Source organism: Sinohyriopsis cumingii, chromosome 4 (genome assembly GCF_028554795.1).
Source record: "Sinohyriopsis cumingii isolate HCF-2022 chromosome 4, ASM2855479v2, whole genome shotgun sequence".
Taxonomy (NCBI): domain Eukaryota; kingdom Metazoa; phylum Mollusca; class Bivalvia; order Unionida; family Unionidae; genus Sinohyriopsis; species Sinohyriopsis cumingii.
The window spans coordinates 124428757-124717114 of NC_142964.1; the positions used below are offsets into that span (position 1 = coordinate 124428757).

General features: G+C 35.4%; 1 protein-coding gene and 1 long non-coding RNA gene across 2 annotated transcripts; one reads left to right on the plus strand and one right to left on the minus strand.

Moving 5' to 3' along the window:
- Nucleotides 1-2462: 2462 nt before the first annotated feature.
- LOC149802038 (transient receptor potential cation channel subfamily M member 3-like) lies at nt 2463-230992 on the minus strand. Its single transcript, XM_089956442.1, has 20 exons — nt 230847-230992; nt 185758-185868; nt 102606-102685; nt 65137-65302; nt 59375-59591; nt 54671-54795; nt 46981-47152; nt 42566-42749; nt 40346-40469; nt 36238-36307; nt 31743-31843; nt 30337-30471; nt 23063-23113; nt 19899-20030; nt 18986-19162; nt 17202-17299; nt 12369-12597; nt 11758-11922; nt 6522-6719; nt 2463-2745 (listed from the first exon to the last, which is right to left on the minus strand). Exons 2-20 carry the CDS (start codon nt 185851-185853, stop codon nt 2521-2523), a joined length of 2745 nt encoding a protein of 914 aa, XP_089812568.1. The 5' UTR covers nt 185854-185868; nt 230847-230992; the 3' UTR covers nt 2463-2520.
- Nucleotides 208509-222548, plus strand: LOC149802039 (uncharacterized). The gene is made up of 2 exons (XR_016420497.1): nt 208509-208644; nt 221617-222548. It is a non-coding gene; the product is annotated as an uncharacterized LOC149802039 (long non-coding RNA).
- Nucleotides 230993-288358: the final 57366 nt, after the last annotated feature.

Consider the following 288358-nt stretch of genomic DNA (forward strand, 5'->3'; position numbering starts at 1 on the left):
ATAATCCATTTTCATCATGTGAAGCATTTGTTGCATTATTTTTCTTACAAAGGACGTATAGTACCTTAGCAAAACGAAAACCATTTCAGCAAGGAAGTCATTAAACCTGTTCCTCATATGAGGCAATCATTACTGACAGATGTCTCCCCACCACAATTCAGACTATAAACGAGAATAATCATGAGCAATTTGCTCATGCACATATGCTTCCATGTCTAAAACATCCCGGACCTCCCCCATGACGAAGTCAATTTTAAAAATGGTTGACAACTCTTATGAAAATAGTTTAAGTACAAGGACTGGTCAACATACATGTCTTCTAATGATGACCATAATACATTTTAAGTTTCACAGCAATCTGCTAAAAACTGCAAGATGAGCTGCATTCACTAAATTCTGTCATACGTTGCATCCTATTGAAAGCAAAAGTGAACAACTCTGAAAATTCATGGAAGCACAAAGATACGTCAATATGTGCATTTTAAGAAGAAACCCAAAGATTTCACAAGTTTCATAGCAATCCATAAAAAACTGCAAGTCAAACTCTGTTCACAAGATTCCATCTTTTGTTGCAATTGGGACATAAGGGTATAACCATAACAAAAACTGTGACAGCTAAGTGATCTGTCAATATGTGCAAATTGTGTTCAAAAGAAGGTTACTACATTAATCATGAAAATCACTGGGAAGGAATCATTTGGTGATGGTTGCCACAGTAGTCCTAAACAAAATTCATTCTAGTCATGTTTTTGTCGGAGTATAAATAAAATAAAATATCACATCTACCAAGTAAATCTGATTACTATGTCTCACAAATACTAATTATCCTCAATTTAAAATAGAATTTGTACAGCTGTGAGATGAAATCAACTGGTGTTAACTGAATAAGTGTGACAGAAATATATGCACCAGGAAATTAAATACTGCAACTGCATTGTCTCCTAAGTGGCCATTTGATATAAAACAAAGCCCTGCAAGTGTACACTTTCTACCATACATCAGCCAAACAAGGTTGGAATTATGCAGAACAGTATTTGGCTGTCAATAAGGGAGGCAAACTATTTGTAAAAGGAAAGTAAACTCAAACTGGAATACAATGAGTCATCTGATCCTGGTTATCTGTCAATATGAAGACTCCTGGTTATCTGTCTATATGAAGACTCCTGGTTATCTGTTTATATGAAGACTCCTGGTTATCTGAAGACTCCTGGTTATCTGAAGACTCCTGGTTATCTGTCTATATGAAGACTCCTGGTAATCTGTTTATATGAAGACTCCTGGTAATCTGTCTATATGAAGACTCCTGGTTATCTGTCTATATGAAGACTCCTGGTTATCTGTTTATATGAAGACTCCTGGTTATCTGTTTATATGAAGACTCCTGGTAATCTTTTTATATGAAGACTCCTGGTAATCTGTTTATATGAAGACTCCTGGTAATCTGTTAACATGAAGACTCCTGGTTATCTGTTTATATGAAGACTCCTGGTTATCTGTTTATATGAAGACTCCTGGTTATCTCTTTATATCAAGAATCCTGGTTATCTGTTTATATGAAGAATCTTTATACAAAACAAAAACCAGATCCAGTTAACTTATTTATAAAAATATATCTTTGTCTAGGGGGACTGTCTGCTGCTACTGATGAAATTTATTTCATTCTGTCAGTGAGTAATTCAGTGGGAAATGAATCGGTACGAAAGGATTGTATAAAGGTCACAAGAGGACTGTGAAACTCTCTGACATAATGTTATGGATAACCAGTGCGTACATTTTGTTCAGTGAAAACTGAAGGAGCCCAGTGATGACTGGGATGACCAACAAAATTTGGGAATGCCAATAGCAAACATGTGGATTCACTCCAAATGGTTACTTTGAATACTGCTGCCATTAGATTCCTGGATAAATATAACGAAATGGAATATGTGAATGCCCTTTCATTTGGGAATACATGATGCAGCAAAAATAATTCCAAGTCGATTGAACACTGTAGCCATTGTGGCGGGGATGGAGGATGTCAATGGAAATATAATGTGCAGTTACTATTGCCACTCCAACAAAGAACTGTGGAACAAAGATGTTCCATGAGACAGCTGTAAATGTTTTGACTGGTTGGCAAGTGATGTATTAATTTAAGCACAACCGTTTTCATGTGGACTATTTTGTATGTGGGAATGGCACTGAGTGAGTCACACTTATTGCTGTGTATATTATTATGTATATTGTAATAGGCAACATATGATGATGAAACTATTCTTAATCAATTGCATAAGCAACAATATATACACACTCCAAGTAAAATACTTTATGGTCCAGCACCATCAAATTTTATACTACCTATGCTAGTATTCTATGATCTATCACTGCCAGTTTTTTACATTACACTCTTTCCATGTTAACATAACAAATACAGACTGTGGAAAATCCCAAGTATCAAAATGCACCTCAAACAAAACCTGCCTGACATTAGAAATACTTACTCTGACTGGTTTGAAAGCTATACTTTTGAGAAATAAACGTCTATGTATAGATGGCCATAATGATAGCTATAATCCCACCTCCAGCCTGTTTTGGGAGGTTGGGTTGAATAAAGAAAAGTTTCACATGTTGACCTACCTGTCGGAACTTTTCACATGCCAGAGTGAAGATGTATGTCATCACATAGATCTCCTGCCAACAAATGTAATCCACAGCCTTTTCCAGTGCCAGCAATGTGAACATCAGCAAAAAAATGAGATAAGCCATCTGAAGAAAATCAGAACAAAAGTGTAAGAGGGACCCTAATTCTAAATAATTAATGATAAAAGGTGAGAGACATTGGCATCATTAATAAAATAAAATCCCTCTAAGTGTCCATATCCTCTCTTATTAACTGGGCATGAAATAAGCATTATGTTAATATGTTGTTTCCTTTTAGCACAATAAAAAGCAAAAGCAGCTGTATTTGAAACAAGAAGCCCAAGGGTGCCTAAGCTCAATCACCTGTTTGACATCTAACACAAATCAAAATATAAGGTCAGTTCTTTAGTTCTAGTTTAGTATGATGTTTCAAGACTATTTTTAGTAGTGGAAGACATATTAGATGGCAAATCAGCGTCATTCAGGCCATGATGCTTTCTGTAAAACTTTCAACTTCTGTTTACAGGTTTTTGAGAATTAGTTCAAACGTTTGGTTGCTTTTTTGTTCTCTCCTTTTCAGATATATAATATATACCAGTAAAATTTTGCATAGTTTTAACCAACTCTGCCTGTAAATACTTGTAAATAACAGTGCCCCAGAGATTAGTTAAGTTTATTATTATTATTTTAAAGGTTTTCTATTTTCAGTAACAATGACCATTGAATGATAACATCAGCATGAACTGCATATGTTTCAAAGGCCTTTATGTGATGATGATTTCTTGCAAATTTAGTTAAATTCTCTTCAGTGATTTTAGAGACAGTAATTTAAAAGTTTTAAAAATTGTTAGAAACTGTGACAGTGAAATATCATCATTTGTATGAAGCTGAAAGACTTGTATGCCTAGATGCTCACTGTCAACATTCTGTTATGCCACTTTGTTCTTTCAAGGTTTTTCTGTTTTAGTGGCCATATCTTAAGATAGACTGTCATCACTTTTGTACAAATGTTAAATGTTTTCATGCTAGAATGCTTCCTATTAAATTTGGTCAAATTCTGCTGAGCTGTTTTTAACAAGTCATTTAAAAGTTTTTCTACTTTTTTAATATGACTTGTACTGAATGAAGCAACATCATTAAAAGTACTAATATGGAAGACCTTCGTGCCAGGATGCGTTCTTTCAAATTGTGGTAGAATCCTATTCAGTGAGTCTGAGATAATGTTAATTTAGGGTATCAGGTTTTGCATACATTTAAAGTCCTTCATCCCAGCATACCTTCTGTAAAATTTGGTCAAATTCTGTCCATTATTTGTTGCCAAATCAATTAACGGATTTTCTATTCATAGTATAACAGAAATATTTGACAAAAGATCAATATGATTTGTAAACAATATAAAAAAGATTTCAAGTCAAGATGCTTTCTGTTAAACCTGTGGGAATAAACTGTTGAAAGGGCTGTTCTATTTTAAGTAATGGGGCTACATATGTACAAGCATTAAAGATCTTCATGCCAAAACTGCTTGTGTCACAGTGTTCTAGAGAATAAAATGTTACATATTTTTTAAATTTTTTTTAGCAATACTGGCCATATTTGATGATAGATCCAAATAATTTTGTACAAATCTGAAAAACTTTTGTCCCTAAATGTTTCCTGTCAAATTTAGTCAAATTCTGTTCAACAGTTTTATTCTAAGTTGTTGACATTTTTTTTGACTTTTAGTAAGTGCAACCACATTATACGACAGATTGGCATTATTTGTAGAAAGCTGAAAGACCTTCATGCCAAATTACTTCATTGGTTAATATCAGATCAGTGTGTGGGATTTTTGAAAGAAAAAGCTGAAAATGGCAAATATTGACTGAAGTCATGCAAAAATACTTCAAATGCATCTTGCCTTCCTGAAGATGAGTTAAAAAAATAAGTAAGACAAACTACCAGCTGAAATCCCTATCCCCTTTACCTATAACATTCCAGATATAATGCATACAAGTTAGGTTTGTGGTTCGTTTTTTTAATTTTTTTAAAAATTCAATCCAATTTATACACATTCTGTTATTAATATCAAACCCAAACCATTTCAAAAAAAGATTTAACTAAATATTTAATGTATAACTTACCTCACAAAAGACTACTTAATTCAAATTAACTTTGAATGCTATTTTTTGTAACCTAAATACAGACAGGATAAATAATACCAATATACATCCTTCCATTGTTTTACTGTTCATCCTCACCACGACAAAGTACAGACTCCAAATATATTTCCATACTCTCTGGTTCATTTAAAAGGAATGGTTCTTCTCTTCTATATATTACCTTTCCCTCGATAACTTGCGCACAATGGGGTCTACAAACATAGACTGCACTATAGGCAAGGCGCGAGTTACCGAGGGACCTACAAAATTGAAAAAATCGCTTTCACATAGAGAAAACCGGGGGGTGGGGAGAGAGAGAGAGAGAGAACAGTGTTAGAGAACTGGGCTGTTTATTGACTGAATCCTCATTTTACAATCATGTAGATAATAATTTTTAATAACATGCTTTTTTAAATTAAGTTGTTTGTCATTCTGTTTAAAGAACATTTATTTTCAAAATGTCCAACATATGAATGATCGTTTCAACTGGTTTAAACAACCATCACATGTACGCACAAAAATCTGTGTATTATGTCACTGCTTTTTGTTTTTTTGATCAATCTTGTTCCCGTAGTGGTGTTTAATATTATCCTGCCAAATCAGGAGTCCCCAGAGCAGAGAACTAGACTAATTGTTGATACACCACCAAACAAGATTCCTTTTTTCCAAAAACACGCAACATTTATTTAGTGAGACAATCGTCTAAGTCAAAACTCAATTTTGTATTGTTCAATTAGTACAATATTGATGTTGTGATTTCATTGGAAGTAATAATGAAATTTCTTATCATCCTTGAGGATATCTCTAAGTGCCAGTTCAAGAATTCTCTGAAACTCGCTTGACCACAATGGTCCATATAAGTGAAAACAAGCTCTTTTTTTTAAGAAGTATTCATTTCGCTTGGCTGCCTTGTTATCTTTGATCACAGTTATGAAAGAGTTGGTTAATTTTAGGCAGTTTATATTACATACACAATAACATTTATGTGTTCGATTGATCAAATGAAGTGAGTTCACCCGACATACGACCAGGGCCACTAGATTTTAAGTTGTAGGATTTTCGTGCCTTTTAACTTTCCTTTTATTCCACCTCCTTTATTTGATTCAAAAGACATAATTAACATGGTAATACAAAGGAAGCCAGCTTTTAATTCAGTGCAACAGTGCAACAAATACTTCCAGAAGTCAGTTATCAAAACATGGTTGGCACTTAATTAGGTTCTCAGAGCAACGCTTGCAGACATAGCTGTTACGGTACATTACGCATTTTACGTTTAATTACAAGAGGACACATTGCATTTATGATGATTACACTGAAAAGGAACTAAAAGAAAGAACTAGAACACAAATTTCAATTGATTAAAACAATTATTTAATTTGTATTTATTTATTAAAGTACTGCCTCCACTCAGCTTAAGTGACATTTTCATTGATAGAAATTTCCTTACATATCGTTAATTGCAGTGTACTAGGAATGTCGTTTGGAAAGAAAATGTAAAAAATTGTATGACCCATCTTTAAATCTGATATTTCAAAGTGTTGATTAAAACTTCAGGTCCTATTTAATGTTTTCAACAATAAAACAAGTGATACATCAAAGTTTCTGTTATCAATTTTGATCAGGATTTTCTTTAAGTTCAACAAATAGGGATCAATTTTTAGGGTATTTTCTAGTTTAAAAAATGGGAGCCAAGCCTGACCTCGCATTAAAAGTGGGTATTGAGTTATCAGGGCACAAGTTATCGAGGGAGTGGTGTATACTTACAGTATGTGCCCAGAACTTCGTAATTGGAGCATTGTAGAACTCGTAGATCTTCTTGCCAAGCCTAAGTGGGCTCTTTTTCTTCTTGAAGACATGATCAGAAGAGTGTAGGCCATTTTCAAGAGGCTTCACATTCCCGTTCTCCTTTACAGCCTGGGTTTGGGATACATTGCTGATCTCAACCTCCTCATGGAATTCATCCTATATTCAAATTTGAAAAACGCTTTGAAATTTAATGATTTATGAGATGTAACAATTTGGTATTGTGTCTGCATGAATATTATCAACCAACACACACCTGAATCAAGACGTTGTTGAAGACATGGACAAATATCAGTGCATGGCTGTCATTTTTGTAACTGGCAAAACACATTTAACCAATACACTGGCATCTGCTTACTTTTGCTTTTGTACTGCAATTTTTGCATTAAAATCTCAAAACAAAATGTGAATTCATCCTGTATCCTGTATTTAATTCCATATTCTTGAATTTTTTTCAAGCTATTTGCTATACTGATAAATAAAACAATTCTTTTAAAATTCAAATTCCAAAAAATAACTTAGAAATCAACATTGCTTCCATGGTACAATATTGATACACTTTGAAAGATTAGACAATTTCTTCCAGATTTAAATAAGAAACAAATTCAGTGAATTTCTGTCTTGTGCCTACCATGGTGTTCTGAATAATGAAATCTGATCACCATATTTACAATATATGTTGGGACACCATAAATTATTTTCTAAAGTAATTTTTTGTGCACTGTATATTCAAGGACATATCTCTATTTTTGAGTTTTAAGTTCTGGGACATCTTTTCAATCATTACACAGATTCTTATCTGGTAAAATGATTAATAAGGGTATTAACTGAAGGATTTAAAAAATGAAACATTCTCCAAAAATGCACTAATATGTAAATTTTATTAAAAAATAAAAAAATTTAAAAAAACTGTCAGCGTTTTTCACACCTTACTTCTAACTTGAAGAACAAAATTCAATAAACTCTAAGTGCATTGGTGGAAACTCAGGAAGTTTGAAGTGTGTAGAAACTACTTTAAACCTGATATTTTTACATTATCAATCCACAATTCTCATTAAGAAATGCATATAGACTATGCTATTGTTACAACTCTATGGTCTTAAACTAAGTATTAGAAAAGAGCAATACACAAAAAATACAAAATGATACAGCAAGAATGAATAATTTCTAGATAAACAAGATTAAGTAAAATATTTATAAACAAAAGAAGAATCAAGATGTATGACAAAAGTTCATTTTCTAGAACAATCTGTTACGAAAATCATAACACAGAATGTGGTAAACATCAGGTAGGCGAGGTATTTTATGGGGGAATTACAATAACCATGACCCAGACCGTAATAAATATGTTTGCATCTATTGACAACAATCGTAATATTTAACCCCAACTCCTATAAAAATATTAACTATGTATTATTTGTTTACCAAAATAAGAATATCTTCAATGTCTCTAGTCAGGAATACAGTGAATATGATTTTGGAAAGGGTCAAGTCCAAAATACATTTATATATAACATATAATGATGGAGAAAAAATAACAAACAATACAAATTAAATACACAAAACAGTATGCACTCTGTTGATCTGTTTTATTACAGTATTCATTACACGATACTAATATCTATGCTTATTTCCATTTTATTCGATCTGTTTTATTATAGTATTCATTACACGATAATGATATCTATGCTTATGTCGATTTTCGCGCAAGTCAGAACAACTTATCCGATGCAATAAAAATTTTGTTTTACAGTATGCTGTGTTTGATGCAGTAACAATTCTGATTCAGTTAAATCTTCCTTTTTCGTAAGCCAGGTCTAATTCCCAAGTAATATTTCCTAAGTTATTTTCGAAATTCTTGTGAATACTGGCTGGCAAAATAAAAAAAAGGTAGGTCAACTTTGTCAATAAAAAAAAAATCAGCATATTTAATAGAATCCAAAGTCAGGTTCCGGGGTTGAGTTGATTTGTAAATAAAATAACCTTTGTGTCTGATAGACCAACTTGAAACTGGGTTTATTTCTTTCTATTTGGCATATTTAGTCACTGTCCAAGCTTTTATTGTTTGCTACCTTGTTATCATAATCGACAAAGAAAGACACAAATTTTTTGCAGGGTACAATAGTATTGACAGCATTGTCTTTACAAACACTTTTGTAACCCATGCTAGCAATAACAAAATGTTGTCCTTTGCACACACAGTGAATGTATATTAATGAAACAAATTTTCTTCAAAATATTGTTACGTTGTTAACATGGATATAATACACTCATGCTTATTTTGTACTGTACACCATGTACTGCATAAACTGATCATGCCTCAAAGCAACTGTTTTTTCTCTCTCTCTCTCTCTCATTTGTTGGATCCAGTTTGTTAAGATGTTGAAACCCTTGAGGAGCACAGCTCATTTATACATCTTCATGCCAATGAAAAACATGTCAATGTTCTTAATGAATATAAGCAATATGCACTAAGGATGTGAATGCTACAAATAGTATATGATTCCGGATACTTAATAAGTTTCTTTTTTGCATAAACTGGTTATGAGGAACAAAAACTACAAATGGAAATATGGATAACAGACCATCTAGAAATGATGTATATGTAAACAACATATCATTCCTTATTTACAAATTACTTTGAAGTCACAGAACTGAAACAAAAGTGTGACAGATAGGCAGGAATGTGGATAATGTCTCCCAGTTCTCTATGTAAAGGTGGAGACAAAAATGAAAGTAAATTCGGAAGAGACTGTGTCCAAAATTATTACATTTGTTTTAAAATCTGAGGAGCCAAGATCTTCAATGTAACAAAGATCATTTCATCACAGCCATGTAATTTATTACTAGAAATAAAACATGAGTGGATTTGGCATTGTTCTTTTTAGTAGCCTCCTTGTTCAGCATTATAACTTGCCAGACTCATCTCCACTCTATCCTACACCTCCATTCTAACTTTAAAAGCCATGTTTTCCCTCCTTTAATACTTCAACAAATGTTTGTAAAATCTCCCAAAAAATGAATTTCATAAATTTTGTTGACACTTCCAGTAGCAAAAATGTAATACTCTTTTCTTACCTCAATAAATTTTAAAGGAAAATAAAAACATCACTGATATACAGACAGAAAGGCTGATGTGAAACTGGACAGATTGATAGATGCACAGAAGGATCTCCTTTAAATAAGTTTATTTTAAGCACAGGAGTAGTCAGTACAGCAAAACCTCTTATGAGTGACCTCTGCTTTGAGCATCCATCTGTCATTTACAACCACAATCATATTGCACAGATCAATTTTATTACATAAATGGTCTGTCATGAACGACCACCTGCTGAATGCAACCAGTGACGATTCCTTGGCAAAATATGCTTTTCAACACTGCTTTGAAGGACAGCATGGTGAAAACAGGGATAAATTCCACTGACCTTTACTTAATCCTTGTAACAATGACTGCTTATACCTATGGGTCACAGCTATGTAGGGGCTGGGAACCTGGCTAGCTTACACTGTTCTAAGAAACAGGCTGGCTACCAACATCTGAAATTATTTAGGTCATGCATGCATGTTCAGTATTTTAGATTGCAAACCAGACTATTAAGTACATGCAGACTGTTCCAGTGCTTAGCCTCATTCCTGGCCCTTATATAGCTACTGCTAATCTGTATATGTAGGACAGGGGCCAGTCTATCCAGCAGTATGAATGACCATATCACATATCACAGATGCCACTGACCTTTATGCAATCATTTTTAATATTAACAAAAATCTTGCTACTGGTTGTAGACTTGGCAAGTCAAACATACAGTAACATACATATAGTAACATATGTTACAGACCATAAACCAGGCTAATGTACATGTCAGGAATTGCCACTGTAGTGCCAACATTCAGCTGGTGGTCGGGTACATTGTTGTTTAATCCATTGTACCTGGGGGTGAATGAGGTCACTGTCTATGAAACCAGCAAGTGAGAACTGTTTCCGCGATTTGATTGATAGTGTTAAAGGCTTGTGATGTGTGTTGCTGTTTTTCACTGATGTTAGTGTTTACAGCCCACACACTAAGTCAATGTCTATTCAAGCTGGTGGAACCGGTTACAAACTTTGTTTAAGAGTTAATTACTTTATGTTTTCTGTGAATTAAGCAATTGCTTTTTTTCTATGTATAAATGATTCTGTTTCTGTATGAGATAGTTATTTCTTTTTATTTAATTCACTGTTAGATATACAACGAACATGGACAGAATTTTCAGATTTTCCAAAAGCCAGATCAAAACCATCGTCATTCAATATTACAGTTAGGCACTAATAATGTTAACACCTAGTAACTTAATTACAATGGAAGAACCTCCAACTAAAAAGAGACAAATTTAACACTGGAGAAAATAATTATTGTACTTGAAAGAAGTGAAAAGCAGACCACTCGCAAACAGCAATTTAAACTTCAGTAAAATAAATTGAGGGTGTTATAAATGAAAAGGAGTAAATCAGAAATGATATCATGTACATGTGATCTTCAAATGTAAATGTGATTTCATGTTTAATGATAGAAGTATATCTTCATTGCTATATAATTTTCTTTTCAGATGAATGCATACATTATTTTTGCAAGAACTGTTATTAAAGAACAGAATATATGTACAATGACTGTGGTTATTTTTTTAAAAATAGTTCCAAAATTCAACCTTGGAAAATGTTCTTTTTGTTCAAAACTATTATGAGAAACCACCTGTCTTGAGACCATTTTCGTTTGGCAGACAGGGTGGTCTCTCATAACAGGTTCAACTATTTTTTCTCTGTCACACAATCTCTTACAGTCAGGTACTGTGTTACCATACAAAAGCATCTAAATAGGATGTTAACCATGATACTAATAACGTTGAAATCTTTCATTCTTTATACATGCAAAAAGGAACTGCTGTTTTGATATCTCTGTAATCTAACAATGTATAAATTTACTTCCAATGATAGGTTAAGAATTCTTAAACCATATTCCTTTAAGCATGATAAAAAGCAAAAACATTAAGTGTATGATGATAAAGTTACAGATTGAGCAACATTAAATAAATATACACTTACATTTATTTATATCAGGAAACCAAAGTTTCAAATTGCATTCAAAATAAATTTACAGCTGTTTGTAAGCACTGATCCATATAGAGCTAAGCATGAGATAACTTCTGTTGGGATGCAACCCACCTGCTCATCTTCAAAAGAGCTGACTGAGACATCTTCTTTGTCACTCTGACTGTCCTCCAATTCGTCCAAATGTTCCTCCATTGTCTGTGGCATCAGCTGTAGCTCCTCCTTGCTCTTAAACTCCATAGCGAGTATGTATGGTGGAATTAATATCCCTACGATTACCTGAAAGTCAGAGGGAATAAACCAAGATGATGGCTCTAGAAATGATTTCAAATTTCATTTTAAAAGATTAGAATGAATATAACACACAAACAGAAGGATAAATAAATGAACAATAACAATGAAGATTACAAACAAGTGTACCAAGAAACCTGGTGTCTGTTTTTAATGTATCTTGTTAATGATGGTTTGCTGCCATTGTCACCTCAGGAAAAGTGATAACTATGTCTCACCATGCTTATGCTGATGAGAAAAGACTATTTCAAGTACCTTAGAGCAAAGTATCCATTCTCAACTCAGCTTGCTGGATCAGTTACTTGAGGAGAAAATAGCAGCTAACACATCATTATACTGGTTAAACAATGACATCCCACATTAAGAGCATATCACTATATTACATATATAAAAATGTTAAATGACTAGAGTTTATTAAGCTAGGTGATAAAAACCTTCAGACTTGTGCTCTTTCTCATGCGAAGACCTCCCATCCACATATCATTAAGTAGGATTTGACAACATGTGTGCGCAACAAACTCTCGATGACTGGCTGCCACTGCAAGACTCAGACATGTCTGATCACTGAAATTCTTCAACTCATAGGTGAGAAGTTGCTGAGTGTAATCATCATCAATCTTGTAGCAATGCTCAAGCAGATCCAGTGCCAGTTTCTGGAATTCCCTGAAAGAGCAGGAAAATATTAATACAAATCAGAACATTAAGTTTTACAATGTTTGAGAAGTTTCTATGTGTTGCTCTTTATGTTGTTGTTGTTGTTGTTGTGGGGTTTAACGCCATTTTTCAGCACGATAGGCTATACATGGTGGCCAGTATTAATGGTGGAGGAAGAACCCGGAAAACCCCGGAAAGAACCACCGACCCACGAGAAGCTACTGGCAAGCTTTCTCACATGCCCACATTGGCTGAATCTTAGACTCGAACCGCCGCAGACAGAGGTGAGATGGCAGTGATCCGTAACGAAGAGCGCTTTAGACAACTCGGCCACTCGGGGCCCCTTGCTCTTTATGAACAGTTTGTGAATATCTTAAAATCTGAAAACTCGTATATGACTGTCCTTCTGAACAAAAACAGACAAATGACGCACATTTTTCAGATAACAAAAACAAATATATGGATGCACTAAGACCTGGAAGATTATTATTTTAAGTTCTTCTGAGATACATACAGTTATGCCATTATAAAACGCTCTTAAGTACACAGGTACAAGCAGTGGCTGTGAATAGGTGAATGGTAATATCTAATGAACTGGCACTACATCCAGGCCAGTTAAGATAGTCCAAGTGATGTGAAGCCAATGTTCTGCAACAGTCTAAAGCCCTAAAAGTCATTAGCAGGCTCCCAAAGGTTTCACCTTTCCTTCTGCAAGAACTATACACGGCCACTATGGATAGTAGGAGTTTTAAATTAATGAATGTTACTGCTGGTCCGATTTACTGATCTGGCTGAGTATTGGTCAGTTTCAACAAAATGACAAATCAATTAACCGTGATAATTCTTATAATCAAGTTCTGTACCATTCCTTTTGGCAAGAGATAATGTGTACAAATTAATTGGTTAATATTTGGTCATCAATCAGCCTATAGAAAATGACAATCATGAAATCTTACCTTAATCTGAACAATCATGGATGTCAATATTCAGTTTATGTATAATTTGTCAGATGATCTACAATATTTTTTAATCACTGAACTTTTCAACCAGATCATGAACAAATGAAATTTTCAATAATATTTAAGTAAATTATCTTTCACCAAGAATACTTACCTTATCACATTAATGTTATGATAAGCCTATATCTCTCAAATCTAGCCCTACATAAAAGATGAAAATTGTCTTTTACCATCTATTTCATCCAGACAAAAGGAAATAACTCTTGCTCATTACCTCCCCTTGCCACTGCCAGGTGTTGCGTGCTTTAAAGCTAAGCAATATGTGAACATAGATACTGACATGGCAGGGTGATTGTGTTTTTTTTTGAGATCAGTAAGTAATATAATTTAAAAATTTGCTTTCTCCTTCGAATATGTTCCCTGATCACATTAACATTAGAAGAACAAGTAATAAGAGGAGGGAATGCTGAGCATCTGATCTCTACCTCGAGGGAAATATGGCTGTATTCCCCAAGTTAATGATAACCCATTCTCGTAACCAATAAGCAACACAGCCTAGGGTCACATCATTGTGACCTCTATCCAGTTAAGATGACGACGACTGAAATCTTCTTACCTACAAAATTTCACTGGCAAATCCAGCAAAGCTAATAAGTTGTGTTGAATGTTACGAGTCTATGCTCCTAATATAAGTAACAAAAAAAAGAGTGAAAGACAACAAACTTTGTAAAATTTAACAAATAATTTATTTTCCTTGAAAACAAAGTGAAAATGAGAAAAAAAGAACTTATGGTATTGCGAGTTAAATCCCAAGATGATCCAAGAATTACAGACACAAGTCCTAGTAATTTAAAGTCCTGAATAAAATTCAGTAGAAGTCTCAAAAAAATCCTAAAACTGAAGGCGATAATGTGTGTTATAGCTCCTAGTGTGTTGATGTGCCAAGTCTTTTCTTGAATCACATAAATATTCCACAACTGAATACACTATAAATTCCAGTGAATGTCTCTATCCAAGAATTTTATCAGAGCACTTTTGTATTTCCAGAGAAAATAATCATTTGAATTTAAATTTGAAGAAATAAAATTTACCGCCCAAATACTGGACACAACGTATAATGCAATTTCAAGGTGCTAGATCTTAAAGCAACTGAAAAAATCCTTTCAGTTACACTATATATAGTTCTCCACTTGACCTCAGGTCACAACTAACATTTTCTATTTTTTTAAAAACCATTACCTAATGGAAAATAACCTTCTAGAATGATCCTGATGTTACAAAACAATAAGCTGGATCATGTATAATTCACTTAGGAAATTCCAAAACCTAGACCTAAATAAACATTTATTTCTTCTATTAATAATAATAAAGATTTTAAAGCCATGCATATAGAGAATAATTTGGCTACGTATTAGTTGTTTACAATGAATAAAATTTTATAAAATAAATTTGGGTCAAGCAGAAATGAACTCAGTTTTGGACAAGGTCAAGTCCAACATACAATGTAACATTACAATAGCATGTAATGAAATAAAATAAAACTAACAAACAAAGCAAACTAAATATCCATAACATGAATCTTTACTGGTCTGGTGGTCATCTAGGCCGCCATCTCAGGGCAATCCAGATCCCAAGTCTGTCTCTGCAAAGCTAAAGATCTGAGATAAAAATTCAAGAAGACTGACTCTGCAAGCCAGCCAACCACTTCTACTATGACTCGGATCAATATGTTGCATTTGAGGAGATCGCTCTAATCTCATGAGCTGAGATCTTCATGAGGTGACTCTGATCTTGTGAGACTTCAGAGTAGGGCAAGCATATAACTCAACTCAGCCACTAGGATTGGGCTTAAGGAATGATATCCAGCTTTCCACCAGAAAAAAGCTGTATGCACATGCCATGCCTTGCCACTGAGTGTTTCAAGTAAGTGCTTGTGAGCTCCCAACTGGTCTATGGAGGAGAACAAACATATGACAACTCTTCCATTCCCAACTGATGGTAACCTATTTTTGGGTACAACACCTGCTTGCTTCAAGACAAAATTAAATGAAAGTAGGTTGGGTCAACTGAAAGGACATGCAATTCGCTCACCCTGTATGGTGAGGCTACATCTATCAAGAAACATGTTTTGTATGATAGTAGCTTCAGCGATGTACTGGCTTGCTATGATAGAACCCAGGGCAGATTCCATTTCGGAAACAATGTAATTTTGATCAAAGGAAATCAAAATTTAGCTGACAAATCCGATTGGTCTTTATCATGACCAATATCTTGTCTCTCATGATGCCTGAATGTGTCAGAGATCACTGAGTGGTAGCCTGTGATAGTAAATGGAGCTAACTTTTTCTCTACAAGAGCCTGAGAAAAAAAGATGGTCAGATGAGGAACTGAGGCACTCAAAAGGACGATGCTATTGATTTAGCATGATTCCCTGAACACGTCATTTTCCCCTCATAAGCCTTCTGAGTGTGTGTGTGTGTGTCTTCTTGTTCAGTAGATTCTCTCCACAACAGAAGGTTTAAACTGTTCATTCCACAAGGCTGTCCAGACAAAAACTATGCATGAAGAAGAAGAGGGTCCAGGTAGGGGTGGAAAACATGTGGCTGTGGCTGCCTGACAAGATTCAGCCATGCTGGAATCTTCCTGGGTAGATCTATCACTACACTGAGTAGACCTGTGACCCAGGACTTGTCTCGTCTGAAAGGGACCAACAGAATCATTTTGCAGTTCTGACCATGTAACTTCTAGATTAATTTTGCCACCAAGACCATGAGAAGACAGGCGAAGGCCGAGAACCCTTCCAAGCTAGTTGACAGTGCACCCATGGCCCAAGAATCTGAGTCTGGAACTAAGGAGGCAAAGGTGGGCAGCTCGTGATTCTACCTTGTCGCAAAATGGACTGTCATCTGTTGACTACTACTGAATTCTTCACAAAGTAGAACTGCCAAATCAAAACACAGAAGTCACACAGATTATTTTGGTGTTCCCATTTGAGGAGGTAGGTCACCACTACAGTGTTGTCAAACATACAGATGACCATTTTCCTTTCAAGACTAAGTTGTGAATGATATTAATACTTGTTCAATGATAGCATGGTCACCATTTTGGCATAGTGGGTCTTAAACCACCAAATTCATTCTTCAAAAATTCATCCAAAATTCTGGAGAAAATATAAAACTATTAAATACCACCTTTTGCAGTAATGAACAAACTACAAAATAACTCCAAATTTGGCAGCAGCTGCTAACAATTGCTTTAGAAAAGGCTTTGAAATTTTCGGAGGTGATTCCATACGATGGACAATACAACAGCAAAACTTAAAAACTATGACACTGGCGGTGGCAAGGGGGAGATACGGGGAAAAAGTTATTGTCCTTTATTTACATTAAATAGATGTTAAATGTAATCAGGGAACATATCTGAAGAGAAACAATGGAATGCTGAGGTACTGTATATAATCATTTATAAGCTAGTTACAATGGCAAACAATACAGAGCCACCTCAAGATCTCTGTTTTTTGTTCTACTGAGTACTCTTGACAAACTGCATAAACTACATCTTCCAGTGAATTATGTGATGTTAGAACTGGGTCTATGCATTTTACAAATGGATCCAACTTGTAAGAAAGTTGATATGGTATATGAAAATACATACTGGGCATATTTTCGTAGTTCATCTGGAATTTCCACTTCAAGGTCATCCTGGTCAGCTTCATGTGCCATTCCTTTGTATAACTTGCAAGCCATCAAGGCCTATAAAAGATATGGGTAGGAAAATAAATGTTTTTATTACATGTTCCCTCATTAGTACAGTACTCCTGCACCATAATGCTATTAAAGGGAGCCAAAAGTGGACCACCTTACAGGTCTAGTTGCCTTATATTGAGGTATTATATACATAAAATACTATTAAATAAAATGGGATCCATGAACTTGCCTGCCTTATAAAAGGAGCCATCTTTCCGCATCATATAGTGAAGGTATTACTATACATATCTGTTGTACAATGGAACTCGTCCCACTGATTCATTCTCCACTTATGCGTAATATGGACCACTTCAATTTACTGTTTCATAGCAATTTTCTAATAATAATGGTGAAAATGAGAACCAGATTAATAATGACCCTGATAATATCTGGCTGCAGACAAGTGTGATGGATGAATTCAAATGTTACTAATACTCAGTCTATGATTTTAAGTTTGCTGAACTTTTTATTTTCCTAATGTATAATGTTAGCAATTTTGTTGATGTATTTCGAGTGTTTGTTGAACAATCTTGTTAACATATGGACTGAGACAGAACCAAATCACAGATATAACAATTATTTTAACATCATCAGATGCCCTATTTTAGCTGCGTTCTCAAACATACTGGGAAGCAGCAGCAGGTCAGTTTGTGAAGCATTATACTCGCAAAGGGCCAACAGTTCCACATCTGCCCAGGCAAGCTCAAGTCAGCTGCCTCCATGGGTCCAGGGCAAAGGCACTTACCTCCAATTTCCTTTGCATGATATAGCCAATAATGTGTAAAAACAAACACTACAATATACTGAGCTGGAGATATTCTGATCTCAAGGTGAATGCAAACCTTTACTCTTTGATAATGTCTGGTGTACTTAACACTATTCTTTCAACAGGGTTCAGTAATGAATGTAGTTATTCTAGCGCTGGTTACTATCATGTAATCTTTTGTTTTGATGCATCCTTGTTTTGATAAACCATGATAAACCCCAAGTTCTAGAGAGAATGCACCTATAAGTAACATAACCACAACAATTGCTTACACCTGTCAACACAAAATCCACACCTCAACAAAATTTGTGGAAAATCCTATCATTAACAGTTGTAAATTGAAATAAAAAATACATGCTATGAAAATAAGTTTGCCAATTCTCTTTTGTGTAAACAGCACATCCTCAAATTTTTAAGAATATTCACAAATTTAAATGAGTGAAATTCCAGAGATAATAATAAAAATGAAAAACATTTTATTGTTTTATTTTAATTTAATTTTTTTTTGTACAAAAAAAGCATAATATATATACAGCATAGAGTAGGATGCAATTTGGTGAATAAAAAGAATGTAATGATTACGCCAAAAGGGTAATGGGTGGCATGTATGTAAATCTATAGCTCTTACACTATTCTTATGCTTCCCTTTAGAATGTTCTCACATTTTTACGATGCATAAATTAAAGAGATGATAAATAAATTACAAGCACAACCTTTTACAGTTTTACAAAATTTAATCCATATACATCATTTAGTGATGAAAGTGTAATAATTACACCAAAATCATCATGGTTGGCATGTACATATATCTCTTTCCAACTTGACAGGCAACGAGATAAATGAAATTCCTTTTACCACAGTGCTATTGGAAAAGGGATGCCTATGCTTTATACCTTACATTGAGATAGAATTTTTTTATATCTGACCTTAGCCATTGCCTCTTCCCCATGTTGCCACATGAAATGTGCCATCTTCTGACGTTTCATAAGGACTGCCCAGATCATGAGGTCATGGAAAGGGTATGGAAACAGTTCCTCTGCCTGTTTTGTGTCAATTAAATTCGGAAGTGTGGTCACAAGCTGCCCAATGTTTCCACTTGTGCCCTGTAAAATATCAAAAGTAGTTGCATTATTACTTTTGTAAAATAATTAGCATGATAATTTATATAAATGGATGTGTTGGATTCACTCTTAAACATTTTAAGATCACAATGAAATCAATTTAAAAGAAAAAAACTGAAACACAAATTTCACTTTACAAGGCTTATTTAATTTATATTTTTTTCTAAAAGTACTGCCACCAGCAGTCATTACTGACATTTTAATTGACTGATAATTTTGTCATATATTGTTATTTACAAAGTATTGAGAAAATATTTTTCCTAAGAAAATTTAATAAAGTGTGTGAGTTATTAAAAATTGCAAATTTTATGATGCTTATTCCAACTTTCTATGCACTCACCACCATTTTGATAATAAAAACAAGCAATATTTGATGATTTCATTCACCAATTTTGAGTGTGATTTTCTTGATGCAAAAAAAAGTAGGGACCAAGTCTCCTGGTATTTTACAGAAAACAAAATGGGATCCATGCTTGACCCAGTATTATAAATGGGTTAATGAGTAAACGGAGCACGTTATTGCAGGACAGAAATACCACATATATTCATGCATAATTCACACTCAAGTGCAAAAAAGCATCAACCCTGATCTGTCATCACATGTCCAATATGTAAAGAAAGAGTTGAGTCAACATTATCTGTACATAGGTGTGTTGTATTAGATACGACAGCAAATAAGGTATCATTCTCACTGCACACTTGCAAGTGATCTACTTACGCTTCTCTTTAAGGCATGATACTTTTGTCGAAATCGTTTCCTGCAGTAAGTGGCCCTGAAAGCCCCACCCATCAAGTGCTGAATCACAAGACCTATGTCAAGAAGTGTATATTTGTATCCTGATGAGACATGCTGAAATAGAGAATAGAATTTAAGAACACATTTCACTTGCCAAATGATAAATCAAAACAGTACTTTTATTTCAGTGCTAAGTGGTAAAATGGTCAAGGAAATCTGAGAACAGATTTCAATTTCTAATGTAAGATATACAAAGTATTTGTATCTCAAAGTCAAAAACTGAATCGCACATGAGAATCTAATACCAAATGCAATTTCACACACAAAACTGAATGATTTACACAACACTTTTATCTTATTGCCACATGCTGAAATAGACCATAGAATTGGAGAAAAATGTATTTCACTTGCCAAACTGAATGATCTACCCAGCCATTATATATCAATGGCATATGCTGAAAGAGACAAGAAAATCTGAAAACAAATTTCACTTGCCAAATTGTATGATTTACATAAAACTTGTGTTTCAATGTCATGGGATGTAAATGCGCAAAGAAATCTGAGAACAAATTTACTTTCCACTGTATTATCTACAGAGTACTTGTATCTCAATGTCATAGGCTGAACTGGACACCAGAATCTGAGAACACATTTCAAATGCCAAATTGCATGATCTACCCAATACAAGATGCTTGTATCTCAATGCCACATACTGAAATAAACAAGAAAATCTGAGAGCATTTCACTTGCAAAACAATAGTATGTGTACAGTGCTTGCAATGCCATAGGGTGAAATAAACAAATGGATCTGAGAATGCATTTTAGTTGTGAAACTATATTATGTACTTCAATACCACAGGCTAAAATGAATACACAAGTCTGAGAACACAATTTGCCTGTCAAACAGTTTTATCTACACAGTACTTGTTCTTCAATGACACAGGTTAAAATAGATATATGGTTCTGGGAACTCATTTTAGTTGTCAAATTATATTATCTACACAGTACTCGTAATGCTGTAGGCTGAAATAGACAAAGGAATCTGAGAACACAATTCACTTGTCAAACTGTTTGATATACACAGTATCTCAATGCCACAGGCTGAAATAGACAAAGGAATTGGAGAACATAATTCACTTGTCAAACTGATATACACAGTATCTCAAAGCCACAGGCTGAAAAAAGACAAGGGAATCTGAGAACACAATTCACTTGTCAAACTGTTTGAAATACACAGTATCTCAATGCCACGGTCTGAAAAAAAGACAAGGGAATCTGAGAACACAATTCATTTGTCAAACTGTTTGATATACACAGTATCTCAATGCCACAGGCTGAAAAAAGACAAGGGAATCTGAGAACACAATTCATTTGTCCAACTGTTTGATATACACAGTATCTCAATGCCACAGGCTGAGAAAAGACAAGGGAATCTGAGAACACAATTCACTTGTCAAACTGTTTGATATACACAGTATCTCAATGCCACAGGCTGAAATAGAAAAACTAATCTGACAACGCGTCACTTCTCAGAGTACATGTATATCAGTGCAACATACTGAAGTGCACAAAAGTATCAGAGAACAACACAATTCACTTCTCAGTGTACATGTATCTTAATATCACATGCTGAAATGGACAAGAGAATCAGAATGCAGAACAGGTTGCCTGGTCAAATTGCATAGTCAAAATTGCATCCTGATGCCACATGCTGCAACAGACACGAGAAGCAGAGAAAATGTCTTACTTGTCAAACTTTATAATCGGAAGAAAAAATATTAAGAACAGATTTGGGATAAATGAAAGAAAACAACTACACAAATTGATGGTCAAAATGGTCTCAAATAAATGTACTGATGACATAACGTGCAAAAAAAACACTGTGTCTGAAAAACTTTGTGACAGAGGCCTTTGCTTCCATAGCTTCTTAAAAACAACTTATATTCCATGTCATCTTTAGAATTTGAAGAAATTATCTGATAATAATATAGCCATAAAAACATGCATCCATTTTTACTGCTGAATGGACAGACCAAAGGTGGACAATATATGGATATTTGTATGAATAATGCAAGGGAATTTTCTGTTTGCAATTTGAGGATGATCAAGGCAAAGTTTAAAACATAATTTGCCTCATGTTTCTCTTGCATAATTTAATTACAGTAATGCAAATTAAATCCCAAAATAGTCCAAAAAATCCTACCACCAGTCCTAATGAATAAAGTTTTAATTAAATTTCATTAGTGTTTGAAATAAGATTCAATGCTAAGGTGTTCATGTGCCTGTAGTGGCCTGTTATGTGATGTCACAAATCTTTTGATGAATCATACTTAACACAAATACAAATGATTCTGCTTCAAGATCTTACTGTACAAACAAATAATTTTTTGATAAACAAGATTATAAAGCCCTCTACTTGACCCAGGTTACAATTAGCGTTTTTGGAAAATTACTATGTTACTAAAATTACAATAATAAATATGGTAAAGATATTGTCCTCGATTGACCAAGATAATGATCCTAATATTTAATCCACTCTTATAAAAACATTAGCTATGCCTTACTTGTTTACCAAAATAAAAATAACTTCAGTGACTTGAGTCAGGAACACAGTAAACTTGATTTTGGACAAGGTCAAGTCCAAAATACAACTTTAAAAAACTAACAATCAATACAAATTAAACATACATAATATATATCTGAAGATCTGGCAGTGACCACTTAAGAGGTCATGTTCTGATGGCCTACGTTATTACAGTAACTAATTTTTATCAGCCAATCAAATAAAGTCTTATATCTTTTTGTTTGGGATAAGGAGCAGAATGGCTAAAGTGCATCAATGTGTACCAAACGATCTGATTCACTCATATGTCCAGTACATCTGCAGCTGTCTTGGCAGATAGTAGTCTATGCCCTTTGTTCTACTGATTACTCCTTACAAACTGCACAGACCCAGATCTGCTGGCATATTATGTGATTCAAATATGTGTCTGTGCAATCTGCAGTTATAGTAAACTCATAAGTGAGTATATATATCATATAAAATTGACGTAAGATATAGGTTGGACTAAACTACTCATCACTAAATTTATATTAAAAATTAAAATGTGATGACGAGAAAAATTACAATAAAAAATAATAACTACCTTTCTAACATCTCTTATCAAGTAGCGTAGCGTGTTGGATGGCCCTTGTCGCTGTAAAAAGAAATCAATAATTACAAATAAATACACATAAATGTAGACAATTTTTAAATAATTCTGCTTTTCACAAAGATACATTAAACTTTGTTCACTAGATTAGTTTCTGTCTTTACTGAAATCAAATTGCTCATTTTCTGTAACTGAGCTATAAAACATTACACTATTATCACAAAAGCTAAATATCTAATAAACATAGAAATAATGAGAAAAAAAAACAATACACATGCAAACCCTGTATAATTTTCTGTATACACAAGCTTTTTGTGGTATAATTTTACTTGTATTTAATTAAATACATTTTGAAATTTTAATATCAAAATTTTAATAATTTAACACTTTATTACAGATATGAAAAGACATACATTTTTAAGAAAATAATTGATGTTTTTTATTTTATGCTAGTCCATTAATTAGTTGATTTTTCCTTAGAAATAATTTTAATAATCTGCTGGAGTGAAGTATGAATTTTTTTCACTTCTGTCAGTAGACATTGATAACATCATGACCAAGAAATTGTATTTGCCATTTTGTCACTTGCTTGGTGTTAAATATGGCCACCAATCATGTAAGAGTAACCTCCATCAAAATGCCACATGTTTTTTTTTTAACAGTATTTTGTTTTTGTGCTTTCTTGCCTTGAACTAGCAAACAGACTCATCTTACTACTGGTATTTTCCATGCAAATATACACAAACACAGCAGAAGCAACACAAATGGTACATATCTAACATTATCAGTGGGATACCATAGGATATCTGCTACTTCAGTATGTAATACAAATTGTCAACCAATACATTTGTAATATTGAAAATAAAAAGGAAACTTGCATGTTGCTAGTGACTAATGGACATAACAGGCAAAATGAACTTTACAACAATGAACTTGAGACAATTTGCAACTTTAAATAACCAACACTTATCTGTATGATGAGTTTTTTCTTTAAATAATGGTGATTGAAGTGTCCATGTTAATTCTCTCACAAAACAAATGCATACAGTAATTACAGTAATACAAAGATCTGATAACACATGGTTTAATAACACAGATCTGAAAACACATGGTTTAACACATTAACCCCTGGAGGTTTTTGTCATTTTTGCCTGAAAATCGAGTAGGAAACACATTGTGAAAGCTATTTCTGAATAGATCCAAAAACACCAAATCCCGTGATCTTTCAATAACATACTGCCTAGTTGTGTTAGAAACATCGTTTTTCATTGGCTATTTGACTCACGCATGAGCAGAAGGGTAAAAGATGGAGTTCTTTTTTTTTTTTTTTTGCTAAACGGAGCCATTATTTTTGTATGGAGACCACTCTTTATTCCAAATGCCCATCTTATCCTACTTTTTGCAAAGGCTCATCTGTCATTTTGCAGTTCATACCAGTTCGCCTTAGATCTGAGACCAAAAAGTCTAAAATCCGAACACAAAATCAGATTCCGACCACAGGCAAAATTTGGGTTAAAAAAAGTCGGGTCCAAAAAATGAGTTTTTTTAATCTGTATTTTGCAGTGCAACTAGATATTCCTGATTGTTTGGTATCATTGTAGAGCTACATCTGTCTACCTTTCTATAATACCACCCACTTTAGTGTATCATGCATGACTATAATGCTACAGAGCCTGGCAGAAGGCTATTACCTCCTGCCCCATTAAGTCGTTGCTAGGGGTTAATGTGTTAATAACACAGATCTGATAACACATGGTTTAATAACACTGATGAGTCTAAGCTGTTATCAACAGGATATTGAGGCTATAAACAAAATATACATAACAAATCTCAGTCACAAACATGGATGCACCAAGTTATTCATGCAGCCTAGTTGCATGGTCCAAGAATAGCATCTTAAGCTCACTGTTTTTGTTGTTGCTGTGGGGTCTAACGCCATTATTCAGCACAAGATAGGCTATACATGGCGGCCAGTATAAATGGTGGAGGAAGAACCCAGGAAAACCCTGGAAAGAACCACCAACCCACAAGAAGCTACTGGCAAGCTTTCTCACATTCCCACATTGGCTGAACCTGAGACTCAAACCCACGCAGACAGAGGTGAGATGGCAGTGATCCATAACAGTGATCAGTTTAGACCACTCAGTGGCCCCCTTAAGCTCATTACGTTTTGCATGGTCTGAGAACTGTCTACATGTACATCTTAAACTCACTGCATAGTGCTTGGACTGTGAATCGTATACATCTGCATCTTAAATTCACTGCATAGTGCTTGGACTAAGAATTGTATACATCTGCATCTTAAATTCACTGCATAGTGCTTGGACTGTGAATCGTATACATCTGCATCTTAAATTCACTGCATAGTGCTTGGACTAAGAATCGTATACATCTGCATCTTAAATTCACTGCATAGTACATGATCTGAGAACCATATGCATCTGCATTTTAAACTCAAAACATTGTGCATGATCTGGGAACCATATATATTTGCATCTTTTACTCACTTCTTTGTGCATGATCTGTGAACTGTATACATGTGCATCTTAAACTCACTGCATAGTGCATGGTCTGAATATATATCTGCTATCACCCTGTTTCAATGCCTTTCCATATTTTGCCAACATAAATATTTAGATTCATACAGAACCCATATGTGCAGACCTGCCAACCCTCCAGAGTCGCAATTATTGAAAAGCGGGATAAAAATTAGTGAATTTTGAACACAATTAGTGAAAAATTATGCCACGACACTTGCTCCATCCACTTTGATGGTCAGTACTGCATTATATGAAACTTCCAAAATAAAAAGAAAACATATTATTTACACTGATTACATGTACAAATTTATTTGCAGCCAAATTTACTGACATACACAAACTTCACACTATTTGTCATAGTATGATGCTGTGGCAGTCTTGAACTTCCTCAATCTGGCCATGGTAAATTTGTTTTCAACACAGTTCAGGCATCTTGCCTACTGGTTAACCTTGGTGATTAAATTGTTGCAAATTTTCAACACATAAGGAGGTACTAAAGTTTGTCTTATTTTTCCTCACAATAGGAAATACTCTTTCACTGTCACTGTTGCTCATCTCCAACTGAGAAAGGTGGGTTATATTCAACAAGAAAACTCACAAACAATGCTTTAGGACTTGAGTAGGTGGCATCAAGTACTTCAGAGCTGAAATCTGTTGTGGGTGCTCTTAATTTTCCCAATATCTATATGCTTTTTGCTAGCAGTGTGCTTTTTCACATCATTCTGCCACATGCCCACATATATATTATTATACAGTAAGTGTATGACAGGTAAATTGTAAACAACGTTACAAGCCCCTGTGTACATTCCAAATTCTAAAATTCGTGGCACACTATTGTGCTAAAAGCATATTGTCCATTGATGTTTCATGGCCGAATGCAAGGCCAATTTTTGGTGTACTCCAATCTATACTTCACTTTTTGTGGAATACATGTCTTTTCCCTTGAAGGTAAAAACATTTTAACTGTAGTGTAGCTTAATTACAAAAAGGTATTATTCCAGCAGATGAAAACTTGAACGATGAATGATTAATGACTAGTGGTGCTGGCGCATGCGCAGCAAATATGAACTCAAGCAAATTACGATATATGCTAATCTTTCAATATCTAAAAAATTCCCCCACTTTAAAAAGCTGTCTTCATTTAGTGTTTGTTTAAAAAAATTACAGTTGCTATTATATGTACATGCACCATTTTTTTTAAAAAAAATCAGTTGGGCTCTGGTTTTGTTCACAAGCATTTGTAAAACTTGTTCTAAATATAGATTATATACTTTACAATACTTGCTACCGGGTGAACTCTAACAACTGACATCTACTAACATCGCGACTAGCAAATACAGGACCGTTATTGGCATCAGTGACCACTGCTGCTATTTTGTGCCATCAGATCTGTGTATGAACTTGCTTTCAAGTTGGATCCAACTACAAACAACACGGACCCTAATCTACTGTCATATAATGCACCAGCAGATCAGGGTATTTGTTTTATGTTCTACTGATTATTCCAAACTGCACTGCACTGACCCAGGTCTGCTGGCACATTATGCAACAGCAAATCAGTGTCTATGTTGTTTGCAGTCCAATATGACTTTTACTTGAGTACATATTGTACCTGTAGTAACCTATTCTGATTAAGAATCATTATTTAACATATTTGGAAACAAAAATACTGAGGATGTAGTTTTCAAATGCCACTTCTTGAGGTGGCATATACTTACATAAGAAAATTTGAACCCTAGAGAATTTGTAGACATCCTATATAATGCAACATTTCAAATAGAATGAATAATATTAAAATGATACTTGTAAGAAGGGATGGGCAAAAGGGAAACTTTGCCGGGTACTCGGCTGGGTTTATTTCAATTGAGTCAGTTTTCTGAACTCCCATGTAGTCCGCTTTTCCCACCTTCCTCAACCCCATTTCTGTCAATCATAAATCTTTTTTGTTTTTACATTTTAATTTATATTTTATTGCTGTCCAGGAAAGGGGGACCAGACCCAGCAAGATCAAATTTTTATCTTCAAACATGACCAAGCATTATTTGGGGTATTGCAAAACCCAGCCCAGTTTGGGTGGATGGGCTGGGTATTGCAAAACCCAGCCTGGTGTTTGGGTGGACAGGCTGGGTATTGCAAAAGCTGGCCCTATTTGGGTGAACCAGCTGGGTACCCATCTGTCCTACTTTAAAGTGAATTAATATTTTTGAGAAAAGCTAAACTTATGTACAAACTTTTAAACAATATGAACCAATTATATCTCAAGGAACTATTACATGATAGAAAACAATAAAACACTCCCCAATTTTAAAAAAAAATATCAACAAACAGAAACAATTAAAGTGTTAAAATTTTGCAGGTTTACCATATCCATATTTATATCCTGCTGAAAACGATATACATCTAATGTAAAGATCAGCATCTAATGAGATTAAGAAAATAAAGTCATTATCATTAATCCAGTACTGATTTCTGTGTGTCTAAATGAATTAGTGAATTTTTCTTTAAATGTCATGAAAATTATCAAAATGTATATTAGCTGTTGTAGAACATTATGTGTAAATTAAAAAATTTTTTAGCGAACTTAATTAACACCGTATGAATTCCCAAAATTTAGTTAAAATTAATGAAGAGTTAGAGTCTTCAAAATTACCAAATACATTGCCACCATTGACTAGGCTTGATTAGCGGTTATACATGGCAGCATTTTATAACAGCCGACAATCACTAATGAATAACCACAAGTCATTTCAAGTAAAAAGAGACACATGTGAGCCTAAGATAAAACTAGCTGACTTCTGTCCAAAGGCGATTAACCAAAATCTGTTTCAGCAGTATGCTGTGGCTGTGACCTGGACATAGCTAATTTCATCAACAGAGAGCACATGTCAAAGTGGAGGTAATGTGATACATCAAAACAATTACTGACACGTGCTATATTCTTGATGAATCTTTCTCCAAGTTGCTATGACAGCGACAGGTTTCTGTTAAGAATTATGTATCTTACCATTATTTTACAAACAGTATGTGCTTTTCATTTTAATACTTTCAAATTCTTGTACAAAAACATTGGACAAGGGTTTTTTGTTGATATCATGTATCGGACCTCTGATGTCATGGACAAGTTGCAGGATTTGTGTAGTCATGTGACTAGCAATATAAAAAGCAACTACCAGGTCAAAAAATTTCATCAATGCTGTAGTTTTGTCTCGTCTGTCAGTGGACTAAAAATAGGACAATTATGATACTTACAATTTCTCAAAATATAAATCATCTTCCTATTGACTTCATGAAGGCATGACTTGATGTAACACTGTTTAAGTTTACTAGGCCCACTGGTAGGTGGCTACATGGCAGCAAATTCCAACTTTTCATTAGGCAATTGATTCTGACCCAACACTCCAACATAAATGTCAAAATATCAAAAATGGGATGAGAAGAGTCAGAGAATACTCAGTTTAACCATTTCCCAACAATACCAATGACTTGGCTATGATTGCTTTACGTTAACATGCAAGTGAAAACATGCTGATTGGAATACTTCTCATAAAAATAAAGTTTTTCAGCTGGTCAAGTATGTCATAGATTTTTTTACACATTTAGCAATGTTTGGTGGTAACGTTCATCCCAAAGGCAAGTTGTGGCCAAGGTTTCTATTTACTAATGTTTAAAACTATGTTTCCTTTATTGACTACAAATAAAAACCTTTATTACAAATAAAGATGTGAATGTGAAGAAATTTATTTCCAGATATGTGAAATAATGCGAAGCAATCAAATTGGACTATTCCTAGTTGGTTATTAATCCCAGATGACCGGGTCTCTTAGTAAGGCACATGTGATAACACTATTGTTTCACAAAAAATGGATGACAAGAACCCCATATCTTCAATGGAAATAAATGCAAGTGTAAAAAAGGTCAAATGCAAAAATGAACTGGATACAAATAAAGAAAATTATAAATCAGACACTTAAATCAAAGAAATATTTGACTGCCCAGAAGTGTTTTACTGCACAAGTCCTAGAAAACATGCACATAATATTCTGAATAACATAAGTAACAAAGGCATCCAATTAAGACTGTTAATTTTGTTCCAGACCTACAACTGCTAACTGATGGTGGGAATTCAGTGTTGACTGTGGATTAGCAGCAAGAAAGCAACATTATGGTAACAGGTAATTAATTACAGATATTAAAATGTACCCTTGTCTTTAAATAACAGGAAATTTTAAACCTTCTCCCTCTAGCATCACAATTTTTTAAAATTTTTCTATTTCTTTCTTTTTAAAATAATTACCCTCAGTCTTCTGAATCAGTTGAAAATTTCAATACAGACTATTATAATTCATGCAATTATCTCCTGGGTATTATAAATAGAGAATTTGATTTGATGACCATCTGATGACCAGAAATGCAAAATCCAAGGACATTGAGAAATTGGATATATTGCAATTGCATCATCTTTAATTTAATAAATGTTAACTAAATGCCTTTTCTGAGGAGACAGAGGCAACTGACCCAGGAAGGCCTGGATGAGTATCGAGCTGCTTTTGGATTATGGGTCTGATGCACTACCAACTGAACTCTGTGGTTCTCAAAGAGCATCACATAAATGGTTGGCTGAGGATGGACTTAACAATCAAATGTTAAAACTGAGAACTTCCAAGATCTTTTCCAACTTTCTGAAAGAACCATATCCATAACTAACACAATTCTAAAAATAAAACTTACAGTATTGTAGAGTTCTTCAAGCCTTGGAATGGTCAGAAATGTCTGCATGTGAACTCCATTCTCTAGCAGCAACTTCACAAAGTCCACACGATCATTTATCAGGGCATCCATCATTGCCTGTTCCAAAGAGCCTTCCTGAAATACAAGATATCTTCCACTGATTAATCCAATCAATTTAATTAAAACAAAAATGTTTTTAAAATATTCAACATCAGCTTTCTTTAAATTTAAAAATGAGCACACAGAATGACATCTGTCATACACTGGCTATTCCAAAACTTTATCAGATCTTAACAAACTCAACATTCCATGAAATTAAACAATTATAAAACCATTCTACACCAATACACTGTCTTTACAGATTACATTTTCTGGGACAAAAGAAGCTTATGATAGATTTCAATGTAATATCTCATCTGCTATACAAGTCAAATTTCATGTCCCAGTCCAGTGAATACTGATGATGACCTTGGTAACCTAATGTGCAAAGTTTATTATGAAACTGGAAAACTTATGGGGAAAATAAACACACTACAGTATACACTTAATTATAAGTCTAGTACAGCTGCAAATTGCACAGACTCAGACCCTCCAAAACATAATGTGCCTGCAGATCTGTAGCTATGCAGTTTGTTAGGAGTAATCAGTAAAACAAACAAAAAAACCTCCATAAAATCAGACTGCATGGGGCTGGTGTTAATGAATTCATTACAACAAATGACACTGGTTGTAACCAGACATAAAATGGTTAATGAATTCATTACAACAAATGACACTGGCTGTAACCAGACATAAAATGGTTAATGAATTCATTACAACAAATGACACTGGTTGTAACCAGACATAAAATGGTTAATGAATTCATTACAACAAATGACACTGGTTGTAACCAGACATAAAATGGTTAATGAATTCATTACAACAAATGACACTGGTTGTAACCAGACATAAAATGGTTAATGAATTCATTACAACAAATGACACTGGTTGTAACCAGACATAAAATGGTTAATGAATTCATTACAACAAATGACACTGGTTGTAACCAGACATAGAATGGTTAAGATGACTGTCTGAACTTACCCAACATAAAAATCAATTACAATGTTTTCAAAGAATAACCTAATACCAGTCATACCCACAAGGTCTAGCAGAAACAACCCTGACTGATGAGAAAAAAATGGTGCAGGTTTGTACAAGAATTCTGAATGCATTATTTTCTTTCACCTACACTGAAAATGTGAACTTCAATCAAAATCAGAATTAATTCACCTCACCAAAATAAGTAAACTTTCTTTTATCTTTGAGATCTGAATCATAATTTTTCATTTCACAAGTTATTGTCTCAGAAAATTGGAAAAAATCTTGCATGCCTGCCATTTTAAAAACAGATTTCAATTACTTACAGGCCACTCTTGGCCATAGACAAAGATATGGCTCCGAGCGATGTCCACTCTATCCCAGGTCAGTGCCAAGCTCAATTGGTCAGGGGCACTAGCATTTGTTCCTGTTGAGTAAAAGAAGAATATAATACAACAGGCTTAAAGAATCTGCAGTTATTCACAAAACATATTTCCTCCCTTTTTTATGATCTTCCATATTTTGGTAACAAAAAAATAATTTTTAAACATATAAGATAGGTGCAGCATGAAAATCTGTCATGGCCTTGACCTTGAACCTGATAAGTAACTATGGATAGAACATCATTTGTAAGAAACTGAAAGCTCTTAATGCCAAAATGCTCTTCGTCAAATTGGTCAAAAGTGGTTCAGAAGTATTTCAGAAGTTTATAATAGCAGCTATTGATGGACTCAGGGCCATACCAAAAGATCAGTTGGCCATACTGACAGCTATTGATGGACTCAGGGCCATACCAAAAGATCAGTTGGCCATACTGGCAGCTACTGATCGACTCAGGGCCAAAAGATAACCTAAGTTGGCCATACTGACAGCAATTGATCGACTTGGAGCCATACCATAAGCTCATCTTGCCATACTGACAGTAACGGATGGAATTGGGGCCATACCATAAGCTCATCTGGCCATACTGACAGTAACGGATGGAATTGGGGCCATACCATAAGCTCATCTGGCCATACTGACAGTAACGGATGGAATTGGGGCCATACCATAAGCTCATCTGGCCATACTGACAGTAACTGATGGACTTGGGGCCATACCATAAGCTCATCTGGCCATACTGACAGTAACGGATGGAATTGGGGCCATACCATAAGCTCATCTGGCCATACTGACAGTAACTGATGGACTTGGGGCCATACCATAAGCTCATCTGGCCATACTGACAGTAACGGATGGACTTGGGGCCATACCATAAGCTCATCTGGCCATACTGACAGTAACGGATGGAATTGGGGCCATACCATAAGCTCATCTGGCCATACTGACAGTAACTGATGGACTTGGGGCCATACCATAAGCTCATCTGGCCATACTGACAGTAACGGATGGACTTGGGGCCATACCATAAGCTCATCTGGCCATACTGACAGTAACGGATGGAATTGGGGCCATACCATAAGCTCATCTGGCCATACTGACAGTAACTGATGGACTTGGGACCATACCATAAGCTCATCTGGCCATACTGACAGTAACTGATGGACTTGGGGCCATACCATAAGCTCATCTTGCCATACTGACAGTAACTGATGGACTTGGGGCCATACCATAAGCTCATCTTGCCATACTGACAGTAACTGATGGACTTGGGGCCATACCATAAGCTCATCTGGCCATACTGACAGTAACGGATGGACTTGGGGCCATACCATAAGCTCATCTGGCCATACTGACAGCAATTGATCGACTTGGAGCCATACCATAAGCTCATCTTGCCATACTGACAGTAACGGATGGAATTGGGGCCATACCATAAGCTCATCTGGCCATACTGACAGTAACTGATGGACTTGGGGCCATACCATAAGCTCATCTGGCCATACTGACAGTAACGGATGGAATTGGGGCCATACCATAAGCTCATCTGGCCATACTGACAGTAACTGATGGACTTGGGGCCATACCATAAGCTCATCTGGCCATACTGACAGTAACTGATGGACTTGGGGCCATACCATAAGCTCATCTTGCCATACTGACAGTAACTGATGGACTTGGGGCCATACCATAAGCTCATCTGGCCATACTGACAGTAACTGATGGACTTGGGGCCATACCATAAGCTCATCTGGCCATACTGACAGTAACGGATGGACTTGGGGCCATACCATAAGCTCATCTGGCCATACTGACAGTAACTGATGGACTTGGGGCCATACCATAAGCTCATCTGGCCATACTGACAGTAACTGATGGACTTGGGGCCATACCATAAGCTCATCTTGCCATACTGACAGCAGCTGATGGACTCAGGGCCATACTAAGCTCAGTTTAGTAACCATAGAGCAACCTACTTTAAACTGTTAGTGGCCATTTCAAATTTCAGGCTGCTAAAGGCTAACAATTTTGTTGTCATAGACACTGAGAACAGAAATCAATTGACTGGGGAATTAATGGTTAAAGGAGAAAAAAATGTGTGGTTGTAGTGAAGACAAATTGTAAAGTAATTATAAGAAACCTAAGGTCATTTTTGCCTGACATAACTGTCATAGTCACTGTCTACTTCAAATTGTCTTTTTTTGAGTACTCTAAGCCATATTTCTACATACTGTTTGGCCTCAAGTTCACTTATAAAGGGAAATTACTTTTACTTTCTTTATAATAATAATAATAATAATAATAATAATAATAATAATAATAATAATAATAAAAGTCACATGATCAACATTAGTTGCTGATGAAAGCAGTGTGATAATGCTGAAAATTTGAACTCTTCAGATATCTATGCTCTGAGCACAGGAAATTATTCACGATCCTGAACTATCCAGGGCAAGGAAGCAACCTTTCAGTTGTATACTGACAAATTATTTTTATTCAGCAATCACTTTAACTAGTCTACATTGCTAACTTCCATTGAATGATCATTAATTCCACAAAATCTGCAGAGAGCCTGTTTAAGTGCTCAATCCAAGTGCTGTGTCACCCTTAATATATTTTTTTAAGATCAGATTTGTAAATATTCTTTTTTATCAGATTTATTGATTTGTCCATTTTCTGATCTAACATGTTTAGAAGTTTAAAAAAGCCCATGTGCTCTAACAATGTTCAGTCATATAAAGTCCACAGGTCACATGATAAAAGCCTGTTTCGCTGAACATCTGGCACCATTTTCTTTAAAAAGTACAGTCTGGTCCATTAACTACATTATCAATATAATGAATCTGTGAGGCTACATGTCATATTACAGAAATGTGTTATACTGTTGCTACAGATAGAAAATAAGGAAAGTACAAGTATATCTAAGATGGACAAAATTTACTCTTAAGCTATAATAGCAGTCTTCCATTTTAGAATATTTTGAAATTCATATGATGAGTGGGGATTAGAGAGATGATAATAAAAATGACATATTTTTTTAACTGCTTTATTATTTAATTGACCTGAAAAGCGTAATCCATATAAAGTCAAGTGTTAGACATAATTGGGAGGTAAAAAGCATAATGATTATGTCAAAAGAGTAATGGTCAGTATGTTGGGACTAAGTTTTCCACATCTGTTTGTATGTCTGTATTTTTTCTGGATATGTTCTATCAATCAAGTTTGAATGCATGGGTTGCATGTTAGAATGATGGCTGATCCAGTGTCTGAATACAACCAAGTGCTGCTTCCCCCCCACAATCATTTGTTTTCATTTTTATAATTTTGATTAACTTTGTATTATTCCCTAAACTGCTGTGGAACTATCATTATAAAGTCATAATAGTTCACAAACAATTACATAAATAACTATGTGACTGATTTCATTTCAGGATGTCATTCTAAAAATATTTCAATTTCCAAGATGTTGTGGCTGTATCACTGAGACACACTATTAAAATGAGATACACATCAATAAGCACTGAGTAACATGTTTCTTAACTCATTCGGCCCCAGAGGTTTTTGTCATTTTTGCCTGAAATGTGCGTAGGAACGAGATTTGGGGTGCTATTTCTGAACACATCGTAATACAGCGGTTTTCAACAGATTATCCATGAGAATAATGCCTAGTTGTATTAGAAACATCAATTTCCATTGGTTATTTTGCTTGCGCATGAGCAGAAGGGTAAAAGTTGTTCTTTTTTTTTTTTTTTTTGCTTAATAGCATCATTTTCGTATGGAGACCGCAATTTATTCCAAATGCCCACCTTATCCTAGTTTTTGCAAAGGTTCACCTGTCTGTGTTCAGTTAAGACCGGTATGCCTTAGATCTGAGGCCAAAAGGTCTAAAATCCTGACACAAAATCGCATTCCGATCTCGAGCGAATTTTGGGTGAAAAAAAACCGGGTCCAAAAAATGAGCTTTTTCTCTCTGTATTTTGTAGTGCAACTAGAACTTCCAGATTATTTGATACCATTTTAGAGCTATATCTGTCTGCTTTTTTTTAATACCACCCACGTTGGTCTATCTTAAATGGCCTCGATGCTGCAGGGCTTTGAAGTAGGGTACAGCCTCATCACGCCTACAGACGGGATCGGGGCTGAATCGGTTAAAGGACACTTCAGAAGTTTGACTTAGACTTCACAGAAAAATCTCATTTCATTTTTTAAGTCTGACCAGCAGGAAAACTATGATATTTTCAGATATCATAAAATCTAATTTCATTTGCTAAGTTTGACCTGAACGAAAAACTATTTTACAGTCATCAGAAAAATATAATTTCATTTGTTAAGGTGGACAGGAGATCAAAAATACCGTATATACAGTGACCCCATGGTATTTTTGCTGCATTTCATAACAGTAGTGTGTAGAACAAGCCAGATTAATGAGACTATACATACCTTTTAGAAGTGCAGTAAGTATAGCGAGGTCAATATCCTGAGCCCCTTCACCCATTCTGAACACTGTAATCTGAAAGGAAGAAACATAAGGATTCCACAAAATGCTTTTAACAACTCATTTCCTTCCTTCCAAACTTCAGTGAGACTGGAATTTTTTAAAAATTTATGAAAAACTGCAGCATTGGAGCTTTAAATTATTCACTGGAATTACAAAGAGCTTACTGGTCTAAATAACTATTTTGGAATTATTGTGAAATCATGCAGGTACATTCTGGATTATATCACACATCAGCATATTAAATATTGAAATTCATTTGGAATATTCTATACTTTTGGACCTCTGATAAAACTTTTAGAATCATGTGGGATTTAATTCACAATACTGCAAGTTCCTTTTAAATTTCACTTTGTTTTCTAGAGAAATAAATTATCTGTTGCATTTTTGTCAACTTATTGGTTTTGCTTTTTCTGTTACTTTGTTAAGACCATTGAGGCATTACCCAACAAATTCATGGGATTCACCACTTGAACCTCCTCTGCTATTTCTACAAGTCAAATATATGCTTTGGATGAATGTCATTAGAGTAATTTACAAAAAAATCATACATTCTGTTGGCCAGAAATTTCTGTTAAAAAGAAACTGCAACCTTTCTGGACCAACTTGGCTATTTCTTTGGGCTGATTGAGAAGCTGCAGACAAGAAAAGAATTGGAAACATTTGCAACTTCTCCATCAATCCTAGTTTTGTAAATAACCATGGTGGTCCTAATAGTAGCTAATGGTGGCTACCATCCATTCAAGGCATGACCTGTAGGAGTGACCTCAAATTTGTAAATGTGAATTGAAATGTAATGGTCTCACTCATAGTTATATAGATGCTTAAACTGAGTACAGTATAACATTCTCAAGTGCTTCAGTGACAGAGGTGAAAAGCCCAATAAATAATGAGGTGGAAGCATATATTCCAAGTTTGTCTAAAATTGGATCACAAGCGAGGCAACAAGCTAATCTGATGCAAGATTACATCATTATTATGCATTTATCTAAAAAGCAAAAGCATGCTGATATAGCCAGTATTTCAAATTAGATGAAAATTAGATCAGAAATGAGATTTCCAGAGTGGTGAAAAGTCTAGCCAATCAATCTGATGCAAAATCAACTCACTAATACGAGATAATCAGACTCATTATCAAACTTATACAAGATACTGACGATATATGCATCTATTTCAAATATGATACAGATCAGTTCAGAAATGTGGCTGCAAGAGTGCTAATAATGTCAATCGACCAGATGTAAATTAATCTCATTAACATACACGGAATTGCTCATTATTAATCCCATCCAAAACCTTGAGGATATAAGTTTACATTTCAAGTTTGATCAAATCAAAACTAGATCTAAAATATAGCTTCCAGTAGGGTAACCAGTTCAGCTAATTAGATCCAAGATGACCTCATTTATATCTATGAATCATTCTGACTTCAATCTCATCCAAAATCTTAATGATATAAGCATACTCAAGTTTTATCAAAATCAAATCAGAAATGACTTCAGGAGTGGTAACAAGATCAGTCAATCATACACAAGATAATTTCATTATTATGCATGGATCTTGTTCATCATCAAACCCATCCAAAAATCCTGCTGGTATAAACTTACATTTAAAGTTACATCAAAAAAAGATCAGAAATATGGTTTCTAGTAAGGTAACAATTTCAGCTAATCAATGCAAGATCATCTCATTAGTATCGTTGAATCTCACTCATTTCCGAAATCATCCAAAACCTATGACCCCCAGTGTGGTAATAAGCTCAGCCAATCAGATGCAACATTGCATCATTAGAATTGTGTGACATAATGACATTATTTCATATTGCAAGTTTATTAAAAATCGAAGCAAAATTTTAGCTTCCAGAAGGTAACGAGTTCAGCTCATATGATGCAAGATAACCTCATTAGTACATATGGATCTCACTTAACATCAAACTTGTAGAATTTACCGATACGTATAAGCATAAGTTACAAATCAGAGAAAACTGGAGCAGTAATACAGCCTCCAAAGCAGTAACAAATTCAGCAAATTATATTCCAAACCCTGCCCCCTCATTAGTATGCATGGATCTCACTTGCACATTATCAACCCAAAACAAGATCTTCATGATAATAAGCATATATTCCAAGTCAAAACTGGATTAGAAATATGACCTCTGGAGTAGAAAAAAGGTAGTCAATCAGATACAAGATCACCTCAGTATTGCACATGAATTTCACTCAATATCGATCTCATCTGAAATTTGATGACATAAACCCAAATTAATACAAAAATCGGATCAGAAACATAAACTTCAGAAAGAAGCCTGTTTGCTAGCTCGATCCATGATGGTCTTTGAACAATGAATAATGTATGATGGATGCAGTACCCTAGGGTGAACTTGCAAATGAAGGAAATTAAACAATGTGAATCAAAGAAAATTCCATGAGCACTAAATGAAATTTCCTGTTTTAAAGTGCATTTACTCATATTGGATCAAAACAAAAGCATAATCACCAGGAGTACCAGTAACGTCAACAGTACAAATTTACTGAGGCTATCTGCCTATGAGTACAAAATAGATTTGGTTGGCTAGTTGTAACTGGGCTGAAACCCAAGAAACTGCTGAAGGTTGAAACCATCAGATATTATTATGCAATAAGATTTTCGAATTATGCACTGTGGCAGCCATATTCAACAAAAGATCAGCACTATTTTCATTTCAAGTAAACTAGACACCTAAATCCCAAGCTAATATAACCATTTTAGAGAACTGCGGACAAAATGTTCAATATGTTCATTGTAGTAGCCATATTAGAGGTCATTCAGGACCAACCATATTAGAGGTCATTCAGGACCAGCCATATTAGAGGTCATTCAGGACCAACCAGATATCATAATTAGTGTTGTGGTGAAAGCCCCATGTTGATATGGTTTTCCATTTTGGAAGAGTAATATTTAAAAAGATTCAACTTAGCTGCCATTGTGGCCACAATGGATTCCAGATTGGCACCATTTTCATGAAGTACTAATTAGACATCAAAAGAAGTTTTCCAGTGAAAAAAGAATGTTAATACGACTTTCAAACTAAGAGAAGAAGTGATAAGATTTTCAATATGGCGCTGCAGTGACCATATTAGATATAAGACTGGCCCAAATATTTTTATTTTAATCAACTAAACATTATATTATTTCTTTTGGTGAAAGCCTCATGCTGATATGACTTTCCATCCAGAAGATTAGTGCCAAAGCAATTGAAGTCAAGTGCCTTGTCCAAGGACACACCATGGCAGCTGACCCAGGTTGATCCAATGGTAAGATTCGAGCCTGCACTCTTTCAGTAACAAGTCCAGCACATTAATCACTGAGTGACAGTGACTTCTCTCCATCCAGAAGTATAAGTGATGAAAAGATTTTCAATATGGTTGCTGTGGTAGCCATATTGGATATCTGAGCAGCACATTTTCAACAAGAACCAACAATGCCAAAGGGTGAATGTGTGAATAAAGTTTCATGGCAATTCTTTAAGTAGTTTAGGAGTAGTGATAACAAATTTGTACAAACAGGTAAAAAGAGTTTGAATGAAAAACAACGGGCCACCCCACAAAATCTTCTAGTCCACGATAAGCTAAAAGTTGGTATGGCATAGGTGATGGAAAAAACAGCTGCATGACAAACTGGATTATGTAATTTCCAAGTGATTATAAAATAGGTTAGCAAATTTCAGTTTCCAATAGTTTTCTTCACTGTCAATCACACTGAAATGATTTACAACAGAGTGATGAATGAATGGATGGATGGATAAAACCAAGATTTATGTTCCCGGAAGGTCTGATTCAGAATTGAGGGAAAGAGTCATGAAAGATGACATGTTATTATTAGCTTCAAAATATGCCTACGTATAAAAGCACAGAAATATATTTAAATATGCCCTTCCAATCAAAATGACTTGCCTCCCATTTTTTCCCACACTCTTTATAAATGGTAACTTTGATTAATCTTTCTAGAGACAGAAAAAAACCTAAACATCATTTGCAAGGTATATCAGCACAGTGAACTCAACAAAAAACATACCAATTCCTTTTTCTTCACGCAGAGCATCAGTTCAATAAAGAGTTTTTCTGCTTGTTCTAGAGTATACTGGAAAGTTTTCTGTATAGTCAGTAACAACTGATCATGTAGACTCTCTGGCATAGTCCTGGAACAAACAAAAAAAAACAATTACTTCTAATGGATATTGACATACAAAATGTAGACTCTCCGACATAGTTCTGGAACAAACAAAAACAACCAAGTACTTCTAATGGATATTGACATACAAAGTATAGACTTTCCGACATAGTTCTGGAACAAACAAAAAAACCAAGTACTTCTAATGGATATTAACATACAAAATGTAGACTCTCCGACATAGTCCTGGAACAAACAAAAAAAAATGCCTCAACCAAGTATTTTAATGGATATTGACAAAAAATGGAAATCTGTTCTGAAATAAAAAGGGATGAAAAAAGACCATTTTCAACTCAAAGGAAATGCAGGATGGGTCCAGTTCTTTTGCAGCTGTCTAGCAGTTGTTAATCTGAATCTCATTGTAAATTCTAATGTTCTTTTGACAACTGTGAAAATTAATTAAGAATAAGGGCCATGGGTGGCCAAGTGGTCTAAAGTGCTTACATTTACTGATCACTGCCATCTCATCTCCTGTTTGGGTTTAAGTCATGGACTCAGCCAGTGTGGGTATGTGAGAAAGCTGCCAGTACCTTCCATGGGTCGGTGGTCCTATTAGTTGAACAAATGAATCAACCAGATCAATTCCTTCTGATGAGTTACAATAGTAATGAAACTGGTCAGGCACCGGGGATGATTAGATTCCCCTAGGAATATGGGAGGGTACGTCTCCACATCCTTTCAATCATCAGTTACTAATGATATACAAATTGGATCTAAACTTCCAACATATGGATCACATTCCATAAATAATAGATCAATAATAGTGTTAAGGTGGCTGAAAGTGTGCATTTTGTAAATATTTTATCTCCATGTCTGAACCAAAAATTTAATTACAACAATAGACAGGTTCCATGTATAGATTTACTACCATGCCTGCACTTCTCTGCAGAAGAATTCGTTAAACAAAACTCATTACAAGAGATTCACTCACTTATATGATTTACAATTGCCTATATTATTATTTTACAATTGAAATATGTATTATTTATATAGACTTTAGTAAATGTGAATACACTTTCCAGGCACTTGATTTTTAAAAAAATTAATTTCTCCCATATGTCTTGCACCTGTCTCAGATGATTATGACAGTTCCTGTAACTTCTACCTGATTGTATTAAATGTATATTGTAAACTGCTGAGGAAGCAACTTAAAATCCTAAATCATCTAAAAGTAAAAGCAATCATTCGATGATGTAAGGAATGTGAGTAATTCATTTAGTTACAGTGCAACAGATCTGCATGGAATAAACCTTTCAGTAGCCATACGCTCCAAAACTTGTTTAATTGCTTAGCGAGTGAAAATACTTGAACTTTATATTATCATAAATTAGTACCATTTGCATCAAAACTTGTTTAATTGCTTAGCAAGTGAAAATACTTGTACTTTATATCATCATAAATTAGTCAGTAGCCATACGCTCCAAAACTTGTTTAATTGCTTAGCGAGTGAAAATACTTGAATTTTATATCATCATAAATTAGTACCATATGCATCAAAACTTGCTTAATTGCTTAGTGAGTGAAAATACTTGTACTTTATATCATCATAAATTAGTCAGTAGCCATACGCTCCAAAACTTGTTTAATTGCTTAGCAAGTGAAAATACTTGAATTTTATATTATCATAAATTAGTACCATATGCATCAAAACTTGTTTAATTGCTTAGTGAGTGAAAATACTTGTACTTTATATCATCATAAATTAGTCAGTAGCCATAACCTCTAAAAACTGTTTAACAGCTTAGCAACTCAAAATATTTGTAAAAATAGTTTTATGGTTTAGCAAATGAAAATACCTGTACATTATATCATCTGTCATAAAATGGCTTGATTGATTTAATACAATACAAATAAGCATGTTCTACTCGCAAATTAATGCTAACTAAGAAAAATAAGCTCTAAAGACTGACAGATCACCCATCTGGAAGATTTCAAATGAAACATTTGGCTGAACACTCTCATTCATCAATGGCTGCTACAGATCAAGGAACTTGAGCTATAGGAGTGAGTGGAGAATGGGAATGGGTTTGTTTGTGATCTTTTATATCAAAAGTTGATACTTACGCATCATCATTGCTGTACTTGTGTGTAAAAGCAAGTAAATCAGCTGCTCTGCCACTCCCATCACATACAACAACTGGTACAGGAGGTGTGTCAGTGATGTAGTCTAACACTGACCTGATGGTATTAGCACCACCCTCTAGCACCACACATATCACAGGTACACCACGTCCTTTTACACAGCTTGCTGCCAGGAAAAATAATTAAATCTAAGTTTCATATTTATATTTTAACACATCCAAATGTCTTTAAAAGAACCACCTCCTAAGAGTTAAGATCAACATTGATAAGGTCTGCCACCTATATAATCCAGGAAAAATGCTAAAATTCTTGTGGTACATACAAGAAGAGTATGAATCGCAAAAAGTTACTGTGAAAGGACTAATTTGATGAGATGTACAGATTTTAATATTAAAAAAAAATATTAAATTTCCTCAACAGCTGTAATTTTTGTCCATTTGCATGCTAAAAATGGGGTCAATGAAAATCAACCCTCTTCTGAGGTTAAAACTCCTGACCATATTTGGGAAATTTCCTTATCTGTCCTGATCGATCTTTTCTATGACATGTATGCCAATGGCTATTTCAAATGCCCACAAACACGCTGGTGAAAATTGGACTGGGGTTGGGTTTGCTTGCGGGACTGAAGATTTTTGTGTTCTGGCACATTTTTTATACAAATCTCAAACTCACTCTTTTTTTTGCAAAGGTTTATATCTCCATGTGAAGTTTGGAAAAGACTATTAGATGTAAGGGAAGGAAGTCTAAATTCTGGACACAAACTTGGGGGGTTCCTGAACTGGTATTTTTTATATATACAAAGTTCTTGTCTAAAAATTGTGGGGTTTTGTGCTGCATTTTTGAACATGTTTACTTAAGTCTGATTTAGTTTCCATCGATGTATAGCTACATATTTTGCCTTTCTGTGATTACAACCCACTTTGGTGTTTCATCAATTATGATCATGCCAGAGAGTTCAAGACAAGGGTACTACCTCATAATGCAAAAATCTGGCATGCAGGGATAATGAGTTCACGGATGTAAACTGTGTGTATGAATTCCTTTGTTTGCATGTGCTTATATTTATATGGGAGGGGGCATTCACATAGTAGAATATGATATGCACATTTCCTCTTTTTAACTGTTGAGGGTTGAAACCAATCTGGATATTCTTGAGCAGTAATATTTTCACATTACCCGTTTTGGTAGCCATATTGGACAAACTAGCAATCATTAGAAGCCGATGCTAATAGGGTAATTCATTCTAGATCAACTGACAAGACTTTCAATGCATAAATGTTCATTGTGGCAACCACAGTAGATGTCTGCAGGGCAACATTTTCATTTAGGACAAACTGGATATCATAAGAAGTTTTTTGGTGAAAACCCTAAGTCAATATGACCATCACTAGATAAGTAGCTATAACAAAATTTTCAAGACAATTGTTATTGTAGCCACATTAGATGTCAGAAGGCATAATTTTCATTCAATACCAACTAAACATCATAAGAAGTCTTCTTGTAAGACCCAATGTCAATATGACTTCCATCTAGCAGAAGTAGTGATAATATTTTTAAGATGGCCAGTGGTGGTCATATTGGACCTCAGATCCATATAATTTTCATTCAACCAGCAAGACATCATAAGAAGTCTTCTGGTGGAGACCCCATGTCAGTATGACTTTACATTCAGGAGAAGTTGTGATAACATTTTTAAGATAACTGCTGTGGTGGCTACATCGGACATCAGATTAGAACCAGTTTTATTTAGGATCAATTGGACATCACAATAAGTCTTTCAGCAAAATCCTTATGTTGCTATGACCATCCATTCTAGAGCAGTGGCAATAACATTTTCAAGAAGACTGATGTAGTGGCCATACTGGATGTTAGATTGGCACCATTTTCATCTATGATCACCAAACATCATAAGAAGTCTTTTAGTGAAATTCTCATGCTGATATGCCCATCCATTCAGTAGAAGTAGCATTAAGATTTTCAAGATGGCAGCTGTGTGGCAGCCATATTTATATAGATCGGCAGCATTTGCATTTAAGACCGACAACCCACCAATATCTATCTGCTTTTTGCAAGCTGTGTGCTTTTTCACATTGATCTGCCACATGTAGACATGGGCTCATATTGTTGCTTACAATTTATCTGTCATACATGTACTATATAATATTATACAGTACATGTATGACAGATAAATTATAAGCAACGATATGAGCCTCAATGCACATTCCCAATGATAAAATTCACAGCATACTACTGAACAAAAGCTTAATGTACATCAATGTTTGATGGCTGAATGCAAGGCCAATTTTTTATGTACTCCAATCTATATTTCACTTTTTGTGGAATATCTTTTTCCCTGGAGGTGAAAACATTTTAACTGCTGTGTAGCTTAATTACAAAATGGTATTAAGCCGTAAGACAAAACGTCGAACGATTAATAATTAGTGCTGTTGGTGCAAGTGCAGAAAAGTATGAACTCAAACAAATTACAATACATGCTAATCTTTCAATAGCTAAAAAATTCCTACACTTAAAAAAGCTGTCTTCATTTAGTGCATACATTTTTTTTTGTTGCTACCTCTATGTACATGTGCCACTTAAAAAAAAAAACCAACAGTTGGGCCCTGGTTTCCTTCACAAGTATTTGTACAACTTCTGTTTTAAATATAGATTATATACTTTACAATGCTTGCTACAGGGCAAACTGGAACAACTGAATCTAGTTTTACTAACATCGTGACTAGCAATACAGGACCGTTATGGGTAAGAGTGATCACTGCTGCTATTTTGACTTGCACTTAACATTATACAATTTATTTTATTCATGAATTAAGCTGATTGAGAATTCGGGACTTCATAATTTTATTACATGCAACATGATTCCATGAATCGCTATCTCGAGTTGTGAAATTCATGCCAAAATCATGAGGGTTGGCAGGCCTGCACCTGGACATAATCAATTCGAAATTATAAATCAATAAATGAACTACGTTCAGTGCATCTTTTACCTCATTTGTGCTTTTCATCTTTTAAATCTATATATGTGTGTGGTGGGGTTTACAAACAAAAGGGGAGGTATAATCAAACCACAACTCTTTCCTTTTCAAAATAATGTTACAATTGATAATATACCACAAGTGATCTGTGGTAAGAAAATGTCCCAATAAAGTGCTTTAATTCCACATCTTAGGTTTCATAAGTTATGTGGCAGATTGGCCTCCTTTTCAGAAATGTAAGAAAGGTCTTCATGCCTGCATTCTTTCTGTCAAGATTGACCTCTATTCAGAATATTTCTAAATAATCATTTTAATGTGTTTCTACTTTCATTACCAGTGGCCATAACTGATGTCATTTTGGTCAAAAATGAAAAGCCTTCATGCCAGCATGATTTCTGACAAACTGGATCAAATAATATTTAGCAGTTTTGCAAAAATGATATTATGTCAAGTTTTTTTCTGTTTTTTAGTAACAGTGGTCATATTTGATGGCAGACTAGAATCATTCATACAAATTTTAAAGGTCTCAATGTCAGTATCCTTCATGTCAAGTTTGGTTACATTCTAGTCAAAGGTTCAAGACGTCATTCAAAGTTTTTTTTTTTAGTTTTTAGTAACGGCAACCATATCTGATAGCATATTGGCTTTATTGTAAAAATGTTCAAATGTCTTCCTGCCAGGATGCTTCTGTCAAATCTGATCAAATTCTATCAAAAACTTTTTCAGAAGAGAAGTTGTTTAAAGGTTTTTCCATTTTAGTGATGGTAGCCGCACTGCATGGTTGATAAGCATCACTTGAACACAACTTGCAAGGCCTCTATTCCAGTGTGTTTATGGCAATAAAGGATGAAATTGGTCTTAGAGTTGAAAATACCAATTTTTGACAAATATTGGACAGGCTTTTTAATTTTTGATAAGGGTGACCATCTGTTCAAACTTTAAATGTCATAATGCATGGATGCTTTTTGTCAAATTTGACTAAATTTTGTTCAGCAATTTTGAAGTTGTTTGAATGGTTTTTCTATTTTTAGTAATAGTGGTCATATTTGAATGCAAATATGCTTCATTTGTATCAACTTGAAAGGCATTTTTGTTAGGACGACTTTAATGAGAAGTTGAAAACAGCAAATTTTGACAAATAATGGACAGTTTTTTTTTTTTATCTTTGGTAATAGTGACCATGTATTATGACAGATTGGCATCATTTGTATACACTTTTAATGTCATCATGCCAGGATTTTAATAGAAATAACAGATGACAGATGCTTTCTGCACCATAACGTCACATGGCATTACAATCAGGTAAGCTAAAAACATATGTTGAACAAATTACTGATATTCAAAATCCAAAAGTAAATGTGTGAGTACCAGAGAAATATAACACTGATCTTTAAGTTCACTTACTGATGCTTATTTTCTGGTGGGCAATGTACCGCTCAAACCTCTTTCTGAAGATGATTTCCCCTCCATATTTGCCAACTGTTCCATTATCAACCAGAAGGAAACAGGAGTGGTTACTGTTCAGAACTGAATAATTGGTCTTTGGACTAGCCACACAGTGATATGGAACAGTCACCTGACACATAAAGAAAAATGGAGATTGGAACAAGTCTGAACCCTTTTCAATGAGGTTGATATGTTTATTGTGTACTACAAGACTACCTTTTGTCAATCTGGTCCTTCATTAGCAACATATTAAAGAACCTTAACACTGAGCTTATTATAAAATAATAATTTAACATTGCACTTAATGTAAACATTTTAACACTGACCTTAAACTGGTTCAAGTATCTAAATAAATCTAATATAAATAAAGAGGAAATTTTAATATAAACAAAAGTAAAAATCTCCATCAAAATCGAGAACTTCTCAAAATATTTGAGTTTTAAAAAATTCTAGGGAGATATATTGGTCAATTTCATAAATATTCATAGAACGGATAAACTACACATTTAAACAAAAATGTACTGTTCTCTTTATAATGCAAATTAAATTTTAAAGCAATTTGTAAACAAAAAGATGTAGATGTTCTAAATATTCAGAGTTATTTCGATAAATTTAGCAGCACTGAATTTAAGTAATTTAAATAAAGCCAGAATTCTTTCCTTCTAAGAAATGTATTCGATTAGCCTTATTCATATGCCACAAGGCACATTTCAGCTGTTATGCTAAATTATAATATACTGAAATGGGAGACTTTCTCTTTCATTTCCCACAAAACCTTAAACTGGTTTTATTCTTTTTCAACCTTTTCAGTTTTCTAAAGTTTAATCTTTTATTCCTTCTTATTTACACAGGTATTTATCCTATGATCAATGTCAATTTAAATGCATTGTGTGTGTGTGTGTGTGTGTGTGTGTATATATATATATATATATATATATATGAACTGTTTTTGCTCATTTAGGTTTTTGCTGATAAAGAAAATTTAAATTTATATACCTGGTAGGCAAGGTATTCAAATAAGGAAAAGGAAATAATTTTTTTATCAATTATCTCCCCTGAAAAAATCTTGAAATGCACACAACTCTAAAACTATCTAATAGATTGTGACAAAGTCTCACCAATATGTACGCTAAAATGGCCTCTTTCTATTAACCATAATTATTTAATTTCAGTGAAACTTTAATCTACTATGTGGATGGAGAGATGGACATTTTTATGTACAAGCACAAGTACATAAATGTGATCCTTGTTGAGTTTCTTATAAGACAGACTCGGCAAAAAAAAATAAGGACCAGGTGTAAAAAAAAATGGATTATTAAAAAACCATCAGTTTCAAATTAGATTAATTTATTAAAAAACATTAATTTCTCCTTTTTAGAGTGTACCCTCATTATAAGATTGTTCATGGGAGTTAAATTATTAACCCATTTTAGAGTAAGTGTGCCTAACACTATAAATTGTCACATTAGGGTATTTAATTGTGCAACATCATACGGTTTGTATCATTAGCCAAGATACTGAGTGAAATTAAATTAAGCAGCAATAAACAAACTTGATTTTTTTCAAAATGGAAACCAATAATATAGCCAGCTTATAAGGGGAACAGTGTTTAACTTTAAAGGATATGTGCTTTTATATGTTCTCTGTCCCAAATTTTCAATGGGCAGAAGTGATTGTTTGCATTAGAGGTAATAGTTCAAGAAGTGCACCCTTGGAGACTTGGGGTACATGGGGTAACAAATTTTGGAAAACCATAATCCTACACAATATATATTAAGTGGTGGGAATATTGTTTCGTCTGGCTGCCTGGGAAAATGTTGTCACTTGCCCCTGACACACATTACTTGGCTTATCATGTGGAATATATCTGATTTATTTTTGTAACTTGTACATATATAAAGAAAAAGCACAATTACGGTAAAACTTTCCTAAAATGGACACCCTGACATTGCTGGGACCAAAATTTCTGGCAGAGGTGGCCAGCATACCAAGGTTTAATTAGTATAAGAAAGTCTTTTGAAAAACAAATATGCATGATACACTGTTACATTAAAGATGCTTTCAAAACAACCTATAAAATCTGGATAATAAGCACAACTGTTATTTTTCCAATATGTTTATCTACAAGGAAATATGCCATGATACTGAACTTCTAAACTTTTGATATTTATGTTATCAATGAAATTCTACAGCATATTACAGACAATGGTGGAGTAAAAAAAAGATGAAAAAAATAATTGAGAAAAAACGAGTCCCCTGAAGGGACTAATGATCTGATGACAAATAAAGAATCCAAACCAAAGCAAAACACAAACACATGAATACTCTACAAAACGAAGTCTACAATGTCTTTGTAAGTACAATACAAAATAAAGGTTGAATGATGTTGAGTGTTGTTACTTTTTACTGCTAGCAAGGTAGGAATGGCTAGAACAACAGACCCCAATCCACTGCATTAGCAAGTCAGTAATTAAATGTTTGAGCCATCTACAAATTGTTTTTTTTTTAGATCCCAGATATGATATTTCTATCAATGGATCTAATATTTTGCTGAGTTGGCTGTTTGTTAAAACTTGCATGATGTTATGTTCTAAAGCAATATTGCATCACTGAGTTGGTGAAATTTAATAGAATAATATGTGCTTTTTAATAAATTTATAAATACATGTTTTGACATTTTAGAGACCATGTATTTAAAAAGGCATATAAATGGTAGGAAGATGTGATTTGGTAACCTGTAAGTTCATTGTTACCTATTCATCAACAAAACAAATACCCCTTTAGATTCTTCCTGATTTCAGCTGCTGGGTTTGAGTGTCTGCAGCTGGTGAATTTAATAAGTTTCTTTGGATTTCCTCTTTTCTGTGCTCCATTTTGAGTTATGGGTGAGCCCAATCTTGATTACAGCACTGAAAGTATGGCCTGGAGAAAAGAAATGTTCTGCCACTGGATCCTTTCCACTTTATTGGTTTGCCAGTCTCATCTGTGGAGATTCATTCTAATGTTTAATATCTGCAGTTCTCCAACATATTTGCATGTCATGAGGTTGATCACAGTTCGTGTTTGTGCTGCAATATTGCTTTACAACATAGCTTCATGTAAGCATGTAAACAAAACAAATGAAAGTTGAAATAACAATTTTGTTTTTCAACTATTTATTGAAATATCACAAAAACTGGTTCATTGGGAAAATACCAATACACATACAGTGTGACCCTGCTATAGCACACTCTGTTATAATACTTTTTATAAATCCATTTTTCTCATACAAGAAAAAATAGGGTTTTTTTATTAATATATGAAACATGTAAAAAGTTTATTCAGGGATTTTGCTGTGCTTTAACAATGTCACAAATTGTGACTTTTTTCCCCCGTTATGGCAACAAAATAAACCATCTGGCGACTTTCGTTGTGACAACATTCTTGGTGTTTAAAACTTGTATATACTATTTTGTTTTGGAGTGGAGAAATTAAAAGGCAGCATGAAAGTAAGCAGCAAACTCAAGATTTAAAATGTGCTGGAACCCATCTATAGTTACATCAACAAAACTTTTGTTCATGTTGACAAACCATCTTAATAGTACATTTCAATATCATGATCCGCTTTGCTTACATCTGGCCTGAGTACTGTATACTGTGATAAACTCATATAGTCATCCTACTGGACTAGCTAAAATCGACCAACCTCTGAAGGCAGGAACAGGAACTGCTACAATTGACCAGACAATGACTAATTCATTTTCTTTAAAATAATGTACCCAGGCAAAATAGTTTTGCTGAAACTTCAAAGAAAACTGACCTTTGAAGCACAATCATTCTGTATAAATGCTAAATAAATGAGAGAAAAAAATCAGCCTCAGTCGATATTCTAGAAATATTTTATGTTGCTGCTGCAATTAGAAATGGACATCTGTTTGGTTGGTCCTCTACAGTTGTCTTCTAGTGGTAACTTCAATAACACATGCACCCTTCAAAAAGTAAACTAAAATCTTCCATAAAGGCAGAGAACCTTTCATCATAGTTCAAGTTTCCTCTGACCCTTGCACCCCCCCCCCCCATTTTTGATATCTGGACATTTATGTTGGGGTGTAGGGTCTGAGTCCATTCCCTATCGAAAAGTTGGAATTCACAGACACCATTTGGTGTTGGCATGGGGTAGCCGCTTACTAGCTGGCCCAGCAAATTTGAACAACCTGTCATCAAGATATACCTGCATGAAATCGATAGGAATATGATTTATTTTCTCAGAAATTGTGATCATAGCATTTGTTAAGTCTTTAATCTGCTGACAGATGAGACGAAAGTACATCACTGCTGAAATTTGGATCTGGCCATTTTCATTCCTAGGCATGTGACTGCACAACTCTGGCAACCTACATGTCAATGAAATCAGAGGTCATACAGTCACATGGAAGTCCTATGACAATTTCCATGTTAAACCAAATGAGGAGGTCCATTTTTTGAAGTTGTACATTGGGCTGCAGTTGCATCTGTTTAAAAAATGAGTGGATACAGGGCTACATCTAGGATTTGGTAGATAATAGGAAAACCCCCCCCCCCCACTAAATGTGAAAAAAAGGGGGGGGCCGGTGCAGCAAAAAGGGGATCTCCCAGCATGGTATAAAATAAAACAGATTCAAGCACAATAAGTCTATTAATTGCATCTGTCTTTTGTAACACTAAATAAATTTCCTGTGTTCTGTATAACCCTCAAACTGGAAATTAGGCTTTTGTTTTTAATAACTGTATTTTCTCTGCATATTTACCATCAAAGACTCAAAAGCACAGGCTGCAAACTGTTTCACCCCAATGTCCATTCTTATATCTTACAAAACAGTGTTATTTGTTTCTTGTGTGTAACATGCTGACTTTCATGTATGTAGTTTTAAGATTTTCACTTAGTTTGAAATCCTAAATTGCTTGTCTGTGACACTGTAATTCAATGTGTCTTTACAGGGTTGATGTTCTGAAATTTGCATTTTGAAGTGTAATGGAATTTTCAATGCCATATTTTTACACAACAAAAAAGATCTGTGCATGGGTATGTGAGATGCCAGTACTCAAAGAATTTATTTTTTTTAGCCACAGACCCAAGGCTAATGACTTTAAAAATTCACAAGCCCTGACTAAAATTCCACAAGCCCAGACTCCAATTTCCAAATGCCCAAATTTTCCCCTTTTTCTGATATTATTTGTCACATAATGCTGCAAGTGCTACAAATCAAATATAAATTCAATTGGGTTCAACAGTGGGTTTGAGGTAATGCACATCTCGTTAGTGTTGATAACTACATTTACTAGATACTGGATCGTCCTAGTGTTCAATCTTCTCTGCTGGATTCTTCATGAATTCTGGTCAGAAACCAAAATGACGTGTATCAATATTTTGTTTACAGTTTGTGCAAATAATTCATTGCCCCCCTCCCCCACCTTGGACAACCAGGAAGTGTTGAAATTTATATTTGTTGGGCTTAGCTGATAGCTAGTTAATTCCTAAATTTGATACAAAAATGAATCACAAGTGAACACTGTTCTTACAACTGAAATGATCAAGCTTTGTGTCTTAAGTTGCTGCCATTCACAAATCTATAGGGCTGAGACATTCTCATTCAATGTGACAATATGAAATAACTTTTCTTCTCCTACATATATCTAGAACAACACGTTGATTGCCACTTCTTTTTCTAACATTACTGGAAGTGCTACGAGTAATATTCGGAAAAAAGTGGAGATCTGATTGTTGGTCTAACATGTATCTAGCATCTCTTTGATTTATCAATATTGGGTTGTTCCATTTCCTAATCGTACCTATGCAAATTAACACAATAAGCTCACCTATGGCAGTCTACGAACACATCTCATCAGCTACTGTAAGCCATTACATATGTGAATTGGTGGTTTATACCTGACCTCTTTGCATTTTAATTGGTAATGTTTAAACTGCTGCAAGGATAGTTTTACATCAGTTCCAATCATGACTTTCCCATTTATAAATGCTACATGTAACAGGTACATTGTGAAAATGATATTTTGGTTTTTATTTTTGAAGATTACTAAAGATCATTTTTCTCAAAACACAATGGGTTTGAGAGTACAAAATTGTGTTTATAGCATGACATGCCATGTTACAATTTGATTAAAATCAGATCTCCACTTAACATAGGACAGCGGCGATCCGAATTTATAATTAATGATGTAATTTTCTGATCATCATCTTGTCAGACAACAGACTGCACAGCGTTACGGCAGGTATGTCAACATCTTGAAAATACATTTCCACATTTCATCAGTGCAATCCAAATTTTCTCAGGCAAATTATAAGCTTTTTCAACAAGCCTGATGGGCACCTCATTTAGAATACAGGATGAACCCAATCTGAAATTAGCAGCACCACAGGTGTATGGCTATCAAATTTATTTAGCACAGGGCTGACCATGTCTTAATGATATTTCTCCGCTGTGGGAGGTTATATTCACATTGGAAAGACAAGGTTTTCAGACACCCTGAAAGTAAAAACTATGCAACAGCATCAGGTAAGTTATTACTGCTATTAAATTTTTAGTATCTTTCTTTGATCCTGTACACTGTTTGGTATATTACGTGATACAGACATATTTTCATTCTCAGAATTAATTTTTTGATCATCACCACTGATTTACGATTTGAAAATAACAATGCTTCATTAATGAAGATTACCAATCAACTGATATTACTGAACAAGTGGTAGGAGTATGAATCATGACTACAAGTGGTAGGAGTATGAATCATGACTACAAGTGGTAGAAGTATGAATCATGACTACAAGTGGTAGGAGTATGTATCATGACTACAAGTGGTAGGAGTATGAATCATGACTACAAGTGGTAGGAGTATGAATCATGACTACAAGTGGTAGGAGTATGAATCATGACTACAAGTGGTAGGAGTATGAATCATGACTACAAGTGGTAGGAGTATGTATCATGACTACAAGTGGTAGGAGCATGAATCATGACTACAAGTGGTAGGAGTATGAATCATGACTACAAGAATTCAACAGTAGGATATCATCATCTTGTCAGAAATTGTATACTTCATTGTGTGTTTGTGATGTCAAAAAAAAATCCAAAATCTCTCTGTGATACAGGCCAGTGAAATCTGTGATGTCCACTAATGAGTGAAATATTTAATGATCTTTTGGACAAACTGGTTTGAAATGAATGAATTTGTCAGAAGTGCTTCTTTATCTTCTTTATTTTATTAAGATACTGATTGAATCTGAAATTTAATGAGTGAAGAAAGCATTACATGCTGCATCATGCAGGTTCTAACAATAACAACAAGTATGCAAAACAAATGTAGAAATGGCACATACACAATATCAATCTGGAGCTCTAGATTAGACATTGCAAACATGACCATCTTCAGTTTTAGTTTTATTTGAAAATCTGGGAACAATATTTAAGATACTGAAACAACAAACTTGATTGTAAAAAATTCCAGAAGGATTACATTAAAAAATGTTTATTGATGAGTCTAGTTAATGTCTCAGTCATTCTTGCAAGTCAATCGCATTATCTTGAGGCGATGAACCAAATGTAATTAATTTCACAACAAGGTGAGATATAAATGGTCCATATTCACACAGAAAAAGTTGTAATACACTTACATCTTTGCCGATCAGGTCATCTTTGTTCTCCACAATACCCCATGGGGCTATACCGATAGCGACAATCTTGTTCTTGGCTTTTAGTGTTCTATCACTTATAGCATCTCCAACATGCCTAGTAACACCTAAAAATGAGATCAAACATGCTTATTATATATTTATAAAGTAACTGCATAAACAATTAGGCTTGCTAGTGAACAGATATTCAAGAAGGAACCTCACTTCTATGGCAGGAGTCAACAGGATACAGTTTCTATGTTGAGTAAATCAAAGGAAGTAGGTCACAGTGATGCAAAAATTATAAGTGGGTAAATATTAGAATTAGACCCAAGATATAATTTCAGGGAATGATAAATAAAGCATAGCTTGTAAGTTACAGTATTCCAGTTTTTAAGTGGCACATTTTCATTGCAATATGAAAACAATGGTATAATCTGCAACAAAAAAAACAATGCTACACTTGATCAGTGTAAATATATTATCCTTGTGGTATAGAAGAATTGTGCCCAAAAGAATCTGGATGCCCAAACTTAGCCAGTAACATATCTAGAGTAAAGCCAGCAAAAGAGTCTGAATCCCTAAACAACTATTATTTTTCATGCTAAAGTTGTTTTGAATTGTTCTTGATGAAAGATTTTATTAACAAATAATCCATGCATCAACATTTAAAAACAACAGAAATAATCAGAGATACAAAAGCCAGGTTACGAAAGGAGTTCTTTTTTTATTGTTGTGTAAAATGTACAATGTAAACAAAATGCACCCTTTCATAAACGTAATTTGATTTGAACATTTCAGTATTGTTCTATGGCCAAAACCTGAAGTTCCATATAGAACTCAGAAAGAAGCCTAATGTAACTAGATAACTGGGTTGGATTTCAGATTTACAACAGAACACTTTTAATGGTGATACAAATACAATGTTTAATAATGAATGACTAGAATGGGAAAAGAATTATGATTAATATGTGCGTGTTAAGATCCAAATACTGGACAAATTAACATAATCTGCATGAACCTAATAATGCAACAAACAAAAATACAAATAAATGACCTTACACAGTACAAAGACAAAGGTGAATAATTTACAATGATTTCACATGACAAAAAGAATGGTGTTTTACTTAAATAGTTTTAAAAAATGTGATCTTTACTCGATAGTAAAATGTATTCACTCAAATAGTGAAAAAATGAGGTATTTTACTCAATTAGTAAAATGATGAAAACAAAGGGACAGATATACCAAATATCTTTACACTCTTAAAACACTGGGTATTACAAACCCCCAATAATTAACCCATGGCTAAACGATTATATGTATGGAATTACACACTCTGTCACCAGCACACTCAACCAATCAAGCAGTCAGTATTCCGGTAGTCACCGACCACCATTCAATTCCTTGGTCAATCAAGCAATCAGCACCCACCAATCGGTCAGCAATGCCCAATCACCTGCTACTCAACCAGCAACACTGTTAACTCGACTCTACGGCTGCTGTGGTTCAGCTTTACAGTTGCTATGGTCAACTTCTATGGTTACCTCTACAGCTGGTACCATGTTGACTCCGATGAGCTCTACAGCTGTGACTCCGATCAGCTCTACAACTGCGACTCCGATCAGCTCTACAGCTGAAGATGTACAAGTCCTTAAAGTAGACCGCTCACTGACAAGACATTCCGTAATGTGAAGATTTAGTCTTACTGTGAGACATTTATACACAGATGATGTCGCCATACATGGCCTGTGTGCAGAAGTATTCGGTTCTTTCCATCGAAAGCACTTCACACATGCGGCATAGGATGAACCGAACTCACTATTTTGAAATAATGTACAACATGCATAAATCACCCTCGGGTATCGTTAAATCCTAACATGACAATGAAATTCTTCTCAAGGAAGGTTACATTCCAACTGGAATAGCTTTGGTGACATTGTTTTACCTTGCAGAATAATGAAATTTTTTATGATTAAGAATTTTATAAAGGGAAATAATCCTAACTGAAAATGTTCAAATACATTTTTCATGTGACAAACATTTGGCAAAAAATGTATTTGGAAGGGTGTTAAGGGTCATACATCCTGCTTAAAAAAGCCAGGCAAGAACTCAAAGCATATCAGGGTACAAATGTTTGAATTAAATTAAAACAGCACCAACTGTTTTCACAGACCACACCTTATGCCAAAAAAACATTGTCTCTCAACACCATTGTTCTCTCACTGGAGGTCATTTCTCTAAAAAGAAACCCCAAAGATTAGTGTGAGTATGATCTTGCTCAGGATGCTTCAGGCATTATCAATTTATATTCAAACCTGTCCCAATGGTCACCTTTATATAATGGTCATGTGATAACAACAGCCATTCTATTTCTACTCCTCCAGTCTCCCTATCAATTTTTTTTCTAAAAGTTATGTATATAATGGTTACTTGCTTTCCACCATCAGTGGCCAGATGTTTCCTAACCAAATTGTGGTTTCTCCTTGCTCTCAGTGATCACTGGAGCACATCAACAGTGAGTTCTCTATACATGAAATTTAAACTTTTGTTTGACGAGGAAAGCATGATTAAGATAAAAGGAAGTGAATCAATGTAAACATTTCCTATCTTGCTTGTACTAACCATACTCCAGTCACATGGTCAATGAAACTCAAACAAGTCAATATGTCAAGCTGAAAGGCAGTTTATATTCAATCAAGAGAGGACCAAAGTTATTCATTATCTGGACGGACAAAAAAGTGGTCATATTGTCAGTGCAGAAGTTTGTCACCTTTTGTGATGGCATCAATGTTACTGTTTGAAATTTTAATTTTTTTATATCTGATGAAAAACATTAATCTTTGAGCAGAGATACAAATTCATCCCTTTTTGTTAAGGCTGGAAGTCGTTCAATATTTACAAAACTTGTCTGCAATGTCTGGCTAATTTCTGTTTCATGTATTAGTAATAATGATCACTTTAAGAAATCATATCATTTTCTTAAGTGTCTGAAGAGCATGTTTTATGCCAAATGCACAAAAGGCCCACTTTCTCGACAAGGCCAATTTCTTTGCACTATTATTTTGATACAACGTTCAAACTGTTACACTATAAATAAAGATAAAAATGCCCTAAATTCAATAATTTTCTGAGTGAATTTGCCTTTCATAATAATGTACGTTTTAAAAAATTGTCAGGGAATGCTCTCTCTGAAGTCCGCAAAGATTGTTTATAAGCCAGGTCAAACATAGTGCAAAAGAGTCAGCAAGCAGACCTGAAGGCATCTGGGTTACATTAAAAGTGGGGGGAGAAAACCTCTCTCTTGTGACTAATTCCCCTTAGCCCAGTCACATCAACTAGGCACTACTACATTAATCTCCATTAAAACACAAAATGTATACAAAGCCAAAACTGCAGAGATCAAAGATCTATATAAAAACTAAACAATACTCATCTTGTTTATAAATTCTTATTAATCAAATGCTTCAGCAGTTGGCCAAAAACTCTGGGTTATAGTTTGCACCACACAGCTGTCAGTTTCACATATGATAACCACAGCTCAGTGAATTTTCAGGTTAGCATCATTAAATGTAGCTATAAGTAACTAATAAGCTTTGCACACAAAGTATGTCAATACCAAATTGACATACAGTGTTACAAATCTTATTTAATACATGCTATAATGGTAGTCTGTTTACATCAAAATGTTATATGCCGCCATGACCCGTGGAAGAGTCTATTTATTAATGAGCGATCAGATTCCTCACTCGGCATTAATATAGCTGCCTCCCCTTGATTTCTTTTTGCAGTATCAATTATGGACTCTTCCAAACCTCAGGACAACCATGGCAGATTAAATGTGCACGGACCAGTCTTTTACTGGATGTATCAAATGAACAGTGTTCAACTTTTATGTCAATATGAACTATGTTTAAATCATTCGTGCATGAAACGAAGTCAGTAATTTTAGCTATATTTTCAAATGCTCACAGGAAAATTCAAAGAGAAACAGATGCGGATATCATTCACAATTCTATCTGAAATGAACTACAGTAGGATGACATCTGTCAAAAGTTCTTAAAATTCTATTCACTAGTTACAAAACTATTGCTTATAGGTTTCTGTACCTATTGCACCAACCATATTTGATGACAGATCATGATTATAGTTGTATTAAAGTCACCTGTTTTACCAACCATACCTGATGACAGATCATGATTATAGTTGTACTAAAGTCACCTGTTTTACCAACCATACTTGATGATAGATCATAACTGTACTAAAGTCACCTGTTTTACCAACCATACTTGATGACAGATCGTAACTGTACTAAAGTCACCTGTTTTACCAACCATACATGATGATAGATCATAACTGTACTAAAGTCATCTGCTTGACAACCATACTTGATGACAGATCATAACTGTACTAAAGTCGCTCTTTTTACCAACCATACTTGATGACAATCATAACTGTACTAAAGTCACCTGTTTTACCAAATATACTTGATAACAGATCATGACAAATGTACCAAAGTCACTTGAGGGGACATATTCTACGACCAAAATGAATTTCCAGAAATTCAACATAAAATCATTTCTTTTTAACTGCCATATGTTGAAATAATCTCTGATATTTTGAAGCAATAACAAATTAGCGACTACTATTATCAAGGACTAAGAGTTTACCATATTTTCATTATTTTAAAGAAACTATTACATGATTACCTGTATTGGTGCCCCCTGTGATGATCCAGGCCCCAGTAGTTTTGGCTGCTTTCAGAAGACCCTTGCGGAAGACCCTTTTCAGTTTGGGCTGGAGTTCAAAGTTCAAGATGCCTCCATGAACGGTAATGAGAAGCTTTGGTAAATCAAGACCCCATTGATCCTGTAAGAGCTGCAAGACCTGTTCTGCCTTTGTATCATAGCTGCTTAGACGCACATACTGAAAGTAAAAATCAACTATTACTTATCTATACAGTCTGTGTGAAATTATATATCCCTTAATAATACTAGCATTTTTAAAACAAGTGTTTTTCCCTTCCTCAGCCACCATTCACAAATACATGTATATGTATGAAAGTGGAATTTTCTAACTGGCATAACAGCCCACTGCCGACTGCCATATAACAATATATATTACAAACTTAGGGGAGGAGACTAAACTGAAAATAAGCGGAATTCAAGGCCTTGCCTAAAACACTGACATAATGTATTTTCCTTTCAGCTGTAGCCTTGAATACTTTATTATCGCGGTACTTAATGTTGTTATCAGTACATATTAAAACTGATCTGTTATTGCTGCATTGTTACAAATTGTAAAGTTTTTCTGACATTCCCTCTATCTATTCCTAAACAAAAAATCTCCGTCAATCCAATCATGTATATGTAAATAAAACCACATATGACGGCTGACTCAGATTACCATATGATGGGGGAACAACTCTATATTAACGCAGCATTTACCTAAGTATGGTAGCATGCAGATATTATAATAAACATACATTTCAATTTAGTGATAAGATGGAATGTCCGCGCTTTCACTGGCTGAATATTACCACCAAAATAAAGGATCCAATGACTAAACTGAATACACTAATGGCAGTTAAGTTGAAATGTTAACAACAATATAAATTAAAAAAATATATATATCGATTTATCTGAATTTTAATTGCAATGTGGACAAAAAATCTATTAATACAAATGAATTTATTATTAATATTATTATTAATACTGCAGACCTGCCAACCCTAATGAGTCTGTCTCAGTAAGGCAGTTGACTTTTTTCCATAAGATTGACCAGTTTTCAGTAAGGTGTAACAAAATAACAATAACTGCTACTGTAAGCTGGAAAGCAGAATTTAAAGTTTGACGCATCAATGATAAACATTATGTCCAACTGAAAAGTTTGTAAAGTACGTGTAGAATTTATTTACCACTAGTACAGTTGCACAAACTCTCGTTCCAAACCCTATGCAGCTCAATGGCTTGTTGCTATCTCTCAACTTGACATAATTCTTGGAAATTCTTTTGCATTTCACATAATGATGGCAATCATATCTCCCACCATGAGACATACTCAAATTGGCACGTGATGTCCAATAAACATAACTGTGTCCTTTCCACCTTTCATTCACAAGAATCTGAATACTCCTTTTTATTCTTCTGTGTTGATTATTAACACTTTTCTAGAAGCTTGTTTTCCCTTCTGTCTTAACATCCATCGCCTTCTGGATGCCATTTTTGCAAATCTATGATCAACAGTTTGATCGTGCAGACAAATAGCTGCAGTCTGAAGCATGTGGGGTGCTGCTGTAAAGTTAATCTGGTTCCCTGACTAATTTTACTAATTCTAAGATGAAATCCGGATCCAAATAAAACATGGATGAACCAATTATCCGGATTTTTCGGAAACAATCATTTTTCGTAGTTTTGCTAGTATGCCGAAAGTCAGTATTTTAAGAGTAATTTTCGTAAGACTTATGGCAATATCATAAGAGTTGGCAGGTCTGATACTGAAATATAACTGATTTAAAAAATAGTTTAACTATTATAATAATTGCTTTCCTATTTATGTCGGATAAATAGGATCATAAGCAATGTTTTGTTAATTCTGGTCCATACTGTCTACCATGAAATGAAATTCCAATCATAACCTTGTAATGACATGTATGTCACTATCAGTATATGACCTATAATCATCAAACAATACACTGAATATATTTCGTAATCAAAGCCAATGCACATATAGCAAGTTTGACAGGTGTTTTGTGTGTATTGATCAGTGGAATTGCGTGCACTTTACACAAAAGTAATGTTCATTCTTTTCCGTTGTAAACTATAAAAAAGGTGTTGACATTTTAGAGGAAATTGTGCTGTAAGATATTTGCATCCTTACTGGCAAGTTTTACATCTGTAAACTACCACTAAACGGCACGTTTCTAAAATTAATTGGAAAATCCTGTTTGCCATGATAATATAGAGCCAGTGATAATACAGCATTGGAGTATAACAGTAATGTTATATATTCTGCAGTTACCTCTGCATAATTACTTAACTTTTCTACAGGAAACAAACATTCAAAATGCATCAAATTAATTTAACAATTTATATTTTCTTCTTCCTTACAAATTTGAAATTGTAAAAAGAAATGTCAGTTTTGTAGTTTAACATTTACAAATTCTTTAACATAATGGCTTTGTTCCCATTCAAGAATCAGAAGCAACTTTCCGTTTCATTGAAATATGCCTTAAGTTTCCCGAGAGCAAGATCTTAAAATCCAAATGAAACTGAATGCTTGAATTTACAAATTAAATTTTCAGTTGAAGCATAACCAGACATAACGGATAATCACTTCAGTTGCTTCAAACATTTTCCTTGGTTTTAGATGGAATTAAAAATACAAATTGACATTTTAAAATTAAGTCTAATGTCAATTTGCTCTTCAACACTTGGACCCACAAAGCAACAGAGTGTAACAACAAGGTACACCTTTAACGAAATTTTATGATTATTAATACATGAAAGCCTTAGCTACTGAAGCTGAACACTGCCTGAGAGAAATCAGCTTGAATTAAAAACTAAGTGAAGCATGAACTACCATGGAATGAAATATGATTTACAGTAATCTACATTTGTCGTACTTATGGAAATACCAATTATCTAATTACATGACTACCAAAAACAACACCTGAGGAATAAATTTAAACACCAAAATGAACCAAAATCAGTAAAGCAAGAAATGCAAGTCAGAATTAAGGACCAGTTCTTGCTGCATACTAATATTCACCATTGGGCTGATAGGGCTAATATCTCAAGAAAAGATTTACATATTATGCACAGAGGTACAAAATCAATTTGTGAGATACTTTTAAAGGTACTCATAATAAATGTTAAAAATTTGCCTCTGTTAGCAAGACACCAGAACCATGGCAACTGGTATGTAGCAAGACCTGGTCTTCTACCAGCAGTTATGTCTTCTCATTAGGTTTTATGACTCTAACTACCCCAATGTACATGTATGGTTTTAAAGAAATTTTTTATTCTGTTTGAATCAACATTTTCATAAGTCCTAAGTAAGTATAATACAAAAATCTATGAAATGACTGTTGACTATGAACCTGATGTTACACACAGCAGACCACTCAGCTTGTTGATGATGCTGTAAAGATTTCCACACAGTCTAATCTTAGTTAATATCCTTAATTTGTATGAATTGTCTTATGAACAAGCCCTACACTCATTCAAGGGATTTTACAAACGTATCCACTTGCCAGGTTTGATCAAATAATCCATTTATACCTATTTGCATCATCATGCTAACATGTCATTACAGACAACAAGCATCTTCAAGAAATGATATCCCCTGTTTATTGGTGGCCTTATTAATATAAAGCCGCCAATAAAATTTGGTTGAAACCCAATGATAATTAAGTGAGTTATTGTACAGAAACAGTAGCGAGTGAGTCTAAAAATCAAGGGCTACAACTCTGCTAAATAATGCAGAATGTTGACAATTAAACCAAGTCATGGGCTTTTGGAAATTTACATTCCAAATTGTGTTGAATCTAATAATGTACATTCATTTGTACAGAGAAGAAAGTGACACACTCAGAAGAATGAATCGACCTGCACATTTTAAGTGTCTTAACTTCATAATGATATATTCTAAGTATGACAAAAGTCTCTCAAGAAGTTTAGGAAATAGAATATGAGAAATGTTTGTCAAAGCATCAGCACAAAACGTTCTCTGACTGATTTTTGATCCTAAGGTAAAATGGGTAATCAAGCATGTATAAAAATTAATTCTCTCAACTTTATAATGATTTATGCCAATTACATGTAAAATGGAAGCCTATTAGGTGTATTTAAGAAATATAAACAAATGAAAAACTTTAACCAAAACCAAAAATTTAGTGATGCCACTGCCAGAAACCAGTGACTGCTGCATCTCACTTCCCATGATGTGGGTTTAATAAAAATCTTGTTAACTACTAATTTTTCTTAGAAAATAACTTGTGCTATCATTTGCTAGATCTTCTCAATTATAAAGGTAAAACATAATGCATTGGAAATCAGTCACAAATTATCATTTTCTTTTAAAAGGTACAAAATTAACAGCACTACAGTCCACAAAACACCATATCAGACTGAAAACCAAATCACAAGTATAGCATTCAATACTTACAACAGACCAAAACAATCTAAAATGATTCAAGGCAAAAGATTCAATATTAGGCAAATGATCAATGATAACATGGCAAGAGTCTTACTAAATTAATTCACTTCACAAAAGACTTTAAAATTGTGTCAGGGGATTACAAAAAAATTCATTCAGACACTGATGTCCTGGTGGAACATAAAATTAAAATACAAAAAGCTTAACTAGCTCAATACAAATCAACAGTGACTCTGACAAGAACTTGTACTTAAAACAAATGCAGAATTGTATGAACATAATTTAATTGACTGCAATAATAAAAAATACTGATTAAAACATCTGCATGAACTTATTCATCATGATGGTACAGTGGAAAATATACATATAAAACAATACCATTACACCACCATCCTTCCTAATGTTTGTCAGTCACTAATTTCATTTAAAAGGCAGTAGAATATCACAATGACTTAATATTTTACACCATCTTGAAAAAGATGAAATTGTACAATTTTGCTTTATTTTGATGTGAATGCATTAACAGTGACATAATGATATATAACAGTTGAGCCAATGTGTTCTAAACACTCTCTGCTTCTTTATTTTCGGTTAATAATGCATTGGGTTCTAGTTTTAATGATATTTTAGTAAATTCTATAGTATCATCTGCAAGAATTTTATGCTCTGTAATGCGAAAATAATGGTTTTACATTTGATACCTTTGGCAAGTAATTCCAATATCTATATATTGTGAAGGCCTATAAACATCTACCTGCCGTTTCCATTTTCTTGTATCACTTAGTCATATAACTGTTACTGAAGTTTCCATTTCCTTGAATTATTAATTATTCATTAATCTAATTGTCATGGAAGTTTTCATTTCATTGTACCACTAACAAAACTGTCACAGCAGTTTCCATTTTGTTGCATCACCAAATAATCTAATCTGTCACTGCAATTTCCATTTCCATGAATCACCATGTAATCTAATTGTCACTGTAGTTTCCATTTCCTTGTATCACTAAGTAACCAGTCACAGTAGTTTCCATTTCCTTGTACATGTATCTCTAAGCAATCTCATTGCCACAGTAGTTTCCATTTCCTTGTATCACTAAGTAATCTAATTGTCACAGTCTTTTCCATTTCCTTGTATCTCTAAGCAATCTGTCACTAGTTTCCATTTCCTTTTATCACTAAGTAATCTACTTCTCGCCATACCTTTCATTTCTTTATATGACCAAGTACAGTCTACTTACTTTTAATCTTAGATTTGTTGACCTAGTACATTTGTGGGAAGGCATGACCACAATAGAATTGCTTATTTACTTACCTGAGCTTTACTGGGATGTGGTGCCCCTTGAAACTCAATACAACCATATGAATCAGTGGACTTTGCCTCTGTATGCTTGTATGGGTGCCACCTTTCGTCCAAGGATGTAACATCTGTACTAGGTGGCAGGATGCTGTGCCACCCCTCTCCCCTTCCACAGCAACATCTGTAATCAGACATATATTTGTAGACAATCCACATCAACATCTGTAATCAGACACATATAACTGTAGACAATCCACATCAACATCTGTAATCAAATATATATTTGTAGACAATCCACAACAACATCAGTAATCAGACACATCTATAATTATGTAGACAATCCACATCAACATCTGTAATCAGACACATATAACTGTAGACAATCCACATCAACATCTGTAATCAGATGTATATTTGTAGACAATCCACATCAACATCCGTAATCAGACACATCTATAATTATGTAGACAATCCATATCAACATCTGTAATCAGACACATATAACTGTAGACAATCCACATCAACATCTGTAATCAGACACATATTTATGCAGACAATCCACAACAACATCTGTAATCAGACACATATATATGTAGACAATCCACATCAACATCTGTAATCAGCCACATATATATGTAGACAATCCACAACAACATCTGTAATCAGACACATATCTGTAGACAATCCACATCAACATCTGTAATCAGACACATATTTGTAGACAATCCACATCAATATCTGTAATCAGACACATATATGTAGACAATCCACATCAACATCCGTAATCAGACACATATAACTGTAGGCAAGCCACATCAACATCTGTAATCAGACTCACAATTGTAGGCAATCCAGGAATGCAATAAAGTGATGGTTGGTTGAAAGGAAAGCTAACTGCAAAGGACACCTGAAGGGGAAGATCACAGTATCTATTCACAAATACAGCATGTGCTGTTACAGACCTTATCTAGTCAGATTCTATGTGATGCATTAGTATGCACAGGTACTGCACAGTGTCACGTATACAAGATACTGACTAATATAAAACTTTTAAAATTTTACTCATGACAGGCACGGCAAGTATGTATGGCAAGAAAAGTTTCGATTTTTTTCTTCTTCAAAATCAGAGATCATTGTGCAAGTCTCTGTAAAATCGTCATTAAAATCTCGTCATAAAGTCAGTAGAGACACAACAGCATGCCCAGCTGATTACATGCCAGATCACTTCATTAACAAAATATGTGACTGCTCCAGTGGCCAAAATGGTTAGTGCATCTGCCTCGGATGTGGAGGGTCGATGGTTCAAAACCCTGCCTTTAGACATACAATGACTTATAAAAATGGTACAAACAGTTGCCTCGCTAGGCACTCAGCATTAAGAGGTTAGTGTTACGACTGGTCAGCCTGGTGTCAGGATAATGACACTAGGTGGACATGATGCTTCATGTATGTGGCATGATGCCTGAGTGCTAGACATCATTACAAACTATGATACTGCAGACATTGTAGCAATATGACTGAAAAATTATTAAAGCTAAGTTAAAAATCTAAACCACACACATAAATACAATAAATTGGGCATAATGGTACCATCCAAGACCTACAAGCAGTATTGGGAACACTTCACTATTGTTATAATGAACCTGCTGACCTAGAAAATGATGCAAAAAGAGAAACTAAAAATCTAATAAAATCCTGTGTCCCTCACTCCTTGTGACTTTACATGTACTAAACATGGTGATGGTATTTCCAAGATATCTTGTAGATGTGTGCAGAGTATGTAAAGCATCATGGAAACTTCCAAGTCTAAAGCTAACCTTGAAAATGTGTTCAAGATCAAAATAACCTGAATAACTGTAGGTAGTCCCTAAATTAAGAGGACTTGCATATTTGACAATAATTGGTGAGCTCATTGCAAAAATTTTTTAAATATGGACATGAAGATATTTTCTGAATTCTATAACATATATATGCAATATCAGGGGTGAAATGACACATCAGTGCTGTGTATCAATACAATTTGCAATACACAGCCTGTGATATGATACATATCGATACACATATGACCTTGATGGTCTTTCCATCTTTGGAAGGCAGGTGGTTGTTTTTTATGTATGTTAACATACTGGTTGTATTTCCAGTATGCAGTTTACAGATATAGATATACTTATCATATCTTTAACAAAATTACTTTGAAGCAGACTATCTGTTCATTGTCAGCAAGTTTTATTCAACGTTTTAGGCCATTTAATGGTGGCTCCATTTAACTCACGGTGGCTCCATTTAACTCACTTTAGCCACCAGGCCCTTTGTTTCGCACAACAAGAATGCTTTGAAAACATATTTTATTGCCAATTTTAGATCTCTCTTAAACTTGGAAGACATTAAAATGTTATCTTCAAAACTGAAGAAATAAAGCAATTATTTCTGAGCACACTCTGAACCTTATCTGTGTACAAACATTTTTCTGTTCTTCCTTCAGAATGGGCATATGCATAGCTAGCTTTGTCAACTTGAAGATGTTGGGAAACTGATCTTTGTGGCAGTTATGTACAACATTTCCTGGGCTCATAGATATAACCTTTTGGATACATCTGCTCCAAAAACAGGAATTTTCACTCACATTAACTTACTTTATTGAGTCAGTAATGTACTGACTACCATGCCAGATTTCTTATCTGTTCCATAATGCTGTATTAGGGTTTCTAGTCCATCAATGCCATAGTCTGCATGTGTTGACAGAAGTATTCAAATAAATATATTTACTTTCTGATTTCATTTTTTTCATCCTTATTTATCCAGTTTATCTTAACCCTGATATGGATACATGGTTTTGTAGCATCTGATCCACAGGGAAAAAATTGATTGATCAAAAAAATTTAAATTGCATTCTACTTTTAGAATGTCCATCAAGTCATCTATTTTTGTCCATCCAACATGTACATCTTACTCGTATTTAACACCATTTTCAGGCACAGAATCACTCACTGGTATCTCCATTAACAATTTTCCAGCTCCAGTAAACGGACATGCTTCATAACTTTAACAATAATACTCCTCATTACTATCACCAGCCAGTATCTGCTGAATGAAAATGTGATGAACCATGCCAGGAATCAGAAATTTTGGGTTTTCTAAATAGCTCATATTTTGAACATGCATTAGCAAAACTTCTTCATGAATGGTTCAAACTACATCATCATGCTTATTCCAGGGCACAATAAGCCAATCAAATTTAGATGTGTAAATGGTTGCAGACTTGCCAACCCTGATGAGACCGTCACAGTAAGGCAGTTTTTTTTTTCTTCATAAGTTTGACCAATTTTCAGTAAGGTGTAACAAAATATCATAAAACTGCTGTTGTAAAACTGGGAAGCATATTTAAAAGTTCATTATTTAAAATATGCAGCAACGGTAAACAATATGTTCAACTGAATTTTTTTTAAAAGTGCACACATACCTTGTTTACCAATAATACAGTTGCACAAATGTCAGTTCCAAACCCTATGCAGCTCAATGGTTTGTTGCTATCTCTCAACTTGACGTAATTCTTGGAATTTGTTTCCCTTTCACATGAAAACAACAATCATTTCTCCTGCATGAGTTCTCACACAAACTGTTCACCAAGTGTGCAAATTTGTACAAACTTAGCACAATTCACGCAAACGCACACCCTGACAGCATCTCTGTTTAAGTACTTTACATATCAATTAATGACTTTCTGCGAAGTTTCTCAGCTGCTTTGCTAGACCTTCCTGTTTTTCATGCAGGGAAAAAGCTACACTAATTCTTCACTGGTAGTTATTATTTAACCTGGACCAGAACAAGCAATAACCATCAATGAAATTTCAGTGTAACATACTTCATCGTGTGACACACTGCAAGTGTAGCTTTCAAAAATCGACCAAAACAGACAAGATACAATTCAATGCAGAAACTTTGTTTATCTCTAAACTCTGAAACTTAAAATCTACCAAAATGAACATCATAATAATAATAATAATAATAATAATAATATTAATAATGACCTTATCTAAAGAGGGTAACACAATTAGCTAAGAACTAATCTACCTTGAGGCCCTCATACAAAAGAATTTATTTATTTTATCTGCATCTCTGAAGCCACTGGATATATTTGGTTTGGAAGAAGGAAATAGAGTGGGCATTTCTAATCTCAACTGGAATACTATTCCAGAGCAGAGTTCCAGAGTACTGGAAACTTTTTTTTAAAATAACTCCTTTTTTGGTTTGGGAATTTTATACGGTTTGTAAACATTGAGACAAAACCATTTTCACTGCAGCTGGTTAAAAATAAAACTATACACATATGGATATTTGGATTGGGAGGATTGGGGCTCAAAAATTAACATTACTGCAAGCAGTCCCATAGTCCTACAATACAAGGTATTGACCCTGATAGCTATAAACTTACAATATGGGGGCTGGAGGGAGACTGATCCTACCCCTCCCCAAAACATAACTGTCAGGGTCAATGTCTTACTCTGTTTGACTATTGGACCCCCATCACTATAACCATTTATCAATATTCTTATTTTAGGTTGCAAGTAGCCCTTGTAGGTAACCTAACCTGTTAATGAAGACAAAGTAGACTTAAAGATATGAAAACTGTTTTCTCACAAGTCTGGACAATAATGAATTGTCGAAGTCAGACTGAACTTATTCATGAAAGCGTCAAATCAATGAGTCAGAAAAAAAAAAACATTTCAACTCTTAATTAAATACATGTATTAAAAAAGTAATAACATTTTTCCTAATCCTGTATACTCTTACAAACACAGACACTGATGATCTCATAATTAACTTTCTTAAATGTAATTGTAAACAATGCAATAAATGCTTATCTCATTTCTGCACATAAAAATAATGTTTATGAAATTCAGAAAGACAAAACTGATTAGACCAACAGCAAATTTCCAATATTTACTCATCAAAATCATATATTTTTCTGACGCTAATGAAGCATTCATCAAATTCATCGAATGCATAAATGTATTACTAAATGTACTATGGCAGTATGCTAAAAGAGTAAACTGCATTCCTGCAACCTTGAGATCAGACACCTGAACACAGGTCACAAAGACCTCCTTTCAATTAAAGCAGCCCTCAAACAGCATAATAACACATAATTAAAATTTACAGAAAAATGTGGGACATGGGTGTCTCAGTTACCTTACATCAAAGTCTACTTTTGCATACCATATATACTTGCATATTAGACAAATCCAACTGCAAACTGTACTGACCCAGATCTGCCATCACTTAATGTACTGGCAGATCTGAGTTTGTGCAGTTTGTTGAAGTAATCAGTGGAACAAACAATAATGATTCTGTTCTGCAGTCGCATTATGCTATGGCAGATCAGGATCTTTGTTGTTTGCAGTTACAAATTTTAAGCTCTTAAGAAAGCTTGTGATCAACACTATGTAAAAGGGATATATTCCATACTCTTGGCCAGCTTCTAAGTACAATTAAGTGCATGCTATTTAAACATAATTTTAGCAGCAGGTTGATTAATATACAACTAGAAGTGAAAAATATCTGATTGCATAATAAAACAGAAACTCTAGAATGCTAAAGAACCAGGACAGAAATTAATCCAAAAAAGAAAAAGCCTGAAAAACAAATTCAGTTAGACAAAAGTACTGCTTAAAGAATGCAAAAGCCTATTATTACAGATCCAATTAGATGTATTCTTGTAGAGTCAAATGAATGAAAAATAAATTCCCTGTAAAATCTTGAAAACTGAACCAATGGCTATCCAGTAACACTAAAAAGCATTCATCTTGACTCAGTCTAATCTCTAAGTCTGGCTTTGACAACCATGAATTGCAAGTATTTAAATAAATGGACAACCTTTAGTATAATTGTATGTGCTGATCCGTATGTTTCTGACATTTCAGCTGTAATTACTTCCAAATATTTCCAATACTTCCTATAATCAGAGGTTTCTTCCTTCATTTAAAGCTATACGCAGAAAAAAAAAAGATTTTCAAGATGGACATATACTGGATGTCAGATCAGCAGCATTTTAATTTATGATCAACATTATAAGAAGTCTTTCAGTGAAAACCCTATGATAATATGACATTTCATTTAGTAAAGGTAATGATACAATTTTCAATCTGGCACTGTGGCAGTCATATCAGACCCCAGATCCACACCCGTTTCTTTTAGAACCAAGCAAGTCTTGCGGGTAAAACATCGTGTTAATATTACCTTCCGTTCAGGAGCAGTAGCAAGGAAAAGACTTTACAGATGGATGCTGTGGTGGCCATATTTCAATTAGGACCAACTACACATCATAAGAAGGCTTTCAGTGACAACCCAATGATAATAAGACTGACCATTAATTTAGGAGAGGTAATGACAAGATTTTCAAGCTGGTAGCAGCCATATTAGACCCCAGATCTGCACCACATTCATTAGGAACAAGAAGACATTATAAGATGTCTTTAAGTGAAAACATCATGTTGATATGAGCATACATGTTGGAGGAGTAGCAACAAAACGATTTTATAAATGGCCACTCTCGAAGCCATAAGGTTCAGAGTTCTCAGAAATGCTTAATCATGTGTATTTGGATGCATTTTTTAAAACTGGGACGCAGAAAATCACTTGTACAGGTGTCCTCCCTACACTTGCAATAGCTTGGTGGCAAATTCAAAGACTTGCCAGTCCTATTTAAACCACCTGCTGAGTGGGAAAATGTGTTGATAAATTGATTATTTAGCTGTGCTGATATTTACAATGACAGAATTCATTGGCTGAAAGACCACCAGATGTGCATGTTGTCATTGTAAGAATACATCAAAAGAACACAATGCAATAGCTGGGCATTAAGTTCAGAGAGCAGCTGAGTGGGGAAAACATGCTGATACATAACAATGACTGAATTCTGAGGAAAAAACAACTTAGAGATGTACATGTGGCCATTATAAGAATACACCAAATCAACAACTTTATTAGTTTTCATTGTTGTGTTCATTTCTGAGTGCAGCTAAATAAGTAGCGCATTTGACCTTGATAAGTATTTTCCTTTTATATGGAAAATTGACAAAGACTGTAATAAGATTCAGAAGAGTGCTAACATGTGCTAGAAGTGATAGCTCAGATGGATGGCAGCAAAGTGTAAGAAAGTGCCTGATGCCTGTATTATAGGGCTAAATTTAGTTATTTCAGGTGCTATGGTATTTATATTAGTTTTAGAAGAAAAGATATATTTGTGTATAAATTTTCTAAATTCTCTAAATAAATTTAATAACAGTATGTCTATGATAGAGGAGTAACTCTACAGTCACTGTTTGACTTACAGGCAGAGATTTGGGGTCAATACTAGGTTACCAGCAGCTATTCAAATGCTATGGTGTCACGTTACAGTCCAGAGAAATTGAAACAGAGGAGTCAGCATGAAGAACTAGGGGCAACATACTTCATTAAAGGTAGAAAAAGAAGAAACCCTCTTGCTTGTGACTAATTCCCCATAGCGCAGTGACATCAGAAAGGCGCTACTACACCTGGCTTAGTGTCTGGAATAAGACCTTTCCTTGGACTGACAAATTTTGGCCTCACTCTGATGGACAAACAAGAGCTATATGTCAGTGGTGTAAAGAATGCTGTTACTGCTGTTGTTGTTATTGTTGTAGGGTTTAATGCCATTTTCAGCACAAGATAGGCTACACATGGCAGCCAGTATAAATGGTGGAGGACGAACCCGGGAAAACCCTGAAAAGAACCACTGACCCACAAGAAGCTACTGGCAAGCTTTCTCTGATTATCCACATTGGCCAAGTCCGAGACTCAAACCCATGCAGACTGAGGTGAGATGTGAGTCATCCATAACAGGGAGTGCTTTAGACCACTCGGGGTCCCTGTAAAGAATGTAGAATGTAGAAAATTAAACTAAATGGTAATCATTGGTTCTTCTAGTCTGCAAAGTTCTGCATTTTTTGGGAGGGGACTGCACATTTTGCTGTGGGACTCCAATTTTTACCAAAATAGGAGTCCTGGACTCTTAGTTTTAAAATCCTAGCAAGACCTCTGAGGCTTCTGTTGCTAAAATACTTAATGAGATCAGCAAGATGTGAAACTGACCAACTATTGAGCCCTGAGAAAAATTAAGTGTGTTGGAAATGGCTGCTCCATAACCCTTGATATCTGATACTGATCATCTTTTGGTTTCATAAAGGAACAAAAGGAAATCAGCAAAACAATTTACAGAGGAACAGCTAGGGTAAATGCATTTTCTTCTGCACAAAACACAGAAGATTCTACACCTGGTATCATTATTTATGAGAATGATAAGAGCAGTGTCAAGTCTGACACTTCGTGTAGAACTTGAGGTTGCAGCCAGAACCATGGAAAGGCATACATGAAGAGACTATCCCACACTAGAAGCTGAATGTGCCCACTGCCTATGCTCTCTGGTCTGGTATTGGAAAAATGAACAAGGTAAGTCTGTTAAGTCTGGTCACGAAAAATCCATCAGAGGATTTCCCCACAATGAGAAAAGGGACTCTGTAACAAAGCAATGAAGAGCCCATACCATGAGAACTGTGTAACAAATGATGAAGAGACCATACAATGAGAAATGTTCAGTTTGCACTGGACTGACTGTCTCCTAATGTTTTTCTTCCCAGAATGTGGTGGACTTGGAGGGTGAAGTTCTCCAAGGTTGTCCAGAGAAGGATGTTTGAGAACTCCATGTAGAGAGAAAGAGCATGTTTGCCTCCTTGCCACTGAAGCTGTGCTACGACGGATGCACTATCCAAGTAGACCCTGACACATGTACTCTTGCAAATTGCTGATTTGTCCTGACTCATCCACCAATGCAAATGATGATGAAAATCTAGTTCTAAAGGAATTAAAGCCATCAATGGATACCCAAGTACTTGCCCGCTGATAATAACACGGGTAATAAAATAGGCAATTGGGTACTTGTTAAAAAATTCAGAATGCAAATATTTCCAAGTTCAGATAAAAGACACACATGAGTGAGTGTGGCACAGAATAACTATTACAGTTTGAGGTTTGTGTTGGGAGACTACTGCCTGATGCGCATTTATCCATCATTAGATCTTCGTTTTCATTTCCTTATTGGCAAATTAAATGGGTTTCTTTAATATGAAACCACAATTACAGTTTCATTACATTTTGATATATACATAAGTAGCAGACTAAACTAAAAGAGATGGTGCCAGATAAAAACAGAAACAGGCTTCACCGATATGATTCATGGATGTTATATGACTGCAAAATGTTACAGATGGATTTTGTAAAACTTAAAAACACGTTGCATCAGGAAAAGGAACTGTCAATAGCACTGTACAAATTTTGAAAGGAATTCAACAATGATGTGATCCACCATTAATCATTTGTGGACTACATGACCATTAAGCGAAAGTTAGACATGTAGACTAGTTAAAGTAAGTAATATGCATAAATAATTTATCAATTTGTGTCTATACTCTCATGCTAACCATTAATCCACAAGATTTAGCTGATTTGTGACAAAAATTTTAACTGCAGATCCTGGCAAGTAACAATAGTAAATGTATGCTTTTCGTAGTTTTCTGTAATTATGGTGTGTATTTGCTCACAGTGCCTCTTTTAAATGCAATGATTCAATCTATACAATCTCATGGAAACTGGACTAAATGTTGGGTCATGATGAAGTTCATTTCCATGTAAACAGAATGAACTCAGACATTTCGAGGTTAACTAAGAGGCTGACTGAGTTACTGAGGACCAACAATGGAGGAGATCCTGATGGAAGTACTTAACATAAACATTGTTAATAAGCCTGCTATCACAGTACTGGAGAATTGGGTTTCCAGTAAGTGGATGTAAGACACTACTATTCCCAAAACTCGGGTGAATACTCTAGGTGTTGAAGTGATTCCGAACAGCAGACACAGGTATTGGAAATGTCCTGATCCAAGCAAAACTTGAGGTAAAAGTCGATGTAGAGGAAATATCCAGATGTGTCGTGAAGATCGATGGAGACTGGCTAATCTGACAGATACACTGCATTATGGATTAAGGAAGTGGTCCCCATCTTGAAATGTTCCTCCAGATGAAACAGGTGTAACAAGGATAGATAAATTAAGTTGTAGAATCAACACTAGTACTGTTACATTTTCCATTTTATATAATAAGATTATTATTTCTACATGTCAAACAGTATTTTCACTAGGATATTAATTTCCTGGTTTAGTTTTAACTGGCACCAAAATCGAAGTGTTTTAGAAGTAACTAATCTTTTACAAATAATCACTGATGATATAAACTATGACATTCAAGTCTCCCATTAAAAATGCATATTTATTCAAAGTACATGTGATAGAAATTTTGGGTGTGAATGTATCTATTTCATCTTTGTTATAAAACCTTGAATATGATGGAGTAACAAAGACCACAATAAACGTCATCATCAGTTTCAGAAGCAGTTTAATGGACTTTAAACCATTAAGTACGTTATCTGTGTTAGACTGAACAAAAGGTGTAAAAGGAGAGATATAATTTTTCTCAACATCACACTTAGCAAATATGGAGTAAGCCAATGGTCTTTCTGTCAAACAGACAATGAACACTCCCCACCCCCACAACCATGTCCAATGACATCAGAGCAATAATCACAATAGAACTATATGTAACTTTGACAAAGCAAAAGGCCTGGAAGTTACTTCAAACTAAATGAATGACAAGGCAGTAGCCACAACGTAACTGCCATAGCAAGTTAAGTGTTGTTGTTGTTGTGGGGTTTAACGCCATTTTTCAGCACACAATAATAGGCTACCAAGTTTAGTGAAGTAGGAGAAATCTTAGATTTCGCAGTTGATAGTACAACTAACTTCACTGGTAATGACCTAGAGTTCATATATGTTAGAACATGCAACCAGGATAAAATTGAGGACACTTTTTTATATTGGACCTGCAGATTCCTCCTCCAATCAAAACATATATCAACATATTAAACAGGTCTTCTAGAAACTTGTAGACCATTATGAAAGTAAAACTAGTGGGATTTACAGCTGATGGTACAACAAATATGTAGGGTAAAAAATTTAAAAAGTGTGTTTCTCATAGGCTGAGACCTCTATGTCAATAGAACAAGAATTAGGTAGTGATGAGTAGCAGTTCATTAAGTGATAAAGATGTTATGTAATTGTGTGTGATGAGTAATTTATATTTTTAACATTGCTTTAACAATTTCAGTCATATCACAATCATGTCTGCAGTGCTGCAGTTTATAGTGATGACGAGCACCAGGACATCATACTGCAGACAGATAACATGTCCCACTCAATCACAATCTCCTGACACCTGGTCAACCAGCCCCAACACTAACCTCTTAATGCTGAGCGCCAAGCGAGGCAGCTGCTAATACCATTTTTGCAAGTCTTTAGTATGATTTGGCCAGGGTTCGAACCCATGACTTCCTGCATCAGAGATATTCTCTAACCACCCAGGCCACCAGAGTGGTTGATTCTGAAATTGTTCGTTCTTATTAATTCCATGATACATTCTTTTAGGAAGGAATAAATAAGAAAAATGCAATGCTTTTCTGAATTTTAACAATATATATTTGCTTAAAATCTATCTAAAGGCTATTCTGAGAAAATACTACGGTAAGCTTAATATTTTGATTTTACTGTGGGCCAATGAAATTCAGTTCAGGCCTGTGCCTTTTGGAAGCATTCTGGGCCAGCAGTGACTTCAAAAATTAATTGTGATGACTGCCGTGCAGGACTTTAACCCTTCTGGTTGCCAGCCTGGAAAGCTATCCTATGAATTTAGCAGTCTGAGTGAAGAAACCTCTGGAATGCACTGTATCTCTAGAAAATTCTATGAACACCATCAGAATATAATCAATATCCAAATCCTAACACATTTTATCACAAACAATAAAAACTCCACAAAAAGATGTTTCTGAATTCAGATGCGATTACTTGCCAAGTCTAATCTTTTTTCTGCAAAATTTGCTGGAGGAATAATCAGGACATGAATAAAACATAAGGCCACACTCGCATGCCAACAGCATAGTTAAAATGTGGCCAAAGTATCTGTATATCATGGTAATCATATGTATATCAAGGTAATTATTATACATTTGCCTTTACTGATAGTCAAATTTTTCATGAACAAATTCAAGACTGCCAATGCTGTCGGAGAGAAATGATACATCTTCCATGAAAAACCAATTTCCCATTTTTATAAGATTGTGGAGATTGTGGCGAAGTTTCATTAAAATATCAAATATGGAGGTTTGAGTTTTAAATTTTTTTTTGTAAACCTTCAAAACTTATAATATGGTTGAAGGCAAAAAGGTGAAGTTTTTTCTGAAGACAAATTAAAGAGTAATTATAAACAAAACCAAGTGGTTATCTTTCATAACTGTCAAAAGTCATCATCTCTTTCAAACTCATACCATGCATTAAAGCTCGGTACTTGGAGCCTTGTAAACCATCTCTGTATATTTTAACCGACAACAAATTCATTGATAGAAGACCTTTATTTTTGTGTGATAATAATTCCTATAAATAATGTACATTGTTGGGATGGATTTACTTTACTGGTCTGCAGTGCATCACTGCAATTTTAAAATTGATATAATTTATTTTCAAACCTTTCTCTGTTAGTCTCAAAAAGAAGTAAAACAAGAAAACACCTATTTTCTCAAAGCCTTCAACAATAAATCACAAAATAAATTCCAGTTAAGAGCAACAATTAACTAAAAAGAAACCTGATTATTAGCCAAACTTAACTTCTTTCAAGTCTTTAACCATGTTCTACTTGGTACTTGCCACTTGTTTCTCCTTAGTTATAACATGAAACATGAGCAAAAATAAATACATGATTGTTTTTAAAATTTCTTCATCCTAATGTTTAGGCACAATTTATTTTTCTTTTCTTTACTTTTTAATATCTTTTTCTTTTCTCCTGTCTGTTTATATATATATATATATATATATATATATATATATATATATATATATATATATATATATATATATATATATATATATATATATACACAGTAAAGAAAAGGAAAATATATAATTATTAATATCATAGCAAAATAAAGTTGTCTAAATTGTTGTCAAAATCTATGTCTAAATCCCTACTAAACCTTAAGAACAATTTATATCTGAATTGCCTGTAATGGGCCTGGAATGAAATTGACAATGCTGATGACACTTTTCTGTCAATCCCTAGTTTAATCAGATGATAGGTACTATGTTGCCTTTACTCCTCGAGAAGTTAAAAATAAAAAGAAGACATACACTGTAAATAATTTTCTCCTTTCTTACTTGCAAATTTGACAATATACAGCACACAAGAACCATTTTTTTTTTATCAAAATAACCACTCTATCAATACACTTCTATATTAATGGATTGTCAACTTATGCAGTGATGTTCACATACAGTAGTAAATGGTATGTAAGACAAGAGGACATGGGAAATATACTCTTTACAACTGACTTTAAACAAAGGCTTTTCTAACACATCCCTCATTCTTTTAATTAACATTCAAAAAAACTTTTTCTAGCACAAGCCTCCCTCTTTTAACAAATATTGATAGGTGACCCCCAGTGCTTTGGAAAACTGTAAGTGAATCACTTGTGGCAACTCTACAGGGGTTATTCTTGCTGGATTCAAGCTAATTTCTAGAAACTCTGTTTCACAATTGTGTAAATTGAACATCACTCTGCTGAACTTACTCCATTAAATCTCTTCTTTATTTAGACACACACACACACTTCCTCAAACAGGAGATAACGCCTCCCCCCACCCTAATTTTCAGTGGAGGATGTGGAAAAGCAATTGCAAATTTTAATCTTGCATTTACAATTTGAGTTGTCTTATAATGTGATCAAAATATTAGTAAGGGAAAGATGGCTACACATTATTCAGAGCATGGGCCTCAACATAAAACATACAAAATTTTCTTCTTCATCAATATATAGGGGATAATAACTTTGCTTAAAATGCATTTCAGTACGACTGTGATGCAGAAAGCAGAGGATGGATACTCAAGAGCCATAACTCTTTCAAGTGATAATGCTGAATAGTTAAAATGAATCTCATTAAAGGTCTCATCCATATACAGTTGCATGCAAAATATAGCTGAAATTTTGAAAAAAAGCTTCACAAAGTTGTTGCTGAAATCTGATCTGGATGATCAGCAATTAGGAAATCAATTAGGAAATCAAACTCATATGCAAGTCATCTACACAGTCTGGTGAAGGTGCTTAGTACAGAGCTTCAGTAGTTTAGTCTGAATCATTTTTTCTGCTTTCACTCCCTGTGAAGCTGACCTTTCACCTTTTGATCCCAAAATGAAAAGGTATCTTCCATGCCTCAAATGCAAGCCATCCACAAAGTCTGATCAAGATCAATGATAAAGAACTCAGATTATCATGAACAAACAACTTTTCTTCTTCAAGTCACTGTGACCTTGCCCTTGGCCTTTAGACCCCAGAGTACCTTATATGTGAAACAATCAGGTAATTTCTAAAGAATTCTTCCAACATAATTCATCTTTAAGATCTTGTGTCTGGATTCTCTGAAATGTTCAATAACCCAGTTTCCAAATCTGAACAGACCTCCCCAATTAGTAATCCAATAATCTTCTTGACTTTAATTTTCTTAAAAACTATGCTGTTCTTGCAAATGGCTTTTTTGTGCCATCTTCTTCTTTGATTATAAATAAAGGATAACACAATCTTCCATATTTCAACTGGCAATTTCCTAAAATGTATGTATCAAGATCTACTGTACAGTGATTCACCCAACATGAAGGTGACTTTTCACAACTCTAATTTTGTATGTAACAAACAAATAGTTGTTGTTGTTGTTGTTGTTGTTGTTGTGGGGTTTAATGCCATTTTTCAGCACAAGATAGGCAATACATGGTGGCCAGGATTAATGGTGGAGGAAGAACCCAGGAAAACCCCTGAAAGAACCCCCAACCCATGAGAAGCTACTGGCAAGCTTTCTCATATACTCACATGGTCCGAACCCCGAGACTTGAACCCATGCAGACTGGGGTGAGATGGCAGCGATATGCAATGGTGAGTGCTCTAGACCACTTGGCCACTCAGGGCCCCACAAATAAATAGCATCTGTCTAATAAAATTGCAACATTTTCTAACAGGAAGAAGTCACCATTCAAGCATATCTTCCAGTGGTACAACAGTGTGACATCATGAAAATTTTCTCATCTGCATTAATATTATTGCAAGTTATGCCAGGTCAGTCCAAAAGAAACTAATATTTATACAACCAAACACAAAAGAAAACATTTAACATTCTGTTTATACAAACCAGGCACAAAATAATAAATTTCACACAATTTTCATTTTTTATATATCAAACTCTGTCATTTACACTCTTACATAGTGTGTATAAATATGTGAATTAACCATCATGATACATGATACATAAATATGAATAAGAAATAACTAAATTTTACAAAATCAAAAATTGTTGCCATTTTCTACAGAATGCAGGTGCTAGATTTCATGTTCCTTTTTAAACTGTGATAAATAAAAGTAGTTCAAAATGATTCATAAAATAATAGCTTGCAGAGACACTCTATTTTTATTATTGCTAAAAATTCATAAACCATCACAGATATTGTTATATTTAAAAATATAAAGTACTACTGTCTTAGTTTCTTTTTGCATGGGCTACAGTGGGTCAGTGGTTGGGTTGCCAGACTTGCAGGGTGCAGGTTTGAATCCTACCATTGTACCAGCATAGATTGGCTACCACATCATGTTTTTGGGTAATTGCTATGGCACTAAATAACATACTTGTGTTGCTGTGATGTAATAAAAAACAATCATATCAAACCAAATTCCTTTTGTAATGCAGATTTTTATTGTGAACGGTACGGCAAGTCTCTCTCCACTGGAAAGTCCAACAAAAAAGTAAAGCATATCAAATTTCTCTATCAACAGCAGTCACTGATCCAGTCTCTGATTGACAAATGGTGGTGTAGTCTCCCTTTCTCACATCCATAGAGTTAAATAATCTCATAATATCCACATCCGTGCATGCATGACCTTTTTACCATCCATGCCCTCCTGAAAAAGTTCACTAATATTTACTCATCCTATTAAAATATAATTCTGAAAATAATATACTTTCACACAGTCTGTGTAGCTGGAGTTTTGGTTACAATTTGCCCCCCCCCCCCCTTTGCATGTGCTGTAAAATTGCTGTAGCCTATATACGAAAATTAACAAGCACATCAAGTTTTGCCACACCCACCCCAGAAAAAACTGAAATGACATCCTTGTTATTACTATCTCTCTAATCTGCTATTCAGCATGAGCCAGCTGCACGTTGATATTTGCATGAATCGAGTTTTGCACCCCCACCCCAAAAAAGTTGAAATGAAGTCGGGGGTGTGTGTGTACATGACACACTGTATATCTAGGTTACAAGGATAATGGACACATATACACAGAGGGATATACATGACATTCTATACTATATTTGGTTACAAGAACTGACATTGGTTACAAGAAGAACTAAAAGATGCATTCAGATATAATAAAAAAGATTCTTTTGTGCTTATGTTTCATAAAATCTGCAAAGAACATGCAAACATCAATGATAGCAGAAAAGTATGTCAACTGTTAGCAGAAATGTATCAAAACATAGCCTGCATAGGTTGTACAACTGCTGTAGACAGAGTGGCTTCATTAATTAGAGATTAAGAAAAGGCAATCTATCAAACCATAAAGCAGGAAATGACTTTGCATGGGTACTAATTATATGCTCATCAGCGAGAGCATCTGACACTCAGGTTTATATTGGGAATGTCTGGGATGGCACCAGTGTGAAAAGAATGCAGCAAAATCAATTTTCATACACACACATCAAAACTTTTGACCTGCCACCTTGGCAATAGGTGTGTACGAGTGCACAATCTTCTGGTGCCCTTCAGTAAACAAGAGATGGCTGACTTGGAATTTATCCTAATGATCCCTATAATTTCATTAACCAATATAATCTTAAATTGCAATTGTTTTTGGTTTTTTTGAAACATTCTTCATTATGAATTTTCTAAACTTTATTTGAAATAATCATGAAATTAAAGAGTCCAGAATTTTAGTGCAAGACTGCAGACAAAGTAGATTAAAGACTTTACACACCTGAACATGGGCTTAAATACATTTGGTAAGATTAAGGATGTGGATTATTATCATACTAAATCAACAGAACTGCAAGTACTGTGTTAACTGGAGATATGTATACACACACGCACAGAGGTCTAATGCATGTTATTAATTCTTTCAATCAAAGTCACTTAGATTTTGTGTTTATTGATAGCTGGCATGTTAAAATATTTGGATGACATATTGTTTGGATGCCATATCAACCCCAGATCATAGGCTTGGGAACTATACTACCATACATACTTGAAGAGTGATCAATAATGAGAGTGGTAAAAGGGTCATCAATAATGAGATTGGCAAAAGGGTCATCAATAATGAGAGTGATTAAAGGGTCATCAATAATGAGTGGTAAAAGTGTCATCAATAATGAGTGGCAAAAGGGTCATCAATAATGAGTGGTAAAAGGGTCATCAATAACGATGGTGACTGGGTTAATGTATTTCTTTCAAAACTTTCAAGGTTTTACAAGGTTCAAAATCATGTTTTTCAAGGTGCATTATTACATTAATTTTAAAGGATACATAAATGAAACTATATAAACACAAGTTAATACTGATTATTACTCCACATGAAGAATATTTCTTGCAAACTTATTCAAAAAAAAAAAACATGAAGTCACCAGTATGATCATTGATATCTTTCCCAATAATATCAAGCATCCTACATCTGGGCATTAGAATAATGTAGTCACTGAACAAAGTTCCTTTTACCCTGTCCACACTACACTATTTACAAAGTCCAAAATATTTTAGAGTGAATTTTTCAGTTCTTGAAGCTTGTCATCAAGCTGTTTTTCAAGAGCTTCAAGTTTAGTGAATTTGTTCTTTTCAATTTTCCTCAAATTATTCTGATGTCGTGATCAAGTAAATTTTCCTATGGATCTTTGCTTTCAATGCATAGTCATCAGCAGCAGCTGTCATTGTCTCAATGTCTTTTTCAGTACCTTCCTTTCTTCTTCACTCATCCCCATAAACAAAAAAAGGTTAAGATATTTGTTTTTTTATATTATCGCTTATTTAAAAACAGGGTATGGATATTTCAAATTATTTCATATTAGATGTATTGATACTTCTCTCAGCTTAGCTGTATTCTATATTTTTAGATTTATCATATTCATTGCAATTATTGTCTGTCCTATTTCCACACAATCCCAAATTAAGACTATACAGTTTCTATTTTAAAACTTTAATCTCTGTTCACAGACATACCTGTTTCATCAAATATGATTTCATGCTGAAGGCTTCTTGTTTTGCCTGTATTATGCGCCATTACAAGAGCTTGGGTTTTTTCCCAGATGCATGTGACTGTGGAGCACTCTCTCCCATTACACGCAAATCAATATCCTTCCAGCAGAATTTTACAACGCTCTCTGTAAAAGATCTCATGTTCCAAACTTTATATTTATCTTCATCTGGCCACCGAAGTTGGAATCATCAGAAAGACATGTTGAAGCGACTGATTCAAATTTAAACCACTGCTACATCCGGGCTTCATACAATTGAAAGTTTAAAAGGTATGACTGCGAAGTGGCCAGTTGAGGAAAAAGTTCCCTTCCAGCACAAAATTAGCATGAGATAGTTGTTTCATTGTTTTGTTTTTTCCTTTTCCTTTTATTTAATTCAGTAAAACAAAAACTATTTATTAATTCCTTCTGGTTTCAAGAAAATCAAGGCTTTTCAAGGTACCCTGACAATATTTTGAATTCATTTTTCAAGGCTTTTCAAGGTGCCCCACGGACCCTGGAGTGGTAAAAGGAAAATCAATAATGAGTGTGTGTGATTGGGATTTTTAACATAGTTTTACAAAAAAATTCAGTCAAATCGCTACGATATATGCAGCGTGGCAGTTTATAGTGATGTCTAGCATCAGGGCATCATGCCACAGACAAGCAGCATGATGTCCCACTCAGACACAGTATCCTGACACCAGGCCAAAATGACCTAACAGTAATCTCTCCTAGCCGAGTGCAAAGCAAGGCAGCTTTTAGTACATTTTTATGTCTTTGGTATGACTCTGCCGGAATTCGAATCCTCGACTTCCCGCATCCAAGGCAGACACTAGGACACCGGAGTTGTCAATACATACTTTTGAAGGGTGATTAATAACGCAAGTGGTAAAAAAGTCATCGAAAATGAGTGGTAAAAGGGCTCATCAATAATGAATGTGGTACATGGATCATCAATAATGAGAATGGAAAAAGGGTCATCAGTAATGAGAGTGTAAAAGGGTCATCAATAATGAATGTGGTAAATGGATCATCAATAATGAGAATGGAAAAAGGGTCATCATTATTGAGAGTGGTAAACGGGTCATCAATAATGAGAGTGGAAAAAGGGGCATCAACAATGAGTGGTAAAAGGGGCATCAACACTGAGAGTGATAAAAGAAAACTAAGTGATATCACATTAAGATCACTAATGACTAACGATACATGTATTTATTTATTTCAAATGTCAAATCATTTAGCCTTCTAATCCAAACTTTGACTAATGCGACCATGCCAACATTTTAACATAAATGGTATCAATTCATCTCCTGGTGATAACAGACTATAATAGAATTGTATTATGGCCAACAAGCCTGACTGGAAGCTGGGCAGTCCGAAAAATAAGCTGACAATGTGGTGCATTGTTTTACTACCTTCAATCTATTCATTCTTTAACAATTAATGGGAAATGAGTTAAAAATGATCATTACATGTGAAACAGACATTACAATTTAAAATCAAGCAAGGTGTTAGTAATACTCATCTGTACAGCAAATACCATATATATTCAATTGTAAGTTCTACTTCAAAAAAACACACCTTAATCTGCCACTGCATAGCTGGAGAGCGGATCATGATCTATGTTGTTTGCTCCACTAATGACTCCTAACAAATTGCATGGATCCATATCTGCCAGTGTGACAGAACTGGGTCTTTGCAGTCTGCAGTTAGATGTGACTTATAAGCAAGTAGATACAGTATTATTTCAATCAATAAAGTCCTTCTGATAGTTATCTAGAGGAAACAAAAAACATGCAGATGCATAAATACAGTTGTTTAAAGCTTTGTCACTCTTCTAATAATGGCAGCCATATTTGATGGTGGATTTTTTTTTTATACAAATCTGAAAAACCTTTACACCAAGATGCTGGAAAATGTAGTCAAATTTTGCAGAACAGTATTTGAGATGATGTCATTTTTGTGTTTTCAATTTGAATTTTTCAGAAGAATACCCATATCTGATGTCATGTCCGCATATGTACATAACTGAAAGCCAATTATTCCAAAAATTAAAAAAATATGTATTTCCGGTTGGCCAACTATCTCTGTCTTTTGGTGCTGATCCTAGCGCTTCCCCCCACCAGGGAATTAAAAACAAAATAGATTAAAAGAAGAAGAAAAAAGAAAAAGAAAAATTTCCAAAATTGATTTATGTATCTAATTGAGCCAGTTTTGTCCAGTACTTCGCTTAGCATATTATATAAACTAATCATCACAATATATGTTTTTCAAAAACAAATTTAAATTTCAACCAAGTATATCCCAAAAATTGATTTGTGCATCTGAGTCGGTTTAGTCCAACACTTTAAGTGCATAGTGTTCTATATTATATACACTGATCATTATAATATATACATTTTTCAAAAAAATACCTGTCTATCCTAATTTTTAAACCAAGCCAATAGGAAACGTACATATTTTTCTTTTTGACTATAACTTGAGGCTTACAATACAATTTTCAGTCAAACTCTTTTCTGCAGTTACTGAGAAGTATTCAAGGGTCTCTGATGATGACTCAGCATCGTTTACACAACATGAAGACCCTGACAGGATGTTTTTCTGTCTAATTTTGGCCAATTCTGTTAATAATTTTTGGGTATTTAAGCTCTTGTGCTTTAAACCAATTTTCTTCAAGTCAAAGTGCTCCTTATCCTGACCTTGCTCACCCCAAAATTGCTATGAATCTTCCTTACCCCAAGTGCAAATAATCCACAAACTTAATAACTGTTGATGATTAACAAAACCAGCCATTGCTCAGAAATTTTTCTTCTTTCAGTCAGCGACCGTAACCTTGAATTTTATACCCACCCACCCCGATATGGTTTTCCTTATGCCAAGTGCAAGCCATCCACAATGTTTGGCAACTATTGATGGTGGAAAACTCAAGTTATTGTGTGGAAATTAAATTGAAAGCATCAATGGACTGGTGTACAACATAATAACACAACATGCTGTGCCTTATGGCAGGTTTATAACAAAAAATTATTTTCAAAGTATAAGTTACTTGTTCATATGCACATCTTCTGGTGATGACAAATATTTGCAGCAGTTCATGGCATTACCTTAAAAAATGCCAGATTGGTGTGGAAGGACATCTGGATATTAGAGTGGATGGACATGATGATTCCTACATTAAAGTGGTAAAAAGGTTCTAAACAGGATTCCTTCGAAGGAACTGATGCTTTACTGGGCAAAATCAATTTCCAGGAATGTAAGATTAGACTAATTTGTCCAACTATCTGCCCCGTTATGAAACTATCTTGATTATTCTTCATTGATAACAAGATTTTCAAATTAGTTTTTGTAATACATATAATGGATGTCAGCCAGGCACCATTTTCATTTAGGACAAAGTAGACATCATTAGAAGTGTTTTGGTGAAACTACATTTCATAATGATCATCCATTAAGAGTGAGCAGTGACAACAAAATCTTTAAGAAAGTCATCATAGCAGCCATAGTGGATAAACAACTGGCATCATTTTTGTTTAGGACCAACTAGGTATCATAAGAAGTCAATTGGTAATGCCCATAGTTTGATATGTCCATTCATTTGGAGAGGAACAGAGGTAATATTTTTCCAGAAATTATTTTCCATTCAAGAGGAATAGCAATAACATTTTTTATATTTGAATTTCAGATTGGCAACATTTTTGTTTAAAGATAAACTGGACATCATAAGGAGTCTTCTTATGAAAACATGTCAATCTGATCTTCTGTTCAAGTAGTGTTAACAAGACTTAGCACATGGCTGCAATGGTCATCAGCATATATGTATTTATGCAGGACCATCTAGACATTACAAGTTTCTTAGTGAAAACACAATGTTGATACAACCATCCAGTCAGGACAAGTGATAACAAGATTTTACAGACTGTGGTCATATCAGAACCATATTCTTTTAAGAACAACTAGTGGTGGTGGATTAGTGACCAGTGGTGAGGATGATTGTTTTACTGCCACTATTGGTCTCAATAATTCAATTATGTCATCTTTTTGCATACAACTTGGTATCTGCATTCCATGCTGATGTGCAATTTGTTTTAGTTGAAGTAAGGTAGGTATGCTTACATAAGGAAAAGGCTTCCCTAATTAAGAAGTCCATCAATAACATGTTTTAGCTTTTGGGCTCTAACAAGATTAGAACTGCAATTGATTCAAACCTAGCTAGGCCTCGAGCGGCTGAGTGACCTAAAGTGCTCACCATAACAGATCACTGCCATCTCACCTCTGTCTGTGTGGGTTCAAGTCTCAGATTCAGACAATGTGGGTAAATGAGAAAGCTTGCCAGTAGCTTCTCATGGGTTGGTGGTTCTTTCTGGGTTTTTTCCTGTGTTCTTCCGCCACCATTAATACTGGCTGCTACCATTAATTCTTCCTCCACCATTAATACTGGGTATGTGAGAAAGCTTGCCAGTAGCTTCTCGTGGGTCGGTGGTTCTTTCTGGGGTTTTCCCGGGTTCTTCCTCCACCATTAATATTGGCCGCTATGAATAGCCTATCGTGTGCTGAAAAATGGCGTTAAACCCTACAACAACAATAACACGGTACACTGATTTAAAGGCTAAAATAGATAGAGAACTTAACCAGGTCCATTACATGACTATGCTAACTTGAAATTTTAAATCCAGCTTTCTCAAATAAAAAGGCTTCGTCTTTTTGGTATCAACAGCAAATGTTGCCAAAGTAGATGTAAATTCATCTACAAACATGGACAAGTTAAATTCCAAGATACTATCAGCCCATAGGATGACCAGACTTTGTATGTTGCATGCAATAACATCAAATGTCTTGGAGTGCTGGTAATCTCCTCAATAGTTTTTGCTTTGCTGCTTTTAGTGATAGGTTCTAAAAACTGTTTTTCGAGCTTGTGTCACTCCTGTTTTGAATCATTGCATGACATTTCATAGATATATTGAAGATTGGTGAGTTCTGATTCCATTCCTATATTAACACCCAAAAATATTTGTTTAATTGATTTGCTCTTGAATATCTTCGCTATTAAAGCTAGAACATTCAGTAAAATCATTACTATTCAAATGTTGTTTCAGATGTAGTGGGCAATTTAGTCAGTGTCTAGAACTTAATTTTTTCTTGCACAATATTAGTAATTGTTTTGTCTTGTTCTGTTCATACACCTGGTCTATTTTATTATCTTCCTTTTCTAAGGTCACCGCCATGTTAATCAAAATTATCCATGCGATCCAGATATGTCTTCTTTGATAAACTGATATGAGCATTCAAATGTTACAGGAATTGAAGTTTCTCTGCCACATGCTTTATTAATGACATTTTTTGAGACCTCCATAAACACCTTCCAAATATGCTGAGAGTCAATCCAATTTGTTGCCATTATATACCACAGTAATTCTTTAATACAACATGAGATTTCTCCTTCCAAGCTGTGCTTTTTGAATTAGTTTTTTGAAATTTTGGCAAATGACCAACTGTAAGCTGTTTCATGTGTGGCTGTTGTAGAATCGAACTAATGTGTAGTCCATGTCAGTTTCAGATATGATTGAAAGATTATGCATGCCACATATCCATTACTGAAGGCAACTATACAGCATCAAATCTGACTTTCACTTTTCACATTCACCAGCTCAGACTCAATGGCCTCCTACTTATTAAAGAAATATTTTCTCCAAATACTGGACTCAAACCAACAATGCTGTGTTTGATAGGTTAACAATTTCTTCCAAATACTGGACTCAAACCAGCAATGCTGTGTTTGATAGGTCAACACTTTATACTTCACAGCCGCTGTTCTGTGTTGAGAGAGTAAATGTAAAACCATGTATTTTTGTTAAGAAATATTTGGGAAAACATGGAAGTTACCACTTTCCTAGCCAATACTGAAAACTACACCATTACTATTTATGCAAATCCACAGCCTCATGCAATGGTAAGCATAGTAATTTTTGAATCAGATATTGCCAGCACATTCGCTAGAAATATTTCAGGTATTTTTCAACAGTAGCAAAGCAGTTCTGACACTGTGCAGATTAAATCAAAACAGCTTATCTCTCTCTGAATTTAGGCCACACAAGATAGACTGTTTTGATAAGATCTGCATTGGTACTGAATGATGTAATCACGCTGCGAGATTATACAGCCTGTGAAGTATCAATCCCGCAGCTGCTGCTTAGTACCGTATGCAGTCTAAAGAATGCGTCTGCACTTTGACCACTTTCATTACTTAATCAGCCATGGGCTGCACATAGTATGTAGCTTACCTGACAGTCGTGAGGGATAGAGGCTATGGCAATTAGACAAGACCCAGAAGGGCAAAAATGGGCAAACCCTGCATAATGACACTACTCAACTAAATATCAGTATTATCTGTAATTTTCTACCACATCATAATTAATACATGCAGTTGTTGATAGTGGGAACAATGGCTTTTGCTAGTGATTCGGAATCATAATTTTCATGTTTTTTATAGCATGGAATTAATAACATTGATTTAGAAAACATTAGCATTGACAATGAATTATCGTCTCAGTTCATCGGTCAGAAATTGAAATAGAATCAGATGAGACAGACAGTGCAGTGTGGCCAAGATATCCATGTGCTCTACTAGTCACAGAGTTCAATGAAAGCATTGGTCCAACTTTTCCTTTTGGATGAAGGGGGAAAAAGAGATTGATTTATTCTTTGACCATTTTTTCCTGATATTAAATGAAAGAATTGTAGGTGAAACTACAACATATCAGTGTTTTATCTACCAATGCATCAAATATGCAAACTTTTCCAATTTGACGCACAAAAATTGTTGCCGGTAAATAAATTGATGCACCTCAATGTTTATCTCTGATTAACACAAAACAAAGGTTTGGTCTAATTACTTTAATGGCTAGGTCACAACTCTCCCAAACAGAAAAAACACGTGCACACCAGTTTCTTAGGTTAATGTTATCATAAGACACAGGGTTATAACCGAGTGTAGAGCCGAGTTGACCTTATGTGACCTGTAACTGTCAGATAATTTGTAGAAGCAGGATGTTAGAACCGTATATTACCAAACCAAAGAAAGAGTCAGAAAATAAACACATGGTTTTAAAGTGATTCTCACAAGAAACTATTATTTTATTCACACACTTGTCATGCAATGAAACAAGAATTTCCGTTCGCTCAATTGTAAGCCTTGCATTGTTCCTAGTCCAAGTTTCCTCTTACCCTTGCCACCCCATTTCTGATATTTGGACATTTATGTTGGCATGTAGGGTCAGAGTCCATTCTCTATCGAAAAGTTGGAATTTGCTGACACCAAGTGGTGTTGGAATGGGGTAGATAATGAAATTATCTTATGTACCCTGTTTACAACCGACTAATGATACGTTATGTTATCAAACCAGTGGAGCCATCATCATCCAAAGATGAGATAATGGTTACTTGTAAGATAAAACATAATTTTGTGCAGCAATGGTTGAAAACATATAGCTGGCTACATTTTCAAAAAGAAGTAAAGTTGATTTTCGGTCCAGAACAAGATCTTAACCACCTTTCGGAATAGGCTTGGGATTGAGAAACAGAAATCTGATGCTTATCAAGATTGATGGGGAAGACAAAAGTACCTTCAATTTTGAGGAAGCTTTGAAGAAATGGAATAAAACAGAAGATAGAAGAATCTATGAACTTAAAAACATGAAATGATTTGCTAAATTGTGAACAGTTTACTGAGAGTTACATTCAGAAGACTTCCTCAATGAAAACACGGCATGGTGTGTGGGAAAAGTTCTCTTCTCTGCCTGCTAGTCAGATTAATACATTCCAGTCACTACTACCTAGTGTAATATTTTCCTGCATAAAAATGTTTAGAAAACATGCCTTGGCTTTAGTTACATTATATAACTAATATTTTTGTTGTGTATTTAAATGATATAATTATTTTTAAAAACTAATGAAGACTAATCATTGGCTTGAACAAGACTCATAAGTTTGGATTCTGACTCACTGTTTTTTGCCTTGATGAGTCAAATGACTTATGTGAAGCCATTTGTAGATAAAACAATGCATATGCATCAAAATGTATGTTTGAAATAAAAAGACAGCAAGTATCCAACATGTGCATTTAGTGTGATTTCATCTTTGAGTAAAACATCGCTTTTACAAATATCACCAACAGCAACTTCAGAACAAGTAGAACATAATGACCAGTTGAACATTTGTAAATGTTTAAACAGTATGTCCAAAATTTTTGGGAACAATAATGTTTAAAAGAAATAAAATAAAATTTAGTGTTACAAATAGTGTGTTCTTTGTTCAATTCATGAATTCTCTTATTAACTCATTAAACCCTGGTGCCTCGTTTATGTGTCAGGACAGTAGCCTACTTCCAAGCTCTGTAGCGTCATGGTCATTTAAGATTCACTAAAGTGGGTGGTATTACTTTTACCCTTCTGCTCATGCACGAGTGAAATAGCCAATGAAAAATTATGTTTCTAACACAACTAGGCATTAGGTTAACCGGAAATCGATGGGAAGTCAATGTACTAGAATGCATTCAGAAATAGCCCCCAAAATGTGTTTCCTACTCGCATTTCAGGCAAAAATGACACAAACCTCCAAGGGTTAATGAGTTAATGTTCAGGAAGTTAGTGGATAAAAGAATCACACATACAAAAGGTAGTTATAGCATTAACTTATGCATGACTTAAGGATAAAATCTGTCATTATCAGGAAATGTACTTTAAAAAATTGGCTCACATCAACAAAACATCAGGTAGAAAGAGGATACTTCCTTGCAATAAGTGAATAACGGATATGCTTCATTGCGTAGGTGAAAACTCAGTGTTTTCATTACTGGTGATGTCAGCAGTTTACCATTTATGTTCGTTCTGCTGTGTTTGGTAATTATTCACACAGAAAATAAAAACAGTAGCATAATTCTCATCTCCAATAAAATGTAAAATATTACATTAAGAAAAAAATTACTTGTGCCTTGTTGGATTTCAACTCAGTCATCCTGAACAGGAGGTGACCATATTTATTACTTGAGAAAGGAAGTATCTAAGAATGACTTTAAATTTCATGGTTATATTATTATTTGTGTCTACTGATAGCCAGTGAAAAAATATTTTTTCACACCAAGATTATTCCTTTCTGAAAATGCAGTAATTCACAGCCTAGTATAATATTAAAAGTTGTCATTGGGCAGCAGTAGCGTGACAGGTTCTGATAGTCAGCCTACAAACCAGCTGTAGTAATGAGACCAGAGCTAAGATAATAGATAAATGAAACCAGAGCTGAGATAATAGATAAATCGAAGAAAAATTGATTTTTTTGAGAACTCATATGAATGATGTCCAGTTGCTCTGAGAATTTGTGCTGGTCAAAAACTTTGATCTACAAATACAGGGATTTTAGAACCTCTGGTATCACATACAGAGTTTTACAGCACATGAGCACAGTCTTGGTTATACAGTACTTATCAAGTTTATGTACCCATAAAAGGCACCCAAGAACAAAGATAAAACAAAACATAGTGTGAAATTCTTACTATACAGTGTCAATTTGTTTTATTACCAGGTAAAACACACTCTTGTAAAAAAAAGTTTAAGACCTTTTTCAGTTGGAACACATCTCTGGCATTTGCAACTAAAAATTCTACATTATCAAGGCAAATTTTACTTGTGCTATCAATGTCAATTGCCAACAAACTATTACACCCTTCAAATGTAAAATTTCAAATGGCTACTGAAACTGTCTGGTAGGTAAAACCTAAAGTTTAGTGCACTGACAAGTCTAACTCCAAAAGTCACCTTTTACACTCAATAGTAGTATCAGGCCTATTCTACGTCCAAAGACCACAGACTGCAGGCCAATAAGTGAAGATTTTAACACATTTTGTACACCAGACTGGAGTTTTAGCTGTTGTATTAGCAAATATTCATCCATTTAATAGACAATCTGGCATTCATTAGGAATTTCCTTGTTAAATAATAAAATTAATTTTCTTTATGGTGCAACGTTATTGTAAACTATTTCAGCAGACAAGGATAACATGCAACCAAATCCTATCTATACAAATCATGACTGTCACTTGTATGTGACAAATTAAGCACTAATTCCCAGTGCTACAATGTAATACAAATAAGAGTTGTTCAGACTCACCAGGTTTGAAAATGGAAGCAATACACTTACCAGTAAAATTCCCCAAAATGGTATAATTAAAAAAAAACCATTTCACTCTGTGGCAAGAAATATTTAATATCTTCAATTATTAAAATCCAAATAAATGTACATACTAGTATCATATAAAGAATACCTTAATAAAACAGATAAACACAGTGCATATCATATTCTACATGCATTTCTTGATGGAAATAGTGGCAAGATAATGTGAAAATATCTGAATTTAAAGTATTATTATGGCTCTTTGTCTTATAATAAGTAACAGAAACAAGCGAGAAGCAACAAGGTTTGTAAAATTCAACAAATAATTTATTTCCCAAGAATACAAAGTGAAAATGTGAACAAAAGAACTCAGTATTGGGAATTAAATCCCAAATAATCTTAGAATTACAGACACAAAGTCCTAATAATTAAAGTTCTGAATAATTTTCAGTGGAACTCCAAATTAAATCAAATTATAAAAGTGTTGATGTGCATGTGGTGACCTGTGTCATACTGATGTACCAGAAGTCTTGTTTGATCAAAATAATACAATCCTAGAATAAATCCTTACTCAAAATTTCAGTACAAATTCAAATCTCTGTTTCCAAGAATGTTATTTTTGAAGAGCACTTTGTATTTCCAGAGTAGAATCACTTAATTCAATAATATGAATAAACAAAATTCCAGACCAAATAATTTTTGGACAAAACAACAATACAATAGGTTCTGCTAAGATCCTTAAGCACGAATGACAATTGAAAATAAAACATCTATATTTTAAACTAAGATGTAAAAAGAGGCCCTGTAGAAGGGTCAAAAGTACATTGTTCTAGAAGGATCTTAATTACAATTAGAAAGTCCATCACCAAAATCACATAGCCTAGCTACAAAAAATGCAATGTCCTAATTCAGCTTAAGACAATGATCCTGACTCAAAGTCAATCACCAAAATTACAATAAAACATATGACAATCATCACATAGTCTAGCTATTAAAAAATGCAATGTCCTGACTCAGCTTAAGACAATGATCCTGACTCAAAGTCAATCACCAAAATTACAATGAAACATATGACAATCATCACATAGTCTAGCTATTAAAAAATGCAATGTCCTGACTCAGCTTAAGACAATGATCCTCACTCACAGAAAACAAAATTGTTTACAAAACTGTCACTGATTTTGGACAAATTATGTTACATTATCAATAGCATATAATGAAAGAAAAAAAAAACTAACAAACAAACAATACAAATTAGATATACATAACAGTTTTTATACATGCTGCAACGTCTCATTTCCAATATTGCACCTAAATTCCAGTTAAGAAGGTGTGAAAAACACTGACCAATTTTAACTTCATTATTATTTTAAATTTAAGTTTCAGTGTATTTTTGGACATGCAAGGATTTCATTTTTAAATCCTACAAATGATACTCTTATTAATCACTTTACTAGCTAAACACTGATATTTTCTCTGAGAAGGTGTCCCAAAACTTACTTCTCAGAAACAAAGATCTGTCCCAGAATATACAGTGCATTAAAAAAAATGGTTCATTGTGGAATTTATAGCAAGCCAGCATTGCAAGGATACACACAGCCAAAAAATTACTTTCAAAATTAAGTTATGGTGCCCCAACATATAAAGTAAATACAGTAACACACAAGACTTGCCCATAACAATTTGTGTTATGGAAATAAAGACATGCATGCGTTGTAAGGCAGCTGGATTCAGCAATGGTTCAGCATCCTACATGATGTAGCTGAGAAGATATCTGCATGTGATGATATGGTGACAAGAAACTTGGCTATCTGTTGCATGTCTTTAATTTATTTTGATCAGAAGGTATGCCCAGGTTCCTGAAGAGATCCCCACTTTGGATGAACCAGCATCCAATTGGGGAGATTCAGAAGGTCACTTTCGGGAATGTACCCTGAAACTGGTAGTGGAGACTAGAGGTCTGACACTGATGAAGGGGCTGATCAGCGTCAACATTGCCAAACGATATTTTGGTCTGCTGCAAACCGCTGAGAAATTTCCTGAATCGTGGTGGAATGTGGAAGAATAGGTCTGGTTGAGGTCAAGGTTGTACCCAAAGATTTTTTCCAAAATGGAGTAGTTTCTTGGACTGTGTGCTCAGTGGTTTCAGGCACAGTTCCTGGGGTAATAGGCACCAGACTTCATCCTCATCATCCAACTGAGTGGAAGGCGTATGCCTGATAGGAGATGTCAATGGTGCTGCTTCTACATCAAACTTGTTGGAGTCAATGAGGATAGACTGGACGTCATCATCAACTAGCATAATCAAACTGGGGATTAGTTAGGCATCTGAGGGCATTGGTGAACGTTGTGCCTCATCCCAGAATTCTGAGTGGTTTGAAGGTGGAAATAGCAATGTCTGCCTGCCCATAATGTGACACCTATGGCCTCATGATTTGATGTGACCTGGTGAGAAGATGATATGGGTCACTAGCTACATCATTACCTCTACTATGAGGAAAGGTCCAGTATCCCATGGAGCCATAAAAGACCAATGATCCTGAAACTGAAGTCCTCCACATCCCATAAGACTTTGCTGAGATAATAGGAAAGGGGGGCATACCAATGTTCCACTTCCCAAGTCTGACCAAAGTAGGCAGATTCCCAATTCTGTACTGGATGGGATGGTGGAGGGAGGTGCAGCTTGATTCCAGGTTTCTAAGGTCCATAAAATCTAAAATGCATATGACTTTGATTTTAAAGAAAAAGAAATAATAATAATAATAATAATTAATATATATATATATATATATATATATATATATATATATATATATATATATATATATATATATATATATATACACACACACACACACACACATACATACAGACACACACACACATCCTGTTTTATGGATAGCCCACTCAAATTGGTGGATGCAGACAGAGGGGCAGGGGATTAAGCGCCCACAATTTAGTGGAAGTCCATTCAGTCTGGTGGATTTTCCACCCATTCAAATGGAAATCCACTCAACCTAGTGAAAGTCCACCATTAATTTTATTGCAGTGGTAGTGGATTTTACGGCACACCTTGCTGATTGTATTATATTCTCTCCACGAGTCAACACACTAAACAATTGTATCTGATGCAGATATCTATTTCCCAACTAAATTTGCACAACAGTAGGCATTTCAGCTGAATTGCAATGAAATGATGCATGTATGGAGACCTTAACTGCTGCTGCAGCTTGGGGAAAAAATTCTTTTTTTCAAATCAGCAGTTGTACTAGACCAAATTTTTTTTAATGTGACTGGAAGCTTTGTTTTGGTTCCCAAAGATTCAGTGCTATTTGGGCGATTATGTGCATAAATTTATTAATTTCACAATATTTGCCTAAATGATTAAGCCTGTAAAAATACACGCTTGGATCCACATTCATTGGCAAAAAAATGTTTTGTTCTTTTTGTATCCACATCAGCCTCTAAAAGAAAGAATAATTTTGTCAAAATATGACAAATCTATAACTAACTTGATCAAACGTTATTCGCATGACATTCAGGTAGTGTTTCCAGCATTTGTCATATGGATTGTAAGAATGTACTGAACTGTGTCAATCCATAGTTTGGAGTTAATAGCGACAGCACACATATTTTGGTCGAAAAAATGTAAGTTACAAATTTTCTTTGTGTGTGCATCTTTCACTAACTTTCACATGTACTTTCCTTACATGATCTATAATTCCCCGTTTATTTTCATCTTCCTATTCCGGGATTTCATCAGGAGTTTAATTGCCATTCATTGGACCCTCTGGGAGCTTACTTTGTTTACAAACTATGGTGTCATGCTCTTCAAGACAAAGGTCAGTCCCATACGACTTGGACAATCCTTTCAACTGGACTATTCTCTATTTCAAGCAGAAACTAGAATCTATAGGCATTATGGTGTCTGCTGTTCTACCGGAGCACGCCTTGAGACAGCTATACATGGATAATGCACCTTCCGCAAGTTCATGGCCTGCTGATCATTTACCGAGACAAGAGAGGAACAGCCAACCTCAATCGCAACCCAGCATACCTCAGTCAGAAAAAGCAGCATCCCTCATTCCACAGCTAACTCCACGTCGAAGATGCCGTAGTGCAACCATTGCTCATGCTAATGAGGCAGAGGGATTCAATGAAGCGGAAATGGCAGTACAATGTAGTATTCCGGAAGTAGGCATTACTTCCAACATGGCCACCATTGCATCAGCTGATGCAGTCCCATGGAGTTTCACAGGAAATACTACCAGCAATCGACTTAGTATCCAAAAGCCAGCGGAAGCAATTCTTGAGGGTAAGCACATAAATCTTGCTACTCTTTTGCTACCACACTTTGAATCGGATCTATCAAATCACGATGACAAGGCTGGATAGAATGATCTGATTACTTAAGCGTCTCAGTCTAAGTAAGTTCATAACGGCTTTCAGAAAAGTTAAACAAATCATCTGTTCAGTTTATCCCAACAGACAACATGAATTGGACATGTACGAAGCCGACATTATAAAAAATGACAATGCCTATGGGGATATTTTCTATGACTACCATAATGTCTACTCCAGTCAAGATGCTTTTGCCCTTGGTGACTACAAACTTCAAGTAAACTGGGCTATGAGGTATCAGGCGACTCTTCAGCTATTGACTGGAGGCTGAAAAACAATGACATGTAACATCTGCAATTCTGTTGCTCACCCAACTGACTTTTACCCACTAAAAACGTGCACTGCCGTGCCCGTTGTGAACATAGCCAACAGAAAAAAATGGATATTGACAAGTACAGCTGGCCTGGACAGATGATGGATGGAAAAGAACTCTGTAACAATTTTAACTCCATACACAGTTGCCACCATACTACTTGCCAGTTCTTACATACCAGCAATCAGTGCAGGGCCAAAACGCATGGGGCAGCCGCCTGCCCAAACAATCCATTACTAAGTTTATCCAGCACTGGTACACGCAATGTCAATACCCCTCGCAAATCAGTGCCAGATAAGATGAACAAATCTGACTTACTTTCTCGCCACATGCTTCCACCCCCATTAATATTAACAGATTGCAGCATGAACTCCTTGATCATCCAGATCAGAACTTCATTCAATATTTGTCTTCTGGTATGAAACATGGTTTCGACACTATGGTGGAAAAAACTAACTTGCCTACTGAGTGCAAAAACACGCTTTCTGCTTCTAAACAACTGTATATTGTGGATCAGTTATTGGCAAAGGAATGTGCCAAAGGTATCATGCTTGGCCCTTTCCCATCTCCACCATATCAAGAATACAGAGTCAGTCCTATCGGCATCGCAGAAGGTAAATATTCAAAAAAGAGAAAAGAAGAGATTTATCATTGACCTGTCCTCTCCCCATGGTGATCACGTGCATACAAGTATCAATGAACTTAATGACAAGGATAGATGCTCCCTAAGCTACAACAAGATTGATGACGCCATTAAAATTATTCAGAGTTATGGTAAGGGAGTTATTATGTGCAAAACTGACATTTCAGATGCTTGCAAACAGACTCCCATTGCACCTTCACAATGGCGCTTATTCTGCATAAAACAGAGAGGACATTATTATGTTTTTGTTTGCCTCCCTTTTGGGTCATGTTCAAGTCCAAAATTATTTGATACATTATATCAGGTGATTTGTTGGATGGCAAAACAAAATTATGGTACCAACGTCATCTTGCACCTTCTTGACGACTTTCTTACAATAGATCCTCCTTCTGCATGTGGTGGGAGAACGATGGCTTTGTTGGCTTTAATACATTCTTGGGGGACAACATCTGCTGCACATGTTTTCTTTGGGCATTCACTTCGTTCCATTCCGTTTATTCACCCAAGAATCTAATGTCAGCACTATATGGTGTATTCAAACTAAACCACTGAGTCCATACAGTTGTTGCTGTCATCCCAACCTTCGTTGGACAGCCCTGTTTTTGCTGGGCTCCTTCAGTTTCTGCTGAAGAAACTTTACTCAAGGGTTACCCGTAATGTTCTGTCAGGGAGTTTCACAGACCAGCTGTGACCTCTGTACAACCACATTGTACCTTTCAGTAGCCGCTGAATCACTCACTGACAGAATGAACCAAAACAGTTTCGTAAGTGGCAGCAGACAGTCCCCCTGGGCAAACAGTATAATTATAAATAAAAACTTAACCGGATCTGTGTTTTGCTGTGTATAAAGTGAGCATTACTGCAATAACATTCGCAATGAACTTAGAATTGATGGGAAAGGATCAAGAAATAGGAAATAATAGGGAATTACAACCTTTCAAGCCAAAACCTCTTCCACCTCCAGTAGGGAGTGAATGAAGTTTTACAAGAGGTACCTGTTTAAAGCTGTGAAAAATATTAAGTCGGCACAATTAGATGGACTGTATAGTCGTGGCAAACATGTGGTTTAGTCATTTTGGGTCATTTACAAGGCATTAATGATATATATGTGTTCAGCTTACAAGTTAAACAAGAGGGAAAAGAAACAAGAAGAAATTCCTATTAGATAAAACTTTTTTTTTAAAAGTACAAAACTGGTGGACATTTGTGTGCTGTAAATACAATATCTACCATAGACAACCATTTCACAACTAAATTTGCATAATTAAAAATTTTGTTAGATTGCAAAAGATGATATGATGTACATGTATACACTGAAGAAACTAACTGCTACTGCAGTAATGTCAGGAAGATTGAAAGAACGTAATGTACCAAACTTTCATCAGCATTAAGCAAAAATATTACATACAAGTTTATCGCCCAATGAAAATATTTAAGTCATTTCACTTTTTCATCACTTTCACCCATTGATTTTATAATATTGCATGCAAACTCATGAGATGACCCAATCTGCAATTCTATGTATATTTATTAAGCTGTTGGTTATAGAATGCTACATCATGTGGTTCATAAAGCATGTGTAAAAACCAGCAGGTAAATGGTAAAAGTAAACACGTTTCTAGTTCCTGAAGAAATGTTTCACATGGACATGTATATTTGGGTTGCATGAACTGTACAGGCTCGCCTAGTGGTAGTTGCATATTGGATAGAATTGTATATATTTCACTGTTCAGGAACAAGATAAGTAAACAATTTAAAAGCTAATAGCAATTTCTTTTTCCTCTTTTTTAGTTAACCAGAATCTATCATAATGAATTTACTATAACTGAACTTTGTATTTTTGTGAAACACCTGAACTGTCTCAGCATTCTTTGCTTGGATATCGTTAATCTCTCACAATACAAATATGTGACTGCAGTTTGGTGGACAAGTCTTTGAATATTAAACAGCATTGTGTACAGCTTAAAAAGAGCACATGTACTCAGCTCAGTCAACAGGTAAGTTCCATGCACTGTAGTGCATGTCCATGATTACATAATTATATTGCTGTGACTTCTAAATGGGGCAATAAAACTTGATCCGTCCACTTCAAGCCAAGATGCTGGCAATCCACAATGAACATGATGTCTGTGACAGACACATCATGAATATGGTTAGGGTCCACCTTGGTAACATGGATTTTCCACAAAAAAACATGATGTATGTATGTGCATGTGTGTGTGTGTGTGTGTGTGTGTGTGTGTGTATATATATATATATATATATATATATATATATATATATATATATATATATAACATAATTGTATCGCATACACACTTTATTTCTAAACAGTGCATACTATGTTCACCCTTGTGTATACACTAGGTAAATGATCAACAGCCTGTTTTACCTGTATATTCTTCTTCATCAGTAAATACGTTTCCTGTTTTAACCCCTCTGAGAAAAGCAAATGTAAATACACATGGAATTACAGTGAGAGCGAGACTGTATCCACCATGTGGATATTGTAAGTATAACAACAACCGCAACAACCCAGAATACTTTGTTCTGTCAATCTTACTTCAAGCAGAAAGAGCAAAATATACTAATATCTTGTTACGGTGGTTATTATTACACGTTTAAATGCTCCATGTATCTTAGCTGTATATTTTAGAAATAAAATTTACTCAAACCTCATAAAGGGTTAAGATACATGAGGTACTTTATGTCCCCATAAGAATTCTAATTATAATAGGACAAAATAATTTACTGGCATGGATATTTAATAAAGGAACAGATTGTGTAATGCAGAGATATTCTTGAAAGAAAAACTGTAGATAGAAGACCACTATATGAGGTACACATAGTTCTAAAGGCAGATTTTCTCTAGTGTTTCGGCTATTCATGTCCAAACAGCATAGTGTCCTTGAAAATAGATGACAGTTCTACACACATCCTAAGCCAGGTGCATTGTTGAATTGGATCATACTGACAATTTCCACTCTGTGGGAGAATGTATTCAAATCAAAAGGACGATGGTTATTGACACAAAAAAGCATAAGCTACACAGTATCTATGAGGAATGTATCGCAGGCTTAGCCAACATAATGCAAGATCACCTTATGTATATGTGTATATCTTGTTTGTTATTAAACACTTCAAGAAATCTTAATGATGCAACTATATATTCCATGATTAATACAAGCAGGATCACAAATATGAGCACCAGAGTGGTAACAAGCTCAATCTATCAGATACAAGATAAAATCATTATTATGTGTGGATCTAGCTTATTATTACACCTATAAGCAATTAAGATCCCATCATTAATATGCATAGATTTCATACTTGAGATTTATTGATGATATAAACCTATATTCCAAGTCTGATTAAAATCAGATGAAAAGTATACCTTCCAGACTAGTAACAATGATGAACAGACAATGGATGCATAACCATACCGTAAGATCACTAGGCAAAACAAACAAATGAACTTGGGGAAAAACTAAGCATTCATTAAATAATTTTCAAAGTCAAAACTTACTTGGTGGGATCCCTTTGACTTCTGATGAACTTGTTACATTCTCGCTTCAGGAAGGTCTTCTCAATCCATGAACATTTACTCTGAAATTAAAGTAATATTATTTTATAGAATGATCTTTTACAAGGGAAGTCCCAATCATTGATGGATCATGCCTGCTGGTTAGCTAGGGTCCATAAAAAGTGTAATTCAAACAAAATCACAACCCCAGTGCCTTGTTCTTTTGCCCAGATATGAAATTGAAGTGGACTTTTTCCAGTCAATGCATTCAATCCCCATTCCTTCTTTCCCACTGAATGCTTTCATATTTAGAATACAAAATCAAGAAGTGTCACTTTTCTGTTTAAAAAGCAGTTTACAGGTATCAGAATGACAACTTTTAAAACGCCCAAAAATGTTAGCTAACACCTGAAATACTATGAATTCAACTCAGAAAATTCTTTTTTTCTTCTTCAATTTTGATCGTATTGGACAAATCATGGGCTGCTTTCAAATCATTCTGGAAAACATTCTGAAATTAGGAAATTTTCTAATGATTCTCATCTTTGAATCCAAAACAGTTTCACAACACCCAGTTAATATTCTTATGCTTTTGATTAACTTTATATGGTGATGACCATCCATTCAGGAGTAGCTATAACAAGATTTTCAAGACAGCTGCCAGAATGGACATGAGATAATCACCATTTTGATTTAGGACCAACCTGACATCATAAGAAGCCTTTGAGTGAAAACCCTATGTTAATATGAAAATCCATTCTGGAGGAGTAGCCATACAAAGATATTTTGTGATGGCTACCATAGCAGTCATAATGAACATCAGTTTCATTTAAGACCAACTTTATATCATCAAACGTCTTTCAGTGAGAACTCCACACTGATATGGTCAAACATTCAGAAGTAGTAGCAATAACAAGATTTTCAAAATGGCTGGCACAGTGGCCATATTGTTGCTCAGATCAGCACCATTTTCATTTAGGACCAAGTAGACATCATAAGAAGTCTTAATGAAAACCTATGTTGAAATGACCATCCAGAAGGAGTAGCTATAACATGATTTTCAAAATGGCAGCTGTAGTGGCTATACTGGATGTCACATTGTCACCATCTTCACTGAAGACCAACTAGACATGATAAGAAGTCTTCTAGTAAAACTCCATGTTGATATGACCATCCAATCAAGTGAAGTAGCAATAACAAGATGTTCAAGACATTTATTGTGGCAGCCATATTAGATGTGCATGCAGCACTATTGTCATCTAGGACCAACAAACCTATGGGCTGAATGAATATGTTACAATTCATGGCAATCTTCCATCTAGTTTAGGAGACGTAGTGACAGCAAAATTGTTCTAATGGATGAAGGAATGTTAGATGGTAGATGATGAACAGACCATACTATGAGCTTCGCTAGTCTATGACTAGTTAAGCTACAACCCACCTCTTTGCAATTGCTCAACGTGTAGCAAGCTCAGCTGAAATACCTCAACCTAGAGAGTTGTGTTCTAGAAATAAAAATATTTATGGACAGATGGATGGATGACAGATTTAAAGAATATAAATAGCTACATATCCTTTCTCAGAAGTATTAAATAAGGGGATAAAAAAGTGTTACTATAATACTAAGATGCATTATGTAACAAATACAAGCTTCCAAAGGTCAACAGACATCAAAATTTGTTATGTAAAATATTTACTATGTATTGAGCACAACTAAGCACAAACAGCATAGTACAACAGCATATTGCATTGAGAGAAAATAAATCGACACACTGAGATAGAATATAAACAGTGCACAACCAACTACAAATAGTAGAGTTGGACAGCGTGTAAACAGTGTGCAACCAAATACAAGCAGCTCAGTGGGACAGCATATAAGGGTCGGTGCTACTAAAAGGAGAACAGTATTTTAAAGTTCTGAACATTTTAACTGCTACAGCGGCCTAAGTGATTAGAGCATCCACCTTGGCTGTGGGAGGTTGTGGGTTCAAACCCCAGCCAAGTCATACCAAACAGTTACAAAAATGGTATTAGCAGCTGTCTCGCTTGGCGCTCAACATTAAGAGGTTTGTGATAGGACTTGACTGGTCAGTCTGGTGACAGGATAATGTGACTTGGTGGGACAAGATACTACATATCTGCAGCATGATGCCTCAGTACAAGACATCACAATAAACTGCAGCACTGCAGTTACTGTAGCAATATGACTCAAAGTGTTAAAGCTACATTAAAAATTTTAAAAAAACACTCTGACTGAATAATTTGTTAGAATTTGTTTGTTTCCTTGAACATATCAATCTGTTTAATGCCAATTTTTAGACAAAATAACATATACACCCGCACATTTATGCCTGTGATGTAAGATTGGCAAATCACAGCGGCCTAAGAAAGTCTGAGGAGGAGTATAATTCTGCTACTGTGGAAAGGGTATAATTTAAAATCTGGGTCCTCTAGTCATTCCCTGACTGATATCATGGCCAATATGAATCAAGTTTGCAGATATAATTCTGTCATAGCCTACAATCTGAGATTGTTTAATCGTTTTTAAAATGGTCATCAATCCATGGTAGACAATGCATGTTCTGGAAGATCATTTTCTGTAACTGGTGAGCAGGAAGTAACTGTTGTTAAGTGGGTAACTGATGAAGATGCCTGAAACACAGTGGATGATGCCTATTATCCAGGTCATCCAGGTATCTGTGACTGACTGCTAACAATACAGGACATTTTCATGCCTTCAGAGAGATGGCAAAAAATGTGAAACACTACCAAACCATCTGTCTGCACACCAGCATAACAAAAAGGATCCCTCTATTCCATGTGAACACATCAGCATAAATCTACCATCGTGAGAGACTTCATGAAGGAGCACATCCTCCAAATTTTACCACATCCTTGAAACAGCACCTTCTCAGTTCCAGATGATTTTTGGCTCAATCCCATTATTAAAGACTAGCTGTGAGGCAGACAGTCTGAAAGTTGTGATGTCATTGTAAGTACATTTTTCCAATGTATGTACAATGTACTAAAATGTGAATACAAAATGGCATTTAATAACTGGATAATAAGACTGAGAAACTGTGATGAGGTGCAGGTGTATATACTGTTTAATAACAAAGTACTCTGTTGCACAATGCACTAATATTCAGAACTTTTTAAATACCCCTCATATGGTTTGGTGTGACACATTCACAACCCGAAGGTTTATGGATCGTATCTTAAATCTATGCCAGTAACTGCCCTTCAGACCATATCAGCTACTTACAAAACAAGGATTGATTAAGAAGTTGCAAATGCATTGAACTTTTTTTTCATTTGCAACTTCTCTGTCAATCCTACTGCCAATCCAATTGTACAAATAATGAGGTATCCAAACAGATTGCAGTTTCTTTTGGTTTTTGCAATGACATTTCTGGCAAGCAAAATACAAGATTTTTCTGTGAATTACTCTGTAGATCTGAGGCATACTTTTGTCTTGCAGAAATAACCAAGATGGTCAAAATGTGAATAACTTATATAAAACCAAAGCAACTATTCACTCAAGCTAACAGAAAGGACAAGAATAAACGACATTGATCATCGGTTAATAAAGTTTTAACATACCCCAATTCAGAAAGTCTACTTTAACATTTCTTACCAAATTATCTTGAGATTTTCCTCCCAGAAGGGATTTTCTCAGACTGGTCAGATCCTCCATAATGGAAGCAAGACTGGTTCTAGATTGTCTATCCTCATCCTGCTTTACCTTGAGCATGGTTGGTGCACTGCCGTTATTGGCCAAAGTTTTGATTGAAAAGAGGGAGATTTCCAACTTCACCATAAATCTACTAATGCTTTAAAATGTACATGTATGCTCTAAACTTATGGCAGTCTATGAAAACTGTGATATCCTGCTAAAAAAAAAAATAATCCACTGGTATCACACTCTGGTTATGTTACTCTCATGATGGTGTCAAGCTGGCATCATGTTTTGATACCATGACAGTAAACAGGACTGTAATGATGTTAAATCTCATCTCTGAAACTGAGGTTATTCTGCTCATTCAGTTACTTATGTGCTCTGTGGAATGAATGTGTGGCAGAAAATTTATAGTTGATCTTCATTTCGCCAAGCACTTGATGAGACTCCTAGTGAGAATTCCACTTATTACTAGAAATAGCAACACCCATTTATTTACACCTCCACTTTAACCAAGGTTGTACAGCCATGTTTGACCCAAAATTTCAGCATGATACACAGGAGTCCCTTGAAGGAGCTGATGCTCTACTGGATTAAAAGAATTTGCAGGAATTCAATATCAGACCATTTCTTCATTTTAACTGCCTAGTGTAGAAACCTCAGATTTTTTAAGTGATAACAAGATCTGCAAAGCTGCTGCTGTGGTGGGCACACCGGATGTCAGATTAGCACAATTTTCATTTAGGACAAACTAGACATTAGAAGTCATTTGGTTAGAACCCCATTTCATAACGACCATGCATCCAGGGAGAGTACTTACAATCATATTGTCATGACAGCCATCATGGCAGACATATTCAATGTACAACTGGCACCATTTTCATCTAGAACCAACTAGGTATCATAAAAAATATATTGGTGAAGAACCCCATGCTGATATAGCCATTCATCTGGAAGTAAAGATAATATTTTCAAGATGGCCACCATGGTGGCAATATTGAGGGTCAATTAGCATCATTTTCATTCTTGGCCAACTAGACATCATTAAGAACTCTTCATATGAAAACCATGTCTAAAAATTTAAGAGTAGCAATAACAAGATTTTAAAGATGGCTAACATAATGGCCATATTGGAAATCAGATCTGCACATTTTAATTTAGGATCAATGATAATATAAGAAGACAGCTCATGAAAGCTGCATGTTGAAATGACTTTCCATTCTGAAGAAGTAACAATGACAAGATTTTCACAATGGTTTCCATAGTGGCCCATTTATTTATAACAAAATTATTACTGATAGCAGCACCTTTCATTTGTACAGCATTACATATAAAAACAAATAAATTTCCTGACAAATGGAGGGAGGCTAAAGTAAAACCTCTTCATAAATCTCATCCTCATGATGAAATAACTAATTTCAAGCCCATCTCAATCCTTCCTATCTTGTCAAAACTTCTCGAAATAAATTATCATGACTCCCTAATGATTTTTCTTGATAAACACAATATGTTGTATGATAGTCAATTTGGCTTTTGCCCAAAATCATTGATATGAAACTGTTCTTGCCAGGATGAATGAAAAATGGCTAAAAGCTTTGGATATTGGAGAACTAGTTAAACTCTTGGAATGGTGTAAACATAATGGAATGGTCATTCATTTAGACAAAACCTAAGTGGTGATGATAACCACTCAACAGAGATGTAACCGAATTAAAGATATATAGCCTCCACATCCATTTTAATGATGTGGAACTGAAAAATGTTATGCAAGATAAACTTCTGTGTGTTCAAGTTGATAATAATATATTATGGTCAGAGCACATCAGTAATATTACTCAAAAGATGCCTAAGATTAGCTGGTTACTATTAAAAATTAAAGAATTTTTATAACCTTAAACCACAGGATAATGTTTTACAAAAGTTATATTCAACCTCATCTAGACTACTGCAACATCATATGGGGCAATGCTTCTAAAACAAATCTGTTAAAAGTGAAAGACTTTAAAAATGAGCCATCGGAATTATCTATGACAACAGAATGTGTAATATCCACGAATCTATTAAAGAGTGGAGTTGGGGGGGTATATATAGCCATATATGTTGTTTTTTTTGTAACTCCTGGTACATGATTTTATATAATTTTTATAATTTTTATTCATGGCTGTAATGTGTTCAAAATATCTTTAGTTAAGTTTGGCTATGTGACTTGAATCTGTTAAGAGTATAATATTGCATAGGATCTATAAATAGATGTTCATGTACATGTTGACAATTAATAATAATAATATTAGTAATAAGACTTAAATGGCACCTATGGCATAGTTTCTCAGTGACTGATGGGATATCGATGTTTCGAGAATAATTCTGTAGCTTCCCACTGGTTGCGTGAGGTCACGTGAATATGCTTAATTCAACGTAAAATCAATAGTGTATGCTGTACAATTGCAATATATGGTGTATAAAAGGAGGAAATTAAGCAATCAGATCCATTCCAATTTTTTCAGTCATTCATTTATGTTCCTGTTGCAAGTCTGCAGAAGTGTTTTATGTTGGACATACATATTATTCAATAGGAGAAACATCTGTTTGGACTATTTTGTGGAAATAGAAAGTGCTCATGATTTGGACCAAAATATTATTCTGTAACTTTTATGAATTATTCAAGAATTCTTGAAAAAGCCATCCTGACAACCTCACAGTTCTTGAAGGACCTGTACATTTCCGATAATGAAATTTATAAGGAACTTTTCATTTGTTTACGACTTTATAAAACTTTATAAGGACACATTTGGATCGACTGCATAAAATACCTTAAGTTCCTCTCACATTTTGTATTTATAACTTTGATAATTAAATTGTTTTATAAAACTTGTTGGTTTTGCTTCTTTTCTGTTAATTAGGTTTGTGACTATATAGTGTGTGTGTGTATGTGTGTGTGAAATGTTTTAAATCATGCATGTTTTGCTGTACACAATGATGTGTGATGAATCCATACTTAGTTGCTATTGTGTACACCAATCCATTATACCTTCTTTTGTATATTTGTTTCCCACCTGTATGATATATTTGCTTGTATATATAGATATAAATGAGGGCCACAAGGGAGATTAGTTTTTGTACCTACTGTGTGACCCTCATAAAATAAAGACTTGATTAGTATTAGTATTAGATATTAGTATTAGCATTAACAAGTAGCAACTGTTTATATTTGAGTAGACAATCTTGAAAATTTTGATGGGCAAGTAGCCACATCAGATGTAATTATGGAATGAACCATGATTTCATGCAAGTAAAACTGGAAATCCTAAAACTGAACTGAAGAAATACATTGACTTTCAACAATTAAAAAATCGGAAACAAGCTTTCAAACTAACAACATTTGTTATTAACTGAAACAAAATCTCAAACCCAAAGTTTATATTTACGGGCTTGGGTTTTTATCGCACAATGGTAGACCTGGGTCCATATTGTTTACAGTGATCATTTGCTTAATTATCTATGAGTTTATTATACAAAAGTACATCTGTGTCTATGTTGCTTGCACTGATTATCTACCAGTTCATTATACAGCAATAGATCTGGGTCTATATTGTTTACAGTGATCATTTGCTTAATTATCTATGAGTTTATTATACAAAAGTACATCTGTGTCTATGTTGCTTGCACTGATTATCTACCAGTTCATTATGCAGCAATAGATCTGGGTCTATATTGTTTACAGTAATTATGTGCCCTGATTATCTATCAGTTCATTACACAACAATAGATATGGGTCTATACTGTTTACAGTGAACAGAGAATTATACACAGGTAAGTATGATACATATTATTTACTGTTCTTTAATCACTGCACTAGATGGGTTGATACGGTTCTGACATGACTTCATGATGTTGCACTGAAGCTACAAGATTAGCTAATGCAGTTACACAATTAAAGGATATCTAACAAGTACTGAAGTTATGCTTTGCACTTATGAGCTTCGAATCAATATTTCCTATTCTTGACATCAACAGGAAACTCCAAGAACTTGCTAGCATTAACAGAAGGAAGGATAGATTCCATTTGCTTCAAGATTAGCTGAGAAAATTAAGCTGACAAAGAAAGGGTAAAAAGCAGACAGTATTTACTTTAAACAATAACTTACCACATTGGAAAAGAAGGTAAGGGCCTACCTGGCAAGCGCACAATAAATGTCTTGCTTTGAACTGTGACCTTGACCTAACAGTCAAAAGGTTCAACAAGTATGTTGCAGAATGTAAAATCTCAGCTTCATAATGATTCATCCAGGGATGAACACACAAAAAAATCTTTTAGAAAATGCAAATAAATTTTTTTAAAGAGAAAAATCTGATGCAAATGTTCCATGACTGTGACATTGTCCCCCAAAATCAAATGGTCTGACTGTGACACTGACCCCCAAAATCAAATCAAATGGTCTGACTGTGACACTGACCCCCAAAATCAAATGGTTGATGACTGTGACATTGACCCCCAAAATCAAATGGTCCATGACTGTGACATTGACCCCCAAAATCAAATGGTCCATGACTGTGACATTGACCCCCAAAATCAAATGGTCTGACGGTGACACTGACCCCCAAAATCAAATGGTCTGATAATTGTATCATGTAAATGTCTCAACTTCATGACATCCATCTCGAGCATGAACAAACCCCATCAATGGGATTAAGAAATTTAATTGAAAAAATCTTACCCAAAACCTTAATGGAAACTTTCAATGACCCCCAAAGTCAATAGTGAATAGTAAGCATGTACAAAATGAACTGTCTCAAGTTCATAAGGACAGAACTAAGGAATTACAAAAATCTATCAAGGGGTTTACAAACTTGATGCAAATGATCAGTGACTGACCTTGATCCCAAGATCATAAAGATGAGTTGTGTGTCATTGAAGAAGGAAAAAAATGAATAGTCTTAGGCTCATGTGGATTTATGCAAAGTGTTGACAAAATCCATCAACAGGTTTAGGAACTAAAAGCAACAAGTAACCAAAACATTCCATGCAAATTTTCTATCACTTGATTTTGTCTAATGTCAAATTAAACTGATCATCGTAAGACATATAAGCAGGTCAAACTTTCCCAAATTTTTGCTGCTACAGCTGCTGTAAAATGAAAAGCCAGAAAATATTATTTTACCTCTAACTCTGGAACAGAAACTTGTACATTGTCTGAGGTCAAGTTAACTGATTAACTGATCATAATACAACTTTTCATTAGGATAGAGAAAATCTAGACAACACAAGACTGAGCGTCTCATGACACTGGAAATTCTGCATCACAAAATGCAATAACAGGTCCTTACCTACTTGCAGAAGCTTTCTCCAGCAAACAAGACTTCACCAAAAAATTTAAACCAAAAGTCAAAAAATGCAATATTAAATCATTCAAATCATTCTTGTTTGCAAATATGTTGCAGTAATCGACACGAACCACATCTTATGCCGCTTAAAAAAATGTTTATGTATTTACATTCAAATTTTACACCAAAATAAATCAACAAAAAAATGGTATACTTTTCAAAACATCATAATAGGTCTGAGTTTTGAATTAACTAAAAACTATGAAGCAAACTATCAAAGTTTAAAGTTCTAGTGTTACTCTGAGCAGCATCAGAAAGAAATTAAACTACTGTATAAAACAGTTAACTTGGATCTGAATCATATGAACAGATTTTATTTTATCCTAGTAAATGAACTTGTCAATTTTCCAAGAAAAATAAGTTTGATAACTTACTGTAGGGAATTATGAACAAAAAAAGACTAAACTCTTAATACTGAGTGCCAAGTGAGCCAGCTGCAAGTACGATTTTATACATCTTTGGTATGACTTGACTAGTGTTTGAGCCCATGACCTCCCACATCCGAGGCAGATGCTCTAACCACATAAGCCACCAGAGCAGTGTGCAGATTTGCTATTTTTCTGGCATACAGGGCAGTTAGTTTAATGTCTTCAATTCATAAACTCAACTTGAAATGATTTGATCACTGTCACATGACTGACATTACTTGTAACTTAAAGCTATCATAGCACTATGAACTCAGAAAGTGACTGATATACAATGACACTACAGTGATTTCAGTATCTTAATTAAAAAAATAATAAAGAAACGGTAATAATCACAATAACATTCCTGTCAAATAAATTTAAAGTCAAACAAACTTGTAACAGACCTAACAAATTCTCAAGTACTTCATGACACGATGTAATCATCCATGCTGGCTTGCAATGTATACTTTTATCTTTGTGTATTTGATAGGGAGTTTTTGATCTTCATCCTTTCGAAAGTTAACGATCTTTTAATAACTGATGCATATATTGTTCCTATCAACAATTTGTTAGTGTTTTATCCTCTATTTTTCTATGGAATGACCCTTACCAGTATAAAAAAAGAAAGAAAAAAAAATAAAAAATAGACATTAAAATAAATGTATTCAAGTAAACCTCCTCTAAAGGATGTCTGTCATATATGAGGGCAGGGTTCATACAGAATTCTGAAGGATAAATTCAAAGACTTTTCCCAAGCTTTCAAAGACCACAAACATAGATTTCCAAGACCTATTTTCACTAACATTTTGTATACAAGTTATGTTATATGAGAAAACAATGAATGCAAAATACATGTACTACAATAATGTTTAATGATGAAATTCAAACTATAATTAATTTTCTAAAATTGTTTTATATTGATCTGGAAGATAGGTTAACATTCATTGTTATTTCAGAAATATGTAACTTATGCTTCAGATTTAATACAAAATAAATTGTGCTCTTAACAGACATAGGCACTGCTAAAATGTTTGGGTTTATTTCAATTATCAAAGACTTTTAAAAACCTCAGGGTAATCTGCTCAATTCTCCCAAACTTTCAAAGCATTGAAAATGCTACCTCAATTTTCCCAAACTGTCAATGACCTTCAAAGACTGATGAACCCTGGAGGGGTGTCTCCAGTCTCACCTGTCATTCACTGAAATCTCCCATATACACAAGATTATTGAAAATGTTACCCATTTCTTTTCACACCTTGTTTCAAATGTAGTATATTTACAATAAGACTATCTGTATTACATGATGGAGAACTGGCTTAAGCATGGTGTGACAATTTAATTGCTAATTTCAAGCAGCATAAAGCGATCAACATCTGTTTGAATCTTTCAGCAGGGGCGGTCTGGCTTAAGTGTTTTAAGTTTGTGAATAAAGACAATAATTGATTATGGTCGGATTACTAAGAGCTTAATCAACATAGAACATTTACGATTACTTTAATCAACTCTGCATGGTAGGTTCCACTCCAGCACTTAGAGAGGTCAAGATGGTTTAGAGTCTAAACTATGAATGATCCAAATGACTTCAGACATGATTGAAGATTCTCAATGATTATTGTTCGATTACAAAAAAGCACAAGTGGCATAAAACAAGTGATCCGGCTTCAGTATTTAAGATTTGCTGAGTTACCAAACATTCATCTCCCAATGTTAAAACGCCAAATTAAAAAAAAATATCAACTGAAATTCAATAAAGGATAGAAACCAGCAATTTAAGTGGTTGGAATTAAGTTCAATATGATGTAAATATGCATTCTGCCCTTCCTTCTACAGTGGCAAGAATAACAAAACACAATATAATTGAAATAGATGAATATTAATGACAGAACATATTTCAGAACTAGACAAAATAATGTTCTATGACTTGGAAATCACACAAAATCTCTCATGCAAATGGGGGTGCGTGGGGAGGGGGGCAGTTTGGTATAAGGTGCTAGCTTGTACAGTTTACTGACATCTCACTTCTGTCTACATGGGTTCGAGTCACGGACCAAGCCAACATGGTTATGTGTGAAAGCTTGCCAGCAGCCTCTCAATGGGTTGGTGGTTTTTCCTGGGTTCTTCCTCCACCATATATACTGACCACCATGTATAGTTTATCAAATTCTGGTAAAAGGCATTAAACCCAATCATCCTCATGCAAATGGACATACACAAAAATGGATAAAAACTACTCACATACTGACCCATTCTTTGGGTCCTGAGATTGATAAGAAAATCAACGAAGTGCTGCAATGAAAAATTCGCCATTCTCAATCATGAGTCAAATGATCAAGGAGTTAATAAAAGGCCTACGGTCTTAGTTCATGAATTTGAGAAGGCTGTAAATTGTATATTTACAAGATTCCTTAGAATACAAGAATCATCCTGTAATGCTGGGTCAGCAGAACTTCTCTCTGCATGCTTCGCTAAAATATTTGTGTAAATATTAAGTTAAATAATTTTGTTCTTTCATAAAGAAATCATGACCACAATTATATAATAATAATAATAATAATAATATTAATAATAATGCATTTATAATAATAATACATTTATGTCATGGGTTGGATGTGGTTCCCACAATGCTTGGTGTTTTGGCTATCGTCATCTAGGATATGATCGACCATGGTTTTATTTCCTGGAGCAAGTAAACAATAAAATATGAATTAATGTATGAAATAACAGAGATATGAGCAGAGATATAGAATAGTACAACACAAGCACCCATATGTAAAAACTATAACAATTTAATAAATTACATATACAGAAAGAAATTGAATGACATTTGAAAGATACACTTTTTCTTACACAGTTACAAAATTTATTTGCAATTCAATTAGCCATTCTGTTATTTCAATAAAACAAATTTCATCAAAGACTTGGTGAATGATCGAACCATTGGTGAGAAGGTCAGCATTGCTCTCACCTCACCACATACCATAAACCATAACTTTGCTGTAGACTGCTCCCTTTTCCACTGTGTAAAACAGGTATGAGCTATTTCTTCCTTCAAATACAATATAATACATAACCTAAATATCTGTTAGGTTTTTCCTTCCAGGATCTAACAATATTTACTTTTTTTATGTCAGATATTGTATTATATTGTAAGGTAATATCAGTCAGTCCACAACCTGATACAAACACAACCCTATTATCATAAATTGATGTCTTTTCTAGCTCCTACTCACAGACTTAATTGGAACCATGACAAAACCAGATCTTTTAGATAAACTATTACATCCCACTGTGGGCTGTACATTACTTACTGAACTATGCTGATCTCTCGATCAAAAGAATCAACAACTCAACTACACAAATGAATTCATAGACTTTATGTCTTAACTGCATTACTTGCTAATGAATGATTCATTGACATAGACCTAGTAAAATCAATTCTTATCATGCATGATCCATATCATTTAAGACATAAATTAATTCTCACAATTTGTATCCAAGCATGAAATTCCTATCACGCATGATTTCTATTGCATACAAACCACTAAATCGGAACAGTCATATCAATGAAAAACAGTATTAAATTCTCACAACACATGAATCATATAACCTTCAAGACAAATGTAAGATTAACTTTTAAACCCAAGGAAAAGTGAAGTATGAATTTTTTTTTTAAAAATCAACAAATAATTACAACTTACATCTATCTGCATATTTTATGTCACTGAGATCAAATCTTTTTTCCACTTTAAGATTGGATAGTGGTCACTCAGTGCATACACTGGCACATTAATTTCACTTACATTTTCAGGTTTATAAGTATAGACATGATCAATGATAGTAGCACTTTGATCTGTTACTCTAGTTTGGGTGTTAGTTAATTGAGTAAAGTTGTAAGTTTCAAAGTTACTTATCCATGTTAATGGTGTTCATGTGTAGTCAATGTTAATATCACCTAACATGATAGTTTCTCAATCTTCCTTTAGTAATGCTTTTTGAATTTGCACCTCAAATCAATCCAATCAGCTGTGGAACTAGGTGGCCTGTAAACTGAACATAAGTGCATTGGCTCTGATTGGACAAGGGTTACTTTGATCCAGATATTCTCTACCCAAATAGTGTCTAGATCAACACGTCTGTTAAAACTAATAGAACTGTGTACATAGAGAAGAACACCCCCATCCCACCCCTTTGATTCCCTATCTTTTCTTTCAAAGTTGAACCCCTGTATTTGGATATCCAAATCATATCATCAGAAAGAGGTTTCACATAGACCTGGAATATTGACTGATCTAGTTTCCTGTATTATTAATTTAATCTCATTCAGTTTAGGGAGGATGTGTTGAATATTTAGGTTAATTACTTGCAGACCACTTTTGAGGAGGCCAAACACATTGCAATTTTGATGAGAGGATTGATTTTCAGACATGGTAGTATACAATGTATTGTTTGTAGATTTCTTTTCATCACCTTGATTATTTACACAAACACATGAAAAAGGTAACCTACAAGACCCATCTGTTGTACCATGACCACATGTAGTAGACTTGGATACATGAGAATGTTCAAGATGAGACTGATTTACATACATACAAGAAGACACTGACATATCAGACACTTCATTCAAATTTTATGTATATTATGTCAATGAAGAAATACAGATTATCAATAGTGTTATTTTCTTTCTTGTGTTTGTGCATGTGTAGCTATGTACATGTACTCTGAATGTAAGTACGTGTACACCTATAATAGAAGACAACAAGAAGGATTAGTTCCATTAAACCAATTGTGTCACACTTTTTAAAAATAAAGTCATTATTATTATTATTATTATTATTACAAAGAATGCTTAATTCTATGCAATAATTCTCTTATGGCAAGATGTAGTATTAGAAATCAGAAAGAGGTCTGATGACTCATTTACATTGCACATCTAACCAGTAAACAAGGTCAGCTGCTCATCAAAAGCTAATCAGAAATATGGTCAGCTTGGCCTTTTCAAAAATCCGTGTTCTTGTTGGATCACATAATGTTTACTTGAATTTACCTTACATCTCAACCACGGAACTTTATGGCTCAATCTATATACAAATAGAATGATTCATCCTACAGTACAAACAATTTCATTCATAAACCCGTATTTAAAATTGTATGACTAATAACCCTTATAAACGGTGTTTTTGAATGATAATACACATAATATAGGAATATATAACACCTCTACCCATAAAGAAAAAGAAAGATTTATGCCCTACAACATTCTATTGCAAATCAGTCAAACAAAAATATACAAATATTGCACAAGAATGTCTCATGAATTAAACAACGTATGTAAAGAATAAGGCAATATAACACTTCCACATAGATGAAGGTGAATCATCAGATTTTCTTTTCCCTTCATGTTCCTAACATCAATGTCCCATGATTCTAACATTAAACTCAATCTCACCAATTTTGATTCTTGATTTTCATTTTAGTAATTATTGTAAAGGGCTTATCATCACTGAATACAAAAATCGGAGAAGGAGCTGAATTTCTATTCACTTCAATCTGTAGCTATACTAAAGTTAAAGCCAATCATTCCATCTCAATTATGGAATAATTTTTGTGGCACATTTTCAAATTTTTTACAAATAGCTCACTGGATGATCCACACCAATGCTGTCTTCCTGTGTCAATACTCCACCAACCCCAACATCACATGCACCTAGAATTTTAAATGATTTATTGAAATCTGGAGCTACAAGGACTAGTGCACTCTTAAGTATGGCTTCTAACATATCAAAATCCTCCTGGCATTTGTCAGACCAATGAAACTTGGCATTTTTACTAAACAAATTGGCCATGGTTCAGCAATTAGCTAGATTTCCAATACTATCCAGCCATATCCCAAAATACCATCAGTTGCTTCTTACTGACATGGACAGGGAATTCAGCGATAGCCTTAACCTTAACTTGTTTAGGTTTAACTTGACTATGTCCCAGAGTCCTAAATATTGACACAAGCACAACAAAAGTCACTTTATTTAAATTGTCAAATTTGCATCACTCAGTCAATCAAAGAGCTTCCAAATGGTTTCCATGTGGTGTCATTGTAGATTATGAAATCATTGAGTAAGCATCACAATTACATATGCCAAATATCATCATGTTCACTGAACACTGGAAGCACAAGGGGAACTTTTCATCCCAAATGGCATTACATTATATTTGTCCATCTAGAGTCACAAATGCTGAAATTTCCTTTGGTCTTTCCATAAGCTGAATTTGCCAGAATCCTTTCCAATGGTCAAACTTTGTGACATATTTTGCATTTCCAATTCTGTCAATGCAGTCATCAGTTCTGGCTACTGGAAATGAATCTGTCCTGCCGACACTGTTTACTTTTCTATAATCAACTGATTTTGGCACAAGAATACATGGTGAACAACAGTTACTTTTACTTGGTTTCACGCAGTCATCCTCCAACAAATACTGAATTTCTTTCTTTAGTCTTGTCTGAGAGGATAAAACCCTCTAAGGATGTTGTTTCACAGGTGTAGAATTGACAATTTCATTATCATGGTAGATTTTATCTTTTCACTTGTGTCATCTGGAAATGATATCCCTTAATATCTATTTTAATTCACTCTTCTCTTGTGGTAGTAGAAGCAAAAGTTTCTGGTCCAGATTGTCCAATATTTCTGAATTTCAAAGATTGGTTACACCAAAATCACTACAGTCCAATTTCACATCTTTACTTAAATCCTCACTGTATAGGACAAGTACAACTAACTAAACTTATTCAATAATTTACAAGACTATCTCTGTTAACATTCTCTTTTCACTTATTTATATAGCCAAGTTGGTTGTTTCTTCCTATCAGGAGTATTTATAATGAAATATAAGTCACTTTCTTTTCAACGGTACAATGCAACAAAGTGAATTCTGCAGTTGTCAATGTAAAACAAAGGTTCGTTTTTTAGATGTCATTGTATAATACATAAATTGAGGTATGCCATTTGCATCAGGTTAAATCTGTGGCAATTGTTTCATCTAGTACGGACTTAATTCTTAATGAGACTCTGCTTGATAATGATGTCAAGCAAAACTGGACTATGGGTAAAGAATGGGGTTTCTTTATCATAATGCCAAAGGATGAAATATTGCAGAAACAGCATTTGTACTTGCTGAAATATTTGTCATGAGCTGAAATTTTGTTGAGATTGATATATGATGGGAAGTGGGAGAAATATTTAAAAAATCCAACCCTGGAGGGTTGTGTATTAATAATTATAGTTACATAAACCTGAATTCTGATTGGGTAAGTTAATAGTTCAGGGAGTGTTTCCAGGTGAAGTCTTGTGTATTATTGATGTCTTAAACTGCAGTCTAAGTTTCTGCAAGAGGTGAAAGGTGTTCACTCAAGGGAAAGGTAAGAAACCTTCATAAAGATTGTCCATGTGATCTCTAAAGGGAAAGGAGCAAATCTCTAAGTAAGATATTGTCTTGATTTCATACCTAATTTTTCTTGACAAGTCTTAAGATATATGTTGAATTGATTTTGTTTTAAATTATATATGAATCAGGTATGCTATGAATTGATTATTACTGGGTTTGTGTGAGTGGCCAATGAATTGTTAGTTAGCAATAACATAGCTATGCAAAGAATTGAAGTCTGAACTATTGGTTTAACAAAGATGTGAATTATTTTAACCTATGAATGGGCTGTATTACCATCTGAACAATAATGTGGGATACACAATTATTTATTGATAAGTTGTATGTGTGCATGTCTCCAACATTAGTCAAGATAGTGACTGATAGTTCACACTGAAGGAGAGCAAACTCTTCTATTGATCAATTAGTAATGGTACAGTATAATAGTTCTATATGGAGAAACTTTAATTTCCCTGTACTACCATATGTTTATTTTCTATGGAAAGAGAGAAAATCCGAAATAGGTAGACAAATAAAGCTCTGCTGTATTGAATGCAAGGTTATGACCTGAAACTGATTATAAGTGGTGGTCTGTTGTCAAATATGATACTGGCATTCTAAAGTGTAATGGAGAGGGGGGATGTATATTCAGTTCAGGGTCAGAGAAAAATGATTGAAGTATAATGCTGCTTTTATTCTGCTTAATCACGAAAACTGTTTCCATGGTTGAACATAAGATTGAACATCAGAGCATAAGACTGGAAGACCAGTAAGGGACTGGATGACAGGAAGAGGCCACTAAATGCAGTGATGCATGCGAAAGCAAGAGGGAACAAGGGTATACTTGTGCAAATCCACCCCAACTGACAAGTTATATTTATTCTGGAGAGTAACCAGCAAACAGTTATTAGGTTATGAAGACATGCTGGACAATTAAAAGTCAAAATACTCACTTAATTTCATGATGAAATATGTCATAATCTGTGTAAACAAAACTGCTAATTGTATTTTAGAACTTTGGCTTAATTTATTTTCTTATTGCTTTGCATCATACAACTGGTCTTGTACAATTTTATTTGGTTCAATTTATTACATTGTTATACTTTTCTTTGGGAGCTCATGTACTATATCTCTGCTCATATCTCCATTTACTCCATCCATTAATTTCATATTTTAATATTTGCTTGATGTGGGCTATGACACCATGGTAAATCATCTGCTAGACATCGATAACCATCAAAATGAATAATCCACCACGTACAAGGATTGCAATACTTAGTCTGAAGAGGATTCTGAGGTATGGGTAACTGAGCCTAAACTTTATCACCTGGTTGAAAACTCCTATCCATTGTATTTCTGTCATACCTTAATTTCATTCTTGACTGAACAGACTCACAAGCCTTTGACAATCTGTATTTGAATTCAGAGACATAGTCAGGAAGATCAATTTCTGACTCTTCATATGAAAGAAATTCTTATTTAATAACTTCAGTGGCCCACAGACAGTTATGTCCAAATACTAGTTCAAAAGGATTAAACCCTAAAGACTCTTGAAATGATTCCATAACAGCAAACAACAACAAATAGACATCCTCGTCCCAATCTTCTCCAGTGTCAAAACAATATGACCAAATAATATCCTTCAAAATGTGATGAAATCTCTTCAATGCACCTTGACTTGCAGGGTGAAAGGTGAAAGATTTAAACTATTGGATACCTAATTCATGCATAACTTATCTTGTGATTCAATAACAAACTGTTGGCACATCATTACTATTCAGGCCATCACAGGTCACAGTGTGTATCATGTTCTTTATTATAATTTTAGTTAAAAGACCTAATTATAACTAAGATTTTATCTTGTAAACAATTGGAACCTTCTAGAATGAAATTTTCCATCAGGTAATAGTTTTTTAAAAAATGCTAATTGTGACTTCAGTCAGGTAGATCTTGTATAGTGGGAGAAAAAAATTACTTCCAGCAATAATGTCTGAAGCAAAAATTAGTCTTATTGTTGAGTCCAGTATTTCATTTGGGTTGGAATTTATTTATTCAAATTATTTATTCATTGAAAATACAGAATCCTCATCTAAAATAATATTCTTGAAAATAGATTTATAGTGAAATTCAAACAAGGATATATTCTTGGATATTATTATTATGATTCAACAAAAGACTGTTGGCACATCACTACTAGTAAGGCCATCACAGCCACATCAACGCTTCCAGCATTGGATTTATTTTGGAATACCACTCATTTATTCAGAACTTTAATCATTAGGACTTGTTTTGGAAATTCTATGATTATTTGGGATTTAATTTGCAATACCTAAGTTTCAGTTTATTTTACATTTTCACTTTGTATTTTAGGGAAATCAATTATTTGTTGAATTTTACAAAACTTGTTCATTTTTTGCTCTTTTCTCTTTCTTTGTTTAAGACCACAGTCATAACAATGAATAATTTCTTTTCTACAATTTCTAAGCCTTTGAAGATGGGTCCCAGGCACCAACCAATAACCCTTCAAGATACATTCCTTGACCATAAAATTATTATCGTTTTGTTCTAATGAGAGTGATGTGTAGACTTCAGGAGCTTTGCCAATCAGTTGTTGTTGTTTTAGGGTTTAACGCCATTTTTCAGCACAAGACAGGCTATACATGGCGGCCAGTATTAATGGTGGAGGAAGAACCCGGGAAACCCCCCAGAAAGAACCACTGACCCACGAGAAGCTACCGGCAAGCTTTCTCACATATCCAAATTGGCCGAGCCCAAGACTCGAACCTACGCAGACAGTGGTGAGATGGCAGTGATCCGTGACGGAGAGCGTTTTAGACCACTCGGCCACTCGGTTGCCAATCAGTACAATTTGTAATAACAAAGTTCAAGGTCTCTCTGCCATTTCAGATTTTCAGCAATTTCCTCAAAATGAGGAAAATATTTCCTTACCTCTTTTTCTTAAAAGGGGGCACCAACCTATTATTTTTAGCAGTATCAAAATCTGGAGTTGTGTATACAGGGAAGTGTGCTCTACTTGCCAATTCTAATTCTTTAATTTAATTTGCACCCCTCTCTTTTCTCTTCCTTTTGTATTTGCATTTCTCTCTTCCTTTTCTTTTTGCATTTGCATTGCACTTTCACCTTTTTGCATTTCTCCCACTTTCTTTTATTTGCATTACCTCCTGCTGCAGCTAAACTTTCTTAATTCAACTTCCATCTGGTTTTTCAATTGACATTTCGCTTAATTATCTGTTCAAAATAGATTGAGACTTCCTAATAAAACCCAAAGCACTTCTATCAAGAATACCCTTTTTCACCAAATAATGAATCAAAATATTTGTAAACTCTTACTTCATTAAAGAAACCTTCATTTCAGAAAGATTATAATGTTTGTCAAGCTCAAGAAACTAATTTTTTTAAGAATCTAAGCCCCTCCTGAGTAGGAACAAGTCCTCTGCTTTAGATGTCAAGGTGAAAGCTTGTTGGTCTCACTACAGATTTCCCAAATGTGTCAAATTAAAACATCTGGGACTAAGAGAATTTCAAACCAAAGTGAAACTAAATTTAAATCCCTGATGAGTCCCAGTTTCTTGTTATGACTCCATGGTCTTAAAATAAGTAACAAGAAAAAGTGAGAGAAAAAAACAAGTTTTGTAAATTTGAAAATATAACTGACTTCCCTAAAATGCAGTGAAAACTTAAAATATGGTGAATGAAATCTTAAACAGTTCTATCAAGTCCTCAATGTTCTACCAATTACAAAAGTATCAACTAGTTCCAGTGAGTTCCAATAGCATTCCAAATCATGTTCTATAATGTATTGTTGATACAGAAGAATCCCTATGATATAATCACACAATATCTTTAAATGAATTCACAGTAATTCAGTAACAGCTATTACACATCTTAATAATCTTCAAATGAATGTTAGAGCACTGTAATTCCAATGAATGAGTTTATTAAATTAAATTAATGAATCTTCTCTATGAACAACTTCCAATACTGGTATTTACTACAGCAAATGCTAAATTCTATGTAATTCTCTTATATAGAATACAAAGATACAGTATTAGAATCAGAGAGAGGTTCAATGACTATTTACATTGCACATCTAAGGTCAGCTGCTTATCCCTAGCTTAATGGAAATTATGTCAGCTTGGCCTTTTCAAGAATGTATGTCCTTGTTGGATCACCTGACGTATGCTGATGGTATAGGCTACATACTTCTTTAACACATTAACCCCTGGAGCTTTTTGTCATTTTCGCCTGAAAATCGAGTAGGAAACACATTTTGAAAGCTATTTCTGAATAGACTCAAAAACACCAAATCCCCGGTCATCTTTCAATAACATACTGCCTAGTTGTGTTAGAAACATCGTTTTTCATTGGCTATTTGACTCGCGCATGAGCAGAAGGGTAAAAGTTGGAGTTCTTTTTTTTGTGGCTAAACGGAGCCATTATATTTGTATTTGAGACCACTCTTTATTCCAAATGCCCATCTTATCCTACTTTTTGCAAAGACTCATCTGTTTGCAGTTCATACCGGTTTGCCTTAGATCTGAGACCAAAAAGTCTAAAATCCAGACACAAAATCGGATTCCGACCACGAGCGAATTTTCAGTTGAAAAAGTCAGGTCCAAACACTGAGGTTTTTTACCTGTATTTTGTAGTGCAACTAGATATTCCAGCTTATTTGGTATCATTGTAGAGTTACATCTGTCTACCTTTCTATAATACCAACCACTTTAGTGTATCATGCATGACCATGATGCTACAGAGCTTGGCAGTAGGCTGCTACCTCCTGCCCTGTTAAGTCGCCGCTAGGGGTTAATGTGTTAATGGTTTCTTTTCACTGTACCAAATTCAAATTCAAAAGCTCCCACTAACCATTTCTGCCTCTGTATACACATCAGCCAAATGGACTTCAAAGGAGACATCCTGGTATCATATTTCTATAACTGGTTTGATTGTTTCTGGTACACAGAATCTGTGTTTCCTATATTAAACTAAACATCTGATATCTCACTAATGAGTTGTTCAGAAGATGATTGGCAAACATGTAAATGATTAATACTAATAATAGTAATGCTTTATTTATAGAGGGTGATTCATTAGTCAAGGACTATTCTCCCCTGAGGTCCTCTTAAGTAGAGTATAACAATGCACGTTATATGAGGATAGCAATAATTACTGTTTATTTTAACATCTTTAGTATTAAAATACTAAATTCCATTATCTATTAGAAACACATACATGCTCATGATATCTCTTCTTAAATACTCTAATATTTTCATCAGATTTATATGTAGTGGAAGCTTGTTTCACAGAACTGTACCAGAGTATTGGAAGCTCTTTTTAAAATCCTCTGTTCTTGGTTTTGATGACAGAGGTTTCCATATGATCTCAACTGGTATTGTGTTGAAAAAGGTCTGAATAAGTCCTGAAGATACTATGGTGCAGTTCCATGTAGACATTATATAAAAGAACTGCCTTTTGAAAATCTATCCTGTCATATATTGTGAACCATCTGAGTTCTGCAAATAATGCTTTTGAGTGATGATCAATAGATGCATCTAAAATTATGTCTGCTGCTCGTTTCTAAAGTTTATAAATCCTGTCAAGCTCAGATTTAGTACAGTTTCCCATACATTTTAAGAATAATCCATTGTTGGAAGAATATATGACTTGTAGTACAGACTGCAAGTTTCCATAGGTAAATATTTCTGATTACAATATATCTAATCAGACTCACACTCACTTTCAACCTCTCCCTCAAAATATAAATGTTAAATAAATGTAGTTATAAGTAAGGGCTGGCAAAGATTGTCAGAGTTCAAGTATAAAATATCTATTTCTTTTAAATCTATATATAAGTTACTCTTGCTAATTAAAGAAACTTAATCTAACTTGTCTCTAATATCATCAGCATTTTCCAAATTTAAAACTAATTATAAGTCCTGTAAATAATCTAATTAATTTGCATAAACACAAATGCCTGTTGTTCTCACTACATCAACCATAGAGTGAGACCTGTTAAACCAAATGATTAATGTCCATAAGGCCATGGGGTGAGTGTGCTGTAAAGATTTTGCTTGTATTGTTTTGGACTGCAGAAGTAGAACATTTCCTGAAATGTGGATTCTATTCAACATGATTATGTACAAGACTAGAAAATTAGAAAAAGCTGAATCATATCAAATGTCCCTACTACAATTCTATGCACTATTACAATTACTCATCCTACAGTACAAATCCAATCAGTTAGAAAACCAGTATTTAAAAAATTATCAACTAAATAACCCTTACAAACTATGTTTGTGAATCATAATAACACATAATAATGGTATATATAACAATAATAATGTCATAATGAAATTACCACCACATTTTGAAGACAGCAAGTGTTTATTTTACAAAAAGTCAGCATCTTCACAGTTGGTTGTAGATATCATTTTTTTCTAATGTGAACAGCACAAATCATTATACACAATTTTCAGTATGACTTTTGTTCAGGAGAAGTAGCAATATTAAGATTTTCAAGATGGTCACTGAGGTGGTCATATTGGACATTAGATAGCATCTTTTTTAATATGACCTCACTATACATGAGAAGCCTTTAATGAAAACTTCACAGTGATATGACATCCATTTTGGGAAAGTACAGATTGCATGATTTTAAAGATGGCCATTGTGGTAGCCACATTGGATGTCTGAGTGGCACCATTTTCACTTAGAACAAGTAAACCATGGGATAAATCTGTATGTAAAGTTGCATGGCAATTCTTCAACTAGTTTTGGAGGAGTAGTAATAATAAATGAATTCCAGTGGACAGTCAACATACTGATGAAGACAACATGCCAAACATGCCAAAACTCTTATGGCCTATGACCAACAGAGCTAAAAATCAATAGTAAAACAAGATTTACTACCAGGATATGCACAAGGGAAGCTTTTGTATGATCTACAATGACTAATAAAAAATGCAGTAGCTTAAAAACTTAGGTAATCGTTTCTTTCAAGCAAAATGTTACTAATCAAAGGTTCTCTGTGTATCCCCTAGGGGTGCAAGATTGAGAGTCAAAAATTTCCTTGGCATCAGAACAAGTCAAACTAATAAAAAAACAAATTTTGGTAACAAAAATGGGGTCAAATTAAAAATCGAAGTCTCTGAAGCACAAATGAAGATAAAGAGAAACACTGGTTCAGTTAATAAACATGTACATTATACAAACTTTTATCAGCTGGATCACTAAAACATGATTTGCAATGTTGTGTAACTAATTCTCATCAACTTGTGCTTTTCCTAATGATGCCACATTCAATTTGAAAAATTATCAATACATGATTTAAAGAAAAGTATCAACAAAAAGAGAAAAAAATCTTCTTAACCAGAGATGTGGAAATACATATTTTAATTGGAACAGGTAGTTTATGCATCAGTGGCAGCCATATGCATAGTCATTTAAAGGTTGACAGCATTTGTGAGCATTCACAGGCAATAAACCAAGCTAAGCAATCTGCATGTTTTCCCTGCCTTCCTGCCTTATGCTTTACATGTGTAACTTGTAGGTATCTACATAGTCCACTCTTCACTGCACAACAGTGAAAAAAATGTTGTCTCATGTAAGGTCAAAAAACTGTACTAGAATGAAAATTTTCTAAAAGAAAGATCCAACTTAATCAGTTCCCACCTTCCCAGGAAACCTTGTCAAGTCCCTCCCCTCTAAAAGACTATGGTCTTAATGTTATCCTGCTGATAGCTTCACTAGCCAAGGTTCCAATATATAAACCCTATCTACACCTTGGCGGATCATACAGATATATCAGCGCTTTATCCTAGTGACATCTATTGGATTTCATGAGTTGTCTCCCTTAGTATGTAATGCCACCTAACCAACAGCATGTAACAGCGGTGCATTGTACATCGGTTAAAAATGGTTGAGGCAACTGACTTCAAAAAGAAACTTTGTAAGTTTAACATTAAAAGTATGACTGGATGCAGTGGCTAACTGCCACATTGAATGAAATTCACTGACCCGAAGCATCGAAATATCTTAATATTCTGCCAAAGTTCTGATGTGCTTAACCTTAATCTACACTTTAACATTCTGCCAAAGTGTAGATTCAGGTTAAGCACATCAGAACCTTGGCTAGCAAAGATGGCTGATAAGATCCACAAATGAAATAAAATACTGCTAGTTTGATCAATTCTGCAAAAAGAACAAAGGACAAATTATTCTCATTTTCATCAATCCCTCTATACATCAATTATTGTCTTCATCCAGCACTCTACCCTATCCACTATAACTTTTATGCTGTACAAGATAAATTGGCATAATTTTACACTTATTCGCCTTCAGTGGAGTGTACTGAATAATTTCTCTGAGGTATTGTCTTCATAACCAAGATTAGAGAGCATTTTTTGGGGGGTGGGGTGATTTGCCAGTTTTCCTCATTACAGCTGTAATTCCCAAAACACCTCTGACAAAGTTCATCATAACAATGTTGTAGCAATGAATGGTCTATTCTAGTCACGCAACTGCATGATTCATGCATTTTATGAAAAACACAATGCTGGCACATAATGGTCTGTTGCTTGTTCTACTCATTAGTCCTAACAAACTGCATAGACTTGGTGATGCCACCACATTATGTTTCAGCAGATCAGGGTCCATGCTATTTGCAGCAGAATCTGACTTGTATGCAAGAATATAAAATATAAAAAAGATAACAGTTTTGATCTTTGTTACATAGTATTTATGGAAATTAAACATCTTATCTTCAGCCAATTTTTACTTCCTGTCATTTTACAAGAGTGTCCATGCAATTGTCGAGGGTTTTGTATCTTTCAGTGTACTGAGATATACTAATATAATAATATACCAAGTCATATTGTACAATAACATCATTATAATGCACTCATCACATCTTTATATCACAATAACAACATGATGAACTAAGAAATCACTTCATTGTATGCTATGAGAAAATTAACCTTGTCTGACTTCTACCTTTGTAGAACTACACTCAACACATGTAACTGTTTCTTTAACAACTTTACCCCAAAAAGTGCTACTTCAGAATATGTCACAGAATGCCATAAAAATAGATGTATTACAAAAGACTGTATTGGGAAGATAATATTTGATGACCCTGAAAGATTAATATTTGTTTGAAAGATGAAGGTAATATCAAAAGCCCTCTGGACAACACACCCTACTACAATTTCCAACATTCCAAAATAACACCATTTCTCATGCTTAAATGAAGTGTTGAAACCATGACTTGGATTCAAAACTTTTAGTATGACTATGTGTAGAGTAAGTACCCAGCATGTGACAGGGAATATATTGGCATTTAATTTACAAAAATTTGAAACCATAGTTCAAAGGGTTTTGGGAGATATGGGGAAATAGACTTTTGCTCATGAACCCCAGTCGAGTCATACCAAAGACTTATTAAAATGGTACAAACACCTGCCTCGATAGGCACTCAGCATTAAGAGGTTAGTGTTAGGACTGGTTGGCCTGGTGTCAGGATAATGCAACTGGGTGGGAAATCATGCTGCGTGTCTGCAGCATGATGCCGCAGTGCTAGACATCACTATAAACTACCACACTGCAGCGATATGATTGAAAATTTGTTAAAGCTACATTAAAAATCCAAATCACACACACACATTGCTCATGGATCTAGCTGAGGTTACTTTGCTCTAAAAGTCAGAGATATGGATGGTGGAGACCTGACCACCAAGGTCAGATACATTAATAATTCAACAGATTACTTCAATATGCACTTGCCTCTAGTTCTTCATTAATATTAATAAAAAAAAAGAATACGGTATTCTACAAGCAATTCTAAACTGTACAACAAATGTATTCACAAATAATGATACAGGGATTCAACATTTTACACTAGTCCTGTCATCCATGTTTAGTTTAAACGCTGGGTGATCAGTGAAATATAGCTTGCAGTTTATGTATCAGTCAAGTGATTAAAAAAACTAAATATAAAGAAAGAAAGAAAACACCAAAAAATTTCATTGGGAGGGCCATTTGATTTTCTGCATGGCCAGGAGATTTCCATGTGAACTGGTCCTGCTGGCCAATGGAGAAAAACAAATCTTATGTCAAACCCTTAATTAAGTAGGTCAGACCAAAAGGGAATTTCAAGTGAGGATAACATACATGCAAAAAGACCAACACCCCAGTATCTAATCACTTCAACCTGATTAACCACAAGATGTGTTCAATTATCAGATAATATAAATTAGTTTACCTAACTCAGATTTTTTAATAGCAACATTAAGCATGAAATTAAAGAACATCTTTAGACAACACACTGGACAATAGGGCTAGGGATGACATCTATTTTGAACTCTAAGCATTATTTCTGCTCTATTCATTCACTGTGATAATTTCTAAGTGTAGACCTATTTTAAAGATAGAACATAGATTCCTGTCCTGTGAAGGAAATGCATTTGAGCAGAAGATTCAAGGTACATGTACCAGCTTTTGGGGACTACTAGAATCTCCAGAGAGTAGTCTTCTTTTTTAAATCTACACTAGTCCCCTGGGCTAGTGAACAAATATGGCAGTGTTAATCCCTTCATAATAAAATTGGAACTGACAATGAAGACATTAAATCCAATATAGAGAAAGGCTTTGGAATTAATATTACAGCCAAGGAGACAGACTCATATCAGACAAACTAAACAAAAGAATTGGTAATGAAATAAATTATAAGGTTGAAAACCAAGAAGTGCTCTGTATAACAATCTGTCATGGTGTAATTGGATGGCTGCTTAGGTGCTTTGCTTTCATGGTTTAAGGGCATTTTTTGCAAGCAGATCAATGTATAAATTATATAGTGTGAACAGGGCTAAATTCATTTCTGCCTTTTCAAGTAAGATACTTTTCTGTAATTTCAAAGAATGCTGTGTGGTTTCATTGTGATAAATGGTGTTTTATACAAACTGAGAAACATATTAATATGATAGGTATAAAATCATGTCAGCCTGTGAATTTCATTATCCAATTAGGTGTATATCCTAAGTAATTTTTGTTTTCTGACTAATGTTCAAGCTACCTTTCCAGTTTTCAGAACAACCAGCTTTGGACAGCAGTTTATACTACTTTGTTTGATGATCAAACAGTTACAATAAACTGCATGCAATTAATTACTTCAGACATTTAGGAAACTGCCATAGTCTTTATGCATGCAAGATATGTAATTAGTAAGTGTTTCCCAGAAACATACAAAGGGGTAATAATGCAATTTTCTTCTGCAATACCAATGCTGATTGAGAAATTATTCTCTTTTAAAATCTAATTTAAAAAAAAGAGGAATGTAAGCCAGGCTGCAATAAAAGGATTATTTATATTGTAACAGTGGATTTAAAAAATAAAGTTCTACCAAACTGACATCATCTGAGTCCTTATCCATGGCTTTTGCAAATGCTGCTTGATAGTATCATGGAATGATCAAGCTTATAGATGGAAGGGTCGATATGGTCCTTGCCAGAATTGGACTCATTGTTGTTTCTCTCAATGATGTCTGGAAGGCTACTTTGAAAGAGCTGGAGCCCCCACACACACACATCTATAAACCTTGTTGACGTGGTTTATGTTCCTTGCCCATTCACGCTTCCCCCATGATAAGAAATGCTACAGTAGAATTACAACTTTAGCATCTGTTATTATCTTTGCGCCATCTTGTTCTAAGAATGAAAATATTACCTTTATGACTTGACTTCTGATTGTTCAGAGAGACCAAAGTTTGACACCCACTAATTAGCATAACTATTCAGAAGAGACTAACGTTTATCTCCGTGAAAGAAATCATTTTGATGTGTTCATAATTCGAGTTCAATGTGAGCGTCAATGTTTCACAAGCATACAGAAAAATGGATATGACAACTGAGTGCATCAGCCTTATTTTGGAACCAAGAGTAATGCAGATATCTTTCCATATTGGTCTCAACCTTGTTATTGCTGCTTTTGTCTGATTTAGTATTATTCAGATGATTTGGCATATACAACTTTTTGCACATAATGGCAGCATTTGGGCTTTAGTTGTTTGACTGTATTGATTGTAGCATATGTTGAGAACACGTAAAGAGATTTGTCCAACAATGGTTCTAAAAGAACAACTAGGTCAATCTTCATCATTTACGATTGTTCATCACTTAAAATTTCTTTAGATGTTATCTTACGTGTAGCTACATTTGTAGTAGACAAGATTACAAATAAAGATGTGCAGCTTACTTATTCTTAATGAAAGAATATGAAGAGGAACACGGGTGTTCAAAGTTAAGTTACAAGTTTAACTTAAGTACTTGTCCTGATTGAAATGCAAAGGCAAACTCTTGTTTAAAGTAACAGTTATTTAAACCTTAAACCAAGGTGGACCACCCTAAATCAAATTAGGGGTCTTACATAGTTTCATATAACTGTACTGTGCAGTTCTGAAGATTACTGCTCAGAAATAAAAAGCACTAGCCAATCTATCTTTGTGTGACATTATCCTTGCTCTACAAGCTAATGACCCCCAAATTAACAGGATTTTTTGTGTAACAGTAACCCTACTCTAAAGCTACTGACCCCCAAATTAACATGATTTTTTGTGTGACATTATCCTTGCTCTAAAGCTACTGATCCTCAAATTAACAGGATTTGTCGTGTGACAGTAACCTTGCTCTAAGGCTAATGACCCCCCAAATTAACAGGATTTGTTGTGTGACAGTAACCTTGCTCTAAAGCTACTGACTCCCCAAATTAATAGGATTTTTTGTGTGACAGTAACCTTGCTCTAAAGCTACTGATCCTCAAATTAACAGGAATTTTTGTGTGACAGTAACCTTGCTCTAAGGGTAATGACCCCCAAATTAACAGGATTTTTTGTGTGAAATTAACCTTGCTCCAAAGCTACTAACCCCCAAATTAACAGGATTTTTTGTGTGACAGTAACCTTGCTCTAAAGCTACTGACCCCCAAATTAAGTTATTTTTTTTGGGGGGGATGGCCCATGAAGAACTAGTTCCCTTCATTTCTGTGATCTAAAATCTTTTAAGTTATCATCTGGAACTGAAATGCAAAGGCAAAATTCATTTTTTACAACAGTGACCTTGACCCTGGAACTACATAAAAACAAGTTTCTTTCCTGGGCTAAGAGGATTTTGTTGTTGTCATACAGTTTAACGACATTTTTCAGCACAAGATAGGCTATACATGGCAGTCAGTATAAATGGTGGAGGAACCACCAACTCATAAGAAGCTAGGGCAAGCTTTCTCACATACCCACATTGGCAGAGCCCAAGACTCGAACCCATGTAGACAGTGGTGAAATGGCAGTGATCCATAATGGTGAGAGTTTAAGACCACTTGGCCACTTGGGGCCCCGGGCTAAGCGGAACACATGTTCCAATTGTGTTAAACTATATTTACTAGAACTCAAGTTGTGAGGCAGAAACCAAAGTGGACACCCATCTGCAAGTTCCTGCAGCAAGGTAAATTAGTTCTTCAGCTAATTGTGTTACACTCTTTAAATAAAGTCATTATTATTATTATTATTATTATTATTATTATTATTATTATTAAAATCATAATATGTGACTTGTAACTATTGATCACTTATAGCAGCTTGGATCAACTGGGTAAAAGGATGCTATGTTGCACTAAATCTGCAAATCTATACATCTATATCAACCAGACTCAATTAATGTCATAGTCACTTTCAGACATCAATATCTAAAACTCCACTTTGAAGTCAAATATTTGTAGTATTTAAACAACTTAAGGAATTCTGGTCATATTACAACCTGAGTATCACTGGATAAAAAAAGCCAACAACTTTACGTTAAAATGTTTCTGAAAAATTGTGTAATGTTGATCTTAACCTTGGGTGTAGACATGCACACGCATGCAGATGGTTGGACAATCATGGACACTGAAGTGGTTGCTATGCCGAGGTTCCACCATAGCAGGCTCAACAAAATGAAAAACATCTGAATAAGAAATCCTACTTCTTTGATAAATACCCTATACTTACCTACAAGGCAGATCCAACGGCAAACTACACAGACCCCAATCAGCTGTTGCATAATGCACCAGCAGATCTGAGTCAATGCAGTTTGTTAGTAGTAATCAGTAAAACAAACAACATAGGCCATGATCTGCTGGCATAATATGTAATGGTAGTTCAGGGTTAATGTTGTTGTAGCTGGACTGAACTTGTAGGTCAGTACATATGGTAAACAATAAAATTCTGAGAATCATATCCATTACAGAGCCAATAACTTCAATATTAAATCAAAGACTTTAAAATAGTACAATGACCGTAAGTTTGGGGGGTTATTGTTTCTGTTCATTTTAACTGCACTTATTCTAATATATTACTGGCTATATCATGCTGAGAAAATAAGAGCCAAGTGCCTTTCCAAAGGAGATACAGAGACAACCAACCCTGGCTGGCCTGAATAAGTATTTAACCAACAACCCTCAGATTTCTACTCTGAAGTTCTATAAAACAACCTACTACAGCTCTCATATCTTTAAGTGAATCAAACAGCTTTACCTGAAAATCACATGCTACATTGACTCAATTAAAGTAAGATCTATTCTGAACAACACTTGTTCATTTAATATAATGAATGTTCATTACTATTAAAACATTGACAAGTTTGAGTTATTTGTTAGAAACCAAACCCAGCCACTTTTCTTTGAATCATCTGCACCCTGAAATAATATTACACAAGCAATGCTTGAATTTGACCTGCACATCCAGCTAATCTGATCATTATAAACAACTGATGTAGTATATTTTGCCTAATAAATGATGTGTCTTGCTCTTTCAAAGAGTGACTCCAAAGGTAATACAACATCAGAACATAATAATTTATGTCAAGCAGCACACATCAGGTAATTTTGCTCAACATGTAACAGCTTATTTGACTAGCCATGAATTTATACTAAATATGAAGGAAAATTGATTTTTGGTTCATTGTCATGAAAATATCCATTCTGGGAACAGTGAATATGATGTTATTCCCCCCCCCTTACATTTAACACATGGATAAAAGGAAGATGTATGTAACGGTCATCCTCCACTTAGTTATTTCAACATATTTCATAAAAAAAGATGATGCAACTAGAAACAAATTCAAAACTTCACACCATTAAAAACCAGTTCACAGTGAAAAGAATAAGCTCAATTTGAAATATCTGTGATGGAGAAAAAGTTGATACTGTAACAATTGATCATAAAAACAAAAATTAATTATTTTCCAGTTAAAACTTTAAAATTTCCTATGCAGAACTGCAAAAATTAACAACAATAAAATGTCTGCTAATCACACATCAGAACAATACACCCTGGCAATCCTGCGTGTTACGGGCACATTTTTTAGTATTCATAGCAATTATGCATCTCTAGTGAGGGTAGAACTTTCTGTGAACAAATCCTACACCATTTCTTGTGTTCTGCATTCAGTACATGTTAGAGCAAACACCTGGAATAAAGTGATAATAATAACTGATCAAAGGATGAGACAGGGAGAGAGGGAGACAAAGAGGGGGGAGAAAGACAAGGAGACACTAAGGCTCCACACTTAGAAAATTACCCATATGAAAATAACAAATTTAACCTCCATGATTATACACTCACAACAGGCTAGAAAAAGAAAAATTATCATCATGAGAGCAACACAACCATGTTTTTTTTTCTTCCATTAAGTCCAAAGTAAAACTTCCAGCTTTGATGAATCTCCAATCTGAACATGCACAACACTGAATGCTGATGGGACTCACGTTTCTTCAAGCTTCCTACACTGAATGCTGATGGGACTCACGTTTCTTCAAGTTTCCTAACTGATTAAATTCCATCCTGAATGCACTAAATCCCAATCTATCATATCAAAGAGTTTCCGATCTCAAGAGGTAAGAGAAGTGAGAGTTCACTCAAATATTTTTATTGTCTGTAGTAGCAGACATGCACAAGATTATTGTTATTCATCTACTGTATTATCTTGTAACTCCCATCTAAGTTAGTCCCTCTATTGCATGCATCATCTAATAATGGTCAAAGATTGAATAGGTATCAATATATAGCCCAGTCAATACAGACTGGCACTGCAGCAAATGGATTGAATCATTCAGTCTGTGTAGGACCTGTAACAGGTTGTGAAGGGATGCCACTGCTTCTAAAAGTGTCACAAACAATTAAGTATATAACAAGAAATCATAATGGTCTATCTACCTTCACAGTAGTGGACCTTGTAATCCAAACTCTGCTTTATTTACTAATAAGTTGTTTTTCTTGAATTTACAATTTAAAAAAGATTATTATAGACTATAAGTCTGTAAAAAAAACAGAAACAATCCCAGACTTTTCTCAGTTATTCAAACCATCCTAACACTCCAAAACTCATACATTCAAAAATGTCCACTTTCCCAACCTAGTCACCCACCTACCTGATTCACCTGTAGGGTGGATCGACATTTATTTCTAAAAATGTACACATGTACCTCACCCAATCATAAACCCAAGTCTCAAGTCTCTATCTAGAAAGATGTAGTTTGTGCAATGTAATATTTAGCACACATGCATCTGTATACTGAAGATCACGCAATCAAAATGTAATGATAACTAGCAAATTATCTTAATTGTTGATTTCAAAAGAATAAACAATATAAGTGTATTCTATGGTTTCACAGCAGGGACCATTTGTGGCAAGCAAATTCAAAGCAATCATTTTAACCAATAAAGGCTTGTTATGTCTAAGATTAATGATCCAACAGACTTTTTCACACACCTCAATCTGAGATGACACTTTCACAAATTTTCACCTAGCTCACAGAAATCACTGTTAACTGGGTTACTCCTACATATATAATGAAATATGGTTTTAAGTTTAACCACTCAAAGACTAACATGCATTTGCTAAGCACTAACTGAGACACATAATATAAACAGGAGACTGACACTCTACTGTCCAAAAATAATTTCCAGGAATTCAAGATTAGACCATTTCTTCCTTTCTGAGTCAGTGTCAAAACCACTTCTGATATTCTACAATGATAACAAGATTTTCATATTAGCTGCTGTGGACATATTGACATCATACTGGTACCATTTTCATTCAGGACAAAGTAAACATAATTAAAGTTCTTTTGGTAAAATCCCATGTCAATATGAGCATCCATTCAAAAGCAGTAGTGACAGAAAGACTTTCAAGACAGCCATAATGGCAGCCCTATGGGATGTAAAGTTGGTACCATTTTCATTTAGGACCATATTTTATCATATATCTTTTTTTCAGGTGCTATATAAATTTAGTCTTATAGTGCTGGAGTATCATAAAATCCACAAACAAACAACTAATCAATCAACCTTTCAGAACAAACTACATATCACCAGTGGACTAATATCTAATATGTGTGGTAGCCTGTTGGCATGCCAAAATGGACACTATTGTAGCCCACAGCAAATCTTTATAGCCCAAAGTTTTAAACAAAACAACACTTCCATTTAATGAGCCTTTGCAAAGATGTAGATAGATAAAATTGTAAGGTTGTGAAAGGTTTAGAAAAAACAAACACAAATAACCAAGTACATAAATTACTTAATGTCATTACATTTTTAAATTATTTTTATTTTCTAATACCCACCACTAAAATATCACCAATTTAAACATCACAAATAAATCAAGTGAGTGGGAGGTGGGGGTGGGTGTAAAACTAATTTTAGTTTATGCCATACTTACATCACTATTGTGTAGCTTTTACTTTTTGATACTGAAACATCCTCCCCCAGAGTGGAAAACTGTCAGCAAGTCTGTACACTATAACACCTCACATTCAATGCCCATAACTGTTCAAGAACAGTCATCTTTTGCACAGATCATGATTATACCAGGAAATCAGAGCAGGGTAGGAGAAGTATAAGTACTGTATAATTAAAATTAGTTTTATTCTCCAGCAAATCCTTCCCTGTCACTATGGGTTGTTTTCACTGACATCCCACTAAGGTACACAATTTCCCAAAATGCAACGTGATTAAACAAATGTCACCATTTGAGCCCCAAACAAATCGATAGTTGACCTTGATAGTTATGATGAAGACAAGAAAGAAAGCTATGACCAATACTAATTATCTCAATTCACTTGTGGGTGATGTTCATGAGATACATCCAGAAAACAGATAAAATACAGATTGATCCATATGAACTGCCTGCTGAAGCTTTTAGCGACAACTGGACAAAATGGCCTGAGGTCAGCTGTGTAGACGTCGTTCATTTTTTGATTTTTCAACAATCAGCATACACCTAGGATCAGTTGAAGAACTACAAGTCTCTTGATGCTTACAAGCTTTTCCAAGACAACTGGATCCAAGAAATACTGCACAAGGAAATTAATGGGGTTCATTTGTTGAGAGCAAAGGTACTTACACTTCTGTTTTTTTTCTTCTTTCTCTTTTTTCATAACGTAACTTCAGATAACTCCATTGTATTACTGCAGTAGCTTGTTTGTGATGACAGATTTATGGAGTTAAAATCAGTTAAAATAACAATAGCATTTTCAATTTTATTTCGAACCATTCATCCTTTTGTGAGTTTGCTGTAACCACACGTGTTTAGCAATGGGGTTGATTGATATTACATGTAAACATTCCTCATGTACATGTATGGATACATTCGACATGTACAAAAAGCTAGAGTACTGACACAATATTGAACATTATATATTATATTTTGTAATGTTTCCTTCATTCTAAATTCCAGGTGACCCACTAAATGCAAGTTAGGGAGAATCCTCTAGAGCCATGGGTTATTGTTGCCACAGATGGGAGTGTGGAATCAGTACATTGCACATGCATGGCAGGACTGGAGGAATGTTGTACACACATTGACGCAGTTTTGTTTGCCCTTGGAGACAGGTGTGAGAATATGCTAAATCTGAGACAACATATAAACAACTTAAAGATATCGACAGTCTGCAGTAAAAAACCGAAAACTTTCAAATAGTGAATCTGTGCACATTGTTTCTGATAAACAACCAGCATCAGACATACCGTCGCCTACTGCAAATGAGGAGAACCTATTTTGGGATGAACTTCATCAAAATGTGCCAAAGGCTGCCATTCTATCATTAAGAGGCAAGGGCAAGTTCCCAGAGAACTTCAAACCAAGTCATTATTTGCGGAGTGGCCAAATGACTTGAGTCATGTGTGCTTACGCAGTAAGGATACAAGTTGTTCAGATTCGTTATAAAGCAGGTGTTAGAGACGTGTAGTGTTACAGACATATCAGTTTCAAAGAAAAAAGCATCGTATCTTGAGAAGGAGACAAGGGGCCAATCAAATAGTCTCATCTGGCTCAGCTGTCGTACAGGAAGAATAACAGCTTTCAATTTTTATTGTGTATGCCACACTAGCATTTCAGAACCATCTCTGACAGTACTGAAAACAATGTGTGCATCTTATAGGAATAAGATGCCATTCTATAGTGTCGCAACAGCCTGGGGAACTAAACATGAAATAACAGCAAAGATAGAATACTCAGCATTAGTAAAGAGTAAACATGTCAAATATAAGCTTGTGGACAGTGGTTTAATTATCAATGAAAGACCCCCAGTTTGGGGCTAGTCCAGATGGCATGATTTCTTGTGCATGTTGTGGGGATGGATGTCTGGAGATTAAATGCCCCTACAGCATGAAAAACAAACCTATCCTGGATGTTCCATGGTTGAAATCGATAAACAAACAGTTAACAATCGATTGTAAACACACATATTACTACCAGATGGAAATGCAAATGTTTTTGTCAGACCGACAGTTTTGTGACTTTTATGTATGGTGTCCTAATGACTACCACAAAGAGCGTGTTTTTAGAGACAATGAACTGTGGCAAACAATGTCTTCTAAAGCTTTGTAGTTTCACTCCAAATGTGTTATGCCTGAACTCCTATGTAAATATTTTTCACAGAGACAAGTCCTTAGCCCAGATGCAGTCACTGGTGAAGAAAACAAAACTATCTCCACTCATACTGAAAGTACTGCATTTGTGGTGGAGATGATGATGGAAGAAAGATGATAATGTGTGAAAGTGAAAATTACCAAAAGGTATGGTTTCATGCCAGTTGTATAAAACTCAAACATGTGCCGAAAGTAAAATGGTATTGTGGCGAGTGCAAATGATGAATATATTTAACAGTGCCCCCCATGTTATGCTTTTTAAAGTGCATATATATGGTATATATTATAATGGAAATATTAGTTTATAATGTTGTTGATGCCAAATATCTGATAAAGCAGTGTTGTGTAGATTAGAAATTGACCAATATTGTACATTATCATTTGTTACATTATTCACAAATCAATAGATCAATAATATGTGAAATGATGTCTCTTTTGTATCGTTGAAATATGATAAAGAAATCTTAGGAAACAAGTTAATGAAATATATCCTCAAACCATGACTTGCACCTGTAGATTTCAAGTTACACCTACTTGCCATGACTATTTTGACATATAGCAATTTATAAACATAAATGGAATAGAACTAGTATTAGTATGGTACAATTTATTTGCAAATTTACATCTTACATACGTGTGACAATAATATTCAATGTACACATAATGGTGCACTCAATAGACGTGCACTGTTTCACTCAAATGGAACAACTGATGGACACAAATTTGTTAAACAGCAAGTCCTTTTAACAATCTTGTCAATAGTTGGCACACTCTGTCCATGTTTCAACTTAATAAACTCAATGGGGACGATGTTCTCAAAAATTCTAAATTTTCGCAACACAAGACCAATAACACGTTCCACATGAATTCGAACTGATGCAATTTTTCTAGTTTTCTCCACTTTTAGTGGATGTAACTGTGCTTTTCCTCGTGTGAAGGTAGGGATGGCTAATTCAGCTTGATAAAAATGCACAGCATCTACTATGTTGAAGCCTCTGTCAACCATCACTATGTCACCTGGTAATAGATAGATTGTTGAGAAGTCCTGATTTTTCTGTTATATACTTGTCAGAGGTTCTACCTCCCCATCCATCAGAAATAAACGTAACAACACCTTGTTGGGCAATGCCTATTAGATATTTCACAGTCTGGTTATGTTTGTAATTGGAATATGTATACACTTTGTTCAGAGCACTGCTTGGTTTCTCTGTAAATAATTCGAAACAGTCTAGCACAACAACAACTTTCTCATCAAACTCTTTTCTGAAACACATAGGCATTGTTTCCCTCAAGTGTTCTCGATTTGGCCATTGCACTAGAAAGCCTATTCTAATGTAGAGTACATCCAGAGTATTGTGAAAACTTCTTTGCACTGTAGGTAAAGAAACATTCAAATGATTAGCTATGTCTTGGAAAAGATAATTCGTTTGAAGTTTCACAAGACACAATAGAAATTCATTTTCTTTACACAGACACTTACTGTTGTTACTCATATGTCCCTCTATTAAATTAAAAACTAGTTTTAATACATCATAATTGGGCAATCCTGTGTAAAATGCTACTTGTTCAGAATTGTCAATATAAGATAGAAGGTTATTATAGTCCTTTAAAATCAAACTGTTCATTTTCTTTGGCTTCGATGACTCTGGACTTGTTGTCGTCTTCTAGTTGATTGATTGCTTCAACTGTCAAGTCAGTTTGGATGCCCATTGCCTTTGATGTTTCTTCATCTTGATATGCAGACTGAAATGACACATGTTCCATTACTTTGTGATCATTACATGTACTGTCATTCTGTTTTTCTGTATTCTCAGCATAATCTGATATGTCACTGGCATTACTGTCCCCAAAATATATGCACCTCTTTTTCAATAAAATACTGCATCTGAAATCTTTCTTTTGTGTTTCCGCTGGCTGGCCCGATTAAATCTCTCATGAGCTGCTCCTATTGCAGGTGAAGTCATTTCTGTGTAACCATGATCTAGAGTTGGCAACCATGATGAACTTGTTCTGTAATGCAAATAAGCTTTAAAACCTGTAAAAAGAAACGGAAGGCAACTGAGATAGTGACTTTATTCAAAAGAATTAAATAATGTATCATGCAAGTCAAGAAAAAGGTCATCATAAGTCAACGGAAAATGACTAGAACAGTCAATATATAATCCTAATACTCTTAATCTAAAATAAAACATTATCATGTAATTTTTTAAAATCTAAAACAACTGGTCCCTGCTGCTTGCACTGGGACTTGTCAACCAAGATTATCAGTTAGTATTATGGCTTGGATTAAAATGTCATCTAAACATATATTATAACGCAACTGAAAAATTAATTTTAACATACCTCCGACGAAATGTTTAGAGCAAACAAGCTTTGTTCCCATCTCTCTTCAGTTTCAATGTCCTTTCTGTTGATAGCCGCCTTCCATAAACGACGTCTTTATTTCGATAATTTCATTGTTTCTTCACCACGATCTGTCAAAATTGTCAGTACTTTAAAGAAGCTTACATCTTTTTTTACACCTTTGCGGTTGGAACACCTGACAATACCACAAATCAGCATTATGGAAAACACTCTTGTTACACCCATTGTCAATGGCTTGAGACTCAAAATGGCAGATCTATGCGTACACATTTTCTGCTACGTCACATGAAAACAATGGATTACATAGCTGAATTTGTCAGGTAGGTAGCATATTGTGTTAACTTACAGAAGCTGAGAAAAAAAGAAAGAAATATATTCACCATTTGAGGGTGAGATCCACATAAAGAATGTTGGTGTTTCTCTGGGCCACATGTTGTACGGCAACTATGGGTCTCATTAAAAAAAACATATTGTGTTAACTTACAGAAGCTGAGAAAAAAAGAAAGAAATATATTCACCATTTGAGGGTGAGATCCACATAAAGAATGTTGGTGTTTCTCTGGGCCACATGTTGTACAGCAACTATGGGTCTCATAAAAAAAAACATGCCTGTACTTTGTAGTTCTAGAAGAGGTAGAAGGTAGTACTGAATTGCCATACTGACTCCCTCCAAGGAATAATCAATTTATAATTCCCATTAAAATGGAGACAGCCAGTGTAAACAGACAATGCATGAATCTCATTGCATCTTCTTGCATAATCCAAAGCTTGTAAAACAGTCTTGAGTGTCCGCTCTTGCAAGGAAGCCTTATTCAGTGGTTCATAGGTTCTGGTTAAAGACAATAAAACATAGGATAGATTTCATCTTGGCATAAGAGAGTTGGAGACAGGTCTTTGCAGCTCAAAATACTTTGAGAAATCAGCAAGGTGCAAATCTTTTGCAGAACTGAAGTCAAGTCAGATGGTGTAAAAGCCTAAGTGAACAGACATTCGCAATGGAAGCTGAATGTGTCTACTACGATGCTGTCCAGGCTCACTGGTGCAGGGCTGGAGAAATGTAAATAGAAGTTTGTTGTTGAGCCCAAATCAAATCAAGTCAACCTAAAGTTTTCCCCATGGTGAGAAAGGGACTCTGTTATGGAGTACTGAAGATAACGGCATTATAACTGATTTGCTTGACCTGAACAAATTCAGCTTATACATTCTTCTTTTTCCAAAATATCTTTTTTCAAGGAATGTAGCTGACTCAGAAAGTAATCCCTTTCGAGGCATCATGCAGTGGTGGTTCCAAACCTTCATGCGAAGAGAAGGGGCATATGAGACTTGTTCTTGTCACAGATGTGCTACGACGAACATCTGGCTAAAGGAGACCATGACACATTGGCCCCTTACTATGTTGATGCACCCTAAGTAACTAAAGCTAGAAATACAGCTTTCATTTCACGACTGTGGATGTTGAATGATGATTAATCCAGAGTTCAATGACCCTGAAGCATTATGCCCTACAACTCTAAGGAGCACCCCAACCAGAATCTGATGCATTGGTCAACAGATGGCGGGGGGGGGTCAGCTGCAAGCATGGGAACCCTCATCAGGAATCTGTCCCAATTCATCCACCAGTGCAAATGATGAAAATCTGGTCCTAGGGGATTCAGCGCTGATAGAGAATCGGTGTGGTTTCCACCTTGTGAGAAGGTGAAACTGTAAAGGGACAATATAGAGTGTAACCCAAGTAACCTTGCTAACAGATGAGATTAAATATTGCAAACTTTCCTGTACTGCATATTAGTTAACAATATAATTATTACATTAAATTAGTAATCCTAGTATTATTACCAGTACTGAAAGATATTCAGTTGTACTGAAAGGACTGATTCATTTATTTAATTATCATTCATTGGAATTCATTTAAAGATACTTTGGGAATCATAGTGATTCTTCTGTATTGCTGATACATCAGCAAAGAATGTCATTCAAAAGGACTTTGTCATGTGGTCAACACTTAGTTGATCACTTGACTCTAGTCCAAAAGTCATTCCTCTGATGAAGGCCTTGTGAAGAGGTTGAAAGCTAAGGAGTCGTAACCTATTATGCTACAGAAAGGTATCTATTCTTAGTTTCAATGACTGCAACTGGCTGTAGTAGGTAACAATATTCATTCTCGAAATAATATTTTCGACACAGCTATATTGAGGGTCAGTCTGCATCACTTCATAAGAAATCTTCTGCTGAAAACCTAGTCAAAATGGTGGACCAAGAAGACATTATAGAAAGTCATCTGGTGAGCAATAAAACCCCTATACAAGACATTATAGAAAGTCATCTGGTGAGTGATAAAACCCCTGTACAAGACATTACAGAAAGTCATCTGGTGAGTGGTGAAAACCCTATAGAAGACATAGAAAGTCATCTGGTGAGTGGTGAAAACCCTATACAAAACATTATAGAAAGTCATCTGGTGAGTGGTGAAAACCCTATACAAAACATTATAGAAAGTCATCTGGTGAGTGATGAAAACCCTATACAAAACATTATAGAAAGTCATCTGGTGAATGGTGAAAACCCTATACAAGACATGATAGAAAGTCATCTAGTGAGTGATGAAAACCCTATGTTCATACAACATTTGATTAAAATTATTGTCATTCAAACTATAAATTCACATATGCAAAGGCTTTACTCATAAAACCAATCATCAAAAGAAAATAAAGATTTTATGGTCCGACTAATTAATATGTATTGGTTTTGAGAACACTAAACAGTTAATTTCAATGACTGGCCTGAGGTTAAAAAGCAGGTGATGACTAATGATATTTCTGTCAGACTGATTTACATGAAAGTACACCATCAAAAATAAAAATATTTTTACATATTTACTCATTAGCTTGTCTTGAATAATATTTTCACTTTTGTCACCTTCAATTAAGAATTCCATGTTCAAATGAATTTTGCTCTCAATGTCTATGGCATCCAAATTATTAAACCTGATGAACTAAAATTTGCAATGGCCATTAACATTTTTAGTTAGGTTACCATATGTCTGCACAAGTTTTGATAGGTGCATGGAGTGCTACTGTAAACAGGAGGACTTTACAATGTTGCACTGTGGTCTGCACATTAACAAGTTGCTCACAACTGTTATGTCCATGTGTATCTAATTAGCATTGTTTATTACTTTTTCCTCCATGATTATATGATATTTATAATTACATTTTGGACCTGACCATGTCCAAAATTAAGTTCATGCTGAACAGTAATATTTATTCTGTAAACAAAAGAATACGTTGCTAATATTTTTTCTATGATTGTGGATTAAAAATTTTAGATCATTATTAATGTAAACATTTTTATCTTAATTGGAGTCTAGGACATAGGTATTCCCCCGTGGAAATACCTAGTCTACCTGACATTTCCTGTGTTCTTTATTATATTGTGTCATTTATTATAATTTTAGTAACAGATCTTATTTTGTTGACAACTTGTTGACAACTTTGAATTTCTACAAAATTAACTTTTGCCCCTCAATCTGGTTCAAATTGTGTTTTAGGCTTTTATATAATCTTGTTTAATTGAAGAATTGCTCATTTTTTCATTTTCATCTGAGGCAGAATCAGTCTTATTGTTGTGTTCAGTATTTCATTTGGATGGAATCATTCATTCAATTGTTGTTGTTGTTCTAGGGTTTAACGCCATTTTTCAGCACAAGATAGGCTACACAGTATAACTGGTGGAAAAAGAACCCTGGAAAACCCAGGGAAGAACAACCGACCCACATGAAGCTACTGGTAGGCTTTCCCATTTATCCCCGCTAGCCGAGCCTTGGACTCAAACCCACACAGACAGAGGAGAGATGGCTTTGATCCGGAACAGTGAGGGCTTTAGACCACTTGGCCACTCGGGGCCCCTTTTCATTCAATTTAATATTCACTGGAAATACAAGGTACTCATCAAATAATATTTTTGGACTGAACATTAATTTGGAATCTTTATGAATTCGTAAAAGAACATTTTTGAATTATATTATTGTGATACATCAGATCATCACAATCAAGGCCACAGGAATATCACCATGTTCAGACTACATGCACGTCAACGCATTCAATATTGGAACTTATTTGGAATACCACTCAAATAAAGTTGAAACTTTGGACATTTGGACTTGCGATAAATCTGTTAGGACTATTTTGGTTTTAACTTGCATTTCTGTAAGTTCTTTTTAAATCTACACTTTGTATTCAACGCAAATAAATTATCTGTTGAATTTTACAAAACTTGTTTGCTTTCACTCTTTTCTGTTACTTAGTTTAAGACCATAGAGTCGCAGCATGAACCACTTTTTAAATTTTTCAACATTACTGGCCATGCTGGAGAATAAAGGCTGTAGGCTGCAATAAACTGGTGGACAATCTGCATGCATGCTTGAGCAGTTTTTATTGGAGTTGCTGAACTGACAGGTATTTATTTTTCACAGCAGGACAGTGTGTGTGTGTGTGTGTAATTTGTACTTTTAACGTAGCTTTAACAATTGTTCAGTCATATCGCTATGATGTCTGCAGTGTGGCAGTTTATAGTGATGCCTAGCACTGGGCATCATTTTGCAGACATGTAGCATGAAGTCCCACCCAATCACATTATCCTGACACCAGGCTGATCAGTCCTAACACTAACCTCTTAATGCTGAGCACCAAGCAAGGCAGATGTTAGTACCATTTTTGTTGGCAAGATATGATGCACTGGATGATAAAAGAAGAATTCAACTTGTTGCCTGGGTACAAGGGTCAGTTTACATAACTTCATTAGTTGGAAATTGCCCAAAACAAAGAATTTGTACAAAGCAGTTCATCCATCATTCAATCTGCTGTAATGCATTTGTTATCCACCTCAATAACTATTTCAGAATATTTAAAAAATGTGGCAGAGAATAATCTGTTGGTCTAAATCTGTGAAATGATAAACATTTGAATGTATGATATTTTCTTGCCAAGTCAAGACACCTTGAGGCTGTTAGAAATTTTGTGATTTACAATAAATAAAAATGTTTGTGCTATATCCTAAAGGACATTGCCTTTTGCTCTATCCCCTCTGACTTTATAAGTGTTATCTTTATCTTTTATTTTATGAAACTTTTATAGAATTTAATATCTTAGCCATTAACATTTTACCATGTTGTACTTCATACTGACAGTTATTTGGAAGGGATTATCTTCCTTAAGCTGTTTTGCAATTCTTCACTTTTACACACACACACACGCACACTCTTACATAATTGCAGTTGCATCAGTTGATAAATGAAGGGAAGAATTCCATTGGTCTGAACATAATTATGTGATCAGACCCAATTGCATTTATTTCTGTATTAACTGTACAGAAAACTACTTTATACTAATGTCTGTAAATCAAGGCATGTGCAAAGTAACAAACATAAACACTGAACTGGAAGGCATACACACTGCATGCCTTTAAAACGAAATAAAAACAGAAGGTTTATATTTTCTACACAAAACTTAATAAATTGATTTGACAGAATCAAATAACACATCTCTGCTGTTTTTCTAAATATAAATAATTCTTTCTTTGACCTACTAAATTTGAAAAAGAAAAGCTGGAAACAAAATCTGCCAAATACACTGAGGCTACATACAGTGCTTTCAATGCAGCTCATTTCAAATAAATTTATAGGTAAATGGATAAAGGGATTGGGAGGAGGGGGTTCAAAGACTAACATAACAATTGGATTCACAGTCCTACAATATAAGATACCGAACTTAATAATTATGATGTTGGGTGGGTGGGAGATCCACTATCACATATGCCAAGATTAAGACCATGCTCTGGAATGTTCAAAACGCTATATAGCCTACCATTGGTAGAATTTTTTGTTTGATATTGATGTCAATAATATAATGCAGTTGAAGAATCCCTGTTCTGTAAATAGCTGTGTAGCAGACTCTTAAACAGGCGCTAAAACCAATATGAAATATCTTTGTAAAACAAGAACAAAATAACAGTAAAAACAATTAATAAAATTATAAATAATTGCAATTATAAGAGTTTAACGTTTTTTTCTGAGTTTACTGTGGTAAACCCTGTCAGTTGCTGACAAACACACATAATGCCCTTTGGACGTTATTTGCTGTGTGACTTAGCAACTGACAATTTATACCAAGATAAACTCAGAAAAAAACAACATTAAGATCTTAAATGCATACATACTACCACTTATGATACCAAAATCAATCCTGATTTAACCTGTACTTTTGGGGCATAAAAACAGTTCTGATTACCTAAGAAAATAGTAATGACAACAGGAAGTTACATGTTAGGCATTACTGAATGTCACATACTGATGTAAGATATAATTATCCAGGTCAGATGGTCAAAATGTGATTACCTTGTTTGATTAATGTCAGATACTGATTCAAGATATAATCAATACACTATAATTATTTGCCTTGATGACAAGAACATAACTGCCCTACTAAAGATTCAGACTGATCAACAGGTCTGACACGTCGTCAATCATTTCAAAAATCATTCTGACAAGATACAGTTCAATATACCCTGGTAACAGTACAGACTGAAGCCAGGCAATATATTGATGAAATAGCTTTTCAACCTGATACTGCTGAAAGCAGATTTGCCAGCAACACTGGGAAATTTCTGAATTCTAATGTTTCTAAAGAATTGTATGACGCATTCTACCTACTTGAAGAATCAGATCATTCTGACCAATTCACATTAAGATACTGAGTAATCTAACAGACCCATAAGAAAATCAGAGACAATTATAACATGTCAAGAAAGACGACCTGCTATCTTATCCAAATTCATAACAATGCCTGACTGGAAATATGATGGTTGCATTGAATTTCACTGTAAGATCTGACTGGTAATAACCCTCTCAGAATACAAAGTACTTATGTGACTCTTTTTAATGTACCATAGAATCAAGTTCAAAATAAAAGTATTTACATTTTTGCATCTTCTCTGCTACCTTATTGCACATATATAAAATAAAAATGCACAATCTACATTTTAGAAACAGTTAACATCAACTTGCTGACCACCAGATCAATAAGATTTTGTCTTGAGTTGAGAAGGAAAACTGCAGAAATGAAATGTGAAGGCAATTAGATTCTCAGTAGAAGTTACCTTGACCTTTAACCTATTGATTTACCCAATTAAAGTATTCTACTTTAAGAACTGAGGAACACACACATAGATTATTATTTAAATCAAACAGCCAAATTTATCAATAAAATAAAATAATGAAATGGCAACGTCCTTCTTCAAAGGAAGGTTACTTTTGCTTTTTAACATCCAGCCAAACCAAACTTAATTTTTGCAATTTGGGCATGGGGAAAAGGCTTGTTTTCTGATGTACTCGCCTATTAGACAAGTCCAACTGCAAATGCACAGACCCAGATCTGCCATCACATAATGCATTGGAAGATATGGGTCTGTCTGGTTTGTTAGGAGTAATCAGTAAAACAAAACATGATAGACACTGATCTGCAGGCACATTATGCTACTGCAGACCAAGGTCTTTGTTGCTTGCAGTTTGAATCAGCAAGTACATTAGGTATGCAATTTTTTTTTATTGAAATCTCCCTTCAAGAATTGAAGTTATCATGCAGAAATGAAAAGCAAATGGCAAAATATATCATGAGGTTACAGTGACTCTGTCCTTCAACCACAAAATCAATAGGTTTGTACCTTGTCCAAGATAATGTATCACATTTCATTGGAATCTGTCCACTACAAGTACAATAATTTATTCTACAGAAATAAAATGCATAGTAATAAAAACTGATTCAGTAAACGTGACCTTGACGATGAAGCTATGGACCATGAACTGTTTTTCTTTTGCTGTGTTAGTCTCGGCTGCACTTTTAACACATTATTGGCTATATCATGTTGAGGAAAGAGCAATGCCTTTCCCAAGGACACACTAAGGCAGCCAACCCTGGCTGGCCTAACATGTACAGAATTCACTGGTTGATGTACAGGACATTCTGCCAACTAAGCTGCAGTGGCTCCTGCACTTGACACAAAATCACCATGTGCACAAAACTGGCAAAGAGGCATCAGATGAATGGTTTATCCACCTGACTGACCATAGCTATTCCAAATGCAAAATTAACAAATTAGTATAATTTTACCTCAAATGACCTCGATCTGTAATGACCTGACATGATATCATTATGTATAAACCATGTCAAAATCTTTTTCTTGTGGTTCTGTCCAAGTGTACTATGCATAAAAGGTCTGATGAAAATTGGGTCTATCAGAAGAGTTAATGCACAGAAACAAAAAAATGCAATTTCATCTGATGACTTTGAATTTTGATCTCACAATCAGACTCAATCGGGAGTTGTCCTTCAAGTGTGTAATGCAACTATGAAGTTATCAACCATAACTCATAAATGACAATTTTAGCTCCAGTGACATTTACCTATAAAATCAAGGCTCTAGAGTCAATATGGAAGTGCCTCTGCCAAATGCAGCCTACATTAAGTTGTTTTGGGTTTTGCTTGGTGCTTTACAGCACAGCAACTCAAACAGGTTATTTAGTGCTGAGGAAATTGGAGTGTAGTGGCTTGCCCAAGGACATACCATGGTAACTGATTGAGGCTGGTCTGATGGTAGCATTCATACTCGCACCCTTTCAGTCATGAGTCAGGCACACTAACCGCTGAGCCAATGCAACTCTCTCCTTGAATGTTGGCTCCAACTTATTGAAAGGAAAAAAAAAACAACAGGTACATTTACCATTCAAATGGGTAGCTGACATGTCAGATTGTGAATGTAAATTCACATATGTATTCATAATGCACAACGGATAGAAAAGCTTGGAGTACATTGCTGTGCCTTGTCTATTAATGTTGATGCCATTCATCTTCTTTTATAGACCTCATATACTGATTCACTTTCTCAACATAAAAAAAATAAGTTGTTTATATAACCAGCATCCCCCCAAACATCTCTCTCTGCCAATGGACACTGGACTCCAATTTATACAGTAATTTAGAAACCGTACATCACCCCACAATTAAAATACTGCTGAGCTACTACCTTTCATATTCTCCAATCCACTGATTTTCATCACACCACCATGTTTGAAGCATACAAACAACCTTTTCAAGATGACCCCTTCAACATGTACCTGTGTGAAAAGCTCATTACCCATTAGTGACTTTTGTACAACAATACAATATTGTCAATTAAAGCAAGAGCCCCCTGAAGAGAACATGCTCCACTTGGTGAGGTATGCAAGGTTAAGATTATTCCTTTTAACTACTAAAACCATCTGTGAGGATCTTCAGCAGTAACAAGATTTTCAAACTAACTGCAGTGAGCTGACATATTGGATGTCAGATTGGTTCCATTTTTTTTTAGATTTGGTTTTGGTTTTGTCAGATTTTTAATACCATTTCTTAAAACTCAATAAGCTTATACATGGCAGCATCTATACTAAAACTATAAAATAATGTTATTTAAAATAAAATACTAAAACCATACAATAATGTTACTTAAAATTAAAATACCTATAGATAAATTTTTTATTTTAATTAAAATACCAAAACATAATTTATTTTAAATTAAAATATCAAAACAATAGAATGTTATTTTTAATCAAAATTGTTTAGATAATTTTAAGACTTAGATCCAGGACTCAGAAAATGGGTTCATGTAGACATTTTCAGGATTTGAAAGAAACATCTGTCCATTAGTTCAGAGACTAGTAGATTTCACTATGGACTAGAATTGGTACTAGTCTAATGGGACTAAGGAAAATTATATTTTAAATTTAAGTTCAACAGAAAGGGTGGGGATGGGCTGCTACCTTCTGCATCTGCAAGGATGTTGATTGTTCTAACACTGATTGTAGTTAATGGTTTGTTTAAACTACATACTTCTTAACATACCATGTTATAGACAGTAAGACTGAAAACAAGATCTGACAAATATTATCAAAACTTAAAAAGAACTACATGTGTACTTAAACTGGAGTGGTGCAAAATAAAATAAAATACATTATAAAATAAATTTTTAGTACAAATCAAATTTCTGTGAGAAATTTTTTATTTGCTTGGCTGTGTGTGTTATTTTTAAATATAAATATATTGCAGAATAGATGTATTATTATTATTACTATTATTATTATTATTATTATTATTATTAAAAATATACCGAAGAATAAGTTTATTATTATTATTATTATTTTTGTTGTTGTTGTATTCTGAATGGTCATATTTGTTCAGCAACATGTACATGATGTCATGATATTCATCAGACTTAAAAATGACAATTTCTACTTTCAAGTCAATATAAAGAACATTTCCCCAACAGTGATAGCTCGTTTTGATTTTTAGCGATCAAAATCAGGAACGGCAATTCATCCAAAACACGTACTGTGAAAGAGGTCTATTCCCACTGCCAATTTAGCCCGGATCCTCATCATATGGTCTCCTACTGTATTCACAATCTCAGCTAATCACATTCGCAAGATCATGTTATTAATATGCATGGATGTCACTCATAAACAAATTTATCCAGCAAATGACCAAATCGGATTAAAAACTAACAGGAAATATGGCTTCTGAGGTGTTAACAAGCAAGTGTTGATGGACAGGCGAAAATTAGATAACAATAGATGCAAGACGGACAAAAAAAATCACAGCATAGTTAACTTGACTTTTGGCCTAGTCAGCTTTACAAAAACTTGTACCATCAGAAGAAATATAGAAATTAGGCTCAGAAAAAAATGTTTTTTTCACCTTCATAAACCATGATTTTGGACCTAGCAGCCATAAAATCAAATGATATCTACTCAACATTTAGGAACATAAAATATTCATGAAAAAAGACAAGAGCAAATTATTGCAATATATCCATGAACCTTCAAAAACCCTGAACAATCCACACTGTACTATATATAACACTTCAAAACCCCTTTTAGTCCAAATGTTAAGTATATAGAAAAAGAAACAACATCTCATCCATTATTTTAAAACTTACTAATGTAAAAGCACATGCTGGCTGAGGTATGTGAAACAGGCCAGACTTAAACTCCTCATTGTCATAAAAAGTGATTAACAGAGGTAGCCTTTCAGCCCTAGGACATGTCTCATGATGATGTTCTAGCTGAAAAAGCCCTGGAATATTTTTTAAAGTGTGGTTTATAATAAAAATTGGATTTTGCATTTTATGGATGTTATCTGTTTCTGGCTTTATCTTCCTTGGGTGAGGGGGATACTCAGACTGTATAGCCAGGATTGTGCTCATATGCCATTAAACCCTAATCATACATACACTCACTGTACATATACTGATGGCCAATAAACTTCATACAATTCCGAAGTGGTTTTCTTATTTTCTCTAAAGATGCAAAAGCATAACCCAACCCTAGATGTACCAAGTACATGTACAGTAATGTGTGGGTCTAACAATGTGGACTGATTACATTAGACTTGCCTAAGGAAACTCAATGGATACAGTCCACTTCAGAAGAAAAAAACAGCAGCCTTCAATCTAAAATACATAACTAAAGTGGAAATTGGCAATTCCCAAACTCATGACAACAAAATTGGTATTTCAAAAGGAACTACTGCCCCTGACTGCATGTAGTCTTTCACTATGTTCGATCCAGGAATAAAGACATACGATGATTGAACATAAAACAGGTGGACACAGATATTAACGTTTTCATGTGATCTGTTTAACAGACATGATTGTTGAACTTTATTTTGAGGCTATAAATTACAATTTTAACAGAAATTTCCAATGCCCTATTCAAAAGCTAAGTTGGCACAAAATTATTTTAACAACTGAATACTAGAATGATGGCAAAGCACATAAAGTTGGAATAATGATGCTGTCATTGGTAACCATCATAAAGAAGCAGATAAAGTACTGAATTAAATGAAAAGGAAAGATCTTCACAGTTAGTGTGCAAGGTACCGACCATTTAATTTTCAGTAATGGGGGAGGGGGTAGCTCCATGGATTTTTTTTCTGGATAAAAATGTTCAGCTTGAAAAATTATTTTAATATTCTTGCTCTGCTTTATAAAAGAAAAAAAATGTTACAATATATCTGCGATATTAGCTGCCCAAAAAGTTTCATTTTTAACGGCATGAAATAATTTAGCTTTATAGAAATTTGCAGTGGTAACTTGTGTCATATGCATACTGGAAATAGCTTCAATTGCCCGACTCTCCAAAACAAAGGAAAATAAATGTGTCTGATGAGTTTATGAATGGCATACAATATCTTTAAATAAAAATAATACATTCCCCAAGTTTAACATTTATCTATAGCATTTTAAATTTGTCAAAAAGTGTGCTAGTTATATCATTCACTGGTTAGTACATTTTAAACATTCAGCAATGACCTGTATAAAAAATGAAGAAATATTACTATTTAAACTCTTGATTACAGACTTGATTTGTGATTCCTTGCTTTTATAGCTTCAAAGACAATCTAGTATACTGAACTTTCAGATATTTATCAGTATAGAGTAGCTAGTATGGCTAATCCTCATGACCTGAACATACCACAGCTGGGTTAAATATGTTCAAATGAGCTAATGAAATGCCAGACCCCAAACCATGCCTCCACCTATTAATAACGTTTCCCTCAAGCTTAATAAATTCAGCTCATGTTGCTATTTCAGTCTCGTACATCCATCTTATATATCTATTTTAAGGAAAGAAACGACTGATGAATACACAATAAGAAAATGTAAAGTGCATTCTGGTGACAGTGGAAGTAGTCTACAGACATGATATAGATATGATACACAGTGCATATGGATGATCCATTTTAGAAACGGCATTACTGGTGTTCTAAGGTTTAGAATCAAGCCCTGGTACCTCAAACCTGAACTGTCAAAATGACAGTTGTAATGAAAACACAACTTGCTTAATACATGGCCATTCAATGTAACATGGTTCCTTTCATAATATCATCTGGAAAGTTTTCTCATGCTGTATTAAAATTTTATATATATATATAATGCACTTGATAAATAAAAACAGTTTCATTATATGGCTCCCATGGACAATGTAATAATTAGAGTTTCCTCTAACCCTTCCCACCAATTTTTTTTTATTTGGATATTTACCCCTACATAAATAACCAAATATCAAAAATGGGGTGGGAAGGGTAAGAGGAAACTCTGACTACGTCATAATGAGAGTGCTGTAATATTTACCATGAAAAGGTTGGAAACCCATGTCAACTATCAACTAAGTTCCATGTTTTGTTTTACATTTTGCCTTCTTACAAAAAGTATCATTTAGATCCTCTAAAGACACCCACACCCCCAACTTGAATTCCATTTTATATTGGGACAAAAATGATCAATGCCCAGGAGCCTGGAACAACAAAAAATTAATACAAGGCAACCATTTTTCGAAATGTGAAAACCCAACTGGACATAAAGTATTAGCAACAAAATGATCATGTTAAAAATTAACAAAATAAATACAGCTCAATACCCTAACGAGGTAGCAGAATGAAACAAAATAACAATGACAATAATGGAACTTCAGCAAGTATGTAATATCATATACAAAACTTTCCATAAAGTATCATTAACTGGAGATAAAAGGATTATCTGATCTGACATTCCCAATTTCTGGTATTAATAAAGCCAGGTCTTGAACATCCAATCTTATCACAGCCCTGCACAACAAATAAAATACTGGATCAAAGCATCAGAATCAATAATGATCCCTTTCACCTTGCAGATGAACAGCTGTATATTCAAAAAATCAATTAAGCAGTGATTGTTCAAATCTGAATCTAACAGCATATAATGTCACCATATCTTTTGGTATCAAATATCAGAGAAGCAAGTATTCAAAATCAAATAGCATATAATGTCACCATATCGTCTGGTATAACATATCAGTGAAGCAAGTACATACAGTCAAATAGCATGTAATGTCACTACATCTTTTGGTATCAAATATCAATCAAACAAGTACATACAATCTAACAGCATATAATGGCACAGTATCTTAGTATCTGTGAAGTACATGTCAGTGAACAAAGTACATGCTAACAATTCTTTTATTCAAAACGTAAACCTAATAATGGATTTTGTGGCTGCTACAAACCACAAGACTCAACAAGAGTATCAGTAACAGCCTCTTTATCTTATAAATTCACTAGCCAGGTGTTCAACATTCCTTTTTGCTGCACTAGTAGCACCTGGATGACTGAAAATCTGACTAATGGGTTTTAATGATCCTGATCTTTGGTGTGTGATTTGACTTATTAACGTAGCTTTTAATACGTTTTCAGTCATATTGCTATAACAGTTTATAGTGATGTCTAGCACTGGTGCATCATGCTGCAGACAAGTAGCATGATGTCCCACCCAGTCACATTATCCTGACACCAGACCGACCAGTCCTAACACTAACCTCTTAATGCTGAGCGCCAAGCAAGGCAGCTGTTAGTACCATTTTTCTAAGTCTTTGGTATCACTCGGCCAGGGATCCCAAACCTTTGGTCATGTATGCAGTCTTCAATTAAACTTACTGTGCAGAAATACAGTATTATTTGCTTATTAAACTTGGCATGACAGTGACCTCTGACATGTTAGCCATCCACAAATGTTTGGTCAAAGGATTTGCACAAGAACAAAAGTTATTCTTAAAAAAACAAACATTTTCTTTTTAAAAAAACAAGTTCACCAGTGACCTTCTGAACCCTTACCAAAAGATTTCTTCCATATGCATAAATACATACCATCCATAAACTTTGGTACAGGCTCTAGAAGTCAAGTCTTTATCAAAAGTCTATTCCTCTTTTTTTCAGTCCAAGTGACCTTGATCTAGACCCCAAAATCAACTGGCTTTTAATGCCCCAACATACAAGTTATCCACAAAACATGGTGAAGATGGATGGTTAAGAACTAAAATTGTGTGCAGAATAACCTTTTCTTCTGTTAGTAACCATGGCCTTTAACCACAAACTTAACAGATTACCCAAAGTTCAAGCCACCTAAAAAGTTTAGTCCAGGTCGGTGATATAGACCCAATGTTAGTTCTTAAACCATTCTTCTGTCATGGTGACCGTGTCATTTGACCTGTTGAAGTCAATTCTTCCTTACCGCAAGTGCAAGCCTTCCACAAAGTTTGATAATTATAGATGGAGGAGGATTCGCAATATTGAATGGAATCAAAATTGATAAAAGATAGATGGACAGACATATCAAAATATAATACGGCAGGTGGATAAAAAAGTATCAGCTTCCAAAAAGTTTGAAGGCTCCACTATATTCAAGTAACTGTTTGATTAGAAAGAAAGAATCTCCTTTTCTAAATTTGTGGCAGGAGTTGATGAAGTAGATCATGTACTCTACTCAAGCAGAAATATTTTCATCTTGAGTGTGGCATCAGTTTCCTGGTGGCATTCAAAACATGACTGATGCAAAATAGTTATGTATTTTATTGGGTCTCAGTAATCTGAATATTATACGGAGTGTTTTGGAGAGTACATGAGGTTGTTTTGTCATTGTATGTAGTAGTCTTGTTATTATGTCTAGTGGTTTTATAACTATATATGGTGCTTATACTAATAAATGCAGTAACTTTTCGTTTATATTTTGTGCTTTATTCCTTCTCATTACATTCAGTAGCTATATCTTTACATTCAGTGCTAATATCACTGTGTGGCTGTTATCTCCATGGGTTTTTTTACTGTAGCAGTCCAAATACAACTTCTGACTGCGATATTCAAAAACCTGCCAATATACACTATGCATGTGTGCCAATAGGCTTCAATCTTTCCCCATAACCATTAAAAATAAATTTGTTCAACATTTTGCCACCTACAGTAATGCAGAGCCCTATCAATAAGAAATGTGTTTACGTCTTCTTGAGTACAAAATTAAGATAATCCAGTCAGTAGTGTACCAAGAAATGATGCCCCTCGCCCCCAAAACTTACTTATGGAGCACCCTCCCAATTAAAAAATTGTTTTATGAGAATTTTGGGCCCACCCCTACAACTGCAGGGATTGATATGCCCCTGAATTCAGGATACTTACTCATGAAGTCATTATCTTTTATTTGTACCTGATTATGCCTGACTGCAAGTGTGTAACCTTTGATGCTGGCTTTGTCTTTGCACTCAGTGTCACATGATCGCCCAATAATGATGGAGTCCACATACAGTGTGCATTATAAATATCAGTCACTCCACTACCAACTCAAAATGTGATGCATATTTCTTAACGATTTAAGCAAATTACTAATGATCATTCTTAAAAATGGATACACCACCTTCAAAAACAAACAAAACCACCCAGCACCAGGCTAACGCCATCTTGGCCTGGCTACGAAGACTGAAGACTGCCGAGTCTGATTCAGATTTCAGTATATCCCAGAGAAAGGTCATACAAAAAGAAAGACAGGTTTCAACAGTGAATGGAAGATTTGATATCCCTGAGTACAAATTGGTGGTTGAGATGTTAACTCTTCCATACTGCTTAGATGTATCTACTTGGTTATCAGTGGGTATGATGAAGAGGAAGAGAGGGCAAGGGGTATGATGTACCACTCCTGGTGCACTTTTTACAATCTATTACTTTATTATTTTTGTGGCAGTTGCCATTTCACCGGTAGTTGTGATTCTTGTTGTTGTTGTAGGCTTAATGCCACTTTTCAGCACCACGAACTACAGGAAACTACTGGCAAGATTTCTCACCTATGCATGTTGGCCAAGCGTGAGACTCCAACCAACACAGAAAGAAATGAGATGTCAGTGACCTGAAAAGGTGAGCACCTAAGACCACTCTGCACCTGAGACCCCTGTGATTATTGTTATTTTCCTGAACATCTGACAAGGAAAATATTGTGACTGAAAATTGGATTTTATACACAAGTTGCTTTTATATTTACAAGAAAAATATATTAGCAAGAAAACAAAAACTGTTTAATCGATGGATCTGAACTTAAGTAGGTGTTGCATAATGAATTTCTCTTTCCTGTCAAAAAAAGTAAGAAAAGTAGCAATTTGTCTTCCAATTTTTCCTGTTTTGAAAACAAAAAAAAAGTGTTGGAGTGTTGCTTCAATTAGATCTGAAATACCTCTCCAATAATAAACCAGTTTAAAATTGAAATATATTACATTATAAATGAGGTGGTGATATTGTTTGAATCTGTTTTTGGTGCTTTATGGCACAGCAACACAAGTAGGTTATTAAGTGCTATGGCGATTTAAGTAAAGTGTCTGGCCCAAAGACACACCAAGGTAGCTGACACTTAATGCTGAATTGTCTGACACTTGGAATAAATATTACATGGATAGTTTCGTGGTTTATTTAAATTTAGAGACTACTGAGTTACTTTTATGTTTTTATAATATTAATTGTTTCACTTTTATGATGAAAAGGTACACCTAAAAACGTTTTATGATGCTACCATGTGCCTACCCCAATGCTATCTAGAATGTCCACACCAACTGCCACATGGAACCAACTGCTGTACGATTGTTAAATGTTCTAAATCCTGCACTGTTTTCTTGTACCATTTAGTATGAATTAATGCTTCCTTCTGTGAATTCAAAATATATTGCATGTTAACTGGCTTCATGCAGCAACTGGTGTAGAGACCCTCCAGGTGAAGAACTGTCAGAACTAACATTAGAAGAGTCATTCTGTACTTCATCAGTCATTAACCCAAGAGAGATGCTGCTCTGGAACAACATTTGGGAAAGGTCTTTTTTTGTTTAAAAAAATCCCTTGCTCTGGAACAACATTTGGGAAAGGTCTTTTTTAGTTTTAAAAAATCCCTAAGTACATACCTGTTTATTTCCAGCCTCTTAATAATCTTAAGTGAAGGAGGAGACATGCAATATTAGTGTTTAGGAGCTGGTCCTTGACAACACAGATGATAAAAATGTTTTTTTCGTTTTTTATTTTACCTCGAAAAACGCGTTTTTTTACATTTTTTATTTTTTGTTGGACAATATAAATTATATGGAGGAAACCATAGAGTGGTTAGATCAGTCAGATGGTGATAACGACATTGAGTGAAAAAAAATTCAATGTTATCTGGACTACAGTTTAAAACTTTTGACATTTTTTCATATTTGTATCACTGAAACTTTAAAACTGGTATGTAGCGTGTAAATAAGTAAAATATTGATTTTTGTGTTGCCTAAAAACTACTGGAACGTTTTTTTTTCATTTTTTGTTTATTGAGAAAAAATGTGTTTTTTTATGTTTTTTATTTTAATTTTAATGTTTTTAACATCTATGCTTGACAATAAGTACCTCATGTTAAATACACAGAAAATATTACAACAGCATATTCAATTCTGATGTTTAAAACTGAAACAATGAATTCAGACAATATACATGCAAAAATTATTTCTAGGGAAATGGGGAGAGAGTCCATTTTTGCAGGAAAACCAAAGGCATCTTGGGGGCAATTACTTCAGTACATGTATTACATTGCTGAAACTGGGAATTCTGAATATTCTCCAGGAAACTGTAACCCATTCCCATAATTCTTGCATGATGAAAACTATAATTGCTTTAGTAAGTTTAAAATGAAAGGTTTTTAACGTCTACCTAATGTTTGGGTATTTAGTGCATCTAAACTTTTGTAATGTATCGAATTTTGAGTAAGCATTGAACATTAAAATTTTATTACAGTCAAGCCTGCAGGGTTTTATGCAAAGGATTACTTTGACCTTTTATCATGTCAGCATCTATGGCTAATTTAGAATTGACCCAGGCATCGCAAAGCTGTCCTGGGAAAGTAAACATTAAGATGCCCACGATATCCACTTAATGGGAACGCCATGTTAAGTAGTCTTTAACAAAAGGAAGCTAGTATGTGTTGCATTTCTCAGATTCTAGGCTGTCAAAATCTGATGGAAGAAATAACTGTCTTGGGGAAAAAATTAGGAACAGCTGATTATATTGGTCAGTTTAACTTAAGGTGTACAATCTGAAAGAAATGCTGAATTTAAAGTAACAACTTTGGGCAAATTTCCTTAGTTGGAGATTTTCCTACAAGAGGAGCAAGACTCATTTGAATCTATGAGAAAACTCAAAAGTACTTCTTCCTCATTAAGACAAGTAAGGGGACCAGGTGGCTGTCTTGTAAGCAAAGACAGGATTTAGTGAGGGGCTTGCGTGGCCAAGTGGTCTAAAGCGCTATTCATTACGGATCACTGCCATCTCACCTCTGTCTGCATGGGTTCGAGTCTCAGATTCAGCCAATGTGGGTATGTGAGAAAGCTTGCCAGTAGTCTCATGGGTCGGTGGTTCTTTCCGGGGTTTTACCAGGTTCTTCCTCCACCATTAATACTGGCTGCCATGTATAGCCTATCGTGTGATGAAAATGGCGTTAAACCCTACAACAACAACAACAGGATTTAGTGCTAGGACACACATTTTCTTAGAAAGAACAGCATTAAGGGAAACAGCTCTCTGGAACAGTCTGGAACAGTTCGAAAGATGGAAGTCCGTAAAAGGGACCATGTGGTTAGGATAAAATGGTCAAGAAAGATCAAATGTATACACATGAAGGTGGGAAGACGTGGGATACACGGAGATGAAGATGGAAAGCGACGCTAGATGATGCAAAATCAGGCATGGACATTGTGCTCGTTTCATGAATCAATAATAGAACACTGCTATTGAAATTCTGTAAATGTAAATTTGTTTGAATTGAAGCTGATACTATTAGATTATGTTTTGATTAAATTGTTTTTTTCTCTTGTCTAAAGGGGACTCGCATTATTTCTTCTCAACAGTTGTACTCAGTTCTCTGTTGCTCTTCTATCTATCCACTCACACCAGGCAATAAAATCGAGGGAGGTCATCCTCTAGATAACAACAGCCAGGTCTAATTAACCACCCCTCTTCTGCATAGAGGAAACATCGTTACACCTTTCTAGTAACATAAAGACTCTATAACATAAGCTGTAACACAAATCATCACAATTTTTGTCTTTAACTGCTGAATAATTCTTCCATCATGATCAGAATATTGAAACAATAATGAACAAAGTTAATACTTCAAGGATTTAATCCCAAACCCCTTATCAAATACAAGATTCCATCATATTATTGATTAACATATCCAAAATTGATTTTCTTCTCAGTCACAAGTTGTCGTGATTGCACTTGAACAAGCCATCAAGATGGGTTAATGAGGAAAATTTTGTTTCCCAACTTTTATGAAGCATTGGTAACTAGGGGACTAATTTAGAAGAAACAAATTAGTGGCGACTAAATTCAACACAATTCACATTCAAATGTACATATTTTTGATGTTACTGGTCTGTACAGTACCATATATACTAGCGTAAAAGCTGAAAAATTATGCAAAAAATAAAGGCCTGGAAAAAAGGGGTGGGTTGGCTTATCCACAGGCCAATGTCTAAACTTGAGTTTTTAGGTCTTTTTGTTACTGTAATGGCTATAAATCATGGGACACAAAACAATTAATTTTTTTCCTGTGACCCAAGACATAGGCATGTAAAAAACAAAAATTCAGTGACTTGACAATTAATAAATTGTTATAAAGTACTATGATTGATTTTTTAATAATTTTTCATGTGCATATTTTTCGATTTCTCCAACACGAAATTAAATAAATGTAAATACAGACTTCATAATTCGTGGACCAGTTGAGTTTACCCAGAGACCAGGCTGAACTAATAATGTACAGTACTTACACAGTGCAAAGGATGCATAGCATCACCTAAATCCTAATTTATTCCCAGACATATTAAATGCAGATTTTGCTTTATTCACTTTTTCGACCAAATTGCATTCTTCCAGATAACATTTCAGCTAATAGCTTAATAGCTGTTTCATTTAAGTTGAATCATGCTCTCACGAGTTACTCATTTTCAATGATACAAGCATCTTCTAATGTCGTCTTGGACTTCTGGGTTGACTTATAAGTGTGTCATGTACTCTTTAGTGTTTATACCTATTCAGAGCGGATTTATACAGGAGTATACACGGTAACCAGAATATTACCATATATATTACCATTCGGCGTATAAGCCGAATAATTTAGGAAAAAATAAAGGCCTGGAAAAAGGGGGGGGGGTCAGCTTATTCGTTGGCCAATGTCTAAACTTTACAGTTTTTATGTCTTTTTGTTGACTACTGTAATGGCTGTAAATCTTGGGACATGAAACAATAATTTTGTCCATGTCCTTTGACATAGGCATGTGAAAAAGAGTAACTTTCTGTGTCCCGACAATTATTAAACTGTTATAAAGTACTATGATTGATTCTGTTATTATTTTGCATGTGCATATTTTCTGATTTCTCCAACACGAAGTAAAAAAAAGGTAAATACAGACTTCATAATTCATGGACTGGATGAGTTTAACCGGAGACCAGGCTGAACTAATAATGTACAGTACTGACACATTGCAAAGCGTGCACAGCATCACATAAATCCTTACTTATTCCCAAATATATTAGATGCAGATTTTGGTTTATTCACTGTTTCGACCAAATTGCATTCTTCCAGATAACATTTCAGCTAGTCCTTAATTACTGTTTCATTTAAGTTGAAGCAAGTGCTCATGAGTAACTCATTTTTAATGGTATAAGCGATATAAGAGCCCACAAATTGAGGTCATATTTTTAAAAAGGTACACATGTTTAATTGTAAAAGGCACTTTACCAGCATAATTTACATGTTCACGAAGAGTGGTAATAATAAAGGCTAAAACTCTCATATAGATCAATTAAGATCAACATCAATCAAATTTTAGTTTTGTGTTTTGGCTGAACAAACATAACTTTATAACTTTCCACACAACTGGAAAGCTTGATGTTTCGGCATCTCCTATGTTGGTAGTCAGCGAGTTTGTATCTTGTTTTGCGACAGCAGTACAGGCCAATTAATTATTAAAACCCTGAAACTGGCTTGTGTTAAGAGGGAATTTTGTTCGGCAACTATACCAGTACATTGATGTGTAATTGCCTTTTAATATTTTCCTGATTACCGAAGTTTTGTAAAATGAGGCTTAAGGCATACCTATAAACTTTTCAAAAGCCAAGTAGGGGGACAATAAAAAAAAGAGAGATTGGTACCTAAACTCAGAAGTTTTTTTGTGACATTTTAAAGCCTTTTTTCACTAAATATTGATGTATCTTCCTGGTCCAATATGCATGAAATTCATAAATAGACTCGCTGTTTCTCCCTGTGACGTACCCTATTTTCCCCCAGGACATGCCCTATTTTCATATTCTGGTCAGCTGTGGTCAAACTGCCCAATAGTTAAAGATCTGTCTTAAATAAACAAGCATGAAAGCCAGCGTGACTAATTAAAAGTTAATCCTTATCGATGCAACTATTTTGTGAGAATGACTGGCATAATTCAAAGAAATCTCATTCTACACTATTGTGTGTTATGCAAGCACCAGCAATTGATTGGCAAATAAAGATTCCCAATTTTGTTGAACTAAAGGTACCTAAATAGGCAGATCATGGTACCGTACATGTGACAACTATTTTCCCCTCGTATATCCGACCTTATTTGCTTAATGTCAACTTGTAAAGCATTTAGTACGGTTTACTATAAAACATGTATCCTGAATTAGCTCTCTTAGGACACGTTTGCTGTGTGGCATGTATTTTCATTCCTTCTTTTAATTTAACAATGGTAATTAACATTGGTATATACGGTATAAATATGTCAGGTGTTCACTCGTGTTTCTTTCGTGGGAATGGCACTATAGCATATGGTGTTTGGGCATTCGTAGTGATCATTCTTGGGACTGAAATTAATCGTGGACGATTTTATTGTTGTGGTTTATTTTTTGTTCTGGTTTATATTTTTATTTTTGTATTGTTATAGAGGTCAAAAAATCATTAATTTACATGAATAATGTTTAAACATAACATTCTATTTAATGAAGATGTGAATTCTTTCGAGTAAAGTAATTATTTTGTCACAACAATAATTCACAGGTGACACAACAGAACATGTAGGACTTTCCTTGCTTAGAAAATAAACGAAAATCGAAGACATCACATAATAATCGGGAGTTCTCTGCAAAAATCAAAAGATATTATGAAATCGGGAAGTAGGTGCGGAGTGACCACAACAATCGGGAGGTTTTTTTCCTCCCAGCGTGAAAGTTGACAGGTATGGTGTAAGGTCGTTTACATCAAAGCAAACTACAACTCAGCTTTTATGGTATAGCATAATTTTCTAAGTATTATTTCTGAAACTAAATTTTATTGTATTTTGGAGATATAATTAAAGTTTAGCGCAATGGTGCACATGATTCAACTTCAAGGGATGTACTTAATTCAGCACGTAATAAAACATAATATACATGTGGTGGCGCCATTATGTAAATATGTTCAGTAGCCTAATTGCAAACGTTGAATCAAACCGTATTGTTGTTCGTTGTGTTGTCATACTGGGATTACATTTTAATGAGTTGGGTATCTATAATTCAAAGCAAAGAAAAAACGTAATTATCTGTGCACTGATATAAAACGTCCAATGCAATAATGCATAAACAAACAATTGAGTGAAAAGGGAGAGGTTGCGATTGCTAAATCAAATTATACACAAATCTAAATTAGGCAGAAACAATAAAACAGAAAATTAAAACATTACTTTTAAAACAAGTTTATACTGTTTCTTTTTAATAATCAAGCATGCCAATGTCGAGATAAGTATACTTGTAATTTTTTTTTTAAATATAGGTTGGCCTAAATAACTGCATTTAGAACTTCCTCGTGCATCTTGAGATGTCTCGGAGTTGTGGGTCAGCTTATACGTGGGCCTTGCACTTTCTAGTGCTTATACCTGTTCAGTTTGGGGGTTGGCTTATATGCTAATGGACTTGTACACAAGTATATACAGTAATAATCTAATGGCATCAAAAAGCAGATGGCTTATGTGAAGTACAACCCTTTGCAGACAAGTATTGGGTAAACGGCTTTTATTTCCACAGCAACAACAAAATCAAGATACTCAGAATACATGTCATTTAAAGTGTTGTGATAATACAATACTACAATAAACAATCTCAAAGAGATGAAAATAAGATACTGATAATCAGGTTCACAGAAAATAGGCCCAAAAAATATTTAGAGAAGAATACTTAAGCAATGTCTTTTGATAAAGATTTTCTACTAAAACAGTTCTGTATTGTTTGAAGTGCTATCCAGAAGCCATCAAACTATATCAAGGGAGGGAACCACTCTCACTAATCAATCTTCTCAAGATCTGAATCTTAGTTTGGTCCCTTTGCATATATGTCTTGACTTTCTAAGTCAAAAGGCTTGAAGCAATGAATATACAAAATGTGGCACCTTAATATTAAAATACCAAATTAATGTTAATAACAGACAACACAGCATGTCACAGGCTTTTGAAAGGATGAAATATTTACCCAAACCAAAAACAAGCATCCCTCAAAGGGAGCTCTATTTCCCCAAAAGAATTTTCTGGAATCAAAGGCAGGACAATTTCTTCCTTTTAATAGTCAAGCACTGAAGCTAACATTGATACTATTTAACAAGAATAAGATTTTCAAAATGGATACTGTGGTGGCCATAATGGATGTCTGGTCAGGACCATTTTCATGTAGGACCAACTATATATAATAAGAACTCTTAGTGAAAACCCTATGTTAAGATTTTCAAGATGGTCCTCATGGTGCCCATATTGGATGCAAGATAGGCACCATTTTCATTTTTGAACCAACTAGACATCAAAATGTGAAATACTATGTTGAAGCAACCATCCACCCCTTTCACAGAGAATCAACTAGACATCATGAGAAGTCTCAAGGTGAAAAACCCATACCAATCTGAACATTCATCCAAAAGCAGTAGTGATATAAAAAAAAATCTTCAAGATGGCCACCATTTTGTAGGTTAGATCAGGACCATTTATATTTAGGACTAACTAGACATCATATGTAGTCTTGTTGTCTTAATACCAAATTTTATTCAAGTCCAAACATTGTATTTCTTGGTTTCTAAGTATATGTCAAAAATCTTCCCAAAAGGTCCCTTGTTAAATCACTGTTGATTACATGTCTCCAAGATGCTGGGTTAAGATTATTATATCATCGCTACAAAAAAAACCACAACAAATTTCAAAATTTTAAATGGCATCTAGAAAAATAGAATGCATTTTTTCATATGAAATTAAGTCTAGTTTAAAGATTTCATTGTGTATAAAACTTTAGGAGCGGGATGAAGAGCACAATTAAGTATCCTGACAATATCTTTCAAATTAATAACCAGTAAAATACGGATAGATCTCTCTCAAATTAGTAGGGAATCATTCAGTGCTTCCTGCTGACCTAATTTTCATTTTGATTTAATAGTTTCCAATAGCATCTAAATCAGATAAATCAGTGTTTTTATTCTAATGATGCAATGGTATAAATCTGATTATAAAGATACATTCGTACAAAAAAAATTGGATGAAACAATTCTCAGGAGTTGTTAGACTTGCGTCTAACAAGAAATTTCTCCTGTTATCAAAGCATCGCAAGAAATAAAACAAAATAAATAATGACCATACGTACTTGATTTGAAAGTCAACATTCTATTTTTTAAAATTACATGCACTGCCAAAGCTGAAATGTGGTGAATACTAATACCTAATGAAATCATAATACAGAAGTACTCTAATTTACATTCAAGATGTTTCTCCTAAGGGTACAAGACAATATCAACAATCCCCTTCGTGTCAGAACTGGGGATTAGATTTAGTAATGTGAAAAATACTTTATGCCAGAATCAAACTAAAAATTTGGGAATCTCTCTGATGCTGAAATGCGGGGAAAGGGCAACACTATCCATTTATCAAGCTATTATTACAACCAACTGCAAATCTATAAAAGTACACAGTTAACTGGGAGCCATGTTGGCCCAGTGGTTGCTGTGCTGGACTTGAGACCAAAAGGGAGTGGGGTAAAATCCTACCACCACACTAGCCTGGGTCATCTACCTTGGTGTGCCCTTGGGCAAGGCACTTTACTCCCAATGTATCAGACTTATATAGCCTACTTTTACTGCTGAGTCATAAGCTCTGAATGTAACCAAACCAAACACAATTAACTCCCATTTCAGTATAGTTTGAAAGAGAGATAATTTATAGCATTTTATACAGATAAAGAATTGTCGTCATTTCAATTTTTGTCAATCAGCATAAAAACCAGAGTTTACCTTGTCAGAGACCCACAGTCAGTTACAAGGAATGTTTATAGTCTTTAAAACAGATAAAAGGAACCCAATACTGTGCACACCAATTCCTATATTCAACCAGTATTAGCATACCATCATAAATGTAAATGGTCAGAGCCATAAATTTTCCCAATGCTGTCCTTTCAACAACAAAAAATAATTTTCAATAGTTCATAAAAATTGTGGACTTCACATACATATTCAAGAAAATAAACAAGAGTCCCTTCAAGGGACTGATGTTCTATTCTCTGAAAAGAGTTTCCAGAAATTCAAGAAAACATCATTTTTATCTTTTTAACTGCTGACTGCAGAAACCATCTCAGATATTTGTAAGTGATAAAATTTCCAAATTTGTTGCGGTGGTTTGGGTCATAGTGATGCTTAGAGATCTTTCTAGCAATAATTAGGACTTGGCCTGTAATCAAGCGACTTGGCAATGCCCATTATATCTCCATTCAAAACAGATTAAGCAACATGATATCTGTTATGGTTTTTGTTTACAGAAATCAAAACCATGGAATATCTGGGTACTATGCATATTTATGACCAAAAAAAACTAATGGACAAAAATAAGAAAAGCACAAGGAATGGAACAAGAATTTTTTTCTCTTTAAAAGAAAAGACATAAAGATTATCATGTAACTTTTCACTACACAAAACGTAGCATTTCATCAAACAGAACGAGGATATAATGCAACTAGGGATGACTTAATTAGGACCACCTGGTAGCCACAATTGGGGGGGGTGGGGGCAATATTTTTCTTTTGAAATATTCCAATCCATAACAGTGTCACCAGATGAGAACTGTAATTTTACCTTCTCCCTTAATGTAACTTATCTTGATGAGAATAAAGCTGTTGCCTTAAGTATCTGCATTCTCCACTCTTAGCACATCATCGAAGAGTTTACATGCAAGCAGATATCTCCATGCTCATAGAGGCAGATATGTATTCCTCAATTCAATCAATTTTTGTGACAGCTGTTTGGATATTCACAACTGTTTCCATGAAACTGATACATAACCTTTGCATCAAGTTACCACACAAAAAGTTACCAATAAAATCTGTAAACACATTTAGTGCTTTGAATTTCTTAAACTGAGCACAGGGATCAGCTTCAACGGCCAAGGTATACATGGCATCTAGTGAGAACTGCAAAATTACTCTTTGACAAATTTATTCATAACAAACCCAACTCTTATACTGAAAGGGGAATACAGTTTTTAATTGTGTTCCACATTCTAGTTTGTTGACTTGATATTACCAATAATGTGTAATTCATACAGTAGCTTATCTGAAATAATGAGTTAATTAAACTAATATAATTTAACAACTTTATTCAATTTTTTTGCTCTTCAAAGCAAACAGTCTTCTAGCTGTCTTATGTCCTATGCGAAAGAAATATAAAAAAATTGCAACAAAATTACACAAGTGATGAAGAAAAGGGGATAACAAACCAGAAGCACGTGTCTTAAAAGTTTCCCAAACTATTCAGTTTGCAACCAAAAGAAATCCAAGATCTATGGATGGCAGTCACAACATATTTCATTGGAATCATCCCAGAAAACCTAGTTTACCAATCCCACTTTCAACCAGTACTGAAGTTGCCGCATACAGCAATACAAAATCCTGATAAGAGATATTAAAATATAAATCTTCTCAAGACAATTTCATGAGCACAAAAATTACCTGAGAGAGAATTAATTCCATTTACTGTGCCAACATTACATTAATTTGATTATTACATTTCTTACTTGCATCAAATAAACATCCACATTTACAAATAAGACTATTTCTTCCTGTTAACTACAGTGTTGAAACTATGATATTCTTCAGCTATAAGATTTGAAAATTAGCAGATGTGGTAGACATACTGTATGTCAACTTCACACCATATTCATTTAGCATTTTATAACGAGTCTTTTAGTGTTCTTATCTATTTATTTTATTCATTCAGTTATCACAAAGATCAGATGATGTTATATTACACTTGATCACTGGATATTATAAATGTTAGAAGAGTGATCAGTAAAGGCAAACCACTTTAGACCACTAGGCCACCCAAAGCCCCACTATAGTGCATAGAACACAACTCGAACACAGGAAAAGGAACATTATCTCAGGTATCTACATATTTTATTGCTCAATGAATCATATTTTTTATTTAATGTTTTTATTTATTTATTTATTCATTCAGTTATCACAAAGATCATATATGATATATTTACACATACCATGATTCATTATTTTCAAAATCATCAAAATTTTCATTTTTCTTTCATATTTTACAATGAAAATCTGCACTTTTGCGGCATTTGCTTACGAACTGCCTTACATTGTGTTTTTCCTAACATTTATAATATCCAGTGATCAAATAAGAATGAGGGTCAGCACCCTTCTCACCTCACTTCATGGGAAGAAACACGTACTCAGTGCAGTTTATTTTTATAGTAGTTAGTTGGCAACATTTTCAGACCTGGTACATTTGTCATTGTAAAGTGCAATAGGTACTGCACTTGTTGCTGTTGACGAAGTCCATGTGCTTGATTTTGGGTCTGCTGATAAATCAATACTTGACAAACTGATCTAAAACATTCAAAAAGCCCAAGAGTAGAAGCCTTGTTTTAGTCAAAGGTCAGGAAGACAAATATTTAACTGATAAAGATCAAACACAGACTGAAGCCCCAAGTATTGGATTTTTCAATGTAACCAGAACAACATATGCATTTTTATTTGGACGAATGATAAAAACAGGAGTTTTATTTGGGACACAAACTCTTCAAAAGGTATTTGAAATGATTCAGGAGATATTAACAAGGAAAGAGTGTGATGGATGAAGTGTGGATACAATGACCACATTTTTAATAAAAATGAGAAAGTCTTAAAAAAGCTCATCAGCTTCATTCTATTTGTTACAGGACACAATGTCTAGTCATCATACAACAAACAATAAATTCATTAACATGTTACAATGGGTTCAAGCAATATTAAGTAAACAAAGATGTGATGGACAGATCAGCCAACACCAATATAACACCCATCCACTCACCTAAACTCTACTTTTTGGATTTATAAACAATTATGATGCTACTATGAAATGCAGGGAGATGTACAGATCAATGATTAAAAATTTTGCTTACCAAAATTTTTTCTTGTGTTTCACATGGTACATTTTTCTTCAACATTTTTAAGCTGCTCACACCAGTGTAAATCCACTAAGAATTCCAATAGGAAATCACCACAGAGTGAGTGTTAAAACAGATACAAGTCACCAGGAAGTATCACAGTGCATATATAAATGGCCTGCTTTCCCTTGGCCACAACAAAAGGAATTACATTCTTGAGTCCCCTCAATCAGGTAGTTGGATTTATTATGACAACTGACCATATATGGTGTCTGCATATGCATATACCCATAACAAACAATAGTCATAACTCATGGATCATTTGTATTACCCAGCTGTCAGCTGAAGGCTCCTTGACCAGTGCTATTGCTGGCTAGGTGTGAATGTTGTGAAATAACAGCCAGACCAAAAGCTTTTTGTCTCAAGTGTAAATCACTGTGTAACATGTACAACAGAACTTCAAAGTTTCTCATCTGGCAAAATCTTTCATTTTTATATGAATTGTTCCTAATAAGTAGGCTATTTCAGTTCCAACAGTTGATCAACTGTCTGTTCATCAACTGTCCGTTCATTAGCTATTTACATAAACCAGAAAAAGAGGATAGTCTCATATCCCAAGTTCTGTTCCAAAACTGCCTAATATCCAAGAAAAGATGCAGATAAGTCATGCATTCTCAACTTCAAATATGTTTACACTTGTATTAATTCTCATCTTGTAAAAGATAGGCCACACAAGTCAAAATTTGTCTATAATGATTGACAGTCGACCTGAAGATCCACTTGAAAGAAAAAGTTATACACTGGTACTTTCAGGTACTTTCAGTATAATGTCCTCTCTTGAATTCAGGTAAACCCATCTAAATTCTGTATGCAAGTGCAGTCATCCTTGTGAACAAGTGTTACTGTAGGCTATCATTTACTTCAGTGGTTATGTGCTGTATACTTCTGACCTATTATAAACATGGATACTGAATGAAGGTGTGCTTCATTTGAAATCTATTATAGCTGTGCTTACAAACTTTGTTTGGTTGGGATTGGCTTGTTTTGGGGCATTGTTACAACACAATAGCACTAACGGTAATATTGTGCTAAGACAAGTAAATTACCCTGCTCAGAAGAAAAAACAACATGGTAATTAATCTGGGCTGGTATAATGGGGAAAAATTAACCACTATCCATCCAACATCCTTAACTGCTAAGCCACTTCAGCTCATACAAACACAAGCTAGCAATAATATTGGATCATTAGACAAAAACACAATATGGTACTAAGTTTTAATTTTGTATTAAGAAACATAGGTCACAAACTCCTTTTGAGGACACACATCTGATTTCTTGAAAATTAGAGTTCCAACCTAATACTAATGAATAAATAAATCTGTATGAGGTGTAATTAACAGATTGCATGGCATTTGCAAACCACTCTAGAATGTAAAGTACTTATATTCACATATCAAATAATAGTTAATTATATACCAACAGAGGATGGAAGGGAAAGCAGAAGAAAACATGCTCAATCTGAAGTGGTCCTATTGGATCACTCACCCTAGAAAAGGGGGAAACAGAAGAAAACATGCTCAATTTGAAGTGGTCCTCTTGGATCACTTGCTATAGAGAAGGGGGAAGCAGAAAAAAACATGCTCAATTTTAAGTGGTCCTCTTGGATCACTCACCATACAGAAGGGGGAAGCAGAAGAAACCATGCTAAATTTTAAGTGGTCCTCTTGGATCACTCACCAATTCAATGTGGGTAAGTGAAAGAGCTTGCCAGTAGGTTCCTGTGGATGGTTCTTACCCAGGTTTTCACCTGGGTTCTTCCTCCACCAGTCACACTGGCAACCATGTATTTAAACCCATCATATGACTATTGGACCTCAGATGTCATGGATATGAAGGCTGTGAAATTCATGCAGTTATGTGACTAGCAATGCAAATAGCACGTACCAGGTCAAATTTCATTAACACTACTTTCTTCTCATTGGTCGGCAGATTTAAGATTTAATGATAATAATACTTTCAATTTTCAGAAAATAAAGCATATCCTATCCTGCATGGTGGTGACAAATTCCAACTTTTCAAATGATTCTGACCCACCCTAAACCCCAACATAAATGTCTAAAGATCAAAACTGGATTGGAAAGGATAAGAAGAAACTCTGCATATAAACTACTCATATCCAAAATAATAAATGAAATAAAATATATGCAGTATATAATAACTGCATACTCTTAATCTAAATGAAATTACACTCAAGAAAATGAAGATGTAACTATACAATAACTTCTTCACATGGGCACTTGATATATACATATGCAACATGTACTAATTGCAGACTCATTCTTAACTTAAATGAAATATCACTTGGAAAAACAAAAAAAATTATATCCAAATCATACATTAACTTGCTCATGTGAATGACAGGTAGGGCTCATGAGGAAATCATTTCAAGTTAATTCCATTAAAAAAATAAGATCAACAAGGAATGTTTCATACTGTACTTTGCATCATATTGCAGCCAGACAGGGCTTTTACACTTAGCTTTGTTCTCCATACACTCAAAGTGTGTGAGACAAGGCTGACCATGCTCTCAATGGAGATCGTGATAAGTCAACTGCTAATGGACAATGCAATGCATGACTGACAAAGGATTTTTATTTAAAAAACAAGACTCATGGCGCAAGTTCAATGAATAAAAAAAGAACCAAGGGTGATATCAAAAGTTCAATGAATGAAAAAACCAAGGGTCATGCCACAAGTTCACTGAACCTTACAGGCAGTTACCAGCATGTGGACTCAAGGTCAACTCATTGCCACTAGGTTGATATTTCATGCAGATATAACCTAGATCACAGATTGGCATTTTAGCAACATTTCTGTATTAGGGGTCTGTCAAACATTATCCTAGGTCCTGAACTCTGCCAAAACTGAAAAACAGGTGGGAGTATGAAATGATCACAATATGACTGCCAGATGTTTGTGTCATTGCAATGTGTTTTAGTTCCATTGTCATTTAATTATACATATAACATATTCCAGCAATACAATGTGTTTAATGCCAGGTGCATATGATCATGAAGCACAATGAAACCTGGCATAGTGGACACCATATATAATGGACACCTGCTCATAAAAGACAACCATATGTATCTTCAGTTTATTATTATCAATATCCAACTTTATATAAAGGATATATGCCCATAATGAAGGCTTGCATTATATAAGTTATTAGCATTAACAAATTTTGGAGCACAAGGCAGCTGTGCAAATGATGACAAAGATTAAATAAAATTAATAATGAAAACAATTCAAGATAATTCACAAACTTAAGAAGAACAGACAAAAAATTAGTATCAGTCAAAACTTACGCTGTAAGAACAAATTAACAGCATAGTATCTTCTGCTATCATGTACGCAATGACTTTATAATATCAATGATGTCAACACTCTCAAAAGTGATAAGATCAATGTGTGTGATTTAGATTTTTAACGTAGCTTTAACAATTTTCCAGTCATATTGCTACTATGTCTGCAGTGTGGCAGTTTAAAGTGATGTCTAGCACTGGGGCATCATGTCACAGACATGTAGCATGATGTCCCACCCAGTCACATTATTCTGATACCAGGCCGACCAGTTCTAACACTAACCTCTTAATGCTGAGCACCTAGTGAGGCAGCTGTTAATACCATTTTTAAAAGTCTTTGGTACGATTTGGTCAGGGTTTGAACCCACGACCTCTCGCCTCTGTGGCGGACATAAAGTGTAAACAAACCACAAGGGGGGGTAATTATTTACCATTCTTTTTTTCAGAAATCTTAAGACAATTGAACAGTTCTAGTAAAATAAATATCACCTGCTTTTCTGTAGTTTTGCATCATTTTCACAGCTGAATTTTTCAATGCAGGATAATATTTTATATTTTATATATGTTTATGTGTTCACAGATGCCTGTGCATATGTTCCAGGCTTGACACTGACTTTTTAAATCACTTTATTATTTAGTGCAAGCCAGATTCTTCACATCATGTGTGTGTGTGTGTGTGTGTGTGTGTGTGTGTCTGTGTGTGTATATATATATATATATATATATATATATATATATATATATATATATATATATATATATATATTGTACATAACAGCTAGAAGGTCTCAAGGTAGATTAGTTCTGTAACTGAGTTATCTTCTCTAAATAAAGTCTTTATTATTACATGAATTATTATTATTATTATTATTTGTATTATTATTATTATTATTATTATTCAGATTGATATCTGAATATTAAGCAGATATAATTTAGGCAGGCTGCAACTAAGGACTATACTTTAGTTGTCTTTTGAATGTCCTTTGTAGACAGGTTTCACTGTATATGTCCCTAAAATACAGAGGCTGAGGAAAGAGTCTAATGACAGAAAATTTTTCCATAAAAGTTTTAACACTGAAAAACTTCTATTTGCACCAAAATTTATATTAATTAAGGTAATTCAAAAAGCAAAATTTTCACTAAAAGTTCACAACAATTCTGCAAAATGTGAAATAGTTGGTAGCTTAGATATAATCTGTAGTGCAAGTCACAGGAGTCATGTAGGCTTCAACATCAATTATTTCAATAATGGATGTCATTTAAAAAATTTGATTCTGCATACCTTTAAGTAGCAAGTATTCCCTTAATTTGGATTTCTGTACATCCATATTCCTTTTAAATGTCATTATTTAGATGCCACAATAGGTTCATACAGCAAACATCTATGTTAAAGCATGTAGACATTTTTGGACAAAATGAACCTAAAGGTATGATCCAGTACAATCCAGATTGAATGTCGCACACTGTGATGTCACAATGAAAGCTACACATATTGATAAACAAATTCGTACTACCCTCGATTGTGACGATTCCAGTCGAGAAGCTTTTATTTTGACTCAAGTTTAGTACATGGCCACCAATGTAAAAGTCCATAGCGACAGATATTTTCATCTGGAAGTTTCTTGATGAAAGTAAAAGTGCAGAGCATTCAATAATCACTACTGAAAAGAATTTGGTTAAAGAAAAATAGTGTTAAATTTTCAAAGAATGATTTATATTTAATTTAAAATAAGTAAATGTGCATGCATGACCCATGTGACTTGTACTATAGCTGCAATTTTTAAGGCTCTTACATTCCATAAAATCTTTATCATAAAATGAAAACAGTTGCAGACGGAACATCTGGCTTAAATTAAATTAGAGCCAACTCGGCAATTGTTTGCATCTACAGATATAAGTAAATTCACCTATAAATGAAAACCTGCCTTATCAAAAGTTACAAGCAAAGAAATTTCACCATGGATATAAAGGAGTTATTTCTGTTTCACAAAGTATAAGGTTTTATCTTTTGGCTTCTCTTGTCTTTGATAATTCCAGTAATACCTACATAACATGTCATTACATATATTCAGAAGCCAAGAATATCCCATTCAAATAAGGTCTCAGTGTGACTTTCTTCAATCAATCCAGCCAAACTGTACTGCCTTGTAAGAACTGCTCTTGTCTACATATTAGCATCATAGGTAACTTATTGTTAATCACATATACCATTTGTGAAATTCACTGAGTCCTGTTGTTGTTATAGGGTTTAACGCCATTTTGCAGCACAAGATAGGTTATACATGGTGGCCAGTATAAATGCCAAATTACAATTGTTTACATTATAGTACAGTGAAGAAAATTATAATATGAATGGTTAAAATTACAAAGGTATATTTGCATTTTGGAGAAAATTCGAAAACGAATGATTAAAACTGCACAGGTATCTATGAATTCTGGAGAGAAAAAAAATAAACACACATGATTCAATTACACAGGCACCTATTAATTTTTGAGAAAACACTTATTGTTTAATTACACAGGCAACTGAATTCTGAAGAAACCTCAAACACACATGCTACAAGTACATGGGCACACAGGAGAGATCGTCAGTTAGTGAGAAGTACTAAACTCTGCACTTTATTGATAACTCACAGACATGGGTGCATGATATATGACAAACTGCTTTTTGTACTACTACAATACTTTGGGTGGAGCAAGTTGAAGAGACTGCATTGGCACCTGAAAAACCAAAACTTGTGGTGCTACAAAACATTGTTGATAGGAACTTTGTAATAATGATAGTTGATATTCAGATCATGAATATACAACAGGTGTATTTTTGGAATCCATTTCCAAAACAAACAAAATCTGGAGAAGTGCCAATAGTTTACTGCTGAAAAAAATCACGCAATGGGCATACATGTATATCTGCAGTAAACATTTTGTACATGGAAATGGATAGATGACAGATCATTCCAACCCTATCCCAACAACACTCACATAAAATTAGGTTCAGTATTTACATATGCATGTATTTAAAAGAAATTTCCTTAACACAAGGGTGGATCCACATGAGCTTAAATTGTTGATTGTTCCAGCACACTCACTATTAATCCGATTCAATATTTACTATTTGCATCTATTTATAATAAAATCAAGAAATTTCTATTACCATGGGGGAGGGGTAATCACCAGTTGTACAAGTAACTTCAAGTGTTTCAGCTCCTTGACATTGGGGTGAATCCAAGAATGAGAAGGATTAAGTCCCGAAAAAATAAATGTTAGAAAACATTAACTATAACAAAATCAACTCCATTAACTTTTTTGTAAAAATAAGATACAAAAATTAATATACATTTTATTGAATTCAGTAACCTGATAGCATCATTTACCAATGACATACTCTTATGTCACATGTTTAGGCTCAAATAAACAGTAACACAAGAAAGAGCGAAAACAACAAGCTTTCAAAATTACAGTAATTTATTTCTCTGTAAAAATTCTGCAAAAATGAAGAAATATGAACTTACGGTTTTATAGAAGCAAATCCAAAAATAATCCAAGAATAACCCAAGAATAAAATTTTAGTAGTCCTATTAACAAAATGTTCTACTGTATTTACTTTCAAATCCCGACGGAGAATCCAAGATGGAAGACAATGACGTATGCTGCAATCTGTAGTGTTGAAGTCTACAGTTCCTTGTAGAAAAACAAGAATTATCACTCCGGTTTCTGATAGTTGAATAAATGTTTATAAAATACTGTCCTTGTTCAAGAATTTTACATGAACACACGTATTTTCCAGAAAAATAACAGAATTAATCCTTTTGAATCCACAAATTTGAAATAACTCCAAACAGCGCAACATACAACTTCTAATTTAAGGCCCAGCTGCAACTGAGAATAATTCTCCAAATCTGAGGTTATATGATCTTGTAAAACATAAACAAGGGGTCACATGATCATCTTCTGGAAGTTTATAGAAGCTAAATACTTGTTAAAGATCACATCTGCTCAGTGTGACCCTGACAAAAACCAATCATTTTACTCTAAGAAATAAAAAATATAAAAAATTGTTTACATCTTAAACCCAAAGTCCCATCATGATCTTGACAACAACCATCATTTTAAAATAAAAAGAACTTGCTTATGTGGATGCTAAAAATTTTGAAACAAGGTCAGGATTTAGATCAACACCTGGTGTTTATAAAACAGTCATGGTCAAACTATTTTCTGAAAAAAGTATAATCTCTTAGTGAATAAATTTACATTAATGTAATGAAAAATAAAAAAATGTAAAACTGACAAACAAATAAATTGAAATAAACATATATTAAATCAGATATAATTAAATCAAATATATAAAACAGTGCTAAATCTTTATCTTTTTATAAAAATCCTGCGTCTGGTATTCTCCCAGTTACTGCCAATTGGGTAGATCTTATTAGTTAAGATTATTATTTTGAACAGAAATTTTTATAACAGCATGACCTTTCATCACATTATATTTATATTTTGAAGACCCTCTGTGCAAAATAGTAATTACTCATACGCAAATTGATATGAACTGAAAAACCTTTAAATAAATGTACATGTATTTTTATTATTTACATTAAATTATACATTTTTATTGAAAATTTTGCAAACTGTTAAAAATGTAAATTTGTAATGTGAAATCAAATGTCAGCATACAAAACGGAATCATGTCTGTAATTGGTTCTATTATCCAGCTTAAACTAGATACATTTATTAATAACTTAAGAGACAGTTTCAAATAAAAATGAGAACATTGTATATATTTCATTTCACAAACCGATTTTGAGTTTCACAGACATAATTATATTGTGTATGCTGAAATTCCCTTTTGAATATATCTTTTCTGACGCTGCTATTCTTTGTCCTATACTTTTACTTTTGTGTATCACATGATATGCATACCACATTTACATGGCTTTATCATCAATCTCTTTAAACATCATTAACTCTTTAAACTTGTCATGCCCTGTCAAGAAAGTATTACATCTGTCCATGCAAACATAGGTCACTGTGTCAGTGTATTCATGTTCCAGCAACAAATAAATTTCAAGCTTGAGCAAGAAAATCATGACTGTAAAACCCTAAAACATGAAACATCCAGCAACTTCACTTACGATACATTCATACCATACAAGATAATACTCCCTTTGTTTCTTGTCCCTGCTTACTAAATGTTGAAACAAAGCCTTTTGTATGCATATTTACATTAAAGAGATAAATCAAATAATCAACCAGTGACTACAGTTCCAACTCTATGCTCTTCAACTAAGTAACAAAGAGCGAAAACCAACAAGTTTTGTGAAATTCAACAATTTATTTGCCAAGAATACAGTGAAAACTTAAAAAGAACATACAGTATTGTGAATTAAATCCCAAACAGTACTAAAAGTTCTATCATAAGTCCAAATGTACAAAGTTCTAACCGAACGTTTTGATGTGCATGTAGTCTTTAATGTGTTCATGTGCCTATGGCCTAGATTATGATATGCTAATTTCTTTCTAGGTCTTTTATATATTTGTGAGGCCAACTTAATGCAAGCCAAGAGCCAGTTATTTTCAAAATTGTGAAAATTGGATCCAAGGATTAGGACCCTTGAGTTTTAAGGTTTTTTTTCCATTACAGGATTGGTTTATGTTTGTATTGCTCAGTTTTCACCCTTATGTGATATCTGACACTTATGTCTTTGAACATGCAGTGCTTGTAATTATTTGAATTAGCTGAATTTGAAATAATTTCTGACCCAGGAAATGGGAAACGGATCAAGAAGTATTAAACTGCATGAAAGGACATAAGTACTATTTAAAATGTCAACATAAAAACACAATGAAAGCTGCCTTAACAAGCATTTGCAGAAAAGTTATATATAGTAAACGGGTACCCCCCTATGGCTCATTTTATTATACAGGTTATCATCAATTGGCAGGTACCCAAGTGCCTGGATACCTGCTGGCATCTTTATACACAAATACTTCACGTGTCATGTCTGATTCCATACACTTCTGATTTCTCACATTATCAATATATAGCAATCCATTCTGCCCTATTTAGCCATCCTACCATGAACTTAGTGAAAATAGGTTCACTATTATGCAACTATTCATCACTATTTTGGCTAATGTCAAATACATGTGGACATACAGCCAACAACAAATGGCTGTATAGTTCTCATTGCTGCTATAATGCTAATAAAATAAATCAATAGTTAAAGAGAATTCCTGTCTTAGGTATACAAATGAATTATACAAAATTCACTTTTTGTCTTAACTACATTATTTACTAACAATTCATTGGCATAAACCTTCCTACAAATATTATAATAATCAATACCCTATCATACATGACATTTAAACAAATAAATTCAAACAATTATCTGAAGACTGGTATCAAGGAAAATAATCCAGGAAATTAAAAAACTGTACCATGCTCGCTTTTCTCCTTTTAAAGAAATGTCTCTTCACACCTTTGTTCACATCTCTTAATTCCCCTACACATCCCTTGGACAGTTTTTTGTATGAGAGAATACTTGCTAGTCTTTTTGGAGCTAAGAATTCAACCTCTTGCAAAATTCAGATGGACAAATTTTGCAGGATAAGACATTTATAAAACATGTAACTTTGCCGGGACACACTGGTCAATTTATCCAATCAAAATTTAAATTCATCAACCTGCCATTCTTAACAGAGTTGGAAAAGTTTACATTTTTCCTGCTTCCTTTAATAAACCAGTCTCTGCAAAGTTTCAACTTATTCGTGTTTCATATCCTTACCTATGACATCAATTTAATTCTGTGCCAAATTACATATATTAATTTAATATTGTTGTGTCACACATTCCAACATCTGCAAAGTTTCAACTTATTCGTGTTTCATATCCTTACCTATGACATCAATTTAATTCTGTGCCAAATTACATATATTAATTTAATATTGTTGTGTCACACATTCCAACATCTGCAAAATTCATGCTGTTATAATTAAAATTTAGCAAGATTTTAAACTCATCTTGTAATAATAAACCAGGCTTTAAAATGAAAATTCAAAGCTTTTATTGTGGTGTGTGTGTGTGTGTGCATGCATGCATGTGTGTCTCTGTGTGCATTTGCATGCCAAATGTGTGTATATGATAACAACAAAAATGGGCTATCCAGGTTTGTATTTTCTTCCTGCTATGAATGCATTTATCTTTTCAACAAGTGTACCATAAATGGCAAATGACATGCCCATTGCATGTTTAATAGCCTTTTATGCAGATAATGATAAATGACCCTGACTATTTACCTTTTGGACCCAAAATTAACAGTCTCTTGACTCTCTTCCACATCCTAGGGTTTAATGCCCTTTTTCAGCACAAGATAGGCTATACATGGCAGCCAGTATAAATGGTGAAGGAAGAACCCTGGAAATAACCACCGGCCCACGAGAAGCTATTGGCAAACTTTCTCACATAACCACATTGGCCGAATCCGCGACCTGAACTCATGAAGACAGAGGTGAGATGGCAGTGATCTGTTACGGTGAGCACTTTAGACCACTCGGCCACTCAGGGCTCCCACATCCTAAGTGGAAGCCATCAAGAATGCTTGAACCAGTCTGTGATGTATAACTAATGTTATTCTATGGAAACCATTCTTCTTATAGTCAGTGACTGTGACTTTTGTACCTTTTTATCCCAAAATGAATAGCATTCTTCAAGTGCAAGCCTTCCACAATATTATGGTTGAGGTATGTCATGTAGAACTAATGTTATTGTGAAGAAACTAATGTTGATTATTCTTATAGTCAATGACCTTTACCTTTGACCTTCTGATATCAAAATCAATAGGATTTTTCCTTCCACCAAGTGCAAACTGTCTACAAAATTTCTTAACCATTAATGATTGAGTACTCCAGTTATTTGGGGTTTATACAGATTTAGTGATATTTTTATACTGGACATTCACAATTTTTTAAGGAATGTAAACTGTTTCACCAAATAATTGCTCTTTTTGAGGACATTTTTATCAGGAGACAAACTTTGGCTTGGCAGATAAATCAATATTGAAATAGCTGCATAAAATACTGCTCATCCTTTGCAAACAATTAAAGCTGAATGCACAAAAACGGACCCAATAACAAAATCTAGACTGGTTCCCCCGTCTTGTTCTAACAGGTTCAGGACTAACAGTGTACCAAATGTTACATATATCTATACCGTGTGCTTAACTTTTGACAATGATTGCAGATTGTACTTTAAGCTAATGGTCATTTTGTAAACAACATGTTTACCGAGCTAACTTTTGTCCATGACTGTAAGATGCAAATAGTATGCTGACATAGCTTTTTTAGTTCAGAATATTCTAGAAAAATTTAGAGGAATTTTCCAGTTAGAAAAGACTCACATCTAGGGAATTCCAGAACATTCTACTGCGATGTAGGTCAATTGAAATTTATATATGTAAAAGCTGATAAATCATTAATTCCTGTTTTATATCAATCTTTGGGAATCTATGATCGGAGTCTGCAGTTGTATTTGAGAAATCATTCAAATCATTCCCTGGAATTATTAAACAGCTCATTAACTGGATTAACTCATTATTTTGTATTTTTGTGAATTCATTCAAAGACATTCCAGATTGCACTAATAGTATATCAGAACATTCTGGATTGCATCAATGTGGTACATCAGAACATTCAAGACTAATGGAAATAGTTTGGAACATTGATGATTCTATTCTTTTGGACTTGTGATAGGACACTTCAGATTATTTTCACAATACTGTGTTTCTAAATTTACACTTTGTAACTCAGATAAATAAATTGTTGATTTTACTGAAATTGTTGGTTACTTTCTTTCAGTTACTTATTTTAAGATTTAGAGTCAGAAAACAAAACATATACATCTAGGCCATGCTAATACACTAACAAAAAACCCACAATTCTCTTTCAAATAAAATCTGGACATCCAGTAAATTTATTCAAATAATATTAGCTCAAGGACAATATGGCCAAAGTCAAGATTTTTTCAAAATACAACTTAATTCCAAGTGTTTTCTGTTTTGAGCCAAATTTAACAGGATTCTTCCTTTCCCAAGATGCAAGACATTCAGTATGTTTGGTAACTGCAGATGGTGGAGAACTCATCTTATTGTACAGAACCATCTTTCTTCTTCAACCACAGTGACCTTGACCCTTGGCCATTTTTTAACATGTAAACCAGAGGGTCCTTCATTACCCAATGTGCAAGTTATAAAGTTTGGTAATCAAAGATGGTGAAGAACGTAAGCTATTGTGCACAAACGGTTTTCATTTTTTTCAGTCACAGTAAACATGACCTTTCAGCTTTTAAGCACCAAATTGATAGGATTCTTCCTTACCCCAGGTGTGATCCATCCTCAAAGTTTGGTAATAATAGATGGTGAACAACTAAAATTATTGTTCAGAAACCAAACTAACAGCTGAGAAAGAGACAGGCTCTTGGGTGGACAGATAAAGAACACAACACAATACTCTACGCCTTATGGTGACATATAAAAAAGATACCCAACAATAGTAATGTTTTTGAAATTTAGTACACATGACCTTCTGTTTGACTGGTACTCTAGAAGCAGGCATGGGGTCAATTACAGGTACTCGATTATAATTATTACTATTATAATTATGACTACTATTACAGGTTGATTGGCACTGTTAATCATAATTATGATTATGATTTCTTTGTATTTGGTGATCTATTTTTTGGTTCTGAGCAGTTGTATAACTGAAAACAAAAAGTTTTAACTCTATGTAAATGTTTATTGACAATTAGTTTGTATCTTGTCCATCAAAAATTACCCATTCCTTGTAATACTCATCAATGATGGTCTTTAGTTTTGGGAAACTTTTATTATTCTTACAACTATTATGAATATAATTAGTCATTTTTTATTGTAATCATTTGTAATCATGATATGCAATTATATTGCCAATGAAGGACAATTACAATTATAGAGCTTCTGAAATCAATGATTTTGATTATGATTGTGATTATAGTTCACACTGTAATGATTACAATTACAACTGCAATCAGCCGCATGCCTTTCTAGAAGGCAACCCAAAGTAATACCCCTGATGCACAAAGTAAACTCGAAGCAAGTAAACAGGGTTTTCCATAGGATTCTTTAACTGGGGTGAAATACCCTCGAGTATGAAAACATGAGTGAAATCTAGAAATCTGTTGGCTAACTTTTTCAAGTGGGAAAAAAGACGTTGATAAATTTAACACTTTTCTCAATTAGACAGTAAACAATTTGACATTTTTAATTATATTTTTTTCCCATTTTATTATGTGTAAATACTAGTATGTTGATTTTCTGCTTGATATTTTGACTAGCTCCTCAGGTAAATATTCTGATACAAAAATGCACACTGCAATGTTTCAACTTGCTAGCAGGAAATAAGAAATTTTCTGGTATGAAAATAACAATATCAAACAATTTCTAGGCTTATCAAGAACCATCGGAGTGCTTCAAGGAACCATACCTGTTATTTTTTCAAATATTCAACAGGTATGGAACCAGCATTTTCCATATCTGAGAAAGTCTAGTGTTGCTATTTCTGATCACATTTGGATTATAGAATGTTTATTAATTTGAAATTGATGTTACAAATTCAGTGCAATTGATTAACCTGACCTCTGTTTCTGAACACGTTCTAAACTTTGACCATTTTTTTATATATGAAAGTGGGACACAACCTGAAGCCCCAAAGTTCACTGCGGTTGACTAACCTGACCAATCAGCTACCTACACTTCAGCAGATTTTGCTCCATGATACATTCTAAAATCTGAAATGGACCGCTCTGGTGGCCTAATGGTTAGAGCATCTGCCTCAGACGTGGGAGGTCTTGGTTCAATCCCCCCCCCCCCCCGAGTCATACCAAAGACTTACAAAAATGGTACTAACATTTGCCTTGCTTGGCAATCAGCATTAAGACATTAGTGTTAGGACTGGTCGGCCTGGTGTCAGGATAATGTGACTGGTTGGGACATCATGCTACATGTCTGAGGCATGATGCCCCAGTGCTAGACATCACTATAAACTGCCACACTGCAGACATTGTAGCAATATGACTGAAAAATTGTTAAAGCTATGTTAAAAATCCAAATCACACACAAACACACAAAAAATCTGAAATGCAGATGTGATTTAAAATATGTCTTGAGATCAGTGTAATTGACAAACCTGGCCGCTAAGCTGCCTGCTGATTCGTCGCTCCAGCATATGCACCTCTTGCCCCATGAGATGAATTTTATGGGTTGAAGTCTGGCTGCGCAGCATCTTTCCTCACCATAGCTAAAAGAAATAGAAATATATAACAAATGAGTGCTTCCTTTCAAATTTTTACAAAATTATATGTACCTATGGAGGTCATTACAACATGGAATGCAATATAAAAACACTATATCCAACTTTAAATGTACAGCAAGACTTTCAGTTTAAAAAAATAAAGCGTGTATCAGATGATATGATATATCCCCATGCTCAATGATATCCAACCATCAACTTTTGAAAAATTCTGGAAACTATTAAATATATCCTTGCCTGATAACAAGTCTATTCTTTACTTGGTGAAAAATGGATAAGCCTGTCCCCCTGGTCTTATCAAAAATAATCGATACCCCCCATAAAATGAAAGCCTTCCAACAATGATGCATTTGATGCACATACGGTAAGAAATTTGCCTAAAATTCTTACATGTGCAAGACAAAATGGCACTTCTGTACGTGAATTTACACTAAAAGAATGCCTATTCTGGAGTCAATGAAAATTTATCTTTGTACTGTTATACAATAATATTTCCATCTAAAAGTGATCAGAATTTAAATGTACCAGTGACTTTTGTATTTATCTTGAAGCTCAACTGCTATCTACAGTTTTAAAATTTTGGTTTCTTTACTGGTTTTAATGGCTCTGTTAACATTTTATTGGCTATATCATGCTGAATAAATGGACATTAAGTGTCTTTCCACGAAACACCAAGCCAGCTGATTCTGCTTGATTTCAACTGAATGCAACTCAAATAAACTAAGACAACATCATGTTAAGACATGAAATTAGTAATTCTAAAGTAAACAACATTTATATAAAAGCTAAGATACTGTACAATGACAAAACTAGAATGAGGGTCCTTTTCATTTCAAATTTAAAAAAACTTGCTTCTAGAACATACATAATTTCTATAAAAAACTAAACCTTGGACTGAACACATGTAAACATGCTTACCTCCAAATGTGTGTGTGTGTGTGTGTGTGTGTGTGTTTTGGATTTTTAACGTAGCTTCAAAAATTCTGCAGTCATATTGCATAAATGTCTGCAGTGTGGCAGTTTATCTAGATATCACCTAGCACTGGGGCATCATGCCGCAGATGTGTAGCATGATGTCCCACCCAGTCACATTATCCTAACACCAGGCCGACCAGTCCTAACACTAACCTCTTAATGCTGAGCACCTAGCGAGGCAGCTGTCGTACCATTTTTATAAGTCTTTGGTATGACTCGGTTGGGGTTCGAACCCATGACCTCCCGCGTCCGATGCAGATGCTCTAACCACTAGACCACCGGAGCAGTCAACCTCCAAGTAATAATGATCTTAAAATATAATCTAAAAATACTGGCTGTGTAATATGTTGTTTAAAAAAACATTAGTCAGGTTTCTGCATAATATTAATAATGGAAACTATTTTGCTCCTTCAGTGACAGTGAAAGTAAAGAAACCATTGTAGATGGCAAAGAACTAGTGTTACTGAACAGAAACCATTTTTCTTCTTTCAGTTAAAGTGAACTGATGTTTATGCTTCTGCCCTTTGAAATTGAGAAGGATTTCCTTATTCCAAAGCACAAGCCATCCACAATGACTGATTACTATAAATGGTGGACAACACAAGTTATTGTGAAAAAACAAGACTGGTAACAGACAGATAGACAGATGAGTGGACAGCCTCTTGACATAATGTGATCTGCGTTATGGCAGGCATAAAAAAATAAGATTACTTTTGCTCATATTGGCTCCACCACATAAGATACCAAGTGCAAAACAAGTTTCATGTCAACTGTACACTGAAGCAACTTAACTACCATGTGATTTTATTCATTTCAAACTCTTGTGAAACTTTCTGCAATGATCTGGAACACAGAATTTTGCATTCATGATTTTAAATTATACACCCACAATCCACATTTAGTATCTGAAGAAATAAAAGCAAATTTTCATCTGTCTGTTTGACTCAGGCATATGTTAAAGTTCAAATGTGAAGGTTTCTGTTGAAACTTATTTTTAGTCTTCCATACCTGAAAAACTCATACTCATTATTATAAACTTCCATGGTACTGTTTATAAGTAATTGCATTCAAAAGTATTACCTGCACAAAGTTGGAGCCGGTATTACCTGGCCATAATCTGCATGCTAAAGTGATACATTACTAAAGAACCTGCTATAAACATATTTATTCCAACTTCAATATGCACTGGTAATAAACGATTGTGTCTGTAGGCTACAATGGGCAAATATAAGGTAAGTCATGAACTTTATGCGAATACTTAACCAATGATATTAAAACTTTTAATGTATGACATGATTACCTTCATTGGTTGCATGTTTTAAAACAGATTCTTCCAATTATTAAGCTTCAAAATTTGAACACACGCATAACCCAAAAAATGAATTTTAAACACAAATTTGAACCCAAGTAAATGAAGTGGAAAATAAGGGGCCATAACGACCTACTTCTAAAATGTACAGTAGTGCTAATCAACATGCATCTTCTAACTATGGTTAATTTATCTGTCCAGGATAGTATGTGCATTGCATGGAAAAACATGTAGTCATGAGCCACCCAAGACAATATGAAATGCAAGGCTAAATGACCTTTTTAAGGCAGGTATTATCACATGAAAAAAATGTGTTCTCTAGCCTGGGGAAGTAGTATAGGTTCAAAAATTATTAGACCCTGAGAGATTTTATTAAACCCAAAAATGTTTCTACCTGGAAGTTTGTGGTATATTCTCGTTTATACTACTCCATCACAGAACAGGAATCTGACGTTTCATCTTTAAAATGGGCCCTAGTGTTAAAACTCTATGGTCATAAACTAAGTAACAGAAAGAAACAAAACATTTTTTGTAAAACTTAATAAACATTTTATCAATGTTATAAAATGAAAATTTAAGAGGAATTTACAGTATCTAGAATTAAATCCACACTAATCCTGAAAAAAATTACAGTAAAGTCCAAAAGAATGAAAAGTTCTATATAAATTTCAGATCCACAAATATACTGCTATAACAACAATTCTGACGTGAAAATGGTGTTGTCCTGAATTCCTTTGAATAAGTCACAATAGTTCCAAAATCATATTATAGTCAAATGAGCACTTTCTATTTCCACTGAATAATCCACATGAATGTCTTTCCTCTCAAATAATATCTAAATACAATATAACATAATCTGCCGACTTGATGTTACAATAAGAACACATAATTTAGAATAAGAAAACTGCCCAGTCCAAGCTACTTATATACAGGCGAGAAGTTAAACCATGAATATTATAAGTACTACCTACATGACAAATCACAAATTTCCAGCATCGTAAAAGAACTCACATGACTTAATCCATCCAATGGGAAATAACTTAATTCTTAAGATACCACCTGACCAACGTGTCCAACGAAAAAAAAAGGCAGAATCTTGTCAACATATTTAGTATTAATTTTATTATTAGTAACTGTAAACAAATATGTAAGCATCTATTTAAAAATCCTATGCAATTTCAATTTTTTAACATCTTAAAATGCAGCCTATGCACATACACCCAAATTCAGCTAAAGATAGTCAATACAATTTACAGTCACAAATAAATATTTCAAAACTTAGACAAAATCATGTACAATGATTTATAAAAGATATAAAAAGAATTAAAAAGCTAGTATGATCATTCAGTCTTGAATGTGCTCATGTACCAATAGCTGTAATAGTGCTGATATGCTAAAAGTCTCAATATATCACAAAGATATAATCCATAAATGTCTCTAAATGAATTCCCAATATAGTGATTTAGTCTGAAAGTATTATTAGCACTTTGTACATGTAATTCCAATGAATAATTTAAATAAATAAATCCTCTCAAACATTAACTGAACACAACAAAAACACTGATTCCACATCAGATGTTAAAACATGAATCAGTAATTCTGTTTATCATTACCTTTATATAAAATACTAAGACACAATAACAGAACTAGAATGAAGGTCATTTTCCCATCAAATTCATTTCCAGAACAATTTCAGTTGTAAACACGTTTCAATCTCTTACTAAAACTTTAGTAAAAAAAATACATAAAACATCAGGTTGACCAGTTTTTCCCCAGGGGAATACCAGTGCCCTGATCTCAGATTCAAGTCAACATGTTTACCTCCAAGTAATATTGATCTTAAAATATAATCTAAAATCATTGACAAGAATTAGCCATGAATTATATATATGAATTAGCCATGTAATATGTTGTTTACAAAAAAAAAACATCTTAGTTAGGTTGGCCCAAATTCCTACTCTCGATAATGGACAATAAATACATAATACAAATTAAATAACAAATAACAATCCCCTTACCAAGTTTTCTATCAAAGTAACTTGTACAAAGAAACTTAACACCCTGGAATGCCAAGTAACAACCATCTATGACACTTCAGTGAAGAACAACTTGATATAAATTTTTTTTATTATATAAATCAACCAAGATAAGCTCTGCCTGACTTAATCAGCAACTAATGGAATAGGTATTGTTGTGATAGTGTGACTGGAGAGTTGAATGGTATTGTTTAAAGCATGTTAATCATTTAGAGTCAGCTGATCAATCAATGAACACTACAAAGAATCAGCCGGTAACTTGTTTTAATGCTACAAAAGAATGAAGCAATGTCTGTTCATGTATTTGAATATTTATTGCTTTTTGAATCTATTAAAAAAACTGAAACCTTGTAAAACCTACTCAATACAAATGCCCCAATCTGAAAACTGTTGAAAAGGGACTCTAAATAAAATAAATATTGTACACTGGAACTGGGGCAGCTACAAAAACATGACAGCTATAAGAAGTAAAGAAACAAATATTATCTTTATGTAAACGATATTTATATCAACCTTTCATTATCTGATACTTAGAAGGTATCTTCCTTGTCAAATATATAAACCATCCATACAATTATGTGAAAAGTATGGACAGTAGATTTGGCACAGTTATCTGCAAAAAGCATAATACGTGATAAACAAATGTTCAATATCTCTGAGCATCATGGTCATAAAAAGCAGTCCTTGATTGTCCTTGTGTTTTACCATCTGGCCGACTGACCCATCAGCTTGAAAAATTAGGAGCCTACTTTGACAGCCATGAGCTGGGTACTAAACTTAGGTACAACCCTAGAACATTTTATAAAATTTTCACTCAATATATTCTTTGTTGAAATGCTTATTATTTTTGCAATATGACTAAATTGTATATATCAATTAATATATATAATCCAATTCTTTATGTAATTTTGTAGGAAACAAATTATTTAGTGTCATCTGTATTTGGCTATTTATACTTCACTATGTATTATTATTTTTATTACATACTATATGCATATATTAATCACGACTGGGTTTTTCCATCCACAGTCATGGTTCTCATTCTGTCAAAACCCATCACGATAACTCACACAACATTGGGGTCCAAAAAAATAGATCACACTGTAAGTGAGGGACCTCTGAAAAATGAAGAAGGGGGTGCTATTCCAACTAGACATCAAAAAGGCCATGGGAGTGGGGGCCAGCAGCACTGTTTAAAGGCTGAATACTCATTTTATAATCGCATAGGGATTAATTGTCAACAAAATTCCTTTTCCAATACAATTGTTCGCTTTTTTCAGTATAAATAACCTTTACTTTATAACCAATCTCCGAAAGATTGTAAAACAACAACTCCAAAGGGTTCAACACATCACATGTGTGCCTCACTGTGTACCTGTAAAACATTTCGTATTATGTTATAGCATTTCTGTACAAGCAAGAATCCTTTTGTTTAAAAAGTATGGACAATTGTTTCATGTACTGTCAACGTTTCAAAACTGTTAACCTCGAAACATTCAATTTCTTAAAACTGCTTTATTAGTGAAATACTGATGCAATGATTTCATTGTGAAATTTGTGCTCATCAGTACAAACTTTGGAACAAGCTTCTCCATAATGAACTGTACCGGTCAAACTGAGAATTGCATTTACTGGGTACTTCTTGCACTTGGTTGCCTTGATACCACTGTCAATGACAGGGATAATTTAAGGTAGTTTCTTTGTTGCTCACACAACAATATAACAGTGTTGAGAGTGGTACACTGAAATGAGTTGACCTGTCAAATTAATATGGCTGCTATCTCTTATGCAGATTCCATTTGCATGCCTAAGTTTCTTTATTATTCCACTCCCTTTATTTGATTTGGCACAAAAGACAATTAACTTGATAACACAAAATAGGTCTGCTTTTAAGTGAGTGTAACAATACAACAAATACCTCTACAAATTGGAGATCAAAACACAGCAGTTAATTAGGTTCTCACAAAAACACTTTAGATAAAGCTGTGAGGTAGATTGTTGTTTTTCACATATGAATACAAGAGGGCATATCACATTTATGATTACAATGACAACAGATTACAATATATACTTAAAAAAAACCCACAAATTTCACTTGACAAAACTGATTTCATTTTTTATTTCTTAAAGTGTAGTCATCAATAGTCACTACTGAAATTTTCGCTTATTAAACTTTTGTCAAGGATTTATATTTTCAGTGTACTGAATTTTTGTGTGTTAAAGACAACATAACAAAATATAGGACTTCTTATTATAAGCCGAGAATTTCGAATTTTTCTACACAAACCATTGTTTTCAATGGTAAGATGAGCAATATATCAGGGACTCGTGTACCAGTTTTGATTGCAAGTTTATTCACATTCAACAAATAAGAGGTAAATCTTTTGCCATTTTCGGGGGGGGGGGGGAGATGGGATTCACACCTACCCCTGCATTATAAGCGAGTTTGTGAGTTATTTGGCACAAGTTATCGAGAGAACAGTGTACATCACATATAAATAGTACACATGTATCATTTCACAATCTTTGATTAAGTTTTGCTGTTTTATTAGGAACTATTGGTTTGTTTCCATTAGCTATAACTTTGAAACTCATCAGAGGGAATTCATTTCGTTGATTCATTTTTTCATTCGATCAGTTGAAAAAATGAAATAATAAGATCATTTCCCTCTGAGGAGTTACAAAGATACAAAACCGATTAGGAACCTGGAGTGACTAGATCACCCCAACACATCCTATCAAGCACCACCTTCTTTCAGTTTAAATTTAATCTAAAGTGAAAGTGACCCTCTGCAGGTACCTATCTAATAGATCCCAAATCCAAAGAAAGCTTGAGTTATTAAAGTGTATCAGCACTTCCATCCAGCTCCTCCACAACCACATTGATTAGAAGAGATGCGAACATTGACAAAAAGAGAAAACTGGACAAGCCAGTTTCAGAACACTGTTGTAGCTGTGTAGGGTAGGTGGCAGCTACATTGGAGAATTAGCTTGTAGAGCAAACAAACACATGTCTAGGTTACATATTTCTTTAATGGTTTCTTTTCACTGTACCAAATTCAAATTCAAAAGCTCTCACTAACCATTTCTGCCTCTGCATATGTATGTATCAGCCTAGTGAACTTCACAGGCGACATCCTGTTATCATATTTCTATAGCTGGCTTTGTTTCTGGTACACTGATCTGTGTTTCCTACATTAAACTAAACATTTGATATCTCACTAATAAGCTGTCTAGAATATGATTTGAAAACATATAAACGATTATAATATATCTGATCAGACTCATACTCACTTTCAAACTCTTCCTCAAAATACAAATGTTAAATAAATGTAGTTTATGTGTATCAGTTGGCAAAGATAATGTCAGAGTTCAAGTATAAAATATCTATTTCTTTAAAATTATATATATATATATATATATATATATATATATATATATATATATATATATATATATATATATATAAGATACTCTTGCTAATTAGAGAAACTTAATATACTATCTTGTCTCTAATATCATCAGCATTTTCCAAATCTAAAACTAATTATAAGTCCTGTAAATAATCATTTAATTAATTTGCATAAACACAAATGCCTGTTGTTCTCACTACATCAACCAAACAGTGAGACCTGTTAAACCAAATGATTAATGTCTAAAAGGCCATGGAGTGAGTGTGCTGTAAAGATTTTGCTTGTATTGTTTTAGACTGCAGAAGCAGAACATTTCTTGAAATGTGGATTCTAATCAATATGACTACTACAAGACTAGAAAATTGGAAAACAGTTAAATCATATCAAAAGTCCCTATTAAAACATCAACAAGCCAAGAATTTACCTAACCACTTGATCCCTTTACATAAAGAAACTAGAAAACCACTGTAAAAATGTGTAAAAACAAAAAAATTGGCAGACTATTTTCAAGAGTGTTGCCATAAAGGTAATTAACCAAACTGAACACAACATACACTGTGTTGAGTATCAAATAATAGAAATCCTCCAATCTGATCCAGAGCTCTCTAGTAGCAATATTAATCAGTGCTGAGTATCAAATAATAAAAATCCTCCAATCTGATCCAGAGCTCTCTAGTAGCAATATTAATCAGTGTTGAGTATCAAATAATAAAAATCCTCCAATCTGATCCAGAGCTCTCTAGTAGCAATATTAATCAGTGTTGAGTATCAAATAATAAAAATCCTCCAATCTGATCCAGAGCTCTCTTGCAGCAACATTAGTCATACAGAGAACTTTACAGGATACACCAAATGCATACTCTACAGTTGGTAGGGATCAACATCTCTGTTTGAATGGGAGTCCAAGCATTTAAATTATAATTATACCCAATTTAACAAGCACATGGTGAGGAAATTGGGGTGGATAAGGACGGTTGTACTTAAAGTGTTTTTAAAGTCATTCTTACTTACACAAACATTATATGACAGTTTGTAACCATGTTCTTACTCCTGTGGTCTGCAAATGTTTGTGAAAGCATGGCCATCAAATCTATAATAACATTCTAAAGACCCCCAGAATCCCTGGTACTTGCTGAGTGTGATCGTACATATTCTCATGCAACACTGAGAATGGTTCAATGGCAGAAAGTCTCAATCAGAAAGCTTCAATCTGCTCATGGAGAATACTGATTGGTTGAAAACTATGCACTGACACTGTATGAATGTAATTCAGAGGTTTTTGGTACTAGAGGCTTATCTAAGGCACAAGGATTAATAGGTCAATGATTTGTGCAAAACTGCAGGTCTAATAACATCCAAAAAAGAAAATAAAAGTAAAATAACAAAAGAATTTAGCAAATTTTATCGGTAATTAAGGCTTACCTCAGTTTCCCAAAAAATTCCAATGTACTTTACAAAGTATACCAAGCAGTATGATATTTTCATGGTATGCATCTGTAATGTTCTAAAGACAAATACACCAACTAGCTCATGTAAACCAACAGAGATCCTATCATTTCAAGGTCAAGGTCACACAATGTCATGCAAAACAGCACACAAGAGCCTTTTGGAAAGTCTGAGCATAACAAGAAATGGAAACCTTGGGGACAAAATAACTGCATGATCAAAATCTATTAGAAATACCCACAATGATTTGAAATCCCAGCAAGTCCCAAGAAATGGACTGATGTTATCAAGGCCATGGTAGATAACATCACATTCAGAAAAATTAGGTAGTGATAGAACAATTAAGTACTGATTAAAAAGGTGTTAAAATTAATGAAATTGGTTAGAATTATCAAAGGTGTGAATAGACTGTAGTCTCAATTAGTCAGATTCACAGTCTGAACTAAGTGCAGAATCAGATATGGAATTTACCACAGTAAATTCAATTAAAAGGAAACTAATCAATACATGCAAAATGAAACATATCAATCTGTATAATTTTTATAAAAAAACACTAGTGCTAAAACTGTATATGATGATATGCCCATGTCTTTTGGGTTTGATACCACTCCAGTGGACTAGTTGTTAGAGTGTCTGCCTCAGATGCAGGAGGTTGCAGGTTCAAGCCCTTGCCGAGTCATACCAAAGACTTTAAAAAATGGTACTAACAGCTGCCTCGCTTGGCACTCAGTATTAAGAGGTTAGTGTAAGGACTGGTCAGCCTGGTGTCAGAATAATGTGACTGGGTGGGACATCATGCTATGTCTGCAGCATGATGCCCTAGTGCTAGACATCATTATAAACTGCCACATTGCAGACATCATAGTGATATGACTGTAAAATTAAAATGGCTGAAATATATATATAACACACACTACCAGACTCAATAATCACCATCTCATTTTGTGACTGACAGTACAAGGACAAGCCCTACATTCAATGTTGCATACCAGCAGCTGGGTAATCCAGGTAAAAAAAGAGAACTGCTGAGTGAATGACCATCCTGGATTATGCAATTAAATACCAAGGAAGAGGTAAGAACAGGTGCCATTAGAGTAACAGGAATTTGAATTAGGTGACAGGATGTTTATCTAACAGATTAATTTTATAAGGAAAGATGGAGAAAAAAAAATGTTGTGGCATAAGCACATAACATAGCAGCAGTTTCTAAAGCATTGTGGACTTCAACAATAACAGCAGAACTGCTACTGTGAAAGGCTATGTGGAGAACAGTCTTTATACCATAATTTTGTCAAATTTGTCTTAATTCTGTTTAGTGATTTTGAGAAATCATTTACTGGTAAATGTTGTTAAGAAAAATGGTCATAACTGATGTCAAATCTGCTTCCTGTATACATACTTCCATGGCTTATGTGCTAGGATGTTTTCTGTAAATTTCACTTAAATTGTGCTGAGTGGTTTCTTTGCTGTCGTTGAACAGTTTTTCTGTTGTAGTAATGGCAACCACTTTTTTTTATTTATGAGCATCTATATAAATCTTAAAGCCCTTCACGCCAGGACACTATCTGCCAAATTTGATTGAAACATGTCCAGTGGTATTGGGAGAAATAGAAAATAGAAATTCTTCACAGACGACTGACAATGCACAATGACACAAGACCTAGAGGTTGAAAAAATAATCTCTAAACATCAACTCACCCAGTCAGGTGACTCACCCAAAACAAAGCCCAACTAAACCAGCTACATGTATTATAGGCATTATCAAAATTGGTAGCTATTACAGAAATAAAAGATGGATAAAAATTGCAGGGTGGTAAAATGTTCTGAAAAATAAAAACAAGTACATGTACATAAACTGCTTTATGTATGTATGTGGGTTTTTTAAAAACAAAAGTTAATACTCAATCAAGTAAAATTGTTTCTGCTCTATGGCAACATGAAAGTAAATGTGCTTGAAACATTAGAAATCAATTTTTAATTTTTGCAAAATAATGAAAGAATTAAACAGTGCAGCTTCAATTATGTTTGTGTGCGTGATTTAGATATTTAACATAGCTTTAACAATTCTTCAATCATAATCGCTACAATGTCTGCAGTGTGGCAGTTTCAGTGTTTCCCTTTACCCTCATCTGTTCTTCAGGGACCCCCCAATTTTAATTTGACCCCCAGTTTTGATGCCAAAGTTTGTTTCTCACCCACTCTGACCACTAATTCTGACACCAAGGGGATTTTTCACTCTCAGTCTTTCACCTGTAGGAAATACACTGAGTTTATAGTGATGTCTAATGCTGGGCAATCATGTCACAGACATGTAGCATAATGTCCTAGACACCAGGCTGACCAGTCTTGGCATTAACCTCTTAATGCTGAGTGCCAAATGAGGCAGCTGCTAGTACCATTTTTATAGGTCTTTGGTATGACTTAGCCGGGGTTTGAACCCGTGACCTCCTGCATCTGAGGCAGACATTCTAACCACTTAGACCACCAAAGCAATTAAGCTTTAATTAAATAAATTTTAAAATAATTAAATGTTAAGACTGAATGAAAAGACCCAAGCAGCTCTTTATACCACAATGTGGTACTGCATATTTTACATCTACTTGGATTCGGATATGGATTTTTAATGAATATTTAACAATTTTCCAGTGAATGTCTGCAGTGTGGCAGTTTATAGTGATGTCTAGCACTGGGGCATCATGCTGCAGAACTAGAAATTCATACACTGCTAAGTTATTTTTAATTCTTGTACTTTGTTTGATTTTATATTTTAAACAAATTATGTTTAGAAACTTGAGTGCTTGTTGGGTTTTAGTGTCCTAATACTTAGTTTAAGCCCCTTAATATAATAGCTGTCTCTTTAGTCCAGGCTGCTTCTATGTTCTAAAGGTTTAAGTGACCATTATGGTAATTACACCATGTATTTTATCCACATGATTTCAAATGATTACAGTAGAAACTGTAAATAGCAATTAATAGGAGTATGTAGACTTCATTATTGTAACTACAACTGAGGTAAAATATGTAACCCTTTGCCCCATTATCATCATGATGTGATATGCCTCAATTCTGTTCAGTCTCATATTTCAACAAACTTCTAATCAACAATGGTAAGTCATTTCCAGCAAAATCTGTGCAGTATGCCAAATGACAATTTAACTAAGACATTTCAACATCCCAATATGTCATCTAGTTACAGAATACTAAACCTAGGGGTAGACCTTCTGGTTGAGTGCTTAAGGTTGTGACTTGGGATGGATTTCATATCAAGTATGGAAATCAAAATAAAGGACTGGAGATAATTCAATTAGTTTTTATAAACCATGATATATCTGGGGTTAAGACAACATTTTCTTTACGAATCATTGCTTCGTAAACCAAATGACCAGAAACTGGTTTAAATGCTGAGAATTTAACCTAGACTGTAGTGATTCATCCTTCAAATTCTCTCCAGACTGTTATGAATGTATTACACATCCCAACATTCCTATATGTTTAGATAAAAACATGAAAAGGATCACAAAATATTTACAAAACAATATATGACCATGAATCCAATGTGTTATGAAGTGTTGTAAGTTTAAACACCAATACAATGAGCTTAAGGAAATGTTTTTTTCTTCTTCCACCCCTACTTAGTGGATACATGCACTATAGTGTGATGTGATTTGGATTTTTAACGTAGTTTAACAATTTTTCAGTCATATTGCTACGATGTCTGCAATGTGGCAGTTGATATATAGAATCTATGTTGGGGTTTGGGCAGAGACAAAGAAATCTCAGTTAAGGGTTTATATTATTTGTCTCCCCACAAGTCTTGCCCGAGTGGGGAGACATATAATTAAACCCGTGACTGAGATTTCCTTGTCTCGGTCCAAACCTCAACATAGATTATTTTTCTCATCCAATATTTTCCTTTAAAGTAAAAAGAATTCTGCACTAGTGTTCACGTCCAATGTTTACATGCGGCGCATTAATATAAATATGTTAATGAGGGCTGTGGTGTGACCATGGGGTCCGCAGTACACAGTTTATACGCGTGAGCAAAGAAAAATAAAAACATAAAACGTCGCATAATAATGAGGTATTATCACATTTAATATATGGATGTTATATGAAACTGACAATAAATAATTAATATTTATTGCAAGAAACTGTTTTATTTTCATTAGTTCCAATTTTGAAAAGTTATATTGTAAATAATAAAACGATATTGGCTACTCAGCTCTACTATAGTTATACTTGGTACAAGCTGTAACGAAGAGTAACATCTTTCTTTAGATTATTCATGGGAAACTATCGTATATAACTGTTCTTTTCTTTGGAGTAGGTGAAACTGTGTGTGACATACTTGTGTTGTCCTAAATATTGACTGTAAAATTACCTCTGTGTATAATAATAGACCCTCCAAAAACGGGCTCTAGCAGATAACCATGTGCTAAACTTTCAAGTTCACGGATTCTTTGAAGATTTATTTTTCTGTCCTGGAAATATAGCAAGTGCTACTGTGAAATTTGCTTATGAAATTATGTGCTGACAGATAAATGATTCCTTCTGGCTGGTAAATGTATTATTTGTCATTAAATATTGTAGGTATCTTTTTGATTCACCCAGGGCACAATGGAGATGCTTAATAAAATTAGGGAAAAAAAGCATGTTTTATATAACACTTTTCTGGCTGTTACTAAGTTTTCCGTAGTTGTTAAGAGAGTTGGGAGGCTATGAAGTGTATAGGTCTATAGTCTATATGCATGGAACAGTGTTTCCTATTGTATTGTTCATTTCACACAGCATTGAGAATTTTATCCTATTTGTGGCACAGTCATTTTCAGGTCAGCGTCATTAAATGTAGCTAACAGTATATACTTTGTTTCACACGAAGTATTTAAAATTAGGTAACTTTAGCTACATTTAGTGATGCTGATTTAAAACTGTACTGAGCTAGGACAGCATATAGGATAGAATTGATCATGCTGTGTGAAATGAACAAGCATAATACCAAAAAGCTCGACATCATATGCGTTAGTCTTTGTCTCTCTCTCTAAATGTTTTTGTAAGGTGTGTTCTCAAACATGGATTTAACTTAAGTTACTATAGTTTTGTTATATATTTGTTGCTGTTGTTGTTGTTGTTTGATTTTAGTACAACTACGTCAGGCACAGCAGAAGACAATAAGGGTTTCTTTTTTAATAGTAGTTCTGAGCGCGTGGACACCTTGACTGAGACGATTGGTCTGAGATGACTAGACTGAGACAGGAAAAGTAAGGTTAGCAAAACAAGCAGATTTCTCTGTCGCATGGGTGAGAAAGTTATGTCTAGCACTGGGGCATCATGCTCCAGACATGTAGCATGATGTCCCACCCAGTCACATTATTCTGACACCAGGCCGACCAGTCCTAACCCTAACCTCTTAATGCTGAGCACCAAGCGAGGTAGCTGTTAGTACCATTTTTGTAAGTCTTTGGTATGACTCGGTCAGGGATCAAACCATGCACTATAGTATAGTATTAACAAATAAAACTTCCACATTCATATCCACATGTTATCATGAAACATCTGGCAAGGAATTATTACTTTAAACTTTAACCCATCAAGGACAACTGTACAATAACAGGGTCACTGAAATCTTCATCTTATATCCTGTGAAGAACTTTATATCTAACAATAACAAATATATGAGCTGAAGATAAAAAAACATAATCTGGTGACTGTTAAAATTTATTGGCATCAAAATTATTTTAACTTAATTGTCTCTATTTTGAATATGCAAGATCTCTGTGCCAATGCTGCTATATTTTTCAGTTTAATTTGTTTCTCTGAAAAAAATACATTCAAAAGGCAGAGAGCAAACACTAAAGCTGATATCAACAGTTATACTGATTTGTTTCAAAGCAAATTTGTCATCATTATGTTACCAATTAGGATAAATTTGGCAACGAGTCGTCTTAATGCTAAATCACTATGCTATCTAAATGCTTCTTTACAGGATGTCATGGTAATGCATGTCCTAAAACAACAGGTAACCAACTGTTTGTTAATGTTGATTTGAAATTAAATATGTCCTTTACATAAAGGGGAAAAAAAGACAAATGGTTTAAAATTTCTATTTAATACCTGTTTATGCTGTGATTTGGCTGATAAACAATAACAAAAATCTTTGTGATACAAACAAATAAGCTTGCTGCCAGAAGTATATCATCTGACAGACGTTAGGTACATCTACATGTGAATTCAACGGTAATGAAATCACAAGGGAGGCAACTGCATTAGGACCAAAGATAGCCAAATATGAAATCTGAACACTCCTTAATTAGTAGGTGCTCTAAAGATACAAAGTACTTCTGCAAGAGTGTCAGGTGTAAGATGAATTTTTAAAGATACAATGTATGGTCAAAAAATAGTATAAATGTCTGAAATCATGTTTTAAGCAAAACTGAGAACCATTCTGAATTTGATTATGCCTTTAGAATGCTTCAAACGAAACAGCTTCAAAAAAATTTACCCAGCTGACAACCAGTATGTATTACTTGTAAACTAAAACTGGCCATTATCAAACATCTGCCATACCAAGGGATGCTATATATTGGCCATTTTGTTTAAATACAGCAATCAATAACAAATATTTCTACTTAAAATGACCAATTATAAAGACATTTTTATATAATTTTAGCAAGTTAGATAGAACACTGATAAGGCCAGAGATGGGTGTTTTTACATTTAGCAAACATGTTTATGACACTATACTTTTAGTTATTTATTATATATGCAACCCATCTGATAAAAGGAAAAATTAATCAGGTGTGAAATGAGAATGTATGGACAATTCAACTGTAAAGTTGTAGCACACATTCAAATAGATTAGCTTCTGGTATAATACATTACCGGTAGTTTCATTTACTTTAAATTTTGTACAAATAATTTAAGTAGCATACTTGTGTTTATAAGTAGATTCTAGCTGCCAACAGTGTAGACCCTGATCTGCAATCACACTGAACCAGAATATTCTGATGTATGTTCTTTGTTCTAATGATCAGTCCTAAAAAAAACTGCACAGACCCAGATCTGCCAGCTGCAACAGCAGATCTGAGTCAGTCTGTGCAGTCTGAACTTGTGAGTAAAAATGGTACGTGTTAAAACAGATGGGTGCATGAAAGCCAATGGATAGAAAGCATACATAATGAGAATGACAGCCTTTTATGATAGATTTTTATTAATATATTGTGTTAATCAGTGTCACATTCTTTTGTTGTATGAAAGACAGGTAATTCTTTTACATTATCTTGTCTACTGTTGAGTTTATGGCTGAATGAAAACACAAATGACCCAATGGACAATGGCCTGCCGGTGAAGAACGAAATATATCGATAAAGATCAGCAAAAGTAAGAACGAAATTGTCTACAATAAAAAATCAACAACGCTTTGGCAAATATGTTTCATTAATCTTTAACAAGCCTAAAGACATTGTGAGTTGTCACATATTTATCTTTCCTTTCTCAAAAAGTTAAATATCTGCCTTCTGGTAATTATGGTTCAGAAAGCAGCAGTTGTTGTTGTAGGGTTTAACGCCATTTTTCAGCACACAATAGACTATACATGACAGCCAGTATTAATGGTGGAGGAAGAACCCGGGAAAAAACCCCGGATAGAGCCACCAACCCATGAGAAGCTACTGGCAAGTTTTATTCACATACCTACATTGGCTGAATCTGAGACTCGAAACCCATGCAGACAGAGGTGAGATGGCAGTTGTCCGTAACGAAGAGCACTTTAGACCACTCAGTGTCCCGGAAGCAGCAGTAGCTAAGTTAGTAAAGTGTCAGACTTGTAATCAAAGGGTCATGGGTGTGATACCCAACCAGGCCAGACCAGGTTAGCTACTTAGATGTGTCCATGGGAAAGATATTTGATTCCCATTTCATGTGCATGATTCAGCTAATAATGACAAAAGATACCATTGAAACCAACAAAAAGAAAACAAAATTGTTGGTTTACTTTGATTTCTATTGACAAATCAACAGTGATACCATGCAAATATGTGCAGACTTTCTAGCAACCCTTTGTGATAAAGTTGTGATTAATGAGGACTACTTTTTTTTAAAAAGGTATGGATAAATGGACAATTGGGATATTTTATAATGAAAATTAGTTTGGATTTATGTAAATTATTGTAAATTATTGAGAGAAAAAATAAAACTTTTACTTGATTTAACTTCATAAATTCAAACAACAGCATGCCCTTACATACTGGCTGCCTCTAGTCCAGGCTGTATCAATGTTCTCAGGGATTAAGTGTCCATCATGGTAATTACACCAATTATTTAACGCTGATTACAAATGAGTAGAGTACAATATAGCAATTAATGGCAAGAGTATCTAGATTACATTGTTGTAACTGCAAATAGCTAAATACTTTCATCAGATGCCAACAGAACAAGCAATTTAATTGTTTTCAGTATCCAAAATGTCCAAGTTTAAAAGAATTACATTCAATTTTAAATTGTCCAGTTGTTATTGTAGTTATTATAGGGTTTAACACCATTTTTCAGCACAAGACAGGCTTTACATGGCAGCCAGTATAAATAGTGGAGGAAAAACCAGGGAAATCACTGGCCAGTAATAATGGTGGAGGAAGAACCAGAGAAAACCCTGGAAAGAACCACCAACCCACTAGAAGCTCCTGGCAAGCTTTCTCACGTACCTGAGACTCGAACCCATGCAGATAGGTGAAATGGCAGTGATCTGTAACGGTGAGCACTTTAGACCACTAGGGGCCCCTAAATTGTCCAGTAGAAACATGTACAGTTTGTTCTGCACAGCTTCTCATTGAATTTTCACATCAGCATTGAGGTTACTCATTTATAACATCAGTAAACCTATGGTTTCAACAGACTACTAACACTGTGAAGCTGTCTGTGCATGTGCCCTCATGTCAATTATAGGGGTTGTTCCAACATATCTTTATGCTGTTTTAGACTAAAATTTTAATGTTTTAGAAACTAACAAAATTAAATTGCTTGTTCTAGTGGAAGTTGATTAAATATATGTAAATATTCATAATTTTAATAATGCAATCAAAGTATTCATATCACCTTTAAGTATAATTTCTGCTGTGCTCCTCTAAAGTTATATGGTTCAAATACATGGTAACATGACCAAAACATGCATATACAAATATTCTGCACCACATTATAAAGACCATAAATGAGTTCACTTTCTTACGGCCATTCATGCAGAGTGTATGTTAATTGATTTTCAAAATAATACGGAAAATAAGGAGAGACTTTAGGGTCAATTTGGAAATATAAGGGAAATCCCTGGAGCTGCACAAAAAGGTAGGAAAAACTAGTTCCACTAGAAAGACCATGTGGGTACAACTGCTATATGTACTTTGATATGAAAATTGTTGTATATCATTTCACAACTTTGATAAAGAGTGCTTTAACTGACAATATTTGTAATTAAAAAACAAAATAATAACCACACATTAACACCATGAAATGATGTCAGTCAAGTCCCTAGCATATAATATTTCCTACTCACTGCTTAGGTTTCAAAATTCACCATCTGATGAACCTGTCATCTGCTGAAGTTTTTATTAGGTAATGTGGGGACAGCCATGACAAATTCACTCATACAATGTCTTTAATAGACAGTTACTGGCAGTTATGTCAACACAGTAACTTAAGTGGGCAAATCAGTTCAACAAGGTGTGGGAACAAACATTCAGTCCAAGCCTGTTTACAGACAGCTCAAAACAGAGCACCTTCCCATCAACTTAATAATTAAACAACATAACAAAAGAAAAGAAAGCCAAGGATATATTTACACCAAGGAAACTAACAGCCAACCCCAGTTTAATAATGGCCATAAATATCAAATGGAATTATAAATCAGGAATTCTGTAATACCACCAAAGTTACAGTATTTCAGACAAAGATATCTTCAGTATATATTTGCCCCAATTTTTTCCCAATTTTAAATGTTGTGTCACCAAACACAGGCCCAACAATCAGATATATGTAAATACATAACCCTTCCTTTCAGCAAATACATTTGCCAACCATATGCTCCTCAAATTTAGAAACGAGTTTTCTGCAGAAACCCAAGAATCATTTAGAACCCAAGAAGTCATGCTGTAAAGCATTAAATCTAACGCATAGTTGAACAATGACCATAGGTAGCTAAGTTGTTAGCATCAAATAATTTAGGCACAGTATGTAAATTTATGTATACCATTATTGGTATTGGTCTTGATTTTGTCTCATTAATATATATATGTATCAAAGTATCATATAACCTAAATGCCTCATTTCACACTAATTTCAGTGTTTAAAAGTCATTAATGTTTACCCTGCTATAACGCCATCGTGGCATGGCTCCTGAAATCGTAAATATTCATTTGCAAATGAAAAAGTATTACCATTTTGGGGAAGAGATTGGGTATGAATCTGAATATAATACAAACGTGGCATGGTTCCTTAAATTTGAAATACATGCACGTGTATTTTTCTTGTTCCCGGAAAAATATTTTTTTTTAAGTACGAGAAATAGTGTGTAAAATGTTTATTATCATTTTGGGGAAGAGTTCGAGTATGAATTCGAATATAATATGATCGTGGCGTATCTTCTGAAATTTAACAATTTCACCAGGTTCCTGAAGTGTTGTGCAAAAATAAATATTATCGGAAATGTTACTTATTACTGATCCATAAGTAAAGCCAGTAAGTCGTCTTTGTGATTGTCTTCAATTAATTCTGTATACAATCATTGCTCAAACAATAGCCAACATGGGTTTCTTCTTTAACTGCATACACAACCAAGCAGCAGACAATGCGGTGGTTGATAAAAGATTCTCACAATTTAATAAACAAAAAACAAAAGCTGCCAACATTTTTGCTGGACTCTGCATGTGTTCAGCTTTAAACAAATTTAAAAAATTAGTTTGTGACAACTGCAGCCTATTGCACTTAGTTCTCAGGTTTAACATGTGTATGGTGTTTGCTTATGAACTCGTTATTAATTTCCTATCTTTTAAAAACTATTTTACCATTATGGAAAAGCAAGTTCAGAAATGCCAAGTCGTTCTCTGCACTTTGCGCAATGATTAGCATAGTAGTTTTCAAATGTTTCTTTCGATATTCACAAAATCTGAAGTAAAATTTATATGCATGTTGAAAGCATGTGTTGATTGTTAATTATTCTTGATGTAGTTTTTCAAACAAATAGGCGTACAAGCGTCAATTATTGCAAATTTGCGATACATAAATGTACACGGAAATGCATACAATAAAATTTCAGCAGTATGAAATTTGTACATGTGATTCATCCTTCTTAACCTAATTTTGCTGTTAATTTTTCCCATTGAATTCAGACACAATGACCTATGACAAAATTATTGAATAGTTCAAATATGTATGCAATTTTTGCAATGGAATTACACTGTATATTGGACTAACTCCAAGCCCCGACGGTATGATATCAGACGGGAAGTAAAGGGTATTAATACTCTGTTCATGCTATTAAATTCAAACACAATGATCTGAGACAAAATTATTGAATATTTAAAATCTGTGTACAACTTTTCAATGGAATTATATGCATTATGGATGAACTGCATGCCACGACGGCACGATAGTAAACGGTGTTAATACCGTATTCATGAATACATGTATATGTGCCAATGCATTGTTCTCTGAAAAAGAAAATAGTCAAAACCATGCAGTAACGTTCGCGACCCCACTATTAACACAATCCATCTTTTTGGACCCCAATTTTATATATATATATATATATATATATATATATATATATATATATATATATATATATATATATATATATATATATAACTTTTGTAATTCCTGGTACATTGTTTTATCTATACAAAAATAAATTTTTATTCTTGGCTTTAAATTGTACAGAATATCTTTAGTTGTTGTTGTAGGGTTTAATGCCATTTTTCAGCACACGATAGGCTATACATGGCGGCCAGTATTAATGGTGGACAGTGTATCCCCTAGGGGTGCAAGACTAAGAGTCAAAAATCACCTTGGTGTCAAAACTGGGGGTCAGACTGAGTTAAAAACAAACTTTGGTATCAAAACTGTGGGTCAAATTAAAAATTTGGGGGTCTCTGAAGCGCAAATGAGGGTAAAGAGAAACACTGGTGGAGGAAGAACCCGGGAAACCCCGGAAAGAACCACTGACCCAAAAGAAGCTACTGGCAAGCTTTCTCTCATACCCACATTAACCGAATCTGAGACTTGAACCCACACAGAGGTGAATATCTTTAGTAAGATTTTGCATATGTGACCAAGTTTGTTAAGAACAAGAGTTACATAGGATCTACAGACAGATGTTTATATACATGCTGACAATTAATAATAATAATCTTAATAATATGATTCAATGGGTCTTTTAATTAGATTCTCATTGGCTGAAGTGGTTTTGATGTTTCTAGAAATTTCATTAACTTCCCATTGGTTGGGCTGGATCACATGAATGGTCAAATTCAAGGCAAAATGAGTAGCCAGACTTGTTGTGTGGGGTAGTCTGAAATTTAGTTTTAACAGGTGTATACCAGGAAAGAACTGAGCAATTAGATTCATTCTGATTTTGGAGTCATCCTCATTTCTTGCGTTCCAGTCGTAAGTCTGCAGACGTTTATCATTTTGTACTTAGATATTATTCCAAAGGCAAAACATTTTGTCTGGACTGTTCGGTGGAAATAGAAAGTGCTCATTATTTTGAATATAATATTATTCTTGAACTGTTATAAATTATTCGCAGGAGTTCTGTATGACACCTTCTTTAGGTCACAATTCTTGGTGGACCAGTACATTTCTGGTTTGCAACACATACAGAACCTTTCATTCATTTATGACTTTCATGGAACTTTATCAGGATTATTCTGGATTCACTTTATACTACCGTAAGTTCCTCTCACATTTTCATTTATAACTTTGATAATTAAATTCTGTGTTAAATTTTACAAAACTGGCTGGTTTTGTTTGTTTATGTTGCTTAGTTTATGAAATTACTCACTTTTTCCTTAAGCTATACAAAAGGAATGTGCAGTGCATGCACAATATGAATGAACATGAACTAGTAACCCTCTCAACATTCATTAGACTGAAAGATTCATTTATCTTAACTTGACAACTTAAAGTACATCATACCTCTGGTCATTATACAATGTATTTGGCCCATAGGACTTCAAAATGTGTACAGCAAAAAAGTAGACACCGTAAGGGATTCTAACAGCTTGTGGTACCAAGATTATATTATGGTAATTGCTAACAGGTACCAGTACATACCTGGATACTGAATAAATTGTCTAGTGCCAGTCCCTAGATTAAATTATGGTAATTGGTGACAAGTACATACAATAAAGCATCATGGAGTACAGAAAATCTACATTTCCAGTGTAAATGACTACATGCACACCGTCATCGTGGATGTCTACGGCATGGCTTGTAGTGTTCAGATTAAGTTTTACTGTCCCAATTGGCAAAATAAATATGCAGATCATAGAGAGGGGAGCTAACAATGGCAAATGACAGCTGATGGGTGACAACATATTACAAGGTATATTCATACCCACTTTAATACAAGATGAGATTTTCTAATGACATGTCTTGGATTGTTCAAGTTAATTAAATACAGGCCCAATGGGTGTATGGTTTCCAGTGAACAGATAAGACTGAACATTTAAAATCAATAAGTTCTGGCCATTCATTCTCTGCTTATATTTTTCTTCATTGTACTCATATGGTCTTAACCATGTAAAAACTACAAAGTATTTTGGTCTAAGACTGAATTTGTTCAAAATTATACCAAACGGCTTGTTTACTAAGGGAACAATTAAAAACTGTTTTGATAATATTAAGATAATAAAGCTGACTTTATAACATCCCCAAAATATCAATGCCTATTTTCAAATTCTAATGAAACTGAAAGAAGCTGTAAAAAGACAAACCATTCATAAAAGAACATAAAAGTTGAAAGTAATCAGTCTTATGTATATTTATTCACATAAAAATGTATGTACTCAGGTATTGCATTATTTTGATTGAGACACAATGACCACTGATGAACCAAGGTTATCAAACGATCATACTTTTATCGAGAAAAACTTGGAAGATTAGCTTTAAAATGTATTAGAACACTGTCCCAATGTAGCAAACTTTCAATTTTCTCTTTTCAATCTAGCGTTCATTTTTAGAAAAAGTACAATGGGATGGCAAAATTAAAGCAATGTCAACTAAAGGCTACAAATAAAAAAAAATTAAATAATGTTTTGGATATAAACTTGGTAAAAATACAATACTTTTTTAACTGAACATAACTGAATTATTAATGAAAAAAACAAATGCAAAAATATATCATAGGAAATATGTTTGTGTGTGTTGCTGAACATTATCAGAAAATAATAATCATATAATATAATAATTAATTAATAATTATGTATTCTTCTGACGTTTCAATTTGTTTATCCTATCCTAACCAACAGTTGTGAACTGATGTGTAAACATTTCATGTTTCAAATGTATGTACTATATTTTTAATTAAAGGTGTGCATATGTCAGGTCTGAAAGTGAGGCAGTTTTCATCCTTACACAAGAAGACTAAAGTATTTTGCTTGTCATAATGTTGGGAAAAGTAGTCATGTTGTAGCAGCAGAGATAAGAATCACTTTTTGTGCCAATGCAACAGGTATAGTTTGATATATTCATCTATTTTGCATGTGAATTAAAGCTCTCTAACAAAAATTGCTCATCTTTGTGCAGATATAAAAGTTATATCTGTTTTCATCAGGACCAGGAGTCAGTGAATACTTGAAACTTCAACTGTAAAGGCAAAGTTTTGGTTCATAGGTCACAAAAAATAGACATACACAGCATCTTTGCATTCCCTCTACATAACAGGCCTTGCACATTAGTGCACTGGTCAATCTAGCTATTCTTTTATAAATGTGAACAGATCTTTCCAAGCCTAATTTATTCATACTGGCAGATAAAAGAGCAAGTCCTGTTTTGAAGTCATATGTTAGCTGTTAATCATTATAAAAAATGGTCATGGTACACAAAACAAACAAAGATCAGTGATTATTTTAATTCAGTAATGATGTAATTTATAAGATGGGTTAAAATGAGTAATCTGTAGTAATCTGGTGTGGAACATAAAAACACAAGTCTGAATACAGCACGACACCTGCTAAAGCATGCTCCATTATAACATGAATTCGGATATAACATGATTGTGGTGTGACTCAAAAAAATTTCATATGCATGTATTTTTCTTGTATGCCCAAAAAATATTTGCTTCTAAAACGTATGTAAAATAACATCTAAAACATTTACTATCATTTTGAGGAAGAAATCGTGTAGAGTTTTAATACAAGACAAGTGTGTTGTGGCTCCTGAAATTTCACATGTATATTTCTCATACACAAAAAATATTCTTTTTAAAAATATGAAAAATAATATATAAAAAGTTTATTCAGGGACTGCGCTGTACTTTGCCAATGTAGCAAATTATGATTTTTTGACATTATTGGCAACAAAATATACCATCAGGCAAAACTGTTTTTGCAACAAGATTGTTGGCTGTTCAAACTTCTATATAGAATCTTGGTTTTGGAGTGGAGAAATTCAAATGCACCATGAATGGAAGCTGCAAGCTCAGATATAAAATGCACTATAATTTAATTCATGGAAGTTTTTATATACATCTACAGTACTTAACACATTATGGACTTTACTACACAAACATTAGTTGTTAATATGCAGGTGTATTTCAGACTAGTTTTGTCTTCATTTAATCAAAAGTGCTTGCTTTTATTACAAACACTACCTGCCATCTTTTTGGGGGTACATGCATCATTTTCTTCAGCTGACTTGGTTGATGATAAGAGTCTTGGTTGGTCTATAACACGGTTGGGTCCTATGGACTCCAACCACTGTGTTATAGCTGGGTCACACTGCAGTACACTGTCTTATATATATGCACCTTAATCACAACAACAGGCAACTATGTGAAATAACTTTTCACAGCTATAAATATTTTTACTACATCTCTATAGGACACATTTGTATGCCATAAAGTGTCAATTTCACACAAATGTAATAAAATATTGTAATGTAACAACCTGAATCTGCATATTTCAAACACGTAACACTCCCTAAGTATCTAATCATGGCTAACCCACATACACCTCAGAGCTGGACAAGCTAAGAACTCCAGGTTTCATTACGTGAAGTTTCGAACCTAACAAAGCCTGAGACTGGTTGGTGATCCATTTTTTTTAAATGGGAATAAACACTGACCAACAGCTGGTGGTGAATGGGTGTAGACTGGCATTTCTTATGGGGCAATAATTATTCTTATGCCCAACTAATGGAGACAAATAAAAATTATTGTTGGGCTAGTAAATGTTCATGTAGCTAGTAAAGTCAGAACAACAACAGTCTGATAACTTTCACTGCATCCTCCATCCCACACTAGTAGGTCAATATTCAAATTACTGCTCCATGGTTTCCTCGACTGTTTTCACTAACCACATTCTAGCATACACTGTAAATTAGTCTGAGTTTCCTCTGACCCTTGTCACCCGATTTTTGATAGGACATTTATGTTGGGGTGTAGGGCCAGAGTCCATTCCCTATCGAAAAGTTGGAATTCGCCAACACCATTCACAGACACCATTGGGTAGCAGCTTATTAGTCAGCCCAGCAAACTTTAACAACCTTTCATCAAGATATATATGCATAAAATCGACAGGAATATGATTTTTCTGAAAAAAAATCATGAGTATAGCATTCATCGTGTCTTTAATCTGATGACAGACGAGACGCAAGTACATCGTTGCTGAAATTTGACCTGGATCTGGCCATTTGCATTCCGAGTCACCTAAATATACAAATCTCATAACCTAAATGTCAGTGACATCGGAGGTCATATAGTCACATGATATCAACAATAAACAAATTTCCAAAGTTGTTGTACATAGAATTTGGACATATTATATATGCCACTTAATGTTTGTAAATAAATATAATGCACATTTAATTTTCAACATTTATTCTGAAAACAACGACCAGAAATCTGTTGGTATAACAGCAGGGTGGAGAAAACCATTTAAAAGAAGTACCGAGCATGTGTCAACGATGTTTTTGTTGGTGTCACGTGACTACCACATTGACATATGCTCTCTGCATAGTGAATCTGGTTTTCTTCAAATGGCTGCAACATTTACAGATTTTTGGTCGTTTTCACGATAAATATTTTTAGAAGGTTTTGTTTTTTAATTTTTATATAAATGTTACGTGACTTTCATTTATACATTTGATTTGTTTTCCTAGAGCAACATTAGAAATGGTTTATTCTTGTGTGTGTGTGTGTGATTTGGATTTTTAACGTAGCATTAACAATTTTTCAGTCATATTGCTACGATGTCTGCAGTGTGGCAGTTTACAGTGATGTCTAGCACTGGGGCATCATGTCGCACACATGCAGCATGATGTCCCACCCAGTCACATTATCATGACACCAGGCCGACCAGTCCTAACACTAACCTCGTAGTCAGGTGACTTGGAATGCAAATGGCCAGGTCAAATTTCAGCAACGATGTACTTTCATCTCGTCTGTTAGCAGATTAAAGACATAATGAATGCTATGATTGCAATTTTTGAGAAAATAAATCATATATGTATATCTCGATGAAAGGTCATTCAAGTTTGCTGGGATGGCTAGTAAGTGGCTACCCCATGCCAACACCAAATGGTGTCGGCGAATTCCAACATTTTGATAGGGAATGGACTCAGACCCTACACCCCAACATTAATGTCCAAATATCAAAAATAGGATGGCAAGGGTCAGATGAAACTTGGACTAACTGTAAATATAAACACGTTATGTCTTCAATGCAGTAATCTTTTACATACACATTTCACAATTTCAGACCACAGCTACTAAAATTATCACATCCTCCTCCATGTGCATGCTGTTGCATTGTTGTGGATTAATATCTTCTCTGGAGTATAAAAGTAATTAAAATGTCAATTCATTTAATATTGAAACAGATATGTAGTCTAACCTGTCCTAATGGTCACCTTTACTCAGCAGTCACCTGTTCACAATGACAATTCTCATTTCCTCCCAGGCAAGTTTCCTATTCAAATGTCCGATATGTAATAATCACCTGCCTTGCATGGAAAGCGACCAGGTGTTTCCTAGCCAAACAATGGTTTCTCCCTGCTTTAAGCAGTCACTAGAGCAAATCTCTATTGACTGCTCATTCCATGAAAACTGAGATTTGCTTCATGAGCAAGGCAGTGTTTAGATAAAGGAATATTATATAAATCAATGTGCAAACATTTCTTTTTTTGCTTGTGCTCATAACTCCAGTTAAATGACAGTAACTCAGAGGTGTCTAGATGTCAAATTTGAAAGATAGGCAATTTTGATCATTAGAGTAAAGGTTTTCAGGAATTCACCTGCTGGATGGTGGTTAATGGCAGATATGGAAGCCACCTCTTTTGCTAGTGTGACAAGTATAGTTGGATATATGTATCTTGATCTATTAGCCTGTGAATAAAAGCCATCTCTGAGAAAAAAAAATATTCATCTTTGAGAAGATATACAAGTTATATCTTTTTTCGTTTGGGTCAGGGGTCATTCAATATTCAAAAGATGTCTGTAAAGGCGGAAAAGTTACAATTCATAGGTCACATCCAGCTTCCTCATGTGAGCTGACTGTGTTTTGTTTGTATAGTGTGAATAAACTTAAATCGGTATACATTTTTTTAAGTTGGTGATGATTTCATTTACAGGATGGAATAAACTGAGGAGGATCCTGTAATCTTGTGTGAAACAAAAATTTGTGAGAACAGCATATACTCATAATTATGTTTTTGTTGAATAGTGCACATAAAACATTCTTGATAATGTAATAATAACAATAACAATATTCATTGCATGGTATTTATTTGTTTTAAAGCCAATTTTTAAAGGTCAACTTTTATACCCATATGCATGTCCAGCTTTGCCTTTTCACATGACTTGCCGCTAGCGACAGATCTGACTGTATATTTTAAGACATAGTTATACAGACATAAATGTTCATTTAAAAAACTAACTTATCCAAAATGCAGCGATCCTGACACTAGGACTACTTGTACACATTCCAAACTGCTCCCAGATGAGACCACAACAATGCCTCATTTTGACAGCTGAAACATCATTTCCATTATCTGAGGTATAATTTTACCTTTCTAGCAGATCAATATATACTATGACTGCTAAATTTTCTACATTACCCATTTACTTTGGCAAATACTTTCAAAAACAAGGTACATGTAAAACAAAAGGGAAAAAATCATTTGAAAGTTTCTAGCAGATTTCAACTTATGGCAGAGCGGAGACAAGTGTCTAGACTTTCATGCTTCTTTGGATGACTATGGCAAAATCAGAATCTCTTTTATAATCTGGATTCCAATAAAAGTAAATATTCTATTGTCAGCAAATACACATAGAAAACTTCTAATACCTCCTGTGACTAAGCAAATCTGGTAAACAGTGCAATTTGAAATAGCAATGTATAGTACACTTCATTCTATAGGTACATGTAAAGAACAAGTCAAATTCTTCATGCCGTCCTAATTGGTACCCTCAAAAATATAAAGTTTCACTTGTACTCATGGAACAGTAATCTAAGCCAGTTTTTTTATTCTACACAAAAGACTTTCAAATATTTGAACATAAACACACTGACATTGTTTACAACATGCTTTTGCGCAAGCATGACATGCATTAGAGGTGTGTCGAGTAAAAGAAGATAATAACAGATGTATTATAATTTATCAAAACTTCAGTTAAATACATTAACAAATGTTCAAGGTATGTGACTATATAAACTTTAACACAAAGCTTTAACACTCACCAATAAGCAGGCCATATGTGAACTACGTGCATATTGTCTTTAAGCCTATATTATTGTAAATTGTTAGTTCAATACAACAGCTGAAATTCAAGAGATGTAACTTTAAAATATGTTAACATGAAACTTAAATAATGTAACATGTTTTTGGTGTACACAAGAGAGGTACGATAGGAACTGCTAGAACATCTTAATAAACTTAAGACCTATTGCAATATCATCTGTAACTGTCAGTTGAATGCAGCAACAAATGTTGAAGATTTATGACAAATATTATTATGATAAACCAAGCTTTCCACTAAAATAGATGATACAGCAAGATAGAAACTCAAACTAGCGTATAAATATATAATACAGTAATATAATACGTAAGTACCAGTTAAATGCAGCAACCAATATAGAAATGTCATGAAAAAACTTTTTTTTAACGCTGTTCACCAATTATGAGTCATCTGACATTTGTGCCCCATGAATTTTTTGGGCTTCTGTCAGAATTTAAATTTATCAGAAAAAAATACATCAGAGTAAGTAAAGTCAGACTAAAGCAATATTGACTTTAGTTTGTAGAAAAGGACTGATATGTGCCTGCCAAGTATGTGTGAGATATTCCTGACAATTTTACTTCTCACTCCGATGTTAGTTGACCTTGGAATACATAATGCAATTATTTCGGCAATAAGACAGCAACCTAAAACAACAAAATGTAGGATTAAGTATAATGTACATGTATGTGCTTCATGTGAAAAATCTTGATAACATAAAAACAATGACACCCAGACCAATCCTGAGCAGTTAAAACAGCAATCTGGCTCTACACACAGGCAGGAAACAATTTAGCAATGAGTCGAGTTATAATGACATTGCCACATTCCAGTGCAGGCATTAATTCATTCGGCCCCAATCCTGCCTGTAGGCATGATGAGGCTGTACCCTATTTCCGAGCTCTGCAGCATCAAGGTTATTTAAGATTCACCATCGCATGTGGTATTACAAAAAAGCAGACAGATATAGCTCTACAATGATACCAAAATAATCTGGAAGTTCTAGTTGCACTACAAAATACAGAGGGAAAAACCTCATTTTTTGGACCCGTTTTTTTTTTCCACATAAAATTTGCTTGTGGTCGGAATGCAATTTTGTGTCCGGATTTTAGACCTTTTGGCCAAGCATCTAAGGCAGACTGGTCTGAACTGCACACAGACAGGTGAACCTTTGCAAAAACTAGGATATGGTGGGCATTTGGAATAAAGAGCAGCCTCCATACAAAAATGATGGGTCCATTAAGCAAAAAAAAACAACAAAAAAAAACAAACAACTCCAACTTTTACCCTTCTGATCATGCGCAAGCAAAATAATTAGGATTGCCAACTTACAGTTTATTTGCCTATTTACTTGTAGTAATTTTATGCATTGGTTAAACTGCATCTGCTTTCCTGATTTGTTCTGTTTTTTTTCACAAATACAAGTCAGAAAACTTTGACCTTACAACGCTTCTCATGAATTCCACAACGTAAGCATTGTCTGACCTACATAATTGCATTTTAAAGTTTAATCTTAAATAATATAATAACTAGGCTTTGCTTTCAATGAACTGTAGATTCTTCTGCAAATATCTGCCTGATGATCTACAAAAACAGACAATGTAATAAATTGGTGCTTCACAGACATTGATGTCAGCCACTATTTCCTTGTTAATGGTTCACTTACAATTTCAAATTTATTTTATGACAAAAATAGTATACAAGAGGCAGTTAAAATATCCAGATCACCGATTATTATCTTAAAACACAAATTGCTATTTACAAACTAGGCCTATTGTTAAAGTTTCAAAACACAAGTTTGTATGCTTTTATCATCAAAGAATTAACATGCAGAAATCAGGCCATGGTACCGTATTTCATGTTATTTTTTGTACCCTTCAATTTTTCGTACACCATCAAACCATAAAAATAATAAATAATTCTATCATATTTTTTCGTACACAAAATTTAATATTTTTTCGGTCATCCTATTATTTTTCGTACATAAAACGATCTTCTGTGAAGATTTACTTTTGCCAATGTGATAAAAAAAAGTACGGCCCTTTAAATTTTACAGCCTAGAATAAGAGATAAAATCATTGTTTTAGTTGCATTTTTTTTTTTATTTATCCATTATTTTTATTTCATTTTGTTAAAACTGAAGACAGGTTCCCATTTCAAACAGATTCAAAAATATACCAAAGTTCGATTTAGGTACATCAAATGACCAGTGTATTGTTTTGCTAAGCAAGTTATGAGTAATGACTAACTTTGGGCATGTTCTTACACAAGTCGTCAATTCATTTTCAACTGGTTGAGATATTTTGAAGAAGGAGTGTGTCACCAAACATGAATCCTGGCGGGGTAAGTAATACATGTACCGGTATGTTAATTTTGCTCATTGATCTTTTACTTTTGCCATCAATACCATGTTATGACTCCAGTGTCTTAATCTACGCAACAAGAAATAGCAAAACAAACAAGTTTTGCATAATTAAAAATAATTTATTTCTCAAAATACACAAGTGAAAGAATTAAATTAACTTACAGCATGGTGAATGAATTCTTGTTTCCTAAAGTCCTTTCAATTCCAATAAATCCGAAAAATGCCCCTTCTGTGTTGAAGTTTCAAATGTACAGAAAGATTTCCAAAGAATTCACCAATTATAAGTGTGTAGAAAGCCCATTGCTCAGCTTACTCAGAAAGGGCAACTGTTTTGTTAACTGAGAATCTATTCACATTCATTTTATTGACCTTCTTCGTCTTTTGTATCGGCAAGAAAATATAATGATTGATGTATTTGTTCTGTTGTTGTCATTACAATATATACTGCTATTCATCAACAGCTGGACAGCGTCGTTAATGAGCGCTCTTGATTACGTCATTCGGTGTAACAAAGCAAAGTGCGAAACCATTTGAGTTTATTTATCCAGTAAAAATAATAATATCTCAATACAGGAAGATGCAAAGACCACAGACCATTTGGCAGTTAATCTTATTGGCTCAATATAGTAATGCAGTAAAAAAAACTATAAAAACCCAGTAACTTTTAATCATAAATGCAAAAGTCATTGACTCCACGAGTTCGAGTTATATATACCGGTAGTTAATATCTTCAAAGATCTTGGTCGTTTTCATTACTAAGTTTCTTCAAACCCCTGCCAAGTTTACATGCTTTTCAAAGAACTTCTCAACATTTCCAGTTTTACACACTGGGAAATTTCCAAAACATTTTCGTTAAACAAAACAAATTTTTCTCGATTTTATTTGACTAAATGAATTTTTTCCGGGGATAAAATAATATAATAATGCTGGAGGTGCGGTTGAATTCAGGGAGTCTCCCGCAAATAACGGGAAGGTTGGCATGTCTGCACAAAAAGTTCATTTGCTGAACTAATTTATGGTACAAGTCACAGAAAGAAAGCACCAATAGCATTTCCAACTTTTCTGAGTTTTGTTAATTGGTTTCATGTGATAATCTTATAAAATAGTGGCAGCAACTGCAAAACTAGTTGACAACATCAAGCAACATCTATATGGTACCTACTTATGATAGCCTGGTGTCAAACAAAGCAGACTGGTTTGTTGATTGGCAAACTTAAAGTAATGCATGTCTACTTACTCACCTGTTGTGTAAACAACCATTCTGCATGGTATTTATGCTCAGTAAAGATAAAAAGTTATAACTTAGTGAACAATTTTAATTCATATGGTATTTGCTTGAAATCCATGTGAAAACAGTTTAAGTATAGCAACTACTTTTCAAGAATTAACAATCTTCCAGCTGCTGTTAATGCTTTATAGCCATGAGTTTCCATTGACATTCTTTGTTACATACTCATTTAAAAGCTTATTACAATAAATTCCACCTTTTGTTACTGAACTGAAGATGATTTCAATACAGTCATCCTTTCAAGAAAAACAAGTGTGTTGTCACATGCAATCAATATGAGTAAAAACATCGTGTTAAAGGATTTTTAGACAGCTAAAATGTAGCCCAACATGTACCCCAATCTATATCATGCATAACTTTGTTTTCTTGATTATATCTGCATCAGATTTTGACATGTAAACAGCATTCTCATCCTTCTGGTTTGGGAATCCTTTTGTTAAAAATATTACAAGATAATAAAATGATGACAGTCAAATATAATCAACTTACGTAGCAACATCCTGTTCATGTAATGTTAGATATTCCAAGTATAACATGTACCCACGTTTGCAGGACCCAAGGGTAATGCAATTTGTTATGTACAATATATACTTACTTATAAGACCAGTCAAACTGCAAACAACAAAGATGCTGATCTGTCATAGTATAAAATGCCTGCAAACCGGGTCTATCTTGCTTGTTCTACTGATTACTCCTAACAAACTGCACAGATCCAGATCTGCCAGCACACAATGCAATGATAGATCTGGGTCTATGGACTAAACTTATAAGTCAGCACATACAGAATGAGAAAACCTCCATGTATTACAAAATGCTTGTGACTTCAGTATTTTTTTATTTTAAGTTAGCCTTTGCAAATTTCCCATTAAAAAGGAACCTGTCTAAGCTAGCACCCGAGTAATTTTGACCTCTGCTAATGGGCTCACTTTCGTCTCTTGATCATGGATTATCAATTGGTCATCCTGGCAAAATAGCCAAACTATTATTCTGGTCCCTTTGGAAGATATCTGCACAAATTTCTTTTACTGCTTCCCCAATACATGCGTAAAAATAGGGTAAATACTGGTTCATTCAATGGCATATGCCAGTCTACCCATATATTGTCAAAAATCTTTCAACTGTACTGTTCAAATTTTCAAATGACAATGTTGCAGCCATGCGATACAGAGCACATGTTAACAAATGACATACACTGTTGCATCCTACAGCTGAGTGTAGACTAAATCATTAAGCTGCTTTAAATTCTGTGATTACTAAGGATTTGCTTCATATTAAATTTCTAGGTTCAACCTCTCGGCTGTATAATTGATAAAATTTGGTTGTAAGACTTTAATGTGGTAGTACTGGGTATCTGAATCAGATTTGTCAATATGCATCATTGCAAAGTAAAGGGCTAACTATGATCATGTAATTAAACCATGAGTGCTTCCAATGACCAAATAAGAAATCCTGGCCAAGGACACGCAAAGTTAAACTACCCAAATTAAATACAATAACCCAATAAGCTGCTAAAATTCGATGTACACAACTTTTATCAACTTAAATGTCAGTTTTTTTGGTGTTAACCCTTACAAAAAATATAATTTTTTTTTAAAAAACGTTTTGAAATTGATTTGTAATAATAATAATAATGACGACTTTATTTAGAGAGGGTAACACAATTAGCCAAGAACTAATCTACCTTGAGGCCCTCATACAAAGGAATTTATTTATGTTAGCTGCATCTCTGAAGCCACTGGATATATTAGGTTTGGAAGAAGGAAATAAGAGTGGGCATTGCTAACTTACTCGGGAGAGGATTAATGGTCAATCATCTATCAAAACGCATGCCTGTGAATGTGCAAGAGTTTGTTTGTCACATTCATAAGAGAAGAAGGTGAAGTTTTTTTTAGTCACATGGTAGGTTGACCCCTGATCACTACAAAGTCCAAGAATTCATCCTCCAGCTATTGCATGTACGGAGTACTCCCACATGATTTTCTGCGTCCCAAATAAAAAAACTGCATCCAAATATGTACAATTAAGCATTTCTGAGAACTCTGTGCAAGTAAAACTTTGATCCTACAATTTGTGAAATCTATTCAAAGTTGCAACTGACACATGTCAGTTGTGAAGCAAGATCAAATAAACACTCTGTTACTTGCCACTGTACCACACTCGCAGCTCAGCCAAAGAGCCATCACATGAGAAAATAAGCAATAGGATTAAGGTCAATTGTAGACATCTGCTTGGCACTGAAAAAGTACATGTATTTGCAGCTTAATCAAAAGGAATGTAACTTGAAAACAAAATGAGTGCTGTCTTTATAAGCACTGGCAGAAAATTTGGTAAACAGGTACCCTAAGGCTGATTTCATTTTCCAAAGTTATTATCGTTGGACAAGTACCTAGATACTCACTGACGTTGTTACTTAACAAAGATCATGAACCAAATGCATATTTATACCAAGTTTAGCAATAAATCAGCAATGTGAAATTAATGAAATGACATCATTAATTGACAAAACAGAATCTTTGGGAGCCAAAACCAACATTAAATCACATAACAAATATGGAAATATGGTTAGGATTATGACATCAGGGGTTATCCATCCATTTGCTTAGTGTCAACTCCCAGAGTGAATACAATAAACACAGTAAGCAAAGCCCCCAAAACCCAACTACTGTTATGATAAAATCCATGATGAACTCCATTACAGACTCAGCAAATATTCATTACTTAAAAGTTGTGCTCATGTCCACTAGAGTACATGTACTCTGTGTTTAAATACATACATGTATAGATATATCATGATGCTCCAAAAACCAACAGAAGACCTTGATGGCAAAGATGGCATCAATATCCGATTTTGTACTGATGGCAATCTTTGCAACTTAGACCCATACCAAGATCTGGGGAAAACTGATTAGAGAACTTCTCTTTGCAGATGATGCCACCCTTGTTGCCCACACTGAAGCCACCTTACAGCGCATAACATCCTGCTTTGCAGAAACTTGCCAGCTTTCTGGTCTAGAGGTCAACCAAAAGAAAACAGATGTACTTCACCAGTTTGCTTCCAAGAAAGAGTACCTGCCACCAAACATCTTCATTGACCAGATAGCTGAATGTAGTCCACCAGTTCACCTACCTGGGCTGTGAGATCTCGGATGCCAAGATCGACAAAGAAATATACAACAGACTCTATAAACAACTGTGGTACAATGCCAATCACAAGAGAGAAACAAAGATCATCATCTACAGAGCTGTCATACCGACCACCTTCATATATAACACCGAATCCTGGGTCACCTACAGCCGCAACCTCTGCCTCCTTGAAGGCTTCCATCATTGCTGCCTCTGTACCATCCTCAAAATCCACTTGAGTGGCTTCATCACCAACACTTTTAAAGTTTAGTCCTCAAGCAAGTAGGGATCACCAGCATTGAGGCCACGCTCATCAAGATACAGCTACACTGTATAGGGTACATCTCCAGGATGGAGGATCATTGCCTGACAAAGATTGCATTGTATGGTGAGCTTTCCACTGGCCACCATCATAAAGGGGCACCTCAAAAGATATATAAAGACTCCTTGAAAAAGACCCTAGTGGCACTGAACATTGACAATGGGCATCACACGCTGCTGACCGTGAAAGCTGGTCACATACAGTTCACTGGGCCACTGACACTTTTGAACATCACAGACAGGCCAACTTAAAGGAAAAAAGATGGCAAAGGAAAAAATATGGTAACCATCAGCAGCACTAACCACAACCCAAACCCCTGCTTCCTCTGGATGGACGTGCCTGTCATATTGTGCTCGTCAGCCACCAGCACATGTTCAACAGACATAGACATCTCCTTTCATAAGTCTTCACAAGCGAAGTTAAGCCAACAATATATATATATATATATATATATATATATATATATATATATATATATATATATATATATATATATATATATATATTCTTATGTTATGTATTTAGGCTTTAATAATTAATAACAAAGAAAATGAAAACAACAAGCTTTGAAAAATTTAACAAATAATCTATTTCCCTGGAAAAACAATGTAAAAATGAAAAAGTAAGAACTTCAAATCCAGAAATAATCCAAGAATTAAATTTTAGAAGTCCTAGTAATGAAATGTTCTAATGAATTCAAGTTCAAATCCAGACAAAAAATCCAAAATGGAAGGAGACAATGTATACTGTAGTCAGTATAATCCTGTAGTGTCTACAGTTCTTTGTTATTCCAGACAATAATATTCCGGTCTTTAAATTTCCAAATAAAATTTCAAGAAATGTCTTTGTCCAAGAATTCTGTATGTTCACTCAAATATTTCCAGGAAAAAGAAATAATCTTTCAGAATCCAAATAATCTGAATAAATATTAAAATGTTATTCCAGACAATAATATTCCGGTCTTTAAATTTCCAAATAAAATTTCAAGAAATGTCTTTGTCCAAGAATTCTGTATGTTCACTCAAATATTTCCAGGAAAAAGAAATAATCTTTCAGAATCCAAATAATCTGAATAAATATTAAAATGTAACTCCAAACTGGTCACAAACACTTTCCAGTGTAAAAGCCCAACTGACTAAATTCTCTATAGACAAAGGATATACTGTCAAATAAGGTGCAAAATAGATATCTGTATAAGGGTCACATGTTCACATTCCAGAACAGTTTAGAAGCTATTTGAATGTCTAAGGTCACATATTCATGTACAGCCTCGATCTCACTCTAGGTATCCCACAATAAAAATAAATTAAAAAAGAAGTTCTTTACGTGATTTTCAATCATGGCCAGGAACTAGATCAGCAAAAAGATACAAAGTTCTATTTTTAGGTGTTTTCGACTAAACAGTCAGGTAACACTAATTTCGGGAAATTATCAAATTCCAGTAAACAAAATTACATTACTTAACACATAATGAAATAAAAATAAAAAGATTTTAAAACTTACAAACAATTAAATTAAATCAAATATATATATATGCATCCACTTATCAACTTTCACTTGAGAGAAAAAAAACAGGCTGTTTTATTTAAAATCAAACACAATAGTTATGTAAATATAAAATTATATAAAATAAAATTTCATTTGTACATGAGAGGCACATCTTACACAAAGAGGGGCACATTCTGTGCAAATGGGAAAGTTTGTGAACAGAACAAAGCATACAGGTGCAAGTATTTTACAACCAAATAACATATTTGGTCACAAATTTCTGTAGCTCATCCTCTTAGAAAATTAATGTATTGATATATAATGTACTTGTTTTTTATATTTATAGACATAAAAATAAATGGAACATAGCACAGATCTGAAGAAGTATTTTAGTGATATGAACAATGCAGAAGGGAAGCTAGAGCATGCTGTGGAGTGGGCATAAGAGGCAAAAGTGGTAGGAGTCGCCCTTAATTCTCTCTGGCTGGAGAACTGCCATCACCTGACATAAAGTTTATCACAAAAGTCAATGTCTGAATGATATGCTACTGAACTAAACAAAGATAAGAAGGTAAATTTATCTTTTAGCTCACAATGCCATCTTGTGGAATAAAGACAAAAAGTAAGACATCCAGATATCATATTAATATGGCATGTTATCTGTTTTACTGATTGGAAGAATCAAGCAGTTTATTATATGAAAATAATAAAGAGGACAAACTACATTATCTTTCACTAAAATGATGCATGGAATAAATATTATTTCCATATTTGTATGCACCTACCCCAACCATGCATCTCCTCTGCAGATTTCCAATACTTGTGTAAAAATGTTTACAATACCCATACACAAACCCAAACACAATCTCACATGAACTGACCACATGCACTAAGAACCATACCACAATGTATACCTATACATAGGTGTGCAAATAAACTGCAACTGCTTGGAGTAAAATTAGGCTATCTCATAACGGATTTATCTTGACTGGAATACTTCAGCAGAACGGACAACTTAGCAACAAGAGTCCAATGATGACGGTGATGATGTTGCAGGAAACATGGAGATTACTGAAGTAAGTCTCGCACAGTAATAAACATTTTCAATGACAATCAGTCAGACCAGAGCAATGAAAATGAACTTTCTGATTAAAATGAACTTTCTGATTAAACATTAATTATCTTTCTTTCAATAATTCTGTTCAAATGCCAATGAGTTGGAGACTGGTATAACAGTATGTAAATGTTACGTATGTGTATTAATATAATACTGTCACTAGAATTATCTTCCTGGCATCCATTTTTTGGCCCAAGACTTACTTCTGAGATCAATTCTGTTCAAAATAAAGAAACCTTTAAAAATCACTATCACAAATTATTCATTTTTTATCTATATAAATTTAAATATCAGCTGATGACTACTGGCTGTGTGAATAAGAAAGGATATAGCACACCCTGACATATCCCAAAAGGGGTGTATGTAGGGTATGTAACATTTTGTATAATCCACAAGATATATATGTGTGAAAATACAGTACACAATTTTCAACCGAAATGAACATGAAGCGGAATATCACAATCTGTCAGTTTATATAATTTAGAATACTTCTACATCTCAGAAATCATGACATCCAACAAATCTGTGGAATATGACTGACTCAGATAACAGCCACATAAAAGGTATTTGATTCTTAATTGTACCATCATTTCTGTTAACGTATCCCATCATTTACAAAAATGAGAAAAAAGTAAGCAAGTGGACACGTCTTTTGAAAATCATTTAATTAAACAACAAATACATGTATTGTAAACAATAATATTTTAAACTGATAGCTTACAAAGATAAAAAAGATATTGGAAAATCTGTTAACTAAAGCTTGGATAAATAAGACACGAGTTTTGGGGTGTCTTTGGTAGTCCTACAATGAAAGACATGTTTTTGTTTTAGTTCTATGTCTTATTACCCAAATAACAGTCATGTATAGCATGTTCCAATGCTGGTTGACATAGGAATGAGTAATCAAGGTTTCAGGAATATCTCTCACACCTGGCAGCCTATATTGACACTATTCCACTAACTTATGTGTAATTAATATAGTTATTGTGCTGTCCTTATCCTGGCAGAATGAAAATACAGCACTCACAAATGGACACATTTTCCATACATGCCAACCCCTGGCGCAGAAAAAGTCTAATCCAAGTGGGCAAAAAGACTAATTCGAGCAGAAAAAGAGTAATTCACATATAACATGATACAAATTCAATGAGCATAAATACAAAATGATTTTTTTATCCCACCAGACTTTTAATATCAATTACTGCTTCAAGTTTTTATATATAACACTTTGAGCTTTCAAAACACTTTGTACCAGCTGAGACTATGAATGTTTTGCTCACCAGCAGAGCACTAAGTGCTGAGTTACAGAGCCTGGATCTGAATTCAGTTTTATTTTTGTTAACAATGCTGAACAATCTCTCACAGTCAGCATTAGAATGGTAAAGAACCAATATTCCTTTCATAACCTAACAAAGAAGAGGAAATTTATATATTACAGTTATTGGGTCTTTTAGCAGGTAAATAAGATGAAGAAACAAATCAACTCTGTCCGCATGAAGTACATTGTCAGGTAGAGTGCCAATTTGATACTTCAGGAGTTGTCCTAATTTTATCAGCAGCCTTTCCTGCAGCAAGGTGCATCATATATGACAGAGACAACCTGATATGTAACAATGATGGAGAAATTTTTCAAAATATAGAATGTAACTCCTTTATGAATTCCAGTCATCACTGATGCAGTGTCAGCTGAAAACCCCCATAAAGTTCTGCCAACTTATGTTTATTTATAGCATTATCAAGCAAATAAAAAAAATGTTTTCTCCAGTGGAACCTACTATTAATTATGGTAAAGAAAGAAGAGCACTTTGACTTTTCGTTGTCAAAGTCTCTTACACAGATTGGTTACAACTTTTTGTCATAATCACTACTCCTGTCGGTTGCATTACAAAATGGACCAATTTTCATGGCTTCTGCAATTTTAAGTGAAGTATCTTCTGCTAAACACCTAAAAATATTAGATGATTTTGTTCTTGCACATGCATATTTTCTGCAATTTTGGAATCAGGTAACAACCGTTTAAACAAAGGACCAATGTAGTCTTCAACCGCTAGGGGTAGTCTGTATTCTATTAACACATTAACCCCTGAGCCAAACAGCTAGGCAGTCCCCTGAAGCGATCTTGCAGAGATCACCTAGAGCGGTGTTAGCCTTTCCAGTGCCTGTATCCCTGAGACTAGCTGACAGCAATTGGATTGCAGATTTTTATAGAGTGCGCTACTTGCAATAAAATTGTTATTATTTTATTTGTATTCATAGTTCAGCTGAAATTTGGCATGGCAGTTCTCAATAAACTTACATACATAATGGTATAAATTTCATGCTACATGCAGAAATAAAACTAATGCATGATGGTGAAAACAAATGATGTACTTGCCAATTTGCTTATCTTGCCGTGAATAATCCATAAAATCCATTATGAATTCACAAAGAATTATTAACACCATCAACACATGAAATAATTATATTTTATGTACACAAAAATTCCACTTGTCGTCTCTTGTAAACTCAACATCCTGTGAATACTGTACACAAATGGGCATATTTTACTTGCTCTTTACTTACCTTTCTTCCTAAGAACTCTCACTGAAATTTTTAAAACTAATAAAACACTTAACAAACCTTGAACTATGAACACTCATGTTAACAACGTATATTTCCCAAACATTTATTTAACGATTATTCAAATGAAAAAGAAGCTCCACGAAATCAAATGCATTTGCATCAGGGTCTAAATCCGTTGCTGGTCCTTGGTATAGCCTCTTGTCAATGTGTGTTTTATCATTTACGATCATCGATCAGCTCTACTTTCATTTTCTTCTTCTTCTTCAACATTTTCATTTTCGTCACTACCGCTGTTATTTTCAGTAGCTTTTTCGATGTCACTATCAATCTCGTCTGATTAAAATCCAGAAAATTCTCCATCAGAATCCGTCAAGTAAAAGTCTGCTCCTAGAGGCTGATTCTCATCAATTTGCATCAATTTAAAATCGAAATATTTTCACTAAATCAACTGATATCGAAGTGAAAAAATTCCCGCTGTTCAGCAATGTGCGCTCTATCTATGTAAGCTAAAATTTGATTGGTTAAACTGCCTGCATTAGTAAGAAGTGGCTTTAAATCAACCAATGGTTTGCACCGAGTTAACTCGTCGTGCGGGAGAAAGGCCTTGCTAAATACTGCCTCTTAAACTCGGCGCTCGGGAGACAAGCTATGCAAACTCAGCCACTTTAGCGAGGCTCGCGGGAGATCAGGGGTGTAAAGTACGACGAGTATACTCGTCACCAGGGGTTAATGTGTTAAGAACTCGGTAGATAATGCCTCTGCATTTATAAATTCGAGTTCACAATTTAGTTCTTCTGTAAATAAGAGATTACCTTAATATTGGAGTTAGTAAAATGAGCTAATTCAAGGTTTCTTTTTTTTACCACAATGATCAGTATTAAAATCCTTTCCACGCAGCCTGCAAGGGGCATGAAGATGCCCTAAAATGGAACGCTGTATTGTGTAATTCATGTATTCATCGATGAATCGGTTTTTCATCTTTTCCTAATCCATCTGTGAAATTATTTGAAAAATATTTATGCTCTAACACACGCATCGACTAGAATAAATCCATAGCTGCCAACCTTCCAGGCTCACAATTAGTGAAAAATACCATGACAATAACTCCATCTACTCTGACTGTCAATACTACACTATATCAAGTTCGCAATATAAAACTAAAACACTACATAAATGCAGAAATATTTATTTATCAAGAATGATACTGTGGCAGATATGAACTTCCTCAAATGCTTGATCATGAATTTGTTTTTTAAACAGTTCAGACTTCTTGCCTGCTGGTTGATCTTGGTGACTAAAATTGCTGACAAACTTTCTGCAGCTAAGGAGGCCCTAAAGTCTGTCTCGTTTTTCCTCACTAGAGAAAATACTCTTTCGCTGTCATTGTTGCTGTGAGGAATGCACAGGAGCTGCAGCACTTTTGGTTCTTTCACAGGAAAATTTGAAAGTGATTTTCGAGTCCAGGAACATTTGTCAGAACAAATGTTTAGCATGGTCTCCAGCTGATAAAGGTAGATTGTGTTCGACAAGAAAACTCACAAATAATCCTTCAGCACTGGTAGCCTGCAGGTCTTCCGCCAATGGCTTAAAATATTCCACAACTGAAATCTGCAAATTCTTAATTTTCCCAACTTCTGCATGCTTTTTTTGCAACCTATGTGCTTCCTCACATCGTCTTTGCGATGGCACACTGAGTGCAAAAAAGCATGATGAATATCAATCTTTAATGGCAGAATGCAGGGCCAATTTTTGATATATTCCAAATTAAACTTTACTTTTTGAGTAATACATTTCTTTTTCCTTGGTGGTGAAGAATTTTCAAGATCTTACATGCAATGCTGAACGGTAACTCAAATCAGTGTTGGTGACGCATGCATGGAGCAAAGCATTTGTAAAACTACTCTTGTACATATAGATTAAAATAGGCTAAAATGCTTGTTACCAGGCCAACTGTACTAATCGGCTGTATATCTACTAATATCAAGACCAGCAGTACCGGAACATTTCGGCAACTGCGAATATCACGATTAGCGCTTAATGGGAAATTGGTTATTTTATTAAAGATTTAAAATAATTGAGGATTGGAGAATTCGTGAACTTTTGGCTTGCGGCGTGAATCCGTGAATTGCTGAAAAAGTCATGAAATTCACACCAAATTCGTGAGGGTTGGCAGCTATGTAAATCTGACAAATTTTAGCGCCAAATACCTACAGACTGGTTCTGTACCAGATAAAATGAAACAAAGAATCTGCAAAGATTAAAAGTTCGAAAACCAATCTGTTCTCTCCAAAGACACACAGCTGCTACAAATAGAAACCAAGGTCAAAAGCTGAAAGTAGAAACCAGCATGTTTCTTGGAAATAGGGCAGCTGCTATAAATAGAACATAATACTGTTAGGAAAGTGCATGCAAGTCTTCGGACAAGTGTACTCTTATGTCGTAGTTACATAGAAGCCATCTGTGGGATTAATAGGATGTCACTAAAGATGAGAAAAATTTTTTTTGGTAGGCGGATATACTGAAAACACGTAATCCAAATACAGCGTAAGACATAATTTAGTGAGAGAAAAAAGCGTAATGGTTATGCCAAAAGCATAATGCTTGGCATGTATGATTTTCATGTATCATTGACATACATTTGAATATGTTGCAATGTGATGGTAATCATCGCATACTGAAGTATGTTTAAGTAGGTTCATATGGGGGATATGTTTCCTTAATGAAACAAAATGTTTCTTACAGTTCCAATAGGCATAATATATTTTTATATGTTCCATTAAAGAATAATATTTCAACTTAACCAGATTTCAGCATTCCCGGCTTTCATCTCATTCCAGCCAACTGAAATGTAGGCCAACAAAACTTGAAAACAGGTTCTTTACTTTACTGCGAATTTGAATTTATTAGATAAAAGACATAAAGGTAAGTAAATTCTGACAAAAACATTATAACTTTACTCTGTAGAAAAGCATCATTATTGGTTGCCAGTTGTGTACGATTTTCCTGAAAATGTTACTTTCGTTACACTGTTAGTCAACATCAAAACACGTTACACAGTGCTGTTAGTTAAGAAGTAAGACCCTGACGCCCAAAATATAAATATCAGCATCAAGGTCTTACATGGACTAGTGTCTTGGGGTGTCCTTGGGTGTTTAGTGAAACCGGACATTAACGGCAGTTGCGTTAATCCTGCGAGAAATTAAATGATTTCATTTATACTTTCTAGATTCCTATTCATAAGTGATAGTTATTGGTATTAAGACTTTATTTCGGTGGTATTGGGTCTCTTAATGTCATCTGACTAAGATATCATTGAGCTTGGGTCACTGCGCAGTAATGGATTAACTTGTTCCCGCTCATTATATCCACTCATATTTATTTCACTTTCAAAAAAAAACATCCCTTCATAACTTCACTGTCATGAAGGGAGATTGTTACCTAATTTAATGTTAGCATAAAGTTCAACTTTGTGGGTGATAAAAAAGAGCATGAAGGGTACGGGAGCGTTCTCTCATAAAGTGTATTCACAACGTATTTTACTTACCAGAACTTGTTCTCAATGAATTTCTTCTTGTATAGAAGAATTCTGCTTTTCCTGTCTCGCTGATTACTTCTTCCATCGACATTCAGTACCAAAGTTTGTTTTTTTTTGCCTGACACTTCTACTTGCCTACGACAACTTGTGCAACCGGAAACGGATATTGCAAATTTGTGCGCCAAGACAAAATCAAAATTATGCGCAGTTCTTACTTCCCCTGCGGCATCACAACAAGTATCAGACAGGGTTCAAGTCCGTGCATACACCCTTTTCAGATGAAAATCCACCCACTGAAACATATATATAGCGTGTGTGTTTGATGAGGATTTTTAACGTAGCTTTAACAACTATATATATATATATATATATATATATATATATATATATATATATATATATATATATATATATATATATATATATTATCACAAATATTTCTTCATATAAATTTACTCATTTATTTTCACACTCTCTTTCTCTCCAACAGTGAGTGAATATCAGTAAAACTCTACATTTTCCACAACAGATCAATTGGAAATGCGAGATACACATGTAAAAAATATAAATAACTAAAAAAGCAACCAAGTAAAATAACAGATCAAACGAATAGATTATAACCACGAGTATTATCGAAAGGTGTTTTTAATAAGCGAAAGAAAGCCCAATATAGTAATACAATTTTGGTCAGTCCGTCACTGGAGAAGTCCAACTCTGCATCTTCTTGGGATGAATCATCTGACTAGCTGGTTCAATTCCAGTCATCCTATGTGCCGAAATCCCAGGAAACTGGCAGGATAATCTTCATCCGTGTTGTCTCCTGTGTTGCTGCACGCCAATGGATTGTTTTTCGCAAGTCTTGGAAATTTCTTTTCATCTTTTCAATGGTCTTCAACCCTAGCCTGCTACAACCTTAGACTGGCACTCGCTGCGTCGAGGTACTTCCTGATCTTTTCGTTTGTACTCCTTTACTTTAGTGCGGGTGGTAGCCATCTTCTGTGTCGTACTGACATGTATACTCGGGTATGCCTTTGGCTTCCTTTTGTTGAGTAGCAGGCTGGTCTTTACATGCGCGTGGCAGCACGGATCATCACAGTTGATCCCCCTCCCCTCGATGTTAATGGCTGCTCGGATGGTTTCTGAACTCAACTCGAATGAAGAAATGGAATGGAATGTATGTGTGACAAGACTAATTTATCTGGCTAATCTTCTATTTACGACTTGTCTGGCCATTTAGCCATTTACGTCGATTCCATGAGATGAAATTACTCTAGTTTTCCCAGTTTGGTGTGCAAGCACGCTTTTCAGGATCGAATTGTTGTATGTAGCAGCAGAGAGGGCGAACAGACCATAGAATTCCGACAAACAAATAAAACAAAAACAAAAATAAAATAAATAAACACGTAGAAAGGTCCAGATTTTCACAAATAAACGTTTCCTTGAGATGATTTTATTTTTTGTTGAAACCAACCCCATCAATAAAACCCTATCGAAAAGGTAGCTGAAAAAATAAAATATTCTACGTGTTTATTTATTTTTTTGTTTAATTACTGGACGACCAACGTTGGTAGGCGCCCTCTCTGCTGCTATTAATTTAAAGATTTTTATCAAGACCCACACGGTATCTTGTTCTTGGATCATGTAAATTTATTGTTATAAATCCATGCGGAGTAGCTTGCGCTCGTGAGAAGAAATTTCTGAATTTAATTATATCCATGTCACCACCACGCCAAGTTTGATGAATATTTCGCAGCGTGTGTGTGTCTACACCATTAAACACAACTAAAATGTTGCAGTTGTCTCTAATCAAATTTCGGAATTTGTGTATATCGTTGAGTAACATAGATCACATCTGTATTTTTATGTCTACCTCGGGAAAATATTCTGGCTGGATTTGATTGTTTATCTAGCATCACATCGTCGTATACAACTAAATTATTGATAAATCCGTCTAAAACATCTGCGGACGGTGCTTCATCAATATCGGTTATAAACTCTATAACTTCATTACCTTCGTCCAGTAATCGCGCGTTTTCACTAAAATCTTTAAGTACATCATAACATCGTTGATCATCAGCGGATGGTGCTACTAAATATAATTTATCCCATTTCAACCATCTCATTATCAAATTAAGTAATAACTGCGTCTTGCCCGATCCAGATGGTCCTATGATAATCATTCTGATGGAGTTCGGTAACGCAGGATGATGTTTAACTGGCTCTCGTCGCCGAGTTGCTGAGAAATTAATTATATCCATATATATTATATCATGAGTTTATATTGTTTACGCTGTAGAGTTAAAACTCCAACTGTTGATTTAGCTACAGTTATAACAAAAAATAAAAAAATAGCGTATGGTGGAAAATGTTCTGTGTGCGGTAGGAAGAAATTTTCGTTTTTACCTAATAAGCGCGGTGGTGATGTTGCTAATTTGATGTCAAAGTTTCCAGGTGCTCCATGGGCTAAATACAGCGGAGAAAAACATCTACCAGGATATAATTATTGCGGTCCTGGTACCAGACTTGATATCAGGCTAGATAATCAAGATCAACCAAAACCAGGCGAGGAGCCAATAAACGCTATTGATCGAGCTTGTCACGCTCATGATGTAGCTTATAAAAGTAAAAATCTACAAGATAGACATATTGCGGATGTGAAATTAATTCACGCGCTAGATTCCATAAAAAATAAAAATATCAAAGAAAAATTAGCTAATTGGTTAGTAAGATCCGCGATGAAAAGTAAATTAGCGTTTGGGGCTGGTAATATATAAATGGAATCGATTTATTATTCACCGAGAGGATATTGGAGAGGCAAAGCAGCAATTGGTAAACTCGCTGATGCAGCAGCGGTTAAACATTCTACTGCTAAAACGTGGTTATCTAAACAAGCAATATGGCAAATTTATCTGCCACCACCGAAACAAATTCAGTACGCGTATTTCGATGTCAGTGTTCCCAATGAAGTTCATCAAGCTGATATTCTGTCTTTACCGCATGATACTGTGCGTGGAAAAACATACAAATACGCGTTAACCGTAGTTGATGTTGCAAGTAGATATAAAGAAGCAGAACCGTTATCGACGAAGACATCATCTGAAGTAGCCGATGCATTTGAACGAATTTATCAACGAGGTGGTGGACCACGAGGTGGTCTACGATGGCCACAGCTGCTACAGGTTGATCCTGGTAAGGAATTTCTTGGTCCAGTATCATCGTTGATGAAACAACATAATACCAAAATACGACGAGGTCATACTGCACTTCACCGTGATCAGGCAATTGTTGAGCGATTTAATCGAACACTTGCCGAGCGGTTATTTGGATATCAATACGCGAAGGAATTTATTCAAGATAAAAGATCTCGCGAATGGGTGGCAAGATTACCAAACGTGATTGCTGCATTAAATAGCGAGATCACACGAACAACCAACATGAAACCCATTAATGCAATTACGAAAAAAAATATACCAACACAACGAAAAGATGTTGAAAAACAGAAAATACTGGATGATGTTATAGTTAGATACTTATATGAACCGGGTGAACTTGAAGGTGGTAAAAAAAGAGCTACTGATCCTATTTGGAGTGTTACCACACATAAGATATCCACCGTGACAAGATCCTCAGGTAGACCTGCAATCTACAGATTAGATTCGGCTGCTCCTCAACGTGGATTTGTACGTGAACAATTACAAATAATCCCCACGGATACACAGCTACCATCGCGATCACTTAACTAGCACCAAGGGTGCCTGCACCCCGACGTCGATTACAATCGAGACAGGTCAGCATGATATTTTCTCGTGTATGACCGCGACTATTATCTTTTCTATCTACGGTAAATTGTCTTGAATCATTACTCGAATACCGCCATAACATTATACAATTGCAACTTGTGCAATGATTATTCTGCTGCTGTTTTAACTCAATAATAAATTCAACATCAAGATCAAAGTCGCGTTTATTTTTTTTATCAGATTGTTTATATCCGATTAATTTTTTTTTATTATATCATCATCGATGATGTTAAATTTATCAACGATTTCAGGAATTATAATTCTACGTAATTGAGATATCTTTCTGACCCTCGATACCGCTAAATAAACTAAATTTGACCACTCGATGCGATCGTCTACAATCCAGACTCGTGTATCAGAAATAGTTAATCCCTGAGACGAGTGGATCGTCATAGCGTATCCCAACACCAATGGAGATTTGTCAGCGCGTAATGCATCTTCGACCACACTGATATCAACGGCGACAATATCATTTAATACGAACTTCTGTTTCTCAGTCTGTCCTGGAATATCAACATTAATATTCTGTTTTCGTGTATCTGATGGTCTATAACACAACGGTACGGGTAATTCTGAATATTTTTCTTTATGTAGTTGAAATAACTGCTGTTGTAAATCGTCTCTGATTATTTTTCTGCTTGCTACGATCAAATCGTTGGGTCTCCATAAATTTAAAAAATCGCTCATTGAGGTCTCTGAGATCACTCCACGTAATATTTCACACTGAATTTTGTTTGATTGTAATCTGATTAATTTTTTTAATTCCTTCAAATTTGCATCAAGAGCTCTATGATCATCATCCATTTCTTCGTAATAATCAACGAAATTTTTTAACCAATCATGTGGAGATGGTCCAACAAAAGGCGGCGGTTGACCATGATCGCCACACATTATTATAGCGGTATTTTTTGTCAACAACCAATCAAGAAACGTTTTTAATGTATCTAATGACACCGTACATATCTCATCCCAAATAATTATTTTAGGTATATATTTTTCTCCCATTCGTTCAGGAGTCCATGTATCCCCGCGCCACCGAAAGAAACTATGATACGTGCAAGATTGTACTTGTCGTTGTTTCATCTCGCGTGCAAGTCTATGTGTGGGTGTCAGCACGATCATATCCGAATTTCTAAAAACATTAATCGATCGAGTCGTTTTGCCGCATCCACCAGGTCCATTGAGATATACTGTCTTATATCTGGTTATTTGATCAATCAATGATGGCGCTTTCGACATTTCTGATATTTTATTACCCTTACGATAAAAATCTCTCATTGGAACATCTGCTGATGCTGTATAATTGTGTAATAGTTCCTTTTTTATTCTCCACGAACCCCATCGTTCATCATTACTTGTAAATTTCATAACAGATTCTAAATATTTACTCGAAATATAAAACGAATCTGTTGCGACTCTGACTGCGGTCTTGGGAAATCTATTAATCATCGATAATAAATTTATAGAAACATAAGCCAACATGGAAGATCTTAGATGAGTATACTGTGGGGAGACGTCATTTATGTAACTAACGATCGTACCCAATTTTGTTCCGTCGGATAAATAAACTTTCTCGATTTACAAATATATTTCTCGCTGTTGTATCAGCGATTATAAAATCGTACTCGGCATCATCTAAAATTAATCGTGTGTGATGTCTTTTATGATCATATGCACCACCTTGAGTAAATTTACCTATAATTTTTCTACCGAGATCTTTTGCGGTTTTGAGTTTAATCTCGAGAATTTTAGGAGCTTCTTTGATGATATCATCTTCGGAAACATCAGGACATTTTTCCTTAAACTCGCTAATAACTTTATCGAGATTGATATAATCTGGCATGGGCAACCAAACTTCGGTCTGCGTGTGATATGATATAATTGCCTCACTGACTACCAACGATGTCAATATCGCACAATCTAGCATATATAGGAACAAAACTATAGGTGTCCAACGTTTTTCACAAAAATGTCTGCCAAACCAAACATAACAAATCTTGTGAAGATTTTCGTTAAACTCGAATGATTCAATACAAGCAAATCCAGTCAGATCAAAATCAGGTAATGGTCCATTAATTGCCACTCGAGTCATCTCGTTTGTAGGGTGACCGAATCTTTTAAAGTACACAGAACAACCTCCGTATCCCAGAAAACTTCCCGGATAACATGCAACCATATCAACCGAAATAACATCATTGTAATTATATTTGGTATTCCATAATCCACCGTGTCCGTATTCGACGCAACTTGCGCGTACGTCCTCGAGTAAATCAAATCGTGTTGGTTTCCATGAATTTCGTTCTCTGGCGAAATGCGCCGCAACAGATGGAACGGTAAAACAATTAGTTAGTAATTTGTCAGTATTTTCCGCGTGCTTGCACTCTAAAAACTTATCCGCGAGATTTTTCATCTCGTCATGGAGAGATTCTGTTCGATATATTTCACCATTTGGTCTAACAAACTGATCAAATTCACCTTCCTCGTTACTTTTAAATAACCATACCGATACAGGATCGTTTTTACTTATTTCGTTGATAAAATCAAACATACTATCTGCCCCAGAATTATCTGGGGAGTAAAATCTAACAGTTCGATCTCGTGGAAATATTGTTACTACGTTGGTCCATGCATGCGCGTTGTGATCAATAATATTTATTGAAGCTCCTTTTGATTTATATTTCGACTGGTACAGTACTTCTCCCGTTATTGTCGCTACGGTTATTGGAAATTTTAATATTTTTCCTAACTCAGCAACATCTTTTATTGTAGCACCTTTATCCTTAACTGAATCAGCCCACGAGTTTATTTTTTTACGTCTTAAATCAGTTAATCCGTTTCCACGCATCGCGTTTGTAAAGTGTTCTATTACTCGTTCGGCTACACAATTTAACCTTGAAAATTTCATGGGTGCCAGTTTATCAACGTTGGGTTTTTTATTTATCTAATAAATTCCATAAATAACCGCTGTTACAGGATACGCTCGCTCATAATACGGTTTGTCAATACCCGTCAATAAACCCGGTCTGGAATTTTTACTTAATATGACAGTTTTATTATTACCAAGGACAGGATCATATTTGTCACGGATAATCCAACTACCTGTTTCTGTTAATACAATAAATTTTACTTTGAAGAAATATTTTTGATTGCCCTCGTATTCAGTGATGTAGTTAATGATAGTTGCCGCTCGCTTGTCATTCATTGTGGCGTCCTTGACAGTATTGCGAATAATCTTGAACGTTGACCATGTGTGAGATGCACCATCTGTGTAAAATTCCTTCTTGACGTCGTGAATTTTCGAGATCAGACTTTTATTTTTCGGATCAACTAGATCTCGTACTGGCAAGTGAGATAATCTGTCGAGGTTGAATTTATGCTTAACAGGCCTAGCTTGGGATAATTTCTCAAACTCGTTCATATAATTAAAACAAATATTTAAATAAAAAATATTATATATACGATGTCTCAATGCAGATGGTTGATGATCGGTTCAGTAAATCGATGCAATAAATCCTGTAGAGGTGAATTTTGCTGGATGCACTTACAAAGTATACGACGAGGGAGTCTAGGACCAATACCGTGTCTGCGGTGTGGTATTGGGGTGCGAGGACAAACAGAATTATGTGGAAAGTGCGGTGGAAAACGGTTCAGAGAGCTTAAAAGATATTATGACCAAAAAAAAAATAATAATGGTGAAAACGCTATAAAATCCGTGGAGGATTATATATCAAGATTTCAGACAAACAATGATTTAAACAAATAATGTTATTATAATGGAGCAAAATATATTTGTCCCACATCCCACAATAACAAACTATGGATCAGATCGTAATGGTATGATTAGAAATTGCAGGTTGAAGAGACCAGTTGGTTATATTACTAATGCTGGTTATCTAATGTTCACATACAATGGAAAAAAGAAACATTATCTATGTCATAGATTTACGTACGAATGTTTCTTCGGGATGATCAAAGACGGTCTTGTGATCGATCACATTGACGGGAACACTCAAAACAATAATTTATCCAATTTACAAGCTATCACACACAGCGAGAATAATACACGTGGTAATACTGGAAGATGTAAGACAGTTTCCAGAAGGGCGGTAAATTCCACAAACATAGAAACCGGTGAAGAAATTACATTTCAGTCTATGAACGCAGCTGCGAAATATTTTGATATTCACTCACGTTCAGTACAAAAAGTAGCAGAAAATATATATAAAACCGCTTTATCAAAGAAATATAAGCAGAAAATCATCTTTCAGTATCAATAATTATCATCACCACATTATTAACTATCATCACCACATTATTAACCATCATCACCATATTAAATTAATTTTTTTAATTTATGTCACAGTATGTCCTCCATACACTACTGAATTTTTGATTATATAAGGGGGAGATTACTTTGTAATATATAGTTTTCTTCGTAGATTTTTTATCGTAATTGGTCAGTTCAACTAATTACGTCGTAATTAATTACTCGTAGAAGCATATTTATGGTTTTTAAATATTTCCCATCATACAACATTACGAGAAATCAGGGCAATTTTACAACCGCTGTTATTGATCCGCAGGTAGCTATATACAATCAGCTTAGAAACCGTTGTTAGTGTACAGGTGCATTTCACAATCCGTTATTGATTTCTCAGGTATTTGCAGTCTGCATAATACAGATATATTCAGAAACCGCTGTTATAATTCAGAAACCGTTATTTTAATGCAGGAGTAGTTATTTAAATGTAGAAATTATTATTATTATTATTCAGAAACCGCTATTTTAGTGTAAATATATTTGAAATTAGTTCCTTAGTTATATATTAACTTTCGAAACATATGTTTCTAACAAGATTTGATAGCTCAATCAGTATCGTATTGGACTGTGACGCTCGCGGTCCAGGATCGAATCCCATGACTGACAATTGGTCGGGTGGTTACGCATATTAGCGATTTTTATAATTAATTGGGGCACCGGCAGCCTCTCCGCGAGAACACCATCCTATCATGTCAAACGTGGTAGATACATGTTTTTGTATTTCCCACGGGTTGATTATTGTGGGGGGTGTTCTCGCGGAGAAAATGGCCTCATTACATTGCATCTCATTTCATTCATTCATTCATCACATCTCATTACATATATTTCATCTCATTACATCTCATTACATACTTAATGAACCTGCTAAAAGACTCGAATAGAGGTTCCATTTCATAATATATGTTTGTGCCGTCATTCATTGCATAATGAACCTGCTAGAAGACTCGAATAGAGGTTCCATTTCATAATATATGTTTGTGCCGTCATTCATTCATTCATTTCATAAACCTGCTAAAAGACTCGAATAGAGGTTCCATTTCATAATATATGTTTGTGCCGTCATTCATTGCATAATGAACCTGCTAGAAGACTCGAATAGAGGTTCCATTTCATAATATATGTTTGTGCCGTCATTCATTCATTCATTGCATAAACCTGCTAAAAGACTCGAATAGAGGTTCCATTTCATAATATATGTTTGTGCCGTCCATGCATAATCTGAGCTCGCTAAAGACTCGATAGGGGCTCTTCATTCATTAAATGTTATGCGTGCCTGGTGAACTTGGTAGAATGCGATGACAATCTGCGAGTTCTTGGCTGTACTGTCCATGCATAATCTGAGCTCGCTAAAGACTCGATAGGGGCTCTTCATTCATTAAATGTTATGTGTGCCTGGTGAACTTGGTAGAATGCGATGGCAATCTGCGAGTTCTTGGCTGTACTGTCCTTGAAACATCCCGACGAACTCGCTAAAGACTCGATAGGGGTTCTAGGGATAATTTTTTTTTATTTTAAAGATTTATATATTATATAATGAACCACGAAAATATCGAAGATATTATTTCTGCTATCAAAAAACTAGAAGAAAACGGAATTAATATATCTGATGAACTAAATCCTGAAAAAATAATGTCTGATTTTGAAACATTAGAAGAGCTTAAGGACGAAAATAAGTACGTTCTATCATCTCAATAAAAGTTCATAAAGCGGATTCAGTCAGCTATGTTTCAGTCACTGGCTGTGGTGAGCGATGATCAAGTAAATAAATTTGTTCCTCTTTCTGCCGCAGTAGAAAAGGTCAGATCGCTGTTATCACACGAGTACGAAACGAATAAAACAATCAGTACCCGCATAAGATACTTAAGAAAAATTATATCAGCGGGAAACGACGAAAGCACCCCTGTCTGAATTAATTATTTATTTATTCTGACATTATATTTATTCTGAAATATTTTATTTATTCTGAGATTATATTCTGAAATATTGTATTTATTCTGAGATTATATTTATTCTGAAATATTGTATTTATTCTGAGATTATATTCTGAAATATTGTATTTGTTCTGAAATATTGTATTTATTCTGAAATATTATATTTATTCTGGCATTATATTCTGAAATATTATATTTATTCTGAAATATTGTATTTATTCTGAAATATTTTATTTTTTCTGAAATATTTTATTTTTTCTGAAATATTTTATTTTTTCTGGCATTATATTCTGAAATAGTGTATTTATTCTGAAATATTATATTCTGAAATATTTTATTTTTTCTGGCATTATATTCTGAAATATTATGTTTATTCTGAAATATTGTATTTATTCTGAAATATTTTATTTTTTCTGGCATTATATTCTGAAATATTATGTTTATTCTGAAATATTATATTTATTCTGGCATTATATTCTGAAATTTTGTATTTATTCTGGCATTATATTCTGAAATATTGTATTTATTCTGGCATTATATTCTGAAATATTGTATTTATTCTGGCATTATATTCTGAAATATTGTATTTATTCTGAAATATTGTATTTATTCTGAAATATTGTATTTATCCTGAAATATTATATTTATTCTGAAATATTGTATTTTTTCTGGCATTATATTCTGAAATATTGTATTTTTTCTGAAATATTATATTTATTCTGAAATATTTTATATTTATTCTGAGATTGATGGGTTAGTTGGTACTCAGATTTATGTAAAATGATCAATTTCGTAATTTTGATGGGTTAGTTGGTACTCAGATTTATTATTTATTTTATTTTCTGAATTATCCATCAGATCGTAGAGGGTAAGTTGTTTGATTCTCTAACTGATTTCAATTGAATAAAATACCAAAACCAACAAAAATTAGAAAAAAATCAGTAAAATTAGCTCAAATATCAGTAAAATTATCTCAAAAAATATGTAATTTTTTACTGATTTATTGGATTTTGCTGGTTTTGATATTTTATTCAATTGAAATCAATTAGAGAATCAAGCAACTTACCCCTACGATCTGATGGACAAAATCACCCAAAATGGGCAAAATACCCATCAAAAACACGAAATTTGTTAATTTTTCACTGAAATTCAGAAAAAAATAAAATATTTCTGATAAAATAAAATAAAATAAAATATTTCTGATAAAATAAAATAAAATATTTCTGATAAAATAAAATATTTCTAATAAAATAAAAATAAAATAAAATAAAATATTTCTGATAAAATAAAATAAAATAAAATAAAATATTTCTTAATCCGCTCCTTATTTTATTCATTCTGGAATATTATTTTTTTAAGTTGATCGACTTTAATGCAGGAATGTGCATAATTCAGAATCTGATCTCTGCTACAAATGATCTCGATAATATGTTTTTGACGGAGCTCATCTAACTGTTCTTGTGTTAATAAGAAATCCTCACCTCCGTATTCATCAATAACTAAATTAACGTTAAATTGCTCCATGTTTTGTGAAAACGCTGTTCTGATGGCGTTTTCAAGTACTTCTCTGTCGTGTATAAAAACCCTCATGTGCTGGTACATTATATAATATTTACTTGATTAATTTAGAATCGAAGATTCTTGATCAAAGATCTACGATTTCACATACAGATTTATCACGAGCTCTTCTCCACGTACGTCAATTATGCGATTAAGGTGGTCTGTGAGTTTAAAATTTATTCGTGTTAACATATTATTGTGACACCGCAGATAAACAGGATTAGTTGGTTCTTGCACGATTAAACTTCCGGGGGAAACTTGTGGTGTAAATGTATATAAAATATATCCTTGTTGAGCCTGATTTGATCTTCCGAGATCTATTTGATAGCTGCCATCGACTACGTCACAAACCAGATTGACCACGATAGTGCTGGTTATATTAACGATTCCCGGAGATACGTGTCTGCCGCCGCCATGTGGATCGTTATCATGTCTGAGAACAGATGCTAGTGGTGCTAGTTTTCTCCATGCGTCGAGTATTTTAGGATAAAACTCATCAATGACATCATTGACAGATTTTCTTAATTTATCTGGATTATAATCAGGAAACTTAAACGTTACAATGTCAGCTTCGGGGTATTTTGTACTTAGTTGCTAAAAATCTTCTATGATCGCCCGATGATTCAAAAACCAGGTTTATGATTCTATTATGAAAATATTCAATAGTATCAGCTATATTATTTAAAATTTCCACTCGTTCAATAATTTCTTCACGCGTAGATGACACATCGGACAAATATTCATGAAAGAGGATACGTAAATCAACCAGTTGTTCCTCATGATCTGAATTTACGATATGAATGACATTATTGATATTCAAATCGTAAAACGAATTACCGCCATCAACGTTGTGTAAGATCCAGTAGTACTCACCGGTTTTATCGACACGAAATTGATCCCGTTTATCCCATACACGTTTTTCTATGTTCCACCAGAAACTTGTATAATTCATTTTAATATTATGATGAAAACTTTTCGATGATGTAAAATCAGATTTTTTTGGTTCTGGTGGTACTTCATACACGGGGGGAACATCCGGCCAACCTAATACGGATCGTATCGTGGATTGATAAATATCAACGACGTAATCGGGAGAATGTATCTCAACCGTCGAAGATAGCGTCGGTTCATGAACATTAATTGATATTTTTGCTTCTTTTCCGGTTATTGATTTTATTCTACGTTGAAATTCCTCATTGATATCTTCAATCTCATAACTACCAGTGGGTATTCCAACATCTATCCAGTCAGGAGTACCATCTGGTTTGTTCTCGTTGGCAAATACGAGCGAATTATTTGCTGGTGTACCATGAAATGATTTTGATCTGATATTTGGCCAGCTATAATATACCCGTAATTGAGCTAACGCTATTTCTTTTACTGGAATTGCAGTAGGAAAATTAATACTAAATTCAGGATTAGATGAACTTACCGAGATAATCGTTATCTTTGGCGGAGTTGTGTTAGTCACGATCTGCTGGAGTAATTCTGTCATTATTAATATTTGTATCTTTAATACCGATACCTTCGTCGTATATTTTAGTCATCATCGAAAACTCAAATTCAGATATAATTCCATCACTGAGACTCGCTGATAACAACGAGGATGATTTCGAGTATGCTACCGTCGCTGTGTGCAATCGGATAATTTTTCGTTCGTGCAAGTACATATTTATTTTGCGATGATATTGAGCACACATGCAATCGTTGTTGCCGCTGAAATACAAATAGTTACAGCTACTGGTGCCATCATTGTCACCGCTGATAATATAACACCCGCTCCAGCAACAACAGCGGATACTGAATAAACAATTACATCAACGATAACTAATCGTCGTCGATATTTTTTTTCTTTTACTGTATATTGTTCGACTTGATCTTTTAGCGCCGCCTGCCATTCACGCGCTTGATTGTACCTGTATTGTACACCGTCCATATATTTTTATGCAGTAACTAATTGAGGTGTTTCAGCTACAAATTCCAAACACCACCAGTAAGATGTTGCGGTTAATTTCTTATCAGTTGCTTCCAGAATAAATATTTCTTCGGTTCCGCTATTTAATATAATAGATACAACCCCGGAAAACCTGTCGGTGGAATGACGCCATGGAAACGTTGTGAAGATCTCAAATCGTGCAGCACTGAACACGGACAGCCTGTACACACCAGTGACCGTTGCGGTATATTTGATAGTATTATTTTGCTGCGACCATGTTGCAAATCCCGATGATACCGTGTACACGATGTTTGTGATATGTCCGGGAGTTATTCCGGTTGGAATTTTAATCAGACCGGTTTTGTTAACGATCTCAGGAATACCCGCTACGATGTTTTGTTGTGTTTGTTTGATCGTGTCAATGTTAGTTTTGATATCAACGAGTTTCATGTCAATGGCGTGCGGAGTGCCGAAGAATTTATCTATAGATTCGTCGGTTTTTTGAAAATTTCTTCGAAATCTTCCAAAAGCGCCCACGTGAACGTCATACTCGGCCCGTAACGTGGATAATTTATTATCTACGGTACCATAGCTAACGTCAACATACTTTTTCGTTGCAGCATCTTCACTGGATGTTGGATCTCCTAAAACCACTATTTTATTTCCATTCATGCTGAGTTCACCCGTCATTGTGTCGCCGGTCTTTCTCACACGATTAGCAACGCTTCTTGTAATTTCATCTCTAACTGTTTTAAACGATATACTTGAATCTTTGATTCTACCACCGTCAGTAAACACAGGAATGTTATCTGCAACTGCACCGAGTACTCGTCGAACTATATCATTCCATTTAATATTGCTTGTTTTTAGTTTACCATATCGATCTTGAAAAATAACAACCTCATCTGGGTCAACTCCAGCCAGGTTCATAATATCAGCGAGGTCATCTTTAGTCGCGTACTTCGACAGATCAACGTCGCCGGATGTTCTCTTAACACGTGAAGAAGATCTTCCGTAAATATCAACCATTATAATAAGACCTGTTGTTTAAAACGCTTTACGCGAAACGAATCGGTTGCTTGTATAATCATGCACGACTTTATGTGGTGGTTTGGATGATTTTGATATAGCGTCGAGTACATTAATTACCTCACGGCCGCATATTGGCGGATCTGTCATTGTTTGTGTGGGTAACGTTGAATACCAAACTCTGGAACCAGAGGTTCTTGCGTGAAGTGGTGCGACATACTTGATAAATTCAGCAGGTGGAGCTAACCCGTACGAATCAAAATAAACGATTCCACGTGGATCAACCGCGTATGATACCCAAAAAGTACCGGGTCCAGAACGTTCATCGAGATTAATAATACCTGTTTCGAGTTTGTTTGGTTGTTTTGGTAATTGATCTCGCATGAAAACACCTCTAAAGGCTTTTATTTTTAATTTTTTAGCAGCATCAAGTAAATCAAAATTTGATGATGGAGTATCTAACGTGGAAGCCTCAGACCTCTCCCCCAACGAGATCCGGGTAATCTTAGACCCCGTCCTTTTTTTTTGTATCCACTTCCAGTTACTTTCTTTAGAGCCATTCCAGCAGCTGTTCCAACAGCACCTAACGCGGCTGCTTTTGCTACGGCTGGAGCAGCAGCAGCTATTAACGCTGGTATAGCCGCAAGAAGTGGAAATATACCACCCGTTTTAACCATGTCTTTGATGGCGTTCGGGGAAAGATGAAATTGAACTCCAGTTTTTGATTCCAGGGCTTTATTGAAATGTTTAATCTGATTATTTGTCAACGATAATTTGTTTGGACCACCACCAATTTGATCTCGTTTTAGTGATATTTTAGTTCCGCATTTGTTGGCGGTTTTTGATTGAAGCTTTTTTACCTGACCAGGAGTCAGAGTAACATTAACATGACCATACGACATTTTTATATAAAATATATTTTTCTAAATAACGCGATTAAAGATTTTCCACCGGTGCATCAACGACCCTCATTCGACCACTATCACCTTCAAGTAACATGGCTTTATCGCTAAGTACGACCGCGATTGCTCTGTAGAAGGCACCAGGTGCTGGTGGGTTAGTAACACGAGCTCGAAAGTGTATATCAACGACAGATTGTTTGGATAAATCAAGATGTTCTAGTGAAAAATAATAAATCGGATATAGACCTGTAAAATCTAATTGTGATATTTGCAAACCAGTATCTATATTTTGATCACGTCCCATGAATGACATTAAACGATGATATGCGCGCGCTACATGATTTTGATCAAAATTTAACAATATATCCTCGGCTGGTTCTTGATGTCCATTTATCCGTAAGAAAACTTCATTAACTCCAAGATTGTCAAATATCATATGTGAATGTTCTTGATTATTCGTCCGGTCATTATTTTGCAGCGCAATAAAAATATGTCGTGGTGAAGAAACACCCTGTTGTGATGCTATATGCCATGTGAATAAACCATTAACATTACTTTGAATAGCATCTGTGGTTACTGTTAACCATGATAGCAATGATTTACCGCCTTGATCCATAAAAGAAAGTAATTTTTGTTCCTCAGTAATAGATGGAGTCATTACTGGCATCCACAGTGAAAGTTTTGATATATTTACTTTACCATCAGCAACACCAGCACCTCGCCAGATTGCATCATTATCATCACTTTTTCTTACGAGCACAATTGTGTGTTTAGCTCCAAAGATGATCTTTCTAACATTTCTGCAAAAACCAAAGATGTGAGATAATGGAATTGCACACGAAAAATTTCTACTATCTCCCGACAGCGCTGCTCGGCGCGTTGCGAATCCTAGGTTGTAAGTCGCATTAACATTTTTTAAAATATCAAAATCAGCGCCTGGTCTGTCTGCGTGCTCAAAATCAACTGGTTGTGGATTAACTGCAGTATTTTGTGGTGCCAGTAATTTAGTATACTGAACATGATCAGCGTTGTTGGTAATATCCTTAGCAAACATCATTGTTGGACCAGCCGATCTTGTAAAGTCGTCAGAATATCTCACTAGACCAATTACTGTTGTGGCAACATCAACATCCTTCTGAATTGATTCAATATTTTGTCCGTCAATCATGTATGTGGCGCTATCAAACAACGCCATAATCCCGTTGTTGACAAAACCAACACGCAAATTGGCACCATATGGCGTATTAGCTACAACATTCGTTACAAGTCTACCTTCTACTTCAATAAACGCCTCCGCCGGCAAGAAATATCTACTTGTATCATGAACCTGTAATTCGATTCTCCCCCGTTGATTTGGTTGTCTTGCGTCATAAGAATAAAACTGATAATCACGTATAGATTCGTACTTGAGGACAGGTGCCTCCATATCAAATGCTGGGTCTGATTCGCGCCTGAACATTTTTATTATAGTTACCATTTTTCAAATGATGATCATCGTCGACGAAGACCGCTTCCTGCTATTAAATTTGCTGTTATATTTTTTTCTGCTTCTTCAGATATTGCCGCTAGTTTTTGATTTGCAGCCTGATTTATTATTTTACTTACATCTGCGGGCATCACCTCAGTACTTGCCAGTTTCACCGGTGATTGTTGTTTTCGTCGCAATAATCGTGCTATTCTTTCTTTGATCGCCGAGAATGCCTTACCAGCAACATTGACAATTGCTCCAGGAGCTTTATCACGAACAATATCAATAGCTTTCATCGATAATTGTTTTGCAACTGGTATTGCTTTTGGAGCTATCCTTGTGAATAATCCCCGCACAACATCACCAAGTCCACCTCCGTAAGTAGTTCTGTAGATTGGTAATCGTGAGTTCACCGCTCTGACCTGCATGGGTTTACGATGATTATTATGTATGATCATCTTATTTTTATTTACCATTTATCTAACAACTAGTCATCAGCAAGTTCATCGATAAGTTCTCGGTAAACGCCGATATCCATGATACCACCCTGAAATAATCGCCGACAAATATCAGATGCTTCATTAATTATTTCTGGTGAATTATTTCCGGCATGTTTTCCTCCTATAAGAACCTCTAACCGTGACACATCATTAATGATATTATCAGGACAAACAAAGTTATCTCCCAGACCACTGCCAGTAGCTTCTTCGTCTGATTTCTTAGATGGTGTCGATCTAAATAGCTTTTTAATTTTTGACAGCGATGAAGAAGATTGTTGTTGTTCTATTTGTTGCAGAGGTGGAGGAAGTTGATGATGGGAGAGTTGTCCTCGTTGTTTCAGTCCCTCTCTAAGTTTTTCCACTTCTTCTTTAATAATTTCATATTTTTTACCTTTAGCCTGTCTTTTGTTGTAATATACGCGATATATATATATATATATATTTAATAAGTTTAGCATCATTTATTTTTTCATGATGGGGTTTTAAAATACTAGATTTATTAAATATACTATTTAATATTACCTCGGGTAATTGTTCTTCTTTAGTATTTCTAATTTCTTCAACAAATCCTTCACTAAATTTTACAATCAAATCTGCGTTTACTTCTACTGGTTCGGGTTCATGTGCACGCTTTTTTTGCACGTCGGAGACTTCAGCACGAAGTTTTCCAATTTCTTCAAGTATTTCTTCACCAGCAGGTGGAGGTTGAGCCGCAGCTATTTCCCTGGCTATGCCAGGTGGAAGATCTCGTAAAATCTTCTTTGTTTGTTTAGTTCTTCTTGCTATTTTTTCGGTTTGTTCTGCTGTTTGTTTTGATACCGGAAGAAGATCCTCTTTGATGACTGTTGTAACTTGTTCAGTAGCTGTAGTGATCGGCTTAAACAGTTTTTTAGTGTCTTCTTCGTACTCAACTTGTGCTTCTTGTTGCGCTTGTAGATGTTTTCTAAATGAATCTCGTACGGGAAGAAATTTTTTAATTGCTTCTAATCGTTCTCGTGCTGTTCTTGCAGTATGAGATTCTGGATGTACCATTATTTTTAATATAACAATCTTTTAATTAATAGCAGCAGAGAGGGCACCTACCAATGTTGGTCGTCCAGTAATTAAACAAAAAAAAAATAAATAAACACGTAGAGTACTTTATTTTTCAGCCACCTTTTCGATAGGGTTTTATTGATGGGGTTGGTTTCAACAAAAAATAAAATCATCTCGAGGAAACGTTTATTTGTGAAAATCTGGACCTTTCTGCGTTTTTTTTTTTTTTTTGTTTTTTTTTTTTGTTTTATTTGTTTGTCGGAATTCTATGGTCTGTTCGCCCTCTCTGCTGCTTATGTAAAGCACACTATTCCTCGCCGATTTATATCGACGTGTGCGAAAGGAGTGACTACATTCGACGCCTTCAGTACATGAACTGCATGTTTCGAAATCAGTTGTGACGCGTGAGGCAATCACAATCTTCCGATGACACCCAGTCCAGCATGCAGATACGGGTTTGCTCGTGTGTGTGTGTGTGTGTGTGTGTGTGTGGTACACAAGCTGGAATCATGTATGTGCAAGACCCCAAACATGAAAGGAACTTTTGTGATACGCTATAGATGCACTTTCAGTCAAATTCTGCCCAGTTATTTCATTCGGACTGTTCCCTAGAACCAATTGTGTGTAAATCACATATTGTAATTAGGATCGAGCTAACCAGTAATACATTTCCGACACAGTATTATTTTGGAATTTAATCTAAATAGTGTAAGTTCTTTTTCCAAAATAACAATGCAAAATACCAGGTCTGAGTGAATCATTAAATTGTTGCGGTCTTGTCTGGATAACGTTGAAGTACTATTTTTGAACAGTGGACAAATGGGTCATATTTGAATACTAAATCAGTTGTTATCAAAACTGGTGTTCAAGCCAAAATTGTAATTAGGATCTCGCTAATCATTTGAAAGTTTTCCTACACCGTGTTAGTTTAGAATTTGGTGTGCACAGTGCACATGTACTAAAGTCCTCGCTAGGGAAACTGGACATTGTCAATATTGCTCAACAAGTGAGCTAATATCCCCCTCCCCCAAGTGTGAATGAATTGTTTTTTTTTTTAGCTGGCCCTCTCTCCTCTGTTCCAGGGCAGCCTCCATAACGGTCCTTAAATCCTTCGTAAGTTGCTGGGCTGCCAATCTGTTTTCCATGAAGAATCCCATCCCCAACTACTGAGTTTGGGAACAAACGTGCTCGGCCAGTAATTCCCTCTTTTTAGCAGTTGGGGTAGGCTGCTGTAGTTTCTTCTCCACATTCTTTTCTGGTTGTTGGTATGGCATTTCCTTGGCTTTGTTCCCAGGTTTAGTAGTCTTGGTAGTTGCTGTTGCTGTTATTGCTGGTAATGCCGCTGCTGTAAGAGTAGGATGTCTTTTTTTATTTTTATTTCTCCAGTTGTTGTGTTTACGTCTCTTTTTTTCTGGCTTTTTTATGTTTCCTCTCTCCCTTGTCTGGCCCCCGTAGAGTTGTACTCACCGATGGTATTAGATGTGGTGGTGTAGAGCTTGTAGGTGCTGGTGGATGTATAATTCACTAGAGTTTCTTGGTAGGGTCACTCGATGTCTATTGGGTCTGCAAAAATGATCGCTCCATCTGCCGATTCATGGGTGTTCCCCCCTGTCCCAGACTTCTTATCTCTCTTGTAGTAGGTTTTTGACAAATCAGAAGGGTTGACCTTTACGGGTTTTCCCGTTCATTGCTCTCAAGCTCCAAACCGATGAGAATACCAAGGTCCTTCAGTGCGCTCAGGGTGAGAGTGGGAATCATTTCGACCACTACCTTCACGTCTTCTGATCATGTGCTATTGCTTTCTGTGCTCGCTGCTGACTGAGTGCCCCGAAGACATACATACTTACGTATCTTGAGTGAAAGACGCTTTCTCCCACAGGGCATGTGCGTTTGATTTATTCCCAAATAATCGGGATATTTAATAAGCGCGGAACAATTAAGCACCATGGGACATTCGATGAGTGGGAATAGAAGCACACATTCTCATCGTAATAAAGTTAAGACGCTTGGTAGGGATTAATACCCCACAGAAAGCACCACTCCGGTTCCGTGCGTACACGCTCGTCTGGGCATTTGGGAATATAGACGAGTGGGAATCGGCCCATACACTCGTCTTTGGTAGCCCGAGCTTTGGAAGGGACTCGACAGGAGACTCCAGGCTCTGACCGTAACGCTAAACGCCAAAGTCGTACTCATGGAAAATCTAGCCCTGGTATCCTAATAGGCAATCATTACTGCCAATGATGTGTACGACCTGTGCAATTAGGCTAATCCACTATAGTTATAAATTTACCTATTTCCTACCTGTAAAAACGTTCGTGTACAAAATTTACTTAGAAGTCTTAATTATGATACTAATCTAAGTTGTCTAAGCCACTCTTGATTTGTTTAGTCAATACTGTGCAATTTAGATTCAATTTTGAATTGTGAGAAAAGGATAAATTTTGCATTCTGGTTTGATCGAAACGTGTTTCCAAGCCAAAATGGAACCCCTATAATAAGAAAGCACCTGAAAAGAACCATTAAAAGGTCTGTTTCATGTGGGCAGTCAGAATGTTCTGCGGCGGTCCTCTTCTTCTTTGCTTTCCGCCGCACTCTGTTTTACTTTTCCTTAATACTGCTGAGTGGAAATGCATATAACTCAAACAACTTAGTCAGTTGCTCGGCTGCCTCGACCAAGCTTAATAGGGGGTGGTTTTCATAGGCATCTTGGTAATAACGGTTGAGGATCCTGACCCCAAACTGACATTGTTGTGACCTTGGCTTTCGGGTTTTTAGCGACCTCCATCTCAGATATTTCACTGCGCTGACGAAATGATTTGCTTGTTTAATATCCTCAAGCGCAGTTTTTAATCCAAAATTCAAGAACCGCTGTCTGTCGGGATCCAACTCATCTTCCTCTATTTTTTCCTCTTCCTACAGTAGTTGAGTTTCATTTTCGCTAGGAGAAAAAGATGAATTTGCCCTGGTTTCAGCTCAAGATATGTCTCTGGGTTGGGGTATCTTTTCTAGGCTCTCCTTATATTGTTCCATTACTTCTATTACAGGTTGCAGATGTCCTAGTTGTTTATTTTTTTCCAACAGCATGGAAGCTGTCGTCCATGCTTCTGATGTAGTTGTAGTTGAAGGTGTTGTTGCGGATTTTCTGCTTAATTCCCGCCGTTTCTTTATTTTGTGTTGTTATCACTGTTGATGGTATTGTCTTTGTTTTTGTTCTTGATGGCACTACAGTGTTAATGGTTGTTTAAGATCTTCTTCAGAGGCCCTGAGTGGGCGAGTGGTCTAAAGCGCTCTCCTTTACAGATCACTGCCATCTCACCTCTGTCTGCGTGGGTTTGAGTCTCGGATTCGGTTAATGTGGGTATGTGACAAAGCTTGCCAGTAGCTTCTTGTGGGTCTGTGGTTCTTACCGGGGTTTTCCCGGGTTCTTCCTCCACCATTAATACTGGCCGCCATGTATAGCCTATTGTGTGCTGAAAATGGCGTGAAACCCTACAACAACAAGATCTTCTTCAAACGTTATTATCAATGAAGAATGTCTAGGGGGTATTGATGGTAACTCCTCCTGTTTTTTTTTTTTTTTTTTCCTCAAGTGTTCCTTCCTGCTCCTGTAGCTAAGATACATCCTACATCTCTTCGTATTTCGAAGGAGATTTGTCTCACATAACCATGCTGGTCTGCGTAACTGGTGACGTATGTATAGGAGCATTTTTTTTCCAGTTGGAGAAGTTGTATTAATATTGTATGTATCTGTTGACTCTGGGATGTTGGTGTTCTCCATTATTTCACTGGTCCTCTTTTTCTTCTTCCTGCGGCGTTTTGTCTACAATTTGAGTCGCTAACTTCCCATATTAATAACAACGTAGTTCTCTTTACTTGTGCCATAAGGCTCCAGCCAGTTGCAAGTCTTAGACCAAGGACCAGGACTGCGTTCATTGCCTGTTCTGGTATTAGTGCCATCATCGCTGACTGGCTGACTGTATATGTTAATCCGTGTTACTTCTTGCGTAGCTGGCCGAGATTGTCTGAAGACTGGTGAATGCATCGCTTTATATGGGAAAACCAATGATATGTTGGAAAACATCTCTCCGATTCGGTATGCAGACAAGTAAGAAGACATTACTAAGACCGATAGAGCGAAATGTGAAAGCATGTTTATAATTTTTATTTGTAAAATCAGTACAAAACTAAACAGCACAATCTCTAAAAACTAAACATGCTTATCTATAATAATAAGAAAAACCTTCTCTAACTTAAAACAAGAAATTAGTTACATAAAAATTATTAGGTGACATATGGAAATTAATATTACGCCGCTGATTAAAATGAAGGGGTCTGTATAAGGAAAAGGGGAAATCCTAATTTAACTATATCCATAGGTTTAACAATGGAATGGTATGATAGAGATAAAGAGTGTTTATGTGGACAGCGTGTTATAGGAACAAGAAAAAATGTAATGTTTAAATGGTGAAGGGAAAAAGGGTAAACAGTTTATAGGTACAAGGAAAAATTCAGTGTTTTATAGTTCTATCTAAAACCAAACACAACATATATACGATCCACCACCCAGTTTTTGTTTTCTATCCGAACACCACTCTACCACCCAACGAAAAAGGAGTAGGAAGTTTTTATAGATATATTTTCACACAAACATAAATATACTATCACACAAGAGGGGGTAGGATGTAAAAGAAGAGGCATGATGAAATAGACACACATGCACAATCATACAAAATGAAGAGTAGCAAGTGTTCATAGACACATTATTATCCACTTACCTTCGAACACGCACTATCTTACAGAAAAGGAAAGAGGTCAAGGAAATTTTAAGATTTAGTTGTCAACAACACAGAACATGGATACTACTCGGTTATTGTAAATCATAAATCCTTTTCTCTATGATTTTAATGCTGCGGGTGTATGTGTGTGTAATTAACTAGTTTATCCATATTATCTTTTATAAATCAAGAAAAAGATACATTTACATTTTATTTGATATATTTTCCTTTGAATCAGAAGCAAAATTTCGTAACACATCACAATGTCTGTTTTCTTCTTCTTTCCTTCTTTCACATTATTTCTATTTACGTCAATTTCGTCACTCGCAAAAGTTCTTCTTTGTTGTCTTCAGTTGTTCTTGATTCTTGCATTTCATGGCTGGTACGTGTTCTTTTCCATGTCAATGATATCAGGTATCCATGTCCTTCCTTACTGATATCTTTCCACTGCTTCACGTTGTGGACATTCTATAGACCAATGTCCTTTCTTTTTACAGATATAGCAGGTATTTTGACTTTTATCTCGAAAGGAGTAGTATGCAGTCATATCTGAAGTATACTTTCGGATGACGATCTTTTTCTTCTTTGCAGTCTGAAAGCTGAATGAATTATATACTCTTAGGGTAAGATGCTCTCTCTCTCTCTCTTAATATATATACATATATATATATATATATATATATATATATATATATATATATATATATATATATATATATATATATATATATATCTCTCGAGGTGTGTAAAACTTAGTAAAATCAGACTTTTGCATCACTTATAAAAGCCACTCTTCGCTTGACTTATGTATCACATCTTTGAGGTAGCGGACCACGCAAAGTGTTATTGGTGGACCAATTTCGCAGTACCACGCGCAGTATCGTCCAAATTGACACCTCACAAAACAAGATGTGCCAGGAACATCGTTTCAGACCACAGAAAGGAAACGATCATGGGAGAGCATTAGTAAATTAGACAGGAAATACTCAGGAGACTAATTCGAAGTAGTACGATGTTTCATATGATGGCTAATGGTAACAAATACAAAACGAGCATCGGAGAAGCAAGGCGTTATGTGCAGAGTGTGTAAGTCTTACCTAAAGTGGGAAATGACATTAGTCACATGCTGAACACAACGACAGACAGGTATTATTAACGACGAATAAAAGTGAAAACCTTCACCATTACCTCTGGATTCCGATCCAAGATATAAGACGATCTTTTACAAAGGCAGCCATGAAAACATCTCATCAGCATTTTCAGCAATACGGCCGTCTACCCTGTATGATATTATACGTGTTATGTATATTTAATTTAATTGTTTGTTTGTTAGTTTTAATTGTTTTTATATTCCATTACAAGATATTGTAATGTAACGTTGTTTACTGGATTTAACATTGTCCACAATTGAGTTCAGTTCTGTTTGACCTGATTAATTGTTTTAATTTTTGTTATTTCATTGATATAAACAATTAATAATAGAAACATTGTATCTAGTTTCTCATCTTGTTCCAAAAACAGTTTGGGTAAACATCGTTTTTATCTTTCTCAGATAAAGAATCATTAAGTTGAGTCAATGTCATACCTGGACTATGTGATGTGTATCATGTGCCAATCGGTTACAAACATCTATTTTTTCCAGAAGACTGAACTTTTGCCCCTCATACGAGAATCTGTTTGGTGTCTTAGTCACATAACTGATGTTTTGATAAAAGCTAGTCAGTCGGGCTGAAAGCATTTTGACACGTTAATTTGTATTATGTTGTGACCAGCTTGGGCTGAATTTTATTCTTCTTCAAATTATTGAATTCAAGTGATTGTTTTCCATGGAAATACAAAAGTGCTCTGACAAAATTCTTTGACAAAGACGTTGATTGGAATTTATACTGAATTCAAAACTGGAATAATGTTTTCTGTGATTCAACAAGAGACTGTTGACACATCTGCACTTCGAAGGTTATTACAGACGTCATCGCCTTCCATCTTGAATTTCATCGGGATTTGAATTGAGATTCACTTAGAACTTTTCATAGATAGGACTTGTGTTTTAATTCTTGGATTACAATTTGGATTTAATTCGCAATACAGTAAGTTCTTTTTCCTTATTTTTCACTTTGTATTCTAGGGAAATAAATTAGTTGTTACATTTTTACAAACCTTGTTGTCTTCACTTTTTTCTGTTTCTTATTTTAAGAGCATAGACTGGGATGTTATATCAAAACGTGTATGTTGGAAATCATAAAAAGTACTGTGCTGGATAGTATATCAAAAAGTACGTGTTGGGTAGTAAATAAATAATTTAATAATCTATGTTAAATTCCTGTTTGGGCCTATAATCCTTGCCCTTGTCAAATTACGCGTTTCGGCCTACAAACATTTTACCCATTGTCTGTCAACAGCTTCTAATCATGTTACAGTTTACCCTCAGTGTCAAATTCCCATCAATCACTATAAACTTTCGACCACAAAATCTCTTATGTTAAATTTACGTCAGTTACTATAAATGTTTATCCTGTTTAACATGGGAGGCACCCTTATCGCTACGTCGTCAACCTATACCACTCCCACTAACTGAAACATCACCAAACAAAGGAAGATGGCGGATTATCATAGGGCTGGCGGGATGTACGTAGGTAAATGGCTAGGTAACATTGTAGCTGTGTAACAGGTCAATGGATGGATAAACAGACTTTTAACACATTAACCCCTGGTGACGAGTTTAAGTGGCAGAAGGTAGTAGCCTACTGCCGAGCTCTGTAGCCTCAAAGTCACGTGTGATACACTAAAGTGGGTGGTATTATGAAAAGGTAGACAGATGTAGCTCTACAATGATACCAGATAATCTGGAATTTCTAGTTGCAGCACAAAATACAGAGGAAAAAAACTCATTTTTTTGGACCCGATTTTTTCCACCCAAAATTTGCCTGTGGTAGGAATCCGATTTTGTGCCTGGATTTTATACTTTTTGGTCTCAGATCTAAGGCAGACCGGTATGAACTTCAACCAGACAGATGAACCTTTGCAAAAAGTAGGATAAGATGGGCATAAAGAGTGATCTCGATACGAAAATGATGCGTCCGTTAAGCAAATAAAAAAAACTAAAAAAAAAACAACAACAAAAAAACCAACATTTACCCGTTTGTTCATGCGCGAGCCAAATAGCCAATGCAGACCGACGTTTCTAAGACAACTAGGCATTTTGTTATTGGAAGATCACCTGGAAGTTGATGTATTAGGATGCGTTCAGAAATAGCTTTCAAAATGTGTTTCCTACTCGAATTTCTGGCGACAACAACAAAAACCTCCAGGGGTTAATGTGTTAATGGGTACATTTTGATGACGTCACCAAATTTGATTATTCTTTTCGTATTTAATCACTTGTGCATCTACATCGCACATAAATTACAAAATTAGCGATTCCTTGACGATTTTGTAAAAAAAAATCAAAAATCCTTGTTAACCTATTACCACGGGCGCCCACAGATTATTTTTTTTTGGGGGGGGGGGAGGGCAAGCAATTTGTGATTTGTTATTAAGTTTAATGGATGAAGACCAAAACATGTTTAGAGGTGAAATCAGGGGTGCGGTTTGGGCAAGTCCTTGACCCTATGTGATGGCGCCCATGGTAATCAGACGCCCGACATGTGCGTGTATTCGAGAGAGACGCTCATGTTAGCTCTCTCTCTCGATCGATCGATCGATAGATGGGTAGAAACGGCACTATCACTACATCTACTTGAACGTAGAAACAAGGTTTAAATCAGTCACAGCTGATGTCAACTCGATATTTTTTTCACTTTCCAAAACCCAATATCCTTTTTAAGTACAACTCTATGGTCTTAAACTAAGTTAAAGAAAAGAGCGAAAACCATCAAGTTTTGTCAATTTAACAAATATTTTTTTCCCTATAACACAAAGTGCAAATAGTTAAAGGAACTTATGGTATGGCGAAGTAAATCCTAAATAATTATTGAATTTCGAACACATGTCCTAATGATTAATGTTCCGAACAAACTTTAATGGTATTCTAAAATAAATCCAATCCATGGTGACTCGAGTCGTAGTGGTGTACCATCAGTCCTTTGTTGAATCACCATGATATAATGCAAGAATATATGCTTATTTGAAAATACACTACAAATCCAAGCCTCTATTTCCGGCAATGTAATTTTTAAGCATTATGCATTTCAAGGGAAAAATCAAGTGAATTAAAAAAAAATCTTAACAAATAAATTCCATCCCAAATGAAATACTGGACACAACAATAATACAACTTATTCTGCCCAGATCATACAGCACGAATAAGTAATTTTTCCAGTATTTGAGATATTATACTTCTCTAGTTTACCAAGGTCACAACTAACATTCTCAATATAAAAAAGGATACTACCTAATGGAAAATTTCATTCTAGAAGGTTCCAAATGTTTACAAGATAAAATCTTAGTTATCATTAGAAGGCATGCCACTAAAATTATAATAAAGAACATAGTAACTACAATATCCTGACTCAGACTAAGATAAATGTGTTTACTACAATTAATAACGATCATAACATTAAACCCATGTTCACAGTGAAAATATTAGATACGTATTAATTATTTACCGAATGAAAAAATCAATGATTTTGGTCAGGTACCCAATGAACGTGATCTTCGACAAGATCAGCTACAGAATACAACTTGACATATTCCACAGGATATCAAGAAAATAAAATAAATAACAATAATACAAACAAACAAATAGTGCAAATTAAGAGTAAATAAAAACAATTTCCAGAGACCATCTAGATCTCTTGGAAAAGATATACTACTCAGATTATTGCTATATTATATAAAACCCGAATCCCTTCATTATAAACAGTGTGTGTGTGTGCGTGCGTGCGTGCGTGTGTGTGTGTGTGTGTGTGTGTGTGTGGGTGTGTGTGTGTGTGTTATTCAGCTCAAAAAAGCACCGACACGCGTTTCTTGCAAATTCTTATGAAACTGAATCGCATCAAAATCTCAAAACATATCGCAAAAGCTGGTTTTTTCTTCGTCTATATTTTTTTTTGTTGGGGGGACGGATAATTGATTCACTAGAAAGGATTCGTCAGCTGTTGGTTCTGCTTGTCTTGCATTAAGGACATAAAGTCGTGGCATGGCAAGTGTTATGACGTCTAGAGAGAAGAGTCTTGTCACAAAATACCTTCCGTCTTCAGGCCTTTATCAATGTACAGTGTCCCGATAAACCGCCTACTCACATAATGTTTCTTCCTTGGTAGAATATAAATTCACTCAGCAAAACCAGAAAATATACGATACCCAAGTAATGTCTCTGCACGTCCTTCTGGAATTACGATACGATTTTGAAGTGAGGCACACTAATAAAAGAAATTTTAATCCCAGCCTCTTCAAAGCATGCAAAGTCAATAAAAAAGTATGGATAAGACATACATAACAAATAACTGTTATCAATGTAAAGATAAAGGACATTGGTCGACAGTGTCCCAAGAAAGCGAAAAAAAGAAAAAAAAAGAAACGGAGGATGAAGCATCAAAAGTAGAAGAAACAGAAGAACCCATCTATCAAAGAAAGTTTAAAGCAAGACAAGCAAAAGAAACAGGCAAAGAACTCATTCCAGTGAAGAAATTCAGAAAAGAAAGACATCAAAAAATCTCTTCATTTACAATGTCCTTCAAGTTTTGCTATTTCAACCCAAAATTCCAAAATTTGCTTGCGCTACCGCAAATTCAGAATGGAAGTACATGTATATTTTATATATATATATATATATATATATATATATATATATATATATATATATATATATATATATATATATATATATAAGTTGCTACAATGGTACGAAATAAGCCTTCCTGTCAGTCTATAAATAGAATAGGAATACCCATATACACGTTTAATATAGAACTTAGGACTGTGTACCGGGTAAATACAGGTCAGCCAGTGTGTCCTAAATATAGAAACACACCTAGGACCGTGTATCGAGTAAATAAAGATCAGTGTGTCCTAAAGGGAAAATCGTGCTTAGGACCGGGCATCAATCTGATTAAATCAATCAATCTGATTAAATCAGATCCCCACTGTCCTTCACTTAAGACAGCTGAGATATTATTTTAATCAGATTGGACCGTGGATATGATTTTAATCAGACTGGACCGTGGTGATATGATTTTAATCAGACTGGACTGTATATCTGGTAAATAAACGTCAGTCGGTTTGTCATTAAATATACAATCATACCTAAGACTGTGCTTTAGGTAAATAACGGTCGATCAGTGTGTCCTAACTCTATGATAGAAATATTTGACATAAAAAGCCCTAAAACACACACACACACACACACACACAGAGATAAACAACGACTGAAGAATCAAATCTGCTTTTAGAAAAAGATTGTCATTATATGATTTTCTGCCATTATGTTTTATCAAGGTCACGTTTGTTAGTTATTTAAGTCTAGGATTGAAAAGCATTCAGATTTATAACACATTGACTGACTAAAACTAAAACTAGTAGCATTCGGTAAGCCTAGACTAGTCAATGCGTACTAAAAACTAGTAGCATTCAGTAAGCCTAGACTAGTCAATGCGTACCAAAAACTAGTAGCATTCGGTAAGCCTAGACTGGTCAATGCGTACTAAAAACTAGTAGCATTCGGTAAGCCTAGACTAGTCAATGCGTACTAAAAACTAGTAGCATTCGGTAAGCCTAGACTAGTCAGTGCGTACTAAAAACTAGTAGCATTCGGTAAGCCTAGACTAGTCATTGCGTACTAAAAACTAGTAGCATTCGGTAAGCCTAGACTAGTCAATGCATACTAAAAACTAGTAGGCTAATACTATCAAGAAAACAACAAACAGAACAGTCGTTTCATTGGGAAAAAAATTAACATCTAAACTGCAATATTTTAGTTGTCCATTTCGCAGTGTACAAAATCTATTTTTGACAAAATGTTTAAGAAACTGCCTGAATGAGAAAGAAAAAATCTGTTTCACTTGACACTTTATATTTTTGTAACCAAATTTTCTACCAGTGAATTGGTAAAATAGAAAATCGATCTCGTCAAACAGCTATGCGTTTGAATGGGCACATTTGTAACTTTTGTATGATAGCCAGAATTTGTATGCATCAATCATAGAAATCATTTGAGAAATAAAGATGGTAGCCTTTCTAACCTTTTTTCCTATTGATTTTAAATTAAATTTTGACTGTCTTAGTTATGATATGTACTGTTAAAATCATAGGTATAAACAAGTGTCCAACTTATCGGCATTCTTAAGATGTTTTGAATCCAAGATAAAGATTAGATTTAGCCCATGTGTGTTATTTCTGTCTTTCTGAGAAAGATTGGTTCCATTAATCACACGAAAGTGCACAAAACTAAGAAATAATTTACAAATTTGGTAACAATTTAATACCCTGACAATATAAGAATGATATTTTTCTCTATTACTATAGGTTATCAAGCATAAAATCTTTGCTTAACACGATGTTCTACTCGCTAGAACGAAATCTTGTCGTGTAGGTACTACAAGGGACGTGTCAAGTGCACATGGTATATGCTAGGGGTGGACAAAGATGATACCGCCTCGAAAGCGGGAGGTCGTGGATTCGAACCCCGGCCGAGTCATACCAAAGACTTACAAAAATGGTACTAACAGCTACCTCGCTTGGCGCTCGGCATTAAGAGGTTAGTGTTAGGACTGGTCGGCCTGGTGTCAGGATAATGTGACTGGGTGGGACATCATGCTACGTGTCTGCTGCATGATGCCCCAGTGCTAGGCATCACTATAAACTGCCACACTGCAGACATCGTAGCGATATGACTGAAAAATTGTTAAAACTACGTCAATAATCCTAATCACTCACAGACACACACACACAAAGACGATAATGATGACATGTCATCATGCGACACCCCATAGCAGGAAAACCAATTTCGGGAGTAGGGCATGCGAACTCCGTTTCTCCTGCTTGCTCGTTCCTGTATGTTTCGTGTGACACAAAGAAAGTTTCTGGAACCGGGGGTGGGGGTGGTGTACGGCTTTGCAGGGGGCGAAAACAATATATGTTGACGTCCGTAGCTCCCAGCCCACTTAAGGTGAGCTCATAACGGGGTTTTTGTTACATTAGTTGGTGTCGTCATTAACTCTTTGTTCATAAATCATACGGTCACTTGGCAATCTTTTGTATTCATTTAAGGCAAATGCGAACTTTCATTTGGAGATGGCGTTGTTAGGTGGTGCATCATAAAGAATGACAAAACTCTGAATAAGGTCATCAAGTCTGATTTCTTTAATGAAAGGTAGCGCATTCACTTCTGCACCAGTTTCTAAGCTTAAACTTAACTTTCATACCGGCGAATTAGTACTTATTGCCTTGATTACATGCATATTAATATTTTTATAAACGAATAGCTTCTTGTTTTGTCTTGGTTCAGCTGTAAACCCTTGTCGAATCAGCACTGCATTATATCTTTTTATACATTTTATGCTGGTAGTAAATTCTCCATCCACCACAGTCCGCGCTGCATATCCATTGCGTTTATCTTTTTTTTAAATATGATTATTTAAATGGCAAGATAGGGAAAATATAGTTTGTTAGTCCGGCCAAGTCTTGATCTGGAAAGACCGAATGGTATGCTGGAGGTGGGCTTGGAACAGAACTGGAGTAGGAAAGTATTTGTTTCCACGGTTGAAACGACAGCACCACTTATGATGAATTTCTTGCGATATTTTTTCATGATCTCCTCGCGAGCTTCAGCTCATCGGCGGATTATTAGTTAATTTTTGGCACTTCGTCAAAGAGTGTCCCTTAGTAGTTAGGGGGGATACCCTAGCCTCAGTGGGAATTATCATTACAGGACCCCCTGGGACAATCTAGCCTCAATGGAAATTTAACATGGAGAAAAATCGTGGGACAATCTAGCCTCAAGGGGAATTTAACATGGGGAAAAAGTCTTGGGTCACTCTAGCCTCAAGGGGAATTGAACATGGTGAAAAATCGTGGGTCACTCTACGTACAAGGGGGAATTTAACATGGGGGAATAGAGTTTGGGTTTGTCTAGGGACAAGGGGAATTGAATATGGGATTTTTTTTTTTAAATTTAAATTTAAATTTAAATTTAAATTTAAAAAAAGGGGTAGGCAATGGAAAGGCTATGTCTTGTCGAGAAATATGGCTGGCCCTGAAAAGGGCCTTTGGGTTTATGTTAATGTATCCATTAACATAAAGGGCACCGCATTGGTCTTCTTCTTCTTCTTCTTAGGCTGCGTCTCACTGTTGGTCCGTAAATCAGCACTCTTTTCAGGCATCCTTGTCTTTCAACGTAGATCCTACGTATCCACAGACTGGTGTTTGTCCTGTGGACAACGGTCCACTTGGATCGGACATACATGGGCATGTCCGTCCTAAACATCATGGAAGACACAAGGGTGGATGACTCAACTGTGGTCCACATCTTCAAGCGACGAGAACAGGTGAATCAATGTAGTGAACTGCGCTTATTTATAGGCAGAGGTAGGATTGAAACGGATTGAGTTCATTTACCAATCCGAACACGCGTTACAAAATTCAGTCAGCTCGCATCCAATCCGAAGAGAGCAGTTTGTGACGTCACGTGGTCTATATAGATTCGCTAGCGCTTGTGTGCAGTCAATCTATGCAACAGTGATTCAACATGACGGAAACTCAGAAAACGATTCATTGGGGTGCACCAGCAGGGGAGACTGCCCAAGGGAACCCGGACTTACTTTCAGAAGAGGTACATTGGGATTTTGTGGATTTTCTTACCTCGCAAGAATTTGTCCCGGAACCTTCGTTACCTTCTTCATTACCGCAAGTGGAGAATTTTAGACAGAGACAGAAAGAAGAATTGGAGAAATTTATGCAACGACAAAAGGAAGCGGAACAAGCTTTTCTCCTACAGCAACAGCAACAGCAACAAGAAGAGGTAAGAAAAAAACAACAGCAACAACAGCAAGAAGAAGTAGCAGCAAAGAAACAAGAGGGTGAAAATCAAACGGCTACGGTACTGTTGGACATTTTAGCGGAGTTAAGAAGTCTGAAACAAATGTATCAGACTTCTTTATCACGACCGAAGAGAATACGACCTTCCCGAGCTAAACACGCCAACCCTGTGACTAAGCCTATCGTACCACCCTTAGTGATTTCAACCCAATCATCAGAAGTAGGCCTTGGCCGTGGCAAAGGCTTAAGGCAGTTAAAGTTGATTGGTTAAACTCACTCCTACACCATAAAGAAAAAAGGCCCTTTTCAGGGCCACCCACATTTCTCGAAAAGAAATACAATTTCAATTTGCCAATAACTCAAACAAAAAAAAAACCCACCCATTTTACCATTATAGTACGTGTCTGTGTATGAGTGCGTGAGTGTAGCTTCTTATTTTAAAATCATAACTCAAAGACACTTACCTTATATCATTAATGTATTCTTTTATCCATTTTTTACAATCCAATTCACAATTCACAACGCAACACTTTAATTAAAAGTTCATTGACTTCTTCTATCTCCTTATTTAGTCTCTCTGTTTTTTTAATTTCTTCACCGTCGCACTCTTTTCCTCTTCTTCCTCCTCACTTTCTTCCCTTCTTCTTTTCTTCTCCTGTTTCTTTTTCTTCACCTGTCTGCTTTCTTCCTCTGAAAAATCCCTCTCTTCTTCCGAAGAATCCCTCTCTTCTTCTGAAGAATTCCTTTTTTCTTCTGACTCCTCTTATTTCTTTTTTGGGCAATCAGGAGACCAATGTCCTTTTTCTTGACAATAATAACAGGTATCTTGACTTTTGTCTTTTTTAGCCCCTGTTTTTGTTCTTTTTTGACGGTCTGGACACTCTGAAGACCAATGCCCTTTCTTCTGACAGATATAGCAAGTATCTTGACTTTTATCTCGAAAAGAAGGAGAGTAGTCCGTGGGCTGGTCTGAAGAGAATTTTCTAATGACCCCTCGCAAAGCTCTGACGAAACGTTCGATTTGGTTAGTCTCTTCCATCGTTGTGCTCGGCTTGAGAGTGAAATGAATAGTGAAAGGACAAGACACACACCCTTTTATATACGTTGGTCTGCCATGACTATAAATTAGTCTATGGTGTTTAAACTTGAGTCATTTGACGTTTTGCACTCAAGATGAATCGATCCTATTCATTTGAGAAGAAAGAAGAAGAAGAAAGTAAGAGGCAGAAACGTGATCTATCGCCTCGAACCAGGGCTGAAATCTTGGCACAAATTCATGCCAGTGATTTTGAAGAGGACATGAGTGAACCAGAATCCGAACCCTCTAAACCAAGTTCACCACCCTTAGTCAACCCTGAAAAGTACTATTCCATTCGAGAGACAGAAAAGCGCTCCTCTAGAAAATTTAGAACCACGGCTTACACCTACACGGTGAAGTTTAAAGATTTCAAGGCCGACGTACCATTGGAGAAAGCAGAAGGGTTTATCACCGAGATGTGGGATTCTTTGCTCACCGCACTCAAGCGACAATGTCAACCCAAAGAAGACGATCGCTTGACACTATCCATAGATCACGACGGTTTGAAATCCCCTGTTTGGATCGAGTTTAGCAGACCCGCAGAACTAACCCCTTCCAAAGTCATGGACAAGATTCAACACGTACAACAATCTAATGACCAGTTTGACATCACCGATGGTAAAGCCACACTGAAAATGGCCCACGTCTCTCCTCCTCAAGGGACTGGACGCAAAAAGATGTTATTGGTGGACGACCTTCGCAACACCAAAACAAGTCTCGTCCGAATTCACAACCCTCAAGACCAGATGTGTTTAGCCAGGGCTATTGTGGTGGGACGAACCTATGCCAACAAGAACGACACGACAGAATGGAAAAGAGCCTGAAAAACTATTCGACAATCGGACCGAGCCAAACAACGAAACGAAGCAGAACTCCTGTTGCAACAAGCTGGTCTGTCCAAAGACACACCCTGTGGCATTCCTGAGATGCAAAAATTGCAAGATGTCCTAGCTCCACGATACACCTTGAAAGTGCACCCTCAAGAAATGCGTGGACCTCTGTTGTTTCGAGGGAAAGACTTTAAGGACGGAAAATACATTCATGTCTATCATCACGATGACCATTTCGATACCATTACCAGTATCACTGCATTCCTGGGATACGGTTATTATTGTGAGAAATGTGATTATGGTTATAACAATCGAGAGCAACACAAGCATTGTGGATGGAAATGCCCAGGATGTTTGGCCTCTCCACCCTGTCTGAGCGAAGAACCAGTGCCTTGTTCGACTTGTCTGCGCACGTTTGTCAGCCCTGCCTGCTACCAACAACATTTGAAAACACAAGGTCCACAGAAGAAATGTGCTTGTCAACTCCTGAGATTGTGCCCTACCTGTGGACAAGGCATACTTACCAATAAGGCCAAGGCACACGTATGTCGAGGAAAGAAAACATGTCACATTTGTCACCACATCGTGGACTTGGAACACCAATGCTACGTGCAAAAATACCAACCCCCACCAGAGAAAGAGGACGGTCACAAGAAGAAAGGCAATTTCATCTTTTTCGATTTCGAATGCATGCAAGAGACCGGCATTCACATTCCTAATTTCTGCGTGGCTCATCGAGCGTGCGAGAAGTGCATTCAAGAACCTATCTTCAGTCATTGCCCTCACTGCAGCAAAATTCCCGGAGGGCGTGAAAAAATCTTTCGAGGACCGAACACGTTAGCCGATTTTGCCCAATGGGTCTTAGATCCCATCGACAAGACGTGGAGCCAAGAGGACATCGAACGTTACGGAGATTGTCATCGTCATGCCACGGTGATGGCTCACAATTTCTCCGGATACGATGGACAGTTTCTTTTGAGATACTATACGGAACAAGGCACCGAACGTCCTAAAGTGACTTTGAACGGAGCCAAAATCATTTTCATGCAAGTGGGACAAGTGCAGTTTAAAGATTCGATGAGCTATTTGGCCATGCCTTTGAGTCGAATGCCTAAAACGTTTGGAATGACAGAAATGGCTAAAGGGTACTTTCCACACTTTTTCAATACGGAAGCCAATCAACACGCCGTTCTACCCCATTTACCTGAGGCTCACTATTACGACCCCGACAACATGCGTACCGAACAACGAGAAGCTTTCTACGCTTGGTACCAAGCTCACGCCTCGGACCCCTTCGACTTTCAGGAAGAAATGTTAAAGTATTGTCGTTCCGACGTGGACATTTTACGACGTTGCTGTGGAAAATTTCGAGAACTGTTCATGGAACACGGAGGGGTCGATCCTTTGAAAGAAGCTTGCACCATTGCCAAAGCGTGTTCCTTAGTGTACCGCCAACGATTCATGCCTGAAAACACCGTGGCTGTCATCAGTCCTCAAACGACCCACTATGTCAAGTGTCAATACTCGGTCAAAGCCCTACGTTGGTTACATTACTTGTGCGACAAAGAAGATAAATGGATTCAGCATGCCCGCAACGGAGGAGGCGAAAAGACCATCGGAACGTATTCGGTCGATGGCTGGGACTTAGAAAACCCCAAGATCGTGTACGAGTTTAACGGTTGCTTATTTCACGGATGTCCCGTCTGCTACCCTGACCGTGACACTAAAAATCAGTTTTTACAACGGACCATGGAAGACCTGTACCAGGACACTTGTGAGCGACGCCTAAAGTTAGAACAGGAAGGATACCAAGTGGTGGAAATGTGGGAACACGAGTACGATCACCGTATGAAAACCGATCCCGAGTTTAAACGCCTCGTGGAAAGTTACCAGTTCATGGACCCGCTGAACCCGAGGGATAGTTTGTACGGAGGAAGGACCAATGCCACCTGTTTGCTGTACCAAGCCGACGAAGAGAAAGGAGAAGAAATCAAATACTTGGACTTGTGTTCGCTGTATCCCTACGTGTCGAAATATTGTCGCTTTCCTGTAGGGCACCCGCAATTGCTGACGGAACACATCGACCTGAAAAACATTCGAGAATACGAAGGCTTGATCAAGTGCAAAGTTTTGCCTCCCACGAACCTATACCATCCTGTCTTACCTCACCATTGTCAAGGCAAACTGATGTTTCCCTTGTGCCGTACTTGTGCCGAAACGTGCAACCAAGACCAACCTTGTCAGCACAGCCAGGAAGAACGAGCCTTGACGGGAACCTGGGTCAGCGTAGAATTGTTCAAAGCTGTGGACATGGGATACCAACTGTTAGAAGTGTACGAAATTTGCCACTTTCCCAAGACACAACAATACCACAAGGGTGATCCCAGTCAGAAAGGCATTTTCGCTGACTACGTGGATGCCTTTTTGAAACTGAAGCAAGAAGCCAGCGGCTATCCTTCCTGGTGTCACACTCCCGAAGACCAAATACAATTCAAAGAGAAATACTACGAACAAGAAGGCATCTCTTTAGACCACATCGAAAAAAACGAAGGCAGGCGATCGTTTGCCAAAGTGATGTTAAATTGCTTGTGGGGTAAAATGGCACAACGACCGTGTTTACCCAAGACGGAATATTTGACAGAACCTTCCCGCTACTTCCAGATGATTCACGACAAAACCAAATACATGAAACACGTGGACGTCGTTCGCGAGGATTTAATCTTGGTCAATTACGAAGAAGATCTGGACTTTGTACAAGACGACCCTTTTGGAAATGTCATCATTGCGGCTTACGTGACAGCTCATGCTCGCTTAAAATTGTACGAAGCTTTAGAACTGTTAGAAGAACGCGTCCTGTACTTTGACACGGACAGTTGCATTTACATCCATCACCCGATTCAACATCACCCTGACATCGAAGGAGACCGTTTAGGAGCCTGGACAGACGAGCATCCCGACGACAAGATTCTAAGTTTCGTCAGTGGTGGTCCCAAAAATTACGGCTACGAATACCGGGACCCACAAGGAAAAGTGCACACGACGTGCAAAGTGAAAGGACTGACTCTGAATCATCGTACCAGTCGAGTGGTCAACTTTGGGGTATTGAAAGAAGCCTTGCAATCGGGAGAGGATGGAAACTTTAAAGTGACCACTTATCAACCGAACAAGATTGTACGTTTACCCACTCACCACATCGTCAGTCGTCCTCTAGAAAAAGTCTATCAAATCGTCTACCAGAAGCGAGTGAGACTTCCCAATCACTTTACGTTGCCGTACGGTCACGTCGGTATTGGTCTGTATATAAAAAGGAACCCTAGGCAAGATCGATAGTTCATTGTTCATTGAAGTAACTTACCATGTCGTTGACGAAGAGGAAACCAGATTGGTTAGGAGTCAAATGTTGGACATCACCGAGACCAGGGTTTTGAGGCTTGGACACAAGAGGTGGCCCAGTATGCACGAGAGTTATTCAAGGAAAAAAGTTACTTTTCAACCTGTGTTAGTGACGGTGCCAGAAGAACCCGTCACCCAGGACAGGACTGTCGTGGACAGGCCTGAAAGACCCTTTCGGGAGGACACTTGTGTGACCTTACCCCCTACTATAGAACTGGTTAGAACTTTACCCAAAACATGTGGTTGTTGTACAGACACTTGTTTTTATTCCACGTTCATGGTTATCATGTGCCTTTTATTCTTGTACTTAAGCCTTTGGCTTTTATTTATTTTTGTCTTTCGTATTCATGTTTGAAAAAAACATTCAATAAACGTGTTCTGAAAAAGAATATAAATCTTGTCTTGTTTGTTTTTCGTGTCACAAGTGACATTTCTCACACTATGGCTACCTCTGCTGTCTCTGCTCCCTCTTCCTCTACTGTCAAAGTCATCGACGAACACTTAGATCGTGACAGTTGGGAGGCTTTGTATCTTCGCCATCCCTTTAACATGCTCATTGCTGGACCTAGCGGTTCTGGCAAAACTGAATTCGTCAAACGTTTGATCGAACATAAACATCATTTGATCGATCGACCACCTCAACGGATCGTGTGGTGTTACAAAGAGTGGCAATCGGCGTACAACCACTTGCGATAAAGTCAAGGCGATTCCATCGTGTTTGTGGAAGGCATTCCTAAAGAAGACGACGGCATCGTCTCTGACTCCCGTCAAACCCATTTGGTCATTTTCGACGACATGTTAGGAGAAGACGAAGAAGAAATTAAACTGTGGTTCACGCGCAAAGGGCATCACCGTAATGCCAGTGTCGTTTACATCACCCAAAATTTGTTTCAACAAAGTAAAGCCCATCGCACCATCAGTCTCAATGCGCATTACGTGGTCTTGTTTAAAAGCCCTCGAGATAAATCGCAAGTGCAAGTCTTAGCCAAACAGTTAGGAACGCCTTGGCTGACTCAGGCGTACGACGATGCCACTCAAACGCCACACGCCTATTTACTCGTCGATTTGAAACCTACGACCCCCGAGAATTTTCGATTTCGTACCCACTTGTTTCACCACTGGTGCCAAGACGGAGGGCCTGTCCTGTACACGTCTCCGTCCTCGACTTCATTTCACTCCCCATAAAAAAATCTATAAAAAACTCAGACCCTTTCTCGTCTGTCTCACACAGTGTGAACATGACGTCCCTTCAGTCGCATCTTCCCATCAAATTGATTCGTGCCTTGTATGGCATCAGTCGAGAAAAAAATCCACAAACACGAGCTCGCGTCTTAGAAGCTAGTGTCAGAGAAGTCTTACGATGGTTCACGGTGACGGCACGTCAATTACTCCAAGGAATCATTCAGATTCCTCATCAAACCAAACGCTTTTTCGATCGAAACAAAGTCGCTTTGGTCCAACTGGCCGATCCCCGCATCGACACTCAAACCAAAAAACAAATCATTTTGAAACCCTGAGGCGGTTCGAGTCTAAGATTCAGCCAATGTGGGTATGTGAGAAAGCTTGCCAGTAGCTTCTCGTGGGTCGGTGGTTCTTTCCGGGGTTTTCTCTGGTTCTTCCTCCACCATTAATACTGGCCGCCATGTATAGCCTATCACGTGCTGCAAAATGGCGTTAAACCCAACAACAACAACAACAACAACATTTTGAAACCTGGAGGGAGCGGTGCTCTAGGAGGGGTCATCATTCGCTCTCTCTTAAGATGGGATCCTAATGCCCCCAAAGTTATCCCCAAGAAAAAAGTCCAACGAAGCCCCAAGAAGAGAAAGAAAAAGACCAGGTCCCCAAGGAGAACTTCTCCAGTGGCAGGACCCTCTTCTGACCAGACACCACCACCACCCCGGAAAAAGAAAAGAAGCCCCCAGAAAAAAAACAACAGAAAAAAAGTCCCCAGAAAAAGAAAAGTCCACAGAAGAAAACTAGTCGCAAGAGAGGCACTTCGGCCAGGACGCAACCTTACACTCGCAAACCACGACCAGCCACGGCGGACCGTATCTCCGGCATCCTCACGTTTGTCCACTTCTCCGTTGATGACACCAGGAACTGAAGAGTACTTGGAGACGTTGATCACACCAAGAACGTCTCCGTTGATGACCCCCAAAAGAACTTCCCCAGTGGCAGGACCCTCCAATTTAGCGGCAGTGGCTGCTGCTCACAAAGTACCTTCTCCCAAAATCAAAGTCCATGAAAGATCGGGCATGTTACAAAGTTTACTGGATTTGTCCAAGCAAGAACTGGCTCGATTTAGTCCGTTGCGTACCCCTGCACGACGTGTCATGCCTGTCCTCAAACTGATACGACGAAAAGACAATCAGTGGCGACGCGTTCCAGTATAAAAAAGGCCTGTGACCAAGTAGGGGTATCAGTGAACTTGTAAAAGATGTCACCTCCAAGAAGCCAAAAAAGAAAGAGACAAAGGCAGACGCGTCATCCGACAAAGCGCTTAGCCAAGCATCGACATTACCCTAAGAAAAGACACAGTCGTTCCAAGAAAAAGAGGCGTCAACAAAGGGGAGGATTCCTTGGCGATTTTGGGAAAAACATTGTCACCTTTATGACAAAGCGATAGTCCCAAAAAAGATAAAAGGGTGTGTGTTAAGTCATCGACGTTAGTGAATGTCATGAAACCCACAAGCAAAGATGTCACCCTCCAGAAAACCCCAAGGAAAGAAAAGGAAAGGACTGCCACCACGTTTAGCCAAACATGGGGACATGTTATCTGTCCTGTCCAAAGCTTCTCCACCCCTATGAAAAAAACTCATTCAAACGGCCTCCAAAGAAGTCATCGATACCGTGTGCGAATGTTGTTTGAACGTCTTGAAAGGCACGATCCCTTTGTCCAAACACCAGAAACAATGCTTAGGCAAAGATCGTCACGTTCTTCGCCAAATCGTTCAAAAGAAAATTCCCATTCGTCAAAAAAAGAAGATGTTGGTCCAACGTGGAGGCATTTTACCCCTCTTGTTAGGTCCCATACTGAAAGGAGTCTTGGGAACCATGTTGGGAGGACTGGTGGGAGCAAGATAAAAAGGCCGTCGGAAGTCCCAAGATCTCAGAATCGACCCCTGACAACCCCATGGAAGAACGAAAACTAGCTTTAGTGCCTTACAAACGATGGATGGAATACCATCGGTGGCAAGAACAACGCACCCCGCATTTACCTCCCAATCCCAATTTGAGTGAGATGTCCCAGTTACAACACGAATTGCAGTCCTTAATGGATCGCCAAGATTTGTCCGAAACAGAAAAATCGCAAAAATACGGTCAACTCTTGCAACGACTGCAACTCTTTCACCAGAAAGCTTTAGACGAAACAGCTCTACCCACTTTGAAAGATTTTAAGACCTTGATGAAAAGTCCAGCACCATCACCAGTACCAGTACCAGTACCATCACTACCCGTGACCAAGACAGAAAAAGAAGAAGAAGAAGAAGGGTTTCAAACTCCACCAGAAAAAGTACGCAAGTTAACAACACCACCTACCTCCAGAATTGGATGGATTAAAAAGATGATGGCCACCCCTTCTTCATCACAAGAGAAAAAGAAAGTGAAGACAGAAGTGAAGACAGAAGTGAAACAAGAACCGATATCCCCCGCTCAGACATCCTCCTCTTCAACACCTATTGCCGGTCGCACACGCAAAGCATTGCAATCCAAGAAAATACCCCAAGAGAAAAAGAGTAGCATCCTCCAAGAGTGGGTGTCTTATTAACACACCAACCAACACAAAAAAATGGAAAAAGTCTTAGCCAGCATTTACTACGATCCCTCTCATCCTGCAGGTTACGCAGGAGTTCAAAAATTGTATCGTGCTGCCAAAACTCGACTGAAAAGTCTCCGTTTACCTCAAGTGCAACGATGGTTACAAGAACAAACTACCTACACTTTACACAAACCCATTCGACGCAAGTTTGCCAGAAGTCGCACCCGAGTGGAAGGCATCGATCATCAATGGCAAGCCGATTTAGCCGATGTCTCTCATTTGGCCAGCTACAATCGCGGCTACAAATATTTGTTTTGTGTCATCGACGTCTTTTCCAAATTTGCCTGGGTCGTGCCCTTGACTTCCAAATCCAGCAGCGAGTTAGTGCGAGCCCTGCAACGGGTGTTGAAACAAAGCGGTCGTCACCCTCTTCGATGGCAAACGGACAAAGGCACCGAATTTCTGAACCAAGCGTTCCAAAAAGAATTAAAGAAACGTGACATTCATTTTTTTACCACCGAGAATCCCGAAACCAAAGCCAGCATCGTGGAACGTTTTCAACGCACTTTGAAAGAACGCATGTGGAAATATTTTACGCATCACCACACTCTGAAGTACATCGACATCTTACCGCACCTGGTGCAAGCGTACAACCAATCTTACCATCGAAACATTGGACGTGCCCCGCAAGACGTGACTCCCGAGAACGAAGTGTTGGTGTTTGAGCGCCTGTTCGGTACGTCCCCGACGAGGGCTGTCCCCAAGAAAAGTGGAGAGTTGACCGTAGGAGATTGGTGCGCATTGGCAAAACCAAACGCACTTTTGACAAAGGTTACTTACCTAACTGGACGACCGAATTGTTTCGCGTCACTGGACGAGTGCATGGCCGTCATCCTGCCGTCTATAAATTGGAAGACATGAACGGAGAAGTGCTCAAAGGAACGTTTTATTTGCCCGAGTTACAACGTGTGACCAAAAAAGAAAACGACGTGTACGACATCGAAAGCATTCTCGAACGCAGAACCCGTAAAGTGGGCAAACGACGTGTCAAAGAAGTCAAAGTACGTTGGAAAGGATATCCACCCAGTTTTGATTCTTGGATCGACGCTTCACAAGTCATCGACTATAAAAAGAAGTGACCATCATGCCCTTTCACACAGCAGATGCAGCTACGTTGACCACTCCTCCTTCACCTAGTTCTTCTGTGCAAGATTTACAAAAACAACCCTTGTGGGTGTGGTGTGGAGAACGTGTGCCTAAAACGCAAATCGTCTTTTTCTGCCAAATCTTCGTGGTGTATTGTGTCATCGGGGCAGCCATTGCCAATCTGAGTTTGCAACAAGGAGACAAACAATTGTGGACCATTTTATTGAGCAGTTGCATCGGTTACCTGCTTCCCAATCCCTCCCTGAAATTCTCCTCGAACGGGAACCACGGGAACCTTGTGTCCAGTGCCAGTGTCAGTCACCACTCCAACAACAACAACCACAACCAGAACCCCATTTTAGACGGAGACACGCCTCTGACGTCCAGTAATATCCCCTCGGACAGCCACAGAACTCTGGAATTATGAGTCACCAAAACCAATTTTACTTAACCTTACCCAGTGACAGTTCCATGGAGGTGTTTCCCAAGAACACGTTGTGCTGTTACACGGCCAAATTACTTCAGGCCATCCCCTTAGATCACGAAGCCCATTGGGAAGTGGCTTTAGTAGAAATGATTCACCCGACCCAAGTCCTCAATGTCCATCCCAATCAAAATTTTTTTGATGTGGAAGTTCATGACGAGCAAATGCAACAGTGGATGGATAGCAATGTCAAATATGAAAAGAAAACGCGTACACAAAAGTACACCACCTATCACTTGTTCATTCCCCCAGGCTATTATTTTAGTGGTCAACATTTGGTCAGCACCATAACCTCCAGGTTTAATGTCGTGTTTCTGAAAGCTTTGGAGCATGTCAACAAAAGTGTCACCATGGAGTACCACAAAGCAGCTCGTCGCTTCTTGATGAAATTTGAACGAAGTAAAATCATGTCCATTTTATTTTGTCCTGAATTGTTTGACATGTTGGGCGGAGACATGGACATGAGAAAGACCATGATGAAGAAAAACGAATTACCCATCGTTTACGACAACGAGTCTTTTAGCAAGTTATTTCGTGCCCCGGTAGAACTGAACCAAGGACTGAATTTGATGTTCGTGTATTCCGACGTGGTGGAGTACAACGTGGTGGGACACACCTCCGTACCGTTACTGCGTGTCATTCCTTTCAAAGTAGATTCTGCCACGAATGCTGACGAGGAAGGTGGAAACACTTACCACGTTCACCGCGAATTTGTCCATCCTCACTATTTGCCGGTCAGCAAGTCGTATTTGGACACGGTCAACATTGCTATAAAAGGAGATCTGGAACAAAATATTCCATTCACCAAAGGAAAAGTCACGGTGAAACTCCATTTTCGAAAACGGTTCTCTCACGACTCGTAAGTAAGTCATGTATCCAGTGTACCGAGGGGTTGCTCGACAGCGAGGACACGGTTTAGGAGATATGTTAAAATCGGCCTTTCGTTCGGTGGCCCCGGTGTTGAAACCGATGGTGACACGCGGATTGCACGCCTTGAAAGATGCGGCACTGACGCAAGGCAAAGAATTTCTCCAAAATGTCATCATCGACAAACAAAACCCTAAAGAAGTCTTCATGAGGGCAGGCAAAAATGTCTCGCTGCAAACGGGTAAAGACATTTTAGGCCGACAAGATACACCTATAAATGCCCTGCACGCTACCGAGTCAGGCATTCAGCAAGGACAAGGCAGAAAGAGACGACGAAGAAAACACCCTTTCACCAGACTTCAAGCGAGAAAGGCTAAGAAAAGAAGAACCGTTCGAGACTTAGACGTTTTCGTTTATTGAGACCCAGAGAAAAAATGATGCACCGAGAATCTTGCGCTTGTTCCAAGACGGAACTGGACCTGTTTGCCATGCCCCCCACGATGATGACGATGCAAGAATCCCAATGGGTGGAATTTCACCCCGTCTCCTCACTGACCGATTCCGCTCCCATCGAGGTTGAAATCAAAGGACAGCCCGAAAATTACATCGATCTGAATAGTAGTTACTTGTACTTGAAAGTCAAAATTCTAGATAAGACTGGAGGTCCTATAGACGATGAAGCAGTAGCTCCCGTCAACAATTTCATGCATTCCTTGTTCAGTGGAGTGGACTTGTACTTGAATAACAAATTGGTCAGTAGCAGCATGGATACTTACCCTTATCGTGCCTACCTGGAAAATCTCTTGACGTACGGAATAGATATCAAGAACACTCATCTCAATGCATGTGTGGTATGGGAAGCTGACGAACCTACCAAGTTTGAAATATTGGAATCTGATGAAAAGAAAGACAACAATGATGGATTTGTAGAACGAAGAAAGAGAATCACGGGAGTCGACACAAGTTTAGAACTGATGGATCGTTTGCATTTGGACATGTGGTTGCAAGAAAAGTATTTGCTGAACGGGGTGGATGTCCGCCTGAGACTGAATCGGAGCAGTACCGCTTTCCATTTGATGGCTGATAGTGACGGTTACAAAACCAAAATCCAAGAAGCCAGACTCTACGTACGCCGTGTGGAAGTGTTACCTAAAGTGGGAAACGACATCAGTCAGACGTTGAGCAGAACGACCGCCAAGTATCCCATACGACGCGTGGAAGTGAAAACCTTCACCATTCCCAAGGGACAGCGATCCATGATCGAAGATCATCTGTTCCAAGGACAGTTACCCAAACGTTTAATCGTTGGTATCGTCAAGAATACAGCCTTCAACGGAGCTGCCGTAAAAAATCCGTTCTACTTTCAACACTTTGGCGTGTCCAAAATCGAAGTCAGTCGCGATGGCAAGACCTTGTGTACCCGACCTTTCGAACCTGACTTTGCCAAGAAGAATTACTTGAGATCGTACTTGTCCCTGTACGAAGCCACCGGACAGTTAGGAACCAACACCAGTCACGGTATTACGTACGAGGATTATGCAGGAGGCTATGCTTTGTGGGCTTTTGATTTCACTCCAGACCAAGGCAGCGACGAGGGACATTTCCACCCTATAAAATCAGGCCAGATTCGTGTGGAAATTCAGTTTAAAGACCGAGACCCTGATGAAACGGTGAACGTCATCCTGTATGCAGAATTCGATAATACCATAGAAATCAACAGTTTGAGAGAAGTCATCCTAGATTACTAGAAACCATGGAAGACTGTTATCCCTCTTTACCTAGTGGAGAAACTTTGGACATGAAATGTGAGGAGACCGTGGAAAAAGAAGAAGTGATCATGATGAAGTCAAGATGGCCAGAACAAGAAGCCCATTTAGTCTCCTGTTTTGCCAAACACTTGGTCGACAAAATAACGGAATTGATCAAGAAAAATTGCTATGGATGTCAAAACGATCATCCCAGTCAAATTCAACACGATAAATGCCTGATGTTGAGTCAAGAAGAAAAATTGGACGAGTATCTGGACGAAGTTTGGAGTCTCATCTCGAACAAAGACGTGTTGCATCAGTGGTATAAAGACTTGCGTAAACATTCTTGTCCACCATGAACCACTCAAGAGATCCATCGTATCGAAGCTCTCCTGAATCAGAGTGAGGAAACAGAACGAATAACCGTTTATTCGTCAGACATTTTCAAGCAAAAAGTCAGGATCGAATTGACGACTTATTATTACGTGTGAAGAAGAAGAAGAAGAAAAAAACACACACAAATCAATGGATACCTGGGAACTTTATTTCCTTTTGAACCACAGTTCGTATACGGCTTCTTGGAATCCTGTCGTCTGAACTCCCTCATCGCAAACCTCAAGACCATCAAGCTTACGTGATCAACACGGACGACAGTCATCTCCCAGGAACCCACTGGGTAGCCGTCTACTTTCCTCAAGAAGGATGTGTGGAATATTTCGATTCGTACGGATTGCCCCCTTTGGAAGACGATATCATCGACTTTATGAGAAGAAATGCTCAGACCACCCGATTCAATAATGTGAAATTACAAGGCACAGATTCCTTGGTGTGTGGACAATATTGCGTGTATTTTCTGCATCATCGAAGCCTGGGCTATTCCTTAGAACATTTAGTGACTCATTTTGATCCTCGTTCTTCTTCAAGAAATGATGTGAAAGTAGATCGATGGTTTTGTGACCATTATGCTTATCTTTTGTCTCAAGCTAGGAAACGTAGTGTCCATCAATGGCCTAATGATTTCCAACAGTGGAAATCACAATTTCATTCACAACGTTGTCAGCCCTGTTTAAAGTAGATTGTGAATTGAGAAAAAAATGTTAGTTATTTGAAAAAATTGTTTGATGTTATATTGTTGGATTATTGTTAAAAATGTTAGAGTTGTTGTTGGTTAGTGTTAAGTGATTTTTGAATAAAAATGTTGTGTTTTGAAAAAAAATGTCTTTGTCTTTTGTTTAGCTATAAGAATGTTGGATTGATGCTCTTTGACTTCTTACTATCCCTCTCATGACACTCACTGTACATTGCGACTCGAAAACCGTGTGGGGGATGTTTTCCTTCACGTCCGCGCTTTGACTTTAAGAATCGGTTTGTTTCCAGTCTAACCATCCATTGTCGACTCATCCTCCTAAGAAGATGTGTTCCAAACTAGCTAAGCTCAACGAAGCCTACGTGAATTTGCATAGGGTCAGACACAGTCTGATACCGAAGCCAGAAGAAATAGAGAATGTGAGAATGTTAAAAATCACTGAAGACCTGATAGAAGAGCTTTTCAGAGAAGAAATGAACAGGGAAGAAGAAGAATGGACAGAGAAGTACAGACTTCAGAGACAGCAGCAACAGCAGCAACAAGAACCTGAAGCTGACAGAGGCTTTGTCGATTGTCGTATCGACACCAAAGAGTTCTTCTTCTCTTTCCGAAGAAGCAGACCTATCGCCAGAAAGTCTATCCTCAGAGGACATCGCATTCTTAGAAACTAAAAGATTGCCATAGCAAACAAAAAAAAAAACAAAAAAAACCCAGCCCTTTTCAGGGCTACCCAATACTCTAGAAAAGAAATAACTATCCATTTGCCAATGTGTGTAGGTAGAGTAGTGTGAAAATAAACACTAACTCTTTTTAAAAAAATGTGAGGGTATGTGTTTGTGAGTTTGTGTGTTTGTAAGTGATCAAGTACGTTGGTGTGGATCGTAGATTAAAATGACGTCTTTATTTGGTGTTTGAGGTGTAGATTTGGAGTTAGATTGGATTGCTTTGCGTATGTAAATAGTCTATTGAAGTGATTTATAAAAAAATTTAAAATAGTGATAGGCAGCATAAAAAAGTGAGTGAGTGTTTCTTTTAGGTCGGCGCGTTGTTGTTTTTGGTCATGATCTAGGTAAGATCAATTTTATGTTTTTAGGGGGATGTTTTCCATCACGTCCGCGCTTTCACTATAAATTGAAACTCGTTCGGCAGTCTAGCTACCCTTGTTGATTGATCAACACCAAAAATGAACACGAGACTGAAGAAACTGTTGGAACTTCATGTGCATCTGGAATATGCCAGGCGCATATTAAATGAACTGGCCGCGGAAGCCATTGTGGAGGAGGGAAGGATAAGAGAGGAGGAGGAAAGAAGAAACAAAGAAGAGGAGGAGAGAAGATATAAAGAAGAAGAGGAAAGAAGATACAAAGAGGAGGAGAGAAGATACAAAGAAGAGGAGGAGGAGGAAAAGGAGAGAAGAAGAAATTTCAGAATCCCAGAAACCGAAAATTGGGATTCTGAAGCCACATATCCTGCCTCTGCTCTCTCCCCCAAAAAGGTAAAAAGTAACTGGGGGACAAGATGTGTATGTGGCGCCAGGCCTGGAAGGTGTCACCATTAACCAGGTGTCCATGAAGTTCCAAAAAAAAACAGCCCTTTTCAGGGCTACCCCAATACTCTAGAAAAGAAATAACTATCGATTTGCCAATGTGTATAGGTAGAGTAGTGTGAATATAAACACTAACTCTTTATTATTAGTGAGAGTGTATGTGTTTGTGTGTTTTTGTTTGTAAATGTTCAAGGACGTTTGTGTGAATAGTAGATTATGGGTTTCTTTATTGTTTCTTGGCGTATGTGGAGAGTATAGTTTGGGTTTGATTATATGAAATGAGAAAAGTGGGGGATGTTTTCCTTCACGTCCGCGCGTTGTTGGGTCATGATCTAGGTAAGATCAATTTTATGTTTTAGGGGATGTTTTCCTTCACGTCCGCGCTTTCACTATAAGAACCCACAGTATTCATCGTTCAAACCATTCTACAAAGAAGATGGCTTCTAACCAAATGGACAAAATACAAACATTGCAAGACGTTTTAGACAACTTAGGAATGATGGAGCAGATGTTAATAAGACTCGTTGAAGACCATTATTCCTATAGTCCCCATCGTGTAAAGATGGAAATTAATAACTTAAAAAAGGTAAAGGACAAGATTAGTGGTGTGATGAAAGAGATAAAGGAGGAGAAGGAGGATGAAGAGGAAAGAATAAGAATAAGCAAATGGAACGAAAAAATTGAAAAAGAAGAAGAAAATGAGAAGAGGAAGAAAGAAGAGGAGGAAGAGAAGAAGAAAGAAGAGCAGGAGAAAAAAAAGAAAGAGAAGAAGAGAAAGAGTGTAGGAGATAAAATAAGAACTTGGTGGAGAAAAAGAAGAAATTAGAAGCAGAAGAAGAAGAAAACCCAAAGGTCCTTTTCAGGGCCAGCCATATTTCTCGAAAAGAGATAGCCTTTCCATTGCCTACCCCTTTTTTTAAATTTAAATTTAAATTTAAATTTAAATTTTTTTTAAAAAAAATCTCATATTCAATTCCCCTTGTCCCTAGACAAACCCAAACTCTATTCCCCCATGTTAAATTCCCCCTTGTACGTAGAGTGACCCACGATTTTTCACCATGTTCAATTCCCCTTGAGGCTAGAGTGACCCAAGACTTTTTCCCATGTTAAATTCCCCTTGAGGCTAGATTGTCCCACGATTTTTCTCCATGTTAAATTTCCATTGAGGCTAGATTGTCCCAGGGGGTCCTGTAATGATAATTCCCATTGAGGCTAGGGTATCCCCCCTAACTACTTCCCTTGTGTGACGCAGCCCGTGTTACAGTTTTCTTGGTTGACTATTTGTCGGCTTCGTTTAGGATGTGTTCAAACTCTTCCTCAGTGACAGCGTAGTATAGAAGAGCTTTAGATACATGGTCTGCGATTGTATTAGAGCTTTTGTATGGCCAACACGCATACTAGCTCTCAAGCATGGTCGTCGGCTGATCAAATGTCCATGTACAGATATCAAAACCACAGAGATGTGATTTCATGAGCGATCGCGATGGGGAATGCAATGAGTCTTGACAACATTCCTATTCCCATCATACCGGTGTCCATAGATACAGATGTTAGCATGGTGTCAACACCATTCATCGCCTTTATAGCGCGCTTGTAATATGCTTATATACAGCGCCGCTGTTCACTCTCTGCCCATAAAAAGGTTTCAGCCTCGAAACTCTTGTGGGTCTTTGGTTTTTAGATATATCGACGTTTTAATTCCTCTGCAAGCAGCGCGATATGAATCTTTTTTATTCGTCCCGGATTTGGTCAGTTTGCAGACCCATGCCGTTAATCGATTCTCTGTTGCTTTGTCGTCGCTAAGACGAGTGATTTTAGATCTGTATAATCCGACAAAAATGTTACACACGTGAGCTTCAGTAACGTCATCCTGGTAAACATAACGGTTGTTACACTTTTACACAAGAGGCAAAAGGTTGTCGGTTATATGAAACCCACGTATCCAAAATAAGATGACAGGCCCACTTTTTCCACAAAGGAGGTCGCAATAGAAGTAGTGAAGGGGGATAATATAGCGACAATGGGAATTAGCATTACAGGACCCCTTGGGAACATATAGCGACAATGGAAATTTAACATGGAGAAAAATCGTGGGAACATATAGCGACAAGGGAAATTTAACATGGAGAAAAATCGTGGGAACATATAGCGACAAGGGAAATGAACATGGAGAAAAATCGTGGGAACATATAGCGACAAGGGGATTTGAACATGGAGAAAAATCGTGGGAACATATAGCGACAAAGGAAATTAACATGGGATTTTTTTTTTAAAAAAAAATAAAAAATAAAAAAGGGGTAGGCAATGGAAAGGTTATCTCTTTTCGAGAAATATGGGGGCCCTGAAAAGGGCCTTTGGGTTTTCTTCTTCTTCTTCTTCTGCTTCTAATTTCTTCTTTTCCTCCACCAACTTCTTATTTTATCTCCAACACTCTTTCTCTTCTTTTCTTTCTTTTTTTCTCCTCCTCTTCTTCTTTCTTCTCTTCTTCTTTCTTCCTCTTCTCATTTTCTTCTTCTTTTTCAATTTTTTCGTTCCATGTTCTTATTCTTATCTTTTCCTCTTCATCCTCCTTCTCCTCCTTTATTTCCTTCATCACACCACTGATCATGTCCTTTGCTTTTCTTAAGTTGTTAATTTCCATTTTTACTCTATGCGGACTATAAGAATAGTGGTCTTCAACGAGTCGTACGAGCATTTGTTCTATCATGCCCAAATTGTCAAGGACGTCTTGCAATGATTGAAATTTATCCAGGTGGTTTGAAGCCATCTTCTATGTAGAATGGTTGAACGACGAATACTGTGGGTTCTTATACTGAAAGCGCGTACGTGAAGGAAAACATCCCCCTAAAAACATAAAATGGATCTTACCTAGATCATGACCAAACAACGCGCGGACGTGAAGGAAAACATCCCCCTACTTTTTCATTTCATATAATATAACCCAAACTATACTCTCCACATTTGCTAAGAAACAATAAAGAAACCCATAATCTACTATTCGCACAAACATACCTTTACTCTTACAAACACAAACACACCAACACATACCCTCACACGATCTTAAAAAAGAGTTAGTGTTTATTTTCACACTACTCTACCTACACACATTGGCAAATTAATAGTTATTTCTTTTCTAGAGTATTGGATAGCCCTGAAAAGGGCTGTTTTTTTTTGAACTCCAGATGCAACTATCTAATGATTACACCTTCCTGGCCTGGCGCCACACACGCATCTTCTTCCCCAGTCTCCTTTCACCTTTCTTCTGGGGAGCGAAGAGGGAGGATGATTCGCTTCATCACCCCAATCCTCTGTCTCGGGAATATTGAACGACATCCTCTCTTCTCTTTTCTTTTCCTCCTCTTCCCTCTGTCTTCTCTCCTCCTCTTCCTTCTTTATTCTTTCTTCTTCTATTATAGCCTCCGCAGCCAGTTCATTGACCAGGCGCCTTACATATTCCAGATGTATCTGGAGTTCAAGAAGTTTGCTTATTCTGCTACTATTCATTCTTGTGTTGATCAATCAACAAGGGTAGCTAGACTGTCCAGCGAGTTTCAATTTATAGTGAAAGCGCGGACGTGAAGGAAAACATCCCCTAAAAACATAAAATTGATCTTACCTAGATCATGACCAAAAACAACAACAACGCGCGGACCTAAAAGAAACACTCACTCACTTTTTATGCTACCCATCACTATTTTAAAATTTTTTCATAAATCACTTCAATAGACTATCCACATACGCAAAACCAATCCAATCTAACCCCAAATATACACCTCAAACAACAAAAAAGACATCATTTTAACGTACTATCCACACCAACTTACGTGAGCACTTACAAACACACAAACACACAAACACATACCCTCACATTTTTTATAAAAGAGTTAGTGTTTATTTTCACACTACTCTACCTACACACATTGGCAAATTAATAGTTATTTCTTTTCTAGAGTATTGGGTAGCCCTGAAAAGGGATGTTTTTTTGTTTGCTATGGCATTCTTTTTTAGTTTCTAAGAATGCGATGTCCTCTGAGGATAGACTTTCTGGCGATAGGTCTGCTTCTTCGGAAAGAGAAGAAGAACTCTTTGGTGTCGATACGACAATCGACAAAGCCTCTGTCAGCTTCAGGTTCTTGTTGCTGCTGTTGCTGCTGTCTCTGAAGTCTGTACTTCTCTGTCCATTCTTCTTCTTCCCTGTTCATTTCTTCTCTGAAAAGCTCTTCTATCAGGTCTTCAGTGATTTTTAACATTCTCACATTCTCTATTTCTTCTGGCTTCGGTATCAGACTGTGTCTGACCCTATGCAAATTCACGTAGGCTTCGTTGAGCTTAGCTAGTTTGGAACACATCTTCTTAGGAGGATGAGTCGACAATGGATGGTTAGACTGGGAACAAACCGGTTCTTAAAGTCAAAGCGCGGACGTGAAGGAAAACATCCCCCACACGGTTTTTGAGTCGCAACGTTTAGTGAGTGTCATGAGAGGGATAGTAAGAAATGAAAGAGCATCAATCCAACATTCTTATAGCTAAACAAAAGACAAAGGCATTTTTTTCTAAACACAACATTTTTTATTCAAAAATCACTTAACACTAAACAACAACATTTCTAACATTTTTAACAATAATCCAACACTATAACATCAAACAATCTTTTTCTAATCACAAACATTTTTTTCTTCAAATACTAACTACTTTGAACAGGGCTGACAACGTTGTGAATGAAATTGTGATTTCCACTGTTGGAAATCATTAGGCCATTGATGGACACTACGTTTCCTAGCTTGAGACAAAAGATAAGCATAATGGTCACAAAACCATCGGTCTACTTTCACATCATTTCTAGCAGAAGAACGAGGATCGAAATGAGTCACTAAATGTTCTAAGGAATAGCCCAGGCTGCGATGATGCAGAAAATACACACAATATTGTCCACACACCAAGGAATCTGTGCCTTGTAATTTCACATTATTGAATCGGGTGGTTTGAGCATTTCTTCTCATAAAGTCAATGATATCGTCTTCCAAAGGGGGCAATCCGTACGAATCGAAATATTCCACACATCCTTCTTGAGGAAAGTAAACGGCTACCCAGTGGGTTCCTGGGAGATGACTGTCGTCCGTGTTGATCACGTAAGCTTGATGGTCTTGAGGTTTGCGATGAGGGAGTTCATCTTTAGCACAGACGACAGGATTCCAAAAAGCCGTATACGGACTGTGGTTCAAAAGGTAATAAAGTTCCCAGGTATCCATTGTTTTGTGGTTTTCTTCTTCACAGGTAATAATAAGTCGTCAATTCGATCCTGACTTTTTGCTTGAAAATGTCTGACGAATAAACGGTTATTCGTTCTGTTTCCTCACTCTGATTCAGGAGAGCTTCGATACGATGGATCTCTTGAGTAGTTAATGGTGGACAAGAATGTTCACGCAAGTCTTTATACCACTGGTGCAACACGTCTTTGTTTGAGATGAGACTCCAAGCTTCGTCCAGATACTCGTCCAATTTTTCTTCTTGGCTCAACATCAGGCATTTATCGTGTTGAATTTGACTGGGATGATCGTTTTGACATCCATAGCAATTTTTCTTTATCAATTCCGTCATTTTGTCGACCAAGTGTTTGGCAAAACAGGAGACTAAATGGGCTTCTTGTTCTGGCCATCTCGACTTCATCATGATCACTTCTTCTTTTTCCACGGTCTCCTCACATTCCATCTCCAAAGTTTCTCCACTAGGTAAAGAGGGACAACAGTCTTCCATGGTTTCTAGTAATCTAGGATGACTTCTCTCAAACTGTTGATTTCTATGGTATTATCGAATTCTGCATACAGGATGACGTTCACTGTCTCTTTCAGTGGTTCTGCAAACTGAAGTTCCACACGAATCTGGCCTGATTTTATAGGGTGGAAATGTCCCTCGTCGCTGCCTTGGTCTGGAGTGAAATCGAAAGCCCACAAAGCATAGCCTCCTGCGTAATCCTCGTACGTAATACCGTGACTGGTGTTGGTTCCTAACTGTCCGGTGGCTTCGTACAGGGACAAGTACGATCTCAAGTAATTCTTCTCTTTAAAGTCAGGTTCGAAAGGTCGGGTACACAAGGTTTTGCCATCGCGACTGACTTCGATTTTCTTCACGTTAAAGTGTTGAAAGTTGAAAGGATTTTGAGCGAAGGCTCCGTTGAAGGCTGAATTCGAGACCATACCAAGGATCAAACGTTTGGGTAGCTGTCCTTGGAACAGATGATCTTCGATCATGGAATGATGTCCAACGGGAATAGTGAACGTTTTCACTTCCACGCGTCGTATGGGATACTTGGCGGTCGTTCTGCTCAACGTTTGACTGATGTCGTTACCTACTTTGGGTAACACTTCCACGCGTCGTACGTAGAGTTTGGCCTCTTCGATTTTGCTTTTAGGAGCCTTAGCATCCTCAGCCAACAAATGGAAAGCGGTACTGCTACGATTCAGTCTCAAGCGGACATTGACTCCGTTCAGCAAATATTTCTCTTGCAACCACATGTCCAAATGCAAACGATCCATCAGTTCTAAACTCTTCTTATCTAAGATTTTGAGTTCTCTTTGCTCAAAGCCGCTATTGGTTCCATCTACAAGGTCGAACTTGCCCGCTTCGTCAGGTTCCCACAGCACACAAGCATTGAGATGGGTATCCTTGGCATCTATTCCGTACGTCAAGAGATTTTCCAGGTAGGCACGGTAAGGGTAAGTATCCATGCTGCTGCTGACCAGTTTGTTATTCAAGTACAAGTCCACTCCACTAAACAAGGAATGCATGAAATTGTTGACGGGAGCTATATTCTCAGTGTCATCTACTGCACCATCATCCTTATCTAGAACTTTGACTTTCAAGTACAAGTAACTGCTATTCAGATCGATGTAATCTTCGGGCTGTCCTTTGATTTCAAACTCGATGGGAGCTGAGGCTGTCAATGAGGACACGGGATGAAATTCCACCCATTGAGATTCTTGCATCGTCATCATGGTGGGGGGCATGGCAAACAGATCCAGTTCCGTCTTGGAACAAGCGCAAGACTCTCGGTGCATCATTTTTTTGTTCTGTTCTTTCTCAATAATCGAAAACGTCTAAGTCTCGAACGGTTCTTCTTTTCTTAGCCTTTCTCGCTTGAAGACTGGTGAAAGGGTGTTTTCTTCGTCGTCTCTTTCTGCCTTGTCCTTGCTGAATGCCTGACTCGGTAGCGTGCAGAACATTTATAGGTGTGTCTCGTCGGCCCAAAATGTCTTTGCCCGTTTGCAGCAAGACATTTTTGCCAGCCCGCATGAAGGCTTCTTTAGGGTTTTGTTTGTCGATGATGACATTTTGGAGAAATTCTTTGCCTTGCGTCAGTGCCGCATCTTTCAAGGCGTGCAATCCGCGTGTCACCATCGGTTTCAAGACTGGGGCCACCGAACGAAAGGCCGATTTTAACGTGTCTCCTAAGCCGTGTCCTCGCTGTCGTGCAACCCCTCGGTACACTGGATACATGACTTACTTACGAGTCGTGAGAAAACCGTTTTCGAAAATGGAGTTTCACCGTGACTTTTCCTTTGGTGAATGGAATATTTTGTCCTAAATCTCCTTTTATAGTAATGTTGACCGTGTCCAAATACGACTTGCTGACAGGTAAATAGTGAGTATGGACAAATTCGCGGTGGACGTGGTAAGTGTTTCCACCTTCCTCGTCAGCGTTTGCGGCACAATCCACTTTGAAAGGAATTACACGCAGTAACGGCACAGAGGTGTGTCCCACCACGTTATACTCCACCACATCGGAGTACACGAACATCAAATTTAGTCCTTGGTTCAGTTCTACCGGGGTACGAAAATACTTGGCAAAAGTATCGTTGTCAGAAATGACTAGTAATTCGCCTTTTTGTTGTTCTACTTTCTTCCTCAGCTCCATGTCACCGCCCAACATGTCAAACAATTCAGGACAAAATAAGAAAGACATCATTTTGGGCCCCTCAGGAAATTTTATCAGGAAGCGACGAGCTGTTTTGTGGTACTCCAGGGTGACACTTTTTTTGACATGCTCTAAAGCTTTCAGAAACACACCATTAAACCTGGTGGCTATGGTGTTGACCAAATGTTGACCACTAAAATAATAGCCTGGGGGAATGAACAAGTGATAGGTGGTCCACTTTAGATTTGGTGTACGGGTTTTCTTGTCATATTTGCTATGGGTATCCAAGTACTGTTGCATTTGTTCGTCATAAACTTCCACATCAAATTTATTTTGATTGGGAAGGACATTGAGGACTTGGGTCGGGTGAATCATTTCCACTAAAGCCACTTCCCAATGGGCTTCGTGATCTAAGGGGATGGCTTGAGGTAATTT

Coding starts and splice junctions, on each gene's coding strand:
- LOC149802038 (XM_089956442.1), bottom strand. CDS start 185,853: ATGCTGCGCAGCCAGACTTCAACCCATAAAATTCATCTCATGGGGCAA. Junction 102,686..185,757: donor GCAGGCAGCTTAGCGGCCAG/GTTTGTCAATTA, acceptor CTTTAATTTCAG/AGTAAATGTTCATGGATTGA. Junction 6,720..11,757: donor GCTCTTTTGAAGATGAGCAG/GTGGGTTGCATC, acceptor ATTTGAATATAG/GATGAATTCCATGAGGAGGT.